The sequence below is a fragment of the Castor canadensis genome, chromosome 17, assembly GCF_047511655.1.
Source record: "Castor canadensis chromosome 17, mCasCan1.hap1v2, whole genome shotgun sequence".
NCBI classification, from domain to species: Eukaryota; Metazoa; Chordata; class Mammalia; order Rodentia; family Castoridae; genus Castor; species Castor canadensis.
The window spans coordinates 3,124,200-3,405,493 of NC_133402.1; the positions used below are offsets into that span (position 1 = coordinate 3,124,200).

General features: G+C 44.5%; 3 protein-coding genes, 1 non-coding gene and 1 pseudogene across 7 annotated transcripts; 1 reads left to right on the forward strand and 4 right to left on the reverse strand.

Annotated features, from left to right (window-relative positions):
- The first annotated feature begins 35,076 nt into the window (after positions 1 to 35,076).
- Positions 35,077 to 38,268, forward strand: Dnase1 (deoxyribonuclease 1). 3 transcript variants are annotated; one of them, XM_074059964.1, is made up of 9 exons: positions 35,080 to 35,469; positions 35,857 to 36,004; positions 36,347 to 36,435; positions 36,577 to 36,660; positions 37,048 to 37,163; positions 37,367 to 37,479; positions 37,552 to 37,706; positions 37,908 to 38,004; positions 38,086 to 38,268. In XM_074059964.1, the coding sequence occupies exons 2-9, from the start codon at positions 35,858 to 35,860 to the stop codon at positions 38,137 to 38,139; spliced, it is 855 nt and encodes a 284-aa protein (XP_073916065.1). In that variant the 5' UTR covers positions 35,080 to 35,469; position 35,857; the 3' UTR covers positions 38,140 to 38,268. The 3 variants fall into 3 exon arrangements, with proteins under 3 accessions (XP_073916063.1, XP_073916065.1, XP_073916064.1); XM_074059962.1 differs by having other exon boundaries at positions 35,077 to 35,469; positions 37,908 to 38,268; XM_074059963.1 differs by lacking the exon at positions 35,080 to 35,469 and having other exon boundaries at positions 35,640 to 36,004; positions 37,908 to 38,268.
- Positions 38,215 to 78,514, reverse strand: Trap1 (TNF receptor associated protein 1). The gene is made up of 18 exons (XM_074059961.1): positions 78,372 to 78,514; positions 67,854 to 68,018; positions 66,294 to 66,376; positions 64,988 to 65,128; positions 62,286 to 62,357; positions 60,584 to 60,744; positions 59,212 to 59,321; positions 58,491 to 58,564; positions 57,516 to 57,671; positions 55,877 to 55,997; positions 55,203 to 55,272; positions 52,391 to 52,538; positions 51,057 to 51,242; positions 50,611 to 50,749; positions 50,091 to 50,176; positions 49,031 to 49,176; positions 38,636 to 38,708; positions 38,215 to 38,484 (listed from the first exon to the last, which is right to left on the reverse strand). Exons 1-18 carry the CDS (start codon positions 78,457 to 78,459, stop codon positions 38,383 to 38,385), a joined length of 2,121 nt encoding a protein of 706 aa, XP_073916062.1. The 5' UTR covers positions 78,460 to 78,514; the 3' UTR covers positions 38,215 to 38,382.
- LOC141418708 (small nucleolar RNA SNORA51) lies at positions 67,024 to 67,155 on the reverse strand. Its single transcript, XR_012443362.1, has one exon. It is a non-coding gene; the product is annotated as a small nucleolar RNA SNORA51 (small nucleolar RNA).
- Positions 78,515 to 84,814: 6,300 nt separating the features above from the next.
- Crebbp (CREB binding protein) lies at positions 84,815 to 212,108 on the reverse strand. 2 transcript variants are annotated; one of them, XM_020156526.2, is made up of 31 exons: positions 211,865 to 212,107; positions 184,855 to 185,567; positions 155,948 to 156,124; positions 140,961 to 141,201; positions 139,559 to 139,672; positions 129,301 to 129,543; positions 127,604 to 127,706; positions 126,778 to 126,924; positions 125,164 to 125,281; positions 124,331 to 124,502; positions 123,964 to 124,008; positions 121,909 to 122,033; positions 121,144 to 121,332; positions 118,166 to 118,582; positions 116,577 to 116,756; positions 115,591 to 115,780; positions 112,266 to 112,384; positions 110,503 to 110,742; positions 110,005 to 110,093; positions 104,191 to 104,271; positions 102,635 to 102,691; positions 98,277 to 98,354; positions 97,790 to 97,857; positions 95,676 to 95,826; positions 95,214 to 95,360; positions 94,519 to 94,632; positions 93,306 to 93,471; positions 92,892 to 93,059; positions 89,581 to 89,742; positions 89,055 to 89,336; positions 84,815 to 88,018 (listed from the first exon to the last, which is right to left on the reverse strand). In XM_020156526.2, the coding sequence occupies exons 1-31, from the start codon at positions 211,947 to 211,949 to the stop codon at positions 85,862 to 85,864; spliced, it is 7,338 nt and encodes a 2,445-aa protein (XP_020012115.1). In that variant the 5' UTR covers positions 211,950 to 212,107; the 3' UTR covers positions 84,815 to 85,861. The 2 variants fall into 2 exon arrangements, with proteins under 2 accessions (XP_020012115.1, XP_073915347.1); XM_074059246.1 differs by lacking the exon at positions 139,559 to 139,672 and having other exon boundaries at positions 211,865 to 212,108.
- LOC109681683 (NADH dehydrogenase [ubiquinone] 1 alpha subcomplex subunit 1 pseudogene) lies at positions 98,361 to 102,614 on the reverse strand (annotated as a pseudogene).
- Positions 212,109 to 281,294: the final 69,186 nt, after the last annotated feature.

The following is a 281,294-nucleotide window of genomic DNA, read 5'->3' on the forward strand; positions in this document are numbered from 1 at the left end:
ATTCTTACCAGTGCCCTAAATGCCTGAGACCACTTTATTGTCATAGCAAAACCTCCAGCTGCTCCTCTGTAGACGGTGTGGGAGGCAAGCAGCTGATGTGGTGGGTAGTCCCACCAAGAGCATGCAGAATCACTTCCGGTTCATGGTTATCCACTCCCTGTTGAAGGCTGGGCCTTCAATGCTCTCACCTCTGCTGGAAACCCGCCCAGGTTATCCACGTGTGTTTTGTATGCCTGCATTACTGCATTAGGATCTCCGCTGTGGTTTGGATATAGTTAGAGTGTAGCCCCCAAGAGATTGTGTGCTGGAATTTAATCCTTATTGTGAAGAATTCAGAGGTGGAAACTTAAACCGACTATTGTGTTTAGAGGTGTTTACATTAATAATATAGACACATGCATGTAACATGCACCTGTACTCCCTGCCACCTTGGGGCTGTGCTAGCAAGAAATCCATCACCAGATATGGGCCCTTGATATTGGACTAGACCAAACATGAGTCAAAATAAACCTCTTCACACATACATAATTTCCCAGCCTCAGGTAAAGAACCTATGACAAACCTATGACACAAAAGTGTCATAGTAATGTAGACTGTTAAAATCATCCATATCACAGCAGCAGTAAAACCACCTCTGGCTCCATATCCATCTACTTACGTCTTTTCTGCTTTGCTTGATAGCAAAACTTCTTGAATTATTCATCCTATCTTTACTTCCTTACCTCCAATCGACTTAACATTTTATTACATTATTCACAAAAACACTAGACACAAATATATTTGAAAACAATCTTTCGTCCCTCCTCTATTCCAATCTCCTTGAAGTATCCACTGGATAGTTTCACATCTATCTTTATGCCGTTACAAACATACATATGTATCCATTTTAGCTTGCTATCCCTTTACCAAAAAGGACTTATGCATTACATTTTGCTTTTCCTATAACATCATAAGCATTTCTCTAAGTCAGTAGATAGAAAACTGTATTTCATATTTAATCAAATATTCCTGCATTTGAAAATATCTGCTCTATACATTCATCATAAATAATTGTAAATATCTTGTTCTGCACATATATTCTGAATATATATATATATATTTACCTTTTGCAGTACTGGGGTTTTGACTTAGCACCTCCTGCTTTCTAGGCAGGCACTCTACCACTTGAGCCATGCCCCCAACCCTTTCCTTTTTGCTTTAGTTACTTTTCAGATAGTATTGTGTTTTTTCCCTGGGCCAACCTGGACGAGGTCCTCCTATTTAGGCCTCCTGCATATCTGGGATTATAGACTCAAGCCACTGGGCCTACTGGGTATATGTGTTTTTAGCTCCTAAATTCAGGCTTGCTGAGTTAAAGGAGAGTGTATGTGTTTTGTTTGGTTTGCCTGTTTTGGAAAAGTAGTATTCACATTTTGTTACATGTTCTCTTCAAGAGAGCTTGGTGTGGTAGTACACATCTGAATCTCAGTACTTGAGAGGCTGAGGCAGGAGGATAGCAAGTTCAAGGCTAGGCTCGGCTATGTAATGTGAGACACTGTCTCAAAAAACTATTTTCCGGACTTCAATGGCAACAAAACTTTCCTCTTATTTCTGATCCCCAGAGCCCCAGCTTCCCTCAGAGCCTCAAGACATTTCACACGTATTCCATGCACATCTAAGTATACATCAGGGGGTTCTTGATGTAACTAAATGGTGGTACTTCTTGCCCATCAGTCTTTTTTGTGTGAGTTTTTTATTTTATTTTTTGATGGTACTGGGGTTTGAACTTTGCCTCAAGCTTGCTAGGCAAGCACTTAAGCCACTCCACCAGTGCTTAAGGCAAGCACTTAAGCCACTCCACCAGTCCCATTGCCCATCATTCTTTATTTTTGTCACTTAATGAAATGTCTTGGAGATTATTCCTCATTACATATAAGTCATTTTCAGCTGTTGTATTATATTTCATTATCTAGATGTACTATTACTTCATTATATCAGTTCCTGTTGGAGAGTAAGATTGCTTTCAGGTTTTTTATAAGGAATATGCAGCTTTAAACATCATATATATTTTGGGGGTTGGTATTAGGCTTGAACTCAGGGCCCCACGCTTACTAGGCAGGTGCTCTACCACTTCAGCCACTCTGCAAGCCCTTTTTTTGTGTTGAGTATTGTTTTTCTTTCTTTCTTTCTTTCTTTTTTGATACTGGGTTATGTTTAGTATTTTCAAAATGGGGTTTTTCTGACTATTTGCCAAGGATACCCTTGAACCCCGATCCTCTTGATCTCTGCCTCCTGAGTAGCTAGGATTATAGGTGTGAGCCACTGGCATCAGCATCCTATATACTTTAATACACATTTGAACATGTATCTGTAGAATATTTTTATAAGATTAGTGAAATTTCTGGATCAAGGGGCATATGCTAAATCTAAGGGTATTTTGATATTAAAATATCAACAAAATATCAATTACTCTTCAAAGAGGCTGAACCAATTTCCATTCTGTCAACAATGAGTATGTTATTTTACTCATGTTTTGCTTTGACACAGGATGCATTATGAAACATGCTGGTCTTTGACTGTGTAGTTTTGCTTTCCATTTCTTTTATTGAGAAAATGACTCTTTTAGCATTCTGTAAGCTGCTTCTTTCCTCATCACTGGTAATTTTCCTTGCTGAGAAGTCTACTTTGTTTGCCATTACTATAACCTCTTCAGCTTTTTTTGATTAGTATTTGCATGCCATATCTTTTTAAATTATTTTTTCCCAGTTTTTACAATTGTGGTAAAATATACTTGACACAAAATTCACTGTCTTAGCCACTTTTAAGTCCAGTTTAGTGGTATTACATAAACTCATAATGATGTGTAACCATCACTGCTATCTATCTCCAGAACCCCTTTCATCTTGTAAAATAGAAATGAAACTGGAGGCCAGGTGCCTGTGGCTCACACCTGTAATCCTAGCTACTCAGGAGGCAGAGATCAGGAGAATCACAGTTCAAAGCCAGCCCAGGCAAATACTTCACGAGACCCTATCTCAAAAACACCATCACAGGAGACTCCAAGATGGCAACTAGAGGGAGGAAGCAGAAAGCGTGCTTCCTAAAGTAAAATCTTGGAGAGATGCTGGAGATACAGGAAAAATCACCGAGAAGAGGCAAAACTTTGACTCCTCCACACCCCCAGCCTGTGCATAGCATTCCCACTCCACATTAAACGGAGAAACCAGGAGGGCTCCTGCGCCACAAGACGCCAGCACCCAGAATGCTGGGGAAGACACAGACCACAAGGTGAGCTAAGCGGTACGCTGTACTCCCACAGACAACCCTGGGCCAGATCAGCATAGCCCCCTTTTACAGACTGACCCCCCACCCAGGGAAAAAAGAAAAAACTGAATAATAAGCAATAACAACAAAAAAGACACATAGCAAAGAGGGTGGGGAGCCCTGAGCACCGAAGGGGGGGAGGGGAAATCCCTCATGGAACTGTAAATAAACAAGCCGGCTGGAGAAGGCAGACGCGGTGGCACCTGCCCAGCAACCAAGAGCGGGAAAGCTTGTAAAAGCAGTGATGGGAGGAAAACTCCAAAGGAGTGGGGGGGAAGGCCCACTTCCCACATGAACTGTAAATAAACATGCAGGCCTGAGAAAGTGGGTGCAGTGTCACCTCCCCCAGTGTGCTTGGAAAGGGGAAAGCTTGTAACAGTGGAGGTTGTGCCCAGAACTCTTAAATAAACAAAGCCTGTGGGGCCAGTGAGTGTTAAGCTCACTCCTGAGATCTGCAATCAATAAAGCCTCCAGCAACAGCAGGCTGACAGCAGTGGGCATGTGAGCCACAGCTTCAGATAGACAGTCACAAAGCTGTCCCCAGACTCTTTTTTTTTTCTCTCTTCCTTTGATGAGACAACAACAGAACTACACCTGCATGCTGAAAAACTTACTGAAACTCTATTGCACTTGAACTTCAGACACTTTGTGGTGCTTTGGGTTTTTTTGTTTTTGTTGTTGTTGTTGTTGTTTCTCCCCTTTGATGAGACAATGACAGAACTACTTCTGAGACACCATCTCCAGGATTGGAGGCTGAAGGACTAACACCAAAATTATTAAGACTGAAACTCTATTGCATTTGAACTTGGGGATTTTTTTTTATCCTCTTTCTGTCTCTCTAATGCCTGTTTAGCTTACTGTTGATTAGTACACTATCTCTCCCTGTTTATATCTTTGAAACTTTTTGTTTGTTTGTTTTGTTTTTTTTTTTTTACTTGTCTGTTTGTTTTTCCCTTTTTCTTTACCTTCTTTGCTTTCCCTCTCACCCGTACATTCTAAATATCACCATTGTTATTATTACAAGCTACAAAATACATAATTGCGCACAGTAAAGGGACAGTAACAACACCAAGGACAATGACGTGAAGACAGAAAAAACAGGGAAACCAGTTTCCCCACAGCAAAAAAATTAGTACAGGAACCAGAGGGGAATGAAGAAAACAGATACTCAGACACAGACTCCAACAAAATGAAGATAAACTATGACAATGCAGCCCACAAGAATAATCTAAAAAAAGAAATACTACAGGTCTCAATGAGAATTTTATAGAGATGATACTGGATAGGGTCAACCAAAATGTACAGGAGACACTCAAGAAATTCCAAGACAATAAAAATAGAGAATTTGAGAAAGCAAAAGAAGAAATAAAGGAAACCATAGAATCACTGTATAAACACCAAAGTGAAACAGAGAACACAATTAATAAACAGATAAATGAACTCAGGACAAAAATAGACAACATTAAAGAGGAAATGACCCAGGATATGGAAAACCTCAGAAAAAAGAACAAAACAGAACTGCAAAACAAAATGGAAGGCCAATCCAGCAGAATAGAACAAGAAGAAGACAGAATCTCAGAACTTGAAGATGAAATGGTAATTAAAGGAAAAACCAAAGAACTATTAGTTAAACAACTCAAGACCTGTGAAAAGAAAATGCAAGAACTCACCGACTCCATCAAAAGACCAAACCTGAGAATCACGGGCATCGAAGGAGAAGAGGGGAAAGCAAAGGGAATGTGTAATATATTCAACAAAATAATAACAAAATTTCCCAAATCTAGAGAAAGCTATTCCCATACAGATGCAAGAGGCCTCCAGAACACAAAACAGACCAGATCAAAATAGAACTACCCCATGGCATATCATCATTAAAACAACAAGTACAGACCCGAGAAAGAATATTGATGGCTGTAAGAGAGAAAAAACAAATAACATACAAAGGTAAACCCATCAAAATCACAGCAGACTTCTCAACAGAAACATTAAAGGCAAGAAGAGCTTGGGGTGAGATCTTCCGGGCACTGAATGAAAATAACTTCAACCCCAGGATACTCTACCCAACAAAACTATCATTCAAAATAGATGGAGCAATAAAAGTCTTCCATGATAAGCAGAAACTAAAACAATATGTGACCACAAAGTCACCACTACAAAAGATTCTTCAAGGGATTCTGCACACAGAAAGTGAAACCCAACAAAACCATGAAAGGACAGGCAGCACCGAACTACAGGAAAAGAAAAAGCAAGAAAGTAGAGAGTAACCTCAACTTAGGTACACACAATCAAACCTTCAAACAACCAAGACAAGTAAATGACAGGAATCACCACATACCTATCAGTACTAACACTTAATGTTAATGGACTTAATTCCTCCATCAAAAGGCACCATTTGACGAAATAGGTTAAAAAGGAAGATCCAAAAATTTGTTGCTTACAGGAGACCCATCTCACTGACAGAAATAAGCATAGGCTTAGGAAGAAAGGCTGGAAGAAGATTTACCAAGCCAATGGCCCCCAAAAACAGGCAGGAGTAGCAATACTTATCTCTGACAAAGTAGACTTCAAACCTACATTGATCAAACGAGATAAAGAAGGACATTCCATACTAATAAAAGGGGAAATAGACCAAAAGGAAATAACAATTATCAACCTATATGCACCCAATGTCAACACACCCAATTTCATCAAACATACCCTGAAGGACCTAAAAGCACATATAAACTCCAACACAGTGGTTGTGGGAGATTTTAACACCCCATTATCATCAATAGATAGGTCATCCAAACAAAATACCAATAAAGAAATCCTAGATCTAAAATATACAATAGATCAAATGGACCTAGTTGATGTCTACAGAACATTTCATCCAACTTCTACACAATATACATTCTTCTCAGCAGCCCATGGAACCTTCTCCAAAATAGATCATATCCTAGGGCACAAAGCAAGCCTCAGCAAATATAAGAAAATAGAAATAATACCGTGCATACTATCTGACCACAATGCAGTAAAAGTAGAACTCAACAACAAAAGTAAAGACAAAAAACATGCAAACAGCTGGAAACTAAATAACTCATTACTTAATGAAGAGTGGATCATCGATGCAATAAAAGAGGAAATTAAAAAGTTCCTGGAAGTCAATGAAAATGAAAACACAACCTACCGGAACCTATGGGACACAGTTAAGGCAGTCCTGAGAGGAAAGTTTATAGCCATGAGTGCATATATTAAAAAGACTGAAAGATCCCAAATCAATGACCTAATGATACATCTCAAACTCCTAGAAAAACAAGAATATGCAAATCCCAAAACACATAGAAGGAGAGAAATAATAAAAATAAGAGCTGAAATCAATGAAATAGAAACCAAAAAAACCATACAAAGAGTTAAGGAAAAAAGTTGGTTCTTTGAAAAAATAAATAAGATTGACAGATCCCTGGAAAACCTGACTAAAATGAGGAGAGAAAAAACCCAAATTAGTAGAATCAGGAATGCAAAAGAGAAGATAACAACAAACACCATGGAAGTCCAGGAAATCATCAGAGACTACTTTGAGAACCTATATTCAAATAAATTTGAAAATCTTAAAGAAATGGACAGTTTTCTAGATACATATGATCATCCAAAACTGAACCAAGAGGAAATTAATCACCTGAATAGATCTATAACACAAAATGAAATTGAAGCAGCAATCAAGAGTCTCCTCAAAAAGAAAAGTCCAGGACTTGGTGGACTCTCTGCTGAATTCTATCAGACCTTTAAAGAAGAACTGACACCAACCCACCTTAAACTGTTCCACGAGATAGAAAGGGAAGGAAAACTGCCTAACACATTTTATGAAGCCAGTATTACACTTATCCCAAAAGCAGGCAAAGACACCTCCAAAAAGGAGAACTATAGGCCAATCTCCTTAATGAACATTGATGCAAAAATCCTCAACAAAATAATGGCAAACCGAATTCAACAACACATCAAAAAAAAATATCATTCACCACGACCAAGTAGGCTTCATCCAGGAATGCAGGGGTGGTTCAACATACGAAAATCAATAAACGTAATAAACCACATTAACAGAAGCAAAGACAAAAACCACTTGATCATCTCAATAGGTGCAGAAAAAGCCTTTGATAAGATCCAACACCATTTCATGAGAAAAGCTCTAAGAAAACTAGGAATAGAGGGAAAGTACCTCAACATTATAAAAGCTATATATGACAAACCTACAGCCAGCATTATACTTAACGGAGAAAAACTGAAACCATTCCCTCTGAAATCAGGAACCAGACAAGGATGCCCACTATCTCCACTCCTATTCAACATGGTACTGGAATTCCTAGCCAGAGCAATTAGGCAAGAAGAAGGAATAAAAGAAATACAGATAGGTAAAGAAACTGTCAAAATATCCCTATTTGCAGACGATATGATCCTATACCATAAAGACCCAAAAAACTCTACTCAAAAGCTCCTAGACACTGTCAATAGCTATAGCAAGGTAGCAGGATATAAAATCAACATAAAAAAATCATTAGCATTTCTATACACTAATAATGAACAAACTGAGAAAGAATATATGAAAACAATTCCATTTACAATAGCCTCAAAAAAATCAAATACCTAGGTGTAAACTTAACAAAAGATGTGAAAGACCTCTACAAGGAAAACTATACACTTCTGAAGAAAGAGATTGAGGAAGACTATAGAAAGTGGAGAGATCTCCCATGCTCATGGATTGGTAGAATCAACATAGTAAAAATGTTGATACTCCCTAAAGTAATCTACATGTTTAATGCAATTCCCATCAAAATCCCAATGACATTCGTCAAAGAGATTGAAAAATCTCCATTAAATATATTTGGAAACACAAGAGGCCACGAATAGCCAAGGCAATACTCAGTCAAAAGAACAATGCTGGAGGTATCACAATACCTGACTTCAACTATATTACAAAGCAATAACAATAAAAACAGCATGGTACTGGCACAAAAACAGACATGAAGACCAGTGGAACAGAATAGAGGACCCAGATATGAAGCCACACAACTATAACCAACTTGTCTTTGACAAAGGTGCTAAAAATATATGATGGGGAAAAGACAGCCTCTTCAACAAAATCTGCTGGGAAAACTGGTTAGCCGTCTGCAAAAAACTGAAACTAGATCCATGTATATCACCCTATACCAAGATTAACTCAAAATGGATCAAGGATCTTAATATCAGACCACAAACTCTAAAGTTGATACAGGAAAGAGTAGGAAATACTCTGGAGTTAGTAGGTATAAGTAAGAACTTTCTCAACGAAACCCCAGCAGCACAGCAACTAAGAGATAGCATAGATAAATGGGACTTCATAAAACTAAAAAGCTTCTGCTCAACAAAAGAAATGGTCTCTAAACTGAAGAGATCAACCAAAGAGTGGGAGAAAATATTTGCCAGCTACACATCAGCCAAAGGACTGATAACCAGAATATATAGGGAACTTAAAAAACTAAATTCACCCAAAATTAATGAACCAATAAAGAAATGGGCAAGTGAACTAAACAGAACTTTTCAAAAGAAGAAATTCAAATGGCCAAAAAACACATGAAAAAATGCTCACCATCTCTGGCAATAAAGGAAATGCAAATTAAAAACACACTAAGATTCTACCTCACCCCTGCTAGAATAGCCATCATTAGCAATGCATCTAACAACAGGTGTTGGCGAGGATGCAGGGAAAAAGGAACCCTCTTACACTGTTGGTGGGAATGTAGACTAGTACAACCACTCTGGAAAAAAATTTGGAGGCTACTTAAAAAGCTATACATGGATCTACCATTTGATCCAGCAATACCACTCTTGGGGATATACCCAAAAGACTGTGACACAGGTTACTCCAGAGGCACCTGCACACCCATGTTTATTGGGGCACTATTCACAATAGCCAAGTTATGGAAACAGCCAAGATGCCCCACCACCAATGAATGGATTAAGAAAATGTGGTATCTATACACAATGGAATTTTATGCAGCCATGAAGAAGAACGAAATGTTATCATTCGCTGGTAAATGGACGGAATTGGAGAACATCATTCTGAGTGAGGTTAGCCTGGCCCAAAAGACCAAAAATTGTATGTTCTCCCTCATATATGGACATTAGATCAAGGGCAAACACAACAAGGGGGTTGGACTTTGAGCACATGATAAAAGTGAGAGCACACAAGGGAGATGTGAAGATAGGTAAGACACCTAAAAAATCAGCTAGCATTTGTTGCCCTCAATGCAGAGAAACTAAAGCAGATACTTTAAAGCAACTGAGGCCAATAGGAAAAGGGGACCAGGAACTAGAGAAAAGGTTAGTTTGAGAAGAATTAACCTAGAAGGTAACACACATGTACAGGAAATCAATGTGAGTCAATGCCCTGTATAGCTATCCTTATCTCAACCAGCAAAAACCCTTGCTCCTTCCTATTACTGCTTATACTCTCTCTTCAGCAAAATTAGAGATAAGGGCAAAATAGTTTCTGCCGGGTAGTGAGGGGTAAGGGGGATTGAGGGGGGGTAAGGAAGGGAGGGGGGTTGGAGGAGGTGGGGGGAAGGGGGGAGAAATGACCCAAACACTGTATGCACATATGAATAAAATAAAAATTAAAAAAAAAACACCATCACAAAAAAAGGGCTGGTGGAGTGGTTGGAGGTGTAGACCCTGAGTTCAAGCCCCAGTACAGAAAAAAGAAATGGAAGGAAGGAAGGAAGGAGGGAGGGAGAAACTGGAGGTTTGTGACCCAGGAAGGAAGGAAGGAAGGAAAAGAAAAGGAAGAAACTGGAGATTTGGGCCCAAGGCTCAAACTCCTGGTCTTCCAAATGTCAGGTCCAGCCGCTTGTCCCTGTATGCCAAATAATGAGGCCTGGTGAAGGGCAGAGAAAGGAGATTTATGACATTGCCCCAAATGTAAAATTGCTGGATCATATAATACTGTTTTAAAATATTTTTTCAGTGCTGGTGATTAAACTCAAGGCCTTGTATTGGCTTGCAAGAGCTCTACCACTTGAGCTATGCACCCTCGGTCCTTTTGATTTTTGTTGTTGTTCTTGTAGGGTGGCTCAGACAGAAAAACGGAGCACCAAACCTGTTAGGAAGCAAGTTTATCTGTAACTCAGCAGACTCAAGTCCAAAGGAGGCTTTCCTTATATACCATTTAGAGCAGATTACAAAAATGGGGGCGGGTACAGCTTGTCCCATACATGGTCACGTGCTATTTCATTGGCCATTTTAACCTCTGGGGCGAGGTGACCCTTCTCTGGTCTCCCCCCAGGTGCTACTTGACATTCCTCAAACCCGTTTTTTTGTTTGTTTGTTTCACTGTTGTACTCATTATCTCCCTCATTGTCTCTCATTATCTCCCTTCCCCCTCCCTGCCTTCCTGCCACATTGCCCCCTTTGATGCTCAGACCCACTTCTGGGTCAAAGAGCATCATCTTGACCTAGGGGTTTATATTGTCACAGTGTCATTACATGAGCAGCTGTCTTCCTGCACATAGACTTAGCATTTGACATGTAAGTTTTCTCCCAGGCTAGGCCTCCGCAGGTGTTTCCAATACCCTGAGGTCGATCGGTGGAGTTTTTAGCTATTACAGCACACGCATCTCAGTATATAGATACTGGCCTTTTGAGGTTGTAAACCTGTGTCCAGCTAATGAGCTCCCCGGTGCTGGTGAAGCTTTGGACATCTAGCCATTGCTCCTGAGGGCAATGGATGGGATCAAAAGATACACTATCACAAGCACACACTGAGTAGGTGGTATGGTTGTGGGTGCATGACCCAACAACTGTGCTGCACAAGAACAATAAGTATGGAAAAACAGAGTTTTGGTAACAATACTTCCTGCTCAGGCAGTGTGCATGCATGAGTCAAAACCCAAGGCCTGGGGGTCCCAGGCAGAGAGCTGACCGAGATTAGCAAGGAGAAAACACAGAAGTAAATCATCCTCAAAGGTGAGATGGGCAACTCCTCAAGCTTCTGCCAGGCGTAGACTAGTCAGCTTCCAGAGTGACTAGAGCAGGGCTGATGTCTTGTTGTTCATGGTCTCCTGTTGTCTCCAGGGAGCAGGGTCCTGCTCTCCTACAGTGAGCCGAAGTGCAATGAGCTACTGTATTGCGGTGGATCCAGGGAATGATCTCTGCTACCTTAACTGCGGTGGGGGTAGACAAAACGATAACAATAGGGCCCTTCCAGTGGGGTGTTAGCAGTTGAACACTCCATTCCTTTCCCCAAACAGCATCCCCTGGTTTATAAGGGTGCGTGGGAGTTGTCAGGCTAATGGGGAGTCTTTCTCTTACCCACTGACTTTCAAGAGCATCAACCCGAGGGCCTACATCTGCTCTCTCAGGGTGAGGTCACCTATTTCCTCAAGGTTGCCTCGCAGGCCCTTGACTAAAGGGGATGGGCATCCGAAAAGAATTTCAAAAGGGGAAAGACCTGTCTGTTTGGTGGAGCTAGACCTAACCCTGAGCAAGGCTATGTACAGTAACTGATCTCATTGTAAGTGGGTCTCCTGGCATAGTTTTCCCAATTGCAATTTTAGAGTCCTGTTCATACATTCTACTTTCCCTGAACTCTTGGGGTGGTAGGCCATGTGTAGCTTCCAGGTTATTCCTAAACCCTTAGCCACCAGTTGTACCACCTCAGCCACGAAGGCTGAGGTCCAGTAGACACAGGTATTCTGAACTGAGGAGTGATTTCCTTTAACTGGCACCTGGCCACTTCCTAGGCTTCCTCAGTCTGAGTAGGGAAGGCTTCCACCCATCCTGAGAAGGTACAGACAAACACCAGCAAATAGTTACACCCTCTGGCCCATGGCATCTCAGTAAAGTCCACATCAGGTTTTCAAAAGGAGCTCCTCCAACACTTTGCACCTGGGGTGGTTCTCTTAGCCCTTGTCAGGGATTGTTTTTGGTGCACAGACTGCACTTCTCACATACTGTCTTACTTATGCTGCAGAGCTTGGGGTCATAAAAATGCTGGGCCAAGATGATCTTGAGAGCTGTTCGCTCTGAGTGAGTTCCTTCATGGAACTGCTTGACAAATGTGAGAGCTAGCGACTCTGGAATTGCAATATGGCCATCAGCAAACTTTCACCACCCACCTGGCAGGAAACTTCCTCCTTCACTCTCAAACCCAGCCTGTTCTTGTGAAGTATACCATGGGTCCCATTCAGATAAAGGGCACAGGAACAAGGCAGTGGTCAGTGAGGCTGACGTTTGTCCTCCTGTGAGGGCTACTTGCTTGGCTTCCCTATCAGCTTTTCAGTTTCCCCAAGCATCTGTTGTCTCCCCCTTCTGGTGCCCTCGGCAGTGCATAACCACTACTCACTTAGGGAACTGTACAGCTTCTAGCAATTCCAGAATTTCTTGTCCATAATTCAAAACAGTGGAGAAATTGGACTGTGAGCTCTTGTCCCAAAGTAAGTATGTCTGCTTCAGTCACCAAGAAGGCAACGGCTGCCAGGGTGTGCAGGGAGGGGAGCCAGCCTCAGGAAACTGTATCAAGTTGCTTTGATAAATAGGCCACTGGGCAGTGTCAGGATCCTAGCAGCTGGGTCAAGACTCCCACAGCTGTCCCCAATCTCTCATGTACATAGAGGAAGAAGGGTTTCATCACATCTGGCAAGCAGGGGCGTTTGTGAGTGCCCTCTTAGTTTTTTTACAGGTCTTTTTTGCTCTTTCCCCCATATCATAGGTTTTTGTTCTCCCGTCTTTGTGTCTTCATAAAGGGGTTTTCCCAAGAAAGAGTAATTGGGGATCTGGATCTGGCAGAAACCTGCAGCCCCTAGAAATTCTCTAATCTGTCTATGGATCTTGGGGGCTGGAATGGAAAAAACAGCCTGTTTCCTCTCAGGGCCCAGTGTATGTTGTCCTTGTGACAAGTGAAACCTGAGGTATTTGACAATATCTTGACAAATCTGGGCTTTCTTTCAGGAAACCTGATATCCTGCCTTCCACAAAAGGGAGAGAGAAGGAGGTGAGTTCCTTCCACGCAGTCCTCCTGCATTGGTCCAGCCAATAGACAGTCGTCTGCGTACTGGAGGAGCGTGCAGTCATGCTGGTAGACTGAGAAAGCCTTTAGGTCAGACACCAGGGCACTCCCAAAGTTAGTGGGAGAGTTTTTGAAGCCTTGTGGCAACTGAATCCAAGTCAATTGTCCCTTATCTCTGGTACTAGAACTTTCCCATTGGAAGGCAAAGATGGGTTGGTTCTGTGGGCCAGGTGGATGCAGAAAGATGCATCCTTAAGGTCCAGGTAGGTAAAGAACTTTGCCTCAGCTGAGATGACGCTCAAAAGTGTGTACAGGTTTGGGACCACAGGTTGTAAAGTGACAGTTGCTGAGTTGACTGACCAGAGGTCCTGGACTGGCCTAAAGTTTTCAGTCCCTGGTTTTTGTTTCTTTTTTTCTTTTTTGTGTGGTACTGGGGTTTGAACTCAGGGCCTTGTGCTTGCTAGGCAGGCTCTCTACCACTTGAGCTACTCCACCAGCCTAGTTCCTGGTTTTTAGACAGGCAGTAAGGGAGTGTTTCAGGGAGACTGACAAGGCTGAGGATCCCATACTTTAGGAGTCTGTCAAGATGCTTTTGGATCCCAAATTGGGCCTTACAAGGAATGTGGTGTTACTTCTGGCTAACAGAAATGGCTCCTGGCTTTAATTCTACTACCACTGGAGGTATGTTCTGAGCCAGTCCAGGGGGGGTTGTCCTCAGTCCATACTCCTGGAATCTTAAAGGGAAGCTCAGGCATCTCAGGAATCTCTTTCCTAGAGGCAAGAATCGCCATTCCTCCTCCCGCACAACTGTGAGTGTTAGAATCTTGGCTTTCTGCCCTCTCAGCTTTAAGGCTACTGTGCCCTTAGTTTGTACAAGTCTCTGCCCATCCAGGCCACAGGGCAATCAGGAAGGTGGAGGAACTCATGTCTTACTTCATGCTTTCCAAGATTGCATTTTCTAGGTACAAGGAAGAGGCAGCAAATCTGATCTCCCACAGCCCCAACAATGGTTGCATGTCTCTGTGAGAAAGGGCCCAAGCAAATGGGCCATGCCAGTGTCCCCCAATAGGTCAATGGATGGCCGCTGTCTTCATTTGGACCATAGGATCCTGGGGCCCTGTAGAATGGAGTCTGGTCCATGCTAGTCCTCCTCAATCTTCAACAGCGGTCAGCCTGACAATGTCTTCCTCCCAGGAGCTGCTTCTCCCCTGAGCAGACTGATACTTTCCTTCAACAACTCGTTCTGTCCCTCTGGTCTGGGGGATTTTCTGGAGGTCCCTGAGCCATTGGGGACATTCATTTATCCAGTGTCCTCCTTGATGACAATAGGCACACTGGTCCTGCCTTAGTTCCTCTCTAGGATGAGGCTGTTCTAGGGACACTGACCATCGTCCATGGGGATTGCCTCTTCCTCTGCCATGGCCTGCACACCAGGGCCTGCCTGACTGTTTGACTAGAGCGCCAGTAAGGAGTCCACCTTCCGTTTCATCTTTCTATCATCCTCCTGATCTCAATTGACAAAGACTTTTGTGGCCACCTCCAGAAGCTGGCTGTCGTTCATACCAGCAACCCCCTCAAGCTTTTATAATTTTCACCTTATCTCCCCCTGTGCCTGGCTGACAAATGCTGCATTAATCAGCCTCTGGTTTTCGGCCGCCTCCGGGTCGAAAAGGGGTGTACAGGCAGAAGGCCTCACAAAGCTGCTCATAAATGGGCTGGGGCTCTTGTCTGGCTCTTGGAGGACTTCTGTTGTCTTAGTCATGTTTGTGGCCTTTTTCCCTCCTTCCTTCATGTCTCTTAATAATGCCTCCTGATACCATTCAAGCTGCTGGTAACACTGGTCATCATTAGGGTCCCCATGGGGTCCTCCTCTGGGAACTGGCCCTGAGTGTAGGCCTGGGCATGTAAAGTGCTCACAGGGGCATGGTCTTCCAGCCACGTCAGAGCTGCTAAGGTTATAAGACATTGCTTCTCAGTATTAAATAGAGTCAGAAGAAGCTGTCGGCAGTCTGTCCAGGTGGGCTTATGAGTTTGGGTGATGGACTGCATTAGATCAAGCTTTTCCATGAAGGAGGGATATGGTGCTTCCAATTTAGGAGGTCTGTGGTGGCGAAGGCCTGGCAGATGAATGTCCGTCTTCCTCCTTGTATCGGACCCTGCTGGTCATAATATATTGGGCCCTGGACCTCTCACAAGGGCATCTGCAGGGCAGTGGGTTCCAAAGGAGATGCTAGGCCCATAGTGGGACTGTTCAAATGTTCCTGGTTGAACCTGGGCGCCAGTCTCACAGGGAGCTGTGGAGGTGGGCTCAGAGCGTGCGTGAGGTTCACAGGGCCTGAGGAAGGTGGGGTTGTTGCAGTCTCAAAGGTCTCCTGAGCCTGACCTTGCAGGAGAATTTGTTGTCTCCCCATCTGATGCTGCTTCTCCTTTTGAGGGTGGAAGTGAAGTGGCAGAGGTGGTGGTAGAGGTGGGTACAGTGGCACATAAGGGGTGGGGTTTCCTCAGGGTCCCCCACTAATATGGGTTTCCCTGGCGTTTTGCATTTTTCCCTGCACTTGGAAGTTGCTGCCTCCCTAGCTGCCAGGACCCTGCATGCTTTCTCTAGGTGGGCTTTAGCCATGTGAGCCGACTGAACACTGCATCCTACTAGCAGTCAATATAAAGAAACTGATCTGGGTGTCCAGGTCCCCTTCAACCACTTCAAAAACTTTATTGACTATGAGCTTATCTAATGACCCCCTGAGGGCCATCCTACACCAAAAGCAGGCCAGTCTATTTCACAGAAGGTCCTAAGCTTGTCAGGAGTCAGCTTGACTCTATAATTTCCATTAAATCCCCTTTTAAAGTTCTTCAGCATGCACTCTAGGGGGGTTCTTACTCTGACCTCCTCCCATTCCTCCCATTACCAGAAATCAAGACAGTAGGTTGAGGGTTGTGAAGAGGAGGTAAGGGGTCCTCCTCTCTGGTGCACAGGGGAAAACAAATAATACCAGTCACTTCATCTGTCTCTGGCTGCTACCCTTGTGGGGATTTAGACATCTCTTAGCCATAGTGAATCTGTATAAGCCCTGAACCAGAGGCCCTGTCAGGGCTCACCCTGGCCCATATGAGTTTGCCACAGACCTGCAGATCAGGACTCTGCATTTGCTTTGCAGCTCGGCTGCATCTCAGGCTTGCACTTTCACCCACTCTCACACAGCACAGTACTTCTACCCTGCTCCCTGAACCTGAGAGACATAGTTTCACCCCCAAAATGGGATTACTTGGGTGTCTTTGGGAGTTGATTAGACTCCTTTCTGCCTCCTGAGGCAGGACTGAATTTAAACCTGGGTTCTTACCAGTCTGATGAACAGGGCTCCCAAGTTGGTCCCAAGCCTTTCCAGGTTCCTTTGTGTGACCAAAACTTGCTTCCTTGGTTTGCTAGGAGAGAGGTTCCCTCCCCTCAAATCAACATGTCTGGCAGCACCTGGCAGGAGCAGCCCTCCCAACAGGCCAGGGACACTGAGCTGGCGATAAGGAGGTAGAAACACCACCCTCCAAATCCCGGATGATCCCCCAGAAATGTAGAATGGCTCAGACAGAGAAACAGGGCACCAAAACTTTTGGGAAGCAAGTTTATTAAGCAGGCTGGCAGCAACTCAGCAGACTTAGTCCAAAGGCTGAGCCCCAAGAACAAAGGGGGCTTTCCTTATATACCATTTAGATCAGGTTACAGAAATGGGGGTTACAGCTTGTCCCATACAATTGGCTATTTTAACCTCTGGGGCGAGGTGACCCTCCTCTGGTCTTGCCCCAGGTGCTACTTGTCATTCTTCAAATATGTTTTGTTTTGCTTTACTGTTGCACTCTCTCTCACTATCTCCCTCTTGTCTATAATTATCTCCCTTCCTCCTCCCTGCCTGCCTGCCACATTTTGGTGGTGCTGATATTTGAACTCAGGGCATCATGCTTGCTAGGCAGGTGCTCTGCTTCTTGATCCACTCCACCAGTCCTGTTTTGTATTTTTGAGATAGGATCTGTTGAACTATTTTCCTGGGTTGGCTTTGAACCATGATCCTTCTGATCTCTGCCTCCTGAGTAGCTAGGATTACAGGTGTGAACCACTGACATCCTAAATCCAGCTAGTCCTTTGCTTTTCAAATTTACTTTTCAGATAGAGTCTTGCTTTCTTGTACTACTTTTGCCTGGGCTTGCTTTGAACCAAACCACAGTCCTCCTAATGAGACAGAAGGATACATATGAGCAAGAACAGGTCCTGGAAACCTCCGTTATGACCTCCCTGTGAAAACCAAGACAGACCAGAATAAGGACAGTATGAGGATTAGGGTACGACTAATCAGAACACTGCAGGTACAACCAATCAGAACACTGCTTTCTACACACCTACTTAGCATAGAGATTGAGCAAAGCCCTGAAGAAAAGGGATAAGCACTTCAGACCACATCACTTTTCTGGCATCCTCTCTTGGGACCTCTCCCAGCTCTGGGAGCTGAACTCTGATATTTTTCTGTCTTAATAAACTCTCCCATTTTGCTCACTCTCATCTGTATGCCACCACTATATCTGGCTGTATTTTTAAAAGTTTGAGGAGCTACCATATTGTTTTCTGTTTGGTTTTTTTTTTTTTTTCTTTTTCTTTTTGGTGGTACTGGGTTAGAACTCAGGGCCTGGTGTTTAGCACCAGCTATTTTTGCTCTTCTTATTTTTAGTTGTTTTTGCCAGGGACAAGCCTCAGATCAAAATCTTCCTACCTACGGCCTCTGGCATAGCTGAGATCATAGGTTTGACCCACGAAGCCTGGCTTATTGATTGAAGTAGGGGGATCTCATTAACTTTTTACCTGGCTGGCTTCAAACCACAATTTTCCCAATCTTTGCTTCCCAAGTAGCTAGAATTACAGTAGTTGGCCTGTAATTTCAGAATTTCAATTCTGAAATTCTTCCAGAATTGAAATTACTGGCCCCATGTTGTTTTCTGTAGAGGCTATACTATTACTATTTTATATTTCTATCAACAGTGCACAAGAGTTCTGATTTCTTCACATCCTTGCCAACAGTTTTTTAAAAATAAGACCCATCCTAATGGATGTGAGTGTATCTCATTTTAGTTTTGATTTGCATTTCCCTAATTAGTATATTAAGCATCTATGAATGTGTTTATTGGCTATTTGTATATCCTCTTTGGAGAAATGTCTGCTCAACTTCTTTGCCCACTTTCAAATCAAATTTTTTGTTGTTGGGTTTTAGAAGTTCTCCATGTATTCTGGATATTAATCCCTTATCAGGTATATTAGTCACAAATATTTTCTCTTATAACATGATTGCTTTCTTACTGTCTTGATAGCATCTTTTTTTTTTTTTTTTGGTGGTCATACTGAGGTTTGAATTCATGGACCTGTGCTTACTAGGCAAACACTCTACCACTTGAGCCACATGACAATGTGTTTTGATGCATACTTTAAATTTTTCATGAAGTCCAATTTGTCTATTTTTTTTTGTTGGTGACTTTAGGTGTCATATCTAAGAAATCCTTGCCAAATTCAATGTCATGAGATTTGTGCTTTGTTTTTTCTAAGCATCATTTAGGTCTTTCTTTGATCTATTTTTAGTTAACTTTTGTACATGGAATTAGATAAGGGTCTATATTTATTCTTTTGCATGCAGATATCCAGTTTCACCAGCAACATTTGTTAAAAAGCCTGTCCTTTCCCCACTGAATGAACGTGGTACCATCATAAAGCATTTGAACTTATATGCTAGGGTTTTTTTCTGGGCGTTCCACTCTATTCCATGATGTGTATGACTATCTTCTTGAGAGCACCACACTGTCTTGATTACTGTACCTTTTTGGAGTTGGGGTCCTACTATGTCACCCAGGCTGGTCTCAAACTGGTAAGCTTAATTGATTCTCCTGCCTCAGTCTCCTGAGTAGGTGAGATTACACACGAGTGCCACCATGCCTGGCTTGAATTCTGTAGCTTTGCAGTAAGTTTTATAATCAGTAATTGTGCATTCTCCAGCTGTGTTCTTCTTCTGTATTATTTTGGCTATTTATGGTTCCTTGAGAGTCCATAAGAATTTGAGGGTGAATTTTCATATTTCTGCAAAAAACTTGACTAGAATTTTGATAGATTGTATGTGAATCCATAGCTCACTTTGGCTAGATTTACATCATAACAATATTAGGTCTTCCAGTCTAAGATGAGATGAGTCTTTCCATTTGTGCATATCTTCTTTAATTTCTTTCAGCAATGTTTTATAGTTTTCATTGCACAAGTCTTTTACCTCCCTGATTAAGTTAATTTGTGTTTTGATTTTTGAGACAGGGTCTCAGTGTGTAGCTCAAGCTGACTTTGAACTCATGATCCTCCTGCCTCAGCCTTTGAGTGCTGGAATTACAGGCATGCACCAAAAAGTATGTTGCATTCTTTTTGGTGCTGTTACAAATTGATATGATTTTTTATTTCCTTTTCATGTTATTCATTGTTATTAAGAATTGTAGCTGACTTTTGTGTGTTAACTTTGTATCATGCTAATTTGCTGAATTCTTTTGTTCTAATTTTTAAATGGAATCTTCAGTGTTTTCTAATCATACAATCATGTAACTTATGAATGAAAATTTTACTTCTTCCTTTCTTTATTGCTCTTGCTAGAACTTCTGGTACTATGATGAGTGGTAGTGGCAAATTTAGACTCCTCACTTTGTTTCTGATCTGAGAGGAAAAACTTTCTCTTTTTTTTTTTTTAACCATTGCATTTGATGTTGCTGTTTTTTTTTCATATATGGCTTTTATTATGTTGAGGTAGTTCTTTTCAGTTCCTAGTTTGTTGAGAAGAGGTGTTGAATATTGTCTTGACTTTTACCACCTTCACTGCACTAATGTGTATTACATTGATTGATTCTGGTATATTGAACCACCCTTGCATCCCAGGAGTAAATCCCACTTGGCCGTGGTGTGAAATCCTCGGGTGTGCTGCTCAATTCAGTTTGCTAGCATTGCAGAGGTTTTTGCATCAGTATTTGCAAGGCCTGGTATTAGTTGTAATTTCTTGAGGTGTCCCTGTCTAGCTTTGTATGAGGAGAATGCTGGCCTCATAGAATGAATTAGGAAGTGGTCTCTACATTCTGATTTTGTGGAAAAGTTCCAGGAGAATTGGTAATGGCACTTTAACTTTTGATAGAATTCACCAATGAAGCTATAAGGTCCAGGACTTTTCTCTGTTAGCAGACTTTTTTCTTTTTCTGTTTTTTTTGACATCTACTTTCACTGTTCTGCCCAGGCTGGTCTTGAATTCCTAAGCTTACGCAATCCTCCCACCTTGGCCTGCTGTGTGGTGGCTCTACAGGTGTATGCCACTGTAATTACTGAGTCAATCTGCTTCCTAGTTACTTTTTAATTCAGATTTTCTTCACAATGTAGTCATGGTTGATTTTGTGTTTCAGGAACTTATCTATTTCATCTAGGTTATCCAATTTATTGGCATATGTTTCTTCATATTCTTGTACATTCATTTTCAAGTCTATAAAATTGGAAGTAACCCTTGTGATCTTGGTTATTATTTGAATACTCTCTCTTTTTTTTTTTATCTCACTAAAGGTTTGTCAATTTGGTTTCTGTTTTTTAATTTCGGTACTGGAGTTTGAACTCAGAACTTGTGCTTGAAGCAAAGCTTTCTACCCCTTGAGCCACACCTCCAGCCCTTTTGCTCTGGTTATTTTGGAGATAGGGTCTCACTTTTTGCCTAGGCACACCTGGACCACACCCTCCTATCTTAAGCTTCCTGCCATGTGCGCCACCATGCCTGTGTTTTTCCATTGAAATGGGGGGGGTCTCACAAACTTTTTTGCCCAGGCTGGCCTGAAACTATGATCCTCCCAATAGCCTCCTGCATAGCTTGAGATGACAGGAAAGTGCCACTGGGCCCAGCTCTTGGTTGAGATGGGGTCTTGCAAATTTTTTTGCCCAGGCTGGCCTCTAACCACAATCCTCCCAATCTCAGTCTCCCAAATAGCTAGAATTACAGGTGTGAACCACCAGCACCCTACTTCTTTGTTTGTTTTTGAGACAGAATCTTGTGTATCCCCAGCTTGCCTTGAAGTTGCTGTGTAGCCCAGACCTTGACCAGCTGTGCTTTCATTGATTTTCTGATCTTTATTGTTTCTTTCTTTCCGCTAGCTTTGGTTTAGTTTGTTCTTTTTCTAGTTTTTTTTTTCTTTCAGTCTTGGGGTTTGAACTCATGCACGCTGGGCAAGCACTGCACCACTTGAGCCATTTGTTTGTTTATTTTGCTTTTAGTTATTTTTTGAGTAGGTTCGCATGTTTTTGTCTGGGACCAACCTCAGGCTGAAATCTTCCTATCTTTGGGTGACAGGCATGTACTACTACTTCTAGCTTATTTGCTGAGAAGGGGTCTTGCTAACTTTTTGCTCCTGCTAGCCTGAAATCTCAATCCTCCTGATCTCTGCCTCCCAAGTATATGGGATTATAGAAGTGAGCCACCTCACCTGACCTTTTCTAGTTTTTGAAGTTGTAAAGTTAGTTTGTTGAGAGATCTTCCCATTTACACTTAAAGAAGTCTTGGTTAAGGAAGCACCAGTGTCATTTTGCTATCCATTTTCTGTATTGCTTTTTTTTGTTGTTGTTGGATGACTTTTGAACAACTTCACACTTACAAAGCAGGTGTTTACTGCTTGAGCCACATCTCCAGTCCATTTTTCTCTGGCTAATTTGGAGATGGGGGTCTTATGAACTATTTTCCTAAGTAGCTATGATTACAGGTGTGAGCTTGGCATGCCTAGCTCTTCTTTGGCTTAAATCTAGCATTTGACATATGATTACAATGTCCATCCTTCAGCTACCAATTATAATTAATAAAATAAGCATATTATTTTAAATTTTTATTATTTATTTTTTGGAGACAGAGTCTTGCTGTACAGGCCAGCTGGTGCTGTGATCCTTCTGCCTCCCACGTGCTGGGATTACAGATGTATGCTACATGCCTGGTCCTATTTTTTACTTTAATTCTTTGCCCTTAACAGTGACAACTACTCCAAATCCACTTTCAAATAACTCTCCCATTTTCCAGGTAGTGCAGTACCTTGTAACAAGTTATCCCACTTCCTCCCCACCATCCCTGTGATGTTACTGTCACTAGTGTCACTTGCCATAAGTTATAATTACTGAATGCTACTTATTCAGTAATAAATAGTAGCTATTACTATTTCAAACAACTGTTAGATCATTTCAGAATAAGAAAATTGAAATATTTTGCATTTACTTATTTTCTCAATGCTCATTCTTTCTGTAGATTTGTGTATCTGACCTGTATCATTTTTTTTTCCTCAAAAACTTACCGTGTTTTGCAAGACAAGTCTTAATTTTTATTCTTATTTTTCTTCATTTTTGAAGGTTAATTTTGCTAGCTACACATTTTTTAGGTTAGTATTTTATTCTTTCAACACTTCATATTTCTTTTCCTCGCCTCTCCTTTTGCTTGTATAGTTTCTTTTTTTCTTTTGTGGAGCTAGGTGTTGAACCCAGGGCCTCATGCACACTAAGCAAACACTTAACCACTAAGCTATGTCCCCAGTCCTGTTTGCTTGCATAGTTTCTGAAAGATATCCGATGTAGTTTCTGTCCGTGATTCTCTATGGGTGAGATGTTTCTCCCACTCTTCTTTCAAGGTTTTCTCTGACTTTTTATTTTTATTTATTTATTTATTTATTTATTTATTTATTTATTTATTTTTGGCAGTTTATGACATCATATCTATGCCTAGATTTTTGGAAGTATTTATCTTGGTATTCTTTGAGCCCCTAGGTTCTCGGGTTTGGTGTCTGTCATCAGTTTTGGAAAATTCTCGTTTAAGTATTTCTTGTATTCCCTTCTTTTTTCTCCTCCTGATGTACATCATGCACATTTATGCCTTTTCTAACTGTCTCACAGTTCTTGGCTATTCTGTTCCACTTTCTTCATTTTCTTACTTCCACATCATTCCTTCAAGCTCATTGACGCTTTCCTCGGCCTTATCTTGTCTGCTGATGAATCCAGCACAGACATTCTTTGTTTCTATTACTCTTGCCTTCCAGCATTTCCTTTTCACTGTTTCTTAGCGTTTCCATGGCAGTGCTGACATTACCCATCTGTTCTTGCATGTTGTCAACCACTTCCATTAGAACCCTTAGCTGTTACTCATCGTTTTAAATCAGAGCTGTTGGTCACCGCTGCCGTACTGAGTCTTCTGTTGCTTACTTTGTGTCTTCAAAGTCTGTGACTTTGTTTTAGTGTGCATTGTACACTTGCTAAAAGCCAGACTTGACATCCTGGTTAAAGGGAGCTATGGAAAACAGGCCCGTTTTTAAGTTTGTGTGACTGGGAGTTAGGTGTTTGCTGTAGCTGTAGGTGTCAGAGCTCCCATTTCCTGTGTGGCCTTTGTATGAGATGTGCAGAGGTTGTTTTTTTTTTTCAGTTGTATTCATATTATAAAGGAGCCCTAACCATGTGACAGTAAGGGGAGGGGGTGAATTCTGTGGTCTTATGATCAGGTCTCAAGTGTTTGTGAGTCCTGAGCCCAGGACCCAAGACTGCTTCTCAGTCTTGGGTTTTTTTTTCTCCTTAGGTGAAATAGGAAACTTGAAGGGAGCTGGAGCTGGGCATTTCCCTTTCTCTAGCTCCATTAGGCTGTGGTGGAATAACTCCTTTGAGGGCAGACCTTGTTTTTATTTTTTTTGGTACTGGGGTTTGAACTCAGGGCCTACACCTTGAGCTGCTCCACCAGCACCCCCACCACTTTTTGGGATGGGTTTTTTTCGAGATAGGTTGCCCAGGCTAGCCTCGAACCATGATCCTCCTGATCTCTGCCTCCTGAGTAGCGAGGATTATAGGCACAAGCCACAGGTGCTCACTAGGTCCAGCCTTGTTAGCAGTAGGAGTGCTGACCGGGCACCAGTGGCTCACACCTGTAATCCTAGCTACTCAGGAGGCAGAGATCAGGAGGATCATGGTTTGAGGCCAGTCCCAGGCAAATAGTTTGTGAGACCTTATCTTGAAAAAAACCCATCACAAAAAAGGGCTGGTGGAGTGGCTCAAGTGGTAAAAACACCTGCCTAGTGAGTGTGAGGCTGTAAGTTCAAATCCCAGTGCCACAAAAAAATAAGAAAAGAGTAGGAATGGCTACTTCCTCTCCCCCACTGTAGAGGCAGGAGGGGACTTTCCTGTATCTTCACTGTGAGATCTTCACTGTGAGAACCTGGTGGGGCTCTTGGAGGCACAACTCATGACTGAAGTACCCCTGGTGTCTGTGCCTGGACTGTCAGTCTCTGTAGCCACATGGGGCAGTCATTTGCCCTGTGACCTCAATTTTCTGATGCATTTAAAAAGAGTTGTTTTTCAGTTTTTCCTTGTTGCGAGGATGGTGGCAGCTGGAGACTGAAAGCTTCTTGTCTTCATTTTTAAATTGGCGTTTCCAGTACTTTGTAGGTGTCACTCCACTGTCGTCTGGTTTAAGGCACAATTCTCATGTCACTCTTCGTCACTAAATCATGTACTTTTTAGCCTGGCTGCTGTTAAGATTTTGTCTTTAATAATAATTTGCAATAATTTGATCATGCTGTTCTTTGGTGACGCCTTTTTCCTGTTCGGCTGAGACGGCCACAGTGGCGATCCATTGTACACGTTTCACACCTGGTCGCACTGAGAACAGAATGAGTCCAGAACAGCTCAGGCTCTGGGCCAGGGTTTTGGTGTGAGCAGGGTGGGCTTCTAGGGTCGTCTCTTCTGCCAGACGGTGAGGGAAGTTGTAGCCATCCGCCCCTCAGCCCCCAGCATTCCTCACACCTGCTCCCTTGGCCTCCTAGGAGTCCTGAGCCCCTGCCCAGCCTCTCCTGCTCAGATGGCACGTTTGCTCCTTCCTCTTTTGACTCTTGTGGTGCCAGAGTTTCCAGGTAGCAATAAAGCCAAGGTTATTCTTCTTGGGTTTTACTGACCTTTTTGGATCAGTTTGTTTATGGTTTTCATCATATTTGGTAAATTTTTCTTGGTTTTTTTGGTGGGGAGTAAAGGGCACTGAACTCAGAGCCTCACACCTGTTAGGCAAGCGTTCCACCACTTGGGCCACACCGCCAGCCTCGCTTGCTATTTTCTTTTTTGGCGGTGGGGTGGTACTTGGCTTTGAACTCAGGGCCTTGCATTTGCAAGGAGGTGCTCTTACCGCGGCCCTGGTTCTTGTTATTTCCTCAGATATTTTTTCTGCATGGCTGGCTGCGTAATAGCGCGTGCCACCTTCTCTCCGTGTGCTGTACTTGAATAGTTCAGTTGCTGTGTCTTTGAATTCACTGATCCGAAGTGAAGAAAATACACCAATGGGATTAATATCAGATAAACACTGAAAGTGTCCCCAACCCTTTTGGTTATTTTTCAGATAGAGTCTTAGAGTTTTGGCCTGACCTGACCTTGGACCACAACCCAACTCTTTCCATCATAGCTGGAATTACAGAAGTCCACTACCACACCTGGCTTATTTGTTGAAATGGGGGTCTTGCTAACATTTTACCCAAGCTGGTCTTGAATTGCAATCCTCCTGAGTAGCTGAGATTGCAGACATGAACCACAGTACCGCACTTGATATTTGTCAGTGTTTATCTGATGTTAGCCTCACTGGCGTATTTTTGTTTTCATTCACATACTGTTTACTGTATCTCTAGAAATCTCATTTGGGTCTTAGACTTTCCATTTCCTCCTCATGTTCCCTCTACCTTCTTAACTGTGTAAAGCTTATTGCTAGCAGCTGGCTACATCTGTCTGCTAGTTCCTGTGTTGTGTCTGTCATTTCTAAGTCAGTTTTTATGGTTCATGGTTCTAGCAATGTCTCCTCCATCTGCGTGTTTGTTACAGCAGTCCCGTTTATTGCTGCTGAACTCTGAATGCCCCAACCCTACCCGCTTTCTCCCTTGCTGAGGCCAGTCTTGGTCAGTGGGGGGCGCTGGAGGAGAAAAGACCTCTTGGTTCTGTGTGCTTTGCTTATGTTCACTGACTGAGGCTGGCATGTGAGACACATGGAGCTCCTTAGGCAGGTTCCACACCACCCGCCTGGCTCCTGACAACTTCTAGTGAGTTCAGTGGTGTTTCAGAGAGATCTGGTTCCAGTAACAGGAGAACCTGCCACCGATGGAAGGGGCAGTGAGACCAAAGAGACAGACCAATCCAGGACTGCACAAAGTGTAGTTTATTTGGGACTTAGAGACAGAAGCATGTCTGGCATGGTGGCAAGACAGGAGGATTCCTGCCCTCTAAGGAGGAGGAAGGGGCTTAGACACCAAGTTAGCCAGAGGTGGCTTTAGCCATCAGAATGCACTTGGCCTTTCTCAAAAACTGTTGCCACGCTCAAACATCAGTTAAGAAACAGCCCAGGTGTCAGTGCTCTGAAGTACACACGGTCTTAACCTCTTTGTCCTATAGGGTTTGGGATGCACGCCTGGTGGGCAAGTTGGTGATTACAACCAAGATGGCCGTAGTCACAGGAAGGTGGATCCCTACAAACCAAAACCCCTCGCCCACCCCCACTCCAGGGTTTTCCCAGCATTCATGCAAACAGTTTGAGGTCATTTTGTTAGCACCTCACAGGTGGTTCTTGGCCCCCCAGCCTGGGCCTCGGGTAGCCCATGATCTTCACGGTCCAGTGGGCAGCTGTGACCACCCCTGGTCTGACTCCGCTCACCATCCTGGGTGTACATAGGAAATCATCCTCTCCACTCAACTTCCCTTGTTTGAGGTAGCACCTGGTTTTTGTTCTGACCCGACCTCACTGAGAGTCTGGCGGGTCTTTTATTAGATGTTAAGTACTATGAATTTTAAAGTGTTGGCTGCTGAGTTTAAATAGTGTTGGATTTTGGTCTAACATGTAAAGTTCCTTGGAATCAGTTGGTCTTTAGAGACTTCTAAGCTTAGTTCAGGTGGGTCCAGAGCTGCCTTTAATCTGCAGTTAACTTAGCCCTGTTCCTCAAGGTGATGCCCCTCTGAGGATTCTGCCCAACACCCTGTAGGTTTGGGCCAGTGGCTTTTGGGAAGACAAAGTGTTCCCACCTCCTGTGAGCCCTGGAACTGCTCTGCGTGCTGCTTTGCAGGAATGCTTTCCCTGGCGTCCTGTCGGGTTTCATAGTGTAGATCGGTCCTCAGCTGCAGGCCCAACCAGATCCTCTACAGATCCTGTCCCTCTGTCCCTCTGTGCAGCTCCTTTCTCCAATACGCTACTCTGCAAATTCTAGCCATCTGGGCCTTCCTAAACATGAACCCTGTCCTCTCAGCTTCGGGGAGCAGCTTCTGTCTGAGCCCCCACCTCCACCCCCTGCAACTCAAAACCTCCTCCCGACTGTAGCTGGCACAACCACAGACTTATTCTGTCCCGTCTCCCCTCTTTTTGGATCACTGTCCTGCACCGTTGTCCAGTGACTAAAAACTGCTGCATAGTCTATGTTGTCCAGTCGCTCAGGGGTCCCTGCTTGAATGAGCATTAAACAGACAGATGACAAATGAGCCAGCCTGATTGGAGTGTACTAAAACTCCAGGACAGATGGCACCCACAGGCAAAGCTGACTTAACCACACTGACACTCCTCTTCCTTCTATCTACCAGTCACGATGTGAATGGGACCAGAAAGGTGGCACAGTCTGCAAGCGCCCTGGACAATGGCCTTCCCAGCAAGCTCACGTTTTACCAGCTTCCTGTGGCTGTGCCATTGCTTAGCTATAGGGCCTCTGAGATCAGCGCTTCCAGGCAAGGAGAGGAGCCAACACCCAGTGCTCGAGGATGGAGCCATTCTTTTGCTTCCATAGCCCCAGAGGCCCAACAAGGCTACTTATGTCTGGCCATATTCTGGCTTCAGGGTGGTGGAAGACCAAGCTGGACTTGCCTCTGGCCTCTAGGTGCCATCACTGTTCCTGTTTGAGGGAAGAGTCTCAGAAGCCACCCTCACAAGGTGAGTGGACATGGGCCTGCAGCGAGAGGAGAGAGGATGGGGAACCGAGATGCCACTCCCCAGGGCCTGGAGCCCTGCGACTCCTGAGGAGGTCGAGGTCTGGCAGCTGCCTTTCCCATTTTCCTCCTGAAGTACCTTCCTGTTCCCGCGGCCAGAACTCTGTGCTTTGGGCTCCTCCCTAGAGCAATGCCTGGACCTCTGGATGGAGCATAGAGGCTCCATCTCTGCCACACTTGGGGCCCGCCATTAGTTGACCCTCTGGGGAGCCGTTCACTGCTGGTGGGGAGTATGGACAAGATGGAGTCCAGCATTCTGCTTGCAGGAGGTGAAGTCCTGGAGGCTGCTGTTAAGGGAGGCCCTTACCCTAGGAAGTAGCCTCTCACACAGCCAAGCCTGCTGGAGGCTCTTCGGGAAAACACAATGCTTTCCGTACAGATCCTCACTGCCAGAGGCCAGTCATAGAGAACACAATGGTTCACGGGCAGTGGGAGTGGGAGGCCCGAGGGAATTTGGGGACCCTGGTCTCCTCACACCTGGGACAGGGCTGCCCAGTGGTGAAGCTGTATTATTTCAGTGTCCCTTACTCTGAGGTTCCAGAAACCCCTTACTCTGCGGGGGCAGAAAGCAGCAGAGGGTCGGGACATGGAGCCAGCGGAGTGGGGAAGCCTGGGACCAGCCTTCCTGACTGCCTCATCTAGGAAGAGGGCAGAGTGGGACAAAAAGTGGCACCGTGTTTGGCCTGAGCCCCAAAGGTCTATAGTTAGAGCCATTGTGGTCCCTGTGTCACAAAGGCTGCACTGTCAATGCTGGCCTTGGCCCCAGAGCTGTGGCCAATGACAGGCTCTTGCTCAGTTTGGGCCTAGGAAGCCCCTTCTTCTCCGTGGAGTTGGGCCCACGTCAGGCCCTCGCTGAGGGTTGTTTCCCGCAGTTCTCAGTCTTTTGCCTGGGACCTCCACTCAGGTGGCATAATGTGACTTCTCTGCCTTTCTGGCAACACCCTTCCTGAGCCCTGCTCAGGCTCCTTAACCCATAGCCTGCCCTCCTCCGTGAGAGCCGTGCCGTGGGTTGCAGATGTGAAAGCTGAGTCTTCCATCCTTCCACTCACGGATCAGAGGATGGAAACGGCTCCTCCTGGGCCAGTGCTTATGCTGAAGTAGGGACAGCCCAGGAGAGTGTAGCACCCCAAAACTGCTGCTCTGAATAGGACGCCCCGCTAGCCTTCCCCTCTGCCTAGAAAACTCATGGGGCGCCTGCTGGGGTCAGGCCTTGCTCCAGATGCTATCTGCTTCTTCGCTCCCATGGGACTTACACCTTGAAGGCTGAGACTAGCCACGAGTATGTCAGCTGTGATTAGAGGTGACAAAAAAGCAGCAGGTAGAGAAAGTAGTAGGACAGAATGTGCAGCGTGAACTGGGCAGTAGAAAAGGCTGGCCAGAGGTGGGGGGCGGGTCAGCCATGGAGGAGGCAGAGGGTGGTACTGAGGTTTGAACTCAGGGCTCATGCTCGCTAGGCAGGCGCTCTACCACTTAAGCTACTCTGCCAGCCTTTTTTGTGTTGAGTGTTTTTGAGATAGGGTCTCACGAACTTTTTGCCAGGGGCTGTCTTTGAATTCTGATCCTCCTGACCTCCGCTTCCTGAGTAGCTAGGATTACAGAGGTGAGCCACCAGCGCCCGGCTCCTTGTTCTTAAAGATGAGCTTCTGGCTCATGCTTCAGGTCATTGGCTGGGACCCTAGAATCCGGAGAAGGCTGCAGAGGTGTCTGAACCAAGCACCTTCAGCTGACCAGAGGGAAATGGCTTCCTGTCCATTTTGGCTTGCCCTCGTTGTCTGGGTCACCTTAGATGTCCACATGGCTCTGCTAGTTGTACCAGCCTGGCTGGGGATCAACCCATATCCCCCTGCCTCCTCTTTTTAGTGACTTCAGTGACCGTCACCGCGCACAGACTCTGCTTCTGACATGGAGCAGCTCGCAGCAGAGCAACACCTGCCCAGGACTCAACGCCACTGTGCAGAAGGCACCTGGAGGTGGCCGGCAGCCACACGTACACGGAGCTTGTGGAGGTGAGCCCTTTCCTCCTGTGAGGGGCTCTCCCCCGGGCAGGACACGGACTGCAAAGCCAGAGAGCTGCAGGCAAGTTCCCATGGTGGGGAGACCGAGCTGAGGCAGCAGCAGCCCAATGCGAAGAGGAAGGAGGCCAGAGATCAGGCTGACCCTCTGTACCAGGGTCTCTCCAGGCATTTGCTGATGGAGCAGAGAAGGGAAGAGAAGCTGAACGTGACAATTCTGTGAAGAGGACCTGTCAGGAGAAGGGCGCAAAGAAATAACCTCGGCTCTCGGTCAGGCGCATGTAGAAGGGAGGACCAGGTCTTGAGTAGAATGACTTTACAAGGACTGTGGAGGCTGCAGTGTCAATAAAGTCCCGAACCTGCACCTCTGCTGCCCAGAGGGTGACTCTTCGCTTGAGGTGGGGCAGGGGGACAGGACCATTCCTCACACAGTGCCTGATGCTCAGTCGATGGTGACAAAGTCCACTGAGAAATGAAAGCAGAGAAGGAAAGGTGACACTCAGAGATTAAGAGACTGGTTTTCAGATGTAGGCTTTGAAATAGCTGAGGATAGCATGGCAAAGAAAATAGGCCCGATGCGGAGTTTCACAGGGAACTGGAATTCATAAAAAATGAGCAGATGCTGGTGGCTCACGCCTGTAATCCTGGCTACTCAGGGGGCAGAGATCAAGAGGATCATGGTTCAAAGCCAGCCACGGTGCAAAGAGTTCGTGAGGCCCTATCTTGAAAAACTCCCTTAACGAAAAAGGGCTGTGCTGGTGGAGTGGCTCAAGTGGTAGAGCGCCTGCCTAGCAAGTGGTGAGGCCCCGAGTTTAAACCTCAGTTCCACCAAAAAAAAAAAAAAAGAGGGCTGAGCAGGGCACCGGTGGTTCACACCTATTATCCTGGCTACTTGGGAGGTTGAGATCGGGAGGATCAGGGTTGGAGGCCAGCCCAGGCAAAGTAGTTCTTGAGAACCCATCTCCAAAATAACCAGAGCAAAATGGACTGGAGGTGTGGCTCAAGCTGTAGAGTGCCTGCTTTGCAAGCTCAAAGCCCTGAGTTCAAACCCTAGTCTCAGGGCTGGCAGAGTGGCTCAAAGCAGTACAGCACCCGCCTAGCAAGCATGAGGCCCTGAGTTCAAACCATAGCACCACCAAAAAAGTAAAAATCAAATCAAACTCCAGTGCCACATAAATACATACCTACCGAGGTGCTGTAACTGAAACTTACAGTTCAGTAACGGATGCCTCAGCAGAGCAGAAGAGGCCCAGTGAGCCGGAAGAAAGGTCAGTGGAAAACACCTCTGGGCACCACCATGACCAGCTCACACCTCCTGGTGGTGCCCTGCTCTTAGGCAATCAGGGCCCTGCTCATCCCTTCTGTGGACCCTTACCCGCAGGCATGGAGGGGTCACTGCCCAGAAGGCACTCTGTGGTTGGGAGAGATGGAGGTGGCTTTGAAGATGGGGAGTCTGGGGAACACTTCATCATAGCCCTTGCTGGAAACGCTGAAAAAGTAGAGCTTTGTGACTGGCGTGCACGTGTCACGCTACCTGCTGCTGGCCTCTACAACATGCTCTTCAGAAAATATTTTTAGACAATTCTTTCCATTTGCATCTTCTCTAAAAGCAGAGTGCCTGTCTGGGAGTGCTGCCCTTCTGGCCTCACGTGCCACCTTGTCAAATGCCAGGTGACCCACTGGCACGCTGCGTTAGGCATGACTGGCCAAGCACAGCCAAGCAGCTGTTGAACGTCTCAGAAGCTCAGATGCACGTTGTTCTGAGGAACTTTCCATCCTTGGTTACTGCCCTCTTTGCAGTGAGCAGGAATAAACCCAGAGGCTGGGTCATGGGCCAAGGCCAGCAGGCTGAGCGGAGGGATGCCTGTGAACTGCCTGGGGATTAAAGCAAGGTCATGACAAAGGCACAGTCCTTTGCCTTTGTCCCCCAGGAGGCTCTGTCCATGGGGTCAGGGCACATGCCTCCTAAGAAGAGCCAGCCACCTGAGGGGAGGTGAGCCCTCTGGACCACAGTAGCCACCAGGACCTGGGAGCTGAGTGCTCAGTGCCCAGGGGTGCCACGTGAGTTCCTGTGGTGTCCTCTGCTGGATTCTCTCTTGAGACAAGACGTTCTCTGAGGGTTAAGGGGGAAGGGCATTTTCTCATTCAGGCAGCAGTGAGGGGATTTGCTGTTAGTGTTCAGATCAGATTGGGCACGAGTCCTCCTCAAGGTCTGCCGTGTTCTTTAATCATGAGGCAGAGTGCAGGGTTATCTTCCCCATCACAGCCACTGCCCATCAGGGTCTGGACTGAGGACTGCAGAACGGGGGTTCAGAGTCCTGCTCCCTCCTGGCCTCTTATCAGTTTTCACAGGAATTGCTGTTTTAGTAACTGCGGTGACCCAGCTCTGCAGGTCCTAACGCAACATGTAATGTCACCCACGTGCCACCCTGTACACAGTGTGCAAAGATGTTGATTATCACCATTTCCATCAAAAATAAAAAGGGTCGGATGGCGTCCTGCGAGCTCACTGGGGTGACTGTGGGAGCCACAGTCACCGGCTGTTGCACAAAGCCCAACGTAGCCTGAGTCACTGCATGTGTCCCTTTGAGGTCATTTGTTCTCGGCCATGGTGTTTATAGGATTTTTCTTTCATCTTTTGACTTGGCTCAGACTTCAATAAGCCATTGTTCTGTGCTCTTTCCCCTTCGTGTATCTGTGACAGGGGTAATTTAAGAGGACAAGGCAGCAGATGCTCAGGCTGGTGTAAAAATAGCTCACCCACTTGATGGGTGAGGACACAGGGGGTAGTCCAGTCAAACTTCAAGTCCCTGACTCCAGGCGGCTCATCCTGGACTGAGCAACTCACACAGCAGCCCTGCCCTGGCTTCTACCATGTGCAGCAAGTGCCCTGGGCTCAGCCATTCGTACAAGGCCTGAATCCCAACTTTCCTGCTAACTGGAGCCCCACGAGCAGGGAGGGGGTGACAGGCTGACCAGGTGTCTTGTCCCATGTGCTGAGAACTAGAGGGCCTGAGCCTCAAAATAAGCCATGATGTGCCAACTACAATTGGCATCCTGTGTCCAACTGGAGGCTGGAGCAGGCGACCTTTCTGTAGACAGTGTCTGTCCTCTAGGTCCTCAGTCAGGGCCTGAGCTACATGCACAACCTCTTCAGTAGTTTGGAGACTGGGTGTGGACATGCTTAAACCTGTCCCAGCCTTGGGGATTGAAGAGGATAGAGTCAGCAGTCACACCTTTGGAAAGGCTTGTGATGAGTTTCTGGCAGCTGGAGGGCAGCAGGTGGGAGATGCACAGTGGGCATCAGTGCTGACAGCCAAAGGCAACTGGAGGGATGTTTTTGACCTTTAGAGGGGGCTGGTCTCCTGGAGGTCACTCTACTTTCCTTCAGTGTTAATCCCCACTGGGCCTGCCCTCAGCTTCCAGGCCTGCTGGCCAGATCTGCTGCCTTTTCCTTTGTCCCTGCTGACTCCTGCCCTTGAGGTGACCCTGCCCCCGCCCCCATCCTGCAGCCCCTCCAAGTTGGCTTTTTTTTCTTTTTCCTTAAGTGGGATTGGGGTTTGAACTCAGGGCCTGTGTTTGCAAAGCTGGTGCTGTTTCACTTGAGCCATACCTCCCCTCCATTTTGCTGTGGTTAATTTGGAGATGGGGTCTTGCGAGCTATTTGTGTGGGCTAGCCTCAAATCATGATACTCCCAATCTCAGCCTCCCAAGTAGCTAGGATTACATACCTAAGTCACCAGCTAGGTTCTTGAGCCTCAGTATTGCCTCTGCTTCTGCTTGGCCCTCCAGAACTTTCCTCCCTATGGAGGGACCAAGCCTTCCCACATGGCATGCTGTTCTTGCAGAGCCATCCAAGAGCTGGCTCTGGATGAAGCGGTGGGCTGAATATTGGCACCCCAAAAGATATCCACACCCTAATCTTTGGAGTGCTAATGTTAATCTATATCGCAAAAGAGGACTTTGCAATTGCGATTAAGGATGATGAGACATGGATGTTAACCTGGCTTATCTGGGAGGACCCTAAATGCAGTCACATGAATTTTATAGAGGGGAATCACCAAAGAGGCCACATGACCATGGAGGCAGAGATTGGAGTGATACAGCCACAAGCCAAGGGTTGGTGAGGGCCACCAGAAGCTGGAAGGGACAAGGACCCTCCCCTGGAGTGGAGTGGGTAGCCCTGCATCTTGGTATCCAGAATGGTGAGAGGATCCATTTCCATTGTTTGAAGCCACTGAATTTGTGGTCATTTGTTATAGCAGCCCCAGGAAATGAGCACCAATGAGAAGATCAGGATTCTACAAATGGCTGGGCCAAGACCCAGCTAGCCCTGAGCTGCTGCAGTACCTCTGGGGCTAGACACAGCCTCTCACTCGCCTCAGGAGGGCCCCACCCTTCCCCAGTGAGTGCACAGTCCTAGCAGGCTCGATGCCACAGGGTCCACATTCCCTGTGCTAAGCCCCCAAGTTTTCACCCAGTTGCCTATACTTCATTTGTTAAGTCAGAAAGGCAGGGTGGTTTGAGGGTCCTGGGCTGTAGAGCAGCCAAGGTAGTCTGGATGTCACCAGGTTGCATTTGCAACAAGCAACCCAGTGTCTGGCTTTGATCTCTGGCACCAAGGTGACCTCAATCAAGGCCCCCAGACTAGCCTTCTAGCACACACCCATTGCCCATCCCTGGTGGGGAGCACACAGAATGGGCAAAGGACACTATCTGACATTTTATAATCACGTGCAAACATGATTATCAGGGTGTTTTTATAGCAGCCTGTGTCTGTTGAAGTCAGCATATGCCAGCAGCCTGCCAACACCCCCAGGGGAAGGCCACACAGGCAGGGCCTTTGTTCTGTGCTCTCAGGTGAAGGGTGCACAGGAGACCTGGGGAGGCCACTACTGCCTGAACCTTTAAAACCCTGGCCAGGGAAGGACCAGACTGCTTGTGGAGGGACCCAAGTCCCAGAAACTCTCTAAGTCCTTGCTGTTCATTTTTTCTATAGACTTCCCTTTGTAAATTGTTTTTCCTTAAAGCAACAGAAGCAGAAAATTGGTATCAAGGACTATTCCAGATTCTTGATAGAAAATCCATCATTTCTGCAGACATCATCTTGGGTGAGTGCCAGGCTTAGTCACCCACCAGTCCCAGAGCAGGGTGGGCAGACTCAGGCTGTGTCCTCCCAATGGAGCAGGGTTGGCATTGGGCAGCTCTCATGGTCCTAGCCATAAACTGGCATTGCTCACAGGGCTGGTTTTCTGGCGGGTGAAGGAATGAGGAAATCCAGGGTCCTCTCTGTGGCACTAGGCATTTGACCTTTAGGATGGTATGGATAGGACTGAGGGTTTCCCTAGTCTGAGTTCTAGCACAGCCATAAGGGCAGGACACCCTTGACCTTGGGCTGTACCAGCTCCTGCCAAGCTGGACTCAAGGGAGGGATGCCGGGGTGAAGATTTTGGGAAAGTCTCACTGCTTCTCTATTCCTGTGACCCATGTTCTCCCAGGATGAGGGCCTCAAGGCTGATGGGGGTGCTGTTCACCCTGGCTGGCTTACAGCAGGTGGCTGTGTCTCTGAAAATCGCAGCTTTCAACATCCAGACTTTTGGGGAAACCAAGATGTCCAACGCCACCCTCTCTAATTACATTGTGCAGGTAAGTCCAGAGTGGCCTGTCCCTGAGGACAGAAAGGCCCTGGGAGGCGGGGATAGTGGGCTCTGGGGGTCACAGAGTGTGCGGAGGCATTGAGAGCAAAAGGTGTCACCTATCAACGAGTAGCTGTTAGGCCTGCAGCTGTCCACGGCAAGCAGGAGTCCAGGTGGGTGCGTAAAGATGTAGGCCAGACTGTGCCACAAGAACGTGTCAGGAAGCAGCAGTTGTGGCCCTCTGAGGGTCTTGGGAGTAGACAGGGCCCAGTGCCCTGGGCAGCAAGCAGTAAGTGGTTGGAGTATCCACTGAGCCCCAGCCCTGCTCAGCCACTGTGGCCCTATCCCCCAGATTCTGAGTCGTTATGACATCGCCCTTGTTCAGGAAGTCAGAGATACCTACCTGGTGGCTGTAGGGAAGCTGCTGGATAAACTCAATCAGTGAGTAACAGTGATGGGAGTCCTGGGGGAGGTGTCTATTTTCAGGGCACAACCTCACTTCATTTGGGCCTCGGAGACAGTGGTCAGAGCCCTGCTGTCACTAGCGTGGTTTCAGTGGGACCTTTTATTTCTTCCATTTAGGGATGCACCGGACACCTATCGCTATGTGGTCAGTGAGCCATTGGGGCGCAACAGCTACAAGGAACGTTACCTTTTTGTATACAGGTGACGCCCTGGGCTGACACGGCTGTGACTGCAAGGACAGGGGTTGTGGGCACCACAGAAGGCTTAAGTGTGGTCTGGAGAGCCCACTAAGCCTTTCCCTTGCCTGGGAGGACCCCACAGAGTAGGGATAGCAATGTGTTCTACAGGACCCAGAGCGGGGTCCAGGTCCAGAGCTGGACCAGCCCCTGCAGGGGTGGCCACTCCTGGGTCCTCCCATGGCCTGTGGAGAGGCAAGGACAGACCCTGAGCCTGTGGTGATTGAGTGCAAGTCCAGCCCCTCTTGCTGCTCAGGACGACAGGTCCCTAGTGGGCAGGCTTGCCAAGACAAAGGGTGAAAGCACTGGGCCAGAGGGAGTGGCTTCAGCCCCAAGGTCACCTCCCCCATAGGCCTGACCAGGTGACTGCGCTGGACAGCTACTACTATGACGACGGCTGTGAGCCCTGTGGGAATGATACCTTCAGCCGAGAGCCGGCCATTGTCAAGTTCTCCTCCCCGTTCACACGTGAGTGCTGGACAATGTGGATCCTTAGTTTGGTACTCACGCTGAGAGCCCATGTGGCCGCCTCACTCCTTGCCTCTGGGCAGCTGGATGTCTTCTTAGGCCTGACTGCTCCTGTTTTACATCAGGCCAATAGGGAAGTCCACACTCTGCCATGGTGTCGCTGTCCACCCATACAGAACTTAGCTTGTCTGCTCTCACCTCAGGGGTCAAGGAGTTTGCCATCGTGCCCCTGCACGCGGCCCCAGCAGAGGCAGTGGCTGAGATTGATGCACTCTATGACGTCTACTTGGATGTCCGGCAAAAGTGGGGCCTGGAGGTGAGGCTGCTTTGGGGTGTGGGCTCTGGTGGCCCTTTGTTCCTGGGCCAACAGGCAACTGTCTCCTGACAGAATATCATGTTGATGGGCGATTTCAACGCGGGATGCAGCTACGTGACCTCCTCTGATTGGTCCTCCATCCGCCTGCGCACGAGCCCCATCTTCCAGTGGTTGATTCCTGACACTGCCGACACCACAGTCTCATCCACACATTGCGCCTATGACAGGTGAGCAGACTCCCTGTCACGAGCTTCCAGCCTGGCAGGGAGGTGGTGGTTCAGCTCAGAAGCAGTGACCAGGCCCTTGGACACTTGCCTTGCCTACTTAGGTGAGGTGGAATCTACTGGGCACACTGCAGCCTGCATGCTGGCTCCAGAGTTGGGCCAGGGCTGAGCAAGAGCCTTACCTGCCTGTCTGATGCCTTGCAGGATTGTGGTCGCTGGAACACTGCTCCAGGCTGCTGTTGTTCCTGGCTCAGCTGCTCCTTTTGACTTCCAAGCAGCCTACGGACTGAAGGACTCACTTGTATGTGTCCTTCACATGGCTTACTGGGGGTCACAAGAGTTGAGTGGGTGCCAGTCCTGACCCTGTTTCTACCCCCTGCAGGCCAAAGCCATCAGTGACCATTACCCTGTGGAAGTAACACTCAAGACAGTCTGATGCCCACCAGCATCATGGCCCTTCCTCAAGCATGGCGCTCTATCAGCACACTCAGCTGGGAGAAAAAGTCTAATATACAGATTAAGAAACACTTTTTAATTAAGATCAATAAAGCTTAAGAAGATGGTAGTCTCCTCTGTAGTATCTAGTCCTTCCTCTCCCTGCCTAGAAGATACTTCCTAGGCACAGGTCTCAATTTGTCCCTGAGAAGACCCCAGGTGTACATACACCAGGCCTAGCCCATCAGTGTTGCTCCAGGGCCTTGACAAGAAGGTCATTCAGGCGGCTGACCATGGGTCTGGGGTCATCAACGAGCCCAGCAGCTATCATGGCATTCTCATAGATCTGAAAGGCAGGGGTGAAATCATGTTAGGTTGTGGAGAGCAGCCCCCCCTACCTCCAAGGCAGCTGGGCTCCCTCCCAGCCCCATCATTCTGCTTGACTGGGCTCGTCCCCAGGGTCAACCCAGGCCCTCTGAGCCGCAAGCCCTTCTCACCTGATCAACAAGCAGCTGGGCCAGCTCCGGCTCACGCTCTCTCAGCTGACTGAGCTTCCTAATCAGCATGTGCCTACAACATGGAAACCACCAGAAAATCAGCTCAGGCTGGGCACTGTTCATGCTCCAGTTACCTTTCTAAGATGTCGGGGTTATCAAAACATTTAAAAAACTGCAATAGGTCTGTCGTCTAGAATGAAAAATAAGGTGTATGCAATCATTTACAGATGTGATTCTATACCCAGAAAATCTGAGAGTCAGTTAAGAACAGAAAACAAATGGAAGGAATGAGCCAAACTGGGACATGATATCTATATGATCTATCTATCTATACATCATATATATCTATCTATATATTGTAAATACATCTATCTATACATCATATATATCTATCTATACATCATATATATATCTATATATCTATACATCATATATATGGAACTGTCATAACAAAACCCGCTGCCCCTGTATAACTAGAAAACGCAGGACAGTGACCGAGTACCAAAATGAAATCTACAGTGGAACACTCAGAAGGGTCAAAATGCAGCTTCACCAAAGGTGAAACTCTTCTAAATCCACACATTTGATTCCTTTATGTTAAAAGATTTCTTGCATTTGTATCTAATTTAAAACTCATACAGTCAAGGTAGCCTCTCACTCAGGTAAGGAGCCAAAGCTTCCAGTGATGCTGTAGGGACGAGCAGTACAGCAAGGGGAAAATATATAAGCAGACCCAAACCCTCAAAGTTAGGTGGTCAGCCACCCAAAAACCACACTGGATTCCTACCTTATTCCTTAGACCAAAGTTAATTACAGAGGGACCAAATATTAAATGCAAAAACAAAAAAAAAACATGAAAGCATAATACTAGAAGAAAATGCTTTACCATCTCAAAGGGAAACCTTTCCAAGCAAAGTATAAGCCCAGAAGCCAAAAGGAACGATACATGAACCAACTTTTTCTGCAGAGCAAAATAATACCATATGGTTTAACCTTTAGAAAGCATTAGAAACCTTAAGGAGCATTAGAAAACTTCAGTCCCAACCAAAAACAAATCTTCAATACAACTGTATCAGAGCCAGGCAGGGTGCTCAAACCTGTAATTCCAGCACTCAGGAGGCTTCTGTGCTCCAGGCCAGCCTGAGCTACTCAGCAAGACCTGGTCTCAAGAAAAACCAAGAATAAAAAGTGTGGAATTTATATAAAATTTTTTCAAGGAGATTCCAAGATGGCAGCCAGAGGGAGGAAGCAGAAAGCGTGCCTCCTATAGTGAAATCTTGGAGAGACACTGGAGACACACCTTTCTGGCAAAACCACCGAAAAGAGGCAAAACTTTGACCCCTCCACACCTCCAGCCGGCGCAGAGCATCTCCACTTCACATTAAACAGAGAAATCAGGAGGATTTGTTGTGCCTACAACAAGGAAACCACCAGAAAATCAGCTTAGGCTGGGCACTGTTCATGCTCCAGTTACCTTTCTAAGATGTCTTCCCAAGCGCCCAGACGGCTTGGGAAGACACGGACAAGGTGAGCTTCGTGGTACCGCGGTACTCCCACAGACAACCCTCGGCCAGAGCAGCATAGCCCCGTGGACAGACCTACTCCTACCCGGGGAAAAAAAGAGAAACTGACTAATAAGCAATAAGAACAATAAAGACACGCGGGAAAGAGGGTGGGGCGCACTGAGCGCCAAAGATTGGGGGAAGGGAATCTTTCCCGGGACTGTAAATAAACAAGCTGGGCGGCCGGAGAGGCTCCGGTAGGAGCCGGGCGTGTGCCCAGCAACCAGGAGCAGGAAAGCTTGTGAGACTGGCAGAGGGAGGAAAACTCCACAGAGAAGGGGGAAGATCTACTTCCCACGTGAACTGTAAATAAACACGCAGGCCTGAGAAAGCGGATGCAGTGTCACTTCCCCCAGTGTGCTTAGAAAGGGGAAAGCTTGTAGCAGAGGCTCGCGCACAGGGCTCTGAGTAAACAAAGCCTGCAGGGCCAGGTGAGTGCTAAGCTCACCCCAGAGATCTGCATAAATAACGCCACCAGCAACAGCAGGCTGACAGCAGCGGGCAGGCAAGCCATGGCCTCAGATAGTCATTCACAAAGCTGTCCCCAGACTCCTTTTTTTCTTTTTTCTCTCTCCCTACCTCTGATGAAAAAACAACCGAACTACACCTGCATGCTGAAAAACTTACTGAAACTGTATTGCATTTGAACTTGGGACACTGTGTGGGTTTTTTTTGGTTTTTGTCTTTTATTTTTATTTTTTTTGTGCAGTTTTATTCTACTTTATGCATCCCCTTTGATGAGACAACTACAGAACAACATCTGAGGAACCATCTCCAGGATTGGAGACTGAGACGGACACCAAAATTATTAAGACTGAAACTTCATTCCATTTGAACTTGGAGGTTTTTTTTTTTTTATTTTTCATTTTGTTTTATTTTATATATATATATATATCTAACTTTCATTTACTTTTTTTTATTTTTATTCTTATCTTAATTCTTTTTATTTTTTATTTTCAATCCTCTCTCTGTCTCTCTAAGGCCTGTTCAGCTTACTGTTGATTAGTACACTAACACTCCCTGTTTATACCTTTGAAACTTTGTTTGATTCTTGTTTTGCTTCTTCCTACTTGTCTGTTTTTCCTTTTTCTTTAACTTCTTGATTTCCATCTCCTCTCACCCTTCCATTCTAAATATCACCATTGTTATTATTACAAGCTACAAAATACTTAATTGCACACAGTACAGGGACAGTAACAACACCAAGGACAATGACGGGAAGATGGAAAAAACAGGGAAACCAGTTTCCCCACAGCAAAAAATTAGTACAGGAACCAGAGGGGAATGAAGAAAACAGAAACTCAGATCCAGACAACAAAATGAAGATAAACTATGCCAAAGGACCCAATGAAGCCCACAAGAATAATTTAAAAGAAGACATACTACAGGTACTCAATGAGAATTGAATAGAGATGATACTGGATAGGGTCAACCAAAATGTACAGGAGACACTCAAGAAATTCCAAGACAACAAAAATAGAGAATTTGAGAAAGCAAAAGAAGAAATAAAGGAAGCCATAGAAGCACTGTATAAACACCAAAGTGAAACAGAGAACACGATTAATAAACAGATAAATGAACTCAGGACAAAAATAGACAACATTAAAGAGGAAACCACCCAGGATATGGAAAACCTCAGAAAAAAGAACGAAACAGAACTGCAAAACAAAACAGAAGGCCAATCCAGCAGAATAGAACAAACAGAAGACAGAATCTCAGAACTTCAAGATGATATGAAGGAAAAACCGAAGAACTATTAATTAAACAACTCAAGACCTGTGAAAAGAAAATGCAAGAACTCACCAAACCTGAGAATCATGGGCATCGAAGGAGAAGAGGTGCAAGCGAAGGGAATGTGTAATATATTTAACAAAATAATAACGGAAAATTTCCCAAATCTAGAGACAGATATTCCCATACAGATGCAAGAGGCCTCCAAGACACCAAACAGACCAGATCAAAATAGAACTACCCCATGACATATCATCATTAAAACAACAAGTTCAGAAACTAGGGAAAGAATATTGAAGGCTGTAAGAGAGAAAAAACAAATAACATACAAAGGTAAACCCATCAAAATCACAGCAGACTTCTCAACAGAAACATTAAAAGCAAGAAGAGCGTGGGGTGAGATCTTCCAGGCACTGAATGAAAATAACTTCAATCCTAGGATACTCTACCCAGCAAAACTATCATTCAAAATAGATGGAGCAATAAAAGTCTTCCATGATAAGCAGAAACTAAAACAATATGTGACCACAAAGCCACCACTACAAAAGATTCTGCAAGGGATTCTGCATACAGAAAGTGAAACCCAACTTAACCATGAAAGGACAGGCAGCACCAAACCACAAGAAAAGAAAAAGTAAGAAAGTAGAGAGTAACCTCAACTTAGGTACACACAATCAAACCCTCAAACAACTAAGACAACTAAATGACAGGAATCACCACATACCTATCAGTACTTAACAATGTTAATTGACTTAATTCACCCATCAAAAGGCACCGCTTGACGAAATAGATTAAAAGGGAAGATCCAACAATTTGTTGCTTACAGGAGACCCATCTCACTGACAGAAATAAGCATAGGCTTAGGATGAAAGGCTGGAAGAAGACTTACCAAGACAATGACCCCCAAAAACAGGCAGGAGTAGCAATACTTATCTCTGACAAAGTAGACTTCAAACCTACATTGATCAAATGAGATAAAGAAGGACATTCCATACTAATAAAAGGGGAAATAGACCAAAAGGAAATAACAATTATCAACCTATATGCACCCAATGTCAACGCACCCAATTTCATCAAACATACCCTGAAAGACCTAAAAGCATATATAAATTCCAACACAGGGGTTGTGGGAGACTTTAACACCCCATTATCATCAATAGATAGGTCATCCAAACAAAAAATCAATAAAGAGATCCAAGATCTAAAATATACAATAGATCAAATGGACCTACTTGATGTCTGCAGAACATTTCATTCAACTTCTACACAATATACATTCTTCTCAGCAGCCCATGGAACCTTCTCCAAAATAGATCATATCCTAGGGCACAAAGCAAGCCTCAGCAAATATGAGAAAATAGAAATTATACCATGCATACTATCTGATCACAATGCAGTAAAAGTAGAACTCAACAACAAAAGTAAAGACAAAAAACATGCAAACAGCTGGAAACTAAATAACTCATTACTTAATGAACAATGGGTCATTGATGAAATAAAGGAGGAAATTAAAAAGTTCCTGGAAGTCAATGAAAATGAAAACACAACCTACCAGAACCTATGGGACACAGCAAAGGCAGTCCTGACAAGAAAGTTTATAGCCATGAGTGCATATATTAAAAAGCCTGAAAGATCCCAAATTAATGACCTAATGATACATCTCAAACTCCTAGAAAAACAAGAACAAGCAAATCCCAAAACACATAGAAGGAGAGAAATAATAAAAATAAGAGCTGAAATCAATGAAATAGAAACCAAAAAAACCATACAAAGAATTAATGAAACAAAAAGTTGGTTCTTTGAAAAAATAAACAAGATCGATAGACCCCTGGCAAACCTGACTAAAATGAGGAGAGAAAAAACACAAATTAGTAGAATCAGGAATGCCAAAGGGGAGATAACAACAAACACCATGGAAGTCCAGGAAATCATCAGAGACTACTTCGAGAACCTATATTCAAATAAATTTGAAAATCTTAAAAAATTTTCTAGATACATATGATCATCCAAAACTGAACCAAGAGAAAATTAATCACCTGAATAGATCTATAACACAAAATGAAATTGAAACAGTAATCAAGAGTCTCCCCAAAAAGAAAAGTCCAGGATCTGATGGATTCTCTGCTGAATTCTATCAGACCTTTAAAGAAGAACTGATACCAACCCTCCTTAAACTGTTCCACGAGATAGAAAGGGAAGGAAAACTGCCTAACACATTTTATGAAGCCAGTATTACACTTATCCCAAAAGCAGGCAAAGACACCTCCAAAAAGGAGAACTATAGGCCAATCTCCTTAATGAACATTGATGCAAAAATCCTCAACAAAATAATGGCAAACCGAATTCAACAACACATCAAAAATATCATTCACCACGACCAAGTAGGCTTCATCCAGGAATGTAGGGGTGGCTCAACATACGAAAATCAATAAACGTAATAAACCACATTAACAGAAGCAAAGACAAAAACCACTTGATCATCTCAATAGATACAGAAAAAGCCTTTGATAAGATCCAACACCATTTCATGAGAAAAGCTCTAAGAAAATTAGGAATAGAAGGAAAGTACCTCAACATTATAAAAGCTATATTTGACAAACCTATGGCCAGCATTATACTTAATGGAGAAAAACTGAAACCATTCCCTCTAAAATCAGGAACCAGACAAGGATGTCCACTATCTCCACTCCTATTCAACATGATACTGGAATTCCTAGCCAGAGCAATTAGGCAAGAAGAAGGAATAAAAGGAATACAAATAGGTAAAGAAACTGTCAAAATATCCCTATTTGCAGATGACATGATCCTATACCTTAAAGACCCAAAGAAACTCTACTCAAAAGCTCCTAGACACCATCAATAGCTACAGCAAGGTAGCAGGATATAAAATCAACATAGAAAAATCATTAACATTTCTATACACTAACAATGAGCAAACGGAAAAAGAATGTATGAAAACAATTCCATTTACAATAGCCTCAAAAAAAATCAAATACCTAGGTGTAAACCTAACAAAAGATGTGAACGACCTCTACAAGGAAAACTATAAACTTCTGAAGAAAGAGATTGAGGAAGACTATAGAAAGTGGAGAGATCTCCCATGCTCATGGATTGGTAGAATCAACACAATAAAAATGTCGATACTCCCTAAAGTAATCTACATGTTTAATGCAATTCCCATCAAAATTCCAATGATATTCATTAAAGAGATTGAAAAATCTACTGTGAAATTTATATGGAAACACAAGAGGCCACGAATAGCCAAGGCAATACTCAGTCAAAAGAACAATGCTGGAGGTATCACAACACCCGACTTCAAACTATATTACAAAGCAGTAACAATAAAAACAGCATGGTACTGGCACAAAAACAGGCATGAAGACCAGTGGAACAAAATAGAGGACCCAGATATGAAGCCACACAACTATAACCAACTTGTCTTTGACAAAAGAGCTAAAAATATACGATGGAGAAATAGCAACCTCTTCAACAAAAACTACTGGGAAAACTGGTTAGCCATCTGCAAAAAACTGAAATTAGATCCATGTTTATCACCCTATACCAATATTAACTCAAAATGGATCAAGGATCTTAATATCAGACCACAAACTCTAAAGTTGATACAGGAAAGAGTAAGAACTACTCTGGAGTTAGTAGGTATAGGTAAAAACTTTCTCAATGGAACCCCAGCAGCACAGCAACTAAGAGATAGCATAGATAAATGGGACTTCATAAAACTAAAAAGCTTCTGTTCATCAAAAGAAATGGTCTCTAAACTGAAAAGAATACCCACAGAGTGGGAGAAAATATTTGCCAGCTACACATCAGCCAAAGGACTGATAACCAGAATATATAGGGAACTTAAAAAACTAAATTCACCCAAAACTAATGAACCAATAAAGAAATGGGCAAGTGAACTAAACAGAACTTTCTCAAAAAAAGAAATTTAAATGGCCAAAAAACACATGAAAAAATGCTCACCATCTCTAGCAATAAAGGAAATGCAAATTAAAACCACACTAAGATTCCGCCTCACCCCTGTTAGAATAGCCATCATCAGCAACACCACCAACAACAGGTGTTGGCGAGGATGCGGGGGAAAAAGGAACCCTCTTACACTGCTGGTGGGAATGTAAACTAATACAACCACTCTGGAAAAAAATTTGGAGGCTACTTAAACACCATTTGATCCAGCAATACCACTCTTGGGGATATACCCAAAAGACTGTGACACAGGTTACTCCAGAGGCACCTGCACACCCATGTTTATTGCGGCACTATTCACAATAGCCAAGTTATGGAAACAGCCAAGATGCCCCACCACTGACGAAAGGATTAAGAAAATGTGGCATCTATACACAATGGAATTTTATGCAGCCATGAAGAAGAACGAAATGTTATCATTCACTGGTAAATGGATGGAATTGGAGAACATCATTCTGAGTGAGGTTAGCTGGCCCAAAAGACCAAAAATCGTATCTTCTCCCTCATATGTGGACATTAGATCAAGGGCAAACACAACAAGGGGACTGAACTTTGATCACAAGATAAAAGCAAGTGCACACAAGGGAGATATGAGGATAGGTAAGACACCTAAAAAATTAGCTAGCATTTGTTGCCCTCAACGCAGAGAAACTAAAGCAGATACCTTAAAAGCAACTGAGGCCAATAGGAGAAGGGGACCAGGAACTAGAGAAAAGGTGAGATCAAAAAGAATTAACCTAGAAGGTAACACACACGCACAGGAAATCAATGTGAGTCAACTCCCTGTTTGGCTATCCTTATCTCAACCAGCAAAAACCCTTGTTCCTTCCAATTATTGCTTATACTCTCTCTTCAACAAAATTAGAGATAAGGGCAAAATAGTTTCTGCTGGGTATTGAGGGGGTGGGGAGGAGAGGGAGGGGGTGGAGTGGGTGGTAAGGGAGGGGGTGGGGGCAGGAGGGAGAAATGACCCAAGCCTTATATGCACATATGAATAATAAAACAATAAAAAAAAATTTTTTTTCACTCATGAGCATAGCAGAAACTGATGAATTTGATAGTGAGGGCACAGGGGAGTGTAATCTCTACAGAGAACTCAGTCCGAGACCTGCAGCCCCATTTCCTGACAGCACTGTTTGTATCAGCAAACACTCAAACATACATCCTTAACGTGGAACCTCTAAAGCTAGAAAGAGGAGGATGGTTTTAATGAAGACGCAGGGCCCTGGGACAAAGGAGATGTTGTTCCTTGTCCCACATAACCAGCTAGCACCTGCAAGCACTGGGGATGAATTGGGAAGGAAGATTCTCCAGTAGCTCTTGGTGTTTTTGAATTTGAATGTGAAGGTACTACCAGATTTAAATGCAAGTAACATTTAAAAGTTAAAGTCCTCTGGCACTTCCACACAGCTGTATTAGACTGCTGCTCACAGGCCAGCACAGGGCTGCTGACCGTGGCTCACTGCTGCAAGGCAGAAGCCGGGTCTGACCTTTCACCGCCAACTCCACATCCAGGCATCTATCTCAGAAAACGTTTATTAGAGACAAACAAAAAGATGTCTTATATAAAAAGCTAATCCATATAAATGTAAAGTCTAAAAGACAATAGACCAAACAGGCTGTATTAACCGTAGTGGGTGAGGCTATCAATTCTGATGTTCTTTTATGCTATTTTCTAACATTTTTGATAACTTATGTCTTTTTTTTTTTTTTGTGGTACTGGGGTTTGAACTCAGGGCCTCATATTCATTAGGCAGGTGCTCTAAGTCACTCCACCAGCCCTGTTTTGTGTTGAGAGAGGGTCTCACAAACTCTTTGCCCTAGCCCTCCTGACCCTCCTTATCTCTGCCTGAGTAGCAAGGATTATAGGCGTGAGCCACCAGTACCTGGCCTGTAATTTCGTTTTTAAAAGGTTGCTTCACACAGAATCAATTTCTTCCAAAAAAGAAAGTATTTACACATATAACAGCAACAGTTAGTAAAAACTTAAAATACCCAATAAATAAGACATGTCAAATAACTGCAAAAGGCTGAGTGTGGTGGCACATGCCTAAGATCTTGGCACTCGGGAAGCTGAGGTAGGAAGGCCTTGAATTGCAAGCCAAGCCTGGAGTACAGAATTGAGACACTGTCTCCAAACAAACAAAAACAAAAACCCAGTAGTGCATGTGTGGAACCCATCAATCAAGCTAATTTAAATATTTAAATAAAAGGATCAAGAGCAGTCAAAATCACCTTGGAGAAGAGTAAGAGCAGCCCTGCTTAATGAATGTGGCAATGTGGGGAAGTGGCTGAGATGGAGCAGTGCTGGCAGAGGCAGATGGACAGACAGATGCCACCAGGCCCATACATACTGGTACTCCATGGACTAAGACGAAACCAAACCTCTCCTGTGTACCAGATGAGTTAATACAGTTGGGTCACAAAGACTAATCCAAAAGGCCAAAACCATATAGCTTTTAAAAAGAAATGTAGAATAAATTCATGACTCCAGAGATTTCTTTAGACCCAAAACAGCATCTAATAAAGATTTGTAAATTTGATTAAAATTAGAAACTATTCACCAAAAGATGAGGGGGATGAGGGTAACAGACATTTGCAACCAGTAAGTGATAAACAAAGAACTACAAGTGAGGGAGGGGCTGGCAGACTTGCTCAAGTGTTAAGAGTGCCTGCCTAGCAAGCGTGAGGCCCTGAGTTCAAATCCCAAACTGCCCAAAAAACCAAAGTCACAACAAAAAAACCATAGTCAACTGCACAACACACACACATACACAAACACACAAAATGATCCAGTCCCATGAAAATCAGAACGGGAAAAACTGAGCAAGCGAGTGGCTTTTAAGCATACACACAGATGGCAGAGCTACAGGCAAAGTGAGAAAAGGACTGTCACAATTCAGGACTGTGGCTCCCCTCTGAGGAGACAGAAGCATAGTTGGGAGACTTTGGGGACAACTAGGAGCCTGGCAAGGGTCAGTTTGCTTAAACTCCACATGGGTACAATTTAAATTGAATATTTAACTCAATTTAATTCTCTTTGTAACTAATTCGACTATGAAATCAGGATCACCCATGTCCCTGGCAGTTACTGTTGCAAGGCAAGAGCCTGGTGCACCTGGGGTTGACCTCCAGAGTGGGCTGGAGCAGCTGGGCGCGTTCCTCCTGGGTCTTGGCCAGCTGCTGCATGCGCAGGAAGTGCCGGGCGGCGCCCATCTCTAGCACGGTCACCATGGCAGGATGGGTGTCCAAGCGGAGAGTTACCTGCAAGCGAGGCGAGGGTGAGAGGTCTGGGGCTGGTGGGGTCCCAGGGACAGCCCCTTACAGCTTGGGGCTGGCTCCCTCCCTCTCTATCATCCACTAGGGAGGGACCCCCGTGTGAGGGCACTGGGCCTACCTGGGGACTGTCTACTCCCAGAGGCCAGTGGGTTCCAGTGTCTGAGCATTAAAGCTGTCTTGCCTGGCACTGTTCTCACCTTGGTCCTCCACAGACCCTAGCTCTGGCCCAGGACCCAGCCTTGGGGCAGGTCCTTCTCTGAGGTCCTTCCTTTGCCTGTTCCTATCCTGCAGACCACTGTCTCCTGTCTCCCTCATCAGGATGAGACACCTTCCTAGATCGCAGCTATGGTGCTTTGAGCTACTCAGGCCAGAGACTCTCCCTGCCAATGGGGAAGAATGCTGTGAGCCAATTCCATCCCCACTCTCCAATGTCCACTTGTGGTACTGTTTCCTCATCAGAGCCCAGGGACAAGTTACCAAGGCCTAGTGAGCTGGCATTTATAAGTAGGAGTGTCAAGGGATCCTGTGTGCATGTCTTGGCTCCCAACGTCCTGGATGCAGTTCCTTCTCTTAGACCAAGGGCAGCCCTCATGTCACCTCCTCCTGTACTGCCTGAGCCCATCCTATACACCTGCCTCTCTTCTGGGGCCACTCCTGCATCCTGCCGAGCCTGGGCCCTGCACAGGATGACCCTTCTTTGCTGGTTGTCATTCTAGCTCTGAGCTAGACTGGCAGGTTCTTAGCCCTCTGAAGCCCACCCAGGAACACACTAAGGGAGAAGGCAAGCACCTCTTGGGCTGGGATGGTCTGTCCCTTCTTTGGAATCCCTGCTTCAGTGCCTGTGGTGGGCACTGAGGGCTATGGCGGCCAGGTGATAACCCATCCCAAGAAGACCTCACCTTCACATTGGCAACTCGAGACCCCAGTGCGTTCCTCATCCAGGCCATCAGCTCCTCTGTCTCCTTCTCGGACAGGCGCTCACCAGCTGCAGAAGAGCAGGCATGAGCAGGCCCAGGGGTTGCTGCCCAGAGCCCTGCTTGGTGGGCTCCACTCAGCATGTCCTTGGGGTGTCTCCAGCCCTGTCCTCCTCACCCACTGGGACAGAGAAGCTCCTGGAAACATGTTTTATCTACAGTGAAAACCTCAGGATGCGATTTTTTTTTTTTTTTAAAGGGGTTTAACAAGACAATTCCGGTTCTGTAAGGAAGTGTGCTCAACCAGAAACAGCCGGGGTAAGGAGCATCAGAGAGGACCTTAAGGTTTTCCACCAACTACAACAATGCTCACAAGCAGCTGCCTTCAGTGGCCCCAGACCCAAATGAGAGAAAACCCCATGGGCAGGTCAGGAGAGACACTGTAGGACCTAGCCCCACGTAGCTCTGTCTGTCACCCATGCTCTGGAGAGGGATGAGAGGCAACCTGGGGACGTGTCCTCGAACTTCTCCTCCTTATAGTGATCAACGACAATGTCTGTCTCCACTGAGATTAGCTTCTTCTTGTCAAACTCGCGTAGGTGCAACAGGGTGAGCTCATCGAACTGCTCATAGCAGAAGAGGACCTGTGGGCACCCCAGACCCTATATCAGCCTGTGACAGACAGCAGAGGGAACCCCTCATGGGGACTCTGGAGCTCCTGGCCTGAGGGACAGTTCACCAGAAGGTTCTGAAAGAGGCTCTGGCTGCTTTGGTAGTTTTGAGCAGAGAACCCACTCATCACCTACTGGAATCACAGCCACCACACAGACGTGCACCTGCCTCCCGGGCCTTGGCCACATTCAGCCAGTTTCTATCAAGTACAGAGGCAGGAGGTTCGAGGTCCTCCCTCAGAGCTCAGACCCCAGGAGCCCAGCCATGCTGCTCACTCACCTCGGTGTGCTTCTGCTTCATGGCCTCATAGTATGGCGAGTGCTCAGCCAGGTGCCGGCTGGGTGCACAGAGGTAGTAGATGTTACGGGTGCCGGCCTGCATGCGGCTGGCATACTCCGACAGACTGGTCAGCTGCCCGGCAGGCAGTGCTGAGGACTCGTAGCGCAACAGCTTTGCAATGTCCTCCTGCAGGCATTCACAGACAGATCACAACTTGCTGCAGGTCCAGGTTCCATCTTCTACCCCGCAAACTACAGGTGTCACCAGCTCCCTGCTCTGGCGGCTGTGGTGGACTCTTGGATATTCCCAGACAGGCCTCACTCTGCCCATGAGCCCCACTTGAAGAAGTACAGGTCCTTGGGGGCGCCTTTCACACCATGTGGCCCAGGGCATCCCAATGAGTCTGTATACCCCACCCTAGGGAGGGCTAGAGCCCAGCCATGGCAGACCTTGCTCCTGACCCCAGTGTCTTTCCTCTATCTTCAGCAACAGCCCCTGCTTCTGTGGCACCTAGACAGGAAGTCCAGCCTCCCTCACAGCCAGTGGTGGCTGGGTGATTAGCTCTGGCCAGTGGGGGATGTCAAAGTCGACCCTGAAGAATGGGTCTTAGGAGGCTGATGCAGATTCACATCTGCACAGACAGACCCAGCATTCTGGACATCACTTTGTCCAAGCCATTGTCATTTCTGACTGTCTCAGCACTGAGGGCAGCAGGTAGCACTGTAATCTTCAGAAGGCTGCAGAAACCACCCAGGGACAGGTCCCAAGTTGTGCTGTGCCTGGGACTCAAGTGGACAGGAGCAGATGAACAGGAAAGACAGGGACAGGGAACAGCCCTGGCAAGGCATGACTGCCGTCCACAGTCCTAACATGCAGGTTTGGTTACCATGCTTTGGGGCCATGCTTGTGCTGGTATATGGTCTTCACTGGCAGCTCAAATGCCTGTAGGGCAAGGGTAGTCATCTTGACTATATGGATAGATGCCTACGAGATTAGTAAAGTCCACCTCTGGGTGTCTGTGAGGGTAATTCTACAGAAGGCAAGACCCACCTTGGATGTGAGTGGCATCCTCCTGGAGGCTGGGGGCCCAGATGGAATAAAGGGAGGAAAGAAGAAAGCAGGACCAGCAAAGTGGCTCCAGTGACAGAGCACCTGCCTGGCAAGCATGAGGCCTTGAGTTCAAACCCCAGGACCACAGAAAAAAGGCCCAGGAGCCCAGCATTCTGTTCAATGGTCAACAGTGACCAGTGACTGGGTGTCGGCTGCCCCATCCAGCCTCCTCTGCAACACCAGGACCGAGGCAGACCACAGAAAGGCCCAGAAACCCAGCCTACCTTAACCTCTTGCTCTGCAGTCGTCACAATGCCCTCCCTCATGAACAAGCCATAATCTTCAAAAAACTTTGTGTATTTCTCAGCATCTTTTTTGCTCTGGTCAATGAAGAACTTTATCAGCCTCTGCTGTAGGACATCCCGGAGTTTCCTATAGAACAGAATTAACTGACCATAAGCAGGAGCTTCTGGGAAGTATGAGGGCCAAAAGAGCACAGAGGAAGTTCAGCCCACCAAGGAGCTTAAGGACTGAGTAGCAGGAATCCCTGGGAAGCCGCAGAGTGGGAGGCTAAGGGGAGAGTGCTTCCCCATGCAAGCAGCAATGAGAACTGCTGCCACCTTCGTGAAGACAACCAGCAACAGATACCTAGAGAATATTTCTACCACTGCCAGTTCCAATTGTGGAAACCATGCATCAGAAATATCAAGAGCACCGAAACATTTGGACCAGGCCTTCCACTGTGGCACATGACATAAAGAACAATTGAGAACAAACACAGTGTTCAATGGAAGGGAAAAATGCCCCACTGCATGGCCACTAAAAGTCACATCTGACAATCCTAGTGACATGAAATGCCTGTGTTGAAAGAAAAACCAGGAAAATCTCTACATGGATAAATTCCAGTATGGCATCCATACCTGTAAAAACTATCCTCTCCCTGTGCATTATTTTCCATAAGTAGGATCAGCACTACACATGCTATCCACGCACTCTATCGCTTGCACTTAAACTCAACGCACTATGTGCACACCGGAAATTTAAAACGTGGGACTCTGCGGGTCAGGGTGTTTGCTGTAGCAACACCTCAAGGCCTAAATTACAGCAACGTTGTTAGTGGCATCAGGGCCACACTTCCTTCTCTGTATCTTGCCTTTCCTTTACAAAGGTGCAATTACAATGTATCTCCTTCATGATGCAGGACAGGGGAACTAAGCCCATTTAAAAGCTTTTCCTCCTGCACTTCTGTTCTGAGTGGCTTGTCCTTCATCTTTCAGTCTGTCAGAATGGGACAGGGGTAGACGTCCTCACCTGCAATGGGCCACAGAGCCCCAGGACAGGGTGGATGTCCTACAGGCACAGTTATGAAAGAGATGCTATGATGGAACTCAGTGCAGCTCCGTGACCTTCCATTGGGCTAAGCCCTCAGACAGCAATCTGGCCTCTGACAACCACAGCAGCAATGAGGTGGGTGAGCCCCCTCACTGCAGCTCAGGCCCCACTCCAACCCTGAGCACTGGGGTACAGAGCAAAAAGCCACAGTTCTGACACACGGGCTTGGTTACTATCAAGCACAACCTCTCTGCAACTCGTACCCCATAACTGTGACACAGGCACCTGACTGCTGCCACATCTGAGATACAAGGGGCTCTGAAAAAGGCTTGGCACAACCCTTGGGGAAGAACAGGCAGGACTGCTACAGTCAGGCTGGGGATACACGGACACAGTCCCTTGGCCCTTTGGATCCGGCGCTGTATCTCCACATGAGTGTCCAGCCCAGTCTCATCTCACGAGAGCTCCTCAGGCCCAGGTGAGCAGCTGCTTTTGACCCCTTGCCTCATCCATGGCAAGATGTCCTTTTATGAGGCATGGGGCCTGGAATCTCCCTGAGCAAGGCTACAGAGGAGCCAGGTGGTGGGCATGGGCCGTGGGTGAAAACACCTCCTGTTCTTCAGAAACAGCACCCAACCCTCTACGTCAACGTGAAGGAAAACAGGCACAGCCCAGACTCGAGGCCTTCAGAATACCCTCCTGAAAACACACGCAGGCGTCTTCTACCAGCAACGGAGAACTGCCACTAAGGAGCGCCTGAACTGCCCTGTCCTGCTCAGCATGCGCGTGCCCCAGAGCAGCACTGCCAATGAAGAGAAGGGCCCCATCACCCGTAAGGTGCTGAAGCACACTGAGAGCCTTTCTCCATTTATTATGCATCTGTATCAACAGGGAACAGCTTGAGTCCTACCCTGAAGGACTCGATAAAAACAGTAGATCCCTGAGATGCTGCTACGCAGTTGTTAAAAGTGCTTCTCAACAGACGAACACGGCAGCACCAAAAATAAACTGTTATATAGAAAAAAAAGAAACAGTACAGTACAAATGTGAATTCAATTATGTTAAAAGCTGAAACTGTCTATGTGGCAGTGTCTGCTTCAGAGGTGGGTGGCAAAGGACGCTTTGGGCAGCACCGAGTTGGGGTGCAGAAGGCACTGGGGCTGAGAGGGACCTGGGATTCTCTCTGAGCTGGCTTCTCAGCATCCCGAGAACATTCGTCCTCCACCTGGGAAGCTGGACGCAGCCTGTGAGGCTCCACTCAAGGCACACCAACGCTGCATCTCATTCTCCCACAGCAACTTGGAAATTTGCTAAGGTCACACTTTCAATTTTGTTCTCAGTCACATACCTGCCCTTACCTAGGCTGTCCATTTACTGCAGACTGAAACATAAACAGTGGCAGGTTAGGATTATAGATGAAGCACTCCTTTCACCAGGGAAGCAGAGTCAGAACACACAGAAAGATTTGGAGATGGAGTAGAGCGAGGTGCGTGGCAATGTGGATGGACAGTCCTGAGCTGAGCGCACAGGCCCGACTTGGCCCTGTCAGAGCCTTGGACTCTGCCCCTCTACACCTCAGCCTTGGTGGTGATCAGCCAGTCCCAAATTCTTTTAACCACAGACTGAGCTGTTCAACATTAGGCATCAGAGGCCAGGCCCAGGGACCTGGAAGTCCACTGAGGGAGCCCAGCCTTCATGCCCAGCTTCACCAGGCTTTAGTCTTTGTGTTCTGCTCTCGGCTCCTGTAGGTCATTCCTGGCTTACCGGATGAGTGCACTCTCCTGCAGGAGCTCTCGGCTGAGGTTCAGGGGGATGTCCTCACTGTCCACCACACCTGAGAAGAATAGTGCAGGTTAGACCCTCCCTAAGCCTGTGGCCATCTGGCCAGTGGCAAAGCCCTCCACATGTGGAAAGAGGGGAGCAAGGAAGATGGGGCTCCTCCTCCATCTTCTGCTTGCCCCCCGATGGACATAAACCTGGGCACAAGACATGGTCTGAGGGCAGTTCTAGCCTGTAATCCCAGGACTTGGGAGGCTGAGGTTAACAGGATCATGACTTCGAGGCTGGCCTAGGCTACACAGTGAGACATTGTCTCAAAAAAAAAAAAAAAAAACCAACTAAGTATATCACAGATAGTGTGTGCCTTTGTACTATGACACTGAGGTCTAAACACTTCTTTACTAAACTATAATCTCAAATTCAATGCAATTAAGTCTGAAAATCATATAAAATTTCTAAACACAGAAACAACTCACCCTCCACCCCCAAGTCAACTATGGCTATTGCTGAGGCTGCAGAGCTCCCCAGAGGCTCCGGGCTGCTTTCCCTGGCTACTTTTTGGACACTGTGCTGTGCTTAGTCACATTCAGTAGAGATCATCCTAGAGCCAGACCAGCAGCACATTCTGCAAATGCACCTGGCGACATGGGCCACCATACCTCGAATGAAACGCAGCCACTTGGGCAGGATTTCTGTGGCCTTGGTCTGGATGAGGACCTTGCGGCTGTAGAGTGCAATGCTGGAGCCCAGCTCCCTGCTCACATCAAACATGGATGGTTTCTGGGGGTGAGAAAAGGATAAGGTTGGGTGACAATGCCAGAAACCCTCCACCTCAGTCACAGGGAGGCAGAGCCCAATGGCGGCATGCCCAACAGCCAGCAGCATTCAGGGCCGCCACAGGCGACAGCTCAGCACAAGAAAGACCAGAGGAGCGCACACACCGCTGCCATCCTCACACTTCCACCGTGGCTACTCTGCTGGAAGCCTAAAGTCGAGGAAGGCCCTCCCATGATACCTGCCCCCAGGTTCTGCAGGGGTGGCCGGCCTTTTCTGAACACTTCTGCCCACCTGATCCATTAATTTTATGGAGGACATAAAGAGATGCCATCAGCACAGCCAACCCGTGCTCTGGGCAGGGCCAGCAAACCATGACCCACAGGCCGGATCCAGCTCACTGCCTATCCACGTGGGCCTGACAACAAGTTTTATATTTAAATGGTTGTTGATAAAAATCAGACAGGAATATTTCATGGCGTGAGAATGATGGGAAATTCGTGGTTCAGTGTCCATAGGCTCACTGGGCCCCTCCTCACAGTTCAGAGGCGCCATCTGCTGACTACGTGGCTACAAAGCCAAAACTAGTGCTCTCTGCTCTCAGAAAATGCCCTCTAGGGCCAGCCTTGCCTCAGCACTAAGTCCAGTTGCAATGTGGCTGATGGGGGGAAGGGGGTGGGGGCCCAGAGGTCTCACCCAGTGGGTGAGACTTGGCATTCATTTTCCTTTTTTTGGTGGTATTAGGATTTGAACTCAAGGCCGTGCACTTGCTAGCCAAGTGCTCTACCACTTGAGCTATGCTCCCAGTGCTCATTTGCTTTAGTTATTTTTTGAATAGGTCTCACTGTATGCCTGGACTGGCCTCAAACTGTGACTCCTGATCTCTACTTCCTGAATAGGTGGGATAACACCTGGCTCACCTGGCTGAGACCTGGCATTTCTAACAAGTCCCAGGGATACGGAGCCTCTGGTCTGCAGACCTTGCTTGGGGTTTAGGAAGACCCCGCCCAGCTTTCCCAAACAGATACTAAGAAATGGGCACTGTGAGGGCTGGTGAGGTGCAGGCAAGAGAGGCTGGGGACCAAACTCCAATTAGACCTCTGCAGGGTTCACAAGAGCTCTATTGTGGGCGTGAGCAAGGGGAAGGTGAGGGACGCACAGAGGTACATGGAGCCCTTTCTAGAGAATCTTGTGTAAAGTGTCCACAGCCCTGTCCTGAGTTGCCTGTGCTCAGAGGGCCCCTCTGGCCACCCTAAGCCAGTCCCCATCCGTGAATGCCTGCAATGAAAGATGTCACGTAAAATGCCCCCTCCTGTGCACAACCCAGGGGAGACTGAAAACCCTGCCCCTTCCCTCTAATGCAGAGGCCTCTGCTTTTCTTCTGCTCCAATTCTGCCAGTCAATTGTGGGGCACAGAGTTGTCACCATGGTGGAAACTACTGTGGCCACGGGGTGCCCTGCTCCAGGGCAGTGGAGTGGCTTTGCAGCCCAGCACTCCTGGGCTGAGCCAAGCTGAGCCCTCACCGTCTCTGGCACGTAGAAGATGCTCCGGATGTTGAGTGGTGCATCTGTCTTGTAGTGCAGGGTGTAGCGAGGCTTGTCATGAGCCTGGGAGATGTAGCGGTAGAACTCCTCATGCTGGAGCTCAGTGACATCCTTCAAATCCATCATCCAGATGGCCTGAAATGGAGACCCAACAGTGATGGCATGTTTAAAACATGTCTTCCCAACAGGGTGTGGAGTGAGCTAGAGGAGCACATGCCCCTGGACTGGCCACCATGACAGGCTGGCAGGGGTCCCAGGTGCAGACCCCTCTGCATTCCCAAGTGCCAGCCTCCAATTCTGGGATGGGGAAGGTAAGGGGAGACACAGAAAAGGTTCTGGAACAAGCGCACACACACCCCTCCATTCCCCAGGACAGCATCGGGAAGGGCTGATGAGGAAGCCAGAGTTGATGGTGCCTGTTAGAGATAATGATGCTGTTTACCCATGGGTGAGCTGATGAATTCAATGGAGTATCACTCAGCCATGAAAAGGCAAGAGGCACTGACACGTTACATGGCAGAACCTTAAAGACATCAAGCTCAGTGAAAGGCAAAGTCAAGAGACCACGTACTGTGTGAGCACTCAAAGTGGGCAAATCCAGACAGAGAGTAGCTCATGGCTGCCAGGTCTGGGGAAGAGGAGCAGAGGAGAGGTCCAATGTGGTAAGGCTCCTCTGCAAAGGGATGGCAGTGTTCTAACGCTAGCTGTGGACTCTCACCATCACTCGAACGCTTGCTGAATGGGTGACTGAGGTGGTGTTTGAATGACACTTCAAGAAGCCCTGAGCCCAAGGTGGTCCAGAATGGGGCTGGGGAGTCTACCTGAACCCCCAAATCTCATGTCTCTTGTGATTCTGGGCAGCATCCCCAGGTGTCCTCTCTGCCCCTTCATCCTTGAAATGTGTCAGTTCATCTGCATGGCTGTCCAAGCCCTGCAGGCAGCCCAGGACCTCACCTGCAAGGTGTTAATCCGTCTTCCATTAAGGTACAGGGGGAAGCTCACAAAGTTACTGTACTTTGTTACCACATCTGCAGGAGATAGATACAATGGTAAAGACACACAGCCCCAGAAACAAAGGCAGATCTCTAGGTGCACAGTGCCTGCAGGGAAGGGCCCACCCACGCTGTGCCCATTTCAGGAATGCAGGACCAGGGTGCAGCAAGTACACCCATCCTCCCTGCTGAACGCATGGCAGCAGCGGCAGAACCTGAATGGAAAGGAGACCTCCTGGGGTGCAGTCCACTGAGACCACAAGACCTTCTGGTGGCAGAGGATCTGGCTTTAGGGGTTACCGGCAGGTCCCAGGAGGGCTCAAGGCTCTCCATTAGCTTTCAAGGACAGCTGGACAGAGAGGTGGCCTGCAAAAGTGCTCACCGCCCTCTGGAGTTTGGGACGCCTGAGCTCCGAAAGTTCCATCAGGCAGGGACAGGAAGCCCTGGGACCTCCTGCAGGGCAGACTTTATCATACCCGCCAAGTTTACAAATGGCTTCGTGCCCTTTGTGCTAGCAAGCCCTGCCTTCAAGCTCTCCAATGTAGGGTCAGCAGGCACTCCATCTCTACACACTCAGGGGCCAAACAGGAAGCCCAGCCCTTCCCAACTGTGCCCACATCCCTCGCCCAGGCAAGTCTAGTAAAACGTGCCTGTGATGCCCACGGGGGATCCAGCCCCCTCACCTCGCACGCGGGCCTCGCTGGCAAACTCTCTGCAGTCTGATTTGAGGTGGATGATTATCTTGGTCCCAGTTCTAACTCCCGAAGCTTCGGAGATTTCAAACACTCCAGAACTAAGATATACGGCAAAGGAAAAGCCAGTTCCACAAATCAGTGCCTATAAAACCCTGTGCAGCAAATTCAGTCACTTCCCTGGGGTTTTCACAAGCAGAGCCCAAGCCAGCACACAGAAGAGAGGGAGACCACAAGTACCCTGTTTCTTTTTGAGTTGGGGTCTTGCTATGTAGCCCAGACTGGTCTTGAACTTGAGATCCTCCATCTCAGCCTCCCTCAGTATGGGAATTATAGATGTGTGACACCATACCCAGTTCCCCTGTTCCTGGACCTGGCAAAGTCCTTCAGGTCACCGAACAGACATCAGGGATAAGGACAGTTTTTCCACGGTGTGAGGCACAAGCCCCAGGCATTCAGGGGTTCTACCGCCCTCCAGGAGAACCTACTGGGTTTGTGGGACCTGAAAGCAACCCTGGGCTGCCCTGGGATCTGGCCCAGGTCGAAATCAGCACCAAATGGCTGGAGGAAAACAGAGGCCAACCCTGTGCTATTCTCATTCTGGCAGAGGCCAGGAGCTCTGAGAAGAGCAAAAACCATTTCAGAAATGCAACAAGAGGGGAGGCCCCAGATGCGGTTTTGCTGGCACCCTGGTCATGTCCCTATGAGCACTGCTTTCATAGAAATCTGTTTGGAGAGAGGGAGGAGTCAGCTATGTTTTAGCCAGGCCTTCTGCCCGAGGTGAGCTGCAGATGCAGCTCAGAACACATAATTCAGAAATCAAGTTTTAGGGCCAACTAAAAAAATATGTTTAAATTTGGCTGGGGCACTTTTCCCCTCACATGTGGTGTAGAGGTAGTCTGGACATTCGCTTCATTAACTAGTCAGACCCTGTGCGTGTGGGAGAAGAAACAAGCATCTCTCTTGACTGGACGGAGACTGATGATGAGGCCACTCCCACGCACATTCACCCTGCTGAGCCAAGGTCAGGTGCTGAGTCGAGGCCAGGACACTCAAGGGTGGGGAAGAGCCAGAGGGCTCCCACAGCACCAGGCCAGGGCTCGCATGCAGGGCAGGGACACCAGGGAGAGTCCCATCCTAGTGCCAACCACAGAAGAGTTCACCCTGAATTGGCCAGCATCACAGAACAGTGACCGGTGACCAGCCCCTCACACCAAAATAGCCCAGAAAACGCCTCTTCGCAGTAAAGTCTCTTTCCAAACTCAGTGGTAACAGCCAATTTGCATGTCAGGTGATGCCTGACTCCACGTGTACCAAGGGACAGGGATAACTGCCTGTGTGAGGTGGGCCCACTTCCACTCACCCATCTGAAAGCCACCGGTAACCTGGGCTCCCTGGGGCCGCCGAGCGGGAATAAACCTCAACTCTGTCAGCTACCATGAAGGCCGAGTAGAAACCGACTCCAAACTGGCCGATGATCTTGCTGCTGGCCTCTGCCTGACTCTGCAGTGCTTCTAGAAAGGCCTATGGTAGCAGAAGATGGTTAAAGGGAGGCTGCTCCCATGTGCACAGGGAGCTGACATCACGATTATTGTGTATGTTCCTCTCCATAAGCCAAGAGCCCAATTAATCTCTGAACAGCTACACTGGTATTCGCCACCCATGTGACAAAGAACTAAGCCACAGGGAGGTAGAGCAAGCTGCCTTGACCCAGCTGGGCCGAGGTGTGATGGGGCTGCTCTCCACACACAAAGCCTTCACTCCTGCCCATCACAGAAAACTGCAGCCCTGCGGTCATGCCTGGGGGGAAAAGAGGCAGCTTCAGTAAGCAAAGTAAGCACGTCCACCCTGCAGGTCAGTGGGCAAAGTGAGAACTCTGCTGTGTGTCCTCGGCTTGTCTCCTAGACGCTAAGCCTCATCGTCCCTTGGTATCCCGGGGGATGGTTCAGAACCCCAAAAGATACAAAAGTCCCTGGATGCTCAAGTCCCATCTATAAAACGACACAGGATTTACAAATATGTCCTATGCATATCCTTCCCTATGCTTGATGTCATCTCTAGACTACTGGAAATAGCTAAAGCAACATAAATGCTGTGTGACTAGTTACTACACCACGCTGTTCAGAGAATCGTGACAAAGAAAGTCTGCATGTGTTCAGCATAGATTGTTTTTCAAATATTTCCACATGGAGGTTAACTGAACCCAAAGATATGGAGGGAAAACTACATGTTGTCACATGGCATTGTGCAGGGCTGGCCCATTCTACACTAATGTTACCAACATGTCAGACAAAACAGCTCTGCTGAGGCTGCCAGAATGTCCTGTGCCAGAAGCACCTGAAATGTGGCTAGGGCAACTGAGAAGCTATTAACTATTTCATTTTAATGTGTTTAAATTTAAGTAGACACACACAGCCAGTGGCTGCTATACAGGACAATGGAGACCATCCTTGGTAGAAAAAAACAAAGAACTTCCTGGCAGAGTCCCAGTTACAGACGTTTCTTAAAAGTGGGATTTCTGTGAGTCTCTCCGGACCAATGATGGCACCACTTACACAACAAAAAGAAAGAGGCTCCAGGAGAGGTGGGAAGGACCTCTGGACAGACCATCTTGTCTTCTCAGCGCTGGCTTCTGTCACACCAGCAGCCAAACAACTCACAAACGGCTGGGTGTTCCCCAAAGCAGTTCCCAGCAGAACCACCACACCTACAGGACAGTGGCCCATGCTTATTTTTGTGAAGGTCATTGCCTGGAGAAGGCCACCTATTTCTGCTGGCTGTCTGTGTTGGGCCCATGCAGCTCAGGTAACAGCCCAGTGCTCACTTCATAGAAAAGCATCAGAGGTCAAGGGCACATCCTAGACTCAGATCGACAGGCTTTGAGCCCGCCTCCCACCAGTCTGCAGCTCTGGGCAGAGCACACACTTCAACCTCTCCTCTATTAAAATGGGAACACTAACAGAAATGACTGACAGGTCCCTGTGACACTGCAGAGACACAACGGTGCAAGTGTCCCCACACTGTCCACACCACAGTGGAAAGGCAACACTCTGGGCTGTGCTTACCTTTGACCCTGATCTGGCAATTGTGCCCAGGTTGGATACCAGCTCCTCCTCTGTCATCCCGATGCCAGTGTCCTGAGGAGAGACACACAGGGCCAAACAGTCCCTGAGGAGCTGGGGCGAGGTACACAGACAGCACCAGGGGCACAGATGGCCCCAGCATCTGACAGGATCTGAGAAGCATACTACACACCAGAAAAGCCCAAATCCAGCCCCGTCAGCCCCACCGCATTAGAGAAAACCAGAAGGGGGAGGGGATTCCTCACTAAGACAACCCTGGAGCTGGGGTGTAGCTCAGTGGCACAGAGCATGCAGGAAGTCCTGGGTTCCATGCCCAGCACCAAAACATCAAAGTGAACGAAAACAACCCGGGACAATGCTAAGTCAGAAAGTTAGAGGAAAACGGACAACTTGTCACTGAGTGGTAGCTCTGTCTACACCCCCCTGCCTGACTCTGACTGTCCTTTTATGACTCTCTTGATCCAGAAGAAAAACTGACTTAAGTGACTACAACTGTGGGGCCATGTGGAATGCAGGTCATCGGTGGCAGCCTAATCCTACAGCCTGGCCCAGAAGGCACAGAGTGTGGATCTGCTCTGAATGTTGGTGCCTTCATCCCTATGCTGACTTTCAGCCTCCAGGTTTGATGTTAGGACATGGGCCACCCCTCAGGAATGCAATCAATGCACTTATAAAACAGGCTTGACACAGATACCAGATCTGCTGGCACCTTGTGGACTTCCCAATATCCAGAACTGTGACAATAATTTCTGTTGTTTAGGAATTATCCAGTCTAAGGTATGTTGTAATAGCATCCCAAACAGACTAGGGCCAAGGACACTATACCTGTTAAAACTCAAGGGCTTAGCCACCACAGCTCTTCCTAGTTCAAAGTCCAGCCAGGCCCCAAATGGAGCTCCTCTTTCCCTATCACAGCAATGCTAACTGCAGCCTGGGCTCAGGGTGCTGCAAGGCACACAATACCCAACGCAAGGCAGCTTGCTACTGAGCACCCATCGGCTTATGAGGTGGGAAAGCACCCAGAGCAGTTTCTGCTTCCCTCCTGAGACAGTCTGTGCCGTAGGCAGAGCAGGGCTCACCAATCAAATCAACAAGAACCCACAGGCACAGTGCCAGGGGAGGACGCACAACACTTAACCTGTAACAGGGCAAGAAGATATGCCAGCTGCAAACAGTCCAAGATCTCTGAGCACCAAAGAGCTTGTGTTACATGGGCCCAGGACCAACAAGAAACAGGACACCAAGAGGCTTGCAGTGAATTCTCTCTGAGGTACTGGTAGAAGAGTCCCAAATCTGGCCATACCCATTTATTGTGCAACATGTAATAATAATAAATAAGAACTATTTAAAATGATTTCTAGCTGATACTACTCACTAAACATAATTTACATTGAAACGTTTACTTCAAAATACAATAGAATTTTCAGCAAAATCCTTAAGAAAAAGGTTTGTGCTAGATGCTGGTGGCTCACGCCTGTAATCCTAGCTACTCAGAAGGCAGAGATCAGGAGGATCACAGTTTGAGGCCAGCTCAGGCAAATAGTTCATGAGACCTTATCTTGAAAGTGGTAGAGCACCTGACCTAGCAAGTTTGAGGACCTGAGTTCAAACCCCAGTATTGCCAGAAAAAGAAAAGAAAATGCATCTAATAGTTTTTTTTTCCAAATTATTTTGACTTTTCCCCAAACTAATTTATGGATTCATTGCAATCCCAATGAAAATCTCTACAAGTTTTATAGGAAATGAGAAGCTGATTCTAAAATTTCTACATAAATACAAAAAAACCTAAGAATATTTTGATAAAGAACAAAGTTGGAGAACTTACACTTCCTAATTTTAAGACTAGCTATAAAGCTGTAATCCGGAATAGAACCATGCCAACAGTGCGCCATGATAATTCAATGGCATGGAAGTCCAAATAGATGGTGCTGAATCCACTGGACAACCACACACAGAACGACTCTCAGCCCTTAGCTCACACCATGCACAAAAATTTGCTTGACGGCTGGGATGCTTGCTCAGCGTGCGCAAAGGCCTGGGCTTTACCCCTAGCACGGCAAAAGAAAAAATCCTTTTTCATTTGAAATGGATCACAGATCTAAATGTAAGATCACAGATCTAAATGTGAGAGCTAAAGGTACAACACGTGTAGAAGAAAACAGGAAAAAAAAAAAAGCACAGGAGAAAATTTTTTGTCTTTGGAAGAGGCGAAAATTTCCTACACATGAAGAGCATGAAGCATAAAAGAAAAAAAAAAAAGAGAAACATATTTCTTTGAAATTAAAACTTTGGGCTGGGAGGTGTAGTTCAGAGATATAACACTTGCCCAGCATTTGAGAGGCACTGGCTAGGTTAGATATCCAGCACTGTAAAAAACAAAACATCTCCCCTCCAAAAAAAACACCCCAAACTTTTGCTCTTCAGGAGAATCCACTAAGATAACAAAAGGCCAACCATAGACTAATAATTTTAAGTTTCTTCTGCCTCCTGTTTTCCAAGTTTCCTATGATGGGTGAATGAAAAGAGGAATCCTCAGAGCAGGAAAGAGTCAGCATGTCGCTTGTGCTACACAGAACTCGAAGCCAGGGTGCAAGGCCTCCCTGTGTCACCACAAGGCAGAGCTGCTGCTCACCAGGCCAACCTGGTCATGCTCTGTGGGCAGGAAGTGTGCCGCGCCTGGGTACCTGGATGGTGATGGTGCCTTTCTCAGAGTCAGTCTGCAGGTGAATCTCCATTTCCGGCAGTGCCTGGCCATCAGACACCAACTTGTGACGCAGTTTTTCCAGGGCATCACTGGCATTGGAGATGAGCTCCCGTATAAACACCTATGGGACAGAAGTACTTACAATAGCTCAAAGTCAGGGATCTGCTACAGAATACCCACACTCCAAATGCAGACCTCATGCTGTGATCAAGGCAACTCCTCTGGCTATGTGGTCACCAAAGTTGGCTCACTTCTCTCCAGCACAGCTTTCTGTGGTAGACCGACTCCTAGTGATCCTTTCTTTCAGGGTTTTCAGTCAAGCCCAAAGTTATGTGTCCATCTGTCAGCTCAGACTTTACAACTCCAGGAGGGGCCCTTTCTTTCCTGATTCTTACACAGGAACAACAAAACATCCCCTTGAACTTCTGTTCTCTCCTATTCCGTGAGTGGGGGTCAAACACCAGAGTCTCCACCTTCCAGAGAAAAGAAGGCCATGGGCCCAGGGTCCTCCCAGGGTCTTCACCTCACACAGCTCTCATATAAAGCTGTGGCAGCACACAGGTGAGTCTCGGGAGGCAGGGACAGGACCAAACAAGACCTAGGAATGTTTCCTGAACACTCTGCAATGTGGTGCTTTACCCTTCAAAATCTTCTTAGCATCTGTATGACTTAGCATGAAACCAGAAGCCTATTTTTTCTCTTTTTCTAAGTCCTACTGCCCCTAAATGACTTTATGTTATTGTTGTCTGTTTATTTGAGACAGGGTCTCGCTACATAGCCCAGGTTGGCCTCAAACTTGGGATGCTTCACCCTTACTTTCCCAAGTACTAGGATTATATGTGGACATGGTGTCCCCCAAATAAATTTTAATCCCCTCAAAAAGTTCCTTTGTAACTCTCTCTGAGATATACCACACAGGGCCAGAGAGTCTTTCTCCTCCAGTTGCTGAAGCCACACCAGACAGAGGTGAATAAACTCAGGAGCCTCAGAGCACACTCACAGTGCTATAGGAACATAGCCCAGTAGAGCTCTAGGGGAGTTTTGGGAGGATTTAAAAATTACTAGAGAAATTCAATTAACTCCCAGAGTCAATCTAAAGAACCATCTGGATACACTTATCCATGGAACTCAAACAGGTTTTCGGTAAAGATACTCTGCTGGTGGATTAAGATCAGGGGCTGTTCACAGCCTAATGATTCTCACAGCTTAAATACACAACCGGATGGTATAAATGCAGTTTTTCCAGGACCCGTGCTAGCACTGGGAGTGATGAACTAGCACCCTACCTCTTTTTCTGAGTACAAGGAACGGGCCACAATATCCAAAAGCTTCTTTGTCTCTGCCTGGAACTCGTGTTTGGAGGCTGAACCTGGTAATGAACCACAGACACACAATCAATAAAGCTCTATTTCCCCCTTTGTGGAAGAACATGCTATGTGCCTGCCATTCAAAAGAAGGTTTAAGTGGTGGGGATGAACCTAATCAAGGTACAATGAAAGGGTATGTAGAAATGTTACAATGAAACATCATGTACAACCAATATATGCTAATAAAAATGCTTATAAAAAAAAAGAATGTTTGGAATTCTGAGCTTAATTTTTTTTTCTTTTTGATGGTGCTTAGGGTTTGAACTCAGGACCTCACACTTGCTTGGTGGTGCTCTACCACTTGAATCATGCCACCAGCCCTTTTTCCTTTAGTTATTTTTCAAGTAGGGTATCACATTATGCCTGGTCAGTCTGAACCCAGTTTACTGTTTACCGTTTACTCACAGCGAGGATGATGGTGCATGCCACCACACCCAGCTTTGTATTGGTTGAGATGGGGTCTAGAGAATGCTTTGCCTGGCTGGCCTGGGATCTTGATTCTCCTGAGCAGCTAAGATTACAGGCATGAGCCACTGTGCCCCCCCCCCTTTTTTTTTTTTGGCTCCCTCTATGTAGCCCTGGGTGGCCCTGAACTCACGATCCTGCTGCCTCAGCTGGGATTACACCATCACACCTGGCTACTTTTTTTTGTTGTCTCCCCATTCACAGTAAAGATCAGGCATAAGGCCTGGACTGAGGTGTATATGGGGTAGATTTACTTTGCCTCCTCCTTCTACACAGTCAATGTAAGAACACAGCCTGTGGTAAGCATCAGGAGGCTACACCTGGATACTTCTAAGTATCTTTGAAGGATACAAAAGGAGATAAGGACAGAGAAACAGAGCCTCTCAGATAACAGATCTCAGGAGCAGGACACTGAGTGGCTCCTGTCTCCACAGAAAGGGGCACATGGACAGTAAGTTCTCTTACTGCTGAGGTCAATCAGGCCTCCAGTGGACTGTGGAGGTTGATTTCCCAAAGCCCATGGTTGTGAGAATTGGGTTGGCCCTAACAACAACCAGACCCTGCACTATTCTTCAAAAGAGCAGTGTTCTAACAAATTGTTTAAAAAGCAAAATAACAAGAAAACATCACTTCTCTTCCTAGCATCAACAATTTTGTTCTTGTCTCACTTAAAAGCCAGAAATGGAAGCACTTGGACCTGGTCCTGGAGATGGCCTTTCTATGTGGAGAATTCCATCCTGCATCAGCTGGGCCAATACTCAGTTTCCATCCAGTTTCTGTGATTACTAGCAGATGTGCCATGAATGGTCACTTGGCAGATTCCCGGGTGACCACCAGAGGGGGCAAGACGCACCAGGACAAAGCCAAAAGCTCCTTGCTTGGAGGGAAATGAAGGATACTTGCATTTGCCACCAGCAGGTGGCACCATCCTTACCACCTCTGTCGTAAAAATTGCCCTTCCTCACAGTGAGCAAGAGACTGCCTTCCCAGACCCAACGCCAGCTGAGCACCCACCCTGCACTGTCTCTGTGCTGCTGATGATGGAATGCAGGGCCTCCTCCTTCTTGTCCTCGGCGGCCTGAGTGCTATACGGCCGTCCCACGTAGATGCTTGAAGCCAGGTTTCGCCTGGGGCCCCTGAACTGCACTGGGATCCTCTGAGGACACACAACTGGGTTTCCTGGAAAGACAAACCACACAGAAGGGACAAGAATACTCAGAAGCAGAATGCATTAACTTGTTCACAACTTGTGAGTCCAGCAGACTAATGTGGAGCTCTCAGGGTCAAGCTCGAGTGGAAAGCAGCTGTGCAGCTGTTGCTGTGTCACCCTGTAGTTTGGGGAACATTTCCTCCATGTGTCATATGTCAAGGGTTTTACTGAAAAACAGCCAGTGATGCATTCTCCCTTTAGCCAGGAGGCTTGCTTGCTGCAATTTCCAGTTCAGCCTAGTGGGCCCCAAACCCTTGTAACAGCAAAGGAAGACAGCAGCTCACCCACCAGCATGGTGTGTCTCCACCTGGTGCTATTCACAGACTCAGACTCAGCCTTCACTGCCACAGAGACCGTGCAGACCCAGAGTATGGACTGGGTTGAGCTATCGAATGATGCCAGCAGATCAGGGCACCGAAATGCTTGGCTGATGTTAAGTGTGTGATGGTTCAAGGACAGGCAGTCAGTCAACAAGGCATTCATGTGAATGGCTGGACAGAAGTGAATGCATCTTCCTGCCAGGGACTGCTCTTCTTGCAAATTAGTAACTGATGGAAAGGAATGATGCAGAACATCCAGAAATAGGTGGAAGGTTTTAAAAACTAACTTCCACATTCCTATAAGGTACAAAAAGTTGCCTATTCTTGGATTTATGAATAATACAATCCTGGACTTTATTTCTGTGCAGAAGACCTTGAAAACACCCACATCAACTCAGAAAATGTTTAATTTCCATTGAATATAACAGTGTAAATATTTAATTATCTGGGCCCACCTAATTGCACCATTCACTTTATACAGTTTTTTAAAAAAAACTGGGGTATTCTGGAATTAGGTGATTGGAATTGTTATCACAGAATTTCAGTCTACACGAGGCTGACTGGCAGGAGGCCTTGTGCTCTAGCCTGGCCTCTCACCCCAGGCCAGCCACCCATGAGACCACAGGAGGGAAGGGTCTTAGAGCTGCCCAGCAGAGGATGGGCAGCTATGCTACCTTGCTGCTCACCAGGGACAGCATGGAGCATACATGGGAGACACAGGGCTGCTCTAAAGTGCTGTGGGACATGTGAGGCCTGCAATAGAGATATCAGGGGAGGACAGACCTGAGTTCAACCTTCAGGAAGGGACAGGATGGGATGCAGACTCAAGTTCTACACCCAGCACTAGGACCCGATGACTCACCAACTGACTCTGAACGTCCGGGCTGTGAGCATGAGGCCAAGGGAAACCTCCAGGGCAGAAGAGCAGAGCTCAGTGAGTAAGGGCTGCTGTGTCCCTTGCCTCCATAGATGCTCCAAGTGTTTAAGACAGTCTTACAACATGCACTCCTGCCAACCACTCCTTATACTTAGAACTGGAAAGGCCAGGGGCAGGGTCTCTCAAGTCTTCACCTAAGCGGTAACATCCAGCAGTATAGCATCACTGTAGCAAACTCGAAGCTCTGAGTTCAAACCCCAGTACAAAAAAAAAAAATGCAATGACATGGCTATGTGGTACAAAGACTGTGTGACTGAACTGCACATACACCTTAATGCTTCCTGAGGGACATCTCATAATGAAACAGACATGGAATACCATCAACACTCACCACACTCACAAAGATTTGTCTGCACACCCCAGGCACTGGGTGCCCTACAGACTCTGCTGGAGGAGCACTGAGTGGCACATCTCTCCCTGCCTTGGGAAATAACTGTGCCTTAGCAACTTGGGGCACACAAAGGGGCCAGTAATTCCAATTAGCTGCATGTCAGGAAATACACAAAAGAATTTAAGATAGAACGTCAGGTGTGGTAGCCTGTAATTCTAGCTACCCCAGAAGTGGAAATGAGGAAGACTGCAGTTTAAGGCCAGCCCAGGCAGAAAGTTTGTGAGGCCCAATCTCAACCAATGGCTGGGCACGGTGGTACATGGCTGTCATTCTAGCTCCACGGGAAAGCACAAACAGGACCGAGGTCTAGGCCAGCCAAGGCACAAAGCAAGACCCTATTTCAAAAATAACCAACACAAAGCCAGGTGCTGGTGGCTCACACATGTAATCTTAGCTACTTGGGAGGCTTAGATTGGGAGGACTAAGGTTTGAGGCCAGCCCAGGCAAATACTTCTAGAGACCTCATCTCCAAAATAACCAGCACCTGCTTTTCAAGCACATAAGACCTGAGTTCAAACCCAAGTCCCATGAGGGAAAAAAATAAACAAACAGAGGCTGGTAGAGTGACTCAAGAGGTAGAGTACCTGCTTATCAAGCCCCAAGAACCAACACAACCCCCTCCTCCAAAAAAAAACCCAAAACAGCTGGGCACCAGTGGCTCACAACTATAGTCCTAGCTACTCAGAAGGAAGAGATCAGGAGGATCACAGTTCGAAGCCAGTCTGGGCAAATAATCTGAGAGACCCTATCTCAAAAAACCCAACACAAAAAAGAGCTGGAGGAGTGGCTCAAGTGGTGAGAGTGCCTGCCTAGCAAGCATGAGGCCCTGTACAGAAAAAAAAATTAAGAGATATTAACACAACAGAATAAGTAAAGTGGTGAGAACTAATGAACTATAGCCTTAGCAGGGAAAAAGCTAAGAAAACATATTGCTAACAAAAGAAAAACAAGTCACACTGGTACATGCCTATAATCCCAGCACTGGAGAGGCTGAGGTGGGAGGATGGAAAGTTCAAGGCCACCCTGGGCTACACAATAACATACTATCTTAAAAAAAAAAAGATAATTAAACAAATAAATAAATGTAGGGCAAAGTGTAGTGGCTCACAGCTGTAATCCCAGTTACTTGGGAGGATGAATGGTGGTTTGAGACCAGCATGGAGAAAAAGTTAGCAAGACTGCATCTCAACTAATAAAACTGACTGTGGTGGTAAATGAGACTTAAACAGAAGAACCACGGAGGCCCAGGAGACCCCATTCCAAATAACTAAAGCAACAAAACAAAACAGGGCTCGGGCACGGCTTGGGTGGCAGACTGCTTGCCTAGAAAGCACACGGTCCCGAGCTCAAAAAATCCATCACCACACACAAAAAAGTCCCAGTGGCAGAATACACCTAGCATGAGCCTAACAAATGGTTTATAAGCCCATACGTGTATCTTTTCACATACACACAGAAATTTAAAGAAAAGAACGTAAACAAAAACTAAAATCGAGACTAGCAGGCACCACTGGGTGAGGGAAGAGATGCAGCAGGGCCACAAGTCTGGTGTCAGAGGTGTGGCAGAAAGGGGCTTCTCACTGCACACACCGCCTTCTCTCTTCAGTTGTTCTACAAGTACCAAGAACCTAGCTACAAAATATCCATTTATAAACTACTTACAGAAATTACCTCCTTCAACACTTACAGCTTTTACTAGAGACATAAAACACATTTACAGAAGGATATAGCTTGGGGAAGCACGCCTGAATAGGAAGAGTAAATATTCTGTTTTGGTTTTTGAGGCAGGCTCTCACTATGTAGCCCAGGCTGGGCCCAAACTCGTGATCCTCCTGCCTCAGCCTCCCCAGTACAGAGAAGGAAGCATAGACATTTAAAGAGGTTGATTCTCTATCATTTTTGTTTTGGGCGGGGAAAGAGGTGCTAGCACTGGGATCAAGCTCAGGGCCTCGCTCACACTAGCACACTCTCTAACACTGTTACACCTCCACCCCTGAAGTCTGTATTTTTAACATGATTCCAGTGAAAACTCACAAAGGATCTTTTAAATTTTGTTAACAATTACTCAAACTAATTCTCAAGTTTATATGAAAAGGCAAATGTGCACAGCCAAGCAAATTTTGAAAAAGTGAAGTACCACTGATATTAGAGCACCTTAATATAAAGAGCTGTAGTAGCAAAATCAATTTCCCCTCTCGTTATTAAGTTAAAGCAAACTCACATTTCCTATGTGGGGGGCAGGAAATGCTTCTCTTTTTTCTACCACTTCTCCCTATTTCATCCTGTCATACTAAAATAAATCCTTGCTAAAACATAAAAAATAAAAAAAAAATCCCACATGGGCCATAATAGTAAAAACAAAAGCTAAATTACTGTAAAACATAGATTAAAAAAAAAAGCTTTAATGAGATATAATTCACATGCCACACAATTTCCCATTGAAGTATGTGCCATTCAATGGTTTCTAGTACATTTACCAAGTTGTGCAACCATCACCACTACCTAATTCCAGAACATTTTATCACTACCCTCAGAGTTAAAAAAAAAAAATTTAAGAGTGAGATAACTCTTTCTAAACAAGACACGTAACCCATGAAGCCATAAACCTAAGAACCACATGAACGTCAACAAATACACTAGGAAAATCCTGAAACACTGTGTTGTTTCAACTAATACACCAGGAGCACTTGCAAACCTCTAAGAAAGGCCAAGAGCCCCAAGGAGAAATGGCAACTCACAAAGAAAGAAACATTAGTGGCTTCAAATCATAGAAAAAGATGTTTGAGCCCAGCGTCAGTGGCGCACGCCTGTAATCCTAGTACTTAGGAGGCAAAGGTCAGGAGGACTGAGGTTTGAGGTCAGCCTCAGCAAATAGTTTGCAAGACCCTATCTCAAAAACACCCATCACCAAAAAGGGTTGGTGGAGTGGCCCAAGGTGTAGGCCCTGAGTTCAAACCCCAGTACCACCGAAAAAAAAAAGTTTAACCACATTCGTAAATAAAGAATGCTTTAGCATGGTAAGGGTGGGAGAAACTTTTGGCAGTGCTGTGATTACACAGAACAAAACAAGCTTGAAAACATCTTAAAATGGAGAGGGTTACACATGTGAAGGCACAGTCACACTCAGAGTTAACAGGAAACGGCCCTCGTGGACGACGGACGACGGGTTCTTCCACTACAGCTCCTTTCTGAGGGCGTGTGGGTGTACATGTATGCTGGTGGGCAGGGCATGAGTGTCAGGGTGCGCGATGGTTTTCTCTGTGCCAGTCTGTTCTGTAAAATAGCACTTCCTTCTCATTAATAATAACACAAAGAATTTTTCTTAGAAAACTTTTTTGGCGGTACTGGGGTGTACTCAGGGCCTTGAGCTTGCTAGGCATGGCTCTACCACATCCTTCTAATCGCCACCTCTCGAGTAGTTGGAATTACAGGCATGAGCCCCCCCACCTGGCCTCTCAGAAAACTTTTACAGTCAGTTTTAACTCAATACTAAATTCCAACCATTGCCGACATCTCAAGAGGTAATGTCACACTTAGATACGTGGAGCACACACTGTCTATTGGAGAGGGTCCCCTGCCCAGCCTCTTTGCTATCCATCAAATATGTCTGTCAGCCCAGGTCTTCTGGGGACCCTGGCATCTGCTGTTGCTCTGATGGAAACCCAGGCATGGCTCCCTCCTTTGTCTCCTCCCAGGCTTTGCTTAAAGCCACCTTTGGCATAAGGCCTTCCCTGGTACCTCTTTGACTAACGGGTGAGCTTCGAAGCAGTCTACCTGGCCTGCTTCTGTCTCTCCCTAGAGCGCCATGCCTAACACACTAGGGAGTACCTTACTTGTTCATGTCTCACCCCAGCCCACCAAGGGTCTGGATTTCTGTCTACATGTCTCCTGGGTATACCCACAGCATCCAGAACAATGCTCAGCACAGCAAGCCCACAAAGACCTTTAAGGAACTGAGGTGGCCACATGGCTACATGCTGTGCAGATGTTCAGTAGGCTAAGCTTCTGTCTCACCCCAGTGTATTTCCCTGCTCACTGCTGACTAGCAAACCCTGAATAAGCAGTTATTTTCTGAGGAGGTAGAGCCACATAACACAAAACATTTTTTCAGACCATGGGCTAAGATCAGTGGCCCACTGTTGTAAAATCAATACAGTGGGTTAAACCACAATTTTTTTTTGGCAGTACTAGGGTTTGAATTCAGGGCCTCATGTGTGCGAAGCAGGTGCTCTACCACTTGAGCCACTCGCCACTCACTCTGCCAGTCCTTTTGCTTTGGTTATTTTGGGGATAGTGCCTCACTTTATTCCTAGGCTGGCTCAGACTTGGATCCTACTATTTATGTTTCCTTGCCTAGCTGAAATGACAGCTACACGCCACCATGGCTCAGCCATTGGCTGAGATAGGGGTCTCACAAACTTTGCCCAGGCTGACCTCAAATTTGAGATCCTCCTGCCTCTGCCTCCCAAGTAACTAGGATTACAGCAATGTACCACCAAACCTGGCCAACTGAGCAATTCTTTTAAAATTAGTTATGCCTATGACTCAGCTACACCTGCTTTCAACTCACCTGGTCTACATGAATTTACCTGGCCAAAAAGCAAGGAGAGATAATGCTCCCCCAGAAGGAACTGTGCAAGCTATAGCCTGTGAGTTTAGCAGAAATAACCAGCCCCACAAGATAGAAATGATCCTCCGGAAATCTACCTTTGCAAATGCCGCAAAACGATAGGAAAGTTTCTTGTGAATGAAGCAAAATCAGCTTACCAGTGAAAAGCAAGTCTTCAGCATCAAGAGTGAGCAGGGGCTGGAAGTGTGGCTCAAAGTGGTAGTGTGCCTGCCTGGCAAGAGCAAAACCCTGAGTTTGAATGCCAGTACCACATAAAAAATAAATAAATATACAGAGCAAGATGGTTTTTCTAGCTGGTGACAACTGAGGACAAAAATAAAGTCCAAGAACACTGTCTGGCTTTGAAGCTAAAGCATTTTACTGGAGTGCAAACTGGATACATTTCATTCACTTCAAAGATTTTTTTTTTTTGGTACTGGGGCTTGAACTCAGGGCCTACACCTTGAGCCACTCCACCAAGTCCTTTATTGTGAAGGGTTTTTTTTTTCGAAATAGAGTCTTGCCAACATTTGCCTGGGTTGGGTTCAAACCATAATCCTCATCTCTGCCTCCTGAATAGTTAAGATTACAGGTGTGAGCCACCAACATCTGGCTAAAGATCACTTGTTTTAAAAAAAAAAAAAAATCACTTGTCACAGTGCTTGCACAAGGCCCTGAGTTCAATCCTTAGTACAGGCAAAAAATAAATCACTTGCCAGTATTGTGAGACAAGCACATCGCTTCACTGGGCTCAGTTACAGCCTCCTTCATGGAACTCACCTGTCAGTTGGCATTTACTGTCACTTGAGGGTCAGAAGTGCTTATTCTACTCTTCTCTTCAATTTGATACACCTTCCCCTCCTTCAAGCTGTACACTTCTTGCCAGGGTAGCAAAACATCCATTGTCCATCTCAGCTCTGGCCAACTACTGAGCCAGTGACTAGTCTTTGCAAACCTCTCATGTCTGGACTGACTTGTCTTTCTCAGCTCACATACCCTGGCCCCTTGCCCCTCACCAAGGCCAAGGCCTGCGTGGTGCTAACGGACAGTTTGGGTAAGCACTGACTTGCCTGGATTCTTTGAAGACACAAGAGGTGGGAAATTAAGCTGTGTGGGCTCCAACCAGGGAGAAGCCAGGGGTGTCAAGGACTAAAGTTGGAGATGGGGTTCTGGCGGGCAGCGTGAGGACCAGGTGAGGCGCACCCGTAAGACGAAACCGGCCTGCCAATACCTGAGCCCCAAAGCAATCAGAGGAAACAGCACTCGCAGGGGCTCCTGCCCTCCCTTACAATCTTCACTTCCAAAACAGGGTGCTCCAGAAAAGGCTCCAGCTTATGGGGAAGGGAAAAACAAGGCACAGGACGCCAACTCCAGCACTCACCAGCCCTACCATGATGCCTCCTGGCCTTGTTCTAGCCATGTTGACCCTGAAGACAAGAGCACTTGGCAGGATTACAAGGATTCAGTGGTGTTGGTGATTATGGCCAACCTGTGCCTGACCAGTCACATATGTTTGGGGAGACATCTGCTGTGGATTTTCTGGCTGCATCTCTCCTTTGGGAGGTGGCCTCATTAGTCTACTGGCAAATCAGCCAAGCACTTTACCACTGAGCTACATCCTCAGCCCTTCGAATCAGCTATTTCCGATACCTGTTAGAGTTTTGAGGAGAAGGTCTGAAGGCAGGTTACATGATTGTTGTTGAAGGCTCAAGTAAGAACTCCCTGGTCAAGGCTCCTGGACAGCTCTCTCCGCCCTGCACCAGCTTACCTTTTCTTTTTCCCATACTGCTAGGGATCAAACCCAGGGTCTTTTGCAAGCTAGGCAAGTGCTGAATCACGTACACCCCTAATCTCCCAGTTCACATTTTTATTAGTAACGTTGCATTCCTTAGGTAACCTTACCTATGTTCCGCTACCTTTACTCCCTACAATGTGTAATCACATTTACCAGAGCACAGAATTACTTGTTGGTTGTAATTCTGTTCTTTGTAATATAGTGGGCTCCGAACTAAAAAAAAACTCTAACACTCAGGACAGATAACGTTATCTGTAAGTGAATCAGTCACCAGATCCTAGGGTTTGTGGTCCTCACAGTACCAGGTGACAGGGGACGTAAGTCTGGGCTGTGACTACCCTGAGGGTTACAGGACAAGTTTGTATCTGACAGAAGACAAAGGACGTGCTGTTAGCCTCACTCACCATTACTCCTGAATGCGTCCACATTATTCACAGCCACCTCCTTATTCATGCACCTGAAGTTTTCACAGCATGGCATGCCCTTCCCTCCCCTCCAGTGAGGACAACCTTTAAGACTTACCCAAACTCCCTGTTCTGTGAAACTTACCCTAGGGCAGGCAGATAAAGCAGCCAACCACATGCTTCTGTGCCTCCTAATACACTGCACAGGCCACCAACATGGCCAAGTACACTGTCCAACAGTCACACAGGACCCTGACAGGAGGGTCACATCACCTTTGAAGTCCCATGCTGCATTTGAATCATCTCTGGTGAATAAAGTAATGAGCAAAAGTGAAGAGCACAGACTGGAGGTGTGGTTCAGGTGGTACCTGCCTTGCAAGCACAAAGCCTTGAGTTCAAACCCTATCACTGGAGCCACACCTTGTCTATTTTACTCCAGTTATTTTGGAGATGAGGGTCTCAAGAACTATTTGCTTGGGCTGGCCTCAAACTGCAATCCTCCCAATCTCAGCCTCCCAAGTAGCTAGGATTACAGGCATGAACCACCAGTGCCTGGTTATGGGATGGTTTTGAGACAATCTAATATTCAGTGCTGGGGAAGACACTATGATATAGGCATATACCATATACTCTGTCTGCCAAGAGTAATATAAATGGATTTAAAAAAAAAAAGTTGGGCCATAATTTGGCAATATCAAGTAACATTTCAAAATGGCATAGGCTCCAAAACAGCAATTCCAAAGTTCTAAAGAAAAGCCACTTGTATAAAGATCTAAGTACTCATTGTTGTAATGAAATAATCTTTACTGTTAAGAACAGTGGTGAAGTCAGACTCTGGTGGCTCATACCTGTAATCCTAGCTACTCAGGAGGCAGATATCAGGAGGATCATGATTAGAGGCCAGCCTGAGCAAAGAGTTCGTGAGACCCTATCTCAAAAACACCCAACACAAACTATGGCTGGCAGAGTGGCTCAAGTGGTAGAGCGTCTGCTTAGCACGTGTAATTGCTGAGTTCAAACCCCAGTACTTCGGAAAAGCAGAGGAAAAGGTTATTAGCCCGTAACACGGGACTCTGCACAGCCATCGGAAAGCCGCTGGCGCTGTATACATTGATATGAGAAGTTGTGTAAGGAATTCTGGGAGCGTTAAAAACTCTGTACCACAACGCGTATTTGACTTAGGCTTTTTTTTTTTTTTAACGTAAAAACAGTTGCACATGTAATTTATATGCGTGCAACCGAGCCCAGAAGGAACGCCAACACCTTCTCCGTGGTTACTTCCCAGTGGGAAGGGGGAAAGCAGAGATTAAGGTCATTCTATCTCCATCCGTTGTCTTATGAGCCAATTCTAGGCCCTGGGAAAACAGTGGCCAACAACCCAGAGCGCAGCGGCTCCCCGAGAGCCCGTTCCTGGTTTGTTCACCGTGGCGACCAGGCACTGGGCAGGTGCGCGGCTCGGTCCAGCTAACGAGCTAACGAGGAGTGACGGCTGGTCAAGTGCTTGGGGCGCGACCAGCCCCGGCGCCGGAGAATTGACACGATCACCCCGGCAGGCCGGTCCCCGGCACACACGCGCCCCCACGTCCCAGGTCTCCGAAGAGACGGCCCTGGCTCGCCACTGGCCGGAAAGCCGCCTCCGTCTCGTGGCAGGAGAACCCTAGCCCGGAGAAGGCAGCCCGGCGGGGCGGACAAGGGGCGGAGCGCAGAGAAAGGCCGGGCAGCCGCTGTGTTCAGCGCCCGCCCCACGCTGGACACGGAGCCCGTGCAGCAGCTGTCGCCGCCTCGTGCCTGTCAGCGGAGCTCGCGGCCTCGGAGGGACGCTCCACCACCTCAGCGTCCAGCCCGCCAGTTGCCCGACGCCCTCACCTCCGGGGGCGGCCGCCAGCGCCGGAGCCCGCAGCGAGGGCCGCAGGCAGCGGCCCCACTGCAGCAGCACCCGCAGCTCCCGCGCCATGTCGTCGTCCGGGAAAGCCGCGCGCAGCCTGGAGGGGCGTGGCGAGCCCGCGGCGTTGAAGGGGGAGGGGCGTCCTTCGTCGCGGCGTGGTGACGTCGCGCGCGCGCGCCGGGTGACGTCACGGGGGCGCCGGGCTGCCAGAGGCACTACCCGAATAGGAACGTGGGCGGGGCCGGCCACGCGCGTGGACAGTGGGGCCTGAGGGCTGGACCTTGCGACCTTGGGTCTCGTTGTCAAGGGCGACGGCCTTGCGTCCAGAGCCCCCCGATTCGCGCCGGGCGGCTGCGCCTTGGCGTCGGCATCTCAGAATGGGGACTTGGTCGGAACACACGCGGTGGGGATGCGCAGAAGCGGCTAGCATTTCTGCGATTTTTACTCATCCGTGCCTCCGGTCTAGGCTGCTGGAAGTCCCTCCTAAACCAAGGAGACCAGAAGCTAAAAGGAATGACAGGATTCCAGGCTTGACTAGTGTACACCAAAACTCATTAGCCAACACCACCAGCAGAACTGGGCTTATTCCTTTATTCCGATTCTCTTCCTGCTGCGGATTAAGAGTACACTTTGGCGCTAAAATTTGGTCAAAACCTGCAGCAACTTCATATGCAGATTGCCCAGCACCGCTTCAACCAGGAGTGGGATCCAGCTGGCTTCATTTAGACAGGGTCCTCGATGGTTCTGAGGCACACTGAAGATGTGCTGCTGAAACTAGAGTTTTGGAAAGCAGGCCCAAACTCCTGGGTTTCCATATGCCAGGTCCTGCCACTCGCCCTTACATGCCAAATAATGAGGCATGGTGAAGGGCAGAGAAAGGAGATTTATTATCCAGGACATACCGTGGGAAGAGGCAAAGCACACACTCAGGCCATTCTTAGTCATCTCCAGGGTACAGACATGAGCTTTAGCTTTAAGTAGACAATTAGGCCAACAGACAAAAGTTATGAATAATTAAACAGTCCCAGGCACAGGTGAATTGCAGTGTTCAAGTGGGGCCTGGTTGACCATTATCTCAATCCTTGTTCTTCGGGGTTCTGGAGAAGTTATTGCTGTCATTGCTTGAGAGGAGCAATCTGGTTCCCAAGACGTGATTACTCCTGCTCCAGGGTGCAGCCTCATCATTATAGGTAATTGTCCTTGTTTGGAGGGGCAGTCTGTCCTGCAAAGCTCTGCTGTTCCTCAGGGGTAGTTTTGGTACTTTGTTTAAAGGTGTTACCCATCACTCCTATCCTTCCTTGAATCCACGGTGGCTGCAGGAGAGAATGGCTCAGAGCAAAGGACAACAGGTACAAAATGGAAGCAGGGATGCCAAGCTTTTCTCCTGTTTTTAGTTAATTTGTGGGCCCAGGTAAGGCGTCAGTGCTTTTCAGCAAAAGCAGTTTAAGCATCAGTAATACTGCTATGATCAAATAATTTTACAATAACATCAGTCACTTGAGGGTGGGCAGGGTGGATCCCTAGAATCACACACACACCATAAATTAAAAACCCAGTTACTTAGATCGTAACAAGTACTACAAAGAAGGATACAGGGGGAAGCCCCTGGGTCCTGGACAAAGTTGGGATGTTGGTGGCGGGCAAGTCCCCAAATCTTCCAGATTAGCCAGGAATGATGGCTTGTGTCTGTAATCCCAGCTATTTGGAAGGCAGCGATGGGAGGATCACGGTATGAGGAATAAAAGCCAGTGGGGCAAAAGTGTGAGACCCTATCTCAAAAATATAAAGTAGCTGGGGGCATGACTCAAGTGGTAGAGAACTTGCAAATACAATGCCCTGAATTCAAACTCCAGTAATACACACACACACACACACACACACACAGACAAAAACAAGCTTCCAGATTAAAGGTGTTCAGAAAAAGATGGGTGCTGGTGGCTCATGCCTGTCTGTAATCCTAGCTACTTGGGAGGCTGAGATTGGGAGATTGGATGTTTGAGGTTAGCTCCAAGTAAACAGTCCGTGAGAAATCATCAAAATAATCAGAGCAAAAATGGGTTAGAGGTATGGCTCAAACAGTAGCGAAGCCCTGAGTTCAAACCCTAGTCCCATCAAAAACAAAACAAAAAGTGTTACGGATGGCCCCCCAAATTCCTGGCTTAAGCAACTAAGGAAAATGGAAACGAATGGGCAGATGTGGATTAAAGAGAAGAACCTCTCTCACCTGAATGAGTCTGACTCCAGCAGCCTCACAAACTCCCCAGTTCCACACTTGCCATCCTTTTCACTCGGTGTCCTCCGATGGACTCTCTGAACTCTTTTGTCAATTCCTCACTCCTTCCTCAGCTGACAGGTCCTGTTACACACAATCTACTCTAGTCTCTTTCTGTTACCACACTCTAGAGTGACATCAGGATGTATGTCCCTGAAGCTACTTCGAGTGGTATTGAGATGTTCAGCTCACATTTCATACTTTTCTTACTCTGTTCAGAAAATTCTCTCTTCTGTGAGAGCTGACACATTGGTCTGTGGGCTACTGGATCTGTTGTGGGGAGGTGTTTTGGGAAGGGGAAATGATATTTGGCAAAGGGTGCAAAACCTGGGCTGGAGTAAATGGCGGGGGGGAGGGGGGGTTGAGAGACAGGCAGGACCTAGGCTCTGTGGAGCATGAATCTCCCAGGATCCAGGAAAACCAACCTGGGCCTCCTGGAGCCTCTCCTTGCCCAGGAAACCAAAAGTTGGATCTTTCCAGGGTAAGGAACAAGAAACAGCTTCCCACAAAACTGGAAGGGCCCTCTGTGCTCCAGCCCTTCCTGGTAACACCAATTCTGACTGCCTACACCTGGCAGCCTCAACTGTTTTTTGCTCAACCTATAACCCTTCTCAGGCCTGGTTTCATTTCCCAGCTTTGGGAGGATGGGAGCAGTGCTACTTTTGAGTCCCCAAGATTCTTAGCAGTGGTTTACCCCTCATTCTTCCAGCCCCACCCCAGGAAGGAGCATGGAAAACAATCTTCTGCATCTCAGGGGCCTACACCTGTCACAAGGGTCAGAAGTAACAAAGGAGTCCTAGGTGGCAGGAGAGATGAAAAGCACCTACGGACAGTGATGGCAGAGGAATACCTCTCAGCCACTGTCCTAGACTGCAGATTCCGGAGGATGCAGGTTCTCACCCTAGCTTAGACCATTCCCTCATCATCACTATCTCCCTCGAGGATCCTTTCATCTGGATTTCATGGATATACCATACATAAATGTGTGTATATGTATGTGTGTGTGTATGTATGTATATATATACGATTAGGGTTTGAACTCAAGGCTTCATGCGTCTGCCGCTGGGGCCACACCTCCAGTTCATCTTGGTTTGGTTATTTTGAAGATGGGATCTTGAGAACTATTTGCCTGGGCTGGCTTCGAACCACGAACCTCCTGAGTAGCTAGGATTACAGGCGTGAGACACTGGTGCTTGGCAAACCACATATATTTTAAAAATCAAGAAGCTGGGCATCGGTGGCTTTCACCTGTAATCCTAGTTTATTCAGGAGGCAGAGATCGGGAGGATCGCGGTTTGAAGCCAGCCCAGGCAGACAGTTTACAAGACCCTATCTCGATAAAACCCATCACAAAAAAGGGCTAGTGGAGTGGCCCAAGGTGTAGGCCAAGTACCGCAAAAATAAAACATAAAAATAAAAATCAGCCTGGAAGAGGTTTCCTTGTGGGCAGAGCCATGGGGTGTAAATTGAGAGACTGCAAAGGCCATTTCAGTCAACCTTCTTGCAGGAAGTGGGTGCATGTTTAGGGGGAGTGGACTAGGCCCACTATACGAGGAACTTGATGCTGTGGATACCAGGGCTAACCAACACTAGGATGTCAACATTTTTCTCAGATGTCAGTTACCAGCGGACACCAAACACAGGCAGCCCAATTGTACTTATGGTGACTCTCCCATTTCCCCAAGCACCCCCAAAGCGGGCTTGGTGAACTTGCAAGGTAAGAATGGGGGAGGAGGGCTGTAGGGGTTCCAGGCTTGAATTGAGGCCCAGGGTAACAGCACGGCTCAGGACTGGACACCTGCTCTCCGAGCTTGGCCAAATTGCTGACCTTGGCTTTCCTACCTTAGCTAGGGCAACAGAGTGAATCCATTTTAACAGCATTTGTCACACACAATGACTTTTCCATTGCTTCACTTTACTATCCACATGATGAAAGCAGTATTTGGGGGAATACACTCAAGATTAAGGCTGAGGCACTTGCTTCAGGCCTAGAGTTCTTTGCTAGGGCACTGCTGTCAGAACTCAGGGCCTCACGCTGCTAAGCAGGCACTCTACAACTTGAGCCACTCCACCAGCCCTTTTTGTTTTTTTCGAGATAGGGTCTCAAGAACTATTTGTCCAGGATGGCCTGAAACTTCAAGATCTATCTCCCAAATAGCTAGGATTACAGGCCTGTGCCACTGGTGCCATGTCATGTGTCTTTACAGGCTGACCTCACTCTCACAGAGGGTTGGCTACCATGTTGGGCTTGCAGCTCCTCTTCCAGACATCACCAACACACAATCACCACACTATGAGGTGTTTGTTGTCCTGTTTTTAGACAGCAGCTTATTTTGCCATCTTGTGCTAAAACCACATTTTGGTTCAAATGAAATCTTTGCCTCCATTTCATACCAATCAAAAGAAATAGAAAAAGTCACATTTCTAACCCAGGAGCAGAGGAGCAGCAGAAGCTTCTGTGTGGCACAATATCGTGGACATCATACTCTTATTTCAGTTCCTAAATGCTAGAATTTGAAAGACAGCATAAACACATGCTCAGTGGACACAAAGTCAACCTAGCATCTTCACCTTTCAGTGACTAGCTGTCGAGCTAACACTAAGGGTCATTAGCCAATCGGAACCACCTTTGAATCCAAGCAGTTTTACCAGCTTTTATTATAAACACCAGCACATTTCAAGTTCCCTCTTTTTGATCACAAATATAGGACTTTTTTTTTTTTTTTCTTCTCCTCTTAAGTATACAGCATGAGACACAGCATCTGGGCTCTCCAGCTCTTACAGAAATTTCGTTAGGACAAGTTTAGGGTTAGTATCCACAGCTCACATCCTTACACATCCGATGGACAGTCGCATAGGATGCAGACTCCAACAAGGAAGAGGTTGGTACATAGCTTTGAATTCCAGGATAACCTGAAAAAGATGTCCCCACTGCCCAAGTTAAAAGGCTGCACATGGGAGAGCGCCATCTCTGAGCATGGGCTTGGAACGGCTCCTCCAGGGTTCTACTTCTTGTTTGAACACCTAGCTCAGGAAACCCCCCATCGGCAGAGAAGGGATTCTGAAGAGGACCGTAAATGTGCAAGATGAGCGAGGACGGCAGATCTCTGGAGGGCGTGGGACAGGGTGGAGATGGGGGTGGGTCAGGGATGTTAGATGGTGGTCTTTGCCAGGTCTAATTAATCCATGTTATTAAAACTCAAGATTCAAAACTGTGATAAACTACATTGCACCCCTTCAATTTCTTTGAAAGCCTCCTCAAATTTAGATTCCCCAAGTCAAGTATCATGTATTTTGAAAATACTTCTGTGAACATGAGGGAAGCTATTAGGGCCATGATTTCTAAACTTAACACAACAGCCCCCCTCCCCCATCCAGACCACCTCTTTGGTTGGAAGACAGGGATTTAAAAAAAAAAAAAAAAGTTTCCTGGGGACAGCAGACTAGGGGGTTAACTTTTCTGCCCATGATCCTTTCAGATGTTACGTTTACATTATTTGAGTCACTCTGCTCAGGTCACCCACAACTGCACCCAGCAGGAGGGTAGGACCATGGAGCATCTGCCCCTTGGCAGCCCCCAGGTGGCACCTGGCCTGTGTGAGGCCCACTGAGGCCACAGGAAACAGGCTGATGGAGGTATCCTCTTCAGTGAACACCACAGGGTATTGAGGTGGGAATCAGGAACCACCTTGAGTCCCTGGAGCACCCTTTGCATCAATTCTGGGATTTGTGTATAGAAAGACGGGGGTGAGGGGGAGCGCCTGAAAAAAGAGCAGGGCTTGCCCTCCCTACAGGGGACAGCTGGCTACAACAGAAGGGAGGACAGGGATAGTGGGCTGGAGGCAAAGTGCTGTTTCAGACCCATTGGTGTTTGTCCCTTACATGGTGGGTGAAATTGACCTGTGAGCCTCCAATGCTCAAGGCCAGCACCGAGCTGCCACCTCAGTCTGTGGGCAGGAAGACCTCCAGGTGGCTGCCAGCCCGGGACATTTCCTGCTGCCACCCACATTGCCACCGTGACCTCAGCCCCAGCCTCTCCACTCCGAGCGAACAATCAGAACCATGTCTTACAAAGAACAGACTCCAAAAATATATATAAATAAATAAAAACCTTAAACATTCTTACAGGGATCTTAAAGAACAGAATACATATTAAAAACTTCAGTAATTTATATCAATTTTAAGCGATACTTTATATACAATGGGAAAAAAACACATGCATAGTCCAAATACAATGTTGAAAACAGCATTTTCATAACAAAAAACCCCGAACACTAAGTGTTAATACCATGTACATGAATTCAAGAAGGACCACCCTTTTTGTCTGTTGCACACAGTTTATTTAACAATATGATATAAGAAATGAGTTGGTACTTTACCATTCTATACAGTGATTGAATCTTCTTCAATTTTCTTATTTATAGTAATTATAGCGCTTGCATGATTTACACTAGAATTGCTTTTCCTCATTTCAAGTTTCACATGGAAGGAAGAAATGAATGCTTCTTCTCTATTAACATTAGCATGGTCTAAGAGAGTGATCATCCCTATTTTTGTCCTAAACCCAGTTTTATCAGAGAAACAAAGCAACAATTTCTACATCTGCAAGACAAGAGTTTGGCGTAAGCCAGCATGTATAGATAGATGTATGGGTGTGTACGTGTGTGCACGCCGGAGTCAATTCCTATCGTCCAGGGGTAATACTTGGAGATGCCCACAGAGTTCACTATAGAAAAAATCTTCCCGCAACGTCAAGACAGTTATCGGGATACATTATAAGATGCATTAATTCAGCAACCAGTTTCTGAATATTATTTTTCTTCTCACTTTTAAACATAAATGTTTAAAGTCTTGAAAATACAAATAAAAAATATGAATATAATGAACTTGTTTTTCCCATTAAAAAAAGGCATGAGTCATCAGCAATGTCGACAAAAAGAATCCAAACGACCCCCTCCCCCCAAAACAAAAACAAAACGAAAAAGAGAGAAAGAGAGAGAGAGACCAGATATTTAAATCAACTGGTTTTTAACAAAAAAATATATTCTTTGTATTGTTTCTTTAAACATCAATCCACCCTTCCATGGCCTGGAAGTCACAGTTCCATCTAGGAATAAAAAGAGCCTAGATGCCTGGGTTTTCAGTACAAAAGGTCCATGAACATGAAAGGGGAAAAAGAAAGTGATGCTCTCATAAATGCTACAAACCCTCCACAAACTTCTCTAGTGTGTCTCCCGTGGTGTCACCAACCAGGGACAGTTCACTGGACAGTGCGCTCCTACTGGGGGTGTTCAGCTGGGGGAGCATTGCACTCTGTTCCGGGTTCCCCAGGTGTCCCTGATCCATGGAGCTGGCCATGGTGACTGCAAGTCCGGGGTGGGGAGAACCAGTCTGGGGTGAGACGTGGTGTGGCGAAGGCTGGGGCTGTATCCGTGGTGATGGGCTGGAATGTGGAGGCTGGGACTGGGGTCGTGGAGACTGGACAGGGGCTGGAGACCGCACCTGGTTACTAAGGGATGTGGCGATCTGCTGGCCAGGGAGATGTGAGGCCTGTGGCTGTCCTGAAAGCATGTGCTGCTGGGGGCTCATAGGATTTGGCTGGCCTGGGGACCCGATCTGCTGCTTCATCTGCTGCTGCTGCAGAATCCGCTGTTGCAGGGCCTGCTGGATGTTGGGGGTGCCATCCGTCCCCAACCCAGGCTGCCCCATCTGACTGAGCTGTCCCATCTGAGCGGCCATCTGGCCCATGGAGCTGCCCTGGATGGGGAGATGCTGCTGCATGCGTTGCTGCTGCATGGCTGGAGCGTAGCCTCCAGGTCCTTGTGGCTGCTGGAACTGGCCGTGCCCGGCCATGCCCCCGGCCATGCTGGCACCGCTTTGCTGTTGTTGCTGCTGCTGCTGCTGTTGCTGTTGTTGTTGCTGCTGCTGCTGCTGCAGGAGCTGCCTCCTCAGCATCTCTCGGTACTGTGGACTCATACTCGCCATGCTGGGATTGTGGCCCGGGTTCATGATGTTGAGGGCCTGGCCCTGGGGGTTCAGACCTCCCATTGCCTGCTGCTGTGGAGGCACACCGGGCCGCGGCACACCAGCTTGCATTGCGTTCAGGTTCTGCAGGCCAGGCTGCTGGTGCAGGCCGGGCTGGGGCTGCATGCCGGGCTGAGACTGGAGGCCGGGCTGGGGCTGCATGCCGGGCTGACTAGCCACATACTTGGCTGTGCGCTGTTTGATGAAAGCTGCCATGAGCTGTGGGTTTGATTTGAGGATGTTCAGCACCTGCTGCTGCTGTTGAGGAGAGCTGGGAGACTTCAGGGTCCTCAGCAGGTCTTGCAGGGCGCTGGGTGAGATGCTCCTTGGCGGTTGTACACTGGACATCCGTGGCCCAGCTACGGCTGGCTGGGCCTGCATGGACATCACAGGCCTTGGCATGCCTGGTATTGGCTGCTGCTGGGGGATGGGCGCCTGCTGCCACTGCCCAGGTGGCATACTGGGCATGACAGGCCCACTGACCTGGCTGGGTCGGGGCACATTCAGGCCCACGGGGGCCATCTGGCTCCCGGGAGTCCCCATACCTGTGCGTCCTGGGGGCATGCCATTGTTGATGTTCACTCGGTATAGGTGCTGCTGCTGCTGGGCCTCACGCTCAATCTGCCGGGCCGCTTCTACTGCTGCAGGAGGGGGCTGGGCAGGGGGTGGAGGGGCCGGCACCTGGTTGGTGGGCTTCCCGGTGGACACCGTTGTGGGGGGTTGAGTCCGGGCCACGCTGGGGAAGCCAGCTGGTGACATGCTCACAGGTGAGGGCTGGGGCTGGGCAGGGGGCTGTGGCGTCTGGGGCGTGCTGGGCTGCTGCGTGGGGGTCCCGGGCGGTGCTGAGGTAGGAGAAGGCAGACTCTGCTGAGGCACGTTACGGGTGTTCATAGTGGCCATCCGCCGACGCATGAGCTGGGCCTGCTGCAGGCGGTGCTGGATCTGCTGCTGGCGGAGCTTGTGTTTGATGTTGAGGCAGAAGGGCACGGGGCATTTGTTTTCTTGGCAGTGTTTGGCGTGGTAGCAGCAAAGAGCGATGAGCTGCTTGCACACTGGGCAGCCTCCATTGGTCTTGCGCTTGCAGCCCTTGGTATGCTGCACGACCCGCTTCATTTTCTGGCAGGATGGCAGCGAGCAGTTGGCATTGCGGCACTGGCAAGCATGCACCAGGGACTGGATGCAGCGCTGGATGCTCAGCCGCCGGGACTCCTGAGGGCTCTTGGACTGAGGCTCACCCTGGCTGCTGCCCTCATCATCCAGGCCCAGCCCCCACTTCACCATCTTGTGGGTGTGGCTCTTTGTGTTGTAGCAGTTGATACAGAGGTCATAGTCCTGTAGACAAGCAAAGGGCACAGGTCAGCATCAGCACAGGACCAGCATGAGCAGACAACCTGGTTGTCCCTCTGGTGCTGAGTCTTGGACTGGGCATGACCACACTCATGCCCACGTCTTCCAAAGCTCCTGGGCAATGGACACTGGCTCCCTTCTGTCCCTGCTGTCCCTGCTGTCGGAAAGGCACCAGGACCCTGTCACATCCCCCCAGCTCCCACATCCAGACTGCAGCATGACAGTGAGAACAAGAGAGGGGCTGCAGCCATTTCCTCTAAGCACCACCAGAGGACGCCATCCCAAGAATGAAGAGAAAAGCTAGCTAGAGGGTAACATGGTCTTTCCCCAACAAAGAAGGCCAAGTGGCCAAGAACTGCTTGCACCTGGGAACTGAGAAGGAAGCCTGGGGACTGAAAACCGTGCTCATAGAAAGGAATCCAAAGTTCTAACGTGAGGAAATTAGAAAGACAGGCTAGGTTAGACTGGAAAAAAAGAGGCATTTAAAAGTGGGCGCAGAAGAAAGGGAGAGCAGGCAAAGGGGCAGCCTTTTCCTACCCAGGACTCACCAGTCCCACGGATCAAGGCAGGATGCCCAGGAAAGGGCCCATAAAGAGTGCAGCGTGTGTGTGGGGAAATGCGAGGCATGATGAGTGAAGGGGTGCCTCAAGACCCTGACCAAAGGTGTCATCCCTGCCAGTGGACAGAGGGCATCCCTAAACCCTGAGCAAGACTAGAGCCAGGGTCATAGAAAGAAGGTAAACAGGCCAGAGTTCCCACAGAACCAAAATGCCTGTGCTCTCTCCATGCCTGCCTGACCAAGCCCATGGGCTGCCCTCTGGTTCTCTCCACAGTCAGGCTGTGTCAGATGACAGTAGGGAAGGCGGCAGCAAAGCTTTTGCCTCATGGCCAGCTCCTCATCCTGGAAGGGTCAGCACAAACATGGCACTGATGCCAATTCCAATATCTCCTTATGTGGACTCTGTCAGAATCTTGCACTACACACAGTGGATGGGGTGGGAGGGGAGCTAGCAGGACCTACCTCACACACAGTGCAGTGCCAGCGTGTCTCCACATGGTGCTTGCACTCATTGCACGTGTAGACGAAACGGTCCTGGCCCTGTGTATGCAGTTCTACCAGCATGCACAGTGTGGACCACTTGGAGCGGCGCAAGGAAGAGAACTCCCAGTGCTTGTCTCTGGCCAGGGTGAGGAAGGCATCACGCCCATCCATTAGGTCGCAGCTGAGCAGGGGGTCTGGGTCCACAATGGGGGGCAAGGTGTTGATGACAGGCCCAGCATGCAGGTGAATCACAAAGAAGACCTGCAGAGAGGAGCTGCATTAGCCTCAAAGAGGCAGCTGGGTGCAAGGGCCACCTGCGCCTGGTTGAGGCCCAGGCATCCTGGGCTGGAACAGAATTGGTGATAAGTAACATGGTATTACCTTGCATACCTGCCTGCACCAGCAAAGACAGCCTGGTGCCCGCTCCGTCCTCTGGCAGAGGAGGAGGTGCTGCTGCTCTGGGCCGGGAGCAGCCCCAGCACTTCCCACCCAGCCCGGGCCGTACCTCCTTGTGCTTCTCCATGGTTGCGTAGAGCTTCTGCGACAGGTCATTACACACGTTAGGCATGCTGGGCTTCTTCTTGTTGGCACGGCTGATGCTGCTTTTATTCTTGTTGGTCTTCTTGTTGTTCTTTTTCTTGGCATTCTTGCTGTCACCCTGACTTCCCTGCAATCATGCAAAGCTGTCAGACTGATACACAGCTGCAAGGTTGTGGGGCTCCAGGGAGCCCAGCCTAAATCAGAAAGCCATCAGGCAGACTGTACCTGTGCCTGGGTCACATACTGCCTTCAGAAGAAGGGCTAGGGAAAGGTGTGAGGCTGGGAGCAGGGCCTGTACTTGCCAGGCCTAGCCATGTCACCTGTATGCCTTACTACCTTACTTCTCAAGGTACAGTGCACCCAGGATGCTAGTTCAGAATCTAACAAATGGGTGGGGGGCAGCCAAAGTTTTCTTTGCCTCCCCACTGTTCCACTGAACAGTGCATATTATGCCCTTCCTACATGTTCAGTAGCTTTTTCTTTATCTTGAGAAGGGATCCACATATCCATTGTGTGTGAGTATTTGGCAGAAGACACAAGAAAAGTGTGAATGGGAGAAGCCACCACACTGGTAGGAGCAGGGATTCCCAAGTGTTCCCTGTGGGTCTCACCAGAGCAGGGCACCTCTCTGGACCTGCTCTCTCCTGCTGGTTCTTCAACCTACTTGCTTCAACTATTTGGTTGAAGTGTAAGAGGGTCTCACAATTTAGTTCAAATGCTCTAATATTTCTATTCTGGAAGAGCTCAGGGTTGTCACTCATTTCAAACTCAGGTTAGAAAAGATAACCAGATCTGATTCAGACAACTTTTATTTTCTTTTTATTGTGGTACTGGGGAATCAAAGCCAGAGATTCATGCATTTGGGGCACATGTTTGACCACTGAGCTACACCCCAGCCAAGAACTTCATTGTTTTGTTGAGACAGTGACTCACTGCCCAGGCGGGCCTGCCTCAATCTCAGGAGTGCTCCTGTGCCACCACGCCCAACAAGAACAGCCATTTTAGTTATTTATATTTGCTTCTCTGTTGGCACTGGAGTTTGAACTCAGGGTCTCAAACTTTCTAGGCAGGTGCTTTACCACTTGAGTCACTCTGTCAAACCTGTTTTGTGGTGGGTGTTTTCCAGATAGGGTCTCATGAACTGTTTGCCCGGGACGGCTTTAAATCACAATCCCCCTGATCTCTGCCTCTTGAGTAGCTGGGATTACAGGTGTAAGCCACCAGCACCCAGCCAAGAACAACTTTTTTTTTTTGGTCCAAGCCCAAGCATTCTACCACTTGAGCCATGTCCCCAGTTCAAGAACTTCATTTTTTTTGGTGGCACTGTGGTTTGAACTCAGGGCCTCATGCTAGCTAGACAGGCACTATACTGCTTGAGTCACTTCAGCTTTTTGTGATGGGTTTTTTCGAGATAGGGTCTTGCAAACTATTTGTCAGGGCTGGCTTTGAACTGTGATCCTCCAGATCTCTGCCTCCTAGATAGTTAAGGATTATAGGCGTGAGCCACTGACACCCAGCTTGACATCAGCTTTTTAATGCCAAAGGAGCACTCCCCCCTAAATGTTAACTGAAGTAACCGCAGGGAGGCACATCTTCACCCACATCTAAACCACACAGGACTACAGAACAGCGAGTCTACCTGCCAATGTCCTCACACTCTGCCTTCCCAACCAACCACATGCAGGCTCCTGATGAACAGCCAAGGCAAGCTCAGCATCAGCGCTACCACCCCATCCTTATGCTCTGGACGGCTTCATCGCCACAAAGCCAGAAGCCTTTTGGGTTGGCACATGGTTTGTCTTGCACTCCACTCAGAGCCCTCTTCCCTATAGCAGCAGGGCTGGGTCCCTATGCTCTCCAGAGCACTTGTAAGAACTGAGAGCTCAGGGTTCTGACTAACCTGGCATCAGAGAATCCAACAGCTGGCCCCAGGTTCCTCTTCCTGAAGTAACACCACCTCCATTTTTACAAGCCTGAGTGCATGGTTTTGACACAGGCCACCCTGTACCTAAGGCCTAGTCTGGCACATACAAGATCCTCAGGGTTCAGTTACCTGGTCTCTCCTGCACTGAACTCAAAGCCAGCTACTGAAATCTTTAAGGCCAGCTCAAACAGGGCTTCTCTGACTTCTTCCTGAATGATCCTAAGGTGGAAGAACTTCGAAACACTAAAAGACCAAATCCTGGCAGGAACAGTCATGCTTCTCAAAGGGGTCAGGTGATGGACAGTTCTTCTGGAGAAGCCCCAGTGAAAGGAAATCAGAAAATGAGTAGTACAGTCCTAGTCTGTGCTTTCTCTGTTCTCCTTGAGGCTGAGGGCTGTCTTACCAATGATATAATGTATGGTACACAATGCCTGTGACATTAGGCTTCAGATGCCACCACACGTTGCCAGATCCACCAACCCTGCTTGAGCCAGTCTTATCCATCTATCTCCTTTGGGGCATTCCCAGGTATGCAATAGTAATAACACTTTGGCCCATTCTTGGTTTCTCCCAAACCACAGCAGTGGCAACAATACAACACAGTTATTCAGGCCACTTGGGAGTCTCCCCAGTTCACACTTTTTTCCTCAAATGCCACAAAGACCCATCCCAAGTTCTGAGATTCTTACCCTCAAAATCTATCATAAACTTCCATTGTATTTACAGCTGCATGTGAGTTTATGCTACCATCATCTACTCAGACAGCTGCTCCTTATGATCCCTAACACAGCACACTCTGCAACTATCTAGCACCTTCCTGGTTTTCCTACTAGAACATACCCTGTAGAGCAGGAATGGAATCCTGTTGAGTTCATTCTGTACTTTTTATAGGGACAGTAATCAGTGAACAGGCAGGGTACAGAGGAAGGCACGAACAGCTGGCAAAGTAGGTCAAATGATGGAGCAAGCATGAGGTCCTAAGTTCAAACCCCAGTACCAGAAGGAAAAAAAACCAAAAGGAAGGCACAAACAACAGAGGAGCTACCACAGAACACAGGAATGAGGCCTGGCAATGAAAGGTCTCTTGGTTCAGTGAATTTCGTCAGTTTCAATAGCCCTCCCAGGCAGGATACCTTCTCTTTCCCACTTGTCTCCAGATCTAACCTCCATGGCCCAGAGCATCCCTTGCAGACTCCAGGCCTGCCCTCTGCTGGGGATGGTGACAACTTGAATGAGTAAAGAGAAAGAACCTAACAGCACACACACATTTCCAGACTGCCACCCTAGCATGGTCCAAGCTGCCTCCCACAGCTATAGCTGGGACATCAGGGGAAGTAAAGGAGGACCCGTACCTCAGGGGTCTCACTAGCCGCGGTACTCTCTTCTTTCTTCCTCTCTTCTTCTTCTTGTTCTAGCTCCTTAATGCTCTCTTCCAACACATTGGGCCAGAAATCTCCTTCAAAGTAGGGCAACTCCTTAGCACTTGTGAGCCTATCTTCAGTTGCTTGCTTGAGTATGTCCTGGGAAGGGAAATGCATAGGGGTGAGATGAAGATCAGCCACTGACATCAGCTGAAGTGCCAACTGCACAGATGCTTCTTCATCTTCACTCTGAGCTTTCCTGTTTTTGCTTTCTAATCCTTGTAGGTGAACATGATTATAAAATATAAAATTTAATTATATAATTAAAGTGAGTGTAAAAGGAAAACACACAAACAGATGTCAAGTGGCCGTGACAAAGCCCCACCTTCTTTTAGCATGGGATACCTTGTAGTCATGAATAATCCGCTCTGCAAATGCCTTGTCTAGCATCTTCTTGTACCATTCCTGCAGTCGTTTTGGTTTCGGGATTTTTTGATCTGGGGGATGGCAATGGAAGATGTAGTCATCTCCTTCACTTGGAGGACAGGCCCAGATGTGCCCTGTCACATACCTGCAGGACAAACACATACAAGTCAAATGGAAAGATCAGTGAATATGGCCTTGCCTTCAAGGAGTTACAGCTGAGGGGCAGAAACCAAGGACAGAAATAAGTATGAAAAGAAAACAAAAGATACAACCATAATGTTTATGGCAGTACTTGTAAGAAACTTGAGAACGGTTCTAAACTAGTGTGCTGTGAGTGTAAAAGTAAGATGGAAATTTTTTATTGTTTGCAAATCCAAGACTGGACACTGCCCTAAAGCACTTTGTTTTCAAATGAGCACACACAGAGTGGATCCCTGTAATCTCTTCACACACAGAGCCCAGGAATGCAATGGCTTGACAAGGCACAGCACAGAAGGGGTGCATCAAGCGAAGCACTGAATTTCCTGTCTACTCCCCATGTACTGGAAAGGCAGTTCAGTTGACGATTTCTCTCTAAGGGGTTAATGTCAAATAAATCCCATTCATGACACTTAGCTCAAAGACCTCTAAATCTTTTTTTTTTTTAGGTTTGGGAAAGGAATGTGACAGATACAGACTATAAAAACAAAGAAGCCACACAAGAGACCATGTACTGCAGGCTTCATGCTAACCAAATATCCAGGAAAGACACATTTATAGAGACGGAAAGTAGATTACTGGTTGTCTGGAGCAGAGGTGGGACAGGGGATTAACAGCACAGGGGTACAGGGATCTCATAAAGGGGATGGAAATGTTCTGAAGCTGATTTATAGTGATGGCTGCGTTGTTCAGTAAAGTTACTAAAAACCAACGACTTATAAACCTGAAAGAGGCAAATTTTATGTATGTAAACTGTGCCTGAATAAAGTGGGAAGAAAATGACAGGCAAACAGCTCATACTGTGCCCTTCTAGAACTAGATGTGGGTCCATGAACACTTGAAGGGAGGTTTAGGAGATTTCTGAACTGATGTCAGTATATTAGAAATAAAAATACTTAAAACTTTAAATAAAAAAAACGTAATTTCACAAAACAAACATACAGAGAAAAATAAAACATTTTTATTGATTCTGAATAATTTGATCCAAACTTACCCCAATTTCTTCACATATTCTAGGTATCCAATAAGGATCTCATGGTAAACGGCTGTCCGGAGGCAACGGGGCCGGAAGAAATGAATACTGTCCAGATAAGATATGTACACACGCCTGTGGAGTGGGAGTAAGTGTGTTGGGGGGTCATTTTTAATTCAGGGTATCTTATCTCTTAAACTTGAAACTAAATACCAGCATCCAAAAAACCCCCCAGATACTGGTTTTGTTTTGATAGTGGTTACACAGGCCACCAAACAGGATGTAATAAAACCCCAATCACAGACCCTACTACCAATAAGGAAAGAGAAATCATTTTCTGCTGCTAAACAGAATGGCACGTTGTCCCAGTGGGGACAGGGAAGAATCTAGGAAAACTATGAGAAGCCACTTCCAGGTCCTTCTCTCCTAGATTCCTGACTGAACCTGAACTAACTCTGGGCAGACATACTTCAGTAGAACAGGTGCATCCAGCTGTACCCACTGCCAGCCCCCAGGGTTTCCTGCTTTGGTGAGACAAAGCAACTAGGGCCCACGCACACTCACAAGACTATGCCACACACATTATCATCAAGACCTTTTATTTCCCACTAGTTTGGAAGGAAACAAAGCTAACTAGCTTGTTAAGTTAATTGTGGCTTCATTTACTTTAATCCAGTACCAAAGCACATAGTTCCTCCATGACACCGGAAGACTACCTTGTGTTTGGTGGGGGACAATCAGAGCCATATTCCTGCACATGCATTCCAAAAAAGCACACGTCCACTCCATCAATTTCTTCAAAAGCAAAGAGCGCTTTGGTTCGATATGGGAAAGATTCAGACATTTCCCCTGAGTCCACAAACCTGAAATAAAAGCCAGAGTCTGGGGTTTAGCAAATGTCACTGTTTACAAGGTGCATAGAGCTAAAGTCTTGGCCATCTCTTGGGACAATGACCAGAGCTCCTCCCTCTGGCCTAAGTCTCAGAGCTGTGTTCCAGTTCTTCCTGATGCTGTTCTCAAACTTGGGATTGTACCTCTGCTAACAAATTTGGGATTCAGGGAGAACTGGTTGCATGTGCTAACCTACTACAAAGCTACTGTGACAATACCACACTCAGAGCTCTGAAGACACAGGTCCAGGGACTCCCACATTTTAGGAAGGAAAAGAGCATACAAACCGTGACTTCATTCCAGGCTTGACCTCCACAGTCTTGTCTGAGCTGGCCACCACTCTGACAAAAACCTCCCCAGCTTCAGGATGGTTCTGGCGCCGCAAAAACTTGTTCACTCGGTCTTCTAAGTGGTTTCCCAATCTTGTGGTCTGCAGTCCTAGGAAGTCCAGAATGAGCAGGGGAGAAGGCTTAGGAATGCAGGTTCTATTCTTTCTTTTGGCATGGTATGCTACATTTAAGGAGTAATCTTCTCCAAAGACAGAAGGGTCTGTCCTGTGACATCACTATTTTATGGGAGAAAAGTGGATTATGGAACCAGGCACTCTGTATCCTGAGACCGTGTTATCTGTCCAGATGTTCCCTACCTTTTTCTATTGTAAGGGAAAGAAAAGCCATAAAGATGGCCCAAATCTGACAGGGCTATGAGAATACGGTTTAGGGAGCCAGGCTATGTCCTTCTTGCCTCGCACCCTTTGCCCCAGGTCCTGGGCAGCTAGGAAATAGCCTGTAGGACAAGAGCTACATTGGCCCTGCTCAGATGAGCAAAAGATTCCTGTGGGGTAGGGCAGCTTCACAACTGTCTCCCACAGATGTCACCATCCAGGATGATTCTTGCCTTAGAACCACTCTTTAGGAGCTGTAACAGTAACAGGAAACATGGCACACACTTGGGGAAGGGACGGCATAAATGCAATTCATTTCTGGGGCCCCCTCCTACCTCTATTGCATCTAAAACAGCACAGATCATTCCAAGGCCAAATAACCAAGATTAACCAAGGCTTGCTGCTTTATCAGCAGTCCACTTGCCTGGAGGGATGCAGGACAGGCATAGGATCAGTCTTAGCCTGTCTCATTGCTGCCACAATGAGGAGGCCTAGCCTGAATTTTCACCCTTCTGCACCTACTCAGGGCCATTCCCATGTGTCCACTGTGACAAGAGCTAACTGGTTAAATCATCAGTCATAATACACAGAAACTTCTGCACAAGGGAGAAGGACTAAGATGGGGAAGGTATAAAAAAGTTCGGTGACTATTTATAAATAATGGCATGAGGAGTGGGGCTGGGGATTGAACCCAGAGTCTCACACATGCTAAAGCTCATGGATAGAATTTTAAAGTTTTCTTCTTGACTTGGTCAAGAAATATCTGGAACAGGGTGCCAGCTGCTCACACCTATAATCCTAGCTACTTATGAGGCAGAGATCTGGAGGATGGAGGTTCAATGCTAGCCCAGGCAAATAGTTCATGAGACCCTATCTCCAAAATAACCAGAATCAAATGGCCTGGGTGTGGCTCAAGTGATAGTATGCCTACTTTTTAAGTGTGAAGTCCTGAGTTCAAACCCTAGTCCCCAACCCCACCCTACTCCCTAAAAAAGATAAGAAATACCTGGAAATTTTAAATGAACTTTTACATTTCATTTTTCTGAAATAAACATATCAATAGTGGTGCTTCTGGGGTATAAGTTATACATCAATAAAGTGATTTAAAAAGAAAAAGCTTGAAGTATGTTTTAAGTGTCGAGGAAGACCTATGCTTTACATGGCTGTGTGGTTAGACTGAGAGTCTGTCTTCCACATTCCTCAGTGGCTGGACGACCACTCTGAGAAGTGCAGATATAAGCTCAAAGGGCTTCACAGGCCCTTCACGGGCCACCCCTTCTTGCTGAAACCTCTGAAGGAAATCCTTGAATTCTTTAATCCCACACTTCTGCCAAGCAAGTTTTGTCCCTTTATGAAATGGCAGGGCCATTTTGTCCCAGGAACCTGGTGCTCAGAAAGTGCGGGCCAGGGCACTTCATCTGTGTGAAGGTCTTAGTTCTACTGGAGAAGGATCTGCTGCCAAAGGTTCTCTCAGAATTTATAGTTTTCTTTCAAAGCTTTCTAAACTTTCATTGAAAACACACATACATGGATCATAAAGGGTGGCTTTCACGTAACAATCAAACCAAATGACTTTTCTAAGACAGAAAAATACAAAGTGCTAGAAAACAACTTACAAATGAAAACCTATGACAGCTGAGCTTTGAAACCACATGTTGAGAGGTACTAAAATACAGAAAAATCTATACAAGTTCTAAAATGTACAGCTGAAGAAACAGAAATCTTCCACAAACTTACTCTTAGCACTGAATTTGTTTTCTTTTCGAGGTCTGCCAGTTTTCTTTAAGCAGTTGTCACACACAAAGCTGCAAAACAAATAATGGGTGTGATCAGATTACTGTCAACAGTATATTTTGCCAAACCAATGAAATGCAGCATTAAAATACTTTGTTGGCAGTTAAATCACATCACTGTACAGAGTAAAGAGCCAGACGGCTTTGATTCTACAATTCCTAAAGCGGGCAAACATTGAAGATTTAAATTTAGAACCAAGTGCCATCTCCCTTAATTGCTGAATTTTTTTTTTTTTTTTTTTTTGGCAGTACTGGGGTTTGAACTCAGGGCCTCATGCTTGCTAGCCAGGCCCTCTACCACTTGAGCCATTCCACCAGCCTAATTGCTAAATTCTTGCTGACAACATTGAACAAGATACAGCCAGTCACCCTATCCATGGCTCTGCGCAGAGTAGCTTGCTCTTCCCCTGAGATCACAGGAAATTACTCACCCTGAAGGCCAAATGATGTCATAGTGTAGAACGCAAATCTGATGCATCTTTCGGCCACACTCCTTACAATCAACAAAACTGGAAGACAAGAAAGCAAAGTTACACACAGGGAGCCACAAAGATGCAGTTCCGGGCAGGACACACTTTGTTTTTTTTTTTTTTTGTTGTTGTTCATTTATTCACATACACTTTCTTCTTTAAGTTACTAAGAATATCTCTGACATGCATGTATGTGTTGACTGATCCAGCTGTATTTCATAAACTCATTTTTATGAGTTCTTTTCTCTAGGGATAAGTGGAGATATTTACTACTGGGAATATTAGTGGATTTTCTCCTTTTCTTCTCTTTCATTCTTTGTGAGACAGGGTCTCACTACGTAATCCAGGCTGGTCCTGTACTCACCATCCTTTTCTCAGCTCCCAAGTGCTGGATTAGAGGCATGTAGTGCCACACTTGGCAGATTTTCTCCCTTTCTTCTTTTGCTTTTGTTTTTGTTAGGTCTGGGGTATGAATGCAGGGCTTTGTGCTTGCAAAGCAGGCACCTCTACTGCTTGAGTCACACCTCCAGTCCATTTTGCTATGGTTGTTTTAGAGATGGGGTTCTCATCTCAGAACTATTTGCGTGGGCTGGCCTGGAACCGAGATCTTCCTCATCCCAGCCTCCCAAGTAGCTAGGATGACAGGCGTGAGCCTCCAGCACTCTGCCTTCTCCTTTTCCTTGTACAGGTGCTTCATTCCTGTTTCCTTCCACTTTCCCCTGGAACCAGAAATGAAATTCCACCCTTCCCCCTGCATTTTTGGGCAGTACTAGGGTTTTGAACTCAAGGCCTTCCACTTGATAGGCAGGCACTCTGCCACTTGAGCCATGCCCCAGCCCAAGAAACTTTTTCTTTTCATTTTATTTTTATTAAGCAGTACGTAATACACTGCATGCTATAATATACTATATAACTTCCTAACAGAGGTAATGACCACAACTGAGTTACTGTTTCATCCACCAGGAAACTGCTTCTGTAATCAGTGTTGTCCAAGCCCTTGGAAACATAGTAACGATTGACTCCACAGATGCACCTATTTCTTTCCATCAAATTCACTGATATGAACAGTTGGCAATTTTTGCTCCCACTGGTGAACTTGTGGATACAGGCAGTGGCCACTCCAGCGATGGCCATGCACACATCCATGAGGCAGAGTCCTGGGAGAATCTCAAAGCACATCTTGGCATGATCACCTCAACTAAAATCCTACCCTTAACTCTTTAAAGGTGACTGGGCCACGGCTCCCTTCCCAGTAAGGATTTTTAAAAATTATGATTGCTGGAGGTGTGGTTCAAGTGCTAAAGTGCAAGCACTTTTAGCAAGCCCAAAACCCTGAGTTCAAACTCCAGTAGTCTCCCCGAAAAAATTACCACGATAAATACGTATTCACAGGCTGGTAATTCTAACATTACTACTCCTTTTCAAGTTCCATACTTTCTCTAGGTGATTTCACACATCTAGACTGATTCAAGAAATAAAGAACAATATTTTCAGTGTAACACTTGCTCTTAATTCTTTTTAGAATATGGACAGGAAAGTGGCCAAGTGTGAGCAGCCTGACCAGGCCTGAGACACAGAAGATGCCTACATCAGGTAGGTGACAGAGGGTGGAAGGCACTAATCCCAGTAGTAAGCAGACAGGCTTTGTTTGAGAACACACTGCCACAGCAAGGTGCTAGCCCATTCACCCCCCCAGAACCATTCTCTATACTCTGCACGGTTACAGACACCATAATTGGTTCCATTATCACTAGGAGCTGCCTCCCTGGGAGTTCTCTGTGCCAAGACACTCAGAAATTAAGCCTTCAAGTTTTTCAGATCATTGTCTTACTGCCACTGCAACTCACACCCCATGAAAGCTTTGGGCAACAGAAAGTATCATGGGTCAGGCTCTTGTGGCTCATGACCCAAGCTCTTGCTAATGACTGATGGAGGCCCCTTCATCCTGCAACCACATGTGCTGTGCAAACCTTCAGCCATATCTATTCTAATCCAGATTCTGCCCCTGTTCTCTTGGGGGAAAAGAAGACACACAACACTGTACAGAGTGACTTTGTCATCAGCTAGTACCTGACACCTACCTAGAGGACTCTTTCCCCATATTCCAGGGTGCTCCTCTGGAGCCCCAAATCCTTTCTCCCAGGGTTGCATCACCCGTACCAACTCTGCCTGCTGTCTCCTCGGCTGAGCTCGGGCCCCAGGCTAAGGCACAAGGCTGGCAGTAGTAACACCCTTGATTCCTGCCCCATCTCCAAAGGTATCCTACTCTTGACTCTTCCCTTCCATGTCAGGGAAAAGGAGTATCAAAAATATGCTTAGACTTGAGGTATGGCTCAAGCCGTAGAGGTGCCTGCTTTGGAAGCACTAAGCCTTGAGTTGAAACTCAGTCTCTCACAAACACAAAATACATGCTGTTAAGTCTGTGACCCCATGTTAGCATTTTTGAACTCCACTTCTCCCCCTCAATTACTATGGACCACTTGACTGGCTCTCCCATGGGTGGCCTTAGGGAACACCCATGGAAGAATGGCCTCCTCCATCTCCAACAGCTCCTGCTTTAGTTTGGGCCTTGGCTTCCTGATTGAGCTGCACCTAAAATCTTCTAAGGATCTCCCTATCAGAGACTAAAGTCTTCTGGTCAATTCACCTCTCAGTTGCAGATGATTCTTCTTTGACTGACTGAATTTTTTTGTAGCCCAGGTTGGCCTTGAACTTTCCATCCTCCTACCTCAATCCACTGAGTGCTAGGATTATAGATGTGACCCATTACACTTAGCCCCATGTAATATTTCTAAATCGGAAGCCAAAGACGTTCTTCAAAATTTCCCCAGCACATAATGGCATGGAGTCTAAATGTCAAAAACAGATAATGACCCTTCACTGAGGACCCCTGCACCTGCATCCCATGGTGGTGAGCCTTCATCCACAGGTCTGACCTACCAAAAACTCCAGATGACCTGTGGTTTAACTGAATAGCCTGTGTTTTCAGGCCTGTGTTTAGAACGCTCTGCCCCTCTCCCCAGCACCCGTTTCTAGGTGAGTGTCATTTTCTGGGAAGCCTAGCCCAGTAATGGTGATGCCACTCTGCCCAGGCTGGGGACCCTCACTTCTAGGACCACTCATGATACAGCTCTTGCTCTCTGTGTTATGATTCATCTATGACTGCTGTAAGACCAAGACAGCTGAAAGAAGGAGACCCTCTATTCATCCACATATCCCTCTGACTTGCACCCATTATGTGAATATATATGAAATTGAAAAGTGAATATAAATTGTAAAGAAACCAAAAAAGGCCTGGCACTGGTGGCTCATGCCTGTAATCCTAGCTATTCAGGAGGCAGAGATCAGGAGGATCATGGTTTGAAGGCAGCCCAGGCAAATAGTTCACGAGACCTGACTCAAAAAAACCCGTGAGCAAAAAGGGCTGGTAGAGTGGCTCAAGGTGTAGGCCTGAGTTCAAACTCCAGTACCAAAAAAAAAAAAAAGAAAGAAACTTAAAGTCATACAGGGAAGGACATGATATGAAAAGGAGGCAGAGAATCAGGAATAATACCATAATACCCAGTTGTTATTAAAGATACAGGCAGGTGTTTAGGTGAACTCTCCATAAGAACCAGCATTTCACTAAGGCCACAGCAACTATGGTATTTGATGCAATCTCACACCCGGGTACCAGGTAGTGGTAGAGACTAAGTATTCTGCAAGTGTGTTCTCTCTCTCTTTCTCTCCCTCTCAAAAAGTAAACCTACTTTACCAGTCACTGAAGTGCCCTTAGGACTTGACTGTGGGCACCCAGGGGAGGACAGTTACTACACTGAAGGAACTCTTGAAGTCTTTTTAGAACCTATTACAATGCAAACTTTGGAAATGTAGCATTCTCATTACCAAAAACAGAAGCAAGAACATACACAAAGCTTCACATTCTTAGACAGTGGTTTCTAAGAGGTTTTCTTTCTGAAATTTCCCTTGAAAGGATACTAGCACTTCTCTATCGGGTGGTCCCGCCTGTGGTCTCTGAAGAATCGCACTGCCTTCTTAAAGATACTCATGACCAAATTTGTAGAGGTTCTAATGGAACCAAAACAGCCATCGTATCTTATCACTGTTAAAATTTAGTAACTGGAGAACATGGTACAGAGACATCTATTTTGAGGGGTTTGTTTGTTTTTTAAAGACTCTGCATCTAAAAGATAACTTCACAAAACAAGTTCCTCATGGCAATGTATTTTTAATGCTTTCTCCCACAACCTACTCATAAAGAGTAATGTTCCTGATCTAAAACCAAAATTATAATAAAAAAGAAATGGCTATATACTCACGGCTCGGGGTCTAAGGTATCGTTCTTCTTCTTTTCAAACTGATCCTTGGAAATTGTCCTTGGTTTTTCAAAAAAAAAAAAAAAAAGAAAAGAAAAATCTTAATTAACTAAAACTTACTTGTTGAGCATAAACTATTGGGTCACCAGAACAATCTATAACTGGTTGCCTGGGCTGGCTTGAACCTCAATCCTCCAGATCTCTGCCTCCCACGTAGCTGGGCTTACAGGTTTGAGTCACCAGTGCCTAGCTCACATTGGGGTGGACACTTCCAAAATCCTTTCTTCTAGCTTCTTGAAATACACAATACATAACTGCTATCTGTAGTCACCGTAGCATGCAATTCTTGCTCACTCTTAACTGGTTCTCTTTCTTCTCTCTAACTGAACTAACGTTAGTAACTACTCATCAGCCTTTCCCACCTCTTCCCCTACAATCCACTTATTAATCACACAGTTACACCAAAGAGTTAAGATGACAAGAGAAATAAAAATAAATTGAATATACAGAGTTTTGGTCATTTTGGTTTGTGGTTTTAGTGGTTAGGTTTTTTTCTTCACTTGAAAAATGGCAAACTGAGTTGTGGCAGAATTGTCTATAACACTGGAAGCCACTCTGGGGCAGAGCCTTCCTGTCTGTGGAGCACAGCCACCCTGCAGCCAGACTTGTGATATGGTCAGAAGCACGGAATACTGGAGAAATAGCCTGGAGAAAAAAGAATCACAGAACACTGCCAGGCTGGGGCAGAGGTAGGCTGGCGGGCTTCCTAGGTATCTCAAGTATATATATGAGCTGACCATCCCATTGGTGGGTTTCCTTTTTCTCACCATGCTCCAGCTATTCTACTACTCAAGGGCAACTGCCAGAGGGCAGGCCCTGGGGAGGAGATGGTTAGCTCCGTGCAGGAATGAATTAAATCCTTACCTGTCCCACATTAAACCTAGTGAGTAACAGCCAAACCACCAGCAAGCAAGGAGACACATTTGTAATTTAGGCCACAAAGTGGGGGCGGAGGACCCTGGAATTGAACTAACCTTAGTTTAGAAACCTGAAGGATGGAAGTTTAAAGGGAAGATACAAAACTTACTTTTAGCCACTATAATTTCTGTGATTAGGGCTACCTGGTTTCTTAGGTGTTAACTAAAAAGTTACAATTTCCCACAAATGGAGGTTGATGACCATGAGGAAAAAGCGATTTTTTTTGTTCTGTTTTGTTTTTGTTTTTTGAAACAGCGTTTCACTACGTAGCCCAGGCTGGACTCAAATTCAGGATCCTCTTGCCTTGGCCTCCTGAGTGCTGGGATTACAGGCAAAAAAATTTTTTAAAAGACAGGATACAACAAGGTCAAGAGACCATCGAATATAGTGGGAAGCTGCCTTGAATGGAGAATGTAGAGGTGACACTGCTGTTTAGCTAAGATACCTGTATCTTTAAGTATAAATGTCTGCACATGCACAGAGATCTAAATTAAATGTGGGCATAGTTAAAATGTAAATGGTATGTTCTGGCTTCTCCTTTAGGCATGGGCAAGAGAGAAATATGTCAAGATGGTACTTACGTCTGGGGTTGTGAAGGGTCGTCACCCAGGGTCACATTCTCGCCCTGGATCTCTGTGAAACACTTCTCACAGAAATGATACCTGTCAGCAAGAAGGCCATACTTGGGTGAACTGGTCCATCATAACACACAGCCACCCAAGCAACGAAGCCACCAATCAGAGCAGGGCAGAGCACCACGACGAAGGGGGGGCGTTGTTGGTTGATTGATGGGTCAGTGAGGACAATGAAAGGAACAGGGGGCAGGTGGGGAAGGGCAGGATTAGAGAACAGGGAAGGGAACAAATAGCACAGACATAGAGGTAAGACGCAAACACCAGACAACACAGAGCAGAAAGCCAAGGCAAAGCATTGATTAGCATTCGGTCTCATTGCACGCGTCACAGGCCATCATCACTAACAACGACAGGCTTGGTCCGGCTCCAAGATGCAAATGCTTTCAAGGAGTTGTTAATACTAGGATTGCATGGAGCCTAAATTTAGGAGTCTGAATTTTGTTATAAAATGAAATATAACGCCAGGGTTTGAAATGGAAAATTTTACTTTAAACAAAACAGTCTGACAAACAGGGCTTAAAAAAGCAATTTACACTGAAATAGCTTTATTTTTCAAAACGGAAAATTATGCTTGAGAGAAATTCAAAGGTTTTATTTCTGGTATTAAGCCAGATCTTTAAATATGATAGTGTTGAGCACCCAGAACTGGTTTTAATTTTTTCCTGTTATTTTTCTCATATTAATCACTCCATTAATTGTGTTACAATACAAATGAAACCAAATCCATATTCTAGACAAACATTTAACAGAAATGCAGTCAGAGTCAAAGACTTTCCAGCCATTTATTAAGAAGATAAAAAGAAAAATTGGGATATATTGTATAAACAATACAATATATGTAAACCCATAGACAATCTTAAAAGAGTTTTAAAATTCAGTTCTAAGCTTTGGATTTTCAGTACTGGCACCAATCATTCATCAATCTGAGATACTTGGCGAATGACTGTTTTGACTTGGTGACCACCCAAGTTAAGCAAATTTAGACAATCTTTAAACAGCACAATCTGCATTTGAGAAATTATCCAGCACCCCAATTTCTTAAGTGAGAACAGAGCGCCTGGGCTCACGCTATCAAGTAAGAACAATTAAAATAAAAACTATTAAATGTTTGGAAAGGACGTGAATGAGAAATGAACAAAAATGCAAGAGGATGCTGCATAAAACAAGATGAGCACACAAGAATACTATAAAACAACTGATGGAGGCGAATCGCACAAGCAAAAAGAATGAGCATAAGGTAGCAACGGCAGCACAGTAAAATGCGATTTTAGTGCTCAAAACTACATCTACGAGATGCTGAGAAGGATTAGTATCAAGGACACTGACAAGACTCGGAGCACCATAATGAACCCCCGGTGCACAGTGAGCCGTGGCAGCTGCAGTTTCACTCACTCACTCACTCGCACAGCTACAGACTGAGACGTGGGCTATTAGGACCAGCCCCAACAAATCCCAGTTTTAACACATTGAGGATTTTGCCTGCTAGATTTCACTAACCAACACATACAGCAAAATTAAAAGCATAAAACTCCAGCGCATGCTCAACATCTCCAGGTTATCCGATTTTTTCACATTTGGTTGATGAAGAACAGGACAGATTCGTTGTGGATAATGACTGGATTGATGACAGTTTCTTGCTGGGACTAGTTTATTTTTGACCAATTCAATTAATTAAAAACTGACTAGGAATAGACAGATTGACACTGTTTTTAAATGTATGTATATTTCTGAAGGAACTGTAATAATGTCCTGAACATTCATTTTGTAAATATTCTTATGGAGCGTTTAAATCATACTGAAAAGAATCTTTGCACGTAGGAGGTCATGGTCATCACTGGAAAGAAAAAACTGAAGTACAGAAAGTATAAACCAACTTAGTGGCAACCAAAACAGAAACTCCCTTGAAGTCAAATATTTCCCTTTTAAAAATAAAGCTCAGGACTAGAGGTGTAGCTCAAGTAGTAAAATGCCTGCTTTGCAAATGCAAAACACTGTGGTCAAACCCCAGTTCCACAAAAAAAAAAAAAAAAAAAAAAAAAACCCAAAACAAAACAAAAAGCAACTCAGAACTGAGTGCTTTATTTGTACTCAGTACTATGGCCAGTGAGAAGAAGACTGCTGGACACAGTCTAAAAAGAAATTACCACCATAATCAAAGTAAATCTAAATGATCGTAAAATCCTGGGCAAATTCTTTGAGTTTATTGAAGCAAGGCATCATGACATTCAGAAAATAAGAACCACATACCTATCATTTTCTAATAGCAAAAACTGATGCAGAATGAAGTGTGATGGTTGAAAAGTAGCCCTTGGAGTGGCTGAACAAACCTAACCTCTGTGTGTGTGAGCACCTCCTGCCCCTGAGAATCCCAGGGTCAGAAAGTGGGAGGGACAGAGGGTTCTCAGATTGTAGTATCTATCACAAAGTACTGCCAGAGAAATCAGATTCTAGCCTGTTCATTAAGAAGAGGAGAGGGCAGAGCCCATGGCCTCACTTTATCACCCTTCAGAGAGATAAGACAGTGCACATCAGGGTGGCACTACCCCTGTAATCAGACTGGTTGAAATAAAGCTGGCCATGGGTAACAAGACATTAATACTAGCCTTTGCCACTATTTATTACCTAGTCCAAACTCTGCTATCCCTAGAAATTGCTCGCCAGCCCTAAGAACCTAGATGAGATTCTGCCTTGTGTGAAGCAGTTTGATGAATATGGAACTGCAAAGGAGAAGTATTTCACATATCCAGTGATGATGATGAGCATCTAGGCTGCTAAAGCTAGCACAGTGCAACTGCACAGGTCATCTGCAAGGGTAATTGAATACATGGAGTAAGTTTTCAAATGCAGATTGTTACAAGTACTGTATCAGTATATACAAATAACTGTGATATCTATTATTATCTATACATTTCTCTGCATTATCTATAGATACTACTGGAAGAGCTGTAAAAGTTTCCCAGCGTGAGTTATTTCCTAATTTTCAAAGTGTATGGAAAATATAACCATAGACTAGCTTGTACATTAGAGTACCACTTGTTTAAATGGTCTGTAGAATTTTCTACTGTTCTCAATGCCCAAATAGTTTAGCAGAAGTGACAAAAGAACACCACATTGTTCATAAATGGCCAAAGCTGAAAACAAAAATGTAAGCAGTTAGAATGTTCAGCATAGAACTGGGCCACTGCTTTCTTACAATCACAACCTGTTAATCTACAAGTTACACCTAACCTTTTGAAATGTATTGTTCATAGGACACAGCTCAAGAAATATACATTAGTTTTATTTAGTGAAAGTGAAATTCTACAAAGGAATAAAACTGGACATCTCAGAACTTTCAATATAATCCTGGGTTTGTACTCCACTGATGACCTCCTCTGACATAGCACAATAGAGTGCCCCAATCCTATCAATTTTTTTCTTTCTTATATTTTCTTTTCTTTTATCTATCTATCTATCCAACTATCCATCTATCTGTCCATCTATCTATCATTTCTGGCAGTATTGGGGGTATAAACTCAGGGCCAACACCCTGAGCTACTCCACCAGCCCTTTTTTGTGGTGGGTTTTTTTGAGAGATAGAGTGTAACAAACTAATTGCAGGAGCTGGCTTCGAACCTGGATCCTCCTGATCTCTGCCTCCTGAGTAGCAAGGATTACAGGCATGAGCCACCAGCACCAGGCCAATTCTATTCAATTTTAATTGTTCAAGATATATGTGGCCCGAATCTGTGCATTCCTGCAAAAGCAGGGTCCCCAAGGACCTAGGAACAGTGAAACTAACAATGAAAGGCCTCAAACACTTAGAAACAGTATAAATAATGTTTTTCTTTCTAGACCAGAACTGTGCTGGGTAACAGAGTAGCAGGGATAGTATGTTTCTGGTTATAAAGCATTGTGACTTTATACATACTTTTTAACAGTCTTCAAAAGTGCATGCCTATGCATTATTCTACTGGACACTGGACAACACCAGGCTTTCAGGGAAGATGCTGTCATGTCAAGGTTAAGTTTGATACATTATGGGATGTGCTGAGTGTCACAGGGCTAAAACCGAAAATAGAGGGGTTAGAACTTCTGGAATGTGTTATTACCACTTATGGTCACTATGTGAAGAATTTCATTATGAAGGGGCTAGGGTATCATTTTAAACTTTGTCTTAAAATGTTTCTCTTGAAGAAGGGAATACTGGGACAGAAATTAAACTCTGAATGCTGAATTGTTCTCAGCAGAATGGTTGTATGGGTTTCACTCCAGTAGAGATACCCACTGAATAGTGCTGAAAACCAGTGGGCTGCACAAGGCTTAGAAGTCTTTTCTTGAGACATTTTTGTGTCAAGTGCTTGTTTTTAAAAAGTAGGATTTAAAAAAAAACAAAACACATAGGATTTTCATGGGAGTTATTATTTGGAACATGGTAAGATTTTCTTTAAAAATTACAAGAATAGGGCTGGAGGTGTGGTTCAAGCAGTAGAGTGCTTGTAAGCACAAAGCCCTGAATTCATATCCCAGTCCCACCCCCACTCCCCAAAAAAACCCGTAAGAGGAAAAAGAATTTCAAAATTCTAAATTTTTTGGCTTATATACGTACCTTTGGACAAGTAACAAAAAGCCCTCTATCTTTTTTGAACTACTGGGACACATGTAATTACTATGACCCAAATAAGAGCAAAAAAACCAAAACACCAAACTTTGATTCTGATATTTACTACTTGAACTTTAAGACAAAGAACAGGTGCAAAGCTCCTTCTTGCTCACATAAAGGTTCTAGTTGCCAGTTCACAAAATGGACTCAATGTTACAGAATTCAACCAAATTTATAACTGCACCTCAAGGCATGAAGCCCTCATGCTTACAGCAACATGCGTCACTTAACACAATGGATACAAAGAAATTTATACATTCACATTCCAAAAAGATGAGAACTATTTTTCAACCAGGCCTACTATTCTCAAAACCCTGAAATAGCCATCTTAAACATATGATTATTTTTTATTTTTGAAACAGAGATCCACTATATAGCCCAGGCTGGCCCCAACTCAGAATCCTCCTGCCTCAGCCTCCTGAGTGCAGGAATTACAGTCATGTACCAAGATGTCCAACAGGAGGCTTTTCTGGTAGGACTGCATGGTTTCGCACTTGCAAAGCAGGTGCTCTACTGCTTGAGACCACTTCTAGTTCAGTTTGCTCTGGTTATTTTGGAGACAGGTCTCTAGACTATTTGTCCCAGCTGGCCTCAAACCACGATTCTCTTCACCTCAGACTCCCAAGAAGCTAGGATTAGAGGTGTGAGCCACTGGTGACCGGCTAGGCTTATTCTTGAACTCAATGAAAAATATCAGTATTGTGCTACTTAATTTAAAATTAGAAAATAAAACCCTCAAGACTTTTTTTTTCTGAAATGCAGTATTACTAATCCAAGTCCTCCCACCAGATTGGTCAGGTTAAATTATCCAGGCAGACATTTGCTAGCAGAAGAGTAAAATACCATTTTTGTATTCTCTAAATATATTTAGAAAGGCATTTCAACCTTTGTCAAGAGGTATTCTTGTTTACAAGGTTACATTTTGGAAAGACTATACTTAAGAATGAATATACCTAACCCAAAGTAGTGTAGCAAGTGGTTTTGAGGTCAAACTTTTACACTAGACACTTTTCACTGGAACATCAAAAATAATCTATCTAGGTGACAATTCAGGTGAGTAGGTCTTACCCTAACATCTTTCTTTTGCCCTGTAATGCAGGAAATTGCTAAATGCTTACCTATTTTGATAGCTGTAGTAGGCCGCGTCTCGAGGAATTGTACATAGCTGCTTCCCATAGCAGCACAAAGTCTGTGGGGAAAACTCATACTGCAAAAATAAAGGAGAAAATACTAAAAACATATTCCATTTACATCCTGAAGTGTTCAAGTGTACTACAGAGTAAATTATTTGCTAGTATATTAGATAATTTTCTAACAACCCTCATAGCCATTGAGACATTTTGAATTAAAGAAGACAGAATTAGTATAGCTCTGGCTCTAAGAGACAGTATTATAGCAGATAAAATGGTCAAGGGGCAGCCAGAAAGGCTCAAGGCCTTTAGCGTTGACCATGACATTGCTAAGGCAGTCAACTATGATACAAAACATCAAACTGCACCTATGAACTCCCAAGCACACACATGTGGTCAGAATGTTGAGTCTCCCATCTTAGCAGAATGCCCTCTTGGCTGGATTAACCAAGAAAGTTCATTTTCCAGAGAAAGTTAAGACTATACCTTGCGTCCACAGCAATATCCAAGGGACTGCATGACGGGGTCAATTTCCTGTTCAAAAACCTCTGCGAGTTTACTGCAAAACTTATAGACCCGGGATGTCTTGCGATTATACAGCCACGCATTATTGAACATAAGCCAGACATCGTCCACGTACTGCCAGGGTTCTTGGTACTGCCCTGTATCCAGCTTCCGCTTGATGGTAGAAAGATCCATGGGATTCTTCACAATGTCAAAGTAATCCTTAAAAATAAAATGGTCTCAGTCTAATGGATCCCTCTAATTTCAAATGCCAGCAGATGGCAGCTTTATCTTAAAACATAAATAGAGGGCTCTGGCTTTATGGCATGGCTCAAATGGTAGAGCACCTGCCTATCAAGCAACAAGGCCCTGAGTTCAAAATCCTAATACTGCCCCTCTAAAAGGTTTAAAACATAATAAAAATAGGAAGTGCCAGAACTTCTGTACTCAATAAGAAATGGTAGTAAGAATTAAAAAACAAACAAAAAACCATCTAATATTCCTCTGGTCTGACCCACTAAACTGGCAGTTGTTATGTTTGAGAATGACCAAATTACTTCAAAGAAAAAATAATGCTAAAAGATTAATCAGGTATTTTTAATGAAAAAAAATTTAAGTAAGGATTGAAATTCACTGATTTAAAATTATGACCAAAGGCCTAGCTACTTGAGCAACAGTGATTAGGAGAAACGTAGTTTTGAAGCCAGCCCCAGAAAAAAGTCCCCACTGATCCAATCTCAACAACGGCTAGACACAATGGCACAGGCCTGTCATTCCAGCTATACAATAAAGAAGAAATAGGAGGATAGGGGCTCAGGCCAGCCCTGGCATAAAGTGAGACCCCCATCTCAAAAATAACCAATGCAAAAAAACAGCTGATAGAGTACTCAACTGGCAGAGTGCCTGCCTAGCAAGCATGAGACCCTGAATTCAGACCCTAGTATGGGGTAAGGAGGGGGACAGGGTATAATGTTGAACAAATTTATAGATGTATACTTCTAGAGATTTACCTTTGTCCAAGCAAACAAAAATGCAATTCTAAGATTAACACAGGGCTGGGGATTTTAGCTTAGTGGTAAAATATCTGTCTAGCAAGCACAAGACTCTAGGATGGGTCCCCTGCATGGGAGTAAAGGGTAGTAAAGGTTTTGTAAACACAAACCTTGAGACTACTTTTCAACAGATTCTATGAGATCTGCATGCCTTTTCCAAGACTTCCCAGAGATAGTAAACAGGGATTTATATGTTTCATAACTGAAATTCTCCAATTCTTTAAGTCAATTCTTTCACATAAAGCTTTACACAAGATCACAAACATAAAGCAAGACTTTTTGGGCTAAAGCACTTGCTTCTCATTCCTTCATTGATAACTGCTGATAGAGAACAGTTTTTTATATGAGGAAACAAGTCTTCAAGAAGATTACTGTACCCAACTTTTAAGAGATAAATGAAGGCCAGGCACTGGTGGCTCACATCAGTAATCCTAGCCACTCAGACGGCAGAGATCAGGAGGGCTGAGGTTTGAAGTCAGCCCTAGGCAAATAATTCACCAGACCCTACCTTGAGAATAGCCACGATAAAAATGGGCTGGTGGAGTGACTCAAGTGGTAGAGCACCTGCCTACCAAGCACAAGGTCCTGGCATCAAACACCAATCACGGTGGGGCGGGGGCGGGTCTGGGGGAGGGAGGGGAAGAATGAGAATACGATGGATGGTCAAAAATTTTTTTCACTAGATTAACTTACTGGAATTCCTAGCAGCTGGGGGTCTACAGGCTGCCTAAAAGGTAAAGACTCTGGGTCCTGCCGATACAGTGCTTCAAGGGTTGGCATAAGTGCCTGGCGTAGCTCCTCAGGTTTGAAGACTGCAGGAAGAAAACACAAAGAAGAGGCGTTACATAACAGGTGCTCTCAGACCCCTCTGACATCACATTTAGCAAGGAAGCCTGAGAGGCTTCTATCTGATAGTCACGACATTTTCAAAGCACTCTGGCAGTTCTCATTCACTTTCCTAAGAACCCATAGACTAAAAGCTATTATTCAGGGCTTCTGAAAATACAGTAACACAGTTTTTTAAAAATTGCGTTCAGGTCATGAGGCAAAATGAGACACTGAGAAAGTTTGTGTCTTCAATAAATATTTCTAAATTCTGTGTAGGGTTTTTTTTTTTCTCCTTTAGTGGGACTGGGGTTTGAACTCAGGGCTTCATGCCTACAAAGCAGATGCTCTACCACTTGAACCACACCTCCAGTCTATTTTGCTCTGGTTATTTTGGAGATAGAGTCTCTGGAACTATTTGACTGGACTGGTCTAGAACCTCGATCCTCCCAATCTCTGCCTCCCAAGTAGCAAGGATTACAGGCTGAGTCACCAACACCTGGCTTCTAACCTTAAATTTTTGCTGGAATGAAAATGAAGCTAACTTCCAAATCTGCTTCAACGATCAAGCTAGGTGGTAAAGTAAAGTCATTTCATTGGAAGGGACCTTTAAAAAATTCTCTGGTGATGCTTTCTATTCTTGGTTGTATTAAACTTGGGTCACTTGAGGCAATGGTTACATATAACAAATACATAGAGCAACTGAGTTAGAAAAGTAAATTATTTTTCTAAAAGTTCTGTACTGTTTTCTCCCATTTATCAATGTCCATTGCTCCCACCTCTTAGCCATCACATTTCCTACTACCCTTTCTCTTGTCACCAACAGAAGAATGAACACTGGCTGCCAAGTACCTCCAAGATGGCAGTCATACAAAAGTCGCAATGTCTGAAAAGCATGGGGACAGGTACCTAATAAACTCCTCAGGGAGCAAGGGAGATGAGTCAACAGTGAACATGTCACAACCCCACCAAGCTCACACTCTTTCACACAGGAAACTGACCAGAGGAAAATATATCAAAGAAATTCTGATGAGAGTGGTGACTGACATCAATTTCTTTATGTTTTTTTCCTTTAATTTTTTGTATCTTGAAAATATTTTCTAAAACCGATAACCATAAACTGTCATTTCAAAATGATATTAAAGGGCGGATGGAGTGGCTCAAGTGGTAGAGCCAAGTGTGAGGCCCTGAGTTTAAGCCCCATTATCACCAAAAAAAAAAAAAAAAAAAAAGGTATTAAAATACTATAAACATTTAAACTTCCAGTTGGGCAGTGGTATGCCTTTTTTTCTTTTTTGGTACTGGGGTTTGAACTCAGGACCTATACCTTGAGTCACTCCACCAGCCCCTTTTTGTGGAGGGTTTTTTCAAGATAGAGTCTCAAGAACTATTTGCCAGGGATCACTGTGAACCACAATCTTCCTGACCTTTGCCTCCTCAGGAGTTAGGATTATAGGCATTGAGCCACTGGTGCCCAGAACCACTTTGGTTTGGGAAATCTAACTTGTAAAATTCTGTGAAGTATTACCTGATTTCTATCAAGTAAAAGGCTAAAGGTTAAAGGAAAAATCCAATTTAATCTCTTAATTTTAGAGATGGAAACAAGAGTATATTAGGAAGTCTGCCCAGAGTGCATTCCCTCCTGAGAACCCTTAATCAGACACCACCTCCTCTTTGGGATTCCTGGCTGCATTAGCCTTGGATTACAGCTCGAGGTTGAGCCAAACAGATAAAACCCAAATTGCAGCACTCCCACCCATGCACCCACTCCCCAGTGTGTGCATGAGGACCTAAACAGCATGAGGAACTGTTCTAGGGAGATGTGACTTCAGAAGCCTCAGAAACAAACACATTCTTGCTTTCCTCTAACTCCTTTTCCTCTATTCTGTTTTATACAGACATGAAGTTAACAACTGACATTCTTTGAGTAGCTCTCTATAAGAAAACTATTACTTAATCCACAGTCTTTTCATTCCTCTAAGCAAGAGGTTGGCAAATTGTGACCAAAAGGTATAATGTGACCAGCTGCCCACTTTCTATGGACTGAGAGATAATAATGGATTTTACCTTTTTTAACGAGGAAAAAAAGAAAAGCATATTTCATGGCACATGAAATTACATAAAATTCGAGTTTCAGTCTCTAAAAATAAAGCTTTATTGGCATGTTCATTCATTTACGTATTATCTGTGGCTGCTTCTATACTATATAGTTAAGTTGAGTAGTTTTAACAGAGGCCTTATGTTATATAAAACCTGAAACCTGAACTATCTGGTCTTTTACAGAAAAAGTCTGCTGACAGGCTGGACATGGTGGTGCATACCTACAATCATGAGGATCACAAGGTGGAGACCAGCCTGGGCTACACAGCAAGACCCTGTCTAAACAACAAACAAAACCTGCTGACTCCCACTGTAGACCCTATCTTCTTTCCAGTGATAATAAAAAAGAAATACAACCTTAAAGGTCTCACTCTGGTTGATAATTATTCATTCATGAAACAACTGTTTAAAGCCTATGCTGAGGAAAGCACTTTCAAACTCCTGTCTTTACCACGTCTGTGTAAAAAAAAAAAAAAAAACACCAAATGGGCTGAGGAAGTCAGAAGCTGTATCTGCACTGCTTCTGCTGATTAGCTGGTGTGTCACAGAGCAAGCCACTACACGTCTGTCCTCAAGACTTTCATACGTGCTATCTAAGTATGTAGTTCACAGACATGGAAGATCCCCTTGTGTCCAGTGCACAGTTACCAACCATACGTGGCAAGTAAAATTTCAATTCAGTTTGATGTCATATTCATTGCCACAGGCTAAGTGGCTGGTGGCCACCATAACATTTCTGTCATTGCAGAAGTTCTAAGCCTGCCTTAGACTTTTTCTTTGGCTAGGATTACAGATGTAAGGCTCCAGCGCCTGGTTCTTTACACCTTGCCAAGTAGAGTCCACACTCCTTAGCCTACTCAGAGGCATTTTCAACTCTGGCCCCACAGCCTGTGACATCCCATCTCAGAAGACAGCTCTGCACAGTGGGCTGTTCTCCCAGGTGCAGCCTGCTGTCACCATTTCTAAGGGGTAAAAATTGAGGGAATGGCAGGTAAGAAAGATAAATCTGAGATGCGGAGTTACTTTCCTCCTTTGGCTTCCAATGCTTGGTGTGGAGACCCAGTAGTCCTAAGTTACAGAACATAGCACCTACTTTTTTTGCGCGGCTGTGAAGGTGATGTCGACTGAGAGGTTGTACCATTAGCACTACTCTCCTCTTCCTCTTTAGCTTCCACTTTTACTTCGGGTTTCTTTTCATCCACTTCCATTGGTTCTGATTTCTGCTCTGCTGTGTCTGTTTCTTCTTTAACTTGGGAAGGTCCTTGTAAATCCTCCTCCATCATCTTGAGAAAAGCAGAACCGCAGATGACAGATGACTATCAGAACTCTCCACCTCTAACCTAACTCAGCCTTTCTGGAAGGCTCCTAAATCTACATGGTTTTGTAAGCCTGCCCCTCGTCAGAGGTGCGTTTATCATTTCTCTTCTCTCCCAGAGGAAAGACTTTAGTATTTGGTGTCTACTGAGTCACTCTGATACAGCACCAGTGCTATTACAGTTCTAATTTAAAGTGTGAAAGTATTTTACATGTTCAGTATATCATTCACATGTACATACTTCCAGGCTGGAATAAGAATATTTTTGAAAATTAGCGCGGGGATCAAAAGCCCTTGGAGACAGAAGGTGTGGTGTGAGACAGTGGAGACTTTGGCTAATTGGAAAGCCTGTGCCCTATCTAAAGGCTGCAGTTGGGGTTCATACTCAGATTGTTGCAGCACAGGAATGTAAGCACAGAGTTTCTCAGTTTTAGAGAAAAGTCAAAATTTGCAATTTCCTGATTTTTAAACTATTACACTGGCCAACCAAAACATATTTACAGGCTGGATCCAGCCCACTCCTGCCAATCTTCAGCTTCTGCCACAGGTTAACTAGCAAATGAATCCACACTACCCTTTCTGCAAAACTAAATGAATGAAGAGGTCAATGGATAATTCAGGCAGTAAAAGTGAATAGCCAATTCACTTTCTGAATCCACATTCAAACAGAGTATTAAAACAAAATCCAGAGACATCCATGGACAGTTCCAAGGACACATGGATAAAGTTTCCACACACAGCCATATATTTACCACTTTACCCACCTCAGACCGAGGTTCCCCCTTGGTTTCCCCAGGCTCAGGCTCAGTGTCCTCAGTCTGGACTTCTGCTTTCATTTCCACTATGGGTACATCAGGTCCTGGCTGCTGGGAATTGGTTTCTGCACTGGCCACGGAGGAAGGGGTGGGGACTCTGTTATCAATGCTGGCTGCTGCCTGAGAAAGCTATGAAGAAACCAAAATCATACACCTCTGTCAAGCAGGTAACATACATAGACTTCAACTCTGTTGCTCATCTGTTCCCCACTTCTTGAGAGTACTAACCTAATAAGCACCTACTGAGGGCACTGAAGGACAGAACTACCAGGGGAGTTCTAGAGGGAGTTACCATCAGTCAGAAACATGATTCATTTTTCTTGCCATGAATGCACAGATAGAAGAATAGAACTTTCTAAATTATGACAGAGTTATTTTCTCCAAGTGTTCTTCTTAAACTATTTCACCATTAATTCCTTTCAATAAGGTTCAGCTTTTGGTGAAAGGCTGAATTATAAGCTGTAAAGAAACCAAAAGAGGCCTGGCACCGGTGGCTCACACCTGTAATCCTAGCTACTCAGTAGGCAGATGAGAAGGATCTCCATTTGAAGTCAGCCCCAGGCAAATAGTTCTGAGACCCTACACTGAAAATATCCACCACAAAAAAGGGCTGGCGGAGTGGCTGAAGGTGTAGGCCCTGAGTTCAAACCCCAGTAACACAAAAATAAATAAAGAAAGCAAGCAAGCAAGTTAAGAAAGAAAGAGTAAATAAGCATGCCCTTACAGAGAAATAGAAATAATGTTATCTTTGGGATTTTTGTTGGAATTAATTTTGCTACTTGATAAACAAATGTACTCAGTACCTTAGAATAAAGTTTATTCTGGGAGGGGAGAGGTCTAAGACTTAAAAGAAAATGATACTAAGATTTCAGCAAAAACTTGGGAGAGGGATGTGGCTGAGAAATGTGCAGTCAGAGGTTCTGGGGAACAAAGGCAGACCAGCCTGGAAGGGGCTGTCTAGACACAAGGAGGCCTGGGACAACACAACACACAGCTGTGATCCTGCCACCACCATCTCCAAAAATGAATAGGCAGTTCTGACCCACAGAAGGTACAAACCTGGATTTGCTATTTCATTATGAAAAAGAAAAGCCTTCTGTATTCTTAAAGAAGGATAATCGGCCAAGATAAACAGTTAGGAGCATAGCATGTGTAACAAACCTACAAAACATCAGCCAAAAAAAAAAAAAAAAAAAAAAAACCTATTTAAATAAAAAGACATTAATCTCAGACAGACAATGGGAAACACAATAGTTGGATATATATAGTTTAAAAATTCAACACATGACATGGATATGTCAATAATTACTGACTTCTGCAAACACCTCTAACTAGGGGGATGACAGTAAATCATGTTCTGCTATACAGCTTTGGGGCAATGCTAGAAACATAGCACAGCTCACTGCGGTTTCATCAGGGTACAAATAATTTTTGGTGTTGTGCCAAGATGCTGCAGCAGCTTCATGACACATCATTCTGATGGGAAAGATAACTTCTAAGAGTTTCAATCTGAAGACCACAAATTGAGAGAGGCTCACCGGTGTACCAGGAGGCTGGGCATGCACAGGTGTCGGCTGCTGCTGCGATGACTGAGGAGTAGCTACAGATGGGGGCTGTACTGGGGTTTGTGGCTGTGGGGTCACCTGAGCCTGCGCTGCTGCCTGGACTGTAGGGGTACTCTGGGTTTGGGTAGCACTGGGCACTGAGCCGGGAGTTGGGGTGGGAGTCTGCCCAGAAGACGACACAGGAGTGGATGGCTGAGTGGGAGCTGCTGGCTGGGGAGGCGTCATTCCAGGCGGTGTTGGATGCTGGAGAGAGGGCATGCCAGCAGCCGTGGAAGCAGGAGGTGGCGTCGGGTGCAATGGTGACTGTGTCACCGGTGGGCAAGGCAGCTGGCTAGACTGGGGCCCCAGCATGTTCAGAGGGTTAGGAAGAGCAGCACCAGGCACCTGGCCCTAAAAGAAATTGATGGAGTATGTTAAAATCATCTCTTCTAGTTGAAAATACAAGAGATTTGAAGAATTAAATTTATGAAAATCTAGTCAGGGTTTCTTAATGAGGTCTGCTAGTTTCATGGGGATATTTCATTTGTAAAGTCAAAAAAAAAAAAAAAAACCCACAAGCTATCCACTTAAAATAAAGTGCATTTTCCCATAAAGTTAACACTACAAATGTTTCTCATGCTTTGATTACTTCAGACTTAAACATTTACTAACTCAACTCAGCTCACTGGTTTCAGGCTCCATAACATCTACTCACTCATAGCTTAGACCATGGAGAAAGGTAGTTCTCGCTTTTGTTTTTAAGTGAGTTACTAAGACACTGAAACATGCTAGCACAGTAGTTCCCAACAGGGAGACACTTCAAAATTATTTGTAGGGGCTGAGGGCATGGCTCAAGTGGTAGAGAGCCTGCCTACAAAGCACAAAGCCCTGAGTTCAAACTCTGGTACCACTAAAAAAAATAAATAAATAAATTTGTGTACTTTTCAAAACATGAATCTGAACCACTGTTCAAACTGGTTGCTTCTTCCTATAATACTGTACTGAAACACAGCCACACCTGTTCATTTGTGTATTGTCTGTGGCTGCTTCCACACTGTTAACAGTAAAGCTGAATAATTAAAACCAAGACTACAGCCCATAAAATGAAAATATTTCCTTTCGCCTTTTACAGAAAAGGTTTGCTGCTGGGCATGGTGGTACATGCCTCTAATCCCAGCCCTCAGGAGGCTGAGGGAGGAGGATTATGAGTTTGAGAGTAGCCTGAGCTACAGGGAGGGAGGGAGGGAAAGAGTAAGGAAAGAAGAAAAAAAATCGTGATGATTTCTGTTCTAGGAAATGAGATGTTATGGAAAATTAAAAATTAATCAAAATTTAGTGATTAAATCGAATATATACTCAATGACCCATTCTGCATTACTTTATATGCATTGCTCCCTGTCTGCCAACAGTTCTCTTCTGCCACACACTCTCGCTGCTTTGATGTTCTACCCAAGACTTGCAGTAAGATGGCCCCCATCCCTAGCTCCAAACTGGCCTAACAGAATTAAGGGAAAGGATCTGAATTTCTGGCTTTGAAAACAGGTTTCTCCCTATTCTTATGTTAAACCTCACATGGAATCAAACAGAGTATCAACCGTAAATGGCAGTCATCTTGAAAACAGGAGTGAAATCAGCCTTAGGACAAAGCCTGCACAACCAGATTACTGATGACAAATGTTAGCTTCTGATTTATGCCCTGATTGCACCTCACTGTTATGTTCTCTTCCACCTACTTCCGATAATAAATACCTGTTACATTAAAAAGACATGCATTTCATCTTTTGGGGGCCTCTTTTAAATATATGGACATCTTGTATGAAATCTGATGCAGCACACAATTAAAAACAGAGGGATAAAGCTGGGGCACTGGTGGCTAATGCCTGCAATCCCAGCTACTTGGGAGGTTTGAGGCCAGCTCAGTCAAACAGTTCATGAGATCCCCATCTCCAAAGTAACCAGAGCAAAACGGACTGGAGGTGTGGCCCAAACAGTAAAGCACCGGCTTTGCAAGTGTGAAGCCCTGAGTTCAAACCCCAGTACAGTCCAAAAAAAGGGGGGGGGGGGGGAGGTGAGAGCAATAAAATAAAGTGGAAAATAGTTATCTTTAGCTTTAAATTGAATGATTAAAAGTGTATCAGCAAGAAGAGAACTACACCAATAATTCTGTAGCTTGATGCCCCAAACAGCGAGAGACAGGCAGCAGAACACACAACCCTAATCAATAGCGGGGAATGAATTTCTTTTTAAAGTTCCAGTGTCTCTCATGATCACATGTTAAACTTTGACTTCAAAACACACAAATTAGGCTGGACATGGTGGTCTGCACCTGTAATCCCAGCTACTTGAGAGACAGAGATGAGTACTGTAGTTTGAGGCCAGCCTATTCCCCCGTCACCCCTGCAAAAAGTTAGCCAGGTCCATCTCAGAGAACAAGCAAGACGTGACGGTCCACCCTTGCAATCCCAGCTATATGGGAGGTGTAATCAGGAGAAGCAGAGTTCAAGGCCATCCCAGGCAAAAATCAAGAGACCCTATCCAAACAATAACTGAAGCAAAAAGGGCTGGAGGCATGGCTCAAGTGATAAACCACTTGCCTATTAAGCAAGGCCAAGTTCAAACCTCAGTACTGCCAAAATAGTAATAACAATAACAGTAACGATGATGATGCAATACAAACAAAAAATCCTAAGAAAACAGGAATACCCAAATACCAAAGCATAGAGCATAAAAAAAAGTCAAAAAATCATAATCTGTTCTTACTTTTTGTGTGAAGTTCCACTAGCGAGGATAAGAGGAATTCGAAACAAATTAAAAAATTATAGAACAAAGTGGGAAAAAATGAAGAAATACTGATACATGAAAATGAAATGTATATTCTAGAATTTTAATTTGCATGAAATATGATAGGCTCTGGTCACAGGAACCTGGGGCTACAGAAAGGCTGGTGGTCCTGGTTTGCATGGTGAACATACCTGTGACACTCCTGTCTGGGCCGCTGGCTGCCCCATGCCCACACTGTTCACATTCATGGCCCCACTGGATGATGGGAACTGGCTCTGCGGCAGAAACTGGTTCTGAGTGGGTGTCTGGGCCATCATGTTGTTGGCATGTGTGCCCATCATGTTCGGAGGCTGAGGCATCCGGGAAGGAGAAATGGCCATCTATGAGACAACAAGCATCAGGAAAGCTGCAGTGCAGACACAACAGGCCAGTGTCTCCAAGATGAACAGTGCAACAGGAGATGCAAGGCCTTACAACCCAGCCAAGCTTTGACCCTGGAGAACTCCTCAGCTCCTAGCACTTTTCCATACCTTCTCAAGCAATCTCTCAAATGAGCTAACTTTGCATTGTCCTCTGAATAGCAATCAGTAGCATGCTACAAATTACAGTTCAAGCACGCCTTTTATTAGTTCTATGAAGTGTTTAGAAAGCAGCCTCAGACACGAACAATCTCTGCCTGGCCTCTGAGGTCAGCTGCTGGCTCCACCCTCAGAATGCTGCTCTCCTCATAGGCACAAATTCCTACGGATTTGTTATTTCAATAAAAATAAGTAACAACCAAATAATTCTTTATTACAGCAATAATAAAGATTTCTTAAAAAGAGAGATGAAGGAAATAAAAAAAGCACAGCCCACACTCAAAGGAAAAAGTACTGTGGAATTCTCAGATGACACAGGAAATTCCCTGTTCAGAGAAGGTTCTTGATGACACAAGGTCTAAGAGGAGAAACACTTACCCCGGGAACAGAGGCCATGCTGTTCATTTGGACAGAATGGTTCATGGGAGAGGCTGCGCGTGGTCCCATGGGTGCTTGTGGCAGCTGGACATTCCCCAAGGACATTGGGTTAAATGAATTCATCCCTATAAACACAGCCACAATGGTTCATTAAGAAAAGTATCTAAAGAAAACAATCACAATTCATCAAGTAAATGTTAAGTAAGATGGAACACACATGTGTTATAGACAACTGAGAGGAACCCACCCAATTAATTAGAGAGGACAGTTAAGTAATAGACTTTTCCATATCCAGGGAAAATGGCAACTGTGTAGCAGGGGAGAAGGTGGGAGGGTTGAGAGAGCTATGGCAGGATGAAGTCATGAAAGCAGAAAGTCAGAAGGACCCATAGTTGATAGGTACAAAGTGTCAAAGCTACAAAGCAGGCAAGGAGATGTTGTGAAGGAATGAGGTTCCTTCATCTACAAGATGTCTCCAAAGACTTGGTGCACCGGCACTTAATGACCCCTGGAGCAGCTGGCTACCATAATTCCAGGCTTCTAAGCTTCTCAGCTTCTTAGCATCTGTGCCAAGACTCAAAACACTGTTTCAAATTTGCAAGCACTTTTCAGCATTTAGGAAGTGCCTAAGAGCCAGCAGTTCTCACCCTCAGCCTCTGGTAGTCCTCAGAAACACTACACCACTGACGGAGACTTCACTAGCTGGAAAGTGTCTCCAGACCGCAGTGGCTAGTTCTTACTAACGTTCCACAAAACTCGGGAAACTGTGGGCCAGTTCAAGTTAGTCTTCTGACCAGCACTGCCATCTAACAGAATCTTTGAAGGAGCCCTGGAAGGCATTACCTTAACAATGTGGTAGCCATGAAAGGTTCTTAAAGAAACATCTGCAGCCCTCACACTACCTTCAATGACTATCTAGAAATGTCACCCTCAAATGACCAGGAGTCAACAAGATCCAAGAGGACTTTCCAGGCTTATAGGCTCTATAAGTTTCCCTTCCTTGAGAATTTTGTGCAGATACTAAGAAAAATCACCCAATGAGATCCACATTCACAAGGACTAGCAGAAAGGCTGGTAAACTGTCTCTTCTAGGCAGGCACTCTTACCGTGTGAGCTACTCCACCAGCCAAAACTATCTCTTCCAATAATCTACAGCTAACTAATTCTCATGTCAGACCCCAAACCAACAACCTCTTCCTATCCAGCCCAAAGTCCACACCATCCCCAACATGCATTTCACCACTTTCCTAAGGCTCAATTTCTTTGATTTCTTGGTTTCTTTCACCCCTCAAATCCAGTCCATCCAAACAAGTCCCTGACAAGTTTATTTTATGTCTATTTCAGTATTCGGTAACACTGATACAACTTTCAACAACCCACCCTTCCCTGTCAAACTGTTGTGTCTTTCTTTACAATCTGGATAATGTTACTACCTCATTTCACAATCTGGAGAAATATCCTTAACTGCTCAAAGTCTCAATGTGTCAGGGTTCAAAGGCTTTCCCCCTGGCCTTGAACTCCCAAAAATGACCATAGAATCTCAAATTGAGGGTGAGTGTTTAAAGGTTATTTAGACAGCTGCCACCACCCGAACCTGATGTGGGTCTCTGCACACACCCTCTTGAAGCCAATACCCACCAGTCTGACCTCAACCCTCTGATCTGGAGTGGCACTGCACCTCCTCCTCAGCAACCCCGCCCTGTACCCACCACTCCAGGTCTAGCTCATGCACTTGCCTGCTGTGCATTCAGAAATGCCTCTGCCCCCATCTAGAATGCTGTTTTTGTGGACTCCCTGGTAATGGTCCTCCTGTTCATTAAAAAAGTTTTCAATCCTGCTTCTGATCTCTTTGGAGAACTCTTCTGCAATTTCTAAATTTCCAAACCCAAAAGATTCATACTACTGGTAAGACTGAATTCTCATCAGCAAAGACCAATGGAAAGAGCAAACAAAACAAAACAAAAATGCCACAAAGATATACACAGAGAAAAGGAAGAGATGTTGTGGCTGTTCAAAGTTAAATTAAAATATGATTCACAACAAATAGTTAAATACCTTGAGAGACCTGCATGCGATTCACTGGCAGGGGCAGGGGTCCATCTACAATGACAAAAACAACAACAACAACAAAACACTGGTTACTTACAATAACCCTTGATTTAAGAACAAGAAGTTTCCTGTAGAGAACTTCAAACATGAAGGGAAACATGGTAAGTCCAAAAGTACTTGTGTTTTGATGCCAAGACACCATTTAAGGAGACTTTCCATGTGAGAAAGTCAATGTCCCTATGCCACATAAATAGCTTCAAAGTATAGATATTTGGAAAACATAATTCTACATTCTTAGGAATGCACTTCAAACAATGAAGAAAAAAAATGCAGCAAACAGGCTAGGGCTGGTAGAAGGGAATGTAGTCCTTACTTGGAGGTCTCACGGACTGAGTCGGTGGGATCACAGGGGTCTGAGCTCCTGGGGCTGGTAAAGCAGGCTGGTTACCCAAAATGCCTTGCTTATGTAAACGTGACCTCCGTTTTTCTTCTAGTTCTTTTTGTATTTTATAGATTTTCTCTGCTAATAAATGATAGTATTCATCCTAAAAAACAATAACATTCAATATTAAGCAATTAAAACTATAAAAACAAGTGATCTGTTTTGTATGTCCTAACAAACTAAGAACTCTAAAAACTTGAGTTTTGGTTCTGGGAATCAAATTCAGGGTTTGCACATGTTAAGCAGGCACTCTACCACTAATTGTTATCCAAACTCAATTTTTTAAAGTACACTGGCAAATGTAAGTATTCAATATGTGATAAACTGAAGGACCAAATTTTTGCTTAATTTCTAGTGATGCCAGTACATCCTTTAACTGCAACTTTATCTGACTAGGGACTTTATTGGATTTATCAAGTAGGAATAGCTAAATGCTATTACACCTCATTGCACAACTGAGAGCTTTCACTAGCACTGGCAGTAATATAATACAAGCATTATAAAATACACCACTATGAAAACTATGTCCCAAAGACACAATGTGATTTTGCGTACCCCTACACTCCAGTAGAGTGATACTAGCAGTTAACAAGAAAGCTGTGCAGGAATCTGTCTTATCGGGACATTTCCCTGGTCAGGGTCCTCAACATGAGGAGTCCCCCAGGCCACACAGGTCCCCCCACTTCTGGATAATACTGAACAGAGGCAGTTCTCCGAGACCACTGCAGGTGCTGTACAGAGTCAACTGTTAGTTGCTGACCTACCCTGCTGTTGGCAGACTCATACATATCTCCCTCTACTTTCTTAGCATAGGCAACTAGGTTCTCCATACGGCGATCCTTCAAAGCTGCAGGGTCGGGAGTTGGGAAGATGGCTTGGACGCTGAAAAGAGAACACACTCTATCAGCCTACTTTCAAGGTGGTAACATGAGAACTCCAAAACCAGGATCAGTGGGCCACTATTCATTTAAAAAGGATCAAAATAAGGAAAAAATCTCAAAGGGAATTTAGTTGATTAACAGCACCTTACTTAAGATAGCTAGCTTGAATTATCATATATATAGATATACACACAACATGTTTCCAAAAGTGGAACTGCTAGAGGAAACTAGAGGAGGAGGAAAAGAACAAAAGAACTATAGAGAATAATAATGAAATATACCACATCTGTGTAGGAACAAGTCACAATGAAACACACTGAAAACTGTTAAACAATATTGGGTAGGGAGAAAAGGATGAAGAGGAGTAGTGGAAGGGGTTAGACTGCTTTAAACACAATATATTAACAATTAAAATACCAAGGCAAAATCCTGCTCGGAAAAAAAAAAAAGACAGACACCTAAACAATGAAGAACAGGAGTGTAAAGCAAGTCATGTTAAAGGGAGGGCACTAGAGGGAAGGAGAGGGTAAAAGAAGAGAGGAAAGGAGGGTGAATATGGTTGGTGTGCTTTTTATGCAAGCATGAACGTGAAACAGTGAAATCTGCTGAACCCACCTTAAGAAGGGGGGTGGGGTAGGAGGGAGAATAATGGAGATGAACTAATCCAAGGTATAAAACATGTACATATGGAAATGTCACAATGAAGTCCTCTGCAGAACCATCATGTACCAACAAAAATGTAAATGCCACAATGTACCCTCCAGCACAATAAAAAAAAAAAGAAAAAAGAAAAAAGAAAAAAAGTACAGGAAGGTAAAACAGGTCCTTGTCTAGGGGGTGAGAACCAATGGGAGAGGGGAAGCATAAGGAATGGTGAAGAAGGGCAAATATGGTGGATGTATTTTGTATTTGTGTATAAAAATTGGTTGAAAGTGCTCTATTAAGAGGGGAGGGAGCATGAGAGAGAACGATGAAGAAAGTGAATCTAATTAAGATATATTGTAATTACATGTGTAAATGTCACAACATATCCCCCTGAACAACTATAAAATGCTAATAACAAATTAAAAAAAATTGAAAAGAACTTTCTGTATGTTAGCTATATATATGGTCATGCCATCTGTACTCACAAATCCCAAACTGCCCAGATTCTCAAGGGTCTCTACAATTACAGCCTTGAGTCACAAAATAAAACAAAGCTTATGAGCTAATCCCAGATCTCAGAAGCACAGAGGGTGGGCTACGGGTCATGCCTCTCTCCTTTCTGATGCCTTCACTCACTGGGGACCAGGGGCTAAGGAACCCAGCCTGCCCGGGGATCTGCTGGCAGTGGGGATGGCTTTCTCAAACAAGCACTGAACGTCTACAGTTTCTAGGGTACTATTACCTGGGACCAATGGGAAAATGAGGAACAAAATAGAAATCCGTGAAACTGTGAAGTTGCAGCAATGCCCTCAGTCACAAAATCTGAAGTGGAGGTGGGAAACAAGTACATACAGCTTATGGACCAGATGGCTCCGCAGGTCCTGAGTGACATGTTCGTGCCAGCCTTTCCGAACACCAGTGCTGGAAGGAGGTGCAGCTGTTGGTACCGTGCTGAGGCTCCCGATGTTACCAGAGTTTGAACCGTCATTCATCAGTGGGCTAGAGGGGGAACAAGGACACTTGATCCAGCTGCTCAAGGGACTCAAATGCACACAAATAAGGCTCTTCTTCAACCACATAGGACTTAGAAAGTATGCTGGGAGAAGCAAGTAATGTATACACAGCAAACTCAAACTATGTTTAATCTATTCTGTTCTGTTTAAAAATACAAAAAGAGAAAAACAACAGAACTGTAAAACAGGTACTCTGTGTGTGTGTGTCTGGGAGGCTGTACTTGGAGTGGGGACAGTGAATGGACAAGATGAAGATGAGGGAATATGATTGATGAACTTCATATAATATATGAAAAAGAATGATGAAATATCTTGTAATTGCTTTAGGCAGGGTAGAGAGGGGGCTTCAGGAGGAGATGGTGGGGGTATTCTAACCAATGTATAATGTAAGGTTATTTGGAATTGTCACAATGAATCCCCCCCATACAATGAATATATTCTAATAAAAATGGGGAAAAAAAGAATGTCATATAAATGGAATCAAACAGTTAAAAAAAAAAAAGAGAGAGAGGAAAAAGCCCCAAAACAAAACAGCATTCACCCCCACCACTATCAAATGATTTTCTCTGCCACACACAGAGAAAGACCCAAGTTGTGTGTGGTCCCTGCCCACTTTCATGTGTGCCTAACCCTCAGATAGGAGCTGACTGAAAACCTAGTCTTACTTGGCGGCCCCTAAGGAAGTTGGAAGAGCTGGTTCTGAAATCAAATTTGGTGGCTGCTGATCTGTTGTTATTCCTCCTGCTGGAATGTTCATTGGGTTATTCCCTTTAAAGACAAAGAAAATTCAATTAATCCTTAGATAATAATATATACTTTTAGAGTTCCTACACTAGACAAACAAGTCACCACATAAATAAATGATTCATAATAAATAGTACAGCAGGAACTCTGAATGCTGCATTTTCAGTAATGGTGACCAACTTTTTCAAATTCCATTGTTGACTCCTTCCCACTCAACTTTGTAACCAGAATAAGGCATGCTCTGGAAGATAGCTAGTGTCTATGGTTGCAGAGAAAATTACGAACAGCTCATGTGCAGCCTAAAATTTTGATTCTGCTTTGTTAAGGTCAAACCATAGACACTAAGCTCAACTGTACAAACCTTTGTGTTATAGTTTTTTTTTTTTCATTAAACATATCAGAAAACAAAATCACAAAAATTAAGTGCAGGAGAAAAATATGCAAGGCCAAGCTATCTACAATCTTTACATTAAAGAAAATGTTATGACTCAGAAAGAGGTTAATAAATACTATTGCTCCAAAATATACCCTCAACAGGAATAGAGTCAGAATTTGGTTCTTAGGATTCCAATCCAATTTCCTGGTCAGTATTAATTTGACATTCATTAAAAGCAGTTGATTTCCAAAAAGCAACTTATGGATGATCTTAATTGTCTTATTGCTTTGGTTTTGTTTCCTCTGTTGTTGTTGACAATGCTGAGGATCAAATATGGGGCCTTAGGCATGCTGGCAAGTGCTTACCACTGACCTAGACTGCAAGCCCTTAACTGGTTAAAGAAAGACTTTCGAGTCTAAAATATTTGTTCAATTAGGAAGAGAATAAAGCTAGCACCACCAGTCATGACTTCACCCACAGCACTGCTCACACAGTGTGAGCCTGAGGTTAAAAAGATCGTATCCATTTAGAAAAAGAGTTAGCTGTGCGCTGGTGGCTCATGCCTATAATCCCAGCTAAAATAGGGAAGATTGCAGTTTGAGGCCAGCCCAAATAGTTCTCAAGACCCCATCTCCAAAATAACCAGAGCAAAATGGACTGGAGGTGTGGCTCCAGCAGTAGAGTGCATGCTTGCAAGCATAAAGTTCTGAGTTCAAATTCCAGTTTCACCCTCCAAAAAAAAAAGTTAAGGAAATATGCAAGAATGGCAAAACTTGTGTGTGCCCAGAAGTTTGTGACAGTAGAGGGTTTCTGAGACTCCTGTTGCTGACTAGTCCAAGTCTGATCGGCTATATCCAATGGTGAGTAAACCATGACCAAAATGTGCACAGGAACCGGCAGATTCCTCCCAATTCCTCAGCAAATAAGTAGTCCACCCAACTGGTGCAACCATAATTCTAACTTGTAGAATTTTTGCATTCTGAGCCACATGGATGTCCTAAATGAAAGTGCCCAGATAGAAGCAGCATAGCAAGCAGCCAAACACTACTTCACTTGAAAATGCTGCAATTTCTGTAAGTATGGGCCATCTTCCTTGCATTAGCCACTTGGGCTTTTTACTTAGGTTATTTTAATTACTAAATTTGAAGTAAAAACAGAATTAAAAACAGCCTCAGTTTCCAATAAGAGTTGTTATCCTTTCGATTTTAGACAAAGGGAGTTCTTGAGTGCTCTTTTACCTACCCAAGGGGTTGAGAGTCCTCATCTGCTGGTGGGCTGGAGGCTGTGCTGGTTGCTGGCCAGGAACCTGAGGCTGCAGCTGCGTCTGGGGCTGGTTCATATAGGGGAGTCCAAGAGCAGCATAGGCCCGCTGCATGGAGCTGGGGTCTATGGGATTTGGGTTACTTAAGGAAGTGGCATTCTGTTGCCCTGTGCCAACAGAACCAATTGTATTTTGAATTCCACTAGCTGGAGACCCCAGGATGGCTAGAAAAAGAGACAGACAGGCAAAAGAGATAAATAAAAAGGAAAAAGTCCACAAATAATTAAAAAACTGAGAAGCAAATAAAATCTAATCAAATAAAGCATTAAAACAAGGCTTATCAATAAAGGAGCTGGGTGAAATAAAGAATTCTATTCTATTCAGTTATTCTGTCTGGCAGTAGTTAAGGAACAAAAAGCTGAAGGAAATCCACATTTCTATCTCAGAAAGTAATAGATCATAAAAGCCCCACAGAGATCACTAAATAATCAGGTGCTTGATTCTGTGGGGGTGAGCAGTCAACTCTAAGATAAAGAAAGAAATCTTTTTTCCTGAAGTCCCCCACCACATCCTCCTTGCTCTCCTGCATAGGCACAGAGGGATTAGCAGAGGTGAGGTGACACCTGGTTTTTATTAGTAAGTCTACAACGTGATCCTCTAAATAACATTTTGTTTGTTGTTTTTTTTTTGAGGCAGGGTCTCACTATGTGGTCCAGGCTGTCTTGGAACTCTTGATCTTCCTGCCTCAGTCTCCCAAGTGCTGGGATTACAAGAGCAATCCACTGTACCCAGTTAAATAACAAATCTGTAATTCTTCAAAACTTACCTGTACAATGACAGCATTAACAGCAAAAATCATACTGGGCTCTCTCCCTATCTGAAGCTATTCAAGATAGGGACTGACTAGCTAAAACTAAGGCATGAAACAAGGCTTGATGGTTCTACATGTGTTTTCATTTATCCAAGTATCACCTCAATATCCCTGATGTTTAGGACCTAAATTTGCTTCATGAAGCCATTATCAGCTACCTCTATCCAGGCCCACAAGCAGTTTGGCATCCAGCTGCCCAAACCCAAACTAAAGGAAAAAGCTATGCTGACATAAAGAACTCTGTTCCAAATAGCTTTCAAATTAACTGAGAGAAGAACCAAACTTCATTTCCTTGGCCATTTCAAGTTCAATCCATCCGCCCGCCCACCCACAGGTCCATTCATTCATCCAACCATCCTCATTTGGTAAATATTTACCATATAGCAGAAGTTTTCTGACATACTATTTTTATGTTTTTTCTTATGTGTTCCTATCTAACTTATGCAAACTTTAGAGTAAAATAGCAGCTTATAAAACTGATGCTACAACATATGATTTTTTGAGACGTGAAACACTTTCACAAAGTCTGTCTTTCAAATTCAGGCCTTTAAGTGTAAAATAAGAGTCATATTCATACATTTTCAACCATCAGTGCAAGCATAATAAATAACTCAAATACTTCTTAGAGCAACCTAATTAAACTAAAATAGGAAAAAAATTCTTGGTAATTACCCATTCCATACTATTAACTTTTCTAATAAGAATATTCATATCTCAAATTCATTAACCCTCATTAGACACAATTACACTCACTGAGCACCTCATTATTATAAATGAAAAGCAATTCCCTAGGTACACCTTATGATAAGTGTGTAGATGAAACAGTCATGTATAATATCTTTAAAAATATTTTGTGTGATAGTTAATATATCCACCATACTTCTGATCCAATAGGCTAAATTTTTAAAAAGAACTATGACATAGAAAAAGGAAACTAATAATGGTAGTTTTTGTTGCTATTGTTGTTTTAAAGGCTGCTGGGGATGGAACCTAGGGCCTCTCACATACTAAGCTAAGCAAGTGCTCTACTACTACATGCCCAGCCCAGGACAATTTACTTTCCTATCACCCTGTGGTGTAAGAGAAACAGACCTGGACTATAACTGATAGACACAGTGACAGACTGTGACCAGGAATTTAAAGAAACAAAATATATGTTGCCTTTTCTTTCTGGGTGAAGACACAACAGACATGCTTTAATAACTTTATTCTACTATATTCCTTTCAACCGTACTTCCCCAAATGCCATCCATTTAGCCAAAATGTCCACTTTCAGATGAATGCCTCTTACTTGGTAAGCCAGTGCCTCATTCACAAAAGGCTTAACTATGTAAACAATAACAATGTAACATAACTTATTTTTATACTTGTCAGAAGACAAATAGACATTCAGAAGTTGATATTTCTAATAATTCAGAAAGAAAAGAAATCAGAAACTAGTAAGAGACTTGACAATGAAGCACAGCCCAATGAGAGATTCAAATAATGCTATTAAATGAAACAGCACTAACACACCCAAGGACAGGGGACAAGAGCATTTATTGTGGAGCAATGGCTGACAGGGGAGACACATAAAAGCAATCATCAACTCTGTTTTGAGAACTTAGGGTGCCACCAACAGTCAGAAAAAGGTTTCCTGATCCTTCTTAAAATTCCTACAGGGCCCACTGAGTCTCCACTTATCTTTAGACATTTACACTTCCTATGTTCACTCATTCATTCACTCAGCAGACTCAGAGAGTACACTCTGCCAGGTTCCTGGATATGGTGGTAAGCACAAAGTCTCTGAACAACCTAACTTAGGACCTACTGGGAAAAACAACAGAGTGAAGTAGTGACCACCCAATGTATGTTAAACTGCAGCTTACATCCTGAATCCTCTCATTGTCCCATACATCCCTGGAAGGTAGAGTCCGTATGAGAGTCCAGTTTATCCCTTACCTGCCACATGCCTCACAGGACTATGAAATGCCATACAGAATCCCAGGAACCTGCAGCCATCCAGTCAAGTGACCAGTCCTCCCCACACTGTCCCACTAAGTGCCCTGGGGCTGAACAAGAATGAACAGAGTGCTAAAAACAGCAATGTTCCATTTACCTGCATCCTGAGAAGGAGGTCTTCTACATTCATCAACTGTCCACATTATTGATGTTGATAAATTCCTTGATCTTTTTGCCATTTTTACATCTCCCTTCCTTCCTGGAGCTTAATGCTGTGGTTTTTGCATCATCTGTCTTTAGGATGTTAAATCTCACACTGACATGTCCTAATATGCTAGTTTGGGTTCTCCTTGGCATCTCAGGTAGTATGCCTATATCTGCCTAATGCCCTTCCTACCTCACCATTCCCCTTTTGTTGTAGCTAAAGCAAGAGCCCATGGCTCATGAAACAAAAGACCAAGTTTATAGTGGGCTCTTTCTGGGACTCACCTGCCATTCTTCATGTAGGGAGAAGGTAGTCCTTCCCCATGGAGCAGAAAGATTGTTCTACTCAGAGCTTCCTTGTGTAGTATTTGTTGCTAATTGAAACACTCAATTAACCAGAAAATTTCAGTCCCCAATCATTCTCAGTAAACTGGACTAGATTTGGAAATCCAAGAAAAATTGACAAAAATCAAATTTCAAAGCTTTGTCAGGGTGGTGGGAGACACATCACAAAAACAAACAAGGCAGTTGCTCTACTCATTCCTTACATTTCTACAGAAAAAAAAGTGCTAGAATTTATTCAGACTCACAGACATCTCAGCAGTGGCAGGCCAGGACTTACCCCCATCACATCTTCTCCCTATGTGCAGCACAGGGCACAATAACTAAGAGAAATCTGTTGAGTCCCCAGACATGACCCACATTCTCAAAGAAGGCTTTCCTCAGAAGCCGAGAGACACAGAAGAGGGCAAGGAGCAGCTATTCTGATGAAACCCATCACCAACAACTAGTGCTTAGGCCAGGGACAGCAAGCCCCATGGCTTTTTCTATAGCTACTCAGGTCCCAGTTCCCATTCCCACTCATCCGTTGGAGGTATCTGGACAGCAGGCCTTCTGAGTGGAGTCAAGTAGGCACTAGATAAGGCTGAGTTCTGAGGAAGTAAATTTTGACTCAATATAACAAAGGAAGGTGTTTCAAACAATCAAGAGTTACCCCCCCATGCCAAAAAAAAAAAAAAAGAACAACAACAAAAAAGGAATAAATAGCCAGACCAAGCCAAGTAATAAAGTCCAAAGCAATGGAGATAAAGAAAAATAGGTTGGAGGGCTGCTGACCATGAAGAACAGCTAGCGCTGGCACTTAGCCAAGTCTGGGTCTGGGGATGACCCTGAAGTACTGGTCTAAGTCTTTGTGGGATTCAGAATTAGGAAACCCATGGCCTCCTTCAGAGAATACCTCCAACTTTCTCTATACCTCTGGCCCAGACACCTGCCCCTTGCAGGCATGCTGAGTAGCACATCACCGATTTTAATGTGCACACCAAGCACCTGGAGATTTGTTAAAAATGCCACTTCTAATACAAGAGGTCTGAGATAGGCCCGAATTTCTACATTTCTAATAAGCAACCTGGGAGCACCTTATTGCCTGTCTGAGGACTCCATTATTAAGAAGCAAGAGCCTCACAGGTTCCAGTAGAGGAACCCAGGCCATACCACAAAGAATTTACTGCAGGTAAGATGCCAGGACTGACATTAGAAAAGTCCTAATTATTCAACAAATGAATATTTGTATAATAAATGCATAACTCAAGATCAGTGATTAGTTTCTAGGAAACATTTAAAAGAAAAATCAAACAATCTGAATACAGGACCAAAAAGTAACCAACAGTCTAGGTTTCACTTCAAAGAACATCAGTTGAGCACCACAGGTGATTCTTGGGAAGGTTCTCTCAGTAAAGACACCAATTTCAGAAGTTAAGAGACTGGGATATGTGCCTATCAAGGTAACGTACACTGGGTAAAGTCATGCCTAGAAGGCAGAGCCAGCAGCTCCCCTAGTGCTGCATCCTTACAGTGGGTGCAGTGGGTCTCAGTAGAGCACTCTGATCTTTAGAAGCTTGCTATAGACCGCCTCCGAGTCACCTCACCTACACAAGCATCTGAGTCCAATCAAACCCAGTCCCTCATAGGCTATGTGCTATGCTAACACTGTTGATGCTATCTAGAATGTTCTTCCATAGTTATTTTGTTCAAACTGGACTCCACTGAGGGCTGCTGGTTTTCACATGCTGATTGCCACCCCCACACTCCCAACAAGGACTGCTGAGAGCACCAACTTGTCCCTACTCAATCCTTTTTTGTTGTTACTGTTTTTGAGACAGGATCTTGTCATATACCCAGGCTTTCCTCTTCCCTCAGCCTCCCTAGTGCTAGGATTAGACAGGTGTACATCACGCTGGTCACATTATTTTCAAAGTATTATTTGGTTTCCAGAACCCAAACTTAAGCTATCAGGGGGTCAGATTCATACTTTTCTCTCCAAGTTCCTGAACAAGGGCTCGAGTACCATAAGCACAATATGCTTTAGAAGAAGATAAAAAGCAACAAAAGTTTACAGAAAAGATATTGCTAAGAGATTCCAAGATGGCGGCTAGAGGTAGGAAGCAGAAAGCGACCCTCCTATAGTGAAATCTTGGAGAGACGCTGGAGACACACTTTGCAGGCATAATCACCGAGAAAAGGCATAACTTTGACCCTTCCACATCTCCAGCTGGTGCAGAGAATCTCCACTTCACGTTAAACGGAGAAACGAGGAGGGCCCCCGGGGCTGCCAGTGGCCGGCGCCCATACGGCTTGGGAAGACGCGGACCAGACACCGTTTGACAAAATGGATTAAAAAAGAAGATCCAACAATTTGTTGCTTACAGGAGACTCATCTCACCGACAAAAATAAGCATATGCTTAGGATGAAAGGCTGGAAGAAGATTTACCAAGCCAATGGCCCTGAAAACAGGAAGGGGTAGTAATACTTATCTCTGACAAAGTAGACTTCAAACCTACATTGATCAAACGAGATAAAGAAGGACATTCCATACTAATAAAAGGGGAAATAGACCAAAAGGAAGGAAAGTTCCTCAACATTATAAAAGCTATATATGACAAACCTACAGCCAGCATTATACTTAACAGAGAAAAATTAAAACCATTCCCTCTAAAATCAGGAACCAGACAAGGATGCCCACAATCTCCACTCCTATTCAACATAGTACTGGAATTCCTAGCCAGAGCAATTAGGCAAGAAGAAGGAATAAAAGGAATACAAACAGGTAAAGAAACTGTCAAAATATCCCTATTTGCAGACGACATGATCCTATACCTTAAAGACCCAAAAAACTCTACTCAGAAGCTTCTAGACATCATCAATAGCTATAGGAAGGTAGCAGGATATAAAATCAACATAGGAAAATCATTAGCATTTCTATACACTAACAATGAGCAAACGGAAAAACAATGTATGAAAACAATTCCATTTACAATAGCCTCAAACAAAATCAAATACCTAGGTGTAAACCTAACAAAAGATGTGAAAGACCTCTACAAGGAAAACTATACACTTCTGAAGAAAGAGATTGAGGAAGACTATAGAAAGTGGAAAGATCTCCCATGCTCATGGATTGGTAGAATCAACATAGTAAAAATGTCGATACTCCCCAAAGTAATCTACATGTTTAATGCAATTCCCATCAAAATTCTAATGACATTCATTAAAGACATTGAAAAATCTACTCTTAAATTTATATGGAAACACAAGAGGCCACGAATAGCCAAGGCAATACTCAGTCAAAAGAACAATGCAGGAAGTATCACAATACCTGACTTCAAACTATATTACAAAGCAATAACAATAAAAACAGCATGGTACTGGCACAAAAACAGACATGAAGACCAGTGGAACAGAATAGAAGATCCAGATATGAAGCCACACAACTATAAGCAACTTATCTTTGACAAAGGAGCTAAAAATATACGATGGAGAAATAGCAGCCTCTTCAACAAAAACTGTTGGGAAAACTGGTTAGCAGTCTGCAAAAAACTGAAACTAGATCCATGTATATCACCCTATACCAAGATTAACTCAAAATGGATCAAGGATCTTAATATCAGACCCCAAACTCTTAAGTTGATACAAGAAAGAGTAGGAAATACTCTGGAGTTAGTAGGTATAGGTAAGAACTTTCTCAATGAAACCCCAGCAGCACAGCAACTAAGAGATAGCATAGATAAATGGGACCTCATAAAACTAAAAAGCTTCTGTTCATCAAAAGAAATGGTCTCTAAACTGAAGAGAACACCCACAGAGTGCGAGAAAATATTTGCCAACTATACATCAGACAAAGGACTGATAACCAGAATATACAGGGAACTTAAAAAACTAAATTCTCCCAAAACTAATGAACCAATAAAGAAATGGGCACGTAAACTAAACAGAACTTTCTCAAAAAAAGAAATTCAAATGGCCAGAAAACACATGAAAAAATGCTCACCATCTCTAGCAATAAAGGAAATGCAAATTAAAACCACACTAAGATTCCACCTCACCCCTGTTAGAATAGCCATCATCAGCAACACTACCACCAACAGGTGTTGGCGAGGATGCGGGGAAAAAGGAACCCTCTTACACTGTTGGTGGGAATGTAGACTAGTACAACCACTCTGGAAAAAAATTTGGAGGCTACTTAAAAAGCTGGACATCGATCTACCATTTGATCCAGCAATGCCACTCTTGGGGACAGACCCAAAAGACTGTTACTCCAGAGGCACCTGCACATCCATGTTTATTGCAGCACTATTCACAATAGCCAAGTTATGGAAACAGCCAAGATGCCCCACCACTGACGAATGGATTAAGAAAATGTGGTATCTATACACAATGGAATTTTATGCAGCCATGAAGAAGAACGAAATGTTATCATTCGCTGGTAAATGGATGGAATTGGAGAACATCATTCTGAGTGAGGTTAGCCTGGCTCAAAAAACCAAAAATCGTATGTTCTCCCTCATATGTGGACATTAGATCAAGGGCAAACACAACAAGGGGATTGGACTATGAGCACATGATAAAAGTGAGAGCACACAAGGGAGGGGTGAGGATAGGTAAGACACCTAGAAAACTAGCTAGCATTTGTTGCCCTTAACGCAGAGAAACTAAAGCAGGTATCTTAAAGCAACTGAGGCCAATAGGAAAAGGGGAACAGGTACTACAGAAAAGGTTAGATCAAAAAGAATTAACACCCACGCACAGGAAATCAATGTGAGTCAATGCCCTGTATAGCTATCCTTATCTCAACCAGCAAAAACCCTTGTTCCTTCCTATTATTGCTGATACTCTCTCTACAACAAAATTAGAAATAAGGGCAAAATAGTTTCTGCTGGGTATTGAGGGGGGGGAGAGGGAGGGGGCGGAGTGGGTGGTAAGGGAGGGGGTGGGGGCAGGGGGGAGAATGAACCAAGCCTTGTATGCACATATGAATAATAAAAGAAAAATGAAAAAAAAAAAAAAGATATTGCTAAAACTTTCATTTATTACATAAAACAACCCTTTACTCACCCAACTACAGGTATAAAGCCAAATACCACACTCAAAGCTGAAATGTAATTTAAGAAGAACTTAAAAATTTAAAAAGTAATTGCTTTCATTTTTTTTCATGAAAAACTACCAAAACTTTGTGCAGAATACATGTGAACCTCCCCTGTGACGTGACGTTTATTATCAAATCACCCAGGAAACACCTCACAGTATGACTAGTAGAAAGACTGTGGTTTACCACTTGAGAGAGCATGCACCCTCACAACACTAAGGCCGTTATAAGGATGTTAAGAAAAACAAACCACATACATTTCTTTCTTTTCTTTCTCTTTTTTAAACAAAAGCCACATAAGTGTTTCTTAAAAAGAGAATGACAAAAGTTTTCAATTATCGTGCCAGTACGTACTAAACACAAAAGGTGCCAGAAAAGTCACACCCCTAAATTAAAACTTAAGAATGAAGTCCTAGCTCATTATTCAAGGAATTACAAGTATAAACTTGATAATAAGTATTTCAGTCTATTACTAAATACATACCTAAAGCACCAAGAAATTAGACCACCATATATTAATTTTTTAAAAAAGTTTCATAGTAACTTGGAGGAAAAACACATTGCATACCATTAGAACTATTGTCTCAAATATCTGGTTCTAACAGACCCAGGATCCTAGAACTTCACCTTATATAAGAGATGTCTAGGAAAACTGCATCAAAAATGCAAATTTTGGTCAAAGAGTAATTTAACTAATGCGCGAAACTGACTTTAAGAGGAGACCATGTGGCCAGCACTGGCACTCCACTCTGTGGCACTCTCAGGATCAGAGTGCTCTCCCATCTGTCCCTGTGCCACTCATGGTGAGCCAGGAAGAAAGCAGTACATGTTCCTCAGGCAGCAGCAGGAGCCTGAGGAAGATGATCAAAAAGTGTGAGGAATACACACTTAGAACACAATTGGGGAGGAGGAAAGATGGCACAAATGAGAGGGAGGAAGATGAGGAAGACTGTGCCATATTGAAAGATCACTAAGGAAGGGCATGGGTCAGGCTAGAGGGTGACAGGAGCCCAAAGGTCAACTGCTAGCTGTCCAAATGAGGGACACTCCCAAAGACCACTCAAATGACAGGAAAAGGCCTTAAAAATGGAAAGAGATATTAATCCTTCTTATAACCCTGATGCCTAAAAAACAGCAGGAACCTGGAGGTCACATGCAGGCCTCCTGATGAATTCTCTGCAGAACCGATCACACTCAGGGCTACACAGATGACTCAGATGACAAAACAATGGGAATGAGCAGGATGTGCCAGTCCTGGGGCAGAGACTCCCAATTGGAAGTTGAATAAATTGCTAGTTATGTCAACAGGTCTAGGAACTCTGAGTAGAAGGAAGAAAGCTTCGAAAGTGTCTCCATATGGGATCGCACACTGACCCAGCTTGACTGACAGAGCCTTTGCAATTTGCTTTAGGAGAAGGAGTGTCCAATTTCCAAAGAAGTCCTTTCAAGCTCCCCTGATAGCACTGCCATGTAAGTAACATGACACTCAAATCCTTGTACTTGTTATGTGTGGGAAAATTCTAAGTCTTCATGTCAGCTATTTGATGGAAGTAACTTTGCTGTTTGCACTCCTTCAAATGTATGTATGCAGAGCAGGGTGGAGGGAAAGGGTGGATGAAAGCCTAACATGGCCATAGCCATCTGCCCTCCGAGCTTGGCTGCACCTGAGTCTCTAACAGCCCTACCTCATCCTTGCACTTCGTGGCTGGTGACCCCTGCCCGCTCCCTACCTACTCTCTATAGTCTCTTTAGAAACAGCTTCTATTCTCATCTCCAAGCTTCTCTGTCCCCGTGCTCACTTACTTTGTTGGTTTCGCTTGTCACTGGCATTTTTCAAAGGAAGGCAAACAGGACAGTCATGTCGTGTGCAGTTCTTCCAATGAGAGATGATTTGTCGTGAAGATGCACAATGGGCAACTATGACCAGAAAAACAACGAGATGTTATTTTTCTATCCAAATCGTCACACTTTCAATTACACCTAAATTATGCCAGATTCCATAAGACAATGGTAACAAGTGTAACCATAACACAGTATAAGCAGTCCTCAACTTACAAACAGGCTGCTTTCCAAAAAGTCTGTAAGTTGACTGTGGAGGATTCCAAACAAAAACTTCCCATTGAAGCAATGTTATGAATGATGGGTGATTAACATTTAGCCCACAAAATAAACAAAAACTACTCCACCTAAAATACTGAACTGCAATGAAAAGAACAAATTCTGCAATGTCACTACTTAAAATAAAAATGTTAAGTTATATTTAAAGATGAAATCATCTAAATACTGCAGTTGAAGAAATACAGATAGAGAAGCAAGTAAGAAATCTGTACAGACTCCGAAGGGACCTGGGGTGCTTTGTAAAGGATTCCAGAGGATAACTGCCCCTGGTTATTCTCCAGTCTTCATCTTCTGAAGTCTAATCTTACCCTGTTCTGCATTTCCATCACAATCAGGATTACTCTGGGGACTCACAAATGTCACAACGGGAGAGAGGGAGACTGGGGCGAGATTTTCCCCCACAAAGTTTATGACACAAGTAAGAAGAGAAGGAAAGAGGATAAAGATTACAGGAAAGCACAGTTGTTAACAGGAAACCCATTATTCATTGGAATGGAGGTGCCTGATAAAAGAGGGGAAAGGGGGCACATGATGTGCCTGATTCATCCCTCCCAAGGGATGATGTGGTACACAGTCTCCCATATCATTGCCAATCAGCCAGAACAACTCGGCTGTCACGAGTAGCCTGAAGACTAGGGCAGAGGAGCAAGGCAGTGGGCCGCTGCTGGTATAGGTCCCTGAAACAACCACAAGACAGATGCTAGAGGTACAGGAAAGGGCATGAGCTTGTCTGTATGTGTGCTAGTCACTGCCCCAAACCACCCCACAATCTAGACACTTACAACAAGGAGTGCTCAAGAAGTGACAAAAGTCTTCCATGAGAGAAAGGAGGAAAAGAACTCAGAGCACAGTCTCATGCAGGAGATGTTCAGAGTATCAGAAAAACAAACTGCCTTTCTCCTCAATAGGTGAGCCTTCCACAGGCAGCTAAGTGTCAGGTGTGGGGTATGAGAGCAACATGTTCTAAGCCACACCAGAAGGAGGTCAGCACCAAGTCTACACAGCTTTCTGACCACAAGAGCTGAAGAAGAATAATAAAGGCCAATTCCACCCTGACTACAGCCACTAGTTCAGAAAGGGCACTTACCTTGACAGGCTTTCCCAGCCTGACAATGTGTCATGTGATTCAAAACATTTTTCATGGTTCGACAATGTGGGAGAGAGCAGGCCCGAACCTCTCCATTCGCTTGTTCTCGTCTCTGACATTTATGAGCGTGAAGCAGTAGAACCAGCTGCTGCTGTATCAGTTTGCGTTTTTCAGGATCTGCAGTGGGGCCTGTTGCAATTGCCTGTGTGGGTACAATTCCCACTGATGTTTGCATCTGTGACTAAAATAAAACAAAATAACAAAAATGTTTTATTAAGCTTTTAGAATTTCAATTCATGTTCATTCATTATTTCTCAAATGAATGTGAAAGCAGCAGGATAACACTGGCCGCAAAGAGGTTGGTGCAGTTCTCCTTAATCCATCAGTGACTTTAAGAAGATTGACAAGCACAGAAATCAACCCAACTCAGATGCAAAGCTGATTCAAGTTCACTCACATACAATTATCATTCCAACAAAAAAATGACACTTACTCTGTACTGCAGGAGTCCAAACCCAACTCACTCTACAATATATGTAACCACTGGAAAAGCTGTGTATTAGCAGGCTGAACCACAGGACACTGCTGCTTTTGTAGGTCCCAAAGTGCCAAATACTGGCAATTTCATATGGTTCAACCTTATTAAAAAGACTGCCAAGGCCTGACAAACTGCAACACACTGCAAATATCTGAAAAAGCAAAAAGAACCAGAGCCACCTTTTGTTTTGTTTGTTTTCTTCTGTAGCATACCATTTGCATTTCACTATTCCATACCCAGGACAATACATTTGATTGCAATACATTTGATTGCACTGTAATCACTGTCTCTCCTAAAAAAAATAACAACACTTACCATCCAGTACGATTTTATCATATTCTTAAGAAATGCTTTCTGTCATTAGAATTTCCACTCAATAACTGGGCATGGTGGCTTCAGCCTGTGTCAGGAGGATCACAGCTCCAGGCCAGTCCAGGAAAAAACTTTTGAGATCCCATCTCAATGGGGGAAAAAAAAAATGTGTGTGGTAACACACACCTGTCATCCCAGCAATGATGGGGAAGAATAAAATAGAAGAAATACAGTCTAGGTCAAGTCCAGACAAAAGTTATACCACATTTCCAAATCAACCAGAGCAAAAAGGGCTGTAGGCCTGACTCAAGCAGTAGAACACTTGCTTATCAAGCTTGAAGACTTGAGTTCAAACTCCAGTACTGCACAAAAAAAAAAAAAATCCACTCAGACATCTGACTCTGACATTTTTAATTTTTTACAATACTAGGCAGGCACAAGCCGTAGAGTGCCTGCCTAGCAAGTGTGGGATGCTGGCTCAAATCACAGTAACACACACACAAATTAGTGATCTGATAAAAGTATTGAAACAGAATTTGCTTGACTTCATCTGTCTGAAATAACAAGCCAGACCAAGCAGGCCTCTTAACTACACAGGAAAAATGACCTGTGGGATCTTATTCTTTACAAACTCGTAAAAGCTTTTCCAGCAAACTTACTGTACAGTCTTATCAAATAAGGGAAACCTGATGTTCCTAATATACACTGAACTATATTATCCATAGTTCAGGGATTTCTAACCTTCCTTAATATTCTGATATTCCCAACTTGACTTCACAGCACTAAGAACTTTCTCTAAATATAAGAATCATAACTAGCAGGGTACTCAGAAGGCCGAGGCAGGAGGGATCTTGAGTTCAAGGCCAGTATGGGCTGCGAGGAGAGATCTTGTCTCAAAACAAACAAACAGAAAGAAAAAAAATAATCATAAGTATACATTTGCAGATAGGAGAAAATATGTACACATACACACACATTTTAAATTTTTTTTTTGGGGATAGGCCCAGGCTGGGCTCAACTCCACAATCCTCCTGCCTCTGCCCCGTGAATAGCTGGGATCACAGGCATGCATCACCATGTCTGGCTTTCTATGTTTCTTGGGCTGGGGGCATGGCTCAGGCAGTATAGTGCCTGCCTAGCAAGTGCAAAGGCCTGAGTTCAAACCTCAGTACCACCCGCTGCCCCCCCCCACCAAGAAAACAGAAAAGTTTTTTAATGAATTAAAGAGGATTTTTTAAAAGTTACAGTTTTCTGATTATAAGTGTAAAATATATATGCTGTAGGAAATTTGGAAAGCAACAGAACTATTAAAGAAATAATTAACAACACGTGAAATACCAAAATCCACCAGTCCACTATTAAAGTGTTGATAGGTTTCTTATTCTTCTAGTCTTTTTCCTAGGGAGATGCATGTGGAAATGTAATCAATATGGTCTTATATCTGATATGTATGTTATTCAAACCCACCCATATGTGTCTATGTCCTGTCTTGAAGCTGTCTCATCTAGTAGTTTACATGATGCGTAATGAAAGCACAACATCTCACTACACAACTGTATGTTCACTTAACTAGTCTCCTTTTATGGGGCGTAAACTGGAACCTTTTTCCTTCTCCCCATTTTTTTGGGTACAATTTTAAATAAAGTCTCAGTAAACAAATATCCTCTGATCACACCTCTGCCAGCATTCAGTTTCAACATTAAGTCTCTTTGATCAGTTTAGCCACATGGATTAGAAATTTCAACCAGAAGTCAAAGGAATGGAGATGTGGAAGAAGGTGAGAAATACCAAGATGGTCGTTATTTAGGTCTTTGGCATTTATGAAAATTTTAAACATGCAGAAAAGCAGAAAGGAAAGGACAGTCATTGCACCTCAGAAAAAGAACACTCATTCTGACAGCAGACAATACAGCAGCAAAGCATATTCTCATTCCCCTAGTCTAGTATCTTTTTCCATTTTCCTTTTATTAGTTTTCAGGTACAGTCTTTGCCTGGAGCTAGCCTCTGACCACAAGATGGGTCTCATTAGCTTTCTACCCAGGCTGGCCTTGAGCCTGGAATCCTCCTGATCTTTGCCTCCTGAGTAACTACGATTACAGATGTGAGCCACAGCACCTGGCCTCTCACTGTTTTGTTTTGTTTTTTTCAGTGTGTGTGTGTGTTTGCAAGGCAGGCGGTCTACCAGTTGAGCCACACCTCTGGTCCATTTTGCTCTGGTGAGTTTTGTAGATTGAGTGTCTCCGGCTATTTGCCCAGGCTGGGCTCACACTTCAATCCTCCCAATCTCAGCCTCCCAAGGAGCTAAGATTACAGGCGTGAGCCATGAGCACCTGACTCTCAGTGTTTCTTTCTTAAGGTACCAAATATTATAATTCATTGATTCTTGTTTGGGATATATATTTTTTTCAATACTGTGTTTGAACTCAGGACCCCATGCCTGCAAGGCAGACACTCTACTTGAGCCATGTCCCTAGCCTTGGGATATGTTTTAAGTAACATCTTTTGTATTATACCTGGCCATATGTCAACACACTCATAAAACACATGACAAATTAAAAACTTGTTCTATTACTTGCCTATCTATGCATGGATGACACAGTATGGTTCACTGAGCTCTACCTATTGTTAACATGTGTCTCCAAAGCAACTTAGAAGCTGAGCCAAAATGGAAGAGAGAACATGTGCTTGGCTTTCTCCATTTAACTCCATATACTTGTACAGGGTTGGTCTAGATTTCATAAAGTACTCAGAAATATAGGGGTACAACTTAATGTCCTCCTCAACCAAGCTGGTGTTCAATAAGCCAAAGGGCTATAGTGACCTGCAAGTGGCCTTGGGATCTGTCAGAAGCATTCTTCAAACTCTCCCAACTTACCCACCCAGTTCACACTGTCCTGGCAGGTGGCAAGAATAAAGGAAAGCCGAAAATTTAGACAGGAACTTCCCCTTTAATAAAATATAAAACAAAACCTAGTGTTGCAAATTCCCCAAAAGTAATTCACACATTTTATGCAATTTTGTTTTTGCAAAAGTCAAGATAAGTCCAGAAATGGACACATGTGCTCATCAAACCAGTGTAAGATAAAGGTGATATTCCAAACTGGAAAGTGATGGAGCAATGTTTGATGCCCACCTGAAATTAAAAAATAAACTGCAAGCTGGGTCTGGTGGTTCATGTCTGTAATGTGGGAGGCTGAGGCAGGAGGATCACAATTTTGAGACCAGCATGGCTACATATACATAGCAAGTTCCAGGCCAGCCTGCGTCACATAGCGAGAACGGGTCTGTCTGTCTGCCTAACCAACCAACCAACCAACCAAGCAACACACCACAGCTGAAATAAAGTAAGCAAAAGCAGATGAAACTGGAGATGGCTATTTTTAGAATATGAGAGTAAGAAATCTTCTTAACATAAACATATGAGAATGAAGACTAAAGAGTGAGAGCTGGAGCACCAGTCTAGAAAGCATGAGGTCCTCAGTTCAAACCACAGGACAGCCAAAAACAAGTAAAAAGTCCATAAGGGGGCATGGGGTGGTGGTGGCAGCTATCATTCCACTAGAAAGTTGGACAAAGAAAATATACAGATAGTTCACAAAATACAAAAAAAGCAATTCTATGTCATGATAAAGCTGTGAAGGTAGAACAGTCTTTTTAACAACTGATGATGAAAAGGATGGGACCACTGGGCATCCACATGCAGAAAAATGCACATTATCCTCAAGTGATTCACACAGGAGTACATCTTCATATCCTTGGTTTAGGAATTGGTTTCTTAGCTATTTCACCAAAAGCACAAGTGATAAAAGAAAGAATAAATTAAATTGGATTTCAGAATTTAAAACTTTTACACTTTAAAGGATACTGTCAAGAAACTGAAAGTTAGCCAAAGAATGGGAGAAAATATTTGAAAATCATAGGTCTTATCAGGCTCAAGTGGAAGAGCACTTGCTTAGCAAAACAAAACAACTGGGAAGGACAGGAATGTAACCTAGTAGTACAGCATATGTGAGGTCCACGGTTTAATTCCCAACACCACACATAGGTCAGGCCTGATAAGGAATGTGTCTAGAATGTATTCACAAAATAAAACAAAACACTTACAACCCAATAATAAAAAGACAACTCAAAGGTCTGGCACCAGTAGCTTACACTTGTAATCCCAGCTATTCAGAAGCAAAGATCAGGAGGATCGTGGTTCAAAACCAGCCCAAGCAATCTGTTCACCAAACTCTATCTCAAAAATACTCAACACAAAAAAAAAGGGCTGGTTGTGTGGCTCAAGTAGTAAAGCTCCTGCCTAACAAGCGTGAGGCCCTGAGTTCAAATCCCAGTATAGCCAAAAAGAAAAAAAAAAAAAAAGACAACTCAATTAAAAGAGGGCAAAGGGCCTGGTGCCAGTGTCTCGGAAGACAGAGAACAGGAGGATCCTCGTTCAATTGAGGCCAGCCTAAGTAAAGAGACCCCATCCCTGGTAGGCATGGTAGCACACAACTGTCATCCCAGCTACTATAGCTACTATAGGAAGCATAAAAGAGAAGGATCCCAGTCCAAGTTGGCCTGGGCAAAAAGTGAACCTATCACCCAAACAACCAAAGCAAAAGGGCTAGAGGTGTGACTCGAGTAGTACAGCACTCAGCTCAAAGCTGAGTTCAAATTCCAGTACTATCCCCCTCCCCCTCCCAAAAAAAGCAAGGATGTGAATAGGTATTTCTCCAAAGATAAACAAACAGACAAAACACACGATTCTCAACATTACTAGCCACTAGGGAAATGGAAATCAAACCCACAGTGAGATACCACTTCAAACCCGTAGGATAGCTATAATAAATAAGACCAATGCTAAACAATAGCAATATTATGGGAGATGACATGGATTAATTGTAATACTCATATATTGCTGGTAGGAATATAAAATAGTGCTGCTGCTTTGGAACAATCTAGCAATGTAGAAATACTGTAATTCTAATCCTAAGTATATACCCAAGAGAATTTAAAAGAAAAAATGTTTACACGTCAACTTGTAAAAAAAAAAAAAAAATGTTCATAGTAGGTTACTTAAAATAGCCAAAAATGCAAACAACTCAAATACAAACGGATGATAGAAAAATAAAATGTGGTGTTATCTAAACAGAGTATTTCTCAACCATCAAAAGGAAAGTGGTACTACTACAGCATGAGCTATGGAAACATCATGTTCAGTGAAAGAAGCCAGTCACAAAAGACCATGTACCGGATGACTGAATAGAATTCCTGCCCAGCAAGCACAAGGCTCTGAGTTCAAACTCAGTACTGTGAAGGAGGGGGAAGAGAAGAAAATAAGATCAAAGAGGCAAAAAAAGTAGATTTGTGATTGGCTCAGGTTTGGAGTTCAGAACTGGGCAGTAACTAACTGTTAACAGCACAGGGTTTTCTTTTAGAAGAATGAAAACGGTCTAAACTTCACTATGGGAATGGGATACACAAAGCCATTAAATTGAGTACTCTAAAAGGAAGAAATGTATGATATGTGAATTACATTTCAATAAAGCTGTTTTTAAAAGTTCCATTTCACTAGCCATCAAAGAATTCAAAATAAAACAATGAGATATTTTTCACCTATCAGCATGGCCAAGATGAAAACAATCAGTGAGGCTGATGATAGTATAAAGAAACAGCAATTTCAAATACTCTGGTAAAAATATAACTTAATATAATTTCAGAAAAGAACACGCATCAAATGGAAAAATGTGCAGGTTTTGTTTTTGTTTTTTAAGACATGGTCTCATTATGTAGCCTAGGCTGGTCTCAAACTCAAGATACTCCTGCCTCCATCTCCAGGATGCTGGGATCATAGACATGTGATACCACACAGCTAGCTACATTTCTCTCCCCCTCCTCCTCCCTTTTTTTGTGAGCTACATCCCCAGCACAAACTATGCATTTCTTTTGATCCAGTAGTTTCACTTCTTCTAATCTATTATTAGGGAAATAACTATATAAAGATAAAGTTGTGCAAAAATGTACATGCAAAGATATGTATCACAACCCTGATTAAATACTGAAAAAATGGAAAGACTGTAAATGCCTATCAAAAGTGAACTAATTACACACTGTTGGGGTTACAGATCTATAATGAAATAATATAGTCATTAAAATAAGACAGACCTCAAATAACCCCAGTCAAAGCCATGTGGGGTGTAAGAATGGCCCAGCCTGAATTCCTGACAAACAAAAAATTGGGAGGTAATACAAAATGATTATTATTTAAGGTAATAGTAAGGCAAACCTTCAAGATTTACAAAAAGTCATTTAAAACGTACCATAAGTTTAAAAAAAAGAAGGCTGTAGAGTAGCACTATAAAGTCATTCCATTTTTCCTTATTGACCATATGTTTGCACTTTTTCGTAGGAAAACCTAGGTAAACTTATCTGCCGGTTATATCATAAGAATTCTAGCTTTTATAATTCTGTACTGTGTGAATGTTTTATAGTAAGTACCTACTATTTTTACAACCACAAAAGCATTCCACTTTGGTGAAAATTCCTGGAAAAATTAGATCAACAGATCCTGGAGCTGGCTCTTGAAACCCAGCCAGACTGAACCTCCACATCCCAATGGGATCCATGCTCCTCAGACACTCCCTCTCCAACTACCTACAAATGTGATCCTTCATACCTCCACTTAGAATCAGAAAATTACACCACAAGCAGTTCCAGGTGGTACAGGGGACAGCTCTGCAATATCATTTGTTCTGATTAACCCAGAATGACCCTGCAACAGCTTGGAACACAAAGCTCTGGAGTCATAAAACAAAATGCACACTAAATGCACACAGCTATTACCTGGAAGGAGGGACTAACTACTCTGAGACAATGAAAATCAACTGGTAAGAAATAGAACACACCTATATTTAGATGGTCTGCTTGGTGTTTACTGACTTTTAAAAAATAAGATTATCTTAAAACACTGGATTTAAATTTAATAGGGAAATAAAGTGAGAAAGATGGACAAAATGATTTGTAATCTTCCAGATCAAAAAAAAAGAAGCTGTAATTTTTAAAGTGGAAAACAAATGGCTAAGGCGTATGGAAAAAGGCCATGGCAAGGCTGAGGATACTCCCTTCCTCTGCCCCAAAGCCACAACCTTCAGCACTGGAAAGCAGAAGACCTCTGAGAGGTGGGATAACCTGCTATTATACAAATAAACCCTAAAAGGTAGGAGGTACTGGATCTGGTTCCACAGGGACAAGGTGACAGTCCTAGCACACCACCACGTATAAACTGAGTTTTGGGGTCTTAAAAAGCTCATGAGAATTACCAAGTTACTGAAAACTCTTTAAAAAACATTCCTGTAGAATACTGTCAATATATAAACCATTCTACAAGAATACTTACTGCAGTTAAGTTTTGGTAACTTGTCAAATTAGTGATTGGGTCAATTGTTTATTGGTGACTTAAACCTTAGTCATTTCAGATGATTGTGGAAAAAGTGAGAGGATATTAGGGAAGGGCAATTCATGCTTCTCAACAACCAACTGACATGGATCACAATGCTTTAGACACTATAAAGCACTGCATTTGCATTACTGCTGGTGTGACTATCCTCATCGAGACCCATTAAATTTACTATTTACTGAGTTCCAACAGTCACTTCATTCCTCAGAAATGCCTAGCAAATATTCCCCACTATTTGATGCTAACAGGCAGGCAGAAGTTGTGGGTTGTTGTTAGTAAGTACACAGCACATGCTGTTTAATCTGGAAGAACTTTCTGACCTGGTCTCTACTATCCACAAAGTGAAAGAGCTGAATTATCTGTGGGAATAATTTATGCTTCCACTTAGAAGGTTTTGATGAAGAAAGGGCTATCCTAATCGAAGTTTAGAAAGCTATTATTAATAAGTGGAAACTCATATTGGAAAGAAAGTTAAACCATCCTGACTAAGTACAGTTTACCTCAGTACCTCAGGGGGAAGGGTGAGTTCATTCCAACGCCCTACACCCCACTGTGGACACCAAAATCTACAGATGCTCAAATTCGTTATACTAAGAGGTGTATCTGTATATAACCCATGCACATTGTCCTGAACCCTCTAAATCATCTCTAGATTACTTATAATAGCTAACACAATGAGAATGCTGCATCAGTAGTTATTATACCATATTGTTTAGAGAATAATGACAAGAAAAAGGTGCGTACATGTAACATACGGACAGTTTAAGAAATGTGTTTTCCACTCCAGTTTGGTTTGACTCCACAGAGGCAGAGGGCTAACTGTACCCACTATACACACACAGGGTTGAGTCTGATGTCACAGGACTGGATAATTTTTCAAAATGTATGGTTTCCTATTATTTCTAACAGAACACATATTTTGTGCTTAGACTATGTTTCCCAGCTTATATTTATAGCCAGTTTTTAAAATAAAAAAGGACTTAGCTATTATTAAGAATTTTAGACAAAAGATTCTTTTTTGAAGGCTCTACACCCATATTTCCTGAGCAATCATCAGGACACAGGATCAACAGATGCAAACGCTTAAATCACTAACAATTATGGACAAAGGCTTACTTCCGAACCTTTCCTCATTTTCTAATTCAATCAAATCAGTAAGACACAACTCACAATCTCAGTGTGACTTTACATAGAAGCTGCTGTTGTACCCCGTAAGAAGCTATGTCTCCATAAGTGCTATATAAGCATCCCTCAGGCCTAGAAGAAAGGGAAATCCCTTTAGGAAGTAAGGGAGCCCAGTCTATGTAAGGTGAGCTCATCAAAGACAAGGACAAAGAGCTCTGGCTTTCATGCAGCTCAGCTACTTCCATCCTGATCCCCCAACCATCAGAAACTAAACACAAGGGAACGAAAATGATAAGAAGAGGATAAACAAGGCTAGGGCAATGGAGATTAGTGAATGCTTCTAAGTGTAAGGCTGACACCAAGACCAACAAAGTATGCCCACTTCACAGGGTATAGGTGACCACAGGCCACCAACATTTAGTGGACTGTGGATCTCATGAGCTTTATTTTACATCAGTCATTGGAGAGGCTCACTCAGAAGTGCAGATTCCCACGTAAGAGAGGACTACAAGCCCATCTATTTGAGAATCACCTGAACTGCTTTACAAGGAATTAGGTGCCATAAACTGGGAAAATTTCACAAACACTGACCACAAAAACAGATTAGCTTTTCTCCCTGAAAGATTCTGAACCTGGCAGACTGGGTGAGGTTCAAGAACCACCAATCACTGGCACACATGCTGAGAAATACAGTTAGAAAGTAAGCCCTGGGACCACACACTGCCATGGAAGGCCCAGCACCTGGAGTTCACCACTCAAATGCTGTCTATGTCACTGCCCCAAGCAGGCTGTTCTGGCAAGTCACTTCTACAAGCCTCCCTTGTCTGAAAACTCTTCTACCAGTCACACTTTCTTCCTGTTTAGATACATCAATTGGTTGTCAGGGGCTTGTCCAAGGACTCCACTTCAAAATTCTGCATATAATCTAAACAAATTATGCCATCACTATCATGAGTAGTTTTAAATAAGCAAGCAGCACACCTTATGAATTTCCTGCATTAAGAGGAAATGATGAAATCTCCAGTGTAGTTTTTCATTTTTCCTTTAAAAATTCACACACAGGAACTTCATATCAGAAATTACCTGTGGGAGACAAACTGGGGGAACCTGGAGATGAAGCATATCTGGTATGAGATGTTCTCAGCCTAAGAGGAGTCCCATTTCCAAACAGCACTCTAGTAAAATGGCAGAAAGCACAATTCAAAGCTTAGGAAAGACCACATCACCACGAATCAGGTAGCTTCTTTTCTGAAAGGATCAACCTTAAATGACCCCTCCTCTTTCCCCCTCACTTTCTCCACTTCGAGTTTCTGTCCACACTTCCCTCCTCTGAGATGGCCCCTACACACTGTACACTCAATCTACAAAATAGTGACCCAGCCTCTACCCTTGACAAAACCTTCTGTCAATAAAGGCTAAATAATTTTAAAATTCTTACACCCATATAAACTGTTACAGAAAAGTGGATAGTGAATATATGCTCAGTAACTGATGATTCTCATATCAACTCATGAACAAGTCAAACAGCATACATAAGATTTAACTGAATCTATCACATATCCTGATTTCAGAGAAGCGCATTTCTACAGAGAGGCACGCAACTAAAGTGCATCTGAGAATCATGAAATAATTACATGGTGACAATTCTAACAAACCTTAAACTATACAAAGTAAGAGATTGCAAATAAAATGACCAAAGACAGAACTACAATGAGATACATCTGAAATTTTACGAAAATGTGTATTTCTTCTTGAATATATCCTCAAGAAGGATTCCATTTCCATGAGAGGTTCTAGAATTTTTGGAGTTCGGAACAGTATATCCTAGGGTAATGGTGGCAGGAATGTTTAGGGGTGCCTATACAGGTGGTGGGTGATACCATGAAGGTCACACTTATCCACCAGAGTAAGATGGTCCTTCCCAGGCTGACTTGCACATTCTCATGCTCTTCTACTGTTCTCTTAGTCTCAGCAGCCACCAATGCCTCTGATCCAATGGTTCCCTCTTCATTGTATATAGTGACTTATTCCCCTGCTGTCCCCTGCGCCTGTTTCTCCTCTTCCTCCCTAGCCAGGTTGTCTCTGATACTCTCCCTAGGCCATATCCCACAGTTGTCACTGCATCATTTCTCATGTGTAAGCTGCTGACTCCCAAATGGCCAGCAGCTACCCTACTCATACCCTACCTGCTTGCCTTCCATCCCTTCTTGGGCGTACACAGCATCACCAAAAGTACTTGTCCAGAATGCACCCACTCAAGCCCCTTCCCTTTTGTCCCTGAGCCCAAGTCTGCTTCTTCTCCAGCTCACCCCCTCACCCTATGCTACCCAAATGGCAAACCTAAAGGTTTGTGATGAACCATATCCAAGTCACTAGCTCCTTCACACTCCTGCAGTGCATGTTTTTTCCTCACTCCTCTCTCCACACAGCAGCCAGAACAAGCTCGGAATGATGTAAAGACTACAGCTCATTTCCCTGCAAGCCATTAGCCCTCCTTCCAGCCAAGATCTGCACCACCCCCCAAACCCCCCAGCTGGCTCCTGCTTGGCTCTCAGCTTTGCTCCTATGCTCTCTCCTATGTCAAGTGTCATCTTTCCAAATCACTGGCCTCTTGCCAGTTCCTATGACCAATGCTTGCTTAGTGCCCTGGGGTCTCTGTGGCATCATCTCCAAATCTTCTTTCCTCAGTTCAGCCTTCTCTGGTGGCTCCACACCTCAGAAGATCTCTGTGTCATTCTTAACCACCACATGCTACACAGACTCCACGACCCCAACTTCATGAAAGTGGGGCAAGCTCCCTATCACTCACACCTGTATTTTAGGCCCTACTCCAGTACCTGGGTCCACAGACGGGCCCAATGAATGTGACAAATGAATGAATTAAACAAAAAAACTGCATCTTTTCCCTTTCTCAACACCACCCAGCAATGTTGGAATGCTACAGAAACCAGAAGGAAAGAAAATCAAGAGCTCCTTGGTCCATGACCCACAGTTTCAATCATTCCATGAAGAACTCAACTGGGTACGAGGTAACACAGCATCAGAGACCTGACCTGAACTCTTTGGTATCAAATTCAGTTGGCTTCCAAAGATTACCCTGAAAGCGTAACAAAAAATGCATTTAAATTCAAGACATCATATTTTTCATTTTTCCCACAAAACAGACCTAGATTTTCTGTAACTGCTTTTCCTCGCCCATGAAAATCTGCAGATTTCAAGAGACCAGTGATAATGGAGAAAAGTCAGGGAAGACCACAAAAACACAATCAAGGAATTATACACAAGCTGTGTAAGCACAGGCTAGGGAAGCATTCTCAGCAGAGTCAAGGCTACTAAAGCGTGACACTGGGACATAATCAAAAAGAGGTTTGCAGACAGGAAGCTACAAACCAACCTCTCTTAAGAGTCTCAATTTCTTCATCTGTAAAATGGGGCCTGTCATGATGTATGGATACACTTAGAAAGATGGCTGGCAAACTAAGTGACCTCCCTGTCAGCCCCACCCCCAGTGGACCACTGAAATCTGTGCTGTCTCACAGAAAAAATAGTGTAAGCAAAGGACCCAGTTTTCCCTCCAGTCATCTGTGGATCTCCCCCTAAGGTTCACACAGGCCTCTTGGGAAAGGTAATCTCCCCCAATAAGCAGTGAGTTCCTTTGGACAAAACATGCTTCCTCCAGTTTACCATGATCCTAAACTAGGGTGTGTGGGGGATACTGTTTGATTCCTGTGAGATTCCGGAAGACAGACAAGAGGATGAGACACTATTGCTACTGCTTTCCCTAACTGTTCTCCAGGGCAGGGGTTCACAATAGGGATGGCTGTTCTCCAAAAGATTTATGTCAATATCTGGACACATTTCTGATTGTCACAACCAGGATGGTGGAGAAAGTCCCTCATCTGATGGGCAGTGGCCAGGGATGCTACTAAACATCTCTAAGGGCCAAGTGACCCTGGAGTAGAGAACCGTCAGCTGCCAAGGCCAAGAGGAGCCCTGTTCAGATGTAGGCTACAGTCTTGATGTGGGAAAAGCCTCTGTCCAGTTTTGACCAGCATACAGGTCTCTGGAGCAGCACGCAAGGCCAGCAGAGGGACCTGGAGCACAGGGATTCTCTCATTCCAGCATGGGTAATGGAACAAGGATAAGGATGTGGGGCCAGAAAGGAATTTAAAAGAGAAAAGGGATTCCCTTAGTATAAAATACAGAACATCTTGGAAAAAGCAAATGCTGTCACTTTGAAGCCTAAACTCTTAGTTACTGAGCAGGCACAGGTGGTGATGGCCAGCTCCATAGTCCACACTACTGTACTTTCAGTGAGGACTGGAAAAGCAATAGAGACCAGCTCCATGCAGAACAGTACCACTCCCAGGACCTAGCTGTTGGGGGGTCAGACAATCCTGGCAATCGAAAGCTATAGGAAAGAGGGAAGCTGACCAGGGGAACTACGAGGGTTGTAACAGTAAAATCTTCAGTGGTTTTGAAAACAGGTTTTGTTACTCTTTTCAAAAAAAGAAAAAAAAGAAGGAAGAATCTAACAATGATAACCCCTTATCAGGACACCTCATTATTCCCACCTTCTTATTCCATTCTAACTAAGAGAAACAGACAATTTTCTCTGCTTCCCAACAGCCTCAGTACTTTAGTATTGTAAATGATGTTAAACTCTTAGTTTTGACAAAAGTATGAAGGTCAGAGAAGACATGGTCAGGGGAAGCAGGATGACGAACACAGAATTATCTGTTACTATACTTTGTATTAATAATTCAAAATGGGAAAATTTTAGAACACCAAAAGAAAAGGAAATTCTTATAATTCTCTCTGAGAGTTCCCAAATCGGTACTGCAGAATGATATGGCTGGCAAGCTTGCAAGGTGCAGGTGTTGCAGCTGCACAAGGGGGAGAAAGCTGGCTTTAGGATTTACCTAACCACCACGTGCACACCACGCACTCAGCAGCTGAGGTGAGCACAGTGAGGTGAGCAGTGCTCTCAATTAACAAGGAGACCATTTTGTTGTGCAAAAGGAGATTATTTCCACTGATATCTTAGCTTGTTAGGGTAGAGATTCCATAGGCAAGTCTTATTTTATGGATAAGAACCATCAGAGAGAATGAAGACATGTGAAATCATCTATCAAGTCAGTATAATACCTGTCTCATCAACACAACACAGTCCTTGGAAGATAAATGTCTTTTGTTTGACAACAACACAAATCAATGGGCATCTACTGACACCTTCAACCCACTAACAAACAGCAAGGGTAAGAAAAACCAGTCTTGCTGATTCTCACAATTCTGGAGAGAAAGATGAAATAATTCATATACATGAATTCTCTCCATCAACAAAGAGTGCGAAGAGCAGCTAACTCAGTCTTATCTAACCCTCCTGCCCTCCTGTAGCCAGCTCATCACAGAAAATATAAAGCTCATTTAGAGAGCTTCTTATAAGAAATATGGGTTACCTTTCTACCACCCAGTGATATACTTTATTACAGATTTTCACTGCAAGCACAGTAAAATCCATATGTCAAAGCACCCACCAAGACTCACGGCAGTTATGAGTCAAGGGCAACTTACCATATTTGGCACGTTGGTAACTGAAGTATTCTTGATGTCTGTAGGGAAGGTGGGCAAACTATTGACCATGCTCTGTTTGCTGGATAACTGGGGGTTTACTCCAGTGGCTCCCATTTGCTGCCCTCCAGTTTGACTAAAGGGTTGTCCAAATGGACTCGTATTACCAGTCATTCCCATCTGAAATAAAAACAGGCAAGATGAGCTGTCACAATATGATCATACATAAAAGGAAGGGTCTCTAAAATGTTCACTTGATCCACTAATGCAAAATAGTTATTTTCTGTGAAACTCTCATTTCAATTATAAATTAAAGGCTCATCATCAGAGTCCACAGGATTGTGAAACAGCAAGTTGTTCAAAACGCTAATGCTACAGGAAGAAGGCTAATGAAACTGTTCCAAACAGCAACATCTATGCCACCGTGAACTTACCACCACCTAGGAAGAGGCAGTGCTTTTTTCCCCTCCCCACTCAGCTATACTCCCAGCTGAACTAAAGGGCTTCTTTAGTTTAATACATAGTTACTCCATTAGTACTTCATTTCTTTCAGGTTCCCCATCAGATTTGAACTAAGTTTCCATTAGTTCAAAGTGCATAGTAAAAATATTGGCAATGATAAAGGAAATGCAAATAAAAACTGCACTGAACCCAGGAGTGGTGGCTCATAACTAAATCCTAGTTAGAGGCAGAGATCAGAAGCTTGGCAGCTCAAGGCCAGCCCAGGCAAAAAGTTCAAAAGACCCCCATTCTCAACCAATGGCTGGGTGCATTGGTGTGTGCCTGTCATCCCAGCTATAGGAGAAAGCACAAACAGGAAGATTGCAGTCTAGGATGGCCTGCTTATAAAGCAAGACCCTAACTCAAAAATAACCAATGCAAATAGGGCTGGTGGACTGGCTCTACAGTGGTCAAGCACAAGGCCCTGAGTTCAAACCTCTCCATGCTTAAAAAAGAAAAACCACTATAGTGAGATTCCATCTCACCCTAGTCAGAATGGCAATCATCAAAAAAACAAACAAGACAAATGTTGGTGAGGATGAGGAATGGGGGTCAGGGACCCACATACACTACTGGTGGGAATGTAATTAGTAGAATCACTATGGAAATCAGTACAGAGGTTCCTCAAAACACTAAAAAAATGGACCTACCATATGATTCTGGGCATACATCTGAAAGAAATGTATACCAGCATACAATAAAGATACCTGCACATGTATATTTCTAGCAGCACTATTCACAACAGCCAAACTATGGAATCAGCCGAGGTGTCTATCAACTGATGAATGGATAAAAAAGATATGGTAGATATATACTATGGAATACTTTCCAGTCATAAAGAATGAAATTATGTCATGCAGGAAAATAGATGGAACTGGGAAGCATCATGTTATGCAAAAGAAGCAAAACTAAGAAAGACAAATATGACACGTTCCTTCTCATATGCAGAACCTAGACCTAAAAAAATGAAGGGGCATGACACAACTACTTGGGAGTGGGAATCAGACGGTTGAAGATGGTGAAAGGAAAGGTGAAGGGAGGTGAATATGATCAAAGTACTTCATATTCATATGTGTGAAAATAGAAAAACGAAACCCCATTTATAACTGTTTTAAAAGGGAAGGAGGGAGGGGAACAAGGAAGAGTAATAGAGGAGTGAATCTGACCAAAGTACATTGCATGCATGTATGGAACTATCACAATGAAACTCCTTTGTACAATATACATTAATAAAACAAAAAAAGGAAAAATACTGGCAATGAAAGGACATAATATCTGGGATTTACTTTAAAATGATCCAGTGAGGCAGGCAGTAATGGCAATGGGGTAAAAATGAAGGGGGGGCTGTCGGCATGCTGGTGACTGCCAACCACACAACAGTAAGTAATCAGGGGCTATATCATCCTCTTTAAAATTGTGTATTTTGGAAATCTCCCCTAACAAAGCCTTAATTAAAGTGAAATAAAATCAAATACATGGTAGATAAAAACAAGACTGGGAAGAAGGAACTCTCAGCTTTGCCTCCATGGGCCAGCCAGGCCCCCTCAGCACCAACCTCTTCAGGTATATGTGAGAATGGCCAACATTTACCACCCCCCCAACGGAGAAACAAAGATTAATCACCAAGAAACTACAGAGCTGCCTGCCTCTGTTTCTCCCCTACAACGTTAGAATACTCTACCTACTACCTAGTGCTGCATTTCTGGCATCTTTTTTCTGGTTGACGTTTAGACTGAGAAGAAAAGCCCTGGACAGGGAAGACCTCCAGGGGTGAGAGTATTACCACTCTAGAAATCACCACTGGGCTTGCTTGGGCTCTAGCTCAGTGGTAGAGTGCTTGCCTAACATGCACAGTGCCCTGGGTTCAATCCCTAGCATCACACACACATACACAAAGTTCTACATAAGAAATCACTCCCTCAAGCTAGCCACACCAGTGTGCCCACTCTGGATAGCTTAGATTCTTTATGTGAACTTTGATCTCCCTACCTGAAAAATGAACAGCTTCAACAAAACAGATCACATGATTTCTTTCAGCTCTAAAAGTCTAGGCTGAAAATAAATCAATGGGCACAACAACTAACTAAAGTGATTCTTTTCTGCTGAAATGCCATAAAAACACAAAACCAAAGTAGTGTGTATTCTCACACACAGGTCATTTCCTTCCACATGCAGTGCTCACAACTAATGTGTCCCTGAAACAGAAACAACTAATGTTTCTTCTGAAAGTAAGTCCATTCTAGCCATCAGTTTGCCCTCTGTGTTCTATGTAAGAAAACTGAAACACAAATCTTTAACCAAACACACAAGTGAGGCTCAATCCTGAGTTCACGAGAGTTAACCAAGGCAAGATGGTATCTGAGTGAATATAAAGGGCATTCCTGACTCTCAACAAGGTTACTTCAATTGTTATTTAAAAAAACCCTCAGAAGAACTGAAGCAGGAATATGTATTTTCAGAAAGTACTATACAAAATTAATTCCATGTAGCAATTACCGCTACCAGAATTTGTTTTATCATATTTAATCAAACTAGTGGAACACTGTTCTTAAAGGTTCAGAATCTGAAAAACAAAAACCCATACAGTTATAATTTCCAATTCCTGTACTTCACAATGAACAAAGTATGTCAGAACACATGCATTCACTGACCCTCCATCAGTCTGTCCTTACTGTCCACCAGTATTTACCAGGGTCTGTTGAGCCAAGCCTAGGTTTGAGAATGTGTAAATGAATTTTCCTACCAGTCAAGGATGTTGGCTGGAAGCATCTAATTAATTAGGATACAACTAGCATCAAGAAACCAAAGTGGGTGGCAGCTGGGTGTATGGGGAAGGGCTAAGTAACTACCCTTCTACTCACACCAAATGCCCCTTCTGTGGAGAGAGGGAAACACATCAAAGGCCAGCAAAGCTTCACAAAGGGACCTATGGTTCTCAACATGCACCTGACCTGTTTCCAAAAATCTATTTCTAAAACTTTGCAATTATTTTTGGCTATCTTTCTCTCTGTCTCTCTCAACAGGGTCTCCCATGTAGTTCAGATTGGCCTGGAACTCATGATCCTTTTTTCTCACTCTCCTAAGTGCTGAGATTTACAGACATGCACTACCCACACCGGGTTTTCTTCAGGAAATTTCTTTGCATTTTTTTCTCTATGGCCACCGATAAGATGGGAACATTTCAAAACAGCTTCAATTCTCAAAAGAACCATGGTAAAGTCTAAGGTCATGGACAGCATGCAAGGAGTGCCAGCTCACAGGGGTCTATACCTTTTGAAGAATGTGGGTGTGGGGGGGGGGATCCCATCCTGAGCCTATGACAGAAATAAACAAACCCAGACTAGGCAGGCAGGCATTCTACCACTTGAGCCATGCCTCCAGCCTTCAGAATCTACACTTCTGAATTTCTAATTCTGTATCTATTCTCCATTGATCAAGTTGATCATCTGTGGTCCCTAAGTCTAGGCTAACACACTTTTTAACACCAATGCTCAAAATGGAATACTGAAATCAAGATGTCTAATTTCAATTAATAAAAACCTTAGTTCTTTTAATTTCCCAACAGTCACTTGATAATAATCCAGTGAACTTGGCTTTACTTTCAACTGATGTTTATCAGGATTTGTTCGAAGGCTGCTAGAGATTGAACCTCCAAGTAATCTTTTCAGTGAAATTCAAAAAGCAGAACAGAGCAGAAGTAAGAATTGGTCAGTGATGGTGAAATTTACTTATGAACAAGTTAAAAATCTATGGAATGTTGATATTTTGCCTCATTCACTAATAGCTATATATTAAAATGTGCTTTTACTTTGTCCTTCCAAACAGTGCCCTTTTAAGCATTTAATTCAACTTCAACCTCAGAAAATAAGAAAGTCTGCTATATTAAGAATCAAAACAGAGGCAAGTTCTCTGAAAATGAAATCTTTTAAGTAATGCTTACAGCTCTATCAAGTTTTCCCATTGTAATAAAGTGCATCAATCAATCATTCAAGAACAAGCTTATCTGCTATGTCTCTCTTCACTAGAATAAAATGTCAACTATAGTCCCTGTGAGTAAGGAAGGAATGCACTAGATAAGAAGAGAGAAATATAGTGCCTACCCACCTCCAAATATGGGAGCTCAGTATTTGCCATAGAAGGACCTCATCTAATGAGGACCTGTAGACCTCTGAGTGAGGCCCATGCTAGCCTCTCTCACTGACTCAAGGGCACCTGCAGTAAATTCTGGCAGCCACGCACAGCCATGAGCCAAAGGCTGCTCAGGTCCTGAGCTGTCTGACAAATAAGTGACAGTCACCAAAACAGTAGAGGGAAGGGTGGAGTATGCTTCTCCTGCTCTAATAGACATGGTTACAGACAAATGACGGAAAGTACCAAGCACTGCACAACTCCATAGTATTATATGTCACAATAATATTTATATCATGCATCCCGAATTCGTCTTGAGCACAAAACCAGGATAAAAGATCTTGCCTCCCTTGAAGGTTCATCTTCTCTGTATCCCCAGCAGACAGTAAGGGCTTAGTATCTGAGGAAGGAACCAAATAATATCACCCTAAGCAGCCCTGAGAAAGGAGACCATCAAAGAATGCTGGGAAGAAGTCACTGAAGCCAGGGCACAATGGCACAAAGGGCCATCATGGTCTAAAGGGCACTGGGAGAAACAGCAGTCCCCTTTCTATCTTCTAAACTTCCAAGTATCTGAGTTATTAGATCAAGTCGACAAGCAGTTCATATGTCCATGCTGAGAAGTTGAGCATAACAAGAATATACCCTTGGAGTTGGTTTTATAGGATGACAGTTTTGCAGCAGACAGGAGTGCAATCTGGCCACAAAACGAAACCTCTGTGCCTTTGACTTTGGTGCAAGGCTCCACCCATGTACTAATCCAGAGCCTCCCACCTGGTCTCCAAAGTACTGATCTATTAACCTCAATGGGTCTCTCTGACTGCAAACACCTGTTTACATCAGCGTGTGGAACAAGTTTCCTACTTGTAATGATGCTATCAAAATATTAAGAAAATAAGCTCTTGGCTCCCAAAGAACAGAAAGATTCTCCCTCTCCACTGAATCAACCAAGAGAACATCCTTACTGCTCACCTTCCCTGCCTAACTAACTCACCTTATCAAGTATAATCATTTGTCAAAATAGTGAACAGAAATCCAAGAACTAGAGGGTTTAAGGAGGAATGCCACTGATATTGAAAAGGAGCAACACCGAGGATACATGCAGATCACCACAATAAAGGTTTCTCCCCAGACAGGCTTTCTAGTAGTAGCAAGCTGTATATTCTTGCTGCTCTGTAGGATGGGGTCACAAGCAGACACTTTCTTCACAGTGAGGCCACACTGGTGGTAGCTTCTCTCCCACTACAGCAGCCCCATATTCCACTGGGATTAGACAGCCAGCAAGGACTGCCTGGTAGTCAGTGGAGACAGGAGAGAGGAGTTTGGGTATTGACACCTGTGCAAAATTTTGTGTGATGTGCAATTTTTGAGGGAAAAGGTGCATTTTCAGATTCTTCTTAAAAAGAACAACAGCTGCCCTTGGGGAAAGAAACTCCCCAAGTCCCCATAATGCTCAAGACCGAGCTTGTCCATGACCTCATACCAACCCCATGCCACATGCAGAAGCCTTAGTACAAAGACAGTCTCCTTCCAAAGAGCCACACCAAAAATGAACTCCCTTGATTATCAATTCCAGACAACCACTTAAACATACAATCATGGGACGGGTCTGACCACAGCTTAACACCTGAGGACAGTCCACAGCTAAACATCCAATGAGACATGCTGTGAGACCACCAGGAAGAAACGGGAGCAAGTGGACACATGCTGCCACTCAGGTCTCACCTGGACTCGGCAGGACCTCAGGAAATGCTTCCAGTGGCAACAAGCACTGAATGTGATGTGGTTTTGATAAGATCACTGATAACATTGTCTTTTCAAAAACTGACCTCTTCAGTTTTCCTCACATCTTGACATACACTTAAAACCACACTATATAGCAGACTGCACAGAGGAAGTGGGTTTGGAAAATACACAGAAAAGAAACAAAATAAGACCTTCAGTAACAAACTTAGTACTTATCTTAATACTCGTAAAATCAGAGTACTAATGAAAGCCTATCATTTCACAGAGGAAGAAAGCATTGCCCAGCATGCTCAGGAACATACCAGATCAGTTAAAGAACTCACTCCAGGGCCAGGTGTGGTGGTACATGCCTTTAATCCTAGCCACTTGGAGGCACAGATCTGGAGAATAACTATTGGAGGCCAGTGCAGGCAAAAGTTAGCAAGACCCCATCTCAACCAATAAGCCAGATGGTTTATTGGATTATGGTGGTTGTATGGATCTGTAATACCAGCTATGCAGGAAGCATAGGGAGAATGATCATGGTCCAAGGCTGGCCTGGGGCAAAAACTTCAGACCTATCTGAAAATTAAACCAATAAGCTCAAGTGGTAGAACACCTGCCTAGCAAGTGAGAGGTCCTGAATTTAAAACCCCAGTACAGAAGGAGAGAAGAGAAGAGAAAAGAAGAGTAGAGTAGAGAAGAGAAAAGGGGAGGGAGGAAAAAGAAAAAAATTAAAAATGAAAGAAGAACTCTGAAGCACTCTACACCAGAGCTGAGACCTTGCCCTGTACCATGAGGCTGTCACCTCCCTGGCTGAGCAGAACCCTGCTCACTAAGTACACCAGAATGAGTAGCACTGGACAGGAACACAGACTCTGTCTGCTAAGACTAGGCAAACCATGGCCAGTCCAATCCCTGATTTAAAAAATAAAACAAACCAAAACTATTCCTGTTGGAACACAGCCAGAAGCAACATTTCATTCAGGGAGGCAGACACTCTTTGGGTTAAGTGTGTGAATTCTAGAGATGTATTAACTGGTCTTAATGGTGGCTCTACCACTTGCTAGAGCCTGACCGTGGACAATTAAACCTCTCTGTGCCTTGGTCTTCTCATCTGTAAAATGGAGATAACAGTACCTAACAGTACCTCCCCGAGGGCTATGTGAGGGTATAAAACTCTGAAGAGGAGCTGACACTCTGAGGCTTTGGAAGGGGGATCACTTTACGCTAGATAAGGTTTCCTTCCTAAGTGTGCCTAGGGCAATAATGAAACAAATGAACAGTGCTTCAGGAAAGTATGTTGATAGTGACTGACACACAGGACAGCAGCAAGGACAGCTGGAATCACTGGCATTTGATTATGAGACATGTTAGAGAAACATGAAAAAACAATTTTAGGGGTTTACTATTGTAGAAATTCTCTGAGTAACAATTATTTTCAAACTGTACTTTAGTAAATCACAAACAATTCCATTTTTTTACCCTAGTTTATTTTCAGCTTTAAAAAAGGTAAGCTCAGAACATTTCAAATTTACAATGTATCATAAGCAGCCAGGCATGGTGGCACCCAGCTATGATCCCAGGCACTGGAGGGGGTGAACTTGAAGCAGGAGGATTGCAAGTTTGAGGCTAGCCTGGTATACATAAAAATAAAATAACAACAACAAAAATGCTGGGTGTGGTGGTACAAATCTGTAATCCCAGCTTCTTGCCAGCCAGGGAAAAGGTAGGAAGATTATTTCAAAAACAAAAGATTGTAGCTCAACCTTTTCTTGTTTTTTTTTTGGTGGTACTGGGGATTGAACTCAGGGCCTTGACCTTGCTAGGTAGGCGCTCTACCACTTGAGCCACACCCCCAGCCCCCAAAAAGGATCTTAATATGATTAAGGTACCCTAACATGCCTGGGTTGAAATGTAAACAAAAACTTAGAGGAAGTGAACAAGAATAAACACCCTCATGCAAAAAGAGAGCAATACACCTCCCACTCATAAGCTGGCAATGCCATAGTCACCACTCCACTTGACATGTCTTCAGCCTGGCCTGACATGTTTGTGAAACTAGAGTTTTCAGCATCTTTCTCCATACACTGGAATATACTGAAAACCACAAATTCCTATTAGTTGTTTAAAAACAGCACAATTAAGTAGGTAAAGACCAAAATTTTGTAAATAGAATCCAGAAAAACTCACTCTTTCCAATGGCATAAAGAATGGGAACTAACCCAGACTATGGCCAGATCATTTGCGAAGCCAAAAGCATTTTCTCTTGGCACCCTACCATGATTGGAGAAAGGCCAAGGAAAGCAGTTTTCATGGAAAGGCTCAGCTGTATTCAGTTGTCTGCTATCACCCGCTTGCTGCTGGAATTCTTCCAGCACTTCAACTTGGCGAACAGAGAGCAAGGGAGATAAGCCACAGACACCAATGCCACAGACGGTACTCACTGGCCAGAGCACACGTGTGCAGTACTAGGCAGCAGACCACCTGCCCTGGACTCAGCCCAACAGCCCCACCTCAGAAGCACTTGAGAAAGCAGTGCCAGGTACAGTATCCCTACCTGGAAAGGGAGTTAGAAGCACTTAGCAACTTGAGTCAAGTTTCACTTGGATGATATGTCTTCAAGAAGCTGTGATGAGACTGTGACTTAGAGCAGTGTAAACTCCCCCCTGGGGCTCTAGAACCTTTTGGCAATGAAGCCAGTACCTTAATACGTGTGGCACACCTCAGCATGTCATGGCCTTTGGAGACAACAGCTCTCCAGTGTGCAATCTATATTCATTCACAGCCCTGGGCCCAGGGCTGTAGGAAGGCTATTTTCTAATCTTGCTTCTGAGCAGCCATGTGACAGCAACAAACCTCTTGCCCCTCTGGGCCTTATTCCCTGAACATATAAAATAGGAGCATCTAGAGGACCCCGAGTAAACTTTAAAGTCCCCTCTAGGGTGGGGACATAGCTCAGTGGTAGAAAGCTTGCCTAGCATGCTCAAGGCCCTGGGTTTGATCCCCAGCACCACAAAATATATATAAACAATTACACATGTATTTAAGTTTATATCAATATGTTTATATATATAAACTTATATGTAAATGTTTATACACATAAACTTATTTTTAAAAAGTTCCTTCTCAAAGTCAAATGACTTTTTTGGTTTCAGTCAGTGCTTGATTCACATGAGATCTACACTCATGGGAAACACAGGTATTTCCAGTGAATCAGGGTGCTGAGTCTGCCTGGCCCCAAAGGACATCACCTCAATGGTGGATGTTCCCTGTGAGGCCCTAGTGGGGATGGCTAGCAACCTTTCCAGAAGAATGGGCACTCCCTGCTGTCCACACAGCACAGGGAGCAGGCATCCACAGCTCTATACCCGCCATGCCCTTGCCCAGACTACTTTGCAGAAAGCATAGGTGATCCAAGGCAAATAATCTAAAAATATGGGCAACAAAATTTAAGCAGATTACTCCCCCTAATTCCTTCAAATCCAAGTACCTTTTTAGGCAGAAGAATAGTCTTTTCAGGACTGGGCATTCCTTTCCAGTTTGGCCCACAGTGGCAATGGAGAAGGGCGAATTGAATTTATACTGCAGCCCAGCTACAGCACAAAGGAACAGAGATGAGGGTTTGTCATAAGTCACTAGATGAACTACACATGTACCCAAAACCCTCTGCAAAAAGTACCTTCTTCCAGATTTGCAATCTACTCACCAAGGAACATGACAGAGACACACAGAAGAGGCCACAAAGAAACGAGGTAACGAGTACAGGCATACAAGAATTCAGAACAAGCAGTAGTAAAATGGGTAGAATCTGAAAGAAGGCTTGAAGAGAAAAGGAGAAAGCAAGCTGACACCTTACAGACCTGTGTGCCTCCACTACACTGGGGCAGGAAAAAAGAACAAGTTCTTGAAAGAAGGCTTGAAGAGAAAAGGAGAAAGCAAGCTGATACCTTACAGACCTGTGTGCCTCCACTACACTGGGGCAGGAAAGAAGAACAAGTTCTTGAAACACAGGCTGCCAGCTTTACCATGGGGCAGGAAGAAAAGTATGTAGACATGAGCCCCAGGAGGAGGGCGTGGGGGAGAGTCAATTTTGGTTCTATGCTCGTCCTCCTGGTGAGCCTCCTGTGCTTGGAGCAAGAAGAAGGCTGTAGCAGGTAAAAAGAGACCCAGCATGTTAACTGCTAGCACCTGAAGTATAAAGCACAAAGATAATTGTCATTTTGAAACATACGCAGTTCTATGGCTTACCAAACACTGAATACCAAAAAAGTCCTATGAAAAATATAGTCGACACAGGGAAAAAAAAAAGTTCTTAAATCAAGTCCTCCTGACTGGTGATGCCTGTGAGGAGACTCCCAGAAGCCCAGATATGCCTTAGTGCCTGGTAGAGGAGAAAAAAACAGCCTAAGGGAATAATGGAACTAGTGAGGGGGCTCTATTACTATAAAATGTCACTTAGATTACTGGCAGGGGAAAAGCTTAAGTTAAAAAAAAAAAAAGTGTGAAGACACAAAACATATAATCCCCATAGAACAGGCACACATGTATACACACAGAGCAACATCAAAATATTTAATAGTAATTACTCTGGAGGATTTTTCTTTTGTATACCTTCTATATTAAATACCTATGTAAAAAGCATTATTTTATCATAAGGAAGAAATTTTTTTTTAAAGTCATTCTCTACTTGAATATTCTGATTGTCCATAGTGACAAAATGACCCACTGTTTGGCTACACAGCCACACTTAAAATACTAAGTTGTCATCAGACACTAAATACAACTAGGTAGACCAAACCAATTATGACTGTCAGAGGTTACACCTCAGTGGTAATGTAAATCAAATTCACCCTCATTATAACATAGTCATAAATTTTCACACTTTGCTCTAATGTATTAAAATATGGCCAAAAAAGGTATGAGTAGATGAAGCTCAACCACTATCAGACATCCACCACTAACCTTTGCAAAGAAGGCTAGGAGCTGAGAAGACAGAAACAAGCACAATCAAGACAAAAAAACTGTATGCTGCTCTAATACCTTATGTTTACTACTTTAGCCAATGAACAGTTGGCTCGTGGTACAACAAAGGCACAATCATCCCTACTATCTAAACTGTTAATTCAAATTCAGGCAGCCAGAGATGTCGCTTCATCAGAAATCTATTTAGTACCTGAACTTTGCAAAGCAATAACCAAAAGACTGCATTAGGGATATCTGAATGTGTTCAGTTTCCAAGCTCAGGTCGAAAGATGCAGTTATAATTGTAAGAAACAGACCCTTCCATTAAGGAGATCACTCAGTAGCTATCACATCAGCCACCTGCCTCTAGCCTCAGCACTGTCTTTGGGACAGTGGAAGCTGAAAAGGCCGGGGCAATACATACACTCAGATCAACCAGGAAAGTGGTATCTATTAAGCAATTTCCAGGAGAGAGGTACAAGATAGTTCAGGTGGGCAACATGCGAATTGCCCAAGCTCAAGTAAGAGACATGAGATACAAGAAAATCAGATGTGTGCTGTCAACAGATTGCACCATGCTGACTGTGGAATGAATCTTACAATGGAGGGAAGACTCCCAACCCAGGAGGCCTGGTTCAAGAGGCCACACTTGAAAGGCAGCTACTAACAACAGTAATGTTCAACTGACACTGTGGCTGCTGTGCATCGTCGGCATGAAGAAGAAAATGGAAAGACACCTCCCACATTCTTGCAGCTTCAAAGTCTAGCTGTACTTCAAAAACCTAAATGTCCACAAGAATATCACAAGATAGCACCCATCTGCTTCAGGGGTCTTTTTGAATTTTATTTAAAAAATACTGCAAAAAAAAAAAATTTTATCTTTAAAATTTTTTTTTGGCAGCACTGGGTTTGAACTGAGGGCCACACATTTGCTAGGCAGGTACTCTACCCCTTGAGCCACCCCACCAGCCCTTTTTTTGTGATGAATTTTTTCAAGATAGGGTCTCTTGAACTATCTGCTTGTGCTGGCTTCAAATTTGGAGCCTTCCGAGTAGCTAGGATTACAGGTGCCCATCCTATCTCGAAAAAAACCCATCACAAAAAAATTGGGCTGGTGGAGTGGCTCAAGGTGAAGGCCCTGAGTTCAAGCCTGGTACCGACAAAAAAAAAAAAGCATTACTGGGGTTTGAACTCAAGCCTTTATGCTTACTACGCAGGAACTCTTTACCACTTGAGCCACAACCTCCAGTCCTTTCTGCTTTTAGTTATTTTTCAAACAGGGTCTCACTTTTATGCCTGGGTGGGCCTGGACCACAATCCTCCTATTTATGTTTCCTGTGTAGCTGGGATGACAGGTATGCACCACCATGCCCCACTTCTTATTGATTAAGATGAGGTCTTGCTAATTGCCCAGGCTGACCTTTAACTGCAATCCTCTCAACCTCCACCTCCCACATAGCTAGGATTACAGTCATGTGCCATAGCTGGCTTTTAGGTCTCGATTAAAATGGACAGTGAGACTGGAAGCAGCATAAGTAAGCTGGTTATTGATGCTTATGACTAGTCCTAAAAGGTAAGCAATGCCTCAGAAAAGCATCATTTGCAACACTGACAAACAGGACAAAAGCTGCTAAGATATCTCTAGTGAAATCCTGAGGAATCAATTCAAGAATTAGAGCCTCCCACTTCCTGGCTGGTTCCTCCTCTGCTCACTTTGGCTCAAGGAGCCCACACCAGCAGTGGCAACAGCAGCACACAATTGGAAGCAAAGTCACTCCCTGACAACTTAAGAGTACAGCTGCCAAGCAGGCAGCGTCTCCTGTTCTGTGATGACCCTCCAAGCAGAGGGCTTTAGAGAGGTAACCTCCCAATTTGTCCTTATCTCTATGCTTAACACCTCACCTCCCTGTGTCTAATCAGGATGCCTGCTCATGCCTGAGATTATACAGCTCTGTTCACCATTTACACAGGGCACTCTGACTTCCTGTTTCCGACTTCAAAGGGATAGCATGTAGGAAAATGCTCTAAAAAAACCACAAAACACTGTGCAATCTTGAGGTGGCTTTAAGATGTCGTTAAGATCTCTTTCCAGAAATAGACCATGAAAAATCTCTAACACTGGGCAGGACTAAGACATGAAGTAGGCTTTCTACAGTATGAAAACTGACAGGCATCCTAACTGCAACAATTACAAAGGTAGTAATTACAAGACAGTATTTGAAGTCCACACCTCCCAGTATCACTTATCTCTTGCCTTGTTCTGCAAAGGATTTAAGATGGCTTGTTTGCCAGTTCATTCTTTATGATATGGGAGAAAAACACAAAATGATTAAGGGAGGAAAAGCATATTCATCCTGAAGGGTGCACTGCACAGTGACTCCTTCCAAAGAGGACAGTAAGGAGGGAGGAAAAGAGTAACATGATAGGGGAGAAATGTGACATGTAAGACCTCAGCCAAGTGATCAAGAGCAACACCAACAACAGTGATGGGTCACGTTGACAGTACACCCTTGATGGTATGTGATGAAATGGCACTTGAACTCTATGATCATCCAAATACCCAGAATTCCAGTCTGAATATGAGAAAAACATCAAAAAATCCCCAAAGAGGGGCATCCTACAATATACCTAAGCACTTCTCCCCAAAACTGTCAAGATCGTCAAAAGCCAAAGAAAGTCTAAGAAAATATCACAGCCAAAAAGACCCTAAGGTAATGTAACAATTACATGTGGTATGGCATATTAGATGGGCTCCTAAAACAGAAAGAGGACATGCGGGAAAAATCAAGGAAATCTGATTGAAGTATGGACATTAGTTAATCATCCTGTGTCAACACTGGTTCAATAACTGTGACAATGTACCACAGTAATATAAGATGTTAACAGAAAGCTGGACGGTGTGGGGTAGAGAAGGATATAGGGCCTTCTGCACCATCTTTCAACTTTCCCATAAATCTAAAACAGTTCTTAAAAAAAAGTCTACTTTAAAAATGAAAAATAAGGCAGGAGTGGTGGTACACATCTGTAATTCCAGCTACTCAGGAAACTAGGTACAAGCAGGAGGATCACAAGTTCTAAGTCAGCTGGGAAAAGTTAGTGAGACTCCATCTCAAAAACAAAAAGGCTGAAAACATAGCTCAAGTAGTAAGAGTACTTGCCTAGCATGTGCGAGTTCAATTATGGGCAGGGTGGGGAGAGAAAAATAAACTGATGAAATGATAAATATCAACAGGTGACTACTGGAGACACAGGCATTGGTTATTCTTTCTTTTGGGTTTTGAAAAAAAAAATTAAAAACCCAGAAAGTTATAAACCAAACCTTTCTTTGTTACCATTATGTAAGTAGTTAAGACCACTTTTTAAGAGTCATATGTAAGAGAAATAATTATGGTGGCCTTCTGAACATTAGGCAAGTACACATTATTTCTACCCAGAAAAGTCCATTTCCTTATGGGTTTTGCAAAACCTGCTTGAGTGAATGAACACTTCAACTGGAAAGCCACAGCTTACTCAGATCATAGGCAAAGCACAATGGACAGAGGTGTGTATTTCTAGGAAGGTGCAAGTAGTAAATCTTTCACGCAACAAATAATACTCGCAGCTATCTGTTCTGTAAATTTTGTGTATGAGGGAAACCTACTCCATACACAGAATACAAGGCATAATATAGTTCCTTGCTGTATTACAGACAAAATGGAAAAATATGGACTATGAAGTCAGTCATGGGTGGGATTTAAGTAAAAGTCAGCCACTTTCTAACATATATAATCTTGAATAATCTCCTGTACAGGCAGAAAGGTAGCTCCAAAAATTTTATTCCTTGTGTAAATAGATCTGGTACCTACACCTACCTCACAGAACTATTAAATATTAGATGACATAAGACCTCATTTGCAAAGCACCCAGCACAGTGCCTGGTATAATGGGCATGTCCTTTCTTACTGTTGTTCTTACTATAATTCACGAAGAGTAAATATAGTAATTGTTATTCCTGTTCATGGGATCATGCTGAAATTTTATGCTATAGGCATGTGTATTTTTAAATGCCAAAAATATTACACAGTAATCAACATAAAAAACTCTGAAGTGTAATAATTTGATGACAGATGGACAGCAAATTACTGTCTACAGTTAAGTGTAACTCTTTCCAAAACAGCTAAAATATTTTGGAAAAGGCAGTCCTTGAAGTTTTGCTTTGGACCCATTTACATTAAGAAAAGTACAGCATTTCTCAGATTGCTACACTGAACTTTTTCTGTGGACAATTCAGGAAACAATGCAGATAACTTGCAAAGTGCAAAGTATACAATCACCATGGGGCAATCATACCATAATGGTACCATTATGTATGTTCACACCATCAAAACAGAGCATATCTCCCAGTGAAACCAAATCACCAGCACCCCCCTAGAGCTTAATCAAGCTAAGTCTACTCAAGTAGCTGACACTACTTGGGAGTTGTGAACTGAACAGACTGCGGAGGTGGCACAGTGCTGGAGACAGAAGTTCTATTCAGAGTTTCAAGACCTTGCTGACCATCTCAGGCCTTAAAACCTCCAAAAAACTATGTCCAAGGAGGAGGGCTCCTCGAGACCTACCTTAAGATAGTTTAAAAGAAGCCTTGAAAGGATCAAACAGATGGGGACTGCCTACCAGAACACAACTCACACTCTCCAACAAGACAACAAACCATATTCAACAACGTCATCCACAATGTCCACGCAGAGTCAAAAATTACAGGACATGCATACAAGCAGGAAGATATGACTCATACTCAGAATTTTTTGCATTTAAGCAACAAAAAAACTGCAAATAAAACAGACATAGAGATGACAGAGATATTGGAATTAGCCTTCAAAAGAAGGGCAGGAAAGGAGAAAAAAGGAGCAAAACACCAAAGGGACAAGTACAAAACAAATAGAACAATGAAACCTAAATCCTGTTATTATCAGCATTAAATAAAAATATATACTCCAATTAAGAAACTAAGTCAGAATAAATTTAAAACAGTATCTATCTATGTGCCGTTAACAATTTGTCTTTAAATATAGAGACATTAAAATGGTGAAAACAGATATACTTTTGCAGGAACTAACAAGAAAGTAGGAATGGATATATTAATATGAAAAAAGTATACTACAAGTCAGAATATTAAAAAGAGAAAAACAAGGAACCATAAAAACTCAAAATATAAATTCAACTAATAAATGGGCTATCCTAATGTATGAAACAAGTAGTTAGACTTCATTATAAATGAAAGAAAAAATGGACAAATCTCCAATTATATTGCATTATTTTAATACCTCTCCCAATAACAAGTAAAATAGCCCCCCCAACCCCGGAAAAAAAATCAGTATGATTTGAATACAAGAAACCAACTTACTCTAATGGACATTTGCAAAACACCACAGGTGACAACTGTAGGTTGCAAAGTCTTTTCAAGCACATAGAGAGCATTCATCAAGATAACCCATGTACTAGGCCATGAAACCAGTCTCAATAAATTTCAAAGGATAAAATTCATACAAGGCATATTCTCTGGATGGATTGGAATTAGAAATAAGTAACAAAAGAACACCTGCAAGGGCTGGAGGTACACCTCAATCAGTAGAGCACCAGCCTAGCAAGTGTGAGGCCTGGAGTTCAAACCTCAGTACTGCCAAAATTAACATCCGCAAATTCCTAAATATTTGAAAATTAAGTTAGTTTAATATAGTGCAGGTGGCCAAAGAAGAAATCACAATTGAAAGGTAAAAATACTTTGAACTAAATGATGATAAATCGCCGGGTGTTCATGGCTCACACCTATAATCCTAGCTACTCAGGAAGTGGAGATCAGGAGGATCAAGGTTTAAGGCCAGCTCAGACAAAAACCAAGACCCTATCTAAAAAATACCAAACACACACATGCACACGTGGGCTAGTGGTATGGCTCAAGTGGTAAAGCACCTGCCTAAGCAAGTATGAGGACAAGTTCAAACCCCAGTACAGACAGAAAGAAGAAGGAGGAAGAGGAGGGGAGGAGGAGGAGGAGGAGTAGGAGGAGGGGGAGGTGGGGGAGGTAGGGGAGGGGAGGGGAGGGGAGAGATGGTGGGGCTTAAGATGCCAGTGTATTCTTTTTTCCTTATGGTTCTGAGGTTTGAATCAAGACTTCCTGCTTACTAGGCAGGCTCTCTACTTGAAACATGTTCCCAGCTTTATTCCGCTTTAGTTATTTTTCAGGTAGGGTCTTGCATTTTTGCCCAAGCCAGGCCTCAGACCATAATCCTCCTGCCTACTACCTCTCATGTAGCTGGAACCACAGACACACTCAACCATGGCTTGTTTGCTGAGATGAGCTCTTGTAACTTTTGACTAGGCTGGCCTGGAACCACAATCTTCATTTTCTGCCTCCTGAGCAGCTGAGATTATAGACATTAGTCACCATACACAATCTGAAGCTAGTGTATTTTTAATACTCAAACCAAATAAGAATGATAAAAGAAAATTACACTCATATCCTCAAGAATACAGAGGCATAAAACATGAACAATATTTTAGTAAATCAGATCCAGTAAGATATAAAAAGAATACAATCAAGTGGGGTTATCCCAGGAAGGCAAGGTAGGGTTTTTTTTTTACCCACCAATATACTAACAAGGAGGAACGCAAGGTTTACTAGACATTCAGATGGATGTAATGTACCACATTAACATAAAGAAATAAAGAAGAAAGCAAACTTTAACATAAAGAAATAAGGGAGTCAGGCACAGTGACTCCTGCCTGCAATCCCAGCTACTCAGTAGATGGATAGGAGATCAGTAGGATCACAGTTCAAGGCCAGTCAATGCAAAAAGTTAGTGAATCCCCATCTCAATCAATGAACTGGGTGTACACATCTGCAGTCCCAGCTACAGGGGAAGCCATAGATAGAAGGATCTTAGTTTCACGCTAACTCTGAGTAAAAATGCAAGACCTTATCTGAAAAATAGCTAAAGGAAAAAGGGCTGGGGGCATGGCTCAAATTGTAGAGTACCTGCAAACCTCAGTACAGAGGGTGGGTAGAGAAGAAAAGGAAACATCTGTTGTCATCTAATGAAGGAAAAATGTGACAAAGTTCAGTAATCACTTATGATCAAAAGACCCAATAAACTAGAAACAGAAGGGATTTGCTCAATATTGAAAGACTGAATGCTTTCTTTCTGAAATCAAGAATAAGACAAATGCATGCTCTCTCACTACTTTTATTAAACAATATACTGGAGGTCCTAAGCAGAGCAATAAAGCCAGAAAATTAAGTAAAATGTATACAGATGAGCAGAACTAATAAGAGAACTTGGCAAGGTCACAGGATACATCAATACAGAAAAATCAATTACATTTCTTCGTACTTGCAACAAACAAACCAAATAATGACACCAAATCTGAAAATTAAGCAGAAATAGAAATAAACTAACAACCTGATTTTAGTACTTATTGTAAAACTAAAGTAAATCAATGAAATAAGTAATAAGCTGGACTTCATTAAAATAAAAATCTCTGCCCCTTGAAAGAAAATGTCAAGAAAATGAGAAAACGTTAGCAAGACTTACCTGATAAAGATTTGTTATCCAAAATATACAAAGATCTCTTAAAACTCAGTAAGAAAGCAAGCTGTATGATTAAAAATGGGCTAAGTACCTTAATAGACATATCAAAAAGAAGTACAGAAGGCAAATAAGCATATGAAAAGTTGTTCCACATCACTGGGGAACTGAAAATTAAAACAAGACACCATCACACGTGATTGGAATAGCTAAAATCCAGAAAACTGACACCATCAAATGTTGGTGAGAATGTGGAGCAACAGGAAGTCTTATTTATTATGGTGGCAATATAAAATGGTACAGCCCCTTTGGAAGACAGTTTGGCAGTTTCATACTGCCAAAAAAAAAAACCAAAACAAACTGTGCTCAGTGGTATTTATCTAAAAGAAATGAAAACTTGGAGGCATGACTCAAGTGGTAGAGCACCTGCCTAGCAAGTGCAAGGCCCCAAGTTCAAACCATAGTACCACAAAAACAAAACAAAACAAAAAACCCAAGCAGTAGTGTGCCTGCTTTGCAACTGAGTTAAAAAGTTCAAACCCCAGTCTCACTCCCAGCTCTGCCCCCCAAAACAAAATCTAAGGGAAAAAAAAAAAATGAAAATTTGTGTCCACACACCAGTAGGTAAATGGATTAATGCCATGAAAAGGCATAGAGAAACCTTAAAATGTTATTATAAGTACAAGAAATCAATCAGAAAAAGCTACATACTATATGATTCCAGTATACTAGGATATTTTAGGGCAGTAAAACTAATCGGCATGACTCTATAATGATGGATTCATGACATGATACATTTGTCCAAACACAATGGATGTACAATACCAAAAGTGAACCCCCGATGAAAACTACACACTTTGAGTGATTATATATCAATGTAGGCTAATAGATTGTAACAAACCTCCCCTTTGGCAGAGGTATTGATAATGGGGAGCATGTGTATTAGGGTAGGAGGCATAAATGAAATCTCTGAACCTCCCTCTTAATTTTACTGTGAAGATAAAATGGCTGTAAAAAATGAAATCGTTAAAAGTTTCTTTCAAAAGACATACAAAAGAAATAGATAACTAGACAAATGGGATAGACTAGAACAGAGACTGGCAGATTTTTTTTTTCTGTAAAGGGTCAATTAGTAAATTTCAGTCTTTGTAGGCAACCTATGGTTTTCATCTCAGACTTTTTTTTTTTTTAAATAGCCATAGGACAGACAATAGGTTAGTTTCCTGACCCCTGAGATAGTCCAGAAACAGATCCTCCTTATCCAGTTAATTCCATCCTCAGTTATTTATCCAAGGAAAATGAAAGCCTGTATGTCCACACAAAAGCTTATATAAAAATTTTCACAAAAGTTTTTTTCATAGTAGCTCAGAATGGAAACCACCGAAATGTCTACCAATAGGAGAATGGATAAGTTAACTGTGGTATTATATTCCTACAACAGAATGAGCAACAGCAATTCAAAAAAAAAATAACTGATTCATGCACCAATATGGATGAATTTCAAAAAAAACATGTAGTGAGTAAAAGAAGCCCTGCAAGTAAACAAACAAATGAACCATAATGTATGATTCCATTTATATGAAGTTTGGATCAGGCAAAACCAATCCACAGTGAAAGACATCAGCAGTAATTGTTGGATGGGGTTAGGAGGACAAGAAAATGGAGAAATGTAAATGAGAAATGTACTGAATCTTGTCAGGGGTGTGGGATACATGGGTATATAAGTTTCGACAAATGCAAGATCTATTCATTTCATTCATATACATTACACTTCCAAAAACTATTAAAAGTAAAATAACAAACAAGTGTGAGGCCAAGTTCAATCCCCAGTACCACAAAAAAGAAATAAAGAAAAAATTAACATTGGTATGTCTTAAATTCCAGATCTTCAGAATTAATTTTTAGTTGATAAAATAACAAAGATGACTAACTTTTCTTACAAGTATCAGTCTTCAAGGTAACCACCTGGGAGAATTATCAAGTAAGTCTTCATTGTTGCTATTATGGGAAACATCCATTGAAGTTGGTTACAGAGAATAATCAGTTACAAATTTAACTGGAAAAAAGAAATAATGACTCCAATTTTGACTCTAAAAAGATACATAAATCATAGATAAAAGACTGGTAGGGAAAAATATCAAATAGTTAACAGCAACAAGTGAGTGATGAGATTATAGGCAACATTTTCTTTTCCAGATGGCCCTATGCATCTAGATAATAGCTAGCAACTACTTCTGTGATTAGGAAAACATTCTCTAAAAACATTACAAATTAGTCTTTTTTTTTTTTTTTTTCAGTACTGGGACTTAAACTCAGGGCCTACACTTTGAGCTACTCCTCCAGCTCTTTTTGTGATGGGTATTTTCAAGGTAGGGTCTCTCGAATTATTTGCCCAGGCTGGCTTCGAACAATGATCCTCCTGTTCTCTGCCTCCTAAGTAGCTACAATTTCAATGGCCCCAGCACAAAAGCAATCTTATCACTTCAAATGTTTGTAGATATCTCAAGTCCTTTCTGCAGCAAAGGGCCACTCTGACTCTTCTCCAAAAGGATCTCAGTAAACCTCCACTGTATGGAGGCACACGCCTCATCTAATAAGCACGACAATCCCGTGAGATATTATTATTATCATCTTGTAAATTCTCAGAGGTAGCAACTATTATTATTCTCATCTGAAAAGACAAAAACCCAAGATTCAAACAATTAAAATAATTTTCCCACAGGTAATAAATAGGAGCCTGCATATGTACAAGGCAGCTCACTCCAGAGTCCAAGCTCTGCTCTTGAGCACTTAGCTGCCCTGGTCTGGGAAGGCAGTCTGGATGGCAGCACCTGCAGCTGTTACTGCTGAGCATTATCGAGCACTGCGTGTGAGACACTCCATTTAATGTACAAATATTCATTAAAAAGTTTTACAAAGAAATAAATGTATGGATAATTATCATGTTCAGTTAGGCACATCCTGAATCACACATCCTAAAAGGACACCTAGAATCACCTTCCATTGCAATTATGTTAAGATTTCTGAGGCTGGTTAATATTTCTACCAAAAAGTTGGGCCTACATGAGCTGCATATATCCCACACTGAATGTACTATTCACTGCACTATGTAGTTTCATTCTGCAAACTATCTCTGCTGTGATCTTTTAAAAGAGGCTAAATTAGGACTTTTCTTAATGCAAAATTCCCGTATTTGCATTGTTTTAAAGGTCAGATGAGATGACATTTCATAAAAGTGAAAAGCAGACAAGTACACAGTACTATTTTTCTTACTGCTAATATTGGAAAGAAGGTGGACTAGTCATTCTTTTTAACAGTCAACAAGGCTCTACCAATTCTTTTTTGTGGTCCTGGAACTCAGAGCCTCACACTTGTTAAGGCAGGTAGTCTACCACTTGAGCCACTTCTCCAGCCTTTTTTGTGGGTATTTTTGAGATAGAGTCTCGAAAATTATTTTCCCAGGGCTGGCCTTGAACAGTGATCCTCCTGATCTCTGCCTCCTGAGGTAGCTAGGATTATAGGTTTAAGCCATTAGCAGCTGGCTCTCCAATTCTTTAATGATTATATTCTGCTATTCCATTCCTTTAGAGCACAGATTCCCAAGATACAATTCCTGTCCAGAACAATTAGGTCACCTGGGAGCTGGTTAGAAATGTAAATTCTCAGGCCACACACCAAAGCTGGTGAATCAGAACCCTAGGGAGGGGCCCAGCACTTCATGCGAATAAGCCTAAGACTGAGTTCAAAGTATCTCATCAACGATGGTCAATTGCCACCAGGGGTCTGTATGTAAATGCAAGCCTCTACTCCAGAATGAAGAGGCTTAAAATCAGGAAGATTCTGACTGCCTACCTTCCTTTTCTATCAGCCACCTTTTCTTTGCAGAAAAACACCTCAGCACCTGTAGCAGAAAACTAATCTAAATGTTAATGTGGCTTCTAAATCCCCTATCAGTTCATCTTTTTTGCTTTTCTTCTTTAGGACAAGTGTTTGGGTTACTTTCAGTAGAAAACTAGAATGTTATCCCTAAAAAAAAATAATTCATCAAGTTTTGCTACTGCTGAAATGGAGAAATGACTTTACTTAACTGTATCATATCTTGTTATTATTGCCATGTTGTTGAAATGGCTTGCTTTTTTCTATTTTAAATATTTTCTTGCCTGACATGGTGGTACATGCCTAAAATGCCAGTACTCAGGAGGCTGAGACAGGAGGATCATGAGTTCCAAGGCCAGCCTGGATCATATAAGGAGATCCTACCTCAAAAAACATACACAAAGTTTTCTTAACGAGTCACACAAAGCTAGGAAAGAGAAAGGGGAAATAATCACAAACACTGAGAATATTTAAGAATTGTAAGAACTTTTGCACAACTCTTTAAGTTAATGAATTTTAAAGCATGGATAATTCAGGTGCCGGTGGCTCAAATCTGTAATCCTAGGTACTCAGGAGGCAGAGATCAGGAGGATCACAGTTTAAAGCCAGTCCAGGCAAATAGTTTCAAACCCTATCTCAATTTCAAAAACACCCATCACAAAAATAGGCTGGTGAAGTGTCATAAAGTGAAGGCCCTGAGTTCAAATCCCAATGCCAGAAAAAAAAATCACAAAAAAAGGGCTGGTAGAGTGGCTCAAGGTATAGGCCCCGAGTTCAAACCCCAGTATGGGGGGTGGGGGAAAGAAGAGGAAAAAAAAAAGCACTTTCTATTAATGTATATTGTAGCTGGGCATAAACCCAGCACTGAGAAGGCTGAGGCAGGAGAATAAGTTCAGCCTGTATGTGTGTGCGTGTGTATATATGTATATATATAAATTATAAATCTGATCCAAGAACAAGCTGAACGAGCGTTTTGCCACTTACTACAGTAATCAAAGTTATTCAACATCTGTGTGACTCTTAACCTGTAGTACCTACTTCATACTTTTAACTGAGGTGTAAACGAGTTAAATTTTTTTAGTGTTTCTCAAAATCAAAGTAAATTTACACCTCCCTAAAAAGAGAGATGTATCAACTCAAGGGGAAAAAAAAAATCCCAAACAGCCAATACATACAGGAAATAGCAAGAAAGTTGTCAAGATCTTAAGTCACTCCTCAGGTTAGGTTGGGGGAGAGGACCACCTCAAAAACTTATCTTCCACAGAAAGGAGAAGGAAGGAAAACAACAACAAAAAATAAATAAATAAAAAACTTCAGGCCCACATAGTTGTATAGGTGATGTCTCTCAATTCAAGGAACAGATCATGTTGATGCTGCCTAAATTATCCAGAACAGATATAAAAGACTGCCAAATGATCTTTGATTGGTTAACATAACACTAATGAGAAAAATCTTACAAAGCACAGAAAGAATTACAAGTCAATCTCGCTGGTTACTGAGAAACAAATTACAAATGAAACACATGCAAATAAAATGCAGCAATACATTAAATTTTACAACTATAGGAATAACTCAATTTGGTATGAGGAAACCTACTTAGATAATTAAACAAAAGCAAAAACTCTCAGGGTGTCTCCCACAGGTGTTAGAAAGGAATGTGAAAAACCCTAACCTCTAATAAGTGACAAACAGATTATACCTCAATTTAAAAAATATGCTACTGACTCCAACTAAGCTCACATTACACTTAACAATAAAACATGAGATATGCCTCCATTTAACTCAGAAACAAGACGCAGATCCCCAAGAGCATAAACACTGGTAGAAATATTGGCAAGGAGAAGACAAAAATATCAACAAAGCAAAAGATTACTATTTACTTAGGAAATCCAAGGGAATCACCTGGAGAAGTAATAGAATGAAAAGAATTCCATAAAGTAGCAGGATTATATGTATACCAACATTTTTCTATATTAAAACAGTAGCCAATTAGACCATGAAATAGAACTCATCCCAAATCACAATGAAATCCATAATACATACCACAATAAATTTAAGGTGTATTTTAATAGACAAAACTATACTATGCTTCTGAGCAACATCTGAGAAGATACAGCTTTTATACACAGGATAAGAATACTCAGAAAGCCACAAAGCTGTTAAAATATCACATTCCTCTTGGAATGATTTATAAGTTTCCATACAATCAACTTATTTTGTACAACTAAAAAAAAGACTCAGTACAAAACTCCCAACTTTTTTTTTTTTGATCAGCTTTTAAGAATTTGAGAAACAGGGCTGGGGGCATGGCTCAAGTGGTAGAGCACCTGTCTACCAAACATAAGGCCCTGAGTTTGAACTGTCATATGGGGGCCGGGGACGGGGGAGCAGTCCCAAACTTGTCTTAACGGTACTCCTTATCCCTGGGTACCAAGAAAATCACTGAGGAACTGTACATGAATTATACTCACATCCTTGCCAGACCCCCAGAGATTCCAATCTAACTGCCCTGAAGAGGGGTTTAGGCATTATATTGTTTGTTTATTTATGCAGGTCCTGGGTTTTGAACTCAGAACTCTCCGAACTTCACATCTGGTAGGCAAGTACTGTACCACCTGAGTCACAGCTTCAGTCCCTAGGCATTATATTTGAACGGCTGAGAATCACATCTCTAAAGAGTAACTACCACCATCACATACTAAAATTCACTGCACAGCTAAAATAGTAAGCTTCTGGCAAAGATCAATGGTATTTAAAGAAAAGTCCAAATTAGACCCAAGAAGTGAAGGAGGAATACACCAAAAGTAGAATATCACAAAAGAAAAAAAAAAGAAGAATGATCTTTCAATATCTACATAAATTGTATCCGGATAACTATAACTTGAAAAAAATACTGCTGGATTGCTCCTTAGCCAAAATAATTTTGAAGGGTTTATTTTGTTTGCTTTTTAGTACTATGGATGGAACCCAGAGCCTAATGCTTGCTAGATAAACATTCTGCCACTGGGCTATATTCCTGAGCCAATTTTTTTTTTTTTTTTTGGTGGTACAGGGGTTTGAACTAGGGCCTGTGCTTGCTAGGCAGAGGCTCTAGCCCTTTTTGCTTTAGTTATTTTTCAAATAGGGTCTCATGTTTTTTCCCTGGCCAGCCTGATCGACTTATTTATGCCTCCCACATAGCTGGGATGACAGGCATGCCCTCACTACACCCATCTTGCTTCTTAAGATTGGGGGTGGGGGGAAAGAGGTCCTCACATCCTTCTTGCCTGGGCTGGTATCGAATTATGACCTTCCCAGTCTCCACCTCTCCACCTCCTGAGTAGCTGCAATTACAAAAGTATGCCACCACTCTGGCTATGTCTCATTAACTTAATTTTATTTTTTGAGACAGCATTTGGCCATGTTGTTAGATCTGGTCTCAAACTCCTGAGCTCAAATGCTCCTCCTGCTTCAGCGGCCTCCTTAAATAACTCAAGACTATAGGTAACTGCCACCATATCCAACCTGAGAGACCATTTACAATTTTGGAATAGGAAAACATAACATGAATGAAAAAATGGATAAATGTATTTCCTTAAAAACTGAAAACATCCACTTGGTAAAAAACATAATACTATCATATTATAAACTTATGTGACCATATTCTTGGTAAATATGTCAAATAAAAAAGGGGACGACCTTTAGTGAGGGTGAAATTTGCACAGTATTTTTAGGAAGTTATTTGTTAATATCCATGTTTGCTTAAAATGTCAATGTCAGCTGGGTACCTGAGGCTCACACCTGTAATCCTAACCACTCAGGAGGCAGAGATCAGGAGGATAGCGGTTTGAAGCCAGCCCTGGCAAATAGTTCAAGAAACCCTATCTGGGGGGGGGAAAAAAAAAAAAAGGCTGGTGGAGTGGCTCAAGGTCTAGGCCTTGAGTTCAAACTCTAGTACAAAACAACAACAACAACAAAAAAGGTCACTATCCTTTAACTCAAAATTCTACTTCCAAGAATTTATTCAGCAGTCATTCACTTGTACAAAGGTGTATGCACAAGTATGTGTGAAGCAAACTGTGACAGCAGCAAAATAAATATTAGAAACAATCTAAATGTCTAGCCTATAGGGCTCTTGTCCTGTAAGTTAAACTACAGGATGGTGGAATAGCTCAAGTGGTAAGAGCACCTGCCTAGCAAGCATGAAGCCCTAAGTTCAAACCTCAGTGCTGCCACAATCTGGACTGGGGTGTTTCTCAAGTTGTAGATCATTTGCCTATCAAGCATAAGGCCCTCGGTTCAAAATATTGTGTATGTATATACATACGCATATGCAAATCAGGTACTACTATAGTATCTATGAAGGATGACTGACTGCTGCTATTCAGAGCATAAAATGATTTCCAACTTGTATCGTTAAGTAGCAGAGTAGAGTTTTCCATATCATTTGTATATATGTAATGCCACTAAGCTTGACGACTAATATATTTTAAGATACTCTGTAAATACTGACTCTTAAAAAAACTCTTTAGGGTCCACAATAGTTTTAAAGGTTGTTTGGGAACCTGGGACAAAAATTTTAAAGCCATTATAGTATACTATTATGTCTACTCAATTTAAATTCTCCAAAATAAAAAGGATTTTTAAACTGGGTAACGTGGAATGGAGTGATGAATTAGAAGGGTACAACTATCCATCTACACAAGAGCCAAAAACCCACTAGAAATCTCATCTCAATCAAAGTGTAAAGGGCACATGCACTTGTGCACATACAGACTCTTCTTCAAATGTTAGGTCCAAGTAAAATTTAAGTTTTCATTCCCCTCTACTAACATTTCAAAAGAGACCAATGCAATTTTAATATTGGGAATTATTTCTCAAGTTAAAAAAAATTCATAGGGTTTTATACTGGACACCCATGCTCTCAACAACCTTGAGGGGAAACTGTATTCTCCTCTTATTTCTCCCTTTTCCTTAATAGGGACTAAATTTGCTGAATTGAACTGAAATAAGTGGCCGGTGACTGCCATTTAGAAACCACAGGTCACAGAACCTCTGTGGGGTTTGTAGCTTCAATGGCAATCAGCCTGTGATTCTTTCTCTGCACTCATTTTCCCTTGTCAGCTCCCATCTTCTTCAGCTGTCTCTTATCTATCTTGGCATCTGCCACCCCTGGTGACTGCAAATCCCAGGCCAGGCCTTTTCCTAGAGCAGAGTTCTAGGCCTTGTGGAGGCCTCCCCAACACATGCAGATTCTTAAAGCTCAGAGTGCTAGGTCACCCCCAGTTTCCAAGTTAGCAGGTCTGTCTTTCCAACAAGCTCCCAGGTGATACTGAGCTCCTGGTGTGAGAACCCCACTTTGAGAACCATTGTTCTAAGTGTTTCCACTAGGACCCATGGACCCCCACAGCCCCTTGACCCTGCCCAATCTTTATCCCCTCTGAACAGCAGCAGGCAGCTAACCATCTTGGAACTCAAGATGAGTTCCAATGAGTAGAACTGAGTCTGGGACAGTACATACGTTCCCAGGTGGAAAGAACCTACAGGAGGAAGAACTTCACAAGCTAGGAAAAAGCGCCCTTTACCAGATACACTGATGCACTAAAAAGCTGTTTCTCAGCAGAAGCTGCCTTTTTCCATGTGGCCTTATTTTTACATATTTTCCTCAGAAGTTAAAAATTGGCAATCATGGGCTGGGAGTGAGGCTCAAGTGGAAGAACACCTGCCCAGCATGTACAAAGCCCTGAATTTAAACCCTAGCACCACCAAAATAACCAAGAATCCCCTTTTAGTAAGAAAACTAAGATTAGGAAAAAAAAAAAAAAAAAAGACAATCCCTGGCATATACCTATAATCTCTGCACTTGGGAGGCTGAGGCAGGAGGCTTGTAAGAAGTTCCAGGGCAGCATGGGCTACATACCCAGACCCTGTTTCAAAACAACAACAACAAAAAAACTCACTAAAGACATGGAACAGAAATCGTTATCCCAGAAAGGAGGGCTCTAAATAACAAACCGGTATCTTCCACATAGGTATAGAAGAACATGTAAAATGTGTAAAGGCCTATAGGACAGACAAAAATGAGAACAGTCTCACCTTACCATATTAATGTTACTTGGAGGGAAAGCCCACCATCAGGCAAAAAGCCTTCAAGCGCTTCAGCTCACTTACCTTGGTCATGCCTCCCGCTTGCGCCGTGTTCATTCCCGCGTGGCCAGCCATTTGCGGGGAAACCTGCGTCAAGGTCTCAGCCAACACACTGCCTGTGGCCCCCTGCATGGCTGGAGCAGGGTATGGCATTCCAGCTCCCCTTCCTCTGCCAGCAGCCCCAAGAGATCCATTCATAACTTGCGCTTGCCCTTGCTGGGCCTGATTTATTAAGCTATGTCCAGAGTTACTATTGAGAAGACCTGGGTGGGTTGGGTTAAAGTTAGCATTCATGCAGATCCCAGGTCCAGTCTGTGACGTGGCAGGGCTGCTGGTCACCAGGCCCACTTGCTTTTGTGCTTGTGGATTCAGTGCTTGGGAAGCAGGAGGGGTGGGCCCAGAGGTGCTGGCTGCCTGTTTGGGCAGATTAGGGGCAGACGAATCCCCCTGGTTCAGAGGACTCTTGCCCATGGCACCCAGGCTGGCCATGTTCGTACTGTTCGGCTGTCCTTGAGCCTGGCCACTGAGGCCCTGCTGCACAGGACTGCTGGCGCTCACATTTCCTATTCCTGGGTTGATGCTAGAGCCGCTGCCTCCTCGAAGAAGCTCTGACAGTTGCTTATGTTTGGAAGCGGCATCTGGAACAAGATTCCCACTGTTTAAAAGGCTTAATTCTCCTCCATTGGGGATCAGCTCATCAGGAAGATCATTTTCCAAGTCAAACAATGATCCAAAATCTAGAAATTAAACAGAAATGGAAATGAGAACCTAAGCAACCATAATAGCTCTCCAACTGTCATACGTTACTATGATCTTAACCTAATGAGGCATTTAACACAGAACAGTAATATGTTTTAAGAATAATGTCAAAATGATTTGAGGGGCTGGGGGTGTGGCTCAAGTGGCAGAGCACCTGCCTAGCAAGTGAGGCCCTGAGTTCAAACCTCAGGATCGCAAAAAAAAAAAAAAAAAGAACTTAAAATGATTTGAAACTTCATTTCAGAAAATATTTTTCAAGTTCAGAGAAAGGAAACATTAAACAAAGATGAGAAGAGGGCCAGCCCTACCAGATTTTTATCATATCCTAAAATAATTAAATAGCGTGGCATAAGGGAAAACTCAGTAGACAAATTGAAGGACAACAATGTGAAGTCCAAAAACTCACTAAATTAAATGCTTTTAAGAATACATGTGTGTGGGCTGGGGATGTAGCTCAGTGGTTAAGTGTTTGCCTAGCATGCATGAGGCCCTATATTCAATCCCTGGTACCACCACCAAAAAAAAGGTTTATGTATGTAAGCTGAGCATGGTGACACACTCAGGAGTCTAAGGCAGGAGGATCATGAGTTGGAGGCCAGCCTGGGCTGTGTAGCAAGACTGTGAAAAAGAAAGATGAGTGGGAGGGAGTAAAAAATTAATTGGACATTAGGCTACATGAACAGCAATATGGGGAAATTAAAGCTCAACCTTAAGTGACTGTATATTTAACAGTTAAATTATGCTGGGTGCCGGTGGCTTCTATCTGTAATCCTAGCTACTCAGGAGGCAGAAACCAGGAGGATTGAGGCTCAAAGCCAGTCTGGGCAAACAGTTCAAAAATAGTTCGAGAGCTGGTATCTCAAAAATACCCAACACAAAACAAATGAGATTAGTAATTTCTCAAAGTGTTGAGGATGCCAAAAATAATAGATACATACTAGCTAAAAATAGTTAAAAACAAAATTAAGATACTGAATGATGGGAATTAAATGAGAAGCACAATCTCCCAAGTAAAAATGGACAAAACACATACACAGATAAGCACCTCAAAAGAAGGTAAAACAGTAAACAAAATACATCATCTTTCCTGGTTATCAAACCAATGAAAATTAAAACAACTCCTTTTTTCTGGCTCCTCTCAGAACAACAATTCTCTGAAGTGTGTTTTAATCTGTATAATCTCTATTCTCTCATCTCCTCATGTGCCCCTCAACCCACAGAGAAAGGGCTGTGCATGCATGTGCAAGACAAGGTATGCGATCTGTAACAGAAAAAAAAAAATCTAACAATATCCAAGTAATGGACAGACTAGGCTGAAACTGCCTATACTTGAACCCTCGCTCTGCCTCTAGCTCCCCACTTAACAGCCGTATAACCTTGGACAGATTACTCAGCCTTCTTTGCCTCAGTTTTTTCATCTGAAACCCAGGGGGGTAATGGCCCCATACACTCCTAGGAGCACTAAGAACTAAATGAATCAATAACTAGAAAGTACTGAGAACAAGCAGTGTCTGTGGGTGATACATACTTAGTAAGCATTATCCTTCTATTATTAGTGTCTAATAACAGAAAGCTTAAATAATTGCTGTGTTATAAAATTATATATCTATTAAATAGTTGTGATGACTGCAGAAATGTAGGAAATGTGTGAATGTTACAGAAAAACATGCCAATGGAATATATATGTGAAATGGTACAGAGTTAAGATTAGAACATGGCTGGAATGTAACATGTCAAAAATACTGGCAAAATAATGGGGTAATGGGTGCATGTGGCTTTTTTTTTCTTTAAACACACCTACCTGCTGTCCAACCTCCCACTTGTAGAAATTTAACAACTTTTCCTCCAGTGTGGCAAACCCTAATGTCTGTTTATCAACACCTTCTCTTCACTGCTGAAAAGCCCATATGGATCTGAGGTGGCTACCTTGGAGATTCCTCTAAGGCAGGGCAGCATCTTCCCTGGCCACAAGGCAGAGAGTGACAAAATAAGCCAAGCCCCATGACCACCTTCCCTGTGCAAGGGACATAATCCCAGCCAAAGGAAGCTGAACATCTGTTGGCCAAAATCATTCTGGAAAGGTTTTCCTTCCTAATAATAAGGGATGCTCAGGAAGAAATCTTTTTATCACCAGGTTTTGTCATGGGCCTATGGCAACAATCTTGCAACCAACAAAGGATTCGCCACCACTGTCACAATAAAGATGGGCACAGCAAAAAAAATACCAACACCTGAGTTTGTGAAGTCTTAGCTGCTGAATTGTCCAACCCTGGGACTTCCCTACCTTTCAATTTCTTGTAATGTGAGAAAATACACTTCCTAAGGTTTAAGTCAGTTCAGCTGGAGTTTAATGTAAGAGCAGCTAAAAGCATCCTGACATATCCACCATTTCTGAAATCCAAACTCCTGAACATAGTATACAAAAGAATAGGGTCCCAGCACTCACAAGTCTTGGCCTTCTTTTACCACCTAACACTTCCGATGTATCCTACTTTCCAACCATTAACACAGTGAGCTGCCACATACATCACTAAGCTTTTTTCTGGATGTTCTTTTGGTTTGAAAACCACATTCCAAATCCACTGAGATTGAACACAGTACCTATGCAAACTTTCTTCAGGCTACGCATGCAGAACTGTCCAGCACCTCTTTCCAGCTCCCAAAGTTATCTGAACTTAGCTGCCTAGCAAACCAGCTCTAACACACACCTACTTCTTCTCAGCTGACCACAAGGAATGAAGTGCTGCTTTCCTGGTATGTACACATGTACACACACGTACACACACACACACACACACACACACACACACACACACAGTTTTTGCAGAACCCTGGAAAGCAAGTTTCAGACAGTAGGATCCTTTCCTTATAATACTTCAGGGTGTATCTCCTAAGAATATCCTTTTATATAATCACAGTACACTTATCAAATTCAGGAAGTGTAAGATTGAGTATATACATAATATACTGTCCCTACTCAAACTTTGTTGTTGTCCCAATAATGTCCTTTAATACACTCCTTTTCCTGATAAAGACCCATTCATGATCCCAGTGCATTTAGCTGTCATGTCTCTGTCATCTCATTTAATCTAGAAAGACTCTGCAGCCTTGGACTTCCATAATTGACAATTCTGAAGGATAGAGGTCAATTGTTTCATAGGAGGTCCCCTTTATTTCGAGTGCTTCTTCAGGGTCACAAGACTTGTCATTCTGAAGACAGGAATCTGATTCTGGAAGAGTAGACAGATCCATGAGATAGCTCATGGTGGTACCCAGAGGACTACCCCACTTCTGTGAGTCAATCCATAGCTCTTATGCTACCACACTCTCCTGAATTTGGAAATTCACTAAGGTCTTCAGATATAAATTGTATGAAATAAAGTTGAACGGTAGGGATGCAGCTCAGTGGCAGAACATTTCCCTAGCATGTGTGAAGCAGTGAGTTTGATCCCCAGCACCAGAAGAAAAAGAAATTAAGATTCTCTCCACCATAACTAATGTTTTGTGCATGCTGCCTCCCATGCTTTGCCCACATGCACACACACTTTTTAAAACACACACAGCACTCTTAAAACTCCATTTTTTAAAAATCCAGTGATCCTCGATCCACAAGCATGAAAATGAAACTTCATCCAAACCAGAAAGTGGAGTGTTACAACAGAAGTCAGCTTTCCTCCCTATTTGCCTGGGGTGAGGATGAAGAGACTAAGTCAAAGAAGAAAACACACGCTGAGCATGGTGCAGTCAAAGCACTGAGGCAGGAGGATCACAAGTTCAAAGCCAACCTGGGTTACATAGTGAATCTCCAAAAGCAAAACAAAACAAAAAAGCAACAGCAAACACACTCCAAGTATGTTATACTTAAAGTGTGCAACAACTTGCGGAATTTCCTGAAAGGCTCTTTTAAGCATCACTTCCTGGGGCAAGGAGGCCAGGCCAGAGAATAGCAAACCCAAATAAACCTACATAAACCCACAACAGAAAAGCTGAACCCAGGAGTTCATATCCTGACTTAAATCCTGGCCATGTGTCCTTGGACAAAGTGCTTAATCTCTTCATCGTAAGACCCTTGCTTGCATTTTCCACGACTAGGACATCTCGTGTCACAGACGGTGGTTAGTTTATAACATCCTAACAAAACAATTTTCTTACCAAGCACACAGGCAATTTTTATAGTTGTGCATTTCCTTGGTTAATGTGGTTTCAGTTTTGACTGGCCTGTCTCATTCCACCTTGATCACTTTTCCTCACCTATTTTAGTCCAAATAAATCTAACAACTGTTTGGGTGCAGCAAGACTTGACTACTAGGGCTGGCAGAAGAGCTTAAGTGACCCTAAGTTCAAACGCCAGTACCTCCAAGAAAAAAAAAAAAAAAAAAAAGACTACTTGACTACTTCTTACTTCATCCAACAGTCTGAACATATATGCACATGTGTCCAAATATACTAGGTGTAGGGCTAGAGGTGTGGCTCAAGTGGTAGAGTGCCTGTTTTGCAAGTTCAAAGCCCTGACCTCAAATCCTCCAGTCCCTCCCAAAACCAAAATTAAAATAAAATACATATATACTGGGTGTAGCTTTTTTAAAGTCAAGATGGGCTTCGTATATACCCATACCATCACCCTTCTTTTCACCACTTTTCTTTGTATTCTAGTTGAAAATGGATGAAGGAGAACAAGGAGGCAGGAGAACGAGGATGAAGGACAATGAGGAAGGCAAGCAGGCAGGATATTGCAACATGGCACAGCTAGGCTTTCTGCATGCCAGTGTCCCAACATGCAGGTTAAGCAACAGCAATCAGAATTGTCGCAAGTTTTTAAGATTCAAGATTGAGAGCTACCACTTCCAACCCTAGGGAAGTTCCCTTTTCTCTGCTAATCACCAGAGCCTGAAGAGAAAGTAAAGCTGAGGCCACACAAGTTTTTAGGCATACTACTTTCAGGGACTTAGCCCTCAGGAGTCTTCCTGGTCACATATCAAATACCAAACACCACCTGTCACATTTCTATGGCTAGAGAAAAGAAATGTTCTCTTTTCTGGAGCTTCCTGGACACCAACCTAGAGCCCATCCTATCACTAAGCTGATATGAGAGAAAAACAAGCTACAGCTTCCCAGTCTATTCATACCCACACAAAGCTAGGGAGGCCCAAGTGAAGAAGAAGGAAAATGTAAGGGCTTCAGACAGAGAAAGTCACAACCAAGCAAAATAATAGAGGACATTTCAATACTTATCTGAAAACCCAAATATGTACAAAGATTCTGCTCAGGTGATGACCGCTTCTGAACACTGAAAGATAAATGGTATCCCACACAAGCTATGACACCTGTCTTATTTATTATGATTAGAAATTGGTATTCTGCCAAGTGCAGTAGCGCACACCTATAATCCCAGCACTCAGGATGCTGAGGCAGGACTTCATGACTTCGAGTTTAGCCTGATTTTGCTTACAAAGCAAGATCCTATCTCAAACAAATAAACAAACAAAAAGAAATTAGTATTTCATTTTAAACAAAGAACAGACTACTACTGCGGGGGGGGGGAAGACACTTCCCATTTTACCTAATCAAACACCAAGATGAACTGAGTACTGTTACACACCTGTAGTCCCAGCTACTCAAAAGGCTGAGGCTGAAGGATCACCTGGGCCTAGGAGTAAGAGAACAGCCGAAGTAACACAGCAAGACTCTGTCTCAAAACAAAATAAAAAATAAAATGGCAGGGCAGGGCAGGGCAGGGGGAGGAGAGAGGGAACATACACCTGTAATCCCATCTGCTCAGGAGGCTAAGGCAGGATCACAAGTTCAAGATCAACCTGAGTAACTTAGCAAGATCCTAAAATTTTAAAAATAAAACACCTGGGCGCCAGTGACTCAACACTTGTAATCCCAGCTACTCAGGAGGCAGAGATCAGGAGGATTATGGTTCAAAGCCAGCCCACCAGGCAAATAGTTGGTGAGACCCTATCTTGACAGAAACCCCATCATAAAAAAAGGGCTGGTGGAGTGGCTTGAGGTGTAGGCCTTGAGTTCAAGCCCCAGTACCATTAAATAAATAAATATAGATAAATAAAAAATAAAAAAGTGTAGCTTAGTGGTAGAACGTTTGTCTAGCATGCATGAGGCCATGGGTTCAATCCCAGAACTGAAAGGAGGGGAGGGGAGGGAAAAAAAAAAAAAAAAAAAAGCAGGTAAGAGGCTGAATTAATCTGTCCAGTCACTGGAGGTGTAGCTCAAACGGTAAAGTGCCTGCTTTGCAAGTGTGAAGGCCTGAGTTCAAACCCCAGAACCACCAAAAAATAAAAAAATTAAGGCAGGTGTTGGTGGCTCACACCTGCAATCCTAGCTACTTGGAAAGCAGAGATCAGGAGAATCAAGGTTCCAGGTCAGTGTTGGCAAATAGTTTGAGGGACCCTATCTCAAAAACACCCAACACACCCGGGTGCCAGTGGCTCATGCCTGTAATCCTAGCCAATAACACTTAAAAAGTTTTAAGAACAGTCTCATATGCATCACCAAACAAATTACCCACAAAATACACATTTCTTCAAGTTTTCTGAAGTCTCTTCTTTGGGCTGGTAGTGTAGCTCAAGTGGCAGAGCACCTGCTTAGCAAACATGAGGAACTGAGTTCAAACCCCAGTACCACAGTAAATAAGTAGATGATAAAGTCTCCTCTTTCTGTCTTTAGATGTTATTCTTTTCCAGCAGTTGGGAGAACGAGGCAGGAAGACGAAGGCTCAAGACCAGCCTGGCTACATAAGGGGGACTCTGCCTCAAAAATACATGTATCTTATTTTTTCTTTGAATTTCATTTCAAGCCCCAGATTGTCTGTATTGAAAGTTTTTCTATCAAAACATGAACAAATAATTTATCATACCTTCTACTGGCCAAAAAAATAAACTCTTATATGCTACAGACATACCAAATGAGTTAAAACACCCACTTCACATTCACACTTCACAAGGGTATATGTTCCATGAGCAAGGATGCTGTCTAGCTCACCAGTGTCTACTCAGTGCCTGGCACAAAATGCTTAGCATGTAGTAGGCACTCAAAAAACACCTGTGTGATGAATGAGTGCATGAATTACAGAGCAGACATTATCACTTTCAACAGTTCTTATCTAGTCAAAGATATAAAAAAATAGTGACTTTCACATTTATTACTATATTCCGAAAACAGAAACAAACAGAACAAAAAAACCCAACAAGTTGTCTCGGAGTGTTACATTGACTCATCTTTCTCTTCACACCTCTTACCTTCCAGAATCCTAGAATCTGACCCCTGGAGCCCTTCACGCAACTTCAGTCCTGAAGCTGAAGCAAGAACTAAATGTAGACGAAGAACTGGTAACGGAAGAAATAAGCTACACAGGAGTTTAAATACTGTTTTGTTGTATTCCTAGTTCTCTACTTCCAGGTGTGAAACCTTCCCACAAATAACCTTCTCCCTTCATACACTCCTTGTTTCTCGCTAGTATCCCTATTCCCTGTGGAAAAGGTCTGCTTTCTCTAGTATTCCAGAGGGTTTTGTTTTGTTTTGTTCTTTGCCATTACTTCTATTGAAACTCTTGACTCTAGCTGGTGGAGTGGCTCAAGTGGTAGAGCACCTGCTTAGCAAGTGTGATGCCCTGAGTTTAAGCCTCAGTACCGCCAAAAAAAACCAACCAAACAAACAAACAAAAAAAACTGACTTTCAAATGCTTCTCTTAAATCACTGCAAAGCTGAATGCTTCTATTCAATCACCCTAGAAAAACTTTGAAAACTTTGAAAATCACCCTAGAAAAACTTTGAAAAACTTTGAAAAAGAACTTTTAATGGCAGTCACTACTGGATACAATGTAAAGTAACACATATATTCATTAGCTTGATTTAGTCAACCCACAATACTTCAAAACACCATGTCGTATATTATCATATACGACTTTTGTAAATCTAAAAAAAATCTGAGCCAGGCACTGGTGGTATAATTCCAACTACTTGGGAGGCAGAGATCAGGAGGAATGTCGTTCAAGACCAGCCTAGGCAAATAGTTCAAGACACCCTACCTCAAAAATACCCAACACAGAAAAGGGTTTGGCAAGGTGGCTCAAGTGACAGAGCATGAGTAGTTTAGCGAGCATGAGGCCCTGAATTCAATCCCCATACTGCCAAAAAAAAGCTGGTTAGATGTAACACAGGAGGCGCTGTCCGATGTAATAAGAAGGTGTCACTATTACTGCACATCCCTGCCCTGTGCACGCTTCCTCAGCAAGAAAACAGTACACAGCAGCACCTGCCTGGAGAACAGTGGATGAATCTAATCATGCAACGTATATATGGCACTCAACACTGAGCCTGGCATGCAATAAAAGCGCAATAAATATTAGTCATTATTATCACTGTCACAAGGCAACTCAGAGCTGAATAAGACAATGCCTCTCAAGGACCTGGCACTATCCTGGTCCAGCACAGGCGCTCAACCACTGCCCCGTCTCTATGGTGTAGCCATGAATGCACTCAGCTTTTATGATCTCTGGCAATTCTGGAACAGTGAAGCTTACTTGGCCTTGAAAATCTTAGGGACTATACAAATATATAATGTAGTAACTCTCCAACAGTGGAGAGTAAAAAATACAAAGAGAGAGGGAGGGAGACAGACATGTTTTATTATCATTTATGCCATTATAAGTAATTTTTTATTTTTGGTGGTATGGGGTTTGAGCTTCAAGGCTTCCCACTTGCCGGCAGCGCCCTACCACTTGAGCCATACCCCAAATCCCCTTTTTTGCTGTAGTTTTTGAGAATAGGATCTCAAATTTATGCCTGGGCCTGCCGAGATCAAGATTCCCCTATATATGCTTCCTTCCTAGCTAGGAAGACACGTACGTTCTACCATGCCCAGTTTTTATTGGCTGGGATGGGAATCTCACAAAGTTTTTTCCCCGGGCTGGCCTCAAACATCAACTCCCCTAATCTCCACCTCCCCAACAGGATTATAGACGTGACCCAACAAGACCAGCTAAAAAGTAATTTTTACCTAGGCAATTAAACAAGTTCCCAAAAGACATATAACTTTTTTTTTTAACAGTAACTGCTAGGGAATAATTAAAGCAAATTCCTTCTAAAATTCAGATATACCATCTCCTAATTAGTACAGAATGAGGTTTTATTTCATCCTGAATAGTGAATGATCTGGTATGAGCAAAAAGTTGCACTCTCAAGAATCTAATCTGGAGAATGGCTCCCTTTGGCTGGGCAAATGCTTCCTTCCATGTTCTTTCCTGCAGTGGGGAAGAATTTGCTGCTCTGGGCCTTCCCCCTGCCTGACTGACTGATTAGGTTTATTTGAGACATAAATAAAGGTCAGCCTTCCCAAATGGTTATAGTCCAACTGAAGAAGACAACCGATGGATGCTACGTCACAAACTAAAACTGCATCTTATTCTACAGTCAAGTGAAATAAGGAAGCAAATGGAGTCTGAATACTTCAAATAACAGGTAAATGTCCCATTAGAATTTTAGAGGGAAAGGACTCTGAGGGAAGACCTTTCCAAATAAGCAGGGATGGAAGACAGCAAGCTAAGCAGCAACAGCTGTTTGATGCAGTCATCAATTTCAAGGAAAAAACCCTCCAAGATGTCAGGATTCCCTCAATAGGAGGATGTGAATCTGATATACCGAGAAGGACCTCCCTATTATCGTAGGAAGGACCCCACTAGAATGCTCTGAATGAGGAATGGACTTCTTGGGGAAGATTACTGTTAGTTCATTCTATTATCGTTCACCAAAGGTTGGATGTGGTTATACACACCTGTAGTCTAAGCTACTCAAAAACCTTAGGCAGGAAGCTAACAAGTTTGAGATCAACCTGGGCTACTCAGACAACATGAGATCCTATTACCCAAAAAAAAAAAAAAAAAAAAAAAAAAAAGGTCACTCATCAAAGCACAGCATATGCAGAAAAGTAAAAATTAAAAAATTTTAGCCTGGCACCCGTGGCTTACGCCTGTAATTCTAGCTACTTGGGAGGCTGAGATCAAAAGGATCTCGGTTCAAGGCCAGTCTGGGTAAACAGTTTTTGAGACCCCCATCCCCATCTCCAGAACAAAATGGACTAAAGGTGTTGCTTTGCAAGTGTAAAATCCTGAGTTCAAACCCCAGTCCCACCAAAAACAAAACAAACAAAAAAATAATAAGCCTCTAGTATAAATATAAGGGCTTAGCAGAGGGCTTTGAGATTTATAAATTTGTACCTTTATAACTAAACTATGGGACAAATACTCATGTTACAGAACAATCTGTCCAGGAGAAGCCTCAGGTGGAAACATACCCACTAAGTTCACTTAAAATATTTAAACTAAGCCAGGCACCAGTGGCTCACACCTGTCATCCCAGCTACTTAGGAGGCAAAGATCAGGAGGATCGAGGTTCCCCCAGGCAAATAGTTCGTGAGACCCTATCTCAAAAATATCCAACACAAAATAGGGCTGGCAGAGTGGCTCAAGTGGTAGAGCACCTGCCTAGCAAGCCAGGTTCAAACCCCAGTACTGCTCCAAAAAAAGAAAAAAAATTATACTATAAGAATTACACTGTTTAAAGAAAGCAGAAGGAAACCAACCCAAGGTATTAGATTAAGTCACTGAAATAAAACAACAGAAACTGAGAAACCATAACATAAATCAGGAAATATCTGATTATAAAAATGTACTTTTATACAATTTTTAAGATAATTCATCTTGGAAATGGTAAAGTCTGTAAATCAAAATTTTAGCGTTTTATTTTTCATTCTCAGATGCACTTCATGGTTTCTCTCCATTTGGCATTAGGAAATCCTGTTTCAATGAAATGCCTTCTATTTACCTTTCACTTAAAGAACCCAAGAAAGTCAGGCACACCTGTAATCCCAGCACCAGGGAGGCAAAAGGATGGCTTGTTCAAGGACAATCTGGGTTACATAGCAAGTTCCAAGTTAGCCTATGCTCACAGTGAGACCCTGTCTCAAAAAAAAAAAAACATCCAAGACAGACTCAGTCTGTTTTCAGTTACACTGTACCCTAAACCACTGAGTCCTGAAATGCAGCTAGCCTCCCGTTTTCATTCTGTGCACTTACAAGTCAAAGGGAAGAGCTAAATTTATAATTTAAGTTTCTTCAACATCACAAAAAGGGCTAGCAGAGTGGCTCAAGAGGTGGTTAAGAGCGCCTACCTAGCAAGCCTGAGGCCCTGAGTTCAAACTCCAGTGCTGCCAAAAATAAAATAAAATAAAGCACTGTAAGCACTGTTTATGAAAGGACAAGACTACTGAAAACTAAATGCCCATCAGATGGAGCAGATTAAATCAACTATGGCATATTTCATATAATGGAATATTATTAGGCAAAATGCAAAAGCTCTCCTCCATGTGCGAATATATACGGTCCACAGCTATGCGTATAGTATGCTACTTTGGTTAGGAAGGGTAGGGAAGAGGGAGCAAAGAGGAGACAATAGTATCTGCTTGAAAGCACATGGACCAAGGAAGGGAGCACTAAACCATTCTCTGTGTGACATGGGGAAAAGAGTCAGAAACTGAGGTAGGCTATCCACAGCCAGCTTTGATTTTTTAAGCCTACTGGTCTGAGTTAAGGAAGCTTTTCTTCTTCTAAGGCCACCTCTTTCTCTTCAGTTGGCCCTGGGTACTGCATCAGTGCCCAGGGCCAACTCATTAGCTTCAGTGCCCAGTGATAACATCTGGAATGTTTTTCACTCCAAGCTCCAAATTATTTTTTAAAAATATTTTTGGTGTTCACATGAGATTAAAAGGGTAGAAAAAAGTATTTTAAAGATGTACTTTATTTTCTTTTATAAGAGAATGTGACAATCTACATGTAACATTTGGTATCCAAAGTAGTTAGTACCATAAATGTTGCTCATACTAAAAAATGTGACATCATTTCAAAACACTCAGAGAAACACTGGTTGATTCAGGTCTTGTAGCTTCCAGTGTATTGATGAGAAACCTCTAATAAAAAGACCAAAAAATGGAACTTGTGACAAAGGAAGTGACAACTGGACATCACAGTGAAACACAATCACATCTTCATGTCTCTGGATGTCTGCAATTTACACTTTCTCCAAATAATAATTCTTACTAGCGATTTCAAGGTTTTGCAACAAGAATCAACCAAACTCTTACTTGTCACCATTTAACAGATTCTCCTAACTGAAAATAGAAAAATATGTATATGTAAGTGTATATATTAAAACAAAGATGTTTTGGGCTAGGGTTAAGGTTTTTATAGCTCAGCTGTAGAGCCTTGTCTAGCATGCATGAGGCCCTGGTTCAATCCCCTGGAATGCAAAAAGTAAATAAATACAAAGGATGTTTTATCTGTTTTTAACTAGTTTTTCATTTCACAAAAGAAAACACTTACGATTTTTGTTGTTATTGTTTGCAGTGCTGGGGATCAAACCCAGGGCTTTGCACATGCTAGGCAAGCACTCTTTAAGCTACAATGGTCCTGGTTTTGTTTTTTAGAAAAAAGCACACAGAGCCTAGCGCCTGCAATCCTAGCTAATTGGGAGGTTGAGATTGGGAGAATCGTGGTTCAAGGCCAATCCACGCAAATAGTTTTCAAGACCCCATCTCCAAAATAACCACAGCAAAATGGACGAGAGGAGCAGCTCAAGTGGTAAAGTGCCTGCTTTGTAAAGACAAAGCCCTATGTTCAAACCCTAGTCCTACCACCAAAAAAAACAAGCACACAAAATGAAAGGTAGAAAGGCCCCCAGTATCTTCAGTTCCTTAATTTCCTGAAAATATTTCTAGAGATTTCCCTCTAGAAACTTTTTTTTTTGGGGGGTGGTGCACACTTGCTAGAGCCAAGGCCCAAAGCCTTAGAAACTTCTTAAACTGTATGCACATTAACACATACCTTTGACTTCTAAAAAGGATCTCATTATTATCTTTGTTCTCCACCCTTTGTATTTTTTGATTCTCAACCATTCCTGCCCTCTGAAGTACCTACCCTATCTGCAATACCCACCGCCCAACAAGCTGCCAGAGCAGAGGTCAAACTACTCTTCAGAGGGAGCCTCTCTGATTTTAACCCTTTCTTTACTACCAGGCTTTTGGGTCATCTTCAGTGTTTTACAATCTCACAATTAATGAAATTAATTAAAAGGTCTGGGCTAATGTGAATATTCTCAGAAGGCTTACCAAGCAAAAAACTGATTTTTTATTTTATCTGTTTGATATAGGGAGTTCAACTATAGATATCTGTACATCAACTAATAAGGTAAGTAATAAAAGCTAGAAGTTTGAAGAATCTTTTTCAGAAACTAGCTAGGTGCCAGTGGCTCATGCCTGTAACCCTACCCACTTAGGAGGCAGAGATCAGAAGGCTCACAGTTTAAAGCCAGCCTGGGCAAATAGTTTGTGAGACCCTATCTCAAAAAAACCCATCACAAAAAAAAATAGGGCTGGAGTGGCTCAAGGTGAAGGTCCTGAGTTCAAACCCCAGTACCACAAAAACAATAACAGCAAAAAAAAGTATTTTCCAGAAACTAAGAAACCATATTGTTGATGTACACTGGCTGTATGACATGCATTTTGATCACAGTAACAAAACACCTGTTATTTAAGATGAAATTAATTTTTTAACTTTAATTCTATTTATATAAACACTAAACTCATTTGTTATTTATCTAAGTGCAACACCCAAACACTTTACCACTAAAACAAGACTTAGAATGAAGTCTACTCTTCTAATGTTAGTATTTTCAATAGCTCTTGAGATATTTATCAGTCCAAAATGCACTTACATTGGAGTAGCACATACAAGGAGCTACTCTGGGCAAAGGGTATACAGAACATGTATTTGCTTAGCGATGTGGGAAAAAGGCTTTTCACATCAAATAGTCTTTTCACTTTTTGTAATTTTGAACCATATGAATATATTACCTGTTCAAAAAACTTTTTCTTTTAGCTCTTTGAAGAAAATTTTCCCAGTTAGTACAAAAATTTCCCAACATCTTAAATAAGATCATTAGTCCCAATTCTTACACTGCTTTCATTAAGGCCTTTTTCTCACAAAAGTGGGAGAAGAGAAGGCAGATCTGAGGTTGGATGGAAAAAATACACTTTGAAAAAAGCTGATCTACACTTGTGGAAAACAAATCTCAACAGCTTCCCCAGAACACTTTGGACATGGTCAGTTTTTTCAAATCTTTACATTATTGTTTAAGCCCTAAAAGACCTGGACTACCGGTTCTGACATTTGAGACTCTTGGTTACCTTACCTAGCCTCCAGATGTTCAATCTGCCCTTCCCTGCTCACCTTGCAACAAGCTCCCATGTCCTTCCTCTGACAAGTCTCCCTGACCACCCAGCTCGAAGCATCACTCCTTCAGTGAGATGCTTTTTCTCAGTCTGAATGACATGGACACTCATGTGGGCTGGCAGATTGCCTGGCCGCACACTCAATTCTGAGTTCCTCAAGGAAGAAGCAGCTTCTGCCACCATTGTTATCACCACACCCAGCAAAGCACCACACACACAATATGGGTGAATTAAAGAATGAAGTGATAGAGTTGAGAATGGATCCCAGGCCCAACCAGCTATTCCAGGGCAGGACAATCACCAGCAGTCTCTACTCTCTCAGAAACAACATTTGTCTGCCTAGTAAACACAAACCAAAAATAAAACTGATTTTTCCAAGAGTTTACACCTCCAGAGCTTCAAACTCACTATCTGTGCCTAGAAAAGTACCAACTGCCAACTCTTTCATCCTTAGGCCTCAGCACTTCATCACAGTCCTCAGAAGACTTACCAAGTCTTAGAGCATCTCAGCCTGCCTTGGTGTCCCATCAAACTCAGGGCCATCCCCTATAGTCAGGCAACTGACTATAGTTGCCTGTCCAAGATCTGTCTCCCCACCCCTATAGCCCATGATGGCGAAGTCCAGTACAGTCTTAGTCCCAACATCATCAAAGTGCACATTATAGTTTAACAAGTGTTTTACTGAATGGATAACCCTGAACAGTGATCAAGCCATGAATATTTCTGAAAGTGTCATGCATCTTCAAAAGATGGCTCTTTTTTTTTTTTTTTGGCAGTACAGGGGTTTTAACTAAAGGTCTACTCCTTGATCCATTCCATCAGCCCTTTTTTTTTTTTTTTTTTGATGATAGGTTTATTTTTTGAGATTGGGTCTCGTGAACAATTTTCCTGGTTCTGGCTTCAAACCTCGATTCTCCTGATCTCTGCCTCCTAAGTAGCTAGGATTACAGGTATGAGCCACAGGCACCTGTCCAAAACATGGTTCTTTTTAAAGGAACTTCATTCTTTAGGTCACAAATACCTTAAACAAAACTTGAGACAACCATGAGGAACAAATGCTCTTAGAGATGTGCTGTCCAATACACTGACCACAAGGCCATTTACTTTACTAGAATTTGAACACAGGGCCTTATGCTTGCTAGGAAGATGCTCTACCACTTAAACCACACACCTCAGCCCTTTTTGCTTTAGCTATTTTTCAAATAGGGTCTTGCATTTATGTCTAGGCAGCCTGGGCCGCTAACTATTTGCCTGGGCTAGCCTCAAGCTGCAATCCTCCTGATTTCTGCCTCCTGAGTAGCTAGGAGCTAGCATGAGCCACTGTGCACAGCAAAATTTTTAAAAATTTAAAATCTGTGTCACATCAGCCACTTTTCAAGTATTCAATGCCATATGTGACTCATAGTTCCAGTCCTGCGTGACACAAATACAAATCATAGAAGGTACTCCTGGACAGCACTGACCTAGAGATTATCACCAATATCATCTCTCAAAGAAGGAAAATGTCTAAATCTTCTCTTTGGCTGTTCAGAAGGAATCCTTTTTCCTCACACATCAGAGACTGAGAAAACCAGCACGAGAGCTAGAACACTGACGCTCTTTCCATAGAGTGGGTCCTTGAAGATTATTCACAAAAAGTTCAACTGTGAGGAAGATCTTGTTCTGCAAACAAAGCCTGATTCTTGTAGGAACAGAAGAACAACCAAAATGACACAGAAACCTGCCAACATTTTATACCTTTATTTTCAATAAAGATTGTTTACTAAAGATGTTAAGATTTAAAGTAAAGATAATCACAAATTAGTGAAAAAAAGAAAAAAAAAAAAAAAAAAAAAACCTCTGTGGACCCAAGGGAACAATTTTCTTTTTTGGTGGTGGTACTGGGGCTTGAACTCAGGGCCTTCCTAGACAAGCACTCTACTATCTGACCACAAAGGACGAATGTTTTTGGGGGGTGAGGGTGAGGGTGTGCAAAACTAGGGTTTGAATTCAGGATGACCCCTTGCTAGGCAGGCCTTCTACCGACTGAGCCATGCCTCTAGCCCTGTTCTGCTCTGATTATTTCTGAGACCCTCCTCCTCCCCCTCTCACCTTCTGCAGTAGCTGGAATGACCATGCCCAGCTTCTTCTGTTGAGATGCTCTTACAAACTTTTTGCCCTGGCTAACCTGGAACCACGATCCTCCCAAATTCAGCCTCCTGGAATGACAGGCACCTAGCAGGGACAATTTTTACTAGTTCAAAAAACACAAGCTGGGCACCCGTGGCTCATGCCTATAATCCTAGCTACTCAGGAGGCAGAGATCAGGAGGATCACGGCTGGAAGCCAGCCCAAGCAAACAGTTCAAGAGACCCTACCTCAAAAAAACCCTTACCCTTCACAAAAAAAAAAAAAAAAAAGGCGTGGGGTGGGGGGGTGGGGTTGTCTGGTGGAGTAGTTCAAGGTAAAGGCCCTGAGTTCAAGCCCCAGTACCACAAACACACACACACACACACACACACACCCCACTACCACCTAAAGATTTAAGGGAATAAAAAGGCGGTAAGCAACCCCCACAGAAAGGACTTTCCATTGTGGAATAGGAAAAGGCAGCACTCACAATAGAGCACTGAGCTGAATCTGTTCCCCTCAAGGTCAGTGGGAGCTAACCCCAAGAGGATGAAGTCCCAAGGGCAGTCTTTTCAACCACTCAACCTGACCAAGCTGCACCAGGAGCCCAAGGCCATTCTCTCCCCTAATTCTGCTTTCTGAGTAACAAAGACAATTTTTATAATTTCTCTGTACTTGCTTTTCCTTTTACTCTAAGTCCTATTCTAAATCAAGCCCTTGTTCTGAACAATAACTAGAAAGAGTTCCATTTAATTAGAATTCAATTTCCCAATAAAGAATAGTTTAACTGCAAACACAGACCCAGTAAAGTGAGTCACACTATTGCCCATTTTGTAGGATTTCTGAAACTTAGCTCTTAATTCATTCTCTTTACAGACTGGAAACTGAAACTGCACTAGTCTTGGACTGGAAGTGAAACAGGCAGGGGAAGCACTTCCCACACCAGTACAGTTAAGACTTATGTTGGTCTAGTTGTAAATCAGGCCCTCGCCCCCATCATCCCAATCCTCATGGGCCAGAGAAGCAGGTGAGGTCTGCTATTTTCCCATATAATTAAATAATAATAAGAGCAGCTTCAACCTGCTTATGCCATGTTCCACAGTAGCCCAATGTACACAAAGTTATTCAAAGTGACCAGAAGTGGAATATGGTAAGGAAAAAGTCCCTTCTAGAAATCAATCCCCCACACCTCATCCCTCCACCCCACCCCACCCCCGCTGACCCACACACCCCATCTCGGCCCAAGCTCCAATGTGAAGCCCCAGTCCAGAGCTGCTGAACTGGGAGCTGAGCTTGCACGAGTCCACTGAGTCTAAGCCAGGGCTCCCTCTTGAGTACCACACTGCTGGCTCCCAGTATAAAAAGCTCTGACATTTCCTTCAACTCTGAGTCATGCTGAGAAGGTTCTACTTTTAATCAGGTGACAAATACTCAAAATATTTTAATCCAAAGGAATTGGGTCAAACTCTTATAGTCCATAACTGTCAAAGCAAATTCTAATTATTTAATAGATTTCCATAGCTCCTGAGTGTCATCATTCAGTTTGTGATCAAATACCAAAATCGGCTCTAAGTAAATGTTGTACAAGCCTTCTTCACAGGCTATCATAAAAAAAGAGCAGCTTGTTTTTCTTACTATTTCACTGGATATTCTAACTATAATTTACAAAGTCAAAATATGTACAGGGGTATCATTATCATTAGAAAACTTGGAACTAGTTGGTAAGGGGAGAGGATGTTTTGTATTTTAAAAAGAACCCATATTGCACCTACATTGCAATAGAATTGTACAACCCCACTAAATAGCTCATTTTTCTTTTTATTATAGATGGTTTAAACTCAAAGGGTTGGGCTGGTGGAGTGGCTCAAATGGTACAGCACTTGCCTAGCAAACATGAGGCCCTGAGTTCAAGCCCAAGTACTGCCAAAATAAATAAATTCAAAAGGTTGACTTAGATGCAGCTGTAGGAGATACCGTACAAATTAAAAATTTCCAAACAGTAGCAGACAGAAAAGGAAAATCAGGTATACTCAAGAAGAAAGATTTCCACTAGGTTTTACTATTCTTAGCAATGGATCAAGTAAACATTCTTTTGATTAATAGAAACAAAACACAGAGTAAAATGTCACATGGAATGATATCCAAGTCCTAAGTTTTAGAAGAAACTCAAGTTTTAGACACTGAGCTCAACAAGTCTTCCTTCCTAAATTAAGAAACAGAAAACACCCTAATGGCAGTTTTTCAAAGACAAATGAAGCAACAGCCATTCTCTATATGGTCTAAGAACTTTAAAGGGGGGCGGGGAGAATGGGGACAACAGGGTCAACCTTCTACATGTGTTAAATGCCCTGGCTCAGATCCCTTCAAGAAGGTCTGATGGCAAGAACTGATCACTCCAGAAGTCTTCAAAGAAAGTGAAACATGCAAAAGCCCCCACATATACTGATGCAATGGCTTACATTTCCACCTCAATGTGAGAATTTTCCTGAAAGCTAACCTTAAGAGTGAATGTGGAAGGGGGGATTCCTTCCACATTCTGTCCATGCCAGAACCAATGGGACACATTCCAAGGAGGGAGGCACACAAGAAAGGCCTCAGAGTAGGCTGAAGGGTACAGGGCACACGTGTTAAAATCAGAGGGCATGTCCAGAAGTGTCAGGGCTTCTGAGAGACCATTTGGAGACAACCAGAAGAGGACTTAGATGTGAGCCACGGCCTTCAGTGACATCTAAGGAGACACGATTGTTGTAGCCAGGGTGCTGCTCCTAGTTCAGAAGCCCAAGAAGACAAGCAGGTTTCCCTAATAACCTGGCTGCACTCTGGTACAGGAGAGGACAGAGAGACAGCAGAGGTTGTAGCTCCCCCAACAACCTCATGTGGCATGTGTACTTCACACAATCCAAAGTCCCTCACGCACCCCCCCAGGGCATCTCAGGTGCTGGCCCCACCCCAACACCCAGCCCCGGGCTTCTGCACTAGGGAATAAATGCAGCCCTCTCCAGATTACAAGTATTCTCACATTTGTTGCATTTTGTATTCTTTTCTCAAGTTTTGCCTTTAAGTGTTATTGACACAGTTGTAAACTACTGAAAGGCATCTAAGAGAATCTTCTGTGTACTGCTACTGCCTAAGGAGGGTCTCAAATTGAATTATAACATACACAGTAAGGAACAGAAGCATATATTCATTTGCTGCTTAAACAATCCATAGAATATGCTTCAAAATTATCAAGAGTCTCAGAACACATGGCACAACTTTAATTTATAGCATTTTAAAATTTCGTGGCCATTATGTTCCTATTGTAAAAACTACAAGTGAAAATGGAGGCAAAATCGATAGCACTGATTACAGCATTCCTGACTATGTATCTACTGAAGGGCTGCACAACAGATGCATCTGTACATAGGCCTCTGTGGACATGTGGACACAGCTACTGTTGTTTCCACAACTCCCAACAAACAGGTCCAATCAGACTAGCACTCCTGGGAAAAGTCCTGAAAGGCAGAGCCATACCCTCATTCCCTGGTAGCTCCAGTGACAGCTTCCCAGTCACTGCTCCAGACAGAGCAAATTCCAGACATGGCCTTAGTCTGCCCTCAGACACCTTTTGGTATGGGAATCATCATTTCCATTCCATAGGTGAAGAAAATGGAGGCTCTGAAAGCTTTTGTAAACTGTCCCAAACACTCTCTAGCCCAAGCTCACCTAGGCTAGCTGGGTTGACCACTGGGTGAGAGCACCCAGATAGAGAACTCAGGTTCAAATGGAAAACAAAGAAAAAAATCCAGAGTGGTACCAAGTAACTTAAAAAGCAAAGTCTTAGGAGAAAGCTATGACAACTGTGACGGACAAAAATTGCATATTCTTTCATCCATTGCCTCAAAGGTTTCCTGAGGGCATACTCTGCCAGGTGCTATACCCACACCAGGAGGACAGCCTTAGAAAAGCTCTACCAGTCCTTTCGTAGCTGCTTGTCATCTAGTTTCATGGGAAAGAGAAAACGATGAGGGCCTGAGGTGACAAAGGAACGAGGATGAGAGGTGGACACTGGTGGCTCATACCTATAATCCTAACTACTTGGGAGGTTTAGATCAGAAGGATCTGCCCAGGCAAACAATTCTCGAGTCCCCTCCAAAATAAGCAGAGCAAAATGGGCTGGAGGTGTAGTTCAAGCAGTAGCGCACAAAGCCCTGAGTTCAAACCCCAATTCCACTACCAAAAAATTTTTTTAAAAAAGGAACAAGGGTGAGAAAGCTGTGGGGGCTACCAGGGTGAGGGAGAAGCACAATGGCCAACAAAAGAACCAAATAAACTTTTTACAAATCTATCTGGCTTTTTGCTAAACTTACCTAATTTTAAATAAAGTACACAAAACTGATACAGAAAAAATAAGAAAATCCTACTAAGCTCCTAAACTTTTTTTTTTTTTGTGGCACTGAAGTTTGAACTCAGGGCCTTATGCTTGCTAGGCAGCAGGCACTCTACCACTTAAGTCACTCTGTCAGCCCTACTAAGCTCTTCAATGTTCATCTCACCCTGCTACCCCCCAGGCCTTATTTCCCAGTCAGTGTCTAGGCCAGCACTCAGAAGAGGCTCAGAAAATTTGTGCTGCTGCTGTGCCCAGCTAGGGACAGCCTGATGCTCCCAAACAGCGTGTTCAAAGCATGAGTCCAACATCACATTCGGGTCATCAAGCTGCAGCTTGTGGGCCAAATTTCCTGGATGCCAGTTTTTAATACTAAAGTTTACTGGGAGACAGCCATGCCCATTCTCTTACATACTATGGCTGCTTTCTTGCCAAAATGGCAGTGCAGAGTAGCTGCAACAGCAGACCAGATGGCCCACGAAGCAGAAAATATGTATCCACTGGCCCTTTACAGAAATTTTGCTGATGCATGTATTACATTAAAAAGGGGTTCTAGATTTGAGATTTGGAATGAGAATATCCAGCCCCTTTTTCTCAAGGACTCACAGCACCCACCCAGCATAGCAAGGTTCTAGGAAGCCAAAATTCCTTGTTGGGATACAAAACCTTTTTCTGAGAAACACTACTTAGCATGCCCTCTAGTTTCTTGAAATACATGCCACATGGCTGGCTTGAGAAAGATTAAAAGATGGTGCCCTCAGTAATGTAACCCCCAAGAACCAAATTGGCAAGTGTTGCTAATCTTTATAAACCCACCAAAAGATACATTTCATCTTAACCAAAGAAAGTATACTACAGTCACCCCATTTTTAACTATTCTGTTTTCAAACATATGAAGTAAAAATACAAAGAGAGTACTCACAAAGTCCCAAGTTATGGCACACTTCGAGACAATTCAGTGGCAAAAGTTGAAGGTATAAAAATACATGCTAACAATCTAAGCATCAATTTCCAACTGCAGGATTAAGCCTCAGTCCCTTTATAAACCATTTTCAATTATGCTTAACAATTACAGAATCAAATCCAAATGTTAAACAGGGAGTGATCCCCAATCTTTTTATCTACCTCTAAGGCACACATGATGTGATTCTCACTTACCACACTTATACACCCACCCCCATCATCCCTGAAGAGCTCTCAGTGAGCCTAATTTTCACTCCTCTCTCAGTTATTCAAGTCCATACTTTTTTTTTTCTTATCCAACATTTTATTAAGTCCATACTTTTTATAGCAAGGGATAGTCATAAAAAGTGCTAGAAGTTTTTTTTTTTTAGAAGTTTCTAAAAAATCTTACTTCCTATTTGGCCAGGATTTAGTGATGAGGTAAAATAACTTGACCATTTCTCAATTATTCGTTGAGTAAACAGGAACATGAGCCCATACAGTTTAGACGGAGGATCACACCAGAACCAAAGGGAAAAGGGGGTCCTTCCCCACCATGCCAGGAAGAACATACCCTGCCCCTCTTCCCCAGATGGTTATAAACTTTCCACATAGGGCTTTATTTAACTCAACAGCTAGAGCGATGCTATCCAAACTTACCAAGCATCAGTCTCCTGAGTCCATGATTCAAGTAAATTCAATGTTTATGGATGTTGATTTACAAAATAAACACACAGAACTGTTACTTTAACTACCTAGATTTGGTTATGGTTTTGACCCTTTCTGTTGCTTTGGGCAGATCACCTCTCTCAAGTCCAGATCACACCTGGACATCAGCAGTAATGGTATCTTCTCTTGGCCCCCTGCAGACGGTATGAGGATCACACTGAGATGATGCAGAGAAAAGCACTCAGACTGGTAAAGTACTATACACTCAACAAAGTTTATCATTTGATTGTAAAAGACATGCTGGTTACCAATCCTATTCACCACAAGCTTTCTTTAAATACACTCATCTACTGCATTTAAAGGATCATTGCTGGAAGCAGTATAGCCCCAGCTACTAGGGAGATTGAGGCAGGAGGCTCACAGGAGCCCAGAAGTTGGGGCCAGCCTAGGCAACATAGTGTAACTGTACCTTTTAAAAAACTAAGTTAATAGGTTGACGGAATAGCTCAAGTGGTAGAGCACCAAGCTAGCAAGCTCAAGGCCAAGTTCAAACCCCAGTACTACTCCCCCTACCCCACCCCCCAAAATACTTTAAAAAAAAAAAAAACAAAACAGTCTTTTGCATCATAAAATGCAATCACAACCGCCTAGGATATTTATATACAACACAGGATGAAATGTACTTACGTTCAGTTCTATTTCTTTTGTGCACAAATTCTGCTATAATAAAGTTGACTACCCCTCCCCCGAAATAAAATTCTTTTGCTTGCCTGGATATTTCTCCTACACTGTTTCATGATAAAATTTCTGCTACTGAAAGACAGTAGTATGCTGTTTTAATTTGGACATACTAAATAAAGGAAGTTTCCAAAATACACAACTATATACTAGCAAACACCAAGTCCCCACTTCTAATAAAGGGTGGTAAGAAAAGGAAGACTACATCTGGAAGAAAGTGTTTAAGGCTTCAACATAAAACAAGAGAATGCTACTTCATCAATATCTGATACCATCAGACTCTGTGCCACTCTAGCTAGAGCTGCTTCATTAGTAGGGTAAAAAGTACTGCTTCTCTTTCCTCCTCTTGCTACCCTCCTTTGGGGCACATTCCCTCTTTCCATCATCTCTGCATGCTCTCCCTACCTTAGGTGACTGTTGTGGGCTACTGGCAGCAATGGCATTTGTCACTCAGATGCTGTCTGGCCCTACTGGAATGGCTTATGCATACACAGATGCACCCCTTGGTGGGCTGCAAGCAGCCTGCAGACACCACCTTGGCTGATCCCAACATCGGACAATCTCTTCTCAGCCTACTACTGCTCCTATAGACACATCTAAAAGACAGTCATTTCCACAGCTGTGTGCCCTGCTTCAGAGTAGTTCAAGTTGCTCCTGTTTCTCAGGTTCCAAGGCCACCTGTTCCCCTCTTCTTCTAACCCCTCAGCTCTTCTCAGGCACAGAGCTTCCTTCCTGCAAATTTATCTTATACTCAGAACACATGCCCACCTGGCCCAATTTTTTCCTCTCTTTTTTTTTTTCCTTGCCTGGGGTTTGAACCCAGGGCCCAGACCTTGAGCACTCCACCAGCCCTTTTTTGTGATGGCTTTTTTCGAGGTAGAGTCTTGAGAACTATTTGCCCCGTCTGGCTTCGAAAGGCGATCCTCTTGATCTCTGCCTGAGTAGTTAAGATCACAGGCTTGAGCCACTGGTACCCGGCCATCCTCTCACTTTTTAAAAACAAAGGTTGAGTCTCTCCAGAATTTTAGTTTTAGGTCTGTGTCCCATCTAATCAAATACCTTCACTCCTCTGAATGTATTTAATGTAAATATTTTTGCCACTTACTTGCTTAATATATATCCTTAAAATCTCTGTCCATCTCATTACTGGATGTCTTAAACTAGTAGTTACTCCAGATAAGGTTTCACCTCGTTGAATGTGCTCAATAATGATCTCTTCCTCGGTAGCCCACACTAACACACCCTTTCATGATAATGTGATGATGGGTTTACCTGTAACCAAGGATTCAAATACGACTGTCATGTTATTCTTTCAATTATTTAAACTGGAGCCATTAAATACTGTTCCCCCACATTTTGGAAAGCAAAAGTGCTCCTGTGCCTTTCAAGGGTCAAAAGTGGAAAAGAAGGGGGAAAATAGTTCATTATAGAAAATCCTTTCTGATAAGCTCTGTTGTGATTAGCAGCATATTAAGTAAAAATCTGACCATGCAGTAACAGAAACTACCCCAAACAACGCCTTCCTTTAGGCTCCATCTTGGAAAGAGCTGGATATATATGGTAGTACAGCCTTTTTGTTAAGTCTTGTTATTAATTTGTCCCCATTTTTAAAACAAAATAAAGACAAAATCTACATTAACTTCTTTCTACAAGAGCAAACTGCAAAGCCACTTAAGTTACCAGTTTCAGAGACAAAGCTTTAAGCTGAACTTGCTTTGTATTATCTGTATTTCATGTCATTAAAGACTTCAATCAAATACGGCAAGATTAACAAAGGGAGATCTATTCAACTAAAGGGCATTTAAACTATTGTTATTTCCACATCTCTCTTTAATAAGTTGATTTTACAAAATTAATGTCAAACTTATCAGCTAAAAGCAAAAGCATTATTAGTGACTTTTCTACACCTGAGAATCATTTGATCCTTCCCACTGCTGAACAAATTTTAATTCAACAAGACAGTATCTTTAAAACTGATTTTCTTACATATCATCTCATTTCTACATTAACTAATATTTCATGCTGCCTTTCATGACTGGATTCCAGGAACTATAACTCGAGAAACTGAAGTCACAAAATTCAAGTTTTGGTTCAAGAGTAGACGTGTAAGGGTTTTAATACACTAGTGGTCAGTCACAGACATAGTGCCACAAGTAAACAGCTGTGTCTAGCGCAAATCTGGGGGTAGCAACATAATTGGATTTGGGCCCATTCACCAGAAACTGATTTTCAGATGCCGCTACTCAAAGACTACTGGAGAAACGCTGGCTGCGCTGAGACGGCATTGCTCCCAGCAGCGCACAAGTTTTTACCACAAAGCAGAGCTTAAAAGAGGAAATTCAAATAGTTGGCAATGTTACCATGAAGCAGTCCAGAAGAACCCAGAATTACTGAATGAAAACTCCCGGCACCTGACATGATTACCTGTGAAAGTGTCCAGGGAAGTTGTTTAAGGGGGAGAGCGGGGAGAGAGATCGATTCAGACAGTATCCTGCTCAATTTTTCAGAAAGTTGGAATCCCTAATTCCTTAACACAATTGTTTGTACATCGACACTGTAAAACCAACACAAGCTAAAGGAAGACTGGAGTCCAAGTGGACTTGAAACTTTCTTCTAAAGTTACATGTACAAATGACACACGAGGCAACAGCTTTGATGACATCTTGCTAATTAAGTTTGGGGGGGTATGAAAAAGGAATGACTCTAAAAAAAAAAAAAGAACCAAGAGTGTCAAAATAACTACTAAACGTTTTTCCAAGGAACAGATTCCAAGAAACTTCGCCGTCGCAACTCCCAAGCTGCTGGTGGCTGCGTCCTCCGACGGCAGCGGCCCGGGAACGGTGGCACTGGACTTGCCCCTCGGCCGCGCCTTCCCGGACCTCCAGCCCTCCGCGGTCCCCTCGGCTGTCATCCCCAGCCGGCCACGCGTGCGGACACTCACTTTTCCGCCGCGAGCAGGGCTGAGCCCCGCCGACAAGGCGCAGGGCACCGGGCAGCGCACGTCCGACCGTCCGTCCGTCCGACCGTCCGTCCGTCCGTCCGTCCGTCCTCCCGCCCTCCCGGCCCCGGCCTCCCTCTCGCCACTCCCGCCGCGACCCCCGCTCCCTCCCGGTGGCGGCCGCTGACAGCGCGCCGGGCCCCCGCCTCACCTGTGCTGTCATTCGCCGAGAAGCCGGGCGAGCTGAGTTTGGCTCGTTTGGGGTTGGGCGGTCCGTCCAGCAAGTTCTCGGCCATCTTCACCTGCTCGCGGAAACAGCCCTGAGCGCTGGCTGTGGACGGCGCGGGCCAGGCGTGGGTCGGGCCGGCGACTGTGAGCGAGCGAGCGAGCGAACGAGCGCAGGAGCGCAGGAGCGCGGGCCGGGCCGCGGAGGGCGCAGGCCGGGTGGGGGAGGCGGCGGCCAAATCTCAGCCTCAGCAACAGCGCCCCGCAGCGCTCACCGCCCGCCCCCGGCCGCCACCACCACCACCGCCGCCGCCGCCGCCGCCGCCGGCCGCGGCCCCCTCATCCCCTGCCCGCCTCCCGAGCGCGACACTCCGCGGCGGGGGCACCCCGGCGGCCCGGCCGCCCCTCCGGGCCCGGCTGGCAGCGACGGCGCCCGGCCCGGCGGCTCAGGCGGCGCCCGGGAACATGGTGCCGCCGCCGCCGCCGCCGCCTCGCTTCTCTTCCCCCCCCCCCGCGCCCCACTTAATGAATTCGCCCGCGGCCCGAAGACCAGGGGGCTCCGGGCTCCTTCGCCCGCCCGCGGCCCGCCGCCGCGAGGAAAAACAATGCGCGGAGCGGGGCCGCCGCCGCGCCGCGGCCCCCCCACCCCGTGCCGCCGCCGCCGCCGCCGCCGCCGCTGCCGCCGCGGCCGCCGCCGCCGCCGCCGCCGGGCTCCGGGAGGCCGAGCCGAGAGGCGAGCGGGGCCGCCGGGGCGGGCGCCGAGGGCCGGGCGGAGCAGGCCGGGCGGGCGGAGCGGGGTGCGCGGGCGGTTGTGTGGCTCGGGACCGGCGGGGCCGAGTAGATCGCGCTCGAAGCCCCGGTCGGGTCCGCGACAAGATGGCGGCTGTTGATTCCTCAATTAAAAAAAAAAAGAAAGTTTTTTTTCTTCTCTTTCCAGAGCCTGAACGGGGAGGGGGAGGGGGCGGGGCACGCCAGTGCGTCACCCCCCCGCGGCGTCACCACGCACAGCCCCCGCCCCGCCCCCTCCACCTGCGCCGGCCGCGGCGGAAAGAGCCGAGCGCGCTCGGGAGGCAGGGCCGAAGGCGCGGCAGCAGTGCGTGGGGCGGCGGGCGGCACTCCGGGGCCGGGCCTGCGGAACGCCGGGGCGCGGATCTAGCCGCCACTTTTGTTCTGACTGCGATTCCGCCCAGACGTGCGTCGGGAGGGCGGTCTGGCGGCAGGCCGGGCCCCCAGGCGCGGAGTCGGCGCCAGCCACGGCCCGCCTGTCCCGCTGGGGCCACTCTGCCTCTTCCCGGCTCCTCACGTCCCTACCCGCGACCCTCCCTGGTGGCATCGGGCGGAGACGACCGGGGAAGACCGCAACACAGACTGCGCCACTTCGCCTCATTCCATGCCAGTGATAGTGGAGTGGCCTCTGCATGCTTCAGACCATCCTCGGGTCCCTGGAATAGTGTGTGCAGATGGGGAAACTGAGGTAGGAAGAAACAGCAACTTCTCCAAGGTCACCGAGAGAGGAACTGACAGCGAGATTCGCCCTTCCAAAGTGAAGAGAGGGGGACGCAAGGTTCCTGAGCGCCTATTCCCAAGCCCGAAGCGATGCGGCCCCTGTCCGACACCATCATTTGCAAGAAGAGGCCCCACGCATCCGGGCTGAGGACCTCCACGTCCCGGGGGCGCGCCCTGCCGCGGACAATCCCCTGTGTCCTCGCAGGTACCCAGACAGGTGTGGAGTCGCGGGGGGACCTGCACACCTGGCCACTGCCCGCGAGACACAACCATAAAAACTAAGGTCTTCCCATCTCAGTTCGCTGTCTGCCCCTCAAAACTTGCCAGCTTCACCCCGAAGTCCTTATCATAAAAGTTATCTCCACTACTGACGTTTCCTAAGCTGGAAACCTGTGAATCAGGCGGGCTCCTCTCTCTCTCTCTCTCTCTCTCTCTCTCTCTCTCTCTCTCTCTCTCTCCCCGCCCACCATGTAGCCAGTCTCTCCAAGTTCTTTACCTGGAAAAACGGCTCCTCCTCCCCACCCTGCCGTCCTGGTGTCCCCGGTGTCGTCCCTCATTGTCCTGAGCCGGGGCTAAGATGGCAACTTCTCACTTAAAGTGTTCCTGGCGCTTCATGTTTATCCCCAGCTAGAGCCAGCTAGAACGTCCTGGGGGGGGAAAAAAAAAAAAGGAAATTAGGATCAAAACAAATAACTCCCCTACATAGTAGAAGAAAACACTAAGAACATATCTGAATTCTGTTAAAAACATATGTATCTACACACATGTATGTACATACACATAACAGTGACTGCCTTCCTTGTGGACATTGAGTGATCTTCCTATGTTTTTCTATTTATGCTGTCCAAAACTCGTGCTAGCCACCCTTCTACATCTGTCCTTTGTTTCCATCACTCAGGTCACTATCAACATCCACACTCACTTAGCCACTAGGTAGTTATCATTCAGGCCAAGTTATAATTCTGCAAATGCCATTCCCAGTGTTGACAACATGTTTCATCCTCCAAGACCCAGTTCAAATGTCACCTGCATCAGGAATCCCTCCTAGGCGATGTCAGGGTTCCCAACATCACTACCGGACAAACCTGAGAGAAGACACATAACCCACTCCCTCCTCCCCTCCATTCATTCATGTTTTTATTTATTCATCAAATATCTCTAGAGAAACCCCCAAGGGCATCGCCATTGTGCTAATTCCCTGGGCAATCCTCTATGTGAAGAATTAAAGTAAAAAGCCCTGGAAATCATAGAATATTCAAAAAGTCAATCCAAGCTAGGCACGGTGGCCTAGCTACTCCAGAGGCAAAGGCAGGAGGATTTTGAGCTCGAGACCAGTGAGGGCAAAAAGTATCAGCAAGACCTCATCTCAAGAACAAAGAGGCTGGGGGTGTGGTCCAAGTGGTAGAATGCCTGCCTAGCAAGCACAAGAACTCTTCACAGGAAAGGCAAGAAGAACATGGAATTACAGAGTGACCCAGGGCCAGCAGCACCCTGAAGTTCCCTGGGTGTCTGTCTCACCATGGGTCTGTGAGCTCCTTGAGAGCAAGGGCTATGTCTTAGTCACAGTACAATCCCCAGCAGAAAGTAGGTTTATAAATTTGGTGAATGAATGAGTGAGTGATGAACAATGTCAGGTCCCCTGAGTCCTAGAGGCCTCTAGGCCACTGAAAAGGGTGGGCCTGCTCAAAGGCAGTACTAGGCCACTCTTCTTTGGAGAGGACAAGGTGTCTGGTCACCTAGAAGCCTTAACTAGGGCCTGTCCCAGGAGCAGTGGGGACACCATGGAGCCCTTTGGTAAATGGTTCACAAGCAGTGTGTGTGTGTGTGTGATCTTTAGCCATTCCCATGCTGGTGGGCAGCTTTGCTGTTGATACACACTGAATTTTACACAGGAGAGAACTGAGGGATCCAATCCAAATGATTCAGAGTGGATGTGTCAGGGCAGAACCTGGGTCTCAGGTGTTCAGACTCCAAACCCCCCACTGTCTCTCCATGCCCAACCGTAAGCCACGCCTGTGCCACAAAGCCTTTTTCTAACACACTTCTCACTTGAGTTGTTTTCATCAGTTCCTCTGGTACTTTCTGAGATCTGCTTTTTCTTTCTGTTTCTTCTCTCTTCAGTCTGAGTCTCTCAGACACAGATGGGGGAACATCAAAAGGACACATGTGGGTCCTGTCTGTGCACCCTTAGCTGGTTATCACGGTCGACTACATCATCATGGTTGCCTTGAGTGTGGCAAGCCATTGCCACACCTCCAGGTGGACAGCACTTTCCACAGTCCTGCAGAGAAAATGTACTCATTTCACATATGAGGAAATGAGGCTAGCGAAGGACAAGTCACCCAGATACTAAGGGGCTTCAGAGGAATGCCTGCCCTTTTACAAGCCTCACCATCTCCAGTGTCAGAGACTGCATTAAATGACCAAGAAATCCCTGCTTACAGAAAGCTCTGGAACGAAGAGAAGGATGTAGTGGGCACAGAGGAGCCAGAGGTGGAAATAAATCAAGAAAGGTTTCCATCTGGGTGCCAGTGGCTCACACCTGTAATCCTAGATCAGGAGGATCACAGTTTGAAGCCAACCTGGGCAAATAGTTTGGAAGACCCTATCTCAAAAAACCCTTCACAAAAATAGGGCTGGTGGAGTGGCTCAAGGTGTAGGCTCTGAGTTCAAGTCCTGATACCACAAAAAAAAAAAGAAAGAAAGAAAGAAAGAAATGTTTCCAGAGAAAAGTTCATTTGAATCCATCAACTGATGAATGAGTAAACTTACCGTCCATCCATAGGAGAATAGTATTTGGTTAAGAAAAGGAATGACACACTGACACCTGCTACACAAGATGAATGAAACTCTAAGTCATTATTCTCAGAGAAAGAAGCCAGACACAAATGGCCACCTAGTGTATGATTCCATTTATATGGAATGTCCAAACAGCAAATCCATAGAGACAGTAAGTAGATCAGTTGTCTACTGGGGTCTGGCTGCTGGGCAACAGTAAATCACAGCTATAGGAGACCAGATTCCTCTTGATGATGAAGATGGTGGTAAAAATATTCTGAGATTAGGATTGGTGGGGTGCCTCAAGCAATAGAGCACCTGCTTTGTAAGCAGGAAGCCCTGAGTTCAAACCCCAGTCCCACCAAAAAAAAAAAAAAAAGATATTCTGAGATTGACTGTAGTGGTCATTGTACAACTCTGTGAGTGTACTAAAAACCATTGACATTACACTTTAAGTGTATTTCATGGGACACAAATTATTTCTCAATAAAGTTGGTTTCTGTGGTTCTGGAATTTGAACTCAGCCCTGTGCTTTCTAGGCAGATGCTCTAAACTTGAACCACACCCTTGGCCCTTTTTTCTTTAGTTACTATTTTTTTTCTTTTTTTAGCCATTTTTATTAGCATATGTTAGTTGTGCGGGGGGGGGGGATTCATTGTGTATTGCTGTATATGCTTACAGTAATATCTAACAGAGTGTGCCTCAGTTAGGTTCACTCCCACCATCTGTCTCCCTCATCTCCCTCCCCCTGCTTTAGTTTTTTTTGAGACAGGATCTTACTTTTATGCCTGGACCATGAGCGTCCTATTTATGCTTCCCACCTAGCTTTTATTAGTTGAAATAAGATCTCGTGAACTTTTTGCCCAGGCTGGCCTCGAACCTCCTAATCTCCACCTCCTGAGTAGCTAGGATTACAGGTATCAGCTACTGTGCCCCATTAATGAAGCCGATTTTTCGAAAGGTCAGCAGAGAGACACTGGCAAGTCACAATTCTGTTGGGAGAGTGACAAGATCAGCTTGGTGCAGCTGAGAGGAGGGATCGGGTATGGGAACTGATGTAGTTGGGATTTCCCAACTCTGGTGGGGGGTGGTGAATGGTAAGAAAAAAAATGGAGACAGACTTACATAAGATACCAATTCTGTTTCTGACCATCCAAAATGACAGGCCCATGTACCTCATCTGTTAGACCTAGGTATCCAACCGTTAAGAAAATTTGTTCTAAATACTTAAGACATTATACATAAATTATAGCTTGCATGATTCTTTCTGGTAATTGAGTCTTTGCCTTTAACATTATGTTTTAATTGTGATTAAAATATACATAACATGAAAGTGACCATTTTAGCCAGGCTCTGGGGGCTCACACCTATAGTCCTAGCTACTTGAGAGGCAGAGATCAGGATCTTGGTTCGAAGCAGCCTGGTCAAATAGTTTAGGAGACTCTATATTGAAAATATCTAACACATAAAAAGGGCTGGTGGAGTGGCTCAAGTGGTAGAGCACCTGCCTAGTAAGTGTGAGGCCCTAAGTTCAAACCCCAGTGCTGCCAAAGAAAAATTAATCTTTCTAATTAGCGTACAGCTTGATGTTGTTTAGTAAACGCAACCGTTGTGTGCTTATCACCATCATCCATCTTCTGAACACTTTTAGATAAAAGTTCTGAAACTCTGCATTCATTGAATAATAACTCCATATTCCCCTCCCCTGAGCTCTTCCATTCTACCATGGCAGAAGGCAGCTACCATTCTACCTTCAGGGTCATCTGTGTGGCAGCATTTCCTTCCTTATTAAGGCTGCATAATACTTCATTGTATGGATATACCACATTTGTTTCTCCATTCATCTGTCAGTGGACACTGAGTTGCTCCCACCTCGTAGCTGTCGTGAATCATGCTGCTATGAGTTAATAGTGAAGCAAAAAATAAAAAAGTAATAATGCTTCTATGAACATAGGTGCCAAAATATTTCTTTGAGACCCTGCTTTTCATTCTTTCGAGTATACATCCAGGCTGGCCTCCAGTGCCTGAGCTCAATCAGTCCTCCTGCCTAAGCTTATGGAGTAGGTGGGACTACAGACTCATGCTGCCACACCAGGCTTGAACCACAGTCTCTTTGCCTGTTGTCCTCCAAAGGCCGAGTCAGGTTGTATTCACTTTTTTTCCTGTGACAAGCAGGGTTGTAATGAGTTTTCTTACACAGGTCTCCTTGTACGTCCAAGCTTGTCACTAGGTAAACACTAGGGGGTGGGTGTATCAGGCAGAATTCCCTTCACCTACTTCTGAAGGGTGTTGTAAAGGAACTACTTACACCATCACTGTAGGTTGCAGAAAACCATATGGACCCATAAGAAATGGGGCTAGTAGCTACTGAGCTGTCACCACCTCCAGGCCCAAAGGAGCATGGAGGGCAATGCAGATAGTCCGAGCTGGCTGCCACTGTTGAACTCAAGTCCAAGGACCTGGGAGCCCGTCGAGGTCAGCCTTTTTTTTTTTTTTTTTTTGGTTGTACTAGAGCTTGAACTCAGGGCCCACACCTTGAGCCACTCTCCACCAGCCCTTTTATTGTGTTGGGTTTTTTCAAGATAGGGTCTCACAAACTATTTGCCCAAAGTAGCTTCAAACTGTGCTCCTCCTGATCTCTGCCTCCTGAGTAGCTAGGATTACAGGTGTGAGCCACCAGTGCCTGGCCAAGGTCAGCCTTCTAAGGCAAGGGTAGGGTCTTGAAGAGTGGAAGGCATCCATTGAAGGGGCATATGGAAGATGTCTGGCACAGAGTGTACACCATCCTAAGTGTTAGGAGTCATCTTCTGTTTGCAACATGATCCTTATGCCCGCATCTGTGTCAACATTGGCTGTTATTTACCAGATTTAATTTCCATTCGTTTTAATTTTTATTCAGTCTTTAGGATGAAATGGTATCTCCTATTTTAATATGTACTTTCCTAATTACTAACGAGGCCGAGTAATTAGTATCAGCATCACTAATGAACACTTACTCATTTAGGGGGCTTATATATAAATTGCTTTATCCTTTACTGTTTTGCTATTGGGTGTTCATCTTTCTCATAATCATTTGTGAGTTTCTTTTTAAATTTTGGATGCTAACCTTCTATAAATACTTTTTTATGGTGGTATGGGGATTGAACTCAGGCCTTCATGCTTGCTAGCCAGGTTCTCTACCACCTGAAACACCCCTTCAGTCTCTCCAAAGATAAATTGTAACTAACTGTTGTAACTATTTTCTCCTATCTTCCTTATTTTTTTTCACTTGCAGTATCTTTTGTCATATGGAAGTTTTAAATGTTAATCTCTTCAAATTTGTCATTCTTGTTCTTTATGATATGTATTCGTGGCTAAAAATAGCCTTCCCACCTTGATGTCATGAAGACAGACTTCTAGGTTTTCTTCTAGAATTTCTACAGGTTTCCTTTTTCACATTTAGGTGTTTGATGCAGGGAGGGAGGTCTGCATGCCCACACCTGTGCATATGTACAGTTGGAGGAGATGCCTACTTTTTACTTTTTTCTTACAGATGGCCAGTTTCCTTCATTGACTGCACTATCCTTTTCTCTTTGATTCATAGTGTCAAGTCTTGTGCCAAGGTCCTCTTGGTTCTGTTCTATTGGCCTATGTGTATTTCAGCACCAACATAACAATGTTTCAAATGTTTGCCATTGAGAGTGACTCCTAGGATGTAGGGAGGAAGTTCTCCCACCACTCTTCCTTTTTAAAGTTGTCTTCCCTGTTCTTGGCCCCTTTACTCTACCATATGAATTTTAGGGTCAGTTTGGCAAGGACCAATTTAATTAGAATTGTGTTAAATTTAACTTGAGGCAAATTGCCATTTAAAAAATAGCACTTCAAGGGAGAGAGCAGGAGGATTGCAGCTCAAAGTCAACCCCAGGCAAAAACTAGACCCTATCTCAAAAATACCAAGCACAGGAGTCTTTGCTTCCATTTCCTGTATGAAGGAAGGAAATGTTTCTCTTTTTCTCTCCCCACCCCCTTGTCTATACTTTATCCTGTTATACTAAAATAAATGCTTGCTAAAACTTTCTAAAACAAAAACCAACACAGCCTGGTGCTGGTGACTCACCCCTGTAATCCTATTCAGGAGGCAGGGATCAGGAGGATTGAGGTTCAAAGCCAGCCCAGGCAAATCATTCTCCAGACCCTAGCTCCAAAAAACCCATCACTAAATGGAGTACCTGACAGAGTGGCTCAAGTGGTAGAGTGCCTGTCTAGTAAGCATGAGCATAAGGCCCTGAGTTCAAATCCCAGTACCGCAAAAAAAAAAAAAAGGGCTGATGGAGTGGCTCAAGTGATAGGCACCTGCCTGGCAAGTGTGAGACCCTAAGTTCAAACCCCAGTATTGCCAAAAACAATAGTGCCTCTTCCTTCCAATTAGCAAACAAACAGGAGACAATGAACATAGCATATAATGCTATGAGTTGTCATCAGTAAAATCCAAACTGAGAAACTCTGCAAAAAACATACTTGATTTCTTTCACAAATAAATTTCAAAGACGAAAACAGGGCAAATGAAAGAACTATACGTGAAGAGAATCCAGCAATATAACAGTCAATTGTGCTCTAGATCTTGTCTGAATCCTGATCCAAATCAATTCAAATAATGAAACAGTTTTGGAAATGGAAACTAACCAGTAGGGAATGAGACTAAGAAGTTACTGTGAATTTTTTGTTGTTGTTTTGTTTTGTTTTTGTGGGAATGGGGTTTGAACTCAAGTCTTTGTGATTGCAAAGCACTCTACTATTTGAGCCACACCCCCAGTCCATTTTGCTCTGGTTATTTTGGAGATGGGGTCTTGAGAACTAGTTGCCTGAGTGGGCTAGCCTGGAACGGAGATCCTTCCAAGTAGCTAGGATTACAGGCATGAGCTACCAGCACCCAGCTAGGTTTTAAATATTGAGAATTGAATCTTTTCACTCGAAAACATGCTATAAATGTTTACTTGTTTTCATCTGTCTTGCAATACAGCATTAATATCCCATCAGATACTGTCAGATACTGCACATTTTTGACTGATCCAACAAATTTGGTAAACTCTCTTACTAGTTCTAATTGCACTGAGCATTTTTTTCTAGAATCCTTTGGGGTTTCCAGACAGTTGAAGCATATGTTTAAAAAGAAAAGGAAATCCCCAAATTTTGCTTCTCTCCATTTCTTAGGGCTTCCATTTCTTCGCCTGTGATGCATATGAGATTCAAGCAGTGACATAAGTACCAGTGTCTTGTTCCTGCCTTGAGTAGGGCTGACGTTTTGTATAAGTTTATTTATTCATTCTACAATTATTTGTTGAGCCTGTTGGGTGTGCCAGGCACTATACCAGATGCTGGGGATACATGCTAGTCCATTTATGTAGCTGTGACAAAATACCTGAGAGAAACAATTAAAAAGGAGGATTTATTTTGGCTCCTGGTTTCAGACTATGGTTGACTGACTCCATTGCTTTTAAGCCCATGGCAAGGCAGAAACATCATGGTGGAAGAGCATGGCAGAAGGAATCTGCTCCCATCATGGTAGCCTGGGAATAGTGAGAGAGAGAGCAAGGAAGGGGCCAGGGATAAGGAATAAGTGACTAGTCACCTGTTTCATCTAACTAGGCCCCATCTCCTAAGTTTCTACCACCTCCCAATAATGTCCTTGAATCTTGTTTGTTTTGGTGGTGCTGGGATTTGAACTCAGAGCCTTACCCTTGCTAGGCAGGCACTCTACCACTTGAGCCACTCTGCCAACCCATCACATTTTGAATCCATTAATGGATTAATCCATTGATGAGGTCAGAGCCCTCATGATCCAATCATTTTCCCAGAGCCCCACCTCTGAACACTGCTTTGAGGGCCAACCCCTCAGCACACGAGCCTTTCGGGAGGACATTTTATATATCCAAACCACAACCAATGAACAGAGCAAAGATCTCTGCGCTCACAGACCTTACATGATTGTAGCAAGAGAGAAGGTAGACAGAATTAACGGGCAAATAACACAGTAGATGCTGGAAAGTGGTAAGTACTATGCATAAAGGAAATAGAATTGTGATAGAGGGTTCACAGTGTTTGCTTGGGGACAATCTCAAGTGTTGAGATGAGAGTGGAGCAGACATGACTGAGAAGAGGAAATGAGTGTGTGAACATCCAAGAAGAGCTTTCCAGGCCCAAGGCCCAGTCAGCTCTTAGTCCTGCAGCAGCCATTGACAGCCTGGGGCAGTGTGAGGGAGGCTGAGGGAGAAGGAAGTGAGCTCCCAGGAGGGGTGAAGTCCACAGTATGAACTCTATCTTGGACCTCCTCCAATTTTTTTTTTATCTCATTCTCCATAGCACCCTGAAATACTTTGACCCTCTGGGGACCTGCAGTCCACTAGTCTGACCCCTTGGTCTCCTCTGTTTGCTTCTTACTGAGCTTACATTACATCGTCAAGTATTACAAATGCTGCTTTGCACATACACTCAGCTCCCTTTTCTTCCCCCATGATTGTACTTGCTTGGCAAAACCATCACTAGGGGTTAATCAAACTCTCTGGCTATTCTTCATCTGTACCTGAGAGCTGGACTGGGCTGGGGACAGAGCGCATGACCACACTGACTTGTGTCACTATAGCCAATGGTCACACACTGCAGTGGCTCCCACACTAGTCATTTGTTTTCCCACTCTCTGCTCCTGAGGCTGCAGCATCTCCTTCCCCTCCTCTCTCTCAGCTCATGGCTTGCTTTCTACTTTACTGGGAAAACTGAAACCACCAAAAAAGAACTTCTACAGGCTCCTGTACACACAGTGTCTACCTAGGAATTCACATCCAGGCCAGTAGATCTATCTGCCTTCTTGCTTGTGCCATCAAAAACCAAACCCTCCACCTTGAACCTAAATCCCCCTTCCTTTTTGCCTGCTTACAAACATAGTTCCCACCAGGCACCAGTGGCTCAGGCCTATAATCCTAGCTACTCAGGAGGCAGAGATCAGAAGGATCAAATTTTGAAGCCAGCCCAGGTTCTCGAGACCCTATCTCAAAAAAATCCCATCACAAAAAAAGGGCTGGTGGAGTAGCTCAGTAGGCCCTGAGTTCAAGCCCCAGTACTGCAAAAAAAAAAAAAAAAAGAAGAAGAAGAAGAAAAGATTGGGTATTTTAAACAATATTGCCAAGGCGGACCTTATTGAGAAAAGATGTCTGAGGGAGACTAGAAGGAAGGAAAAGATTGTGAAGACTCTGCAGGGATGCACCTGGGAAGAGGTCAAGGTCAAGGTAGCAGCAATGTCATGCTCTGGGAACAACAAGGAGATAAGGGGCTGGAAAGGATGAGGGAGGGAAGGGAGGGAGTGTGGGAGATTAATCAGAAACACATGGTGGTCTTTATAGTGCCTGTTGGACACTGTAAAAGAATCTGACTTTGACTCAGAGTGAGATGGGAACCACTGGGAGATCCCAAAGCAGAGGAGTGATGTCACTGAATTATTATACTGGGGGTAGGGGTGAGAGCTTGCTTTATTTCCCAGACCAGTTTTGAACTTCGGGGCTTAAGGAGTCCCTCTGCCTCAGCCTCCTGAGTAGTGGGGCCTACAGAAGGGAAGCACTGTGTCTGGCTTGAATTATATTTTTAAAGAACATAAAGTTCTTTTAAAGATAAACAATATTTTTAAAAGTTGTAAATCATGTATCTGAGAAGGATTTATATGTAGAATATGTCAGAACTGTTGAGCCATCCATGTAGGCACACATCTATAATCCCAGCACTTGTGAGGCCGAGGCAGGAGGAGTGTGAGTTTGAGGCCAGCCTGGGCTATATAGAAAGCCCCTTGTGTCTCAAAAACAAATAAACAAAAACTTGAGAGTCTAAATAAACAGTGTTCCAAAGAGCACATACATGGGGAGTCTATGAGCTCAAAGACCAACAGTGCAAACTTCCTCCATGGGCTGGGACATAAAATGGCATAGCCCTGTGGAACATGATCTTGCACTAGGGCTGACAGAGTGGCTGAAGTGGCAGTGCATCTGCCTAGCAAGCATGAGGCCCTGAGTTCAAACCTCAGTGACATACACACACAAAAAAAGCTTTTGGTGGTTCACGCCTGTAATCCCAGCTACTCAGGAAGCAGAGATCAGGAAGCGCAAATAATTCTCAAGACCCTATCTCAAAAAAAACCCATCCCACCTATCACAAAAAAAGTACTGGTGGAGTGGCTTAAGGTGTAGGCCCTGAGTTCAAAACCCAGTACCACAAAAAAAGTGACACAGTAACTTGTTCATGAATGTTCATAGCAGCAATATTTGTAACAGACCAAAAATGGGGGACCAGGCATGGTGGTTCATGTCTGTACTCTCAGCACTCAGGAGAGTGAGGCTGGATGATCGAGTTTGAGGCCAGTCTGCAAGATACTGTCTCAAAAAAAAAAAAAGTGGGGAAACCCAAATGTCCACCAACTATGAATGGATAAATAAAATATGATATATTCATACAAGGTAATATTATTTGGCAATCAAAAGGAAAGAAGCAGCGGTACTTGCTGCAGCATGAATAAACCTGGAAGACTTCAAAACTAGCAAAGGAGGCCAGTCACAGGACCACTGGTGTCTGGGTTTATTTATATGGACATCCAGAACAGGCAAACCTATAGAGTCAAAAAGGAGATTAGTAGTTGCCTGGTGTTGGGGGACATGGAAAATTGAGGGCTAATGGTTTAAAGGTGCAGGATTTCTCTTTGGGTTAATGAAAATGTAAAAATTGATGAGGTAAAAGGTACACAGCTCTGCAGAATTATACTATAAGTGACTATTTCTTGGTAAGTCTGGCTCTGGTCTTTGGACCTTTATTTTATTTATTTATTTATTTAGGAGGTACTGGAAGTTGAACTCAGGGCCTTGCATTTGCTAGGCAGGTGCACCACCATTTCAGCCACGCCCCCAGCCCCTTTTGCTTTAGTTAGTTTTGGGATAGGGTCTTGAGTTTATGCCCAGGCCAGCCTGGACCAAGACCCTCCTATTTACACTTTACTATATAGCTGGATAACAGGCACGTACCATCACATACAGCTATTTGTTAAGATGGGGTCTTGCTAACTTTTTGCCAGGGGCTGACTTCAAATTGTAATCCTCCTGATCTCCACCTCCTGAGTAGCTAGAATTATTGATATGAATCACTGCACCTGGCTAGTTCTTTTTTTGTTTTTTGTTTTTTTGCAAGATCACTTTAGGGCTAGGGGATGTAGTTGGCTCCAGTGGCACCCTGAGTTCAAACACCAGTTTAAAAAAGAATTCCTAGCACTATGATATAAGTTTGAGATTTGAAAATCAAGTTGCTAGGTTCCTAGGAGGCTGTATTGAGAATAAATATGGCTGGAAGTATGCCTCAAAGGCCCTGAGTTCGAACCCCGGTACCATCAGAGAGAGAGAGAGAGAGAGAGAGAGAGAGAGAGAGAGAGAGAGAGAGAGAGAGAGAGAGAGAGAAAGAGAACAGATAAGAAGGATAGAGTTGCAGAGTTGGAAGCAAAACTTTCCAGGCTGGAGACTCACATAGTAACTGGTACTAGTGGGCTGCACCATGCCTGTGCTGATGGAGAAATGTGGTTCTGGATATATTTTGAAGGCAGAGCCAATCAGATTTCCTGATGAATCAGAAGTGAGGCAAGTGAAGAAAGCAGTCCAGGATAATCCCTAATTTTAGTCTGAGCAAGTGAGAGCTCAGAGTTGCTATTCCCTGAGAAGGAGAAGGCAGGGGGAAGGCAGGGCAGGTCATGTTGGTGTAGGTTTAAGGTAGATACTCTTTCCTAGGCTAAGGAGGGCTCCTTTCTAATCTTTGTTTACTGAGAGTTGTGTAGGTGGGCTTTCATCTAGTAGTTTCCCTGCACCCTAAACGGTTTCTGTGTTTTTTTCTTGAATCTGTCAATGCTGTGAAACACACAGTAGATTTTTCTAACATTAAACCTTCATTATACTCCTGCAATAAACTTTGCATGATCTTAATTTGATTGTGAATTTATTTGGTTTTCAGTTGTCATTTTTAATATATGGCTGGATTTAGTTTGTTAATATTTATTTAGGATTTCTGCCTCTACCTTCATAAATGAGATTGGCTTGTAATTTCCTCTGTTCAAATCGTCCTTATCTCATAAAATTATGTGAGTTGCTTTCCCTTGTCTTTTTCTTTTCTAGAATAGTTTGCATAAGATAAGATATAATTGCTCCTTGAATATTCAGGAGAACTCACCTATAAGGCAAACATTCTATGTGTGGTTTTGTGTTACTTAATTTTTTCTCTTCTGGGATAGAAATGTAACTACTGAATCAAATGGTGTTATGGTTATAAGTTAATGCATGATTAAGTCACTATTCCAAATTGCCTTTTTTTTTTCCCCTCTTTTTTTTTTTTTTTTTTTTTGGTGGTGCTGGGGATCAAGCCCAGAGCCTCACACTGCTAGGCTAGTTTGAGGGCAGTCTGAGAAATTTAATGAGACCCTGTATCAAAATTTATGGACTGGGGGCATGGCTCAAGTTATAGAGCACGTACCTAGCAAGCATGAAGGCCTGAATTCAAGTTCCAGTTCCACCAAAAAAAATTATAATAAATAAATAAAAATTAACAAGAGTTGGGAAGCTAGGCACTGGTGGCTCACGCCTGTAATCTTAGCTACTCAGGAGGCAGAGATGAGAAGGATCACTGTCAAAGCCAGCCCTGGGCAAATAGTTAGTAAAATCCTAGCTTAAAAAACCATTACACAAAAGGGCTGGTAGAGTGGCTCAAGGTGTAGACCCTGAGTTCAAACTCCCGTACTTGAATTTAAAAAAAAAGTGCTGGAGAGTATCTCAGTGGTGGAGCACTTGCTACCATGCCAAGGCCCCAAATTCAATCCCCAGTACTAAAAAAGAAAAGAAAAAGGTTAGGATGGTACATTTTATGTTATGTATATTTTACCACAATGAAAAAGTTAAACATATTCTTTCTTTCTTTATGTTGGTGATATAGGGGCTTGAACTCAGAGCCTAAACCTTGAGTCACTCCACCAGCCCAAGATAGGGTTTTGAGAACTATTTCCCTGGGGCTGGCTTTGAACCTCAATCCTCCTGATCTCTGCCTCCTGAGTAGCTAGGACTACAGGCGTGATCCACTGGCACCCAGCTAAACATATTCTTAGATATGATACCAAAACCACAAACAACAAAAGAAAAACGGGGAGGGGGGTGAAATTTTTTATAAAAAGGATAAATTAGATTTCATCAAAATTGAAAACTTTAGGATTTCAAAAGTACTGCATCAAGGAAGTGAAAAAATGGGGGGGGGAAATATTTGCAAATTATCTATCCATAAGGAACGTGTGTGTAGAGTATATGAAGAACAACTCACTAATGAAAGTCAACTCAGTTATAAAATAAAGTCAGGGGGCAGGACTGTCTGAGACCGCTGTGCCCCACCCAGCAAGTGCTGTGGAGGCTAGCTGAGCTCGCTGGGCCAGGAGATGACCAAGCATTTGGATAAGGCCATGAGGGACCCCACTCTGAGCAGCCAAGGCACCTGAGCCACCCTGCACACAAGGATCCAGTCTGCCCAGGTGGCTGGAGGGCACCCTGGTGGCGAAGAAGTCAGGCAAAGAGTACTAAAAGGTACTGAAAACGTGGAGGAAGTCAAGCACACTACAGATGCTCAGTGCCATCCAAAACGTGTGTCACTGGGAAGCTGCTCTCAGATGACAGATCACCCACCTTCAGCCAGGCCTTCAGAAACATTCACCATTGCTGTTGATTGTAATTCCAGCTGGTGACCAGCTGGGGACCCCAGCTGTCTCAGCCCTGCTGGAGCCCTGAGGCATCACCTCTCCTTGCAGAAGACAAAGTGCCTCTCAGAAGCCAAGGAAAGAAAAGATGGATTCCAACAAAGGAGGGAAGAAGACTGTTAATTATTTCAAGTGAAAAGATAATTGAAATGTCTGTTTCCTTTCATCCTCCACTAGAAACAAAATAAATTCTGTTCTTTCTAATCTTAAACTTTTCAGGTGTCTCTTTATGTACCAATTTTATTTTGATGCTTCTCTGCTATGTAACTTATTTATTATGTTTATTTTGCTGTGCTGGGGATCGAACCCAGGCCTTGTGTGTGCTATTGCTGAGTTACATCCCTAGCCTTGGTTTTGTGAGATAGGGTCTCACTATGTAGCCCAGGCTGACCTTGAACCATGATCCTCCTGCCTCTGCCTCCTGAGTAGCTGGGATTACAGGCGTGAGCCACCAATACCTAGCGTCTTGTAGTCCCACCTTATTCTTAATAGTCCCAAACTGGAAACAGCTTAAGATCCATCAACTGGACAAAACCTATATCCATACAATGAAAGACAGTTCAGCAATAAAAATAAACTATCGATAGATACTATGATATGGACAGAACTCAAACCACTGATAAGTCATAAGAAGCCAGGGGCTGGATATGGTAACTGTGGAGGCTCTTTGGACTGGACAATACACAGAACAGTGAGGCCGAAGGCCTGGTACTGAAAGTGGAAGGATTGGGTGAAAGGTCACAAGTGCATGTGGGGACACCAGCCTTCTCCCCCACTCAGTTCCCATGACTGCAGGTCAGGCTCATACCCTCCAGGCAGGCTTCTCAGGAATCTGACCAGCCCAAGATAGAGATCCAAAGATGTGCACAGCTTGGCCTCTCCTGCCACAGCTCCACCCAGAGCACCAGCAGTGGGTGTGACAGGACAATCTCAGATCCAACCCAGGGTCTCATGCATGCTAGGCAAGAGCTCTATCACTGAACCACACCCCCAGCTAATCAGACATTCGAGAGAAATAGCTCATAATTGCACTCCCTCTCTCTGAGAGAAAGAGACAGAGAGAGAAAGAGAGAGAGCCAGGCCACACCTGTAATCCTAGCTACTTGGGAGGCAGAGATCAAAAGGATAGTAGCTCAAGACCAGCCTGGGAAAATAGTTCAAGAGACCCTATCTCAAAAATACAAAATGGGGGGCAGGTGGGAGGAGGTGGTCCAAACAATGTACACACATATAAGTGTAAAAAGGATAAAATAAAAAGTAAATAAATAAAAAATACACAACAAAAAAGGGCTGGCAGAATGGCTCAAGTGCCTGCCTACCAAGCCTGAGGTCCTGAGTTCAAACCCCAGTACTGCCAAGAGAGAAGGAAAAGAAAGCCAAGCAAAGAACAAAGCAAATAAAAAAGAGTAACTTAGAGGGAACATGGATCATGTAGGAAGCTGAAAAAATAGCTTGTTAAGGAAAAGAAGAGATTGTATTTTAAAAAGGGGCATTGAAAGAACATGAAAGTAGGCTGGCAGAGTGGCTCAAGTGGTAGAGCACCTGCCTACCAAGCGTGAGGCCCTGAGTTCAAACCCCAGCGCCCCCCCAAAAAACCATGAAAGTATTTCTGAAAATTAAAATTATGATAGCAGAAATGAACAATTTCAAATAGAAAGTTTGAAGGGAAAAAATAGGAAAGAGCTGGGGTGTAGCTCATTGGGGGAGTACATGCTTAGCATACACATGGAAAAAAGAAAAGGGAGGGAGAGAGAGAGGGAGGAAAGAAAGAATGGAAATTGAGGAAGAAGCTGAGAAAATCAGAAGATTGACATAGGAAGTCCAACACACAACATTTGACGAATCAGAGCTCCAGAGGGAAAGTGGCAGGAGAACTGGCTTCTAAGAAGCAGGGATATTTCCCAGAGGGACAGATATGAATCTCCAGATGAGGGGACAGCTCCAGCCCACTCCTAACACTTCCGGGGTCGTGGGCAGGTGTACAAACGGTGGCCAATGTGGCCAATGTACCATACACCAAAATTTTTTACAGTTACAAAAGGAGCTAAAAAGCTATGAAATAAACTGTGTTCTACCTTCCTACCTGACAAATACACTTCCATAACTCTCTATCCTATTCCCCGGATAGAGAGTGCTCTGACTCCTTAAGTTCTGCTCCAGAATGGGGGCTGTGGGGAGAGCTGGCGGCCCTGCACCACTTCCTCTTCCAACTGCTGGATCTGTCCCGTGTTCCAACAGGCCTATGTGCGTGCAGATGGACACCCAAGCCCCACACGTCCAAGTTCCAGCCCTGTCTCCCACAGACAGCCACTCCTTTGAACCCCATAAGAGGGGAGGCAAAAACAACTGTGGGGTGGTCCCCGCTCGAGAGAACAGATCTAAAGAAGCTGGCAGCATGACCCTGGAAGTGGGGTTAGGGCTATTTGACCAGGAATTCCAGGCTCCATGAACATACCTAGGTCATAGTCATAGCTAGGACATCTGAGTTGTCCTGGGAGAGTCCTGTCCTGTGGGAAGGGGCCAGGCTTGAAGATGGGCGGGGGCTCCCAGAAGTGGAGGGCCCAGGGCACGGGACATTCTTGCTTATGTCTCAGGGGAGCCTTCTTAGCTTGATGGATGAAATCGATCCACACCACAGGGTCTACTTCATCATTGTGAAAATTTAGAACACTGGGACAAAGAGAAGATTCTAAAAACTTCCAGGAGAGAGAGGGAGGGAGAGAGACGGTGAGCAAGTAAACAGACTTCATATACTGAACCACTCATCAGAATGACAGTAACTTCCCAACAAGGTTAGAGGCAGGAGACAGGAAGGGAAAGCTTCAAAAATCGGAGGGAAATGGTTTTTAACTTAGAATTTTACCTGTGGTCCAACATTCAGTTCAGTGTGGCTGTCCAGTAAAGGCCATTTCAGTTTTGTTCTTATTTTTTGGCAATACTGAGGTTTGAACTCAGGGTTTTGATCTTGCTAGGCAGGCGCTCTCCTACTTGAGCCATTCTTTCAGTCCAGGAAAGGCTATTTCAGATATGCAAATGTGGCCCAATGCACCTTCCTAAGGAAGCTATAGGGCCATATGTTGTTAACCAAGAGGAAGACAGAGGACCCAGGACAGGAGGACCCAACCCAAGAGAGAACGGAAGGACCCCTAGGATGGGTGCATTTGGTTTTTTGTTGCTGTGTGGCAGGACCACAAACTTAGCTTAAAGCATTGTCCATTTATCTTTCCTGTCCAATGAGCTAGAAGTCGGGGTGCAGTGGGGACATGACAGGGATCCCTGGGTGGGATCCTTGGAGCCTCAAACCAAGGTGCTGGCTTGACCTTTTTCTTACCTGGAGGGCCTGGGGAAGAATCTATTCCTGGACTCTTTGGGTATTCCTGGTGGTTACATGTTCTCAGGCCCTTGCCCCTAGGCCCCCTCCATCCTATTTACAATAATCCCTTGCTTTCAGAGTCTCTGACATTTATCACCAGTCAAGGAAAGCTCTCCACTTGAAAAAGCACCTGTGCTTAGGTGAGGTCACCTGGTGAAATCTCCTATCTAAAGGTCACCTAATCAGTAACCTTAATCACATCCGTAACATCCCTTTTAACATATAACTTACAACTTAGCATAGCAAAGGAGGGACACTCAAAGCCTCACCTGGACACAAGTTCTGTTGACACTCAGGGGAGGAACTCACTTGAAGACAAGATCAGGCCAGGCACCAGAGGCTCACACCTATAAAACCCTAGCTACTCAGGAGGCAGAGACCAGGTGGATCATGGTTCGAAGCCAGCCCAGGCAAACAGTGAGACCCTATCTCAGAAAAAAAAAAAAAAAAAAAAAAAGGCTTGTGGAGTGACGCAAGTGGTAGAGCATCTGCCTAGCAAGCTTGAGGCCCTGAGTTCAAACCCCAATGCCGCCAATAAAAAGGCAAGATCATGGGGTCATTGGAAAATTCTACAGCCCAATGAGGGTGAGAGGACCTCACAGATGACAGGTGCATAGATGGGCTCAAGGTCAACCACAGAAGCCAGAGGACCCCGAGGGAGATGTCTTTAAGATGAAATGGACTTGAGATATGGAGAGGAAACCAAACCAAACAATTCCACCAGAGTTCTAACAACTTCCTGAAATGTAAAATGTTGCACAGAAAAGGAAAAACAAAAACAAAAACAAAAACAAAAAAACCAACCCACAGCGTCCAGTGGCTCAGAGGAGGGAGTTGGGCTGTAAATCCAAATACTGCTATAGAATATTCTTGGAAGCTAAGGGCAGAGGAAGTGTGTTTGAGATTGTGTGTTGGAGGAAATAGGCAAAAGAGTGAAATGCTAATCTTTCAGGATAGGAAATGTCTCTAAATTAGAAACTAGGATCAAGGAACACAAGCACCTCATTTAGAGATAGGGAGATTAAAAGAAATGGCTCAAAGCAGGTCGAGTGGGCAGGGAATGATCTTGTAATGTCTTACAGAACTCCTTGACTTTTTCTTTTTTTTTGTGATAGTGGGGGATTGAACCTAGGGTCTCTTGATTGATAGGCAAGTGCTCTACCACTTGAGCCACTCTACCAGCCCTTTTGTATGTTGGGTTTTTTTTTCAAGATATGGTCTCATGGATTCTTTGTCCTGGCTGGCTACCAACAGCGATCTTCCAGAGCTCTGCCTCCCAAGTAGCTAGGGTTACAGGCGTGCGCCCTGGCTGGTCTTGGAATTCCTGATGGCATCTTTGAGCTTGTGTTTTGCAAGTGAAGTCTGATGGGACAGGCCTGCAAGAAGAAAAGTGTGCAAGGTGTGTGTGCCCACCGTTCCCGGACACTCGTTCCCATGAAGTCTTGTGACCATGAGCACGGAATTCCAGGACACCAGGAGGCACAGTCGTTCATTGAGACTCAAGGCCAGAGCAGGTCATTCTATGGCTGAATATCTCGGGGCATTGAGCTCCCGGCTCTGAGGGACCACACCTTCCATTCAAACCAGAACTTGCTTCAAGAGCAGAAAGAAGGTGATGGTGGTTGAAGAAGTAGAACGGGCTTGAGCTGAGGCTCAAATGGTAGAACACCTGCCTAGCAAGCACTCTGAGGCTCTGAGTTCAAACCCTAGTATAGCATCTCCAAGAAAAAAAAAAAAAAAGAATATAAGGAGTAGAGCCACCAAGGACCCTGTCCTTTTTCATTTGCACGTTATACGCTTGCACTGGATGCTCAATTATCATGAAAACAAAGATGTGGCCAGAAAGAAAGAGACAGTCAGAGTTCCGTTTCCCTTTTGTCCTTCCTGACTCCTCAGCAAACTGAAGATCCAGAGCAGTGGTAGGGTATGCTCTTCTCCAGAGTGAGGAAAAGCAGGCATGGGGGCATACTGCTATAATCCCATCACTCAGGAGGCCGAGGCAGGAGGATTTCAACTTAAAGTCAGTCTGGGCAACAGAGTGAAACCTTGTCTCAAAAAAGAGGAGGGTGTGGATGTAGCTCGGTACTAGCTCTCCTATCCTGCACCAGGCCCCGGCAGAGGCGGGGAACTGGAGCGAAGTAAAAACAGTTGTGTTAATTCAGTGCAGTGTTTCCATTGTTCTGTCCAGAACCAAGTCCAGACGGTGTGCCTCTTCACCTGGTCCAAACTGTGTAACGTGGCTGATCCCACGTGTGGGTTAAGTGCTCTCATATTTGCATTTAAACTGGGACCGTCCTCTATAAATCTGAGTAGTAAAGTTCATACTAATAATTCCATTTTAATTTCCCTTTACTTAGACTTCACGGCAAATAAAAAGCATGGAAGTCGAGAGTGGGGCCCCAGCGCAGAAAGCAGAGCACTGTATTTTAGAAGCTTTGCTCCTAGTCTTAAGCCAGGTCCACATTTTCATTTTGCTCTGGGCCCCACCACTGATGGAGGCAGATCTGAGTCTGTGAGCAGGTCTGTCACCTCTGGCTTCAGGATTTCAAATTGTTGCCGGCGGAGGATTCAGTCTGTGATCAGAAGACTTCCAAATTCTTTGTGTCCCTTGGGGAAGAATCCATGGCAGGACATGTGGCTGCAAATGGAGTTTATTAAAAGTTAGGGAAGGGAAATACAAAAGAGAGCACGGTGGGAATCTGGAGGCCTCTTCTCCAGGGAGGGACCAGGTGACTCCCACCCAATAATCAGTGAGTGGGGCGTGGCATGGGTGGTTCCCCGGGGAGCTGAAGGCGGTCCCTGCCAGAGCCTGGCCAATCTGGAATACAATAGTAAGTTTCTATGAGTCCCAAACTTTCCCTAATTTTAGCCTGCCTCAAAAGGACAAACTTCAAACTTGGCTTCTCTCCAGCCCTCCGCCCTGGCCCTGGTGTGCTGGCTTCTCTCTCAGCCTCCTGGAGTGGCAAGAAGTGACATCATCCTGCTCTTTTTGAGGTTCAACGATGTCCTTTTGCACTCAGGACCCCTTAGGAGTCAGGCACTGGGGGAATGTCCCCTCTGGAGGGTACTCAGCATCCTCAAAAGCTTACTTCTTGTTGGCATGAGAGAGAACCTAGGAAATGAGTGACTGCCCTTTGTGTTTGTCACATCTGGGGGTTTTCTGACCACACATCCCAGAAAAACCAGCTCAGCACTCTACCTGTTTTGGGGCCAATTCCTCAGGACAGGAGCAACTGAAGCCAGGATCTACCTGGTCAGCGTGATGTAAACAGTGGCCTGGGAACTTCTTTTCTGCAGCAACAGGTGCCTGGGCTTTGCCTCTGCCCTGCCCCTAACTTCAGCACCATGGCTGCCCTCTGAGCCTCTGCCTCCATCTTCACCAAGGCCCACATCTGGGTTTCTGCCCCAGGGAAATAAAACCTTAGCCTCAGAGGTGGGAGGCACTGCGGGTCCACCCTCAGGCCACATGCAGCGCCTTCCCAAAGCAAAAGAAAGGCCTTGTGTAACCGAGGCTGTCCCTGAACCCAAAAGTTCAACTCAGCAGTCCTCTGTGCCTGGGGTCACAAAATAGAGGGAAAAAAAATACTAAAGTAAATTTCATTCCTGGGTTTGAGGACCAAAATAAAAGAAAAACAAAACAAAACCAAAAAACTAAAGAAAATAAGTTCATTTGTGAATCACTTGCATAATTTTTTTCAATAATGAGAAAAACAACTGAAGGAGAAAATAGACAAAGTGGACTTAAGGAATTTTTTTAATGTCAGAAGACATTATGAAGGGCTGGCATGGCTCAAGTGGTAGAGCACCTGCCTAGCAAGCATGAGGCCCCAAGTTCAAATTCCAGTACTGCCAAAAAAAAAAAAAAAAAACCTAAAGCAAAAAAAAAAATCCACTACCAATGGAGAAAGAAGACAACCCATTCAGTGAGAGAAATATATGCAAATCATAAGATCTAACAAGTGATTGATATTCAGAGTATAGTGACAGCTCCTAAAATTCACCACCACCAATAAAACAACCCAATTCAAAAACAGGCAAAAACTTGAACAGACATTAATCCAAAGAACAGACAAATACTACAGTCAATGAGCACATGAAAAGAGTCTCAGTATCACTAATTGTTAGGGAAATGTAAGCCAAAACCAGGAGATAGATACAGCTTCCTACCCATTTGGATGGCTGCTATCAAAAAAACAAACAAAAAAAAAACTGCCAGAAAATAACAAGTGTTGGTGAAGATGTGGAGACTGTTGGTAGGAATGTAAAATGGCACAAGCATTTTGGAAAACAGTATGGCAGTTCCTCAAAAAATTAAAAATAGGATTACCACGTGAAGCAGTAATTCTCTTTCTGGTATATATTCCCAAAGAATCAAAAAGTAGGATCTCAGAGCACTATTTGTACACCGATAGCCATTGCCTCATTACTCACCATAGCTAAATGTAGAAGTTATTCAAATGTCCATCAACAAATGAATGGATGAGCAAAATATGGTTTATATATATATATATATAAAATGAGATTTGTATGCGGGGACTGGAGTTTGAACTCAGGGCTTTGTTCTTGCAAAGCAGGCGCTCTACTGCTTGAGCCACACCTCCAGTCCATTTTGCACTGGTTATTTTGGAGATGGGGTCTCACGAACTATTTTCCTGGGTTGGTCTTGAGCCACAATCCTCCCAATCTCTGCCTCCCAACAAGCTAGGATTACAGGTGTGATCCATTGGTGCCCAGCGGAGATATTATTCAGCCATGAAAAGGAAGGAAATTCTGACACATGTTATGACATGAATAAAATTTGAACACATTATGCTAAGTAAAATAAGCCATGCACAAAAAGACAAACGCAGCACGATTTACTTTTATAAGGCACATAGAGAAGTGGAACACTGTTTTTTTTGGGGGGGGGGCTGGAGGGTGGGGAAAGTGGAGGTTAACGTTTAATGGAGCCAGAGTTGCAGCCCGGAAAGATGGAAAGAGTTCTGGAGATGGACGGTGGTGATGGTTGCCCGACACCACGAAGGTGGGACAAACTGTGCACTTAAAATAGCTAAGCTGGGTGCTCATGGCTGTAATCTGAGCTACTCAGGAGGCAGAGATCAGGAGAATCACAGTTCGAAGCCAGCCCAGGCAAATAGTTCTGTGAGACCCTATCTTAAAACACCCTATCACAAAAATAGGGTTGGTGGAGTGGCTCAAGGTGAAGATTCTGAATTCAAGCCGCAGTGCCGCAAAAAAAAAAAAAGCTAAGATGGTGAATTTTATATTATTTTGCCATGATAAAAAAAAAGTAGCAAAAAACTCATGAGCAAAGCTCAATGATTGCCAGTTAAGGATTAAATCCTACACAGAGCATTATCATCTTTAAGGAAGGGCTGAAGTGGTCCCCTAGGTACCAATGGGTGACTCACGTGTGAGCCAGGCTCACAGTGGCTGAGTACAGATGCCAGGGTGGGGCTGGGCTCTTGTTCCGCCACCGCTGGGGCTCCCCAGGTCCCAGGGGGATCCAGTGCTATCTCTCATTTGATGCTCAGAATCGGTGACCACGAAATGCAGGAGGGAGACCTGGGGGAATGGGGGGGTTGGGGGAGGGGAGTAGAAGCAAACACATTTGCAACGAGGTCCACCTGACAGAATCCTCATGGTGTAACCAGGCCAGCAGGCATCTGTGGCATATGTAATTAGCCTATTGTTGCCCTGTTGGCTAAAAGCACAAGGTCAGCCACAGGCCAGGAGGTGGTGGGAGGGGCAAGAACGTGTACTGAGGCTCTCTTAAGTCCCTGCAACTATAACTCCGTGTGACTCAGACCTTGCAAGAGGTGCCCATGAGTCAGGTGACAACACAAGGTGGATGCTGAGTTCCAGGTCATACTTGGATCAGGGCCAGGCAGCCCACTGCTTCCTAAAAGTAATGGGACCTGTGAGGGTAATTTGGAGACTCACACCACCCAAAGTCCCCTTTCAAGACTGAAGTTTTCTCTTTTTTTTTTTTTTTTGCGGTACTGGGGTTTGAACTCAGGGCCTATACCTTGAGTCATTCCACCAGCCCCTTTTTGTGATTTTTTGTTTTTTTGAGATAGGGTCTCATGAACTATTTGCCCAGGCTGGCTTTAAGCCTGAATCGCTGCTTCCTGAGTAGCTAGGAAGACACTGGCTCCCAGCTTAGGTTAGATACACCTATGAGGCAGCACAATTCTCTCGGCAGCAGTCTGGCTTCTATTTCTACAGTGATGCTAAGAGCCAATGAGTTCCCAGGCCGAGAGAGGCAGGATTTTGGTTGCATTTGTTTCTGGTGACAAAGGGTGACAACATGAATAACTTCATCTGCCACTCTAGTAATAACTGCCCTCTAATGATGGTGCTGAGAGCAACACAGAATGTTCAAGGGAGACCCAGAACCTTCCTACAACACCCCTAAATCTGCAGCCACAAGAATTTCTTACCTGTTGCTAAATTTCCAGGCCAGGTGAGCTGGGGGATGTTGACAAGGCCACAGGACAGTGAGTTTGGATGTTTTTTGAAATTCCTACTGACAGGAAAGAAAAGCTGTTTTCCACCAGGAGAGCTGTCAGTGTTGAAACTCAAAATGCTCCCATGGGGACCAAGCCAGGGACAGGAACCCTCCCAGAAATGTGGGGCCCTGAGATGTCAACTGCAAGTCTGGGTGTGTTCGTCAGGGATCTCCAGAGAAATGGAACACAGGATTCATCTAGGTACAGATGCTCGTCAACTTACAGTGCATCGAGAGCTGGGAGCGTGGCTCAAGAGGTAAAGCCATCTGCCTAGCACACTCAAGGCCCTGAGTTTAAACCCCAGTACCACCGGAAAAAAAAAAAAAAAACCACCATGAAAAACAATTCGTTTAATAACAAACACTACCCTACTGACCCGCACGGTTTAGCAACACGGCACAGTGTAGGTGTCACTTGCATCTCGTGGTCAGGGCTGACTGGAGCCAAGGGCTGATGCACAACAGTTGGAAGACATGATTGAGCTATACAGCACTGGGCCAGTGCTACGATTTGCACATGAAATGTCCCCAAGGGCTCATGTTGTCATGATGTGACTTGGGGAAGTGATTGGGCCAGGAGGGCTCTTCCTTCGTCAGTGGATTAATCCACAGATAGATGCACAATTTTAATGGCCTTAGCGGGGGAGGTGGAATCTTTCGGAGGCTGGCCATAGTTGGAGGAAGTAGGTCACTGGAGGTCACTTGGGGCTATGATTTGTCTAGGGCTCCCTTCCTCACTGCTCCCTCTGCTTCCCAGCACCATGAGGTGAGCAGTTATGTTCCTCTCTGTACTCTCTGCGGTGATGCTCTGCCTTACCACAGGCCCACAGCAATGGGGCCAAGTGACCACGGATTGAAACCTTTGAAACCGTGAGCCAAAACAAGTCCTCCTCCTTACGTCATGGATTGTGTCAAAGTAACAGAAACTAACACACGTGGGGAAGGATCGAAGGGACTGTCTGAATATAGAAAGACGTTTTTCGGTGTGCATGTATACAGGAGGAGATCAAACCCAGGTCCCCGGGCATACTAGACAAGCACTTTGCTGCAGAACTCCTCTCTGTCTACCGGAAAGAGACTTAGGATGGCTTGGCTCGTGTGAGTACTGAACCCTAGAAGTCCTGTGACCGCTATTTGTGAGCTAGAGGCCCAGGAAGCCAGTCTGCAGCTCCTGTTCAAACCTCAAGGACTGACGACTGAGGTATAAGTGCCCATCTGAGCCCAAAGGACTGAGAACCAGCACTGTGGATGTTGGAGGACAGGAAAAAAGGACGTCCCAACTCTAGCAGAGAGAGACCCTGATTTCCTCCATCCGCTTGTTCTAGTCATGACTGGGTGCCGTCCACCCGCGTTGGTGGGCCCGCTGCTCCACTCAGTTCATTAGTTCAGGTGCTCCTCTCTTCTGGAGCTGTCCTCCTAAACACACCCAGAAATGTTTTACCGGCTCTCTGGGCATCCCTTAGTCAACTGGACTCAGTTGACACATACAATTAACCATGGCATTGTACCTGGTGACACCAGGTTTCTCCACTGGAAAACTTGACCATTTTTCATGAAGTAGGGAAGATTTATCTAAAGGGATTTGGGGTATAACCCTCCCAGTGTTCTCGCTCGTCAAGTCTTATCGTGAGATCTTAAACAGGACCTCATTTGGGCCACACGTGGATTCTGTCCATTCTGCTCTGCTCAGAGAAAAAAACTGAGCAGAGGTGTGTGCAGCTACCAGTAACCTCTTGACCCCAGGGAAGCTGAAGGAGATCTCTGGGGGAAACCCGTGGGGACAATGACAACTGGAGGTGAACTACTGGGACCTCCAAAGGTGATGGCTGGGAAGGAGGACGCAGACAGTTGTTGAGAATGACGTGTGTCTCAGCATGCAGACTGGTGGATCCTTGTCTTTCAAAGCGACAAGGACGTGACTTTCTGTCTCTCTGCCCCGTGACCCTGCCTTCCCCTGTGTGCTGCCCGCAACATACGGGATCCCTGGATGAACCACGCAGCCAGGCCGAGCTCCTGCAGAGTGAGGCCAATCTTCCCACCTCCTGGCAGGCTGCCAGGAGGTGGGGGGAGATGGGAGGGGAGGTGGTCGTACAGTGGGCTGAACTTTGGGTTCAGACAGGACTGGGAGGTTCATTTGCTCACAAAACTGCGGTCAGCAGAATCCTGGGAAGTCATTAGCTTTCCTCTAGGGAATGCTTTCCCTATCCTAGGGCCACTGACTGCTTGGCGGTACCAGAGGATGCCATGGGAGTGAGGACGTGGCTGTAAAGTGTCCTGGGGTGGCATAGCATGGACTGCAGGATAGCCAGGTGTAGACAGGCGTCCATAAGATGTGTCTTGACCATAAACACACTGCATATTTACAGTTTTGTTTTGTTTTTTTGCAGTACTGGGGTTTGAAATCAGGGCCTTCACCTTGAGCCACTCCACCAGCCCTTTTCTGTGATGGGTTTTTTGAGATAGGGTCTCAGGGACTATTTACCAGGGTTGGCTTTGGGAACTGCCATCCTCCTGATCGATCTCCTGAGTAGCTGGGATTACAGGAGTGAGCCACTGGCGCCGGCATATTTACAGTTTTTATTTGCTTTGAGGCTCAAGGATGTTTAATGGCTTGTCCAAAGCCAACCCCAGCAAAAATCATGAGTCCTGTGTAAATAAGGGCTGTAATCATGCATGGTCCGCATGACTCATGACACTTAGAAGCCCTTAAATTGCAGCGTGCACAGTTTTGTGACTCCGCGTACACACACAGATGCATGGACTGTCTGACAGTACTATCTTTGAGATAAACATTCATGCTTAGTGCCAGACAGAAGAGGGGAAGAGAACGCTGCTATCTACGTGGCACAATAAGCCTTGGTTCCCTGAAGTCAAGCTGATGGGTCTGTTTGGGGATCAGGAGAGAGAGCAGAGCTGCGTTGTACCATCTTGGGGCACTGCACAAAAGCTGGCAAGAGTTAGACACGCTGGGGGTTGGATTCCTCTGTAGGACGTGGAGAGGATCTGGGTGCTCCCTGTGGTTTCCACACTTGCCTGCTGCTTGGTGGCCTCTTCTGCTTCTCTCCACCTCTTCCACCTGCTCCTGAGAGGGGCTTATCTCAAAGCTGTAACACAGTCCATGTGTGCCCAGGACAGACGCACTCTCCCACAGCTTTACCTGCAAAACAGCAAGGTGCTCCTCGGGCACAGAAACGGTTCAGGGAAACACATACGACTTCAGTGCAGTCAGAGATGGGTGGGCATGTTTATTGCGGCACTATTCACAACAGCCAAGTTATGGAAACAGCCAAGATGCCCCACTACTGACGAATGGATCAAGAAAATGTGGTATCTATACACAATGGAATTTTATGCAGCCATGAAGAAGAACGAAATGTTATCATTCGCTGGTAAATGGATGGAATTGGAGAACATCATTCTGAGTGAGGTTAGCCTGGCCCAAAAGACCAAAAATCGTATGTTCTCCCTCATATGTGGACATTAGATCAAGGGCAAACACAACAAGGGGATTGGACTTTGATCACATGATAAAAGTGAGAGCACACAAGGGAGGGGTGAGGATAGGTAAGACACCTAAAAAACTAGCTAGCATTTGTTGCCCTTAACGCAGAGAAACTAAAGCAGATACCTTAAAAGCAACTGAGGCCAATAGGAGAAGGGGACCAGGAACCAGAGAAAAGGTTAGATCAAAAAGAATTAACCTAGAAGGTAACACCCACGCACAGGAAATCAATGTGAGTCAATGCCCTGTATAGCTATCCTTATCTCAACCAGCAAAACCCCTTGTTCCTTCCTATTATTGCTTATACTCTCTCTACAACAAAATTAGAGATAAGGGCAAAATAGTTTCTGCTGGATATTGAGGGGGTGGGGAGGAGAGGGAGGGGGTGGAGTGGGTGGTAAGGAAGGGGGTGGAGGGAGGGGGAGAAATGACCCAAGCATTGTATGCACATATGAATAATAATAATAATAAAAAGATGGGTGGGCCCCATTCTCTCCTCACCCAGGAAATTTCTTGTCATGCCTGGCTATAATTTGGCTCCTTTTTTTTTGGACAGTACTGGGTTTGAACTCAGGGCCCTGTGCTTGCTAGGCAGAGGCTCTATCACTTAAGACACGCCCTTTCCCCTTTTTGCTTTAGATATTTTTTCCAAAAGGGTCTAGCGTTCACTTAAGCTTTTTTTCCTTGGTGAGACTGGAGTTTGACCTCTGGTCTCTGCGCTTGCAAAGCAGGTGCTCTACTGCTTGAGCCACACCTTCATCCGTATTTTTCTCTGGTTATTTTGGAGATGGGGTCTCATGAACTATTTATCTGAGTTGGCCTTGAACCATGATCCTCCCAATCTCAGCCTTCCAAGTAGCTAGGATTACTGGATCCACCAGTGCCCAGTGTTGGGTCTCATGTTTATACCCAGACCGGCTTGGACTATAACTCTCCTCTTTATCTTTCCCAGACAACTGGGATGACGGGGTATGTGCTAACATGCCCAGCTTTTTATTGGTCAAGATGAGGTCTCAAGAACTTTTTTTTTTTCCTGTCTGGACTGGCCTTGAACTGGGATCCTCTTGATCTCCACCTCCCAAGTAGCTAGGGTTACAGGAGTGAGCCACTGTGTACAGCTAATTTGGATCCTAAATGTCCCTCAAGGTCTATGTGTTGGAGGCTGGGTCCCCACTGTGGCACTATTGGAAGGTGGTGGAGCCTTTAAAAGGTGGAGCCCAATGGGAGGACTTTAGGTCATGGGGGGTGTCATTGAAGCAGATAATGGTTACCCCCCCCACCCTCTGCTGCCTTTTCCTCTCTTTTTGCTCCCTGGCTATGAGGTGAGTGGTTTTGCTCTGTCACCAGCTCCCACCATAATGTGCTGCCTCACCACAGGCCCAAAAGCAACAGGGCCAACCAATCGTGTACTGAAAGCTCCAAAACTATGAGCCCAAACAAACCTTTTCTCTCTCTATCGCTGTCTCTGTCTCTCTCCATCGCTCCCCATCTCTCCCTCCCCTCACTATCTATCTCGAGATCTCTATCTCTGGTGGTACTGGGTTTGAACTCAGGGCCTCCCACTTCTAGGCAGGCACTTTACCACGTAAGCCACACCACCAGCTCTTGTTTGCTTTGTTATTTTTCGGATAGGGTTGTGTGTTTTTGACTGGACCACGATCCTCCTACTTACAGTTCCCGAATAGAGAATAGAGAATACAGGCATACACCTTTTCCTTTTAAAGCTGATTACGTCAGGTGTGACAGAAAATTGACAAACACCTGCTCTAATCCAGGGCCTGACCCATTCCTTCCTTGATCCAGACCCTCCAGACTGAAGATCAACACAGAGTAAGAGCTGGTGCTTATGGGATCGCACTGTCCCTACACCAATGCAGAGTACCCAACACTATAAAAACATCAGCTGGAGGAGTGGCTCAAGCAGTAGAGTGCCTGCCTAGCAAGCGCAAAGCCCTGAGTTCAAACCCTAGTGCTGCCAAAAAAAAAAAATAAATAATCCCTGTGCCCAACACTGTGATATCAAATTGTGAAAAAGGGCCCCTCCCTGAATGGCAAAAATGAGCTCATACAATGGATGCTTAGTGAGCACCTCCTCATTCACTGAGACAAGAGCTTCCCACAATTCTCCTGTTTAATCCTCCCATCAGCCCTGGGAAATGGATGCTGTTGTTATCATTGCTCTTCACAAGGGCTCACCCCAAACTCTGTCTAAAGACAGGTAGCTGCGCTGCAAGACACCGAGGCCCACCTGACCTGGCAATCAGAGCACTGGGCCCTTACTGCAGAGAGGCAGCTGGGAGGCGGATTCTTCAAAATGTGTGGAATCTGCTTTAATTGCTGAGCGGGGAGTGATCAAACAAGTTCTATCACATACCAACGCTCAGTCCCCCGTGGCTCTTTGAAGATACCACAAGCATCTCCTGGCAGTGGACTGAGACAGGGAGAGAACAGAACAGCCCACTGGACCTGCTCTGCTGGTTCCCTAAGATCCACACTCCAGGCTGTGTACCAGCCTGACCCAGGCAGCATGCAGTTAGGTGGCACTGGGACCCGTGTTTGTGCCTTAAGCCCCATCAGTGCCCTGGGCACAAGCTCTCCCAGCTGCACTGTCTTCGTTTCCCAATGGAAAAAGCTCTAGTTTTAGGGTCTAGATTTGAGCCTAGGACAAGGGCCAGGGCTACACTCGGACATTTTGGAGATGTTGAACTAGTGGGTCTGGTCTCACCAGAAGCAAGTTGCAGCGGCCAAGGAATTTCTAGGGAGTAACTTACCCAAGGAAGGAAATAGCTAGGCCAAGGGAGCCAACCCTATAGTTGGCATGGTTGACTGACCCAACACCTGGGAGATGAGCATTGCGTGCCCAGAGAGCTGAGGAAGGTGGGGGTGGGTAGATGTGTCACAACTAAAACCTAATGGTCCTTATTTACCTTGTGAACTGAGGCACAGGCCATGAGAGCATCTGCTGTATCTAGAGAGGGCAGGTGGGACCTGGTGAAGCAATGACAGCCAACTTGTTTGAGGGCAGACATGGATATGGTATTTGAGGACATTTTCTCAGAGGCTGTGACAATGCCTGGCCAGAAGCAGCATGGCTCCCAAGAAGAGATTCAGGCTCTGAAGACCTGAGTTCTAATCCCATTCCTACCTCTTCCTTGAAGTGTGACATGCAGCAAATTAATGCTTGGCCATCAGAGGCAGGTCAGCCTGGCTCTCAGGAGGTACACGGACCCTGCCTCTTCCTCCAGCCTTTCTCCAAGTCCAGCCACTGGCCTGTGCCTCCTCAGGCTTAGACACTCTGTGGTGTTTCTCCCTAGAAACCATCTGAGAGACATCACCCTGTCATTCCAAGGTCAACCCATCTGTCCCTTCCTTTGGGCGCCTTTCCCCAGCTCTTACACTGGTCCAAGCCCCCAAGTCCCTCTGCACAGTCTCTCCCTTTCCTGGGGACATGCTGAGGGCCCTGTCTGCCGCACACTGTCCCGGGCAAGGCCACAGCCTTGGTTCCACAGGTCCAAGAGCTCCTGTCACCACACAGTCACACAGAAAACCAACTGGCTGGCCAGACGCCTGCATAAATGCCCTGCCAGAGCCCAGGACTAGGCAAGCCTGTTGGCGGGGGTGGGTGGGTGGCGGCAGCACTGCAGGAGCTCATGTTGCAGACTCCATGGGACTTTGTTGGGTTTTGCTAACTTTTAAAAGAAGATGTTTATCCAGTTGTTTTTTTTTTTCAACATCCCACTTTTTTTTTGGCAGTACTAGGGTTTGAACTCAGGGCCTTGTGCTTACTAGGAAGGCCCTCTACCACCTGAGCCACTCCATCAGCCCAGGTTTTGGCAATCTTGAACAGTCTCTTACCTCTCCAGCAGTGGGAGTTTTGAAAACTGCATATAAATTGGGTAAAATGTGCTTGTTTGATGAGGAAAGGTGAGGAGAATGATTTTAAAAAGGTTTTTTGGCAGCACTGGGGTTTGAACTCAGGGCCTCACACTTGTTAGGCAGGTGTTCTATCACTTGAACTTCTCCACCAGGCCTTTTTTGTGCTTGGTATTTTCAAGATAGGGTCTCATGAAGTATTTGTCTGGGCAAATCCTCCTGATCTCTGCCTTCTGAGTAGCTAGGATTACAAGGATGAGCCACTGGTGCCCGGCAGAGTGAGTGATTTTAAGTGTTGAAGAACAAGCTGTGAAACCTGCTCCTTAGTGGAAAATCGGAAACACGGGGAAATTCTAACATAGTTGGAATAAAGTGTTTGCCAGTTTTGTGGACAAAGACTAGGAACATTTTTCTTTCTGCAGAATGGGCTCTGTGGATTCACCTCCATCCTGGTGGGTGAGAGCAGGAAGGGCAAAAAACAAAGCCAGAAATAAAAAACCAAAAGGTGGCATTTTCATTCCAGCCATGCCAGGATAGGGTGGCATCTGTCACTAATAGGCAAGTACAAGGCACAGTCACCAGGATACCCAGCAGGATGTCCATAATGGAAAACTCTGTGTTTTCACTAGTGGCTCAGGCCTGTAATCCTAGCTACTCAGGATGCAGAGATCAGGAGGATGGCAGTTCAAAGCCAGCCCAGGCAAATAGCTGGTGAGACCCTGTCTCGAAAAACCCACCACAAAAAAGGGCTGGTGGATTGGCTCAAGGTGTAGGCCCTGAGTTCAAACCCCAGTACCACAAAAACAAAACAAACCAACCAACCAAACAAACAAAAAAACCACAGAGAAGGGCTGGAGGTGTGACTCAAGCAGGAGAGTGCCTGCATAGCAATTGCAAGTTCCTGAGTTCAAATCCCAGCACCACCAAACAAACCAAAACCAAAAGACACCATACTGTAGCTCATGCCTACAATCCTAGCTGCTTGGGAGGTAGAGACTGGGAGGATCATGGTTCGAGGCTGGCCTGGGTAAACAGTTAGCAAGATCCTATCTCAACAAAAAAGCTGAGCACAAAATAGAAAAAAAGGAAAAAAAAAAAAACCCACAAAGCTGGACATGGAGGCACGTGTCTGGTTTCCCAGCTTTACAGGAAGTGTAAATAATAGTACAGCAGTCCAGGGTCGCAGTGACCCCATCTCAAGTGTAACCAAGCAAAGGCTGGTGGAGCGGCTCAAGTGGTAGAGCACCTGCCTAGCAAGTGTGAAGCCCTGAGTTCAAACCCCTGAACTGCAAAAAGAAACAAAACAGACCAAAAAAGCCACAGAAAATAAGTGCTGGCAAGTTGGTGAAGAAAGAGGAACCTTACAGACCTGTGGTGGGAGTGTCAAATGTGGCAGCCATTGTAGAAAAGAGTCTGGAAGCTCCTCGGAGGGTGACGTGACCTAGCAATCCCACCCCTCAGTGCGTGCCGGGAGAAATGAAAATGTGCACGCAGTGTTCCTGGCAGCATTTTTTTTCTTAAAGCCCCAAATGGAGACAACCCAAATGGCCACAAACTGGTGAACGGATAAACCAAATATCCATGTAATGAATAGTATTCATCAATAAAAAATGGAGGCTGCTTCACCACGGATCCCGATGAACCTTAAACACAGGGTGCTCAGTGAAATACGCCACGGAGGACTACGTACTGTGTGATTGCACCTACACGAATGTCCACACTAGGCAAATCCATAGAGAAAGAAGTTTAGGAGCTGTTTGCAGGTGGCTTTGGGGAATGAACGACTAGGGAAGTGAGAAGGGGTGTGGTGTTCCTTTTTTTAGGATACTAAAAATGTCCTAAAATTAATTGTGGTGACTGGTGGTTGTATAGGACATTTTTAGTAACCGTACAAAAAGCCACTGATTTATATACTTTAAATGGTGAATTCCATGGCATGTGAATTATATCTCAATAAAGCTATTTAATAAAACCCATTTTGGTGGGTTAGGGAGTCTCTCTCCTCAGCCTGTGTGGTGGGATCTCCTATAATCCCTCTGTAAAATGATATACCAGGCTAGATAGGGCTAACAATAAGAAGGAATCTCTTGAGGCCTGGCATGGTGGTTCATGCCTGTAATTCCAGGTACTCAGGGGGCAGAGATCTGAGGGATTGTGGTTTGAGGTCAGCCCAGGTGAAAAGTTAGGGAGACCTCACCTCAATCAATAAGGTAGGCATGGTGGCAGGTGCCTGTGAGAACAGCTATTAAGAAGCTGTAGGTAGGACAATTGCAATCTGAGGCTGGCAAAAATCAAGAGCCTACCTCAAAAATAACCAAGGCGAACAGGGATGGGGGTGTGTCTCATGTGACAGAGCACCTGCCTAGCATGCCCGAGGCCCTGAGTTCAAACCCCAGTACTGCAAGAGAAAAGAGTTTTTTATTATAATAAGTACATTAAGATAGAGAGTACAAATTTTATCCCAAAGTGACCATAGAAAGGTAGAACTAGGAAATAAAATGCCATCTGAACATTCACAATTAAAAACAGTTCAAAATGAGTTGTAGTAACACGAGGGACAGTTTAAAAAGAAACAACAACAGAGAAGAAACTGAAAAAAAATCAAATTAATAATTAATTCAAGCCTGGTGTTGGTGGCTTATGCCTGTAATCCCAGCTACTCAGGAGGCAGAGATCTCGAGGATTGAAGCCAGCCTGAGCAAATAGTTTGAGAGACTCTATCTTGAAAAAATCCATTACAAAAAAAGGGCTGGTGGTGTGGCTCAAGGTGAAGGCCCTGAGTTCAAGCCCCAGTACTACAAAAAAAAAAAAAAAAATTCAAACACAGAAAGCACCAAGCCCATATGAGTTCACTACTGAATTCTACCAAACGTTTAAGAAAAGAAATTACAGAGCTAGGTGTTGGTGGCTACTCAGGAGGCTGAGATTGGGAGGATTGCAGTTGGAGGCCAGTCCAGGCAAATAGTTTGGAGACCCCCATCTCTAAAATAACCATAGCAAAAATGAACTAGATGTGTGTCTCAAGCAGTAAAGCACCTGTTTTAAGCAAACTCAGGCCCACAAAGAAAAAAATCTCTTTCATAAAATCAAAACCAAGGGAATACTTCCTAACTCAATCACTGAGGTCAGGATTACCCTAATACTAAACCAGACAAAGACATTGCAAGAAAACTATAAACCAATATCTCTTTGCAAATAGGAACAAAGAATCCTCAACAAAATATTAGCAAATCCAATCCAACAATGTATAAACAAATTATGTACCACTGCAAAGTACGATCTATCCCAGGTATGCAAGACTGCCTCAACATTTGAAAACCAATTAATATAATCCATTGCATAAACAGGCTAAAAAAGAAAATCATGCCAGGTATTAGTGGCTCACGCCTATAATCTTAGCTACTTGGGAGGCTTAGATCAGGAGGATCATAGTTCAAGGCCAGCCCAGGCAAAAAGTTCTCAAGAACCCATCTCCAAATTAAGCAAAGAAAAATGGACTGGAGGTGTGGCTGAAGTGATAAAGTGCTTGCTTTGAAAGTACAAAACCCTGAGTTTAAACCACAGTCCCACCAAAAAAAAAAAGAAAAAAAAATTGTATGACTATGTCAATAGATGCTGAAAAAGCATTTGACAAAATCTAACACCTACTCATGATAAGAACTCTCAGCAAACTAGCAATAGAGAGCTTTCTTGACTAGATAAAGAATGGCTGTTTAAAAAAAAAAAAAACCCTACAGTAAAATCACCCTTAATGGTGAGAAGCTAGAAGGTTTTCCATTAAGATGAGATACAAGGAAAGAATGTCCCTCTTGCAACTCTGTACTAGAGGTCTTAGCTAATGCAATAAGACAAGAAAAGGATGTAAAAAGAATACAGATTTGGAAGGAAGAAATAAAATTGTCTTTGTTTGCACATAGCATAATCTATGGGGAAAACTCAGGACCAGGCGTGGTGACTTAAATCTGTATTCCCAACTATTTGGGAGGCGGAAAACAGGAAGATCGTGGTTTGAGGTCAGCCTGGGCAAAAAGACAAGACCCTGCCAGAAAAACAACTAAAGCAAGCTGGATGCCAGGGTCACGGCTTTAGTCTTGGCTACTCAGGAGGTAGAGATCAGAAGAATCATGGTTTGAAACCAGTCCAGGCAAATAGTTTGCAAGACTCTATCTCAAAAAAACCCACCACAAAAAAGGGCTGAGGGCATGGCTCAAGTGGTAGAGCACCTGTGTAGCTAGTGCAAGGCCCTCAGTTCAAACTCAGTACTGCCAAGAAAAAAAAAAAAAAAAAAAAAACCCAAACCCCCACAGGAATTAACCAAAAACTCCTGAAACTAACAAGTGGTTATAACAAAGATTAATATAATACTAATCACTTTCCTATATATCAGCAATGAGCAAATGAAATTTGAAATTAAAAACACAATACCAAAGCCAGATATGGTGGTGGTGCATACCTTTAATATTATCACTCAGAGACTGAAGCAGGGGGGTCATGAGTCTGAGGCCAGCCTGGACTTCATAGACTGCCTAAAAAGCAAAACAAAACAAAAAAAAGAACAAAACAAACAAAACCCCCAAAAGAACCACATATCATTTATATTAACATCTCACCTGCCAACACGAAACACTTAGGTATAAATCTAATAACACATGTACAAAGTCATTATGAGAAACAAATCGATTACCAGAAAGAAGAGGAACTGGCGAAGTGCAGACATATTCTGTACCGGTGCGTGAGAAAAATCGTGCTGTCAGGATGTCAGTTCTTCCCAATGTGATCTATAGATTTCAAGCAATCCCAACCAATATTGCAGGAATTTGTTTTCTAGTTATTGACAAATTGATTCTAAAGTTTACATGGAGATGAAAAAGACACAGAACGGCCGACCCATCCGTAGAGGAGCCAGTGAGGTCAGAGGACTGAGGCTGCCCATCGAAGATCATGAACACTGCGTGGCATTGGCGAGAGAATGGGTAACTGGATGCATGGACAGAACCGAGAGTCCAGAAACACATCCACTTAAACCCAGTCAACTGACTTAACCAAGGAGCAAGGCAGGACCATGGAGAGACGACGGCCTTTTCACAGATGGTGCTGGAGCAACGAGACACCCGAGTGCAAGGAAGCGAATCGAGACACATTATCCCTTAAAACTGATCACAGACCTCAGCGTAAAACGCAAGCTCCTAGACGACAGCAGTGAAGAAAAGCCAGATGGCCTTGGGTGTGGAAATGACTTTTAGACACAAGCAGCAGAGACACAATCAATGACAGAAATAATTGATAAGGTGGATTTCATTAAAATTAAAAATGTGCATTCTGTGAAAGATGCGGTTGTGAGAATGAGAAGACGGCCACGGAGCAGGTGAGAACATCTGTTAAGGGCGTGTCTGATAAAGGACTGCTCTCCAAAATCCACAAAGAACTCTTAAAACTCAACAAAAAGAACATGAACAGCTGGATTAAAGATGGATCTGAACAGATACCTCACCAAAGAAGATATCCAGATGGTAAGCAGGTGTTTGAAAAGATTCCTACCCCGTGTGCCATTAGAGAAATCTGAATTCAAGCAGGAGGACAGAGCCACAAACCCATGAGAAACGCCAAAACCCACAGCGCTGACGACACCAGATCCTGGTGGGGATGTGGAGCGGGAAACGCTCGTTCCTTGCTGTCTGAGTGCAAAATGGTTCTTGGCCCCTTTGGAAGAAGCTGGGCGGTTCAGTCACAAAACTGAACATAATCTTACATACCACCCACTGTTGCTTCTCTTGGGATTTACCCAGATGAGGCGAAAACTATGCCCACACAAAGACACGCAAATGGTGTTTGTAGCAGCTTTTACTCATCACTGCCCAAACTTGAAAGTAGCAAAAATGCCATTCAGTAGGGGAATGGGTAAATCAACCATGACACATCCAGACAATGGAACACCATTTGGTGCTAAAAATAAATGAGCTATCAAGCCATGAAAAGACATGGAGGACTGGGTACCATGGCTCACACCTGTAATCCTAGCTACTCAGGAGGCAGAGATCAGAAGGATCTCCAGTTCCAGGCCAGCCTGGGCAAATAGTTCTTGAGACCCCATCTCCAAAACAACCAGAGCAAAATGAATTGGAGGTGTAGCTCAAGAAGTAGAGTGCCTGCTTTGCAAGCATGAAGCCCTGAGTTCCAATCCTATCCACCCCCAGCACCTGCTTTGCACGTGAGAAGGCTTGAGTTCAAACCCCAGCCCCACCAAAAAATATAAAGACGTTTTTAGTAGCATGTTACTGAGTGAAAAAGCCAGGGGAACAGGCTGTGTGTACTGTGTGATTCCAACTGTACGACATTCTGGAAAAGTTAAAACTGATGACATGGAGACAGAAAAATCCGGGGTTACCAAGGGTTGGGGGAGGCATGAGAGGGAAACTGATCTGTATGACACGCTAATGGTGAATAAATGTCCTTCTACATTTGTCCCAACTCACAGACTACAGACCACCAACAGTGAGCCCTGGGGGCTGAATCTGTTATGATACATTGTAAGCACATATGTAAATGTCACTATGTATCCCCCGAACAAATAATATACGCTAGTAAAAAGCAAATTTACAAAAGAGTGAGCCCTAATGCAAACTGTGGACTTTGGGAGCTAGAGATATGTCTGTGCTGGTTCATCCCCGGTCACAAATGTGCCACTCTGAGACAGTGAGGGAGGCGGCACCTGTGTGGGGGCAGGGTGTATGGGGATTAGCTATGCTCTACTATGATCCTAAAATAAACAAACAGGCAACAATAACAACAGCAGAAAGACACAGCAGGCTCTGGTTTCATTTCAACTTCTGTGGACTGCTTCTCCCGTGGAGCCCTCTGGAGTTCCCACGTTCCCTGTGGACTCTTGTCACTATGTACTGTGCGCTAGGGGTCCTAGCCTCTGGCTTGTGGAAAGTGACAGGGTGTCTTCTCCCTGTCACCAAACTGCTTAGGGACAGAGATCTCATGTTCCCCTTGAATAGCTCCTGCCTCTACACTCCTAACTTGCACACAGTAGGCACACAGAATATGGCTACTTCTGTTTCCAGTAATGGGGGTGTGAGGAGTTGGTGTCAACCTGCTCAATGAAGACAGCGGAAAAGACTGGACAAACCAGCAAGCAGTCAGCAAGACAGTGAGAATTAGTGGGGTGACATCCACGCAGAGATCTAGAAAGGTAAGGCTGGTGTCACAGCTGCTTTCGTCTGGAGACAGCTGAGAGGCACTTTACAACTTCAGAGAGGGGTGTGTGTGTGTGTGGGTGTAGCCAGAATCTAGGGCCCACCAACAGTTGGAGGTGCTCTGATTTCAGGAGGCAGGGTGACCTACAAGCAGTGCAGCCGCCCGACTGTGACCCACCTGCAAGCCATCAGGTACCTCAGAAAATATTCAGCTGGCAGATTGGATGAAGGAGCGGTGGCTAATGTCCCCAGGCAAAAATGTCCTCTGGAAAAAGCTATTGACATTCTGTCTGGAGTCAGCATCGTCCCAGGCCACATATCTTCCTACAAATAATTTCTCCCATACATCGTGCAACCAACAGGGATGACAGAAACAGCTCCGCGGGGCTCCCGGACGTTGGAGTCAGATGCTGACTGTGAACAAGAACTTGCTTATCCTGTCCAAGGAAACAGAAAGCATGCTTAAAATTTTTTAGCAGGAAAGTGGAAATTATATTTTTAAAAGCTATGAAGAGTTATGAAAAAGAACTGTATAGGAACTCTAGAGCTAAAATAAGTTAGCATGAATAAAATTTAAGTCTCTGGAGAGTTTAACAGGAAATTAGACACAGCTGAAGAGTGAATTAGTGAAATGAAAGTTAGGTGTACTCTGCAAGGTTTGCACAGCATTTGTAAAGGATGCCTCCTTTTCCCCTATAACAGTACCAACAAGTTAACATGAAACTTATTTTTGGTGTTCTTATTTTTTTTAATGGGTATGTCTGTATGTGAAGAGCAATTAATGAAAGACAGTGGTGTGCATTGAGAGAAAGCTCAGGAAGGCAATAAAAATGGATGCCAGCTGGCATAACCTCTAACTTTCTAGTAGACATTTTAGCATAAAGCCTTGGCCTACCCTGCCGCCTCAGTGCTGAGTATCTCCTGGCATTTCTAAGACACCGATGGTTCTCTGCAGACCACGAGGAGACTGAGCTCTTCATGTAGGCCATCCATGCACCAGCTGAGAGGCAGCAGTGGCCAAAGGAGAAAACTGACTTAATTAATGCAGACAAGGTCGCTCAGGCCGTGGTTCTGCCTGGCACCTGCTTCTCCCCACAGACCTGCCTCCTTCTTAGGTGACTGTGTGCCATCAGCAACTTTTCTCTGTCTTGCCTAACTTTGACATACTGAGCTGAAGTTTTTACTGTTAACTTTGAATTAAGTGTCAGAATAAAAGAATCTAGGGGCTGGCTGAGTGGCTCAAGTCATAAGAGTGCCTGCCTAGCAAGTGTGAGACCCTGAGTTCAAACCCCAGTGTTGCCAAAAAAAGAAAGAAAAGAAGTGAAGGGTCAAGTGCGCAGAGAAAAATGAGTGGAAAGTATTCTGTTGACGCTTTGGAGAAAAGGTAAGACTTTATACATTAATAATACCTTATCTAACATATGTGTAATTGGAGTCTCAGGAAGAGAGGAGGCAGGAGCAGAGATTATGTGCACCCTCTGTGCCAATTTCTATAAAGCGTTTTGAGCATCCACAGTGTCCCCAAGGCCACTGCAGCAGGACTTGTGGAATGGGGCTGCTACAGCACCTGCAGGGGCAATGTATAGCCTTAACTGCATATTGCAGAGAAGAGGAAAGGCTGGAATAGAATGAGCTAAGACTCATTGTGAGGAGTTAGGGAAAAAAATAAACCCAATGAAAGTAGGTGGGAAGAAATAATTTAAAAGTGTAAATAAATATTTTATTTTTGGTGGTCCTGGGGTTTGAACTCAGGGCCTCACACTTGCTAGGCAGGTGTACCACTCAAGCCACTCCACCAGCCCAGAATATACATTTGTGCGTGTGTGTGTGTTGGTGGGATTGGGGTTTGAACTCAGAGCTTCACAGGAGCATCATTCTCGTCTTGAAGTGTTTTCCCCTAGCCCTCCCCCCAAAAAAAGTCATTCTCAGATAACAATTCTATATGAAGGAAATCCAAAAGAATCTACTGATAAACATTAAACTTAATAAAAAGTTTTAGCAAGGCAGCTAAATTTAGAATCACTATACAAAAATCAAGTTTTCTAGCAGTAATCAGAAAAATAAACTTAAAAGAGATACCTGGTGAGCACAGTTGCATACCCCCATAATCCCAGCTACTCAGGGGTCTGAGGCAGGAGGATCTTTTGAGCCTAGCATATGAGGCCAACCTGGGCAATTGTAAGATGGTGTCTCTTAAGATAAATCAAGGGGACTGGGGTGGGGAGGTGACCCAGACAATGTATACACATGTGAGTAAATGTAAAAATGTTTAAAAAAAAAAGTTGAGTAACATTCTGGGGACATAAAAAAAAAACCAGAAGAAGAATCAATCAATCAATAAGTAGGAGATACCAACTATATTTGGCTTTAAAAATTATCAATGCCTTGGGCTGGATGGAAGTGTGGCACAAGTGGCACCTGCCTAGCAAGCTCAAGTCCCTGAGTTCAAACCCCAGTTCTATCAAAAAGAACCCCAGACTTAAATAAATGAAGAGCTATAATCATATATTCATAATATGTACAGCTAATACACATAAGTATCAAAATAAATACACATGTGGATAAGAACACTCAATAAGTACATCGATTTTCAAACTGATCCATGCATCCATTACAGTCCTAATGAAATCCCAATTGCTTTTTAAAAAAAGTGACAAAGTCCACCACCAGTAGGATGGCCACATAAATTATGGTCTATCCACAGGATGGGACAAAAGTAAATGAGCAGCATGTGACAAGGTGAGCGGCGCTGGGGCTGGGGGAGGAGCTGGGCAGTCACAGGGCTGAGGAACGCGTTTCTGTGGTAAGATTGTAAGTACAAACAAGGAGGATTAAGTACAAATTAGGATGGCAGGAGAGAAGATTCTGGATGGTTCCGGCACTGCTCGGGTTCTTAACGTGAGTGGTGGTTATTTGAGCACTTGCTTTCTGATTAACCATTTGGGGCACTTTCTTACTTGTGGACTACATGTATTTCATAGCATTTAAAAAATGATACAGAATGTTTTCCCCACGTCAGAATGAGTGTGTCATGTCTCCATTAGGGACACAAAATGAGGGCTCATATAAAATAAGCTGTTGCTTAACAAAGATGTGACAGAAGCCATAGGGAAGGTCTTAAAAGTCTTAAAAGGCTGTGGATTTGCTGTGGATTAGTCAGACACAGGGCCAGATCACCAGCCAGGAGCAGGGATGGCTCCAAGCTCCCCCACCGCCTCACACAGCTCCCGGCCTCCCCGGGAAGATGGCAGGGTGAGTCTGGTTTCCTGAGTGCCGTGAGATCTTGACAGAGAACTGGTCGTTAAAGAAGAGTAATGAATGATCAGACTTCAGGGAAGGTATGCCTCCACCATAAATTAATAAAAATGGAATCCTCGTCTAACCCCTCAGCCTCTGGGGGCTCACATGGCGTGACTTCCCCAGGAAGCGCTCACACTTGGGCGAGCTGATGCAATTGAGTTGCCAGAGAGCAGATCCTGGTGCCAACTTCCCCACCGAACATGCATGCTGAGAGACTCGGGAACCGTGAGGCGGATGGTCCGCTACCATCTCAGCCCCACGTGCTGGTATCACTGAGCGCACACCTAGGAACGGGGCTGTGCCTGGGAGGGGTCTTGGGCTTGGTTGAGGAGCCCCAATCCTCCCATTTTAATTAAGGGGGGCCGGAGTCTGTAATGAAGGCATTATGAACAGGAAGCTATACACCGAATGTTTCTCATAAAAACAAAACTACTCAACAGAACAATAAATAAAACCCAGCCACATCTAAAAGAACACCATAGCCACGACCTTGGAGAAGGTACTTATTACAGCTCACGCCTGTAACCCCAGCTACTCAGGAGACAGAGAGCAGGAAGATCAAGGTTTGAAGCCAGCCTGGGCAAATAGTTTGTGAAACCCTATCTTGAAAAAAATCCTTCACAAAAAAGAGCTGGTGGAGTGGCTTTAGGTGTAGGCCCTGAGTTCAAACCCCAGCACAAAAAAAAAAAAAAAGGATTTAAAATGGGGGCTGGAAGTGTGGTACAGCAGCACACCTAAACACAAAAGCTGAAAGTATAAAACTTCTTCTTCTTCTTCCTCCTCCTCCTCCTCCTCATCTTCCTCCTCATGAGAGCAAAGTTTATTAGGAAAGGAATACACTTTCAATAGACTGAAAGCGGGTTGTCTCTAGAGAGAGAATGAGACGATAACCTATAAAGCTTCTGGGAGAAAAGAGTGGGGAATCCTCATGGCATTGGGATTAACAAAGATTTCTAGAACACAAATAGGACACCATAAAAGATAAAATGAAATTTGCCAAATTCAAATTTTCTGATCTTCAAAGAACATCATTAAGAAAATGAAAAGAAGCCAGACATGGTGCTACATACCTATAATCCTGGCTACTCAGGAAGTGAAAGCAGGAGGCTCTCACGTGAGTTTGAGGACAGCCTGGGCAAAGTTAGCAAAACCCTGTCTCCAAAACAAAATACAGAACAATAGGCTGGAGCCATAGCTGATCTAGGTTTATTTCTGAAGGAAAGGAGAGAGAGAGAGAGAGAAGAAGAAGAAGAAGAAGAAGAAGAAGAAGAAGGAGGAGGAGGAGGAGGAGGAGGAGGAGGAGGGGGAGGGGGAGGAGGAGGAGGGGGAGGGGGAGGGGGAGGGGGAGGAGGAGGAGAAGAAAAGAGAAGAGAGAGAAAGAGAAAAGAGAGGGAGAGCGAGGGAGGAGGGGGAGAGAGGAGGGAATAGCATCTGGACTCGCTGTTTGTTGGAGCGTGAGATGTAGTCACGGCCTCGGAAAGGTGTGGCAATGCTCTCAATTTACCCGTATGCTATCACAACCACTAGGCACTCGCCTATGAGGAGTGAAAATGACTCCACAGAAGGATCTGAATATAAATCTTTGTAGCACATTATTCAAAACGTCCAAACCTAGCAACAATCCAAATGTCTGCCAATGGGTCAGAGCTAAACAGGTTGTGACAGATCCATCCAGCAGAAAGCTCAGCAGCTATGCCTGGATCTCACTGACATTGTGTCAAGCAAAAAAAAAAAAAAAAAAACCAGGTCCAAAAGGGCCACGTAGGCTCATTACAGTTACTCAAAGCTCTGGAACAGGTAGCAGAAATCAGATCACAGTGGTTCACGTCTGTAATCCCAGCTATTTGGGAGGTGGAGATTGGGAGGATGGAAGTGCAAAAAGCTAGTGAGACCCCATCTCAATCAGTAAGCCGGCACCTGTCATCCCAGCTATGCAGGAGGTAAGAGGATTGCAAAAACCTCAAGACCTGAAAAATAAGTAACACAAAACAGGGCTGTGGGTGTGGTTCAAGCTGTGAAAGCCTGCCTAGCAAGCACAAGGCCCTGAGTTCAAACCCCAGTACTGATCAGATCAGAGATTGCAGGGAGCTGGTATGAAGTAACTTCCCTTTTGGAGCGATTGAGAGCTGTGAGGCGGTTTTGCACAGTCAGTGTGCAAAGATCAAGCCAGTTATTAGTTCTGTCCTCTTCTACCTGCATGACCTTGGAGAAGGTACTTATTGTGTCTGAACTTGACTGGCACTGTCCCCATAAGCAGAAGGTCGTGCAGTCTTTTGGTTGTGGTTGTTCTGGAGTGAGACCCACACACTGTTATTTAAGAAAAAACAAAACAAAACAAAATCCCCAAGCAACCAATATTTATTGTCACATACAGCCTGGTGCTGAGAACGACTGGTGGTCATAATAGCTGACTGTTATTTCACACACTGTTAGGAGCACATGGAGTAAAGTAACTCTGAGTCCTCACAACAACCCCAAAAAGAAGGTCTCATTATTCTCCCCATTTTACAGATAAGGAAAATGAAGTACAGAGAAGTTACACAGCTTGGGATCACTCAGATAGCGGGCGGGGGGTTAATAGTTACTGAATCCAGGCAGAGTGGTTCAAAAAATCTACTGGAATTCTGTGTGGGTGGGGAGAGGAAGAGAAGAATTTAGGAATTTTGAACAGGAGTCTGCAATGCAAGGACCCAGAACCTAACGATCAGCTTACTCTCTGATTCTAACCGCTTGGGGTGTTCTTTTGATACAGAAATTTCTGAGCTAGCCGGGTCTGGGACAGGTCCCAGCAAGGCCCTCTGCTGTCAGCTTGAAGTTCTGGATAACCTTGGCTTGCTCTGGGGGCTTGCAGCCTCCAGAGCCTCCTTGCCTCCCTGCAAGTCCGCACACTCTGGGCCCTGGGACTAGCCAGGTCCCCCTGCCTGTCCCTGCTGCTTGCTGCCCTTTCACCTCAGTCCCTGGTGGGGCCTGAGCATGAGTGTGACAGGGTTGGAGTGGTGACTGTCCCTTCTGGGATGGCAGCACATCTGGTAGTGGCAAGGTGGCTGTGGGACAGTGAGCTGACAACCACCCCATGCTGAGGGCATCTCGGCCTAGGGTCACCTTGCTTGGGTCACAACTTGGGGCAGTGAGCCTGTGGGAAGAAGGGATGCTGGCTCCATCTCCCCAAAGCTGCGGCTGGCCAGGTGTGGCATGTGGTCCAGCAGCTGGAGCCGGGGAGCCCAGCAGGCCTTAGCATGTGTCTGCCCTGGAAGGGATCACACTCACCTGGCCACTCTGTGTCTCTCTGTCTGGACTGACTCTGGCTTGTGTTTGTCTCTCTGGTCTGTTCAAGGACAAACCAAGAAAATATAAATGTGGGATTTCAGCCAGGCACGGTGCCTCATGTCTGTGATCCTAACTACTCTGGAGGCAGAAATTGGGAGGATCGTGGTTTAAGAACAGTCTGGGCAAAAAAGTTCCAAAGACACCATCTCAACCAATCAAAGCTAGGCAGGGCAGCAATCGCCTGTCATCCCAGCTACATGGGTCGTGTAAACAGAAGGATCGAGTCCAGGCTGATCAGGGTATAAACGTGAGACCCTATTCAAAAATAACTACAGGGGGATTTGCGGAGTGTCTCAAGTGGTAGGGCGCCTGCCTACCACGTGGGAGGTCCTGAGTTCAAATTCCAGTGCCACCAAAGAAAGAAAAAAAATAAGTAACTACAGCAAAAAGGGCTGGGAATGTGGCTCAAGTAAGGCTTGGAGTTCAAATCTCAGTACTGCTAAAGAGAGAGAGAGAGAGTAGAGAGAGAGGAGAGAGAGTTTGAGGCCAGCCTGAACTACACAGTAAGACCCTGTCTCAAAAAACAAAAATGTGAAATTTTATCTATTCTTTGTTCTAGTTAAATGCTCTTATATTTGCATTTAAATCTGGCACTGAAAAATATAAGGATGAACAATAAAATTCATGTTAACTTACTTTCATTTTTCTTTACTGAGAACAACATTAAACAGCAGATTTTAAAAACACCATGATGGACTAAGGCCATGGCTCAAGTGGTAGAGCATTTGCCTAGTAAGCACCTGGTCCTGAGTTCAAAGCCCAGTACTGCCAAAAAAAAATGCTCAAAAAATATGATTACTGTTGGACTGGTGGAATGGCTCAAGTGGTAGAGTGCCTTCCTAGTAAGTGAGGAGGCCCTGAGTTCAAACCCCAGTACCACCACAAAATAAATAAATAAATAAAATGAAATAAAATAAAAACACCATGATGCTCCAAGGTGGAGAGTATATGAGAAAAGGAACAGGTTTACACATTAATACCCCAGCTGGCAATTTCCTTCAGGCCTTATTTCATTTTGCACCAGGTTCTGAAAGTCATGCAGCCAGTCCTGGTCGGAGGGAGTCCTATTGTCAGGGAGTTCCAGAAACTGTAGAAGAAAAGGGGTTGGGTGAAGCTCTAAACTTAGATCTTGGTGTTGCCAGTGGCTGTCCCATGCTGCTGAGTGTTTGAGTCAATGTCACTGCTGTAGACATCTTAGCTCTGCTGGGCTTCTCTAGCTGCCACAAGGACCCCACAAGCTTAAGGCGGCTACCAAAGCCAGTCAATCCCTAGGTGACAGAGCTGGAGTAGGGAGAGGAGTCACCAACAGGCACCAAGTACTCTGGACCTTACCACTGGGTGTCACTCAGTGTTTAGCATGAGCAGGCCAGCTTTGGCTGTTGAGCAAAAAATGACTGGGTATGGGGGCGCCTGATAAAACACAGGAGGACGCACGGTTACATTTGAACTTTCAGATCAATAGAAAGCATTTCTTGATATCTATCCCGTTGCATGCAATATTTGAGATTTACTAAAAACATGATTCGTGGCTAATCTGAGATTCATATTTAAATGAGCGTTCTGGCAACCCCAGCTGGGCAGGAAAGTCAAAGATGCAGATTCTGGTCCTGGTCAGCTCTGGGTGTGACTCTGCTTCTCCAGGACCCATCCCCCACTCCCGCCGGACACCCCGCAGACCCCGCTTCCTCCGGGCAGGCGGTGGGGGTTCACAGCGAGAGCGAGACGGCTTGTTACCCGTTCGGCGGGATCTTAGACCCCTTTGGTGAGCGTGAAAACGACTGACGGCCGGATCCCTCCCCGCGCCAAGCGGTGTGGGGTGGGCCCAGATCCTCGTCTTTTCAAAAGGCCCCGAGGTCTCAGTGACCTGCCAAGGTTAACAAACTGCAGGAGCTGGACGGCTTCCGAGGATGGATTGAGGGACGGCGGATGCGGAGGGACAGAGCCGGGAGCCGGACTGCAGCGGGCCTCGGGATCGCCGAGGGGGGACCGCGTGCGGGTTCCGTCCCCACCGACCCAGAGCGCGTTCGGGGCTGCGGGCGCCGGGGTCGCGGGTCCCAGCGCTGCGGGCTGCGCTAGGCGGCGCCCGAGGGTGACAGACTGTCCTGGTCCCTGGCCCTGGCCGGGATCCCGGGTCCCGGGGCGGGGGTCCGATGACGGGGGTCCAGGATGGGGGTCCCGGGATGGGGGTCCGGGCCGCTGCTGGCGCAGGGCATCACTGCAGCACCCCAGCCCGGGAAGGAGGCGCCCGGCCTGTCACTTCCCTCCCCCGCCATCCCGAAGGCTCTTCGCGGCTCTCCTGGTCCACGCGCGCTGTTGACAGGCGAGAAAATGACATTTTAAAAATACAGGAAATTTGTGAGAACAGACGGTGTGATGGGAGAGGGGTTTCCAATGAGGACCCCGAGACCCGAGTATCCTGAATCCGAAACGCCCGGATCTCCTGGGCGTTATTTCGGATAAAGCGATTAACATTTCATTACACCTCTAGAGCGAGGGACCCACTAATGGCGACAGCCCCTTCCTACAGGAAAACACTACAAGAACGAACAAGGACCACACACGAAAAACAGCAAGCAAAGACTTTGAAGACAGGTGCTCTCACTTCCTTTTGGGAAATGGCCTTTCCCGTGTTACCAGACCTTTCTTTTCCATCTCTCCCCATTTAATTTGAAAAGTTATTCCGCTAACATTATTTTTGCCGGCCTCTGAGTCAGATTGTATATCTCAACTATATATCTATCTATCTATCTATATGTAAAGGAAAAATAGGGAAACCAGTAAATATTTAGGAACAGTCAACATCAAAAGCTTTACAATCTAATTGTTCAGGAAGCCCACTGAAAAGCTACAAGCTCCCTTTTTTTTTGGGAGAGAGGCACTGGGGTTTGAACTTGGGGCCTTACACTTGCTAGACAGGCTCTGTAGCATTTGGGCTACTCCACCAGCCCCAATCTCTTGCTCTTTTTTTTTTTTTTTTTTTTTTTGCGGTACTGGGACTTGAATTCAGGACCCTCATCTTGAGCCACTCCAGCAGCCCAATTTTCTGTGATAGGGTTTTTCCAGATAGGGTCTCAGGAGCTATTTTCCCAGGCCGGTTTGAACCTCGATCCTCCTCATCCCTGCCTCCTGAGTAGCTAGGACTCCAGGCCCGAGCCACCCGCGCCTGGCCCCAGTCTCTTGTTTAAGGGGAGCATTTCCTCCATGAAGAAGCTTACGCGGAGCTGCACCTCCACCTCTATATTCCTACACTGCGGGACAGACGGCCCTGCTTCTCCATCTTCTCATCCTCCTGTCTCTGCTCCTCCTCCGCAGCCTGGTGGCCTCCAGCCCTTCTTGCTCCTTCCCTTTTGCCCTTGGCCCCTGGGCAGCAGTGCACTTTTCCTCTTCTCCTGTAGTTCCCTGCTTTTGGTGCACGTGGTTGGTTGTCTGTGGCCGATGCTCAGACCAGAAGTCACGCAGGGGTTTTGTTGGTGGTTTCTTTTGCAGTGTCACCAGTGGATAGGCCTGGGTGCTCACTTTTGATCTTTGGGACCAGAAGAAGGCAGATGGTCTTTTAGGAGTGTTCAGGATCTCTTTTCCTTCCTTTGTTATCACCTTTGACAGGAAATTTGTAATTTTTCACCTCCCTGTCACAGTGAGCTTTGTCATCTTTTGCCTGTTTTCAAACTTTGACTTTTTCTTTTCTTTTCTTTCCTCTCCTTTTTATGCGGTAGACTGGGGTTTGAACTCAGGGCCTTCACCTTGAGCTACTCCACCAGTCCTCTTTGGTAAAGGGTTTTTTGAGATAGGGTCTTGTGAACTATTTGCCCAGGCTGGCTACCAACCATGATCCTCCTTAGCTCTGCCTCCTGAGTAGCTGGGATTACAGGTGTGAGCCACCTGCACCTGGCCCAAACTTTGACGTTTTCTTTACAGATGTGGTCTCCCATTTCTCCCAACACTTTGGAGAATTCAGCGAAATTGACAGAAGGGCTTGGGTGTTTTTGTGCTCTTCCTAGCAGGTGTGTGTGAAGAAGACACACAAGGGCATTGTGCCCTGCTCGGGACAGAGGCTCCCTCGATGGCAGAGGGGTGACTACCTGGTGTGAGCTTCTTCTCCTAAGAGTCTGGTGAGCAGTTGGATCTGACAGATGCTTCCTTCCAAGGGCTCTGGTGAAGGAGCTCCCTCTCTCCACCCCCCCTCCACACACACACCACACATACATACACACACACGTACACACACACACACACACCGTTATGCTTGCACACCACAAACTGAAGCACGCTAAATACACAGCTCGATGCCTTTCAGTCCATTTCAGTAAATTTATGGTTGTGCGACTATCACCACAATGCAACCTTCTGACATCTCCACCATCTCCAAAACTTCATTCTTGACTGTTTGTAGTTCTCACCTCTGGTCCGAGGCGGCCATCGGTCTTTCTGTCTCTATGGATTCACCTTTTCTGGACATTTCATATGGATGGAAATACATGACACGGTCTTGAGCACCTGGCTTCCTTCACTTCGAATGTTTTCAGCGCCAGCTCATTCCTGTTACTGGTGAAGAATAGTCCATTGTGTGAAGATGCGAGGTTTCGTTTGACCTTTGTTAGTTGATGACACATTGGGTTATTTCTACTTTTTGACTGTCATGAATAATGCATGTTTGAATTCACATTCAGGTTTCTGTGTGGACATACGTTTTCCCCCCGATCTTTTGGTAAGTGTGTGTCATGTGTTTCCCCAGTGGCTGTGCGTGTAAACTCCACACAGAATCCCACGGCCAGTCAGTCCTCGTGTCTCCTTAGGGTCCTCTTGGCTGTGACAACGTCTCACACTTGGTGTGTGTGTGTGGTTTTTTGAGACAGGGTCTCATTATTGGGTTAAGTGTGCAGCTCAGTGGTAGAGCACTTGCCTAGCATGCACAAAGCCCTACGTTCAATCCCCAGCACTGCAGCACAAAATAAAATAAAACACCTGGGTGCCGGTGGCTCACGCCTGTAATCCTAGCTATCCAGGAAGCAGGGATCAGGAGGATCGGGGTTCAAAGCCAGCCAGGGCAAATAGTTCTCTAGACCCTATCTCGAAAAAACCCATCACAAAAAAGGGCCGGTGGAAAGGCTCAAGGTACAGGCCCTGAGTTCAAACCCCAGTGCCGAAATAAATAAATAAAATAAAATTCCCATCAACAATGAAAAAGGAATCTGATTTTTCTACATCCTTGCCTAAAGCACTTTTTTGGATTTTTGCAGTACTGGGTGTAAGCTCAGGGCTTCACACTTGTTAGCAGGAGTTCTACTGCTTGAGCCACTTCTCCAGCTCACTTGTCAAGTTTTTTGATGACAGTTATTCTAGTGGATGTGAAGTGGCATCTAATTGTGATTTTAATTATGTTTATCTAATAAACATCATGTTGATAAAAGCGAGAGCACACAAGGAAGGGGTGAGGATAGGTAAGACACCTAAAAAATTAGCTAGCATTTGTTGCCCTCAATGCAGAGAAACTAAAGCAGATACCTTAAAGCAACTGAGGCCAATAGGAAAAGGGGACCAGGAACTAGAGAAAAGGTGAGATCAAAAAGAATTAACCTAGAAGGTAACACCCACGCACAGGAAATCAATGTGAGTCAACTCCCTGTACAGCTATCCTTATCTCAACCAGCAAAAACCCTTGTTCCTTCCTATTATTGCTTATACTCTCTCTACAACAAAATTAGAGATAAGGGCAAAATAGTTTCTGCCGGGTATCGAGGGGGTGGGGGGGAGAGGGAGGGGGTGGAGTGGGTGGTAAGGGAGGGGGTGGGGGCAGGGGGGAGAAATGACCCAAGCATTGTATGCACATATGAATAATAAAACAATAAAAATTTTAAAAAGTCCTTTGGCCAGTCTCAGGAAGAAAAAAAAAAACCAAAAAAACCCATCATGTTGATCTTCTTGTGTGTTTATGGGCCACTTGTATATCTTTGTTGAAACTTTTCTCCTTTTTTTTTTTCTTTTGTGGTACCAGGGTTTGAACGCAGAGCCTTGTGCCTGCTAGGCAGGCGTTTTCCACTTGACCCACACCTCCATCCCTTTCTACTTTAGTTACTTTTTGGGTAGGGTCTCCCATTCTTTCCTGGGACCATCCTTGGACCATGATCCTCCTACGCACACCTTCCGCATAGCTGGGATTAGAGATGTGTACTGCCACACCCACCTTGTTTGTTGAGATGAGGGTTTCACTAACCTTTTGCCTGGGTTGGCTTCCATCCTCCAGATCTTTGTCTCCTGAGAGGCATGTGCTCCCACACCCAGCCCACTTTTCCCCATTTTTAAAAATAAACTTTTAGAGTAGTTTCTTTTCTTTCTTTGATACAGAGTCTCACTTTGTAGCCCAGGTTGGCCTTAAACTCGAGATCTTCCTGTCTCTGACTCTAGAGTGCTGGAATTACAGGCACACCCCACTGCACCTGGCTTGCTTCAGAGTTCTTAAAATTGTATTCCTTTTCATCTTAACCTTTGATGACATAGTGGTTCTGAGTACCAGTCAGGTTCTGTTGAATGCCCCACACTTGGATTTATCCGATGTTTTTCTCGTGATTGGGAAGGGGTTACGGATTTTTGAGAGGGAGTCCTCAGAGGTAAGGTCCTGGCTGCTGTTGTACATACTTCCGGCTTAAACAACAGAAACTTACTTCTCACAGTCCTGGAGGCCAGAACCCAGTCAAGGTTGGTCTCTCCCGTTGCTCCTCTATTTGCCTTGTGGTTGTCTGCTCTCCATGCTCTCCCGAGCCCCTCTTTGTGAGTCTGTGTCCTACTCGCTTCTTTTTTTATTATAAATTTTTATTAGGATATATTTGTTAGATAGGGGGATTCACTGTGACCATTCCAAATAGGCTTATATTGTACATCGTTTAGATCATCCCCACCATCTCTCCTCTACCTCCTCCCCGCTCCACTTAAAGCAATTGCAAGAGGTTTCTTTGTTCTAGTTCATGTAAGTATATAAAGTCCATCCACCATATTCCCTCACCTTCATCTCCTTCGTTCACCCTCCCCCTCTCACAAGTACCCCTACACACTGTACCTATTTTACAGTCCTGTCTTTTGATATTACTATTTAAGTTGATGTTCCAAGGGTTTCTCAATGTGTCCCAGCTGTGAGTCTACTTTACTTGTCCATTCAACCCCTTCCATTGCTCTCCCTTGCCCTTTACCTCCCACCCTCCATTTTCAACAGCTTTCAATACACATCCTTGTGTCCTCCACCTTCACAGATGTGATGTTTTACAACACTGTTGACACTCTGTCGTTCTCTTTTCCCTTCCCTCCTTCTGATCTCTTCTTAGAAAGGCTCCATCCACACTGGATTAAGGTCCCCCCCCCAAATCCTGTGACCTCATTTAACCTTCTTTACCTCTTTAAAGGCCATAGCTCCAAAGATAGCCACATTCTGAGGCACTGGGAGCTGTGACTTTGACACAGAAACTTTGGGGAAGCATTTCGGCCTATCAGTTCCATTCTCACCATGTCAAGGGTACGTGCTATTGACATGACTTATCACCATTTCACTGGTGACGGGGACCTCGATCACATGGCTCAGGTACGTCTGTCAGGTTCCTCACTGTGAAGCTACTCCCTGCCCCACCTGCCCTTTCAAACTGGACTCTCTTGAGAGAGGTCACAGTGTGCAGCCCACACCTAAGGGGTGGAGAGTTATGTTCCACAAAACTCTTAGAATAAATACAGGGGGAAATCTTCATGACCTTGGATGTGGCAATGAATTCTTAGATATGACACTAGAGGCACAAGCAACATAAGGAAAAAGTAAGCCAGGCACAGTGGGGCATGCCGGTAATCCTATTATCTGAAAGCAGAGGCAGGAGGATCTCTAGTTCAATGCCAGCCTCATCTACATGACGAGACCCCATCTCAAAAAAACAAAAAACAAACAAATAAATAAATTGGATCTTACCAAAAAGAAAAACTTCTGTGTCTCAAGGATATTATCAAGACATGAGAAGCCGAACTGCCAGATGTGAAAAATATTTGCAGATTATACATCTGACATAGTCTGGGATCCAGAATATAGACATCCAGTTAAAAATGGATGTAGGATCTAGGAATACTCTTTTTTTTTGTGGTGTTACTGGGGTTTGAACTCAGGGCCTCTTGCCTGCTAGGCAGGTGCTCTACCACTTGGGCCATGCTGTCAGCCCTGGACCTAGGATCTAAACAGACATTTCTCCAAAGAAGAAAAGAATATATACAAATGTCCAGCCAGTACACAAAGCAAGCCACCTCAATAGGCACTGGAAGGGAGAGTCAAGGCCCGCATGAGAAAATGCCTTGCACCCATCTCAGTGGCTACCATGGAAAACTGGAGAACAACAAGTGTCAGAAAGGATGTGGGGAATCTGGAACCTCATACTTTGCTGGTGGGAATGTAAAATGGTGCAGCCATTATGGAAGACAGTTTTCCGGGTCCTCAAAAATTTAACGTAGAATTTCCATATGAACCAGCAATTCCTCTCCTAGGTATATGCCCAAAATAATTGAAAAAATGCACTAAAAAACACACACACACAAGTTCACAGCAGTGTGGTGCCAAAAGGTGTAAACGGCCTAAGTGTCTACCGATGGACGGACTGTTAAACAGACTGCAGTATATACATATATAGGAATATTAAAAAAGCAAAGCTCTGATATACACTTTAATGTGGATGAGACTTAGAAACATGCTAAGGGAGGACTGGGGCCATGGCTCCAGTGGTAGAGTGACTAGCAAGCACAAGGCCATGAGTTCAAACCCTAGTACTGCCAAAAAATCCAAAACCAAATAAACAAACAAAAACATGCTAATGGAAAGAAGCCAGATAGCAAAGGTCAAATCCTGTATGATTCCATACATATGAAATATCCAGAAGAGGTAAATGCATAGAGACAGAGAGCAGCATGGAGGTTGTCAGGGCTGCGGGAGATGGGCATGGAGGGTGACTGCTTAATGGGTACAGGGCCTCCTTTGGGTGAAACTAAACTGAGCTGACGGTTGCTTGATATTCTGAATGTAGTAAATATCACTGAGTTGTTCACTTAAAATGACTGATTTTATGTTTTGCAGATTTTTACCTTAATTAAAAAACAAAACAACAAAATGCTGAGAAGAGGAGATGGCAAGAACATCCCGGGCACCAGGGGGTTTCTCTGAAAAAGGCACATTATCTGCCAGAATGCTACACGAATGGCCTCTGGTTCGATTCCCGGTACAGCTGGGTTCCCACCAAACCTCATGAGCACAGGCTTCTCTTCCTTCATGTCTACAGGTATTCCTGTCTTCTGAGCTCCCACCGGACTCGCCATTAAACTGCTCACAGCATCCAGGCTTTTCCTAGTCCAGATCCCTCCGGTAAACCAGTCCAAAGCTTGGCAGTCACGAGGTCAGGAACCCCACTTCTCTGCCACCAGTTTCCTGTATTACTTTTCTTACTGCTGTGGCAAAATTCCCCACAGGAATAACTTCAGGGAGGAAGAATTTATTTTGGCTCACTGTTGCGGAGGTATCCATCAAGGCAGAGGAGGTGGAACAGAGCAGCTCACATCCTTGTGGCTAGAAAGCAGAGAGAGAGACAGGAAGAACCAGGGACAAGATATACCAAGGACCCCACAGTGACCTACTTCCTCCATGTGGGTCCTACCTCCTAAGGTTTCTATAACCTTTCAAAACAGCACCACAGCTGGGGACCAAGCATTCAAACCATGAGTCTCCATGATGCACCTCCTCCATCCAGACCAGCCTCAAATTTCCCCGTGGCTCCAACTGCATACCAGTGATCAACCGCCTATCAAAACCCACAAAATCAAACTGTGCTGGGATGGATTCCTGGCCTCTGAACAATTCCCTGGCAACAAATATATGAATTCTAAAAAAAAAATAATAATAATATTTGAAGTCGAATAAAATGCAAGGGGTCCTATTTTACAGGAAGGCAAATAAAGACCCCGACCTGCGTAAGGCACCTAAGGAGTCACGGCCGACCTGGGATTAGACCAAGCTTTCTTTTCTACAGTGCCTGGAGCTGGGAGCAGGAAGGGGTTCCCTGCTGCTCCTGCACACTGACTTCTCTGGAAGGGCGCAGGCCCAGTGCCTCTGAAAGCAAATATTCCCAACTGTTATGGCTCCTTGGAAAGAAGCCAGGAATAAGTCTGTGGCTTAAATTCCTTAATGTTCAAGTACACAGGGTTGGCTCAAGTACTAAAGCTTAGAGCTGAGCAAAATATTCTGAAAGATTTGGAAACCATGCCGTTCAGCCAGAGAAGGAGCTTGGGTAATAGAAAAGACACCCTCAAGGGCATCTCAGGAATTGACCAGACACCACCCATCCCAGCCTCTAGACTAAAGTTTTAAAGTCATTTGAAACACCTTTCCTTGAGAAGACTAGCCTCCAGGGCACCCTGCTTGCCTAGGGCAGTGTTTTCCCAGGTTTAAGCATCCAGGCACTCAGAAGCCACTACAACCATGGTCCAAGGGGGCCCAACACCACCTGAGGAGGCAGCGGACCTTGGCATCATCCACGTGATGCTGGTTTTGCAGGCCTGCAGAATGCAAATGTTATAGGGTCATGGAGGCTTCCACCAAGATTTCAAAGGAAGGCCTGGGGGGTGGGCAGGCAACGTACAGTGGGGTCAGGACCCCCTGGAGGCAGCCTGAGAGGTCAATGTGTAAAGCTGTGAGGGTGAGGCTGAAGATGTAGTGGAGATCCAGGATGTTGGCGATGCTAGGAACATGGTACATGGTGCTGAGGAAAACTGTGTGCAGGGAACCGGCCCAAGAAAGAGCAAACGGTAAGGCTGTGAGGTCAGAGCTTTCCAAGCCCGTTGGAGCTCATGTCATAACGCCACGTGTCCTAAATGCTATACCTGGAGCTATAGGACTTAGTGATTGCCCTACTGGATTTTGGTCTTGCTTTGGTCCGTTCCTTCCTCGCTATGGTTCTGTTCCTCCCTTTTTGAAATAGGAAATGCTTGATCTGCGTAACGTACAATGATACGTTGGAAACATGTAACTGGTTTTTGATTTTATATGCTCTTACAGGTTGAGAGTTGCCTCGAGTCTCAGGGGAGACTTTGAACAATGCAGCAGCTGGTAAGACTTTGGGGACCCTTGGAGTTGGACTAAGAGCATTCTGCGTTATGAGGTGTCCATGAACCTTTGGGGGCTGGAGGCAGGATGTTAAGGTTTGATATGAAACATCCCTCACAGGCTCACGTGTTGAACGCTTGGTCCCCAGCTGCTGGTGTTGTTTTGGGAGACTGTTGAAACTTTAGGAGAAGGGAGTGGGGAGTGGGTCATTAGGGGCATGTCCCTGGAGGTATCTCGTCTCTGGCCCCTTTCTGACTCTTTCTCTACTTCCTAGCCATCATGATGGACTGACACCACTGAAACCTCGAGGCAAAATAAATCCCTGAAGTTGTTTTTATCAGATGTTTGTTACATGATGAAGTGTGCCCTATGAAGTGGATGGTGCTCTTGAGGGGACATCCCTGCAGTGAGGACAGCAGTAGAGCTGCAGGAAGCCAGCTGTGTCTCATCTTAGGGAACAGCTCCTACTGGAAGCCACAGCAGGTTCAGCATAAGCCAAAGCAGTCCCGGGTTTGGTCCCTGAACCCTAAATCACTGTGCAGAAACTGGAGAGTTCCCAAAGACCACAGAGGAGCCCCCGGGGTCCACAGCCCCTGCGCCTCCATCTGCCACCTGTGGTTTCTACTTTCAGCTGTGGCCAGTGTCTTTCCAGTGTCCTGTGATGTGCTCAGGTGAGCGAGTCCGTAGCGATCGGAAGTCCTTACAGCCACCTGACGGGTGAGCAGCTGGATGAACGACAGAGGAATGAACAGGTGACCAAGGAAGCCCCACGCCCGGCTGGGCTCCTTTGGACCACGCATGTCCTTTTCCTCATGAAGCCTGGCATCCTCATGACACAGTTCTGCCTTCCCTCTCAGACCAGACTTTTTTTTTTTTGCAGTACTGGGGTTTGAACTCAGACATTTTAAAATGTAAGCTTTTTGTTGAGAGCTAATTCACATCCCATGACATCAACCCTTTGAACGTGTGCAGTGCAGTGATGCTCAGTCTATTCACAATAAATTGAGATTTTGAGTTGGTAATCCATGCGTGATGGCCTGGAATTCAGTGGATCCCTTGATTACAAAGGAATACATGCTCGAAAATCTTCGCACGTTCCGTGAATAACTAAGGTCATCCATTCCTTGACTACAGCGAATTACCCTCCGTCTTACGTCATGGAAGAGAACCGTATGCACTGGCCTTCATCTTGCTGGTTTTCACTTAACACAACTTGGCGATCGCACCGAACTGTCCCGACCTTCCCCTCTCCCTCTGTGGTGCACGGTGCTCCAGTCTGCGGGTGAGGAACATCTACTGATGGATACGGAGTTGTTTTGCAATCGTCAGCGTTTGCAAAGAAATGCCGTCATGAAGAACCTGGTGCAAGAGATCTCTTCCAATTTTGGTGGCTCTCACTAGCTTGCCCTCCACAGAGAGGCCGCGCCACTCTAGCGTCCCAGCAGAATTTACTCCCGAACCGCCGACAAGAACGTGCATGGCAGCAGCACTCATCACAGCTCCAAACTGCGAATAACCCAAATGGTCCTGGACAGAATGGACGTGTGCACTGTGGTCTCAGCACACAACGCAACGCCACCCCGCAGTGGATTCCTCCTGCACGGAGGAATAGCACAGGTGCGACAAGCGCAGGGAGCCAGACGCGAAGCAGCGCTTACTGCGTGTGATTTTGGTGACAGGACTGAAGCAGGGGGTGATGAGGAAGGAGCAATCTATGCCAAGAGAGACGGACACTGCGGCTTCCCTTGCATGGCGGGGCTGAGGGAATCTGCTTAGCTCCTGGAAATGTCTTCTAGCTTGTCCTGATGGATGGTCCATAGGTGTGTAGTGTGAGAAAATGCGCCGAGCTATGTGCACTTGCCTAATGTAAGTTACATCCCAACAAAAAATAAAAGGATTAAAAATATGCCAGTGTGGATGGGAAACACCACCACAGCAAGCTGACTTGGGAGCCACCAAAGGTCAGATGACAGCCCGGTTCTCTTGTCCAGTCTTCAGCCAGATGTGGGCTCTGGGCAGAAGGAATTAAAGACATAGACCTCTCTGGTGCCCCTCGGGCTGTCCAGCACTCCTTCTCCCCATCTTCAGAAGTGTGGGCACACCTGCCAGGGAGCAGGACAGCGTGGGCTAGCCCCTTACACCTGTGCTCCTTTCTCTGTCCCTGAGTACCACTGTCTTATCACTCGCTTCTCCGGTGCTGTATCCTAGTTTCCTGGGCCAGTTATGAGGCAGCTGCTTGTGCAGTGCTCTCTTCCTCCCATGGCCACACTTCCCTACCCACCTGGCTTCCTGAGGGTCTGCCTGTGTCCAGCCAGCCAGAAGAGCGGAGGTGGTGCAGGCTGCTTTGTAAGAGTCTTAAAACACGATTTGTAAAAACTGTTTCTGGAGCCTTGCAGGACTCGCTGCTGTGGTGAGGGGCAGAGCCCATTCCTGGAGCTGACCTCCGGGATTCTGCTGACCAGCCCTCACTTCTCTAAATGGCTTTTGCACAAGGTGGGACAAATTTACTCCTCTCAGACTCAGCCAGGCCCAGGGTTCCTGGGCACTCAATGCTCCACGCCTTCTCTTTGAGTGGAGTGACAACCCTCTCCCACCCCTGCCGCCCCAGCAGGTTCACGAGGAGGTTTTGAACCTTGCTGGGAATGGGATGGGGCCCCAGTCTCTCCTCTAAAGGTCTCCTGGACCTTCTGGCTACAGGCCAGCAGCTGAGTTTGGAAGGGTGATTTCCTGCACCCAGTGCAGGCCCCTGGAACCAGGCTCACATTCTTCTGTTGGCCCAGCCTGCAGTAGTGCCTGGCTCTGAGGCCACCCCCCTGGGATGGCGTACAGAAAGGGTGACCTCATCTTTGCATCCCCACTCTCTTTTGTTTGAAATGAGTCTTTTGTTTCTCATTTCAGAAATCCAGAGTGTGCCACCTCCACCACAGATCACTGGCTGGCCACCTTGCCAGCTTAAAACCCCATGGGGGGTGGTGGGCTGCGGATGTAGCTCAGTGGAAGAAAGCTTGCCTAGCATGCATCAAGCCCTGGGTTTGATCCCCAGCACAAAACAAAACAACAACCAAACAACAAAACCCACAGGAATCCCAGTCTTCAGGACCAGGATGCAAGGCTTCCATTCTTCTACAGCACCAGATGGCAGGATATCTGACGCAGGAGATGCATTTGGAAACCATGGGCAAGAAGATTAAAAGTAGGAAAGGTGGGCTGGAGGTGTGGCTCAACTGGCAGAGCACCCGCCTAGCAAGCTCAATGCCCTGAGTTCAAATTCCAGTACCACCAACAAGAAGAAAGAAAATGCCAAAAGTAGTAAAGGCTTTTGCCTCCTCCATCGTCCCTTTCCCTCCTTCCCTCCTTCCCTCCCTCCCGCTCTTCCCTCCCTCCCTCTCTTCCTTCCCTCCTTAGTAAAACATCACCTCTTTTTGACTTAAGTGGACTTCACTGGGTTGGTGTTAAGCAAAACTCTGGAACAAACAAGCCGAGTGAGTTTTCCGCCCCCGTGATGGCGTTGATGCCCCATGAGCAGGGCTGAGATGGGGCCAGGAGGAGAAACAGCTCAGTCCGGAGCAGAGGAGGTTCCCTTCGCCATGAATCATCGCCTCCTGCACCAGGCTTTTGGACATGGTCAGAATCCGTCTTCAGGCCCTGCCTGTGCAGAGCGTGTGGAGGCCAAGCAGTCACTGGCAGAGGAACAAGAGCAAAATTAGCTCGCATACTTTAAGTCTGTGGCTGGCTGCCAGCGTTTCCTTCAAATGCGAACGTTTTTATTTGCATTCTGGAAGTTTTTGTCAGGTTTATTGCAAATGAGAGGGTGGTGAGCAGACAGAAACGAAGTGAGATTTGCTGAGCTGGAAGGACTCGTTTCTAAGTGGACTCCCAAGAGCACCCAGTGCATGGGCACATTTCTGGGGGGACACCAGGCTTTCCTTCAGGGAGCTTTTAATCCAAGTCAGACATGGCAGTGTTTCACTGCCCATCCGGCCCTCCATGCCTGAGTGTTTACGTGGCGGCGACATGGCGACACTGGAAACATACATAAGACAGGGGCACGGTGCTCACGGAATCTCATTGCCATCAGAGTTTTATGTTCCTGTAAACTTTTGAAAGGCATGAAATTAAAATGAGTGCCTCCTGATAGTACAAAAGTGACTAATTTAATTGAAAAAAAAAAAAAAAAGAAAAAGAGCCTCCCAGCAAAATTAAGTAAATCGAAACTAAGAGTAATACCATTTAAAACCAGAAAGGCAGGGCTGGAGTGCGGCTCAGGAGTCCAGCACTTGCTTAGCATGCGGGAGGCCCTGGGTCCCACCCAGTACCACAGACAAACACACAAAACGACAAACACACAAAACGACATCCCTGGATTTTTTTTTTTAGTACTGGGATTTGAACTCAGGGCCTTGTGCTTGCTAGGCAGGTGCTCCACCATTTGAGGCACTCCGCCAGCCCTGGTGTCCCTGGATTTTAATATTTGCTCCCAGATCCTTTTGGCTTATGAGAGTTTGCTATACAGGACACTTTCTTGTTTTCAAAAGGATGTTACGAAGCTGGACGTGGGGGTAATCCCAGATTCTCATGAGGTGGAGGCAGGAGGCGCTGGAGTTTGACGAGAGCCCGGGTAAAGTTTGGGGGGATCTTCTCCCCTAAACAAAATAAAAACAAAAAGCCTGGGGGCGTGGCTCCAGTGATAAAGCACTTGCCTAGCAAACAGGAGGCCCTGGGTTAAAAGGACATCACCGCATTAGTCTCTCCAGATGATAAGGGACAAAGAAAGACTGTGGCTGGTCTCCAGCCACATGGGGAGCAGGGACCACCTGGGATGACTGTTTAAATTTCAGGAGAGCTACCTGGCCACAACATGGTCCCTTCCATGTCACAGTGCTGTTTAAAGAGATACTGGATAAAAGAAAAGGCGAACAATTTTACTGTGTGGACAACAATGTTACTGGCTATAAAAGGAAAATCTAAAGATCCTCTTCCTCCCTCCCCTGCACAATGCTGAGTGGTGAAGAGGGCAACTCTCTTTCTCTCTCTCTCCTTCTCTCTCTCTCTCTCTCCTTCTCTCTCTCTCTCTCTCTCTGGATGTATGTCTCTCTCTCTTCTCTTGGGATGCTGGAGACTGAACCAGGGCCCTGCGTGTGCTGGGCAGGGGCTGTACCACTGAGCTACACTGAATTTTCTCTTTCTAAATAGTTGTGCTAAATTAAAACAGAACAAAACAAACGATAAACAAAGCTGCGCACAGCCTCCCAGGGAGCGCACACCTTTCTTTGTATTGCGCTTGCTAATCAGCTCCACACACGTTTATCCAACAGCTGAAAGTCCAACTCTGAGTTAAGAGCTGCACACCTAGCAGTGCCCGCTGGAAACCAAATCAAATTCGACTGCATGGGGAAAACTTTCCATGATTCCCAGGTGTCCAAGTGTGGCAGCTCAGTCTTAGTATATTCTTCAAACCCAGGGATCGCATAGCTGAGTTGAGAGATGGGGAAACTGGGCCAGTGAATAAATAACTTACTTTGGATCCGTACAATTGATGGAAAAAAATCATCAGAAGAAATGAGTCCTTTCCTTCTCTTTTTGCTGAAAGCAGTTGAAAGGAAGCAGGCTTTGGTGCAGTCCAGTGCGTGAGCTCAGCACTGAGCAAGCTGCAGTGAAGTCAATGGGAAGGCAGAAAGGCGGGAGGCGCTATGCAGTGCTGCCTCTAATCCATGACCTGAACACAGACCTTCCTTCCTTGCTCGGGGTGGAGAAGCTGGGAGCGGGGCTTCTGTGCTCTTTCTCTTTAGCTCACCTCTGCACAGGTTCCTGCTGAGGAAAGGGGCTACTGAACCTCACTCCCAGAGTGGTGGTCAAGGCTCAAAACTCAGAACCACAGGGCACATTTGGGACGATGTCACGCAAGCGAAGGGGAGCTGAGGGTGGCTCCAGGGGAAGCAGGCTGGAGCCAAGGGTGCCACACTTTTCCTCCTGGAAATGCCAATCAGGGCCAAGATCCGGCCACCTGGTCCAGAGCCCTGCTGCTGCTACCTGGTGGATTCAAATTCAGCAGCCAGTCTTCGTCCCCCTGCTGTCCTGAGCATCCGTGCATGTCGATGGGTGAGCTCTGAGTCTGCCTTGAGTTACAAAGCAGGCTCGGGGGCCTTGCACGAAAATGAGGTGTCTGATTGACACACACACTTTCCACTTGAGATTGTGCTGAGCCCACAATAAATCAACAATGAAACTTGACTTAATTATGCTGTATTTTGAGTCATTTTCCCCAGGTTTTCTGGTTCTGTAGGGTGAAGTTTTTCTGATATATAATATGATCGATTACAAGGCCTGTGGGAAGGAACTAAGGACGATATGCTTTGGTCTATACACAGAGGTAGCTCAGTATTGCACAGATACGATTCTTTCTGTGTGAGGTTGACATAGCACAGCGGTTTCTCCTTCATTTACAGTGAGGCTCCTAAACAGCACCTCTGTCCCCTTAACTGAAATGAAACCTTGAGTTTCCCGCTCAATAGTGTTTTCCATTCTGGGAAAAGGAAGATGAGAAAGTGTAGACGAGGAGAAGATTGGAGGAGAGGAAAGAGGGAAAAACTAGCCATTTCTAGAAAATGTGACGATTTAAAGACAAACAAACCCGTCCCTGCTTTTGGAATGGACAGATTATTTATTTCCTGTGATTGCTTTCATGACAAGCAAGGTGCAATGCCCACAGGTAGGAAGTCTCAGTCAGTGGTGTGAAAAATGCCAGTTTTAGGATGTAACACCCCCGTTAGAAGGCCGCTTCTGTGTTGTCCCCTCCTATACAGCGATATAACACTAGCACAGGACCCATCGTGGGATGGCAGCCCGTCAGGACAAAGCTTGTCAAAGTGCTACATCACAGCGCTGCGTTTGGTGTGAGGAAAGCCACATGGAGCCAGGAAGTGGAATCTGACTTTAACAACAGGATCGTCTCGGGGTGGCTAAACCCGAAGGTGCTCACAGTCATGACACTCACCCAGGGTTCTGAGGGGCCAGCCGGGCTTTGGTTTCCCACTTGGTCTCCTTCAAGCACTTGCTTTAATGCTGTGGTGAGAAGAAGACACATCTGGAGTCCGGCCTGGCACACCTGTCTGATAACTTGTGATGCATTGAGAGCTACAGCAGCGGGACACTGAGCTGGTGAAGGGCAGGTGTGGAGCTGAGTTCTGCTGTGTTGTCACTGGATGCTGGTGACCTGCTCTTTGTGAGGACATCAGGTCTTCTAGGCACTCCTAGCTGGGCTGTCTGCTCTGATCTGGCCCTTTTCCACTTCCAAGGACATCTTAGGCCCTACAGGGCCCTTGGTGGGGTTGGGAAGGACTCTCAGCTCAGGATCCACATTGGCCCCCAGGATCTGCCTTGCTTCTGCCTGGCTGGGTCCAGGAGTACAGAGGTAAATATTCCTCTTTCTGGACCAGGTCCAGAGCTTTCAGATAACTTACGGGCAGCTCCCTGTGGCTAAAACCAGAAGGGGCTTGCAGTTGATTTTGTGGAGGGCTGTGAGTGACTTTCCCAGGATGGGTGGCAACTTAGGGGGAGGGGCTTGGAGTGTCTCCAGCTGGGCCAGTGCATGAGGTCTAGAGCCAGAAAGTGTCACAAAGTTCAGAGTTCACCCAGAAGCTAAAGGGTAGTGGAGGGTTGGCGTTGCACATTGGTTCTGGGAGGCAGCTCTTTTGTACTTCAGAGGAAGCAGAGGAAGGAAGAGGCCATCCAGGGCGCATCTGATGTTGGCGTTGGCCTGGAGAGCTCCTGCTAAGCTCACTATTGCTAGAGATAACATTGGGAAGTCACTGGCTGGAAACACAGGCTGCTCTTTTGGAGTCCTGGTATCTGTCCCAAAGTTGAGGCCAAGAGTGACACCTGTGCTCACTCCCCAGCCGTGCTAGATTTCCTCTCAGAGCAGGCAGGTCTGAGCCTGTTGTAAGCCTGCCAATACAATGGACAGCTGGATAAGGAGATGAGTGAATTTGGAAATGAACTGAAAAGGATGGAAAGTGGCCCCAGTGTTGGCCAGAAGTAAGAAAAATGACTTGAAGAATTCGGATCACTATCCACATGATTCATCCAATAAACCCACTTTATCTCATTTGAAATATGTTAGGAAAGAGGATGCTTATATCCTAAATTATCTGTGGTGTTGCTTTAAATCTCTCTCAATAAAAAAAAAGTTGCATTTTATTTTCTCAGGTGTTCATCGAATGAGTGTCCTGAAAGCTCATAGAAAAGTCATTCGTTAGAAAAAGAGAAAAAACAAAACCAAAACCCAAACACTTTCCAGGGGCCATAATAGGTTAGGATTATCAGGTGACTCTGGAGTTTCTGGTAGAAATTCTTGAAAAGTACAACCCATCAGGCAATTAATAATTAATGATAGAAGTAGGAGACCAAAGGTGATATTCAGCACACCTTCCTGGGTGAAATAAACATCTCAGCACATCAGCAATGCCATTCAGAAGCCTGCACGCTCCAGGAAGAGTAAGTATCACTTTGGGACACCAAAATCACCAGAGAGGAGCAACCCCAAGTCAGGGTCCATGTCGGCATAAAAGCTTCTGAAACATCAAATATTGCACCATCTCAGTCCTTTGCAAATAGTCAGCAGATTTTTTACACGAGATCTCCAAATTATTAGGAAAACTACTTCAAATTATATTCTGTGACAATTCAAATTAAATGGCCAAGGAACATTTTTTTCTTTTCATTTCCTCTCTTTAGTAAGTCTCTAAAACACAGGAGATGTACAGGTACATGATAATTGGGCTTTAAAAAAACTTAATGTTATACATAATAAAGAATGTAGTGTGTAATCAATGGGGGAAATCTTGATTGTGTATTAAAGGTCCGTGTTCTGTTTCTGTTAAATTACAGGAAGGATAAGACAGGGATATAGGCTGCTCCATGCATTGGTCCTTCTGATGGCACTGGTGAGGGACAAACCGAGGCTCTTTTCTGGGATGGCTGGGATAATTTGGTTATCACATGGACACCAAGTTTGAGATTTTCAGAGGCGAGGCCAGAAAATGAGTAATTTAAAAACTTTCCCCTTCTACGCATAAACTAGATAGTAACTTAAATAATTCACATATAATTTAAGCAATCAATCTTACAAAAAGAGGGAGTGAAGGCACATGCACTTTTCCTTGCAGGTTACCTGCCGGTCTTCTGATTAACCTTGCTTCATATCTGTTTATTTTTATTTGGGGCTTTATTTATTTATTTTGGGGTTTGAACTCAGGGACCTCATGATTACTAGGCAGGCGCTCTACCACTTGAGCCACTCCCCCAGTCCCTTACCTTGCCATTTAAATGTTCTATGTTCCATTCAACCAAGCTGATCCTTTGTTCTTTTCTTGGAAAGAAAGGCAGTGGAAAGGAACGAAATCCCCTGGATTTGCAGCAGTGCTCCGTGGTCCACCGTCACTCCCTGTGGAAGGACTGTGTGGTCAAAAATTATGGCCAGCGATGGCCTGGCCCAGGACAGGGGCCTCAGCTGCTCTAGCCCTGGTTTCCTGATCTGTTCCGCAGAAGGAGTGCTGCTGCCTACCTGCTTCAGTGAGGTCGTGTAGGGCCAGGTGAGGTTCCAGGTGTTTCCGTTCCCTGGCAGAAAAGTATTCCATCATGGGACGCGATTTTACACCTATTCACATATGTGGCAACTCAATTTGCCATCTAAAAATAACTTTTTTTTTTCATCTTTCTTTTATTATTCATATGTGCATACAAGGCTTGGGTCATTTCTCCCCCCTGCCCCCACCCCCTCCCTTACCACCCACTCCGCCCCCTCCCTCCCCCCCCCCAATACCCAGCAGAAACTATTTTGCTCTTATTTCTAATTTTGTTGAAGAGAGAGTATAAGCAATAATAGGAAGGAACAAGGGTTTTTGCTGGTTGAGATAAGGATAGCTATACAGGGCATTGACTCATTGATTTCCTGTGCGTGGGTGTTACCTTCTAGGTTAATTCTTTTTGATCTCACCTTTTCTCTAGTTTCTGGTCCCCTTTTCCTATTGGCCTCAGTTGCTTTTATGGTATCTGCTTTAGTTTCTCTGCGTTAAGGGCAACAAATGCTAGCTAGTTTTTTAGGTGTCTTACCTATCCTCACCCCTCCCTTGTGTGCTCTCGCTTTTATCATGTGCTCATAGTCCAATCCCCTTGTTGTGTTTGCCCTTGATCTAATGTCCACATGTGAGGGAGAACATACGATTTTTGGTCTTTTGGGCCAGGCTAGCCTCACTCAGAATGATGTTCTCCAATTCCATCCATTTACCAGCGAATGATAACATTTCGTTCTTCTTCATGGCTGCATAAAATTCCATTGTGTATAGATACCACATTTTCTTGATCCATTCGTCAGTGCTGGGGCATCTTGGCTGTTTCCATAACTTGGCTATTGTGAATAGTGCCGCAATAAACATGGATGTGCAGGTGCCTCTGGAGTAACAGTCTTTTGGGTATATCCCCAAGAGTGGTATTGCTGGATCAAATGGTAGATCGATGTCCAGCTTTTTAAGTAAAAATAACTTTCTTAAAACCAATATTGCCTAACCTTGGGATCATCTGATCATTGCATTGCTGAGGTTTATCTATGTTCCTAGTTAGGATGTGAGAATGGAAGGGGAGGTCAAGACTGAGAGCAGATGAGGGTGAGGTGGAGTGGGGTGATGCAGATAGAGTAGAGAACAGGACACATCTGGGGGCTTGAGGCAGAAAACTGTACCCTTGGAGAAGAGGAAATGTCTCTTGAGACAGAGAACCTGAGCGAGAGCTGGGCTGACCTGCGATCTAGGCCAGCCTGGAGGAGACAGAAAAGGCTGGAAAGTTGCGGGGACAGGAAACAGGTAGTTCTGAGGGGAAAGGGCAGGTGAGGAGAGCCTCTCAGGTTTGCCTCCAGCACAAGAATGCTGAGCTCAGGGAATTGCAAGCAGAGCACAGAGTCAACGCTAGTTCCCAGAACCACACAGACAAATCTAAACACTCCCTCCCACCCTAGAGGGCAAGAGGCTTGTACAGGTCAGAGGAGGACATGGACAGCAGCTCTTTGGGAGACTGCTAGAGCAGTGGCCTATGCCTGCTCCCTGTATAACTGAGGTGGGCCTGGCAGAGATATCTGACCACCAGCTCTCATTTGAGAGTAAGATTCTTAACT

Excerpts from the sequence above, each read along its gene's own strand:
- Crebbp (XM_020156526.2), bottom strand. The coding sequence starts at position 211,949 with ATGGCCGAGAACTTGCTGGACGGACCGCCCAACCCCAAACGAGCCAAA. Across the intron at positions 112,385-115,590 it reads TTCACAGCCGCGCAAAAAAA|TCTTCAAACCTGAGGAGCTA; the intron begins GTAGGTGCTATG and ends TTCTTCCTGCAG. Across the intron at positions 93,060-93,305 it reads GGATTATTCATGACTACAAG|GACATACTCAAGCAAGCAAC; the intron begins GTATCCCATGCT and ends TTCCCTTCCCAG.
- Dnase1 (XM_074059962.1), top strand. The coding sequence starts at position 35,858 with ATGAGGGCCTCAAGGCTGATGGGGGTGCTGTTCACCCTGGCTGGCTTA. Across the intron at positions 36,661-37,047 it reads CGTTACCTTTTTGTATACAG|GCCTGACCAGGTGACTGCGC; the intron begins GTGACGCCCTGG and ends CCTCCCCCATAG. Across the intron at positions 37,164-37,366 it reads GTTCTCCTCCCCGTTCACAC|GGGTCAAGGAGTTTGCCATC; the intron begins GTGAGTGCTGGA and ends CTCTCACCTCAG.
- Trap1 (XM_074059961.1), bottom strand. The coding sequence starts at position 78,459 with ATGGCGCGGGAGCTGCGGGTGCTGCTGCAGTGGGGCCGCTGCCTGCGG. Across the intron at positions 55,998-57,515 it reads TCTTCTACGTGCCAGAGACG|AAACCATCCATGTTTGATGT; the intron begins GTGAGGGCTCAG and ends TCTCACCCCCAG. Across the intron at positions 38,709-49,030 it reads ACTCTGGAGGTCAACCCCAG|GCACATGCTGATTAGGAAGC; the intron begins GTGCACCAGGCT and ends TCCATGTTGTAG.